Raw genomic sequence first — 288358 nt, forward strand, 5'->3', positions numbered from 1 at the left:
CAGCCTTGGCAACTTATTGAGGCCTTAAGCAACTTAGCAAGACCCTGTCTCAAAATAAAAAATAAAACAGGCTGGGGATGTTGTTCTGTGGTTGAGCACCCCTGTACTGGAAAAAAAAGGGAAAAGAAAAAGAAAAATGTAGCATAGCATGTTAGTCAGCCTCTCATCATTGTGACCAAATTACGTGATTTATTTTGGCTCACAATTTCAGTCCATGGTTGGATGGTGTCAAGGCAGAAACATGACAGAGGAAAGCTGCTCAGCATTTGGTAACCATGAAGGAGAGCGAGAGATAGAGATAGAGATAGAGATAGAGATAGAGAGAGAGAGAGAGAGAGAGAGAGAGAGAGAGAGAGTCAGAATGAGAACACGAACATGAGAGCAAGTGCATGTAGAACCAGGGATATGATATAGTTCTCAAGTCCTCAAGGCCCTGGAGGACTACTTTCTCCAATCATACACCATCTGTCTACAGTTTCCACCATGTCCTGGTGGTCCATTTAAACTATCAATTCATCAAATGCATTAATCTACTGATGAGATTAGAACCCTCATGATCTAATCACTTCCCCAAACCCTACCTCTGGATGTTGCTGTGCTGGGGAAGAGTCTTCAACACATAAACTTTTGGGGAATATTCCAGATCCAAAACATAACATGCAGTTTATTTTTAATTATGGAAATAATCATTTTTGCAGCTTTCAGGCAAAGGCTAGCACTTTGTTTATGTAAAACTTATGAGAAAGAGGTCAAAAGAGAACATCTAATTATAAATGGTGACAACATCAATTCACGTCTTTGGCTCCATCCTGGATATATCACTAGTGGTCTTTAGTAGAAATTCTTTTCAACAATTGGAAATTTGTGCTATAGTAATGTATTCATCAACATTATTTCTTAAAAGCAAAACCTAAAAATTCAGCTTTCCTGAGGTGCTCATGCACTAACATTTTGCAACCCTCTTCCCACGTTGGAGAAATCCTATTTCTTACTGTCACAATGATTACAAACTCACTGTTAGTAGAGAGAGTATGCCTGGAAGAACAAAGATTTTTGGTCACTAATGTTCACATTCAAATATGTATTTTTAACCACTCTATCTTCTGTCTTCCTATTTTGGGGATGTATGCACAATTTCATTCATAGAAACATGGTATAGGATGATGTTTTCTCTGCATTATCCAGCCTGATTACAATAACCTTGTGCTTCTGGTGAATGAAGAGACTTCATGATCTGGGGGCCAGAAGGATTCCCCTTCTGAGGTGACAGACTTCTGTGCAAACACCCACACCACTCAGCCTCCTCCAACTCAGGTTGCAGGGGAGCAAAGATGTTCCTCAGCCCCTCTCTCTCTTCCCTTGCCTGCTTTCCATTACCATAGAGAAGCCAAAGCCTAAGGCTGCTGCCCCAGCTGCTATGCCCCAGAATTAGCAGTTCTCTGAGGAGTCCTGTTTTCTATTGTCGGAAAACAGTATCTAAAACAAAGATCTGGGAGTGGGGTGTGCTCCTTGAGACTTGGGGGTGTGGCTGTTTCCAGCCAGTCTCAGTGGACAGAGCTAAGAAGTGCATGTGTGTACATTTACTCATTTAGAAATCAGTTGTTTTTCTTGATTTCACTCCGTCCTTCTATCTGTACATTGAGCCAAGCATGAATCCATACCGAGGTCTCAGATCTCAGACTGTGGCCAGGTTATGGGTCACATTCTCACCTCCCCCTTTCAGACCTGTACCCCTCCACTCCCAGCAAGATGCAAGATACTAGCTGCTACCACCCAAAGTGCCCTCATCTCTGTGTTCAACCCCAGAATAGATGTAAGACAATTTCAAAATTGCTAACCTGCTCTTACTTGAAATAAATTTTCTAACTGAAGTGCAGTTCCTTCTATCTGAACTCTTAAGGGTTCCCATCAAAATACCATTTTCCCTGTTGCTCAGACCAGTTGCTTTCCCCATCCCTGCACAAAGGCCCTGTGACCATTTGTATGCAGTAAGAGTGTCTTGTCACATTCTGAGTTCCTTCCTGGGATATGCCAGCCTCCTGCATGATTTTTAAACATTTTCATCTATTACAGCATACTCTCTGTGAGTACAGTTCTATCTATGGGTTTTGAAAAATGTAGAGGTTCTATAATTTCCCTGTGCCATCCCCTACATAGTCAACTTGTCCCCAATCCCCCAAATCTTACAACTTTCAGTGTGTTTTCTGTCTGTATGGTTTTGCCTTTTGCAGGCTATCATATGAATGCAATCATGCAGCATAGAGCTTTTTCAGTCTATCTTCTTTCATTTATGCTGTGCCACTAAACACACACACACACACACACACACACACACACACACACACACACATGAAAACAAACAAGATCACTTTCAAGTTCACCAAAATTCCCAATCTTTTGCTTATTCCTCCTTGAAAGTAGCAAGCACAGCTAGTTAAAAATTGTTTTTTTTTTTTTTGCTCACATTAGTTAAAAATGTGTATGTGATAGTTTACTCTCTAGGACTTGCATGAGCTTATTTCTATTGCTCATTGTTTCTGCTAGTTTTCATTTGTGTTGATTTGTCTTCTTGAATGCCTGGTTATATTTTATTGTATGTTGTATTTTGTATATGCACAATTGTTTGTAGAAATACTTTGAAGCATAGGTTACTGCTTTTGTTCGCTTGTTTTTTTTTTTAAAGAGAGAGTGAGAGAGGGGAGAGAGACAGAGAGAGAGAGAGAATTTTTTAATATTTATTTTTTAGTTCTCGGCGGACACAACATCTTTGTTGGTATGTGGTGCTGAGGATCGAACCCGGGCCGCACGCATGTCAGGCGAGCGCGCTACCGCTTGAGCCACATCCCCAGCCCCTGTTCGCTTGTTTTTAAAGAAAATTCTCAATTGCTTCTGGCAACTTAATGGCATACAAGTTTTCCTCAGTCCAGTTCATGAATCAAGGTCTCCTGAGCCAACCTGAAAACTGAAGTCAGGGTGCAGTCTCTGTAAGGGTCAATTTTCTTGTTTTTCCCTTGGATGACTATCCTTTGATATCCTAGCCCCCAAATATTCCCACCCTTTAGGGCTTCTACTCTTGAAGGGCCCTGAATTCTTCTTTTTGTCCCCTTAATCCTACAGAGGATTTTTTTAAACCACTTTTCTAGCATTAGTAGTACCCTTCAGATAAAAAATAGCCCCACATGTGCTGAAAATTGGACCCCAGGGTGATGGTGTTGAGAGAGAATGTGGAATCTTTAAGAGGTGGAGTCTACTGGGAGGTCCTTAGGTCACTGGGGGAAATGCCCTTGGAAGGGATTAAGGTGAGTCTTAAGGGACCTTTGACAGTTATGTTTAATAGATGTTCCTTATATTTTCAGCAGTCTCTAGTGGTTGGATGGGTTGATAGATGAGTGGGCTAGGTGTGTTGGTTCATATTACTTGGTTCACCCTTAGTACGAGTGGAGATTCCTGTACCTCTTTCAGGCCATCTTTCTGTTGGGCCAATTTCTTATGGCTATAAAAATTATACAAGTTAGGTTAACTATATGCAGTAAAGAGGTTTACTTGGCTCACGTTTCTGGAGTTTCAAAGTCCAAGATCAGATTGGTTCAGCCTCTGGGGAGGGAACAATTGGGTCACAGTGGTGAAAGTGAGTATAGGAAGAAGAGATCACATCTCAGAACAGAAATACAGAGAGCAATCAGGGGTTGAACTCACATTTAAAACAAATCTTGAGACAGAGCTCAGAGGTTCTATGAGAGCCATCTTAATCTCTTCCAAGGGCCTGTCACCCTGTGATCTAAGGATCTCCCAGTAGACCACACTATCACCTAACACCTCCTTCCTGGGGACCAAGTGTCCCAACACATGAACCTTTGGAGGACAAACCACTTCAAAACCATAGCACTTTCCAACCAGAGTTGTAGGCCTCTGGGCTGACTCCACTGAAGGCTTGGAATCTGAACTTGATCTTCACTCTGGACCATTAGGATCCATTTTCAAGAGAGATCCATGCACTGAATCTGAGGGATGTTCCTGCAGAGGTTCCCCAGATATTCTGTGACTATCCCCTGGTATTTGTGGGCAACATCCTAGGAGTACTCTGAGGTGGTCCTGGCATGCCTGCCAGTTTCCCACCCTCCTTTCCTTTATGAGGATCCCAGTTAGGACTTCTTTCTCTTTTTCCAGAAAGTTTATTAATAATATTTATATGATCAAATGGAAAAGAATATTTTCACCATTTTATCACGTACAGACTTTGAGTGATCCGTAGAATGAAGTCTCATGAGTTCAAAGTCAGAGCAACACTGACACTCATTTCTTCAAGCCTTAGATGGGCAACACAGGGAGCATTGTAATTATTACTCTGAGTTTTTCAGATGGGGGCATGAACACAACTTCCCAGACCACAGCCAGTTTCTGCCCAGGGCCCTCTGTCTTCTCCTCACTCACTGTCTTTTGCTGTTTTCTCTTCAGTGTCTGGGGGCCCGATGGTCTTAGCACCCTATAGTGGTGGGTGTACTGTGGCACTGTGGTCCCTCATCCATGGCTGCAAAGCACCTGCAAAACTGACCAGAAGAGCACCATCTGTGGAGGGAAATAACTGTGAGGATTAACCAAGCAGGAAAGGGTCCTAGCTCTTTCGCAGGGTAGGAAGTGGGTACCATAAAAATATTCAGATGCCCTCTCACTGAGGCCATGAAAACCATTTTTTAGGCAATTTCCCCACCAGAGGAGGGAGGTAGTTACTGTATGTGTTCATCTCTCTTGGTTAGAAAGGTTCCTCAAGGTGGCAGTGCTGAGGCACCTAGGAAAGGAATTTTTAAAAATCTGGCTTAAAAAAAAAAAAATCTAACTGACGATGTTGATTACTTTTAAAGAAGTTGCTTTTGGAGTTAACATGTTGGGTGTCTTTATTCATTTCTAGTTGTCATCAAGGAAGTGTCCGGATTGAGTGTTTCCCTCTAACTACTGGCCGGTAGCAAAGGAATAGAAACTGTTAGGCTTGATTTGATGATAAAGTGCTAAACCCAACTTTATGATTTATTATTGTTGAGTGTGTTGCAGTAGGTTTTGGATTTCAGATTACAGATCACAGCCCTTGGCCAAAAAATCTAGAACTACAGAACAAACTATTCAGTCAAGATAGTAGATTTAAAAGGAGTAGTAAATCATTGGTTAGTCAAAAGCAACTTATTGAGTTTATCTCCTATGTGTAACAAACAAACCAAAACATTGAATAATCCTGTTGTAAATTTTCTGGCTTTCCTGACATCTAAGATGAGGAAAGCTTCAAAGACCCCCCCCCCACCACCACCACCATCCGGACACCTCAGATCCAGTATGATAGCCTGACTGGGGGTTTGCTCCAATGAAGTCAGCCATCTGTGCACTGTGAGGCAGCTGGTTGGATTTTTTCCTCTACCCAGAGGGCAAACACACACATCACAAAACTGGGTTATGATGAAGGGAAGAATTAATATATTTATTACTATAGAAATGTAAGATTATTAACTCACAGGTTTATAATTGGTACCAAGCCCAAAAGAATAGTTAGCCCCCAACTCAATCATCTGAGAGGGTTTTAATTTGCCCCTCACCTGACTTTTCACATCCTTTCTGCTGGCTTAAGATATATAGAAAACAAAGGCGATTAAAAGCTCTCCCCAGGCTCAATCTAAGAAGAAAAAAATTTACTGTGCATTTTCTTATCATCTTCTGGGTCTTTTTATTTTCTTTATGTTTTTCTTCTTATAATTTAAGTGCAGCTTCAGAGACTCTGAGAACAAAGCCACTGAATGTCCTCTGAAAGCACCAAGCCTTTCCTCCTCAGCAGATGGGGCTGACCACTTCACATCCAGACCAACTGGGAACAAGGGTCCAAATGCACTTTCCTTGAAGTCAATGCTGATTGCATCCAGAAGGTCTGGGCCCCTCTAGATTTGACACCCAGTTTGTAACAGTTCTGGTGGCCCCATCTCACCAGTGTCACAGAGCAGATGCAGTGACTGGGTGAGTGTCGTGCCTAACACTGTGGACAGTGGTTCCTGGTGGAGGAGGGGGAACAGTGGGATTGAGGAGTGCCTGCAGCACCATGGCCCCAGTGACACACTGCTGCCCACTCAGCTTCCTCACCCACCATCTCTTGTTCTCTCCAGAGCCTTTGCACTTATCAGGGCCCAACTCCACAACTTCTTCTTCCTCATGAAGCTAAAACCCTTTGGAGCTTGTGTTGATGAGTGTGCCCTCTGGCCGGTACTCGGGTGTGCCCAGCTTTCCAGCCAAGTCAAGTCCCACCATTCCTGGCTGTGGGAGGCCAACCTTACGGGTGACTGAGTTACACTCCCCAGCTGGGTGCTGAGGCCCTCAGTCACGGAAATGGGTGTGTCTTGCTACAGCCCCATGGGTGAAGCTATGCTCACCTGTTCCTTTGTAATATAACCCCTTGCCCTGTTTAGGATAGAATCTTCCATGGAAGTGCCTTGTGTGTCCCCTTCTCTTACTGTGCCCTTGGGTGTGGCCTACTCAGGTGTCAGTCAACCTGCTGACAGTGGACATCATGAAGATAGACTCAGCCCCCTGAAACCTGACCCCTTGCCTCATTTGAATAGCTTCTCCTCAATAAAAGGGGTCAGCGCGTGCTCTGGCTCTCTCTCTTTCTTCAGACCCTTAAGGTCAGAGGAGCCGTCACAGCGACCCCAAAGAAAAAGGTATTTGTGTCTCTTGTGTGGTTATTTCGTGCAGCCCAGTTAGCCCAGTTTAACTAGAGTGACCCCTGAGCCTTTTAGTCATGAGAACAGAAACCCGGCACCTGGCACCATTTCCTCTGTTACTCACATTCTTCATCTCTGCCCATGGCTCTCCAAAGGGATCTGGTCTGCTCCATTAGTGGAATGAAACTGTAGGGGTCTAAATCCATCTCCTGCAGCTCATATTTGGCAAATGCTCTGTCCCATGGGGGTCTTCTATTCCAAGGTGGTCATCAGGTAGGATTTTTAGCTTTCACATTACTGATCAGGACCAACTATTTTTCCAGAGCATAGGAGCTTCCATGGCAATGGATCTTGGACTGACAGAACCATTTCAACACCATCCTTGCTCACAACCACAAACTTTTCCTCTGAGGTGCTCACGGTGGTCTTGGGAGGCCCATAGCTGGCAGGCATGGCTTTTACCATTTCTCTTTCCAGGCTCCTCCTTCTGTCATTCTTCTTAACTGCTCCATGAAGGGCTGTCCAGCTGGTCATGACTCAGACACTCCTGATCTAGTTCCTGCAGTAAGTTCTCATTTTCGTGGTTGAAATGCTGCTATCAATATCTGGAAATTAAATAATGCAGACCACAGGGCCTGGAAGTATAGCTCAGTGGTAGAACACTTTCCTAACATAGACAAGGCCTTGGGTTCAGTCCTCATTATTTCAGAAAAACAAACAAACAAAAATTCATACCTCAAACTTGGACTTGAATCTGAAGATTGGGGATTCCCTGGGGACAGAGGGACTCAGGAGAGAGGCTGGCCCCATGGTTCTGCCAGGACAAAGGGAGCTGGGAAGGAGGACGTGGTCATTTTCCACTTCCCTTTGTGGCCCTTGTATTGTTTGTGTGATTGACAGGCCAGAGGTTAAGGGGCCCAAGGGGATGGTCTTCTTTGCACCCTCTCGATGACCTCTAGGGCTGCCTGTGGGATGCACTCCCATTTTCCTGATAAATCTGATCTTTCTGTCTCTCTGAAGGCAAGTCCCACATATGCGCAGACTTAGGGGGTCAGTCCCAGCTTCCCTGTAGCATGGCTGGTTCCTTCCTTGCTGTATGGCCTTGGGGAGATGATGTGTGATCTTAGTTTCTTGGGCCATAAAAGTGTGATGATGACCCTCCTTATTTGGGCCGTGAGATACATCCCCAGGCCCATTGCCCATAGTAGGTGCTCCCTGAAGTCTTCCTCATCCCTTGGTCCCAGAGGGAAGTGGCTGGACCCCAGGGTTCCTGTACTTTCTCACTGTAGCAACTTCTCTGCTGTCTGGTAGCTGCCTCCTCCCTGTCTTTCCTCCCACCAGGTGAGGAAGTTCATCTCTTATTCCTAGGTGATTACCTAGGTGATTTAGCAAGCCCAACACAAAGCAGTCTACAGTCAGTGTTTGTGGAAGGAGTATAGGTTCTGCTTGCTGGAATTTCCCTTTGTCTCCTGCTCTGTCTGATGAGATTGAGACCCTGTGCCACACTCACCTCCCCTGAGAATTCTTCCTTATGAGGCAGTTTCTAGCCTGGGTATAGCTGAGCACTGCATGGGGTAGAACATCCTCTGGGGTACTCCCAGCTGTTTCCTGGGGATTACAGACAGACAGTCATCTTCATGTCCTGCGGTGAGGGGTATGCCTTGGGTCAATGTTGTATTCCTGGCTCACCTAGATGCACATAGGAGGGCTTCTCTTTTGCACAGATGAAAAAGATGCTGGGCCTTTGTGGGCCACAAGGTAAACCAGACAAATATCCTGACACTCAGGAACCACACTCTTAAAGGAGATGAGGCACACCCAAGGTTACTAGTACATAGGGCAAAATGTGAGCTCAGCCTCCAAGAAGAAGGGGGTAGAAGGGAGGCATGGGATAAGTAGGTTTGCTGGAAGATGGGTACATGACCCAGGTTTGTGCAAAAACTGTGGGCTATGAAGAGATCTTGTGCTTCTACACATGTCCCTGACTCAGGTGTGTCAAACCTTGTGTGCAAGAACAGACATCCACTTGGGCTGTTCCAGGTAAGGGGGGATTGTTAGAAGGCTGTGGAGGCTACTGCATGGGCACCAGAAAGAACAGACAAGATATGTTTCTGTCTCAAGTAACTGAAGCCATTTGCTGGTGGGTCAAACCATATAATCGGTTTGGAACATGGGGTATTTCTGATAAAGTTTAATGTACACTCAACATATAATCCAGCAATTTCATTCTTTGTATTCATCCAGAAGAAACAAAAGCCTATATCTTCCAGATGTTTTTAAGTATTCAGAGCAGCTTAATTCCCCAACTGGAAACAACTCAAATGCCCATTAGTAGGAAAACAGATATACATCATACAATGTATATAATACAGTAATTAAAAAGTTAGAAATGACGGGTGTTCACAGTAATGTGAATGAATCTTAAAAACATCATGTTGAGCAAGTGAAAACTGATACAAAACAGTAATATTATGATTCCATTTGTATGACGTTTGAGGACAGAAAATATCCAAAGTGATGGAAACCTGCACAATTGCTGCTTCTGGGAATGGAAGTGCAGTGGAGGTAGGGTAGAGGGTCTCTGGATCTTGCTTATAGTAATAACAGGGTGGTATTCTTTTGTCAGAACTCATCAATTTTTGATATTTGAGCATTTTACTGTGTAGAAAATAAGCCTCAATAAAATTTTATTTTAAAAAAAATCAGATTTGTGTTAGCTTTCTATTACTATAACAAAATTACTGATATAATAAACTTATATAGATAAAAGATTTACTTTGGTTCATAATTTTGGAGTTTCCAGTCTATGATTGGTTGGCCCTAGAGCTTTTATGGAAATAGCATGTGGCACTGCAAAACTTTCCCCTCATCATCAGGAAGGAAAAAAAAAATAGAGAAAGAAGAGGTCAAGGTCCCATAAGTTCCTTTGAGGGCACACCCCTAGTCACCTAAAGACCTCCACTAGGCTCTGCCTTTTAAAAGTCCTGCCACTTCCCAATAGTGCCACTTCCCTGGTGACCAAACCTTTAACATGTGAGTCTTTGGGAGAGAGTCAATTTCCAAACAATAGTAGGTTTGGAGTCAAAACTCCTTACTTCAGTAGTCATAATGCAGAGTCACTCATCAAGTTTCTAGACCTGAGCCACTTGACAGGAATGGAACCCCTTCATTAAAAATGAGGCAGGGCCCCTTGAGAAAAGACTGAAATAACAGTCCAAGTCTCCTAGAGGTGCCTGGAGCCTGTCTTTAGAGTGACTGTCCTGGCAAATGTGTTCTTCCTGTAAACATTAGGGGGAAGGAAGATCCTGAGTATTCAGGGATTTCTTGGGACTGGCTTTGAGATGTCACTAATTCGGTGCTGAGCATCGAATCCAGTGCTTTACCCATGCAATGCAAGCGCTCTACCATAAGCCGTGTGAGATGAAACTCAACTCACTGTTTCTGCTGGCAGGTGGGGTCTGCACAAGCTGCAGGCATCTGTAGCCGAAAAGTGTCTCAGCTCACAATGGCAGGCCATGCCCTGCAATGTTGCAGTGGACCCTGGCAGCTCCCTGTCAATGACTTCCTCTTTCAGGGTTCTTGACTCCATGAATTTGAAGAATGAAATCCACAGTCAAGGATGAGTGAGTTTTACAAGAGTAGGATTTATTGAAGAGTAGAAACAGGAACAGAACTCTTATACTGCAAGAGGGGACCCGATAGCAAGTATTCTCCATCAGAGTGTGCTGGTTTAGTGGTTTGAATTGCATTTGGTTCACTGCTAATGGTACAAACTTATGCTAATTAGGGTTTGGAAGAAGTACCAATGGTATTGATCCAAATTTGTACTAATTCGAGTTTGGAAAAATACTGATGCTATTGGTCAATTCCTGAGTCCCAACTTTCCTTCAAGTCTACCCCACTTCCGTTTTCTCCTGGCAGGTCAGGAAACCAGAGGTTGAGGTCATGGGATGGGGCAGCAGCACCTCATGGAGTGTGCTTGCTTCTGCTGCGGTTATCCCCACTGTGTGCAGGCCCCTCTGCCATAGGGTGACAGGTCAGCACGCCTTGGCTCACCTCTGTGCTGGCTCACAGTGCCTGCATGACAGGCTCCACATGGCCATGGGCCTTGCTTATCACCTATCCTGCAACCTACCGTGCTGCCACTCTGCTGCTCCACCTCTTCACTGCTCTGCTGCCACTTCTGGGCAGGGACCAGTAGGCCCACCATGCCGCTTGGCAGCCAAGCAGCAGTGTTACTACCATAATGGTAAATTGAAGGTAAGGAATTCCATATCCTGGGGTAATTATCAAGATGACTACTGTTATCAAAAACGTGAGAAATTTAAGGTAGAAGTTCCTATTATGTCCCCACATCACTGACTTGTTTGATCCTATAGAAGATAGCTGCATCTTGGAGAAAGAGAGTGGGTCACAGCAAACATATCCTGTTGATGACTCCCATTATACCTGTTGTTCTGTGTGAATTCTCTTTACTGGAACTGTAATGCAGCCCATGGAAGATGGGGACAGATGGTTGGCTCTTGTTCTCTGTGTCAGTTTGCAAGCACCATAGTTTGCTCACATCAAGGCGTTTCAATAGCACACCTTTCCACCTTACCTTGGGGTATGCCAGTTTTCCTGATCTCTGCCATGATAGTGTTTGCAGAGAAGCCACAACACCTCACTAGATCACACCCTTGAAATCATGCAGAGTGGACCTGATGGGCAGGGAGTAGCAAGTACATAGGAGACTTGGTAAGTTACAAAAGTAAAAAGAAAATTCCATAATATTCAACTTAGTGAAGTTGCTTGGGGTCCTATGCATTTCAACATATACGTATACAACATTTTGAAGGATAAATTGCTACCCTCCAAAATGGAGCACAATGCTTGTGAAGACTTTTCGCATTTTGAAGTTATTATATGCTATTTCAGTGTGCTATCTCATATCCCAGTACAATTTATCAAGGAGACTCTAAGGGCAGCAACCATGAATGAGGACACCTGGGCCTCATCACCCAAGAATACAATGGTGCTCAAGTATTTATGGCCAATAACAATGTGAAGGGTCCAAACAGGAGAATCTTAGGACAGAACTCCAGCTTCTGAAAAAGAATCATACCTTCTGCACATAACTATTTTTCCTAATAAATAGCTCCTGGCATCCTCTTAGGGATTGAATAACTGGACCGGGGAATCAACTAACTCTGAAATCCTGAGCTGGCTATCATGGATGGAGTACTCTCATGGATGAGCTGCAATTCATCAAGTAGATAGAGTAAACGAGAGGCTCTGGATGACTTGTTAGTGTGTGAGCAGGTAGCTCAGACCTGTGACAGATATCCCTGCCTATGTTGTCTCCTCTCCCTCAATCTACACCTCCAGCTTCCTGGGAAGTTCCTTAGGATGAGATGGCTGAGGAGGCCTGCCTTCAGATGGTTCTCTGTGATCTGTTGGTAGCAGCCAAGCATGGGCTGTGGTACATGACAACTCCAATATGGAGTGTCCTTGAAAGATACTGGGGAAGGGAAACTCTCCCAGTGGATGGGGCTTGAACAGAACAAATAATGATCACTTTTCTGGACTGGAAAACAGAAGAATTAACACCTACCCCAGTGATTTCCAACAGGGTTCATCCTCTGTCCCTGAAACTTCAAGGATACTCGATGATGTCAGACATTTTTGATTGTCACAACTATGTAGGGGGTGTTCCTGTCATCTAGTGAAAAGATGTCATTGTATGAGGGTTCTCCAGAGAAACGTAAGCTATGTCTATGTATCAATACACAGATATGTATAAAGAAATTGATTAGGAGAGATAGCTTACATGATTATGGAATTTGAGAAGTCACATGATCTGCCATCTGCAAACTGAAGTCCCAGGAAAACCAGTGGTAGGTCTATCGCTAAAATGAAGGCCTGAGAGCCAGGAGCTCTGATGTCTCCTGAGAACCAGTAGGAGGGCAGGAGAAGACAGGTGGCTCAGCTCAAGTAAAGAGAGTAGATTTGCCCTTCATCTGTTTTTCGGTTCCTCAGAAAACAGAGGTTTGCTGGGTTTTGTGTCTTTAACACATTGGATGATGCCTATTCAGTCTACCTATTCAAATGCTAATCTTTTCCTGAAACACTTCAGAAATACACCTAGAAATAATGGTTCACTATTTATCTGGGTGGCACTTAACACAATCAATAGACACATAAAATTAACCATCTAACAGGGATTCTGCTAAACATTTTACAATGTACACAGGACAGTCTCTTAACAATAAAATTATCCGGTCCCAAATGTCAATGGTGCTACCTACTATTAGGAGACCCTGATCTATACTGATTTATGGGCAGGTGCAAATAATTTATATGGTCAGGAACTTGGAAGAAACAGGGTTCAAAGCTTGACAAGATATATGGTGACAGATATATGTATATGGGAGATGTCTGAGGACGGATCTGTCAGAGTGTAGGAAGAGTGGGGAGATGTTGGATGCCATGTTTTTGCTCATCAAAAGAATCCTGTGTGAAGGAGACTATTGAGTTTCAGGTGGGCAAGACTGACTGTGCTGTGATTCTAGTTAACCCTTTAGCAGTTTATCTTGATATTATTCAGTAGCCTACATACAAAGGCCCATGGTTGCATGAGGTGTGGAAGGGGGAGAAACACAGATTTCCTCACTCCAACAGCATCCCAGAAAGCTGCCACTGCTATGCCCATGTGACCTTCTGACAAAAGAGACCTCTGTTGTTGCTGATTACACTGGACCCCTATCAATAGGTACAGTTTGGACTTTGAATGCCCACAAAAGTCCATGTGTTAAAGTCTTGGTCTCCAGTTTGGCACTATTGGAAACCTTAACAGATGGGCTTAGTGGGAGGTTTCTAATCACTGAGCCTGTGCTCTCAAAGGGACTTATGGGACTCCTGTTTTTTCCTCTTCATCTCTTGTTTGTATCCAGCCATAAGGTGCATAACTCTACTCCTTCACATGTTTCCTGCTATGATATGCTGCCTGGTTTGCCACAGGCCTAAAGTAACTGGGCCAACCTATCCTGGATGGAAACCTCCAAAACTGTAAGCCAAAACAAACCTTTCCTCTTTATAAGTTGATTATCTCATGTATTTGTTACAGTCACAGAAGGATGACTCACACAAAAGGAAAATAATTAGATATGCCCTTTCCTGCATGCCATGTTCCTGCCCAAAAACTGCCATCCTGGATTTAAAGAGCACCTTGCTCATCATTCTGGGTTTTATGCTGTGTTGATTCTAAGAATTTCAATTTTACAGCAAAGGGATCATGCACATAGAATTTACTTACTACACATTGCCTCAGAAGCAGCTGGCCTGATAGAGCTTAGGACCTGTCCACTGAAGATTTAGCTAGGATGCTAGAAGGGAGACAACTCCCTGAAAGGTAAGAGTTCTGTCTTCCAGATGCAGTTGATGGTTTGAATCCGCTGCTGCCCTATGGTGGTGTTTATTTCATGACCAAACACAATCTGGGAAATAAGAGGTGGGTGTGTCACCATTATGTCTTATAAACAAGAACCTGTGCTTTCTCTCCCCACACCTGAGGCCTTTTCTGTAGTTCTTAGTTCCCAAGGAAGGATGCTTCCAGCAGGTGGCACAGTGATTTCACCAACTGGAAGGTGAGATCTGGTGATCTGGGGCTTTGCAAGCCACCGAATTAATACAAATAAGGTCGCTTACTCTATTGGCTGGGTTATTGAACCTATTGTGAAGAAAAAATTGATTTGTTGCTACACAGTGGAGGCTGAGGGGAAGCTGTGTGAAATCCAAGGGACTTTGGGGGTGCCTTTAATTATATCCATGTCCCCAAATCAAAGTTCACTGTAAAGTATAACATTAAAAAAAAAAAAGACTTTGTGAGGACTCAGCCCCTTTAGGAATGAAAATTTGGAGCAGGTAAAGATTCCAGCAAGATAAAGATCCCAGAAGGGTACAAAGGAAACACAGAATGTCCATGGAAGAAGTAAGTTGAGAATTATCAACAATGGGCCATGGTCAGCTTCTCCTGTTCCAGTTCTGTGGGGTCTGTGGCAGACAGGATATTCACCTTTCTTTTCAGTATGTGTGTCCGTATATATTATGCGTGCAGTTAGCCCTCCGTATCTGTGGCTTCTACATCTGTGGCTTCAAGATAACTGTAAATCAAAAATGTTCCTGGAAGGGGATGCAGCTCTGTTGGTGGAGCACTTGCCTAGCATGCACAAAGTCCTGGGTTCAAAGCCCAGCACCACAAGAAAACAAATAAACCCTCCAGGGGAGAAAAACATCTGTACTGAACATGTATGGGCAAACTCTTTTTCTTGTCATTATTCCCTAGACAATACAGTGTAACAACTACTTACGTAGCATTAACATTGTACAATGTATCTAAGTCTTCCAGAGATGATTCAAAATAGACAGCAGATTGTATTGTCATGAGCAATAGAAAAAAAAAGACTGTGCTACAATCACTGTTGCTGCTACTATTTTTCTTCTTCTTCTTCCCTTTAAGTTTTATTTTAATTGACAAATAACAGTTGCATGCATTTATGAGGTACAATGTGATGTTCTGAAATCTACTTACAATGTGGACTGATATCTCAATCTAATAAATAAGTTACCTATAAAAAAAATAAAAGAGACAGCAGGAGATGTGAACGTTATATTCAAATTCTATACCATTTTATATAAGTGACTTGAGCATTCTCAGGTTTCAGTATTTGTGGGGGATCCTGGAACCAGTCTGAGGGACAGCTGTGCATACAAACATACATATGTGCAAATATGTGTGTGTGTGTGTGTGTGTGTGTGTACAGACACACACACAGGGCACCTGCTATTTCTTTTTGAATCCATTGCCAGTGTTGTCCTAGCAACAGTCCTTCCCTTGCTAGTTACAGTTTGATCCCATTTTGTTTTTTTTCCACATAGAAGAATTTGCCACATCATGCCCCCCTCAGAGATACCAGCAACCCTTGCAACCTTCTTCAGAGATCTGAGTTTAGCTCTGTGAGCCACATCCCCTGCGCTCTTCAGGCAAGAATTCCAGCTAGCAGGGCTCCTTCTTCACAGGTCTAAGTCCCATTCTGTGGAGTCCCCTCCTCTCTGCTCACAGATCTCTCTCTTTTTGTTCAGTTCTGGGGATTGAACCCTCAGGCTGCACATATGTTAGGCAAGTACTCTATCCCTGAGCTGCATCCCCAGATCCTGATTGAAGCTTTTAACTACTAGACTTCTTTGCTCTGCCCCTGCTCTGAGATAAAGCTATCTCTGCAGGCTTTTTCTCCACGTGAACTCTGTTTCCTTTTTGTGTTTTGCTCCCGTGATACCTGCTTAGGCCAGTTCTCCATAAATTCTCTGTGTTAAAATAACTCAGGTGACTTCTGTTTTCCTAAATGACACACAGATTCCTTGATGTAGTGGAGAAGAACTTTGAATCCCTCATTTTATAGAATAGAAATCAGAAGCTAGGAGGTGAGAGACACCTTTGTCAAGGTCAGTTTCACAGCCAGACTTTCTGTCTCCCAATCCAGCACCCCTACCATTATTCTGCAGTCTCTTAAGCACCTTTCCAAACTTCAAATGGAATAGCAGGCTTTTAATGTGGGGTTCTCTGCCTATCTCACAGAACTAAAAATAGTCTCATGTTTCTTAGTGTTAAAGAACATCAAAGCCAGAAATAGATGATGTTTTATGGGTCTTAACATGATCCTAGGAATGTGTAGAGTCATTGCTCCAGTGAATGCCACAGGCCAGCTGAGCATCTTTCTGATCATTCCTTCAACTGTGCTAATTCACCCTCCCCTACTTCTTGGAAATGAGATGAAAACATATGTATCAGCTTCCCCAGACTGTGAGCTCCTGCTAGCAGGGGCCTTGCCCCAACTCCAGGTGGCAGAATACTGCAGTGTGTTCTGTAGCTGGGAGCACAGGTTCTCAAGTCAGGCAAACCTGAGCCAGAAATTTTGCTTCATGACTTACCTTGCCAAACTTACTCTTCTCATCTACAAGATGGGAGTTTGATTTTGAACTGACATGGCTGCTGCATGGAGTGAATTCTACCACACGCAGAATGTGCCACACCCCACAGTGGCCATTCAGTGCATGAGGCACTATCACCATCACATCTGTCCCTGTCCCAGCACTGAACATGGTGCAGGGCACACAGCGGGCCCTTGATCTGTGGTTGTGTTTGGGTTCTATGCTCATCACACCCACCTGACACAGGCCTGTGGCCCTGGAGCCCATCCCCAGCCTTTCCAGGAAGCCTTGCCCTTTGTGCCTCTTCTTCACAGAAAAGTGTGCACAAATACCAATTCACGATAAATTGCATCTCATCTTCTGTGCTTCTAGCTGTTGTCCTTGTGCTTCTTGCTGCAACATCTGGTGATTATATGTTAAGGAAAATTCTACTCATTTTTCATTCTGGTGGAAAGTGTCATGTGCATTTTAAGGACAGAACCATTATTCCTCTTGTATGAGAAAAACTGTGATAATGGAATTTACATCTCATCCGGCTAGAAAAACACTTCTCCCCTCCACTGGTGTTGGGGATGCCTATAGACAGATGCCTCTTCCTCTTTGGTCATAAAGCTTTACTTTGATGGTATTTTACCAAGAACACAGGTGTGAGTGGGCAAATAATTGGACCAACCAATGCTTTACAAACATGTTAATTTTATTGGGTAGGCATCAAAGCTTCTCTCTGTGTCAAGTAATGGAGAAGCCGTGTCACACGGATTACAGAGCTATTTTTACTTGAAATAATCTTTCATAAAAGAAAGAAATTAAATACAGTTCTTCTATAAAAAGTGCAGTAGTCATTACTGGAAGTTTTCCAAAATGAAAGCAAGATTTACTATATATTGCAAAAATTGGTTTAGTGCTTTAATACTTTACAAAGTAACAACCCAACCACCAAAGACAGCTCTTACAATGGGTTTCTTCTCCAAGAATGAACCAGATGGAAAATAATATTTGCATTGAATCGGAATTAACACTCATAGGTAGAAAAGGGTTCTGAACAGCTTGGTCAAAGTAATGTGATTTATGACCCATTTTTTGCCTCAAATATTTTCCTTTATCCATTGTAATCAAATAAATAAGGCAAAGCAACTTATTTCATCCAGGAATCAGTCAATTAAATAACAACCAAAAAAAAAAAAAAAAGAAAGAAAGAAAGAAAGAAAGAAAAAGAAGAAAAGAAAAGATAAAGGAAAATGGGAACAATATTTCTACTGACGTCCTTAGGTCAAATGCATGTTTAAAGGAATAAAGAAAATACAGGGTGAGGAGGTCCTTATAAATTATTATAAATGACTTTGATGAGCCTCAATTATAACGGATGAGACTGAACAGTTCATCAGAAATGATGTTGAGTGGATTTCAGGCTCTGCAGATGAGGCAGTGGTTGGTCACCAAGGAGATTTGTCCCTGCTTGGACTCAGGTGAGCCAATGCCCTGCTCCTAAGTGTTCCTTTATTTGATGACTGAGAGCCCAGCATTTCTCACCTGGGTGTGTGGGAGGGGCAAGCTCCTACTGAATGGAGACTGGCTCTGGCAGAGGGCATTTGCTTCTGTGTGGACCAGGGCCTAAGACATGGCTGATATCCAACACGTGCACTTGGTGATTTTACTTGTTTTGAACTTAAGTGAGTAGACACAAGCTGCTCCACTCCCACTTGCCAACTCATAATACTAAAATAGGTGCTTCAAATCAGGAAGGATATATGCAAAGAGCCGGACAGCCCACAGGGCTTGGGAGACCTCTGTGGGAACCTGCTACAGAGACAGCTCTGTGTGGGCCAAGGACATGGGCCTTTGGAAAGCATACTTCCTCTCTCTGGGTCCTGGCAGGAGCATATCCCAGGCTGTTTGGGCAGTAACAAAAGGGACGTGGTTTATTTGGCAATTTAAATGCAGGGACACACACATATGCCCGCTCCCTGCTGGACAGCTGCACAGAGGGTGTTACAAAGAGAACCAATCCCTTGAGAGACCCCAAAAGATGGCATCCAGAGAAATGAAAGCAAAAACCATGGAAGAGGAGTAAAGAGGACGAAGCCTTTTAACCAGGACACAGCAGGACAAAGGTTCTCTAAGCAGCTGGTAACAGTATTTTGCCAAAAACTCTTAGAGGAAAACATATTTGGCCAAAGGATCTGGAAGTAAACACCAATCACTATTAGGTAGTTGTGAAAATCATCTGGCAGAGGGAGGCAGCTCAGAGGGGGATCATCCCTCCTCTGCTGTGGGTGAAGTCGCCTGCCAGAGCTTGAGGACCACCGCTCTGGGGCCTGGGCCCAAGGAGGTGTATGTTTTTTGGCTCTGTGGTGGGAAGGCTCTGACACTCCACTGCACACCAGCAGTGACTGAGTCTTGGGGAACTTGGCTCTCTCAGCTCTCTGCTGTTTCCACATTTGTCAACATAGCTACCCACCCCTGTGCCAGTTATTCTGTGTGACAAGTTCCTTTTCCTTTGTTGCCCTGCTTTTTGGTGACTGAAGAATGGGTTTTCTAGTTGTCAGGATCCCTTTGCTTGGCTGGACTATCCATTGCCACTGTGTTTGGGTTAGAAAGAATTAAGAGATACCTAAGGATTGCTTATAAAGGCTTCTGTAGAATGGTCCAGGTCTACAATGACATCAAGGAAGGGCATGATGGGTGCCCCTCACAGTGCATCTGATTATAAGAACTAACCAGGAGGAAACAGTTTTTACCTCCATTTGTTCCAAAGTTCCTGACCCACAGAGCAGATGTTCAGAGTCAGAGACAGGCTACTGCTGCCACCAGGTGGATAAGCTCACTACCATATCTAGCCCTCTTGTACTTGTATGCAGGAGACGGAACCAAACCATTTAATCAGCTAACAGTCTCTGTAAGTAGGGACAGCAGAAGAATTTGGACTTTTTTTTTTTTTTTTGGTGGTGCTGGGGATTGAACCCAGGGCCTTATGCATGTGAGGCAAGCACTCTATCGACTGAGCTATATCCCCAGTCCAAGAATTTGGATTTGATGATGGCCAAAATTGACATTTATTTTTGGCCTCTTAACAGCTATCAAATTACTGATAGCATTTCCTTTCTTCAATGTATATTTATCCAGTGTCTAATTGGTATCAGGCACTGTTATAGGTGCCAGCATACAGCAGTAAGACATACATGAAGTCCTGCCCACATGGAGCTTACATTCTATGGAAGCTTGGTGGATGTAATAAATGAATCAATCAATAATTCACACATGCAGTGCTCAGACAAGTGCACAAGAGGAAGATGCATGGGGAAGTGGGTACAGTGGGTGGGATGTGCTATGTTTTTAAATCAAGATAGCAAGGAAAACCTTGTTGAAGGGTGCATTGGAGCAAAGACTGACAGGTAGTGAGGTGTGAGTAATGGGCTCTCTGCAAAGAGACTGTCCCAGGTAGAAGAGATAGCACATGTGAAGGCCCTGAGGCAGGAAGGTGACTGGTGATTAAAGATGGCCTCAGTCTCTGGGCAAAGTCATACAGGGGTGGGAGTAGTCTTTGTAAGGTCTTGGTTTTTGTTCTGTGATGGGAAGCTAGTTCTTCATTTAAAGTAGTCCTTCAGTATTTGGAGATATATTCTGAAATAGCTACTTGTCCTTATTACATTAACAGATTGCTTTGGTCTTGGGCAGATTCTGCCTATATTTACCCTTCAAACCAACTGGTACTCCTCATCTGGTGTCAAATTAATAGTTGGTATGTGTATATATGTATCTCTTTGAGATGCTCTTCGGGAGGAATAAAAAAGAAGCAATATGCATCATTTGGTATATACATAGTTAGGGTTGGCAGGACCCAGTTTATTTACTTATTTATTTTTTGCAAGTCTAAAATACTAAAAATGCAAATTTCAAAAAATTATTTCGGAAAATAAATAGAAAGTCACATTTCTAGTGTATCTGTAGATAATGGCTTCTGTGCTGTTCCTGTGAGTATGTTTTCGGCTCAGCCTGAAATTCTCTGCACTGATTAGATGCACGCCTGGCTGCTCCTGGGGGGAGGTGTCCCTGTAGGGCATCTTCTCTCTTCTCTGTTGGGGTTGGAGTAGGACGGAAGAATGGGACTTGGGAAAGTTACCTGCATACCTGCTAATAGACCCTCTTGCACACTGCTTATAGCTGTCATGAAAATCTCATAAAACAGTAACCCCTGGGCCTCTGGGGTGCATGTGGGGGCCCTCAGCATCGCAAGTATGTGGCAGAGTCTGGGTGTGTGTTGGTCTCTCTAGGATGAACTACCCTGGCCCCACCTCCCTGATAACTAGGTGGTACTACACAACCACCTTCTGGGCCAACAGGATCAGTGCTGCAGAATGGACAAGGGCAGTGGGGTGGATTGGATTTAAGCAAGAATGAAGTTGAGGTCCCTGCCCTGAAGAGCCACACCAGAATGGCCATTATATTAGAAAAGAGAGGTCAGAGTCAGGAGTAACAGGGAAGTGGGAAGAGGTCTCCAGAGAGCCAACACTTTAAAGCTTTTTGGAAGGGGCTGCCTGCTCTCTGGAGCCAGGAGCACCGGCCACCTTTGGGCCCTTTGTACATGCCTATCTTGAAGTGACAGAAGAATCAGACTCTCAGTCAGAGCAGGTGCCACCTCTGTAGCCCAATGGGGCCAAGGCCACAGCTTGACTGTGGCTCAGCCACAGAAACACATCTAATTTTTATTTATTAGAAGTACTGGAAGAAATGAACAGAATGCTGGAGGAATTTAATTTGTGAAGTCCCCACTAGGTGGGGAGTCTCAAACATCCAGTTGATGCCTTCAACATGTCTCAGTAAACAAAAAAGACTCATTAAATGGAACTTACACACACTGGTTTGGAAGTCTTTTTTCTTTCTTTCTTTGCACAAACTTCCCATCATTCATAGGTACAGCCCTTTTTAAAAAAAAAAAAAAACTAATATGACATGTATTTGCTAGATGAAGTTTGTATTTGGATAATAAGCAGGGGGCAGTGAGGCACCCACCATCCCTCCCCTTCCCCTGCAAGACATGGGTGGGTGGCACATGGAGGATTTTGACATCCTGAGGTGTGCACCTGGGGATGCAGAGAGTCTTTTTATCTCATGCCACCTAATTTCTGATAGTAAACCAGTAGAATTAATAAATTATTTTGGAAAACATTAAATTTGTAAAGTAAGGGATTCAAATGACACTGTGTGGTAATAGCTAAGAAAAGGTCCAGAGTAACTTAGTGAATATAAAATATTCAGGAAAGGTGCAGTACGAAAAACCTATGAACAGGAAAAGGAAAATCAAGCGCTCAATTAAAAAAGAAAGGACATTTATGCATTTCTGCTTTCAGAGGGTATTTGCACAAACAGCAAAAAGCACTTAAATCCCAAGAGTCCAGAGTGGTGTCCCTTCCCACAGCAAGTTACCCTTTTAAGGGACAACCCTGTGACAATAATGGTGCAAAATATTGCTCTGTGGCATGTTCTGAAAATAATATAAAAATAATCTCTATAGTACAGTTTAAACTTGACTTGTAAAATTTCAATGTAACATTCCACGAAATCCACAAACAGAATACACTGAAAAACACCTTCCCTTAAGAATATTTTTTTAAAAACTGTTTACCCGGGTAAAGCATGTACAGGAAATGTGAAGTAAATTTCTGAAATAACCTCCACAGGAGCTTAGAAGTATCTGGGATCCTTCTGGAAACATGCTTTTTGTTGCTCAGAGACATCCATCCATCCTTCCCAGAAAGGGAAGTTTGGCCAGATCAGATGGGTAAGCAGCTCATGGTCAGAGTCTGCCATGGCACAGGTGGCACTTGCCTTCTTCCCTTTTCCTAAACTACAAAGGGCCCACAAAACCATAGAAGAATATTAGAGAATTTCATGTACCACATATAATTAACACAGCTTTTAATAGTTCCTGCCCCAAGCCAGAACTAAGAAGGCCTTTGGCCAGAGACCAAGTCTAAAGAGCTCTTGTGAACAACCTGGAGCATGATGTGGGTGCTCAGGTCTAGAACATTTCATATCACAATCTACTCTTTCACTTTTTAATTTTTAAACTCTGTTTAAAGGATGGATCTCTCAAAAAAGAAAATGGTATTCTTAAATTGTGTGGACTGAGTTGTAAGGTGGCAGCGTGGAGCAGGCACCAATAGGTGCCTAGGCTTATCTAGCTCACCCTGTGACCAAGCAGAGGGACTAGAGGCCTTTCACATGGCCAGAGAAGCCAAAGTCACAGTCAGAGGCTATATCCCAGGCTCTCATTTATGGCACATCTGTCATCAAATGGAGGTGGGGTGGAGACAACTTGGCAATGCAAGCACATAGAACACTTCTTCATTTTTTTTTGATAATACATATATACTACTCTGCCTGTTTAGAAGGTTTTCCTTTATTACAATGAACTGCTTTTAGTTTCAGTTTGTCTTTTTGTTTGAAATATGGATGAGAGCATGAAAAAGATGAGATTTGCATAGCCAGTTTTGGAAATTTCTAGTTGGCTGTCTTAACATTAAAAATTGAAAAAAAAAATCTTGAGTATTTATATTCCTTAATTTCTTGTGCATGAGTTTGGCTGCTGAATGCACATTTAAGCATTTTTAAGGTTGGCTCTCTTAACCTTCTAAGGATGAGGAGCATAAGCAGGTGCTATCTACACTGGGAGCAATACTTTCTGTGACCCACAGCTTTGGAAGGTGAAGTAGCTGTTCAGAGTGATGTGATGAAAGGAACCAGTCCAAAAAAGCTGCCACAGACCCTCTCAATGAGAGATTTTTTTAAAACTACTTTTTTTTTTCTCTGAGTAATAAAAGAAACCCAGTACTATTAGGGAGGTGGATGCTAGTAATTATCTCACATTGAAAGTATTTTCATCAGCATGAAAAGTAAAACTTTTTGAAAAAAGTCTTAAAGATTCTATTTAATAAATAATCTGATCTAAGGAACCACTTCTGCAAAATTTCAATAAATTACTGAAAACTCTACGGGCTGTGGGATAATTAAAAACAAAAAATAATTACTCACAGGAGATATACTCAGTTATTTTATTATAATTTTTCAAACAAGTAAAAAAATTCCCTCCCCATCTTTTTTAAATTTTTATTTATTTATTTAGTTTTTTTTTTTTTTTTTTTTTTTGCTTTTGCTGCTCTTTATGTCACAGGGAAAAAGCATCCTTTCAGGAGAAGAAGCTGGCCCCAATGAAGAGATGACCCCCCCACCCCCACCCCATTGCTCCTGAATTTTCTGAGGATAAGCTGACTGGAAGCCAGGTGCTTTCTCCTTTCTTTCTTTAGGATTATCAGAGACTATTCTAAAGCTCTCACAGGTTTGGAAGTATTAGTTTGTTAGTGAGGATTTTACCCATCTTATCCTTATTTCCTGGAAACAAGCTCTTTTCTTAGTGAGGCAGGTTTAGCTCCTCAGTGTCCTTGGCCAAGAATGGTAGTCTCCAGAGGTAATCTTGGAAGGAAAAGGCTGCATATTGCTGCTCAAACAGGGTAGCTAAGGACACATTTTTTTTTTTTTTAAATTTCCTCAAGAAATGTAGGAGGCACCAAAAAAGACGGCTCGGATATCGGGCTGTTCCCTCAATGTGTTATGAAGCCAGAGGCAGGACCATTCCTGCCTTGTGGATGGGCCCCAGTCACAGTGAGCCCCATTACCTGGCTGAACCCAGACAGATGCAAGTGAGGTGTGGGGTGGATTTGCTTCCTTACCAGGAGCGGGCATCCTTCAGCCCCTTCTCTTTGGAAAGAGGGCCAGGCCGGGTTTCAAAGCAGCCTAGTAGGGGCTTACACAGTTCTTTGTCTCTCTTCTGGGTCACAGAAGTGCTATCACCTTATAAGAGGCCCTCCAGCGACAGTCCACTGTGGAAGTGTCTTCAAAGGAGAAATGTGAGCAGGCTGTCATGTTTGCTCTTATTTAGGCCAATTCAACTTGTGAGTTCAGAACCTTGTTTTATGGACCCATGGTGTCTTTGGAAAAACTCCTGGCACCTGAGCTGCCCGGCACCGGGATAGATTAACCACACCTCACCACGCCCTGCGAGGTAGGTTTTCTGGTGCCCACTCTACAGTCCCCCGCGGCTTGGATGGCAGTGTGAATGTTGCTTGAGACGAGGGTTGTGGGAGTAGGTTTTGCTTATGAAATGGAGCCGTGTATTCCTAAAGGGCCATAGTGACCACTACAGCGTCAGCGGGCGGCAAGGTCCCTGCTTTCTCCAAGAACCTGGGTGGGATGGAAAGCAGGTGGGAGCCGCAGGGGAGCCTCCACCCCAGTCCGGGACTGCGCATTTGCTCCTAAACCCTGGGTGCTACCAACCGCACGCAAGTGACCGCTACCTGGAAGAGGTCAGTCGCTAGGTTAGGAAAAAGATGAAATGAGGGGGGAAAAAAAGCATGTAAAACACTCCCTTCTAAAAACAAAGGGCTGCGAATTTCTTTATTTCTCTTATAGAGGAACAAAAATACTCTTGCAATGGCTATTGAGTTTCCACAGGTACGAGGCAGATGCTAGGCTAGCACACCCACTTCCAACAGTATGACTTGTTTCCTATCCGTCTACTACCTGAGTGGCGTCAGTGTAGGTTCAGGCACCATTAGGAACGTTTGACCAAACACGTACACGGCACTGACAGAGGAGGCGCCGGCCTTTCGGTTGACCAGAGCATGTAAAAAAGACACCGACAGAATGGAAAAGAAATCCTTTTGGGGGAAACCTCGCCGCCCGCACACCACGCGCTCAGGGCCGTGGCCCGCGTGCCTCGCGCCGCCGCCGCAGCTCCTCGCGGTAGCAGTACGAGCAGTAGTGCTCCGTCTCCGCGCGCCCATAGAACGCACAGTTCTCGCGCTGGCAGCGCCGCTGCGCCGGCCCAGGGCCACTGCGACCGCACTCACCGTTCGAGCTCGAGCGTGCGGCTGGCGGGTCGGCGTCTGCGAACTCCAGGCCGTCGCGTGTAGCGCCAAAGCCATTTGTATAGGTCTGCGATTTGTGCTCGGCTGCTGCCGTGGCTCCCGTGACGCCGGGGAGGGTGCTGGGCACAGCGCGCGCAAGAGACTCAACCGTATTGACCGTACGCAGGGCAGCGGCCCGCGCAGGGCTGTAGCTCTGTGAAGACAGCGAGCGGTTCTGCTGCGGGTACGTGGCGCATGGCCGCAATGCGCCCACTGTCGGTGCGCAGGCCTCGTCCCGGGCACCCGCCGCCTGCACGTGGATGACGCTCTGGCGCGCTGGCGCCGGCGGGCTTCGGCCAGGGGTCTGTCCGCTGGCGCCTGCACGCCGGGTGCCGCCGCTGCTAGGAGAGGCGGTGCCGCCCGCTGCCACCCTTGCCGCCCGCGAGCCCCCAGCGGACCCTGGACTCGGGCGCTCTTTGAGCTTAAGCACCAGCTGCGTGGGCTGCCCGGCCGGCGGGCCCGGAGAGGCACGCTCAGTTCCAGGAGTGCCCTCGGCCTCTGGCCTGCGCTGCGGCCGTTTGGTCGTGGAGGTGGCAGCGGCCGCGGCGGCTGCATTGGCCGCGGCGTCGCGGCGCCGCTGCTCCTGCTCCGCACTGAAACGCTCCTGCGCGCTGGTCAAGTAGTAGCCAATCATTTCCTCGTGGAACTGGTGCCGGTGGCTGGTGAGCAACAGACCGGCAAAGATAAACTTGCGCTCGCCTTGCATGGCAGCGCGCAGAATGTTGAGGCTCAGCTTCACGTCAGTGCTATACTTCCAGGCGTCACCCCTTGTCCCGCCTCCCTTCTCGGCCGGGGATGAGCCTGCCGCTTTGTCCGTGGGCGACGGCGTGGTCTTCTCTGAAGGCGATGTGCTTGCTGATGCACCGGATTCCTCTTTGCTGCCCTTGCGAGACTTGGTCTTCTTCTCCTTGGTGCGCTCGGCTGTGTCTCCGTTCTTGCCATTTGCGGAGTTGGCACGGCCCATCTTACCGTGTACCAGGCCTCCCAGGCCACCCATGTTTTTCTTTAGCTTGATGCCCAGGGTCTTGCTGAAGCTGCCTAACTTGTTGGCCACCGAGTCCGCTCGGGTCTTGTCCTTCTCTTTGCGCTGTTTCTCCTTGTCTTTGTCTTTGCCATTCTTGCCGTTATTGCTGTTGGAATTGCTGCACACGGAGTCACGATCTGAGTCAAGGGAATCGGCCAGGGACTGCACATCCTCCCCAGCTGATGCCGTTGGGGACTCTGGCTGCGCCAGGGGAGCCTACGGGCAGAGAAGAAAAGTGGGGAAGGAAGGTGGTTGGAGAAGAGCTGTCCTCACTGCAGTCCACGAAGACAGACCCTGCCCATGTGTTGCTTTCCCATGTGTTGCTGAAGCTGGGAATCTGGCACTTAGGTCCAGTCCAGACTACCCCTCCAGTGCTACAAAAGTGGGATGGGATGTGCTTAAGGGAAAGAAGCCCAGAGGAGTGGGCCTTGGTTTTCTGCAATAATGAAAAGATAGGTGTTTTTAGAAGGCTGTGGTAGGGGTCTTTTATCTGAGGATGCCATCTGGCCAGTGAGGCTGGACTGCCCTCATTTTCTCTCTGAATTCAGAGACCTAAGAGTTTAGAATCCTGAGTCAGGTGGGAGTGGGGGAACATATAACCTGCCTGGCTTAGAGCTTTAGAGTCATAGTTAGGGTTAACAAGCCCAGACTTTGGCTTTCTATCCCTGGCCAGACTATCTTGCTCTAAGAACCTGTCTTTGCATCTTGGAAAAAACACTCCCTTGATTTGGTGATGACAAATCACTTTGGGGGTTCCTTTCCCAGTTTGGAAATGTGGAATGCTAATTTGAGAAGTATTCTGAAATAGGTCTGGGCTCAGCAGAAAAGATGTTCCCAGTTCCCAGAAAAGGTCTTCTATGGGGGTGTGAAGTTGGGTGGGGGAACACTAGGGAAAGAGCATCTTTGTGAACACCTTGGATGACAACCACTGTGGAAACATGGTTAAGACCAATCTCTGGGGCAGGTGAGGAACCTGAGAAGGAGCTGAGAGGACGGTGGAGGAGAAGTAGCTCCTATTGCTGATTTGCAGAGGGACCTCCCCAGGTGAGGAGAGAGAATGCTGACCCAATGTCACTGGAATGGCAAGGCCCCTCATGCCAGCAGCTGGGTGTGGCAGAACTGGTATACACCTCAATAGGCTTCCTGGCCTCCAAAGGAACCCAAGAAAAGGCTCATTGCTCCCCATTTAGTTTTTTTTCTTTCCCCCTAAGTAGGTTGAAGAGAGGGGTCACTGTCCTTTGGTCAGGTCTCCCAAAAGCAAGGGCTGGAAGAACTGGCTTCACCACTTCCCATGTCTCAAGCCAGTTTTCCATAGACACTAAAGTGTGGAAGTTCAGGGCCTAGAACCAGGAAAGGGAGAGATGCTTGGTCCCAGGACTGTCTGTGGGAAATACAAGAAGGAATTTAGGCTGTCATGTCCTGGGGCTGGCAGGGCCATTATTAGAATTTTCTACTGAGAACTCTGTGTTTGATAGGTGGCCACCAAATCCTAGCCAAGGGCCCTTCTCATTGCAGGGCAGAGATATGCCTGGACAGAGTCCTGATTCTGGATCTAGGATTGCTGCCATCATACCAGAACGTGAGTGCTGAAGAATATCTGCAGCAACACTGGCATCCTCCAGGCAGTTCAGAGGCAGGACTCAGACTGCTACCAACTGGCTGTCACTTGTGCCATTAATAAAATGGAATATCAGTAGTTGCCTGGGGATCCCTATGAAGCAAGGAACTGTGAGAACACTGAGCAGTGCCCAGCACCCCAAGAACTGACTCTTCCAGTCTACTTGCTTTCCTCATCCCACTCCTTTAACATTACTGATAAGCTCTACTTGATGCCTAAGTAAATTGATATCTAGAGAGGACCAATGATTTGCAAGGTATTTTTTTAATCCCTTCCCCTGGGAGTTCCCTACTAAGATTAAAAAAAAAAGAAGAAGAAATTAGTCAGATATTTAACATGAATCTCAGCATCTACAAGCAGGGGCGGCAAACCCCAGGGCTGGCAGCTTTGAGGGTGATGTGCTGCCTCCAGAGAGAAGGAAGAGGAGGGGCCACTGAGGACTTGCACCCTCGGTTCCCTGGCTCTTCCAAGGACCCACACACAGTTTATACTTAATTCCACTTCCCTGCAGCACATTGTGTTCTGATCTCAACAGAGATAGTTTTGTTGTGACTTGCCTAGAGTTTGTTTTCTGAGGCATGTTTATACCTCTCCCATAGAAAATAAAGGGACAAAAATCCCCTAATCGGAACGCATGTTTGCATGCACACATACACCCACCTACACACATATACCTATACCCCTGATCCAACAGGAGTTGTCTGGAGCTAGAGCCAGGGTGGCTTTGGCTGAGTACGGCTGGGACAGAGGGAGCTGGGGGCAGGGCTAGTGGGGCTTGGTATGGGCAGCTGGATGGCCCATGGGTGAGCTTTTGGTAGCATTTGGAAGGATGCCCATTGGCCAGGATGGCACAAAGCGGCTACCGCCTCTTTACCAGGAGTACACGAGGCTCACCCGGGTCTCTGAAGGGATCCGGATCCATGTCACATTCATATAGCTGTGGAGAAGGTTCAGCTTGGCTTCCAGCGACAGGATGAGGCTGACAAGACAAGAACACTGAGTGAACACAGCTGGTCCAGTCTTGCACCCCACCCTTCTGCCCCCAAGCTAGGAGGCACAGGGGCGGTCCAGCCCTGCCCTGGGAAAACCTTCTTAGTACAGCCCTCCCTTTGGGGTGCCAGGGGAGTCAGGTCAGGGGACAGTCTTACTGGGCTAGCCGGGCGTTATCATTGTCGTCTTTCCCCCACTCCCAGTCCTTCCCTGGGTCCACCGCGAAGTGCAGGGGTAGGAGCTTGTGCTCAGAATCTGTCAGGGGGATCACAGCTGGAACAGAAGAGAGAGACCAGGTGCCAGGCAGCCCACTGGTGGGCCAGGAGCCTGGAAGCCTCCAGCAATATCCAGGGAGGGCAAAAAGGGAATTCCAGTGCCAGGTGTCCTTGTTGTAAATGAACCCAATGGAGATACACACAGACCATCATGCCAGTAGGATAGTTAAGACTATAGGTTTCAAAACTGATAGTGTTGGGGCTGGGGTTGTGGCTCAGCAGTAGAGTGCTCGCCTAGCATGGACGAGGCCCTGGGTTCAATCCTCAGCACCACAAATAAATAAATAAATAAATGGCACTGTATCCAACTACAACCAAAAAATAAATATATTTAAAAAAACTGAACTCTGGGTCTCCTTGGGCTTGTCAAATGGCATGTCCTCCATTAAGCATCAGGGTGGGAAAAAAATTGATTTCTGCTTGTTATTTCTGAGGAAGGACCAGGCAGGTGAGGTATATTGTGTAAAAGACACTTTGCAGATGGCCTGCTCCTCACCTCCGTCTCATACTAGAGATGGAGAGTGCAAATTAGAAGAGAGTGGACACTGCTGACCTCTGCTCATTTGCGATTTCATGCAATAGGACTGTATCAGTACCTGAGTCTCAGGGATCCACTGGGACCTGCTCATAGGGAACTCACCCATGCAGGACACAGATAAGCAGGTTAACGAACACCTCACTTCAAAATGTCAGGTGGTGATGAGTCTGGGAAAGAAGCCTAGCCAACAAGCAGAAGGCAGTATGGTGAAGCCTTTGCAGGGCATAGTGAGGGAACCTTTGAGGAAGTCACATGTATTGGGGGACTGCAGTAAGGAGTAACTGGTTTGACATTTCTCAGAGGGGTTGAATCTTCACACACCATCTTGAATAAAGAGCTCCAAATGTGGAAAATCAGGAGGGCTAGGAGAGGGGTGATGTCTATAATTATATTTGGGATTTGCTAGGAGATCCTGAGCTGCTGTTCTATCCAGTGAAATCCTAATGATACAGCTGATTACACAAGGGTATTGTCATAGATGAGAAGCAGGAAGGAGTGGGGAGACAGCTTTCCCAATTCTGTATTCCAACTGAGTGACAGCATCCTTCTGTGGAGGCTTCACTTAGTTTTCCTGTAGGCCCCATTCCTGGGAGTCATAGCAGAGAAATTCATCCCAGGGCCTCTGGCCATCTGCTTTGTTCTTTTGCCAGAGTCCATGATTCATGCTAAGGGTGCCATGGCAAGAGCAAAAAGGCAAATAAATACATAAAATCTAAGACTGAACTATGAATAGTAGCTTTTCTGTTTAGAAATTGGAAATTTGACAATGCTGCCCTCTAGTGTTGCTAAAGAGAAAATGTGAGCACAAATATTCTCTTCCCTCCTTTGTCATCCCCACCCCAAATAAGGGGAAAGCATTGACCAAGAACCCGCTCAGGGGTTTTCATTTAATTTGGCAGTGAAATGTCTGGTTTGGGAGATCGGGGTGGCTCAGCCTGCCTCTGCTGCAGGCTGCTGTGTTCTATCTTGACGTGGCTGCCCTTCCCAGGGCTGAGCTTCTGGGTGGACACACCCAGGGAGGACTAAAGGGCTGGCTCAGAAACAGGCCTCCTTTGGGTGATGCCCAGAAGCCCGTCCCATGGTTCCATGAGTCATCACACAAACAGAGAGGGCTTGGCCTGGTTTTACCACCCATAGGGCTGGGGGTGGGTGGCAGAGGCTCTGTCTATCAACACTGTTTTTAGAATGGCTAGAGCAGCATGGCTTTCTGGAGTTCCAGGTCCTCAGGCATAGATGGCCAGTTTGGGAAGAGTATTCAAGAACTACATTTTAAATAAACATCCCCTGTTCGTGAAATCAGACAATTTGGGAAAATATTGTTTCAGACAATAATGTGTTCAAAGCAGTTCCTATGGTTACAACTTGGGCATTTCAGGTCTGGCTGTTCTCCCCTTTCCTGAGGGTAGAGTTGCCATTGGAAATACCCATCCAGCCACAACTACATTCCTCAGTCCCCAGGCCCCCAGCATTTGGGAGGAAACAGGTGCCTTGCTGTACCCATGGGCTATGAGAAAAGCAACATGGGAAGTGCTGGGGGATGTGACTAGGAGTGTGTGTGTGTGTGTGTGTGTGTGTGTGTGTGTCAGGGGGCTCTCCTCCTCTTCCCTTCTCTATCCATGCTTCCTGCAGGAGATGGTGGTACTACATGATGGCAGCCATGAACTCCCAACTCCTCTCTTAGGGAAGAACTGCCTGCCAATCAGAGCACAGTTTAGACTTTCTTTGCACGAGACCCCTACTTCCATTATGTTACACCACTATTTTGGCTTTCTCACCACTCTCCCAGATTAACCACTTAAACTAGGACAGCTCCATACCCCTGTGGCCCTTACCTCCCTATTATGGGGGAATTCCTATCCTCAAAGTTGGGCTGGAACCAACTCCCTGGCCTGCCCACTACTGAGCAGACAGACGGATATACCTGAAGGTGCTACTTCCTGCCCACTTTGAAGTTTCCAGGCAGCCTCTCAGGTTTTGATGGAGCAAAGGTTAGGTACTGAGTGAGGTGCTGGGAATATGTGTGCTCACAATTAAAAACAACCAGAGAATAAAGGAAGTTATCTGATCTCTATAGAAGGTAAGCTGTGGCCCATTGAAAGGACTTGGGTCTCAATGTCCTGAGAACTCAGAAAACAGACTCTCTTTCTGAACATCAGTTGCTTTGCGTGCCTCTGCCTTTCACAGTGCATACTGAAATTTCCCTTTTGGAAACCTGGCCTAACCTAATAAGAGGTGTAGTCATGTGGCCAGTTGCCCCCTAGTGGCAGATGTTGAGAATAGCAAATGCTTTCCAAAATAAGCCTGCAAAGTTTTGTTTTAAAAATAACTTTCCCCCAAGACCTGGAGATGGAACCAAGGGCTTCACACACAATAGGCAAGTGTTCTACAACTGAGCTACATACCAGCCCAGTTTGGGGGGATTCTATCCTGTCTTTTAGCCTGGAAACACATAGGCACCATCTCAAACTAGCATGGACATATTTGGAATACTTATTTTTCAAAAAAGAATGTATATTTCTGTTTGAGGCATAAAAAGCTGTCTCACCATTATAATGCTAAGTCAGACAAACTGAAGATTCACAGCTTGTCTTTAAAGCACTGGAGAGCTGAAGTCATGGGAGATCCAATGAACCAGAAATGTAAAGACAGAGACTTCAAGGAGAGATGAACATGAGCTTAAGAGAGGCTGACTCAGCTAGATTCTACTAATAATAATTCAGTGAAAATTGCTAAAATGGTAAAAGGAGAGTATAGTCTAGAGAAATAATATAGACCCTGGGAGGGTGAAGGTATGAAGGAAACATATATGTACAGGACCTAACTTGGTGCTCATAGAAAAGACTGGTGTAAATTCTATGAAAGTGTCCTTTAGAGAGCTTTGGTTCCTATCTCTACTAAGCAGTGAAAGCTTAAATTACAGGGTCACAAAATCTAGCTGCATTGAGAATAATGTTCTGTTCTGATCAAGCATTTCTGTCTTAGGCTCTGTACCTGTCCCCCAGTAAGGGGTGACCTCCCTTAGCTGTCCTGATTAGACTGATCCAAAAAAAGGAAAGGCACAGGGGCTGGGGTTGTGGCTCAGTGGTAGCGCGCTTGCCTAGCATGCATGATGCCCTGGGTTCCATTCTGAGCACCATATACAAATAAATAAAATAAAGGTCCATCAACAACTAAAAAATATTTTAAAAAAGGAAAGGCATGCCTGTTTTTAGGAATAAAAGTGATTTATCTCAATCTTCACTGTCTTATCAAGTGACTGTCTTTCAACAATAAAACGATGAGGAATCAAAAAGAAATATCCACATGGACAAGAAACAAAGCAGTTGACAGTATAAGACTCAAAGGAGACATAGGTGTTGAAACTATCAAGTATGGAATTTAAAATAACTGATTGGTAAGTTAGAGATGGATATTGTGGATGCTGTAATATTTGATGGTTGATTTTAGCAGAGAGATGGAATTTCTAAGAAAGAATAAAGGGAATTGCTAGAAATGAACACCCACATACACTAATATAGATTAAGAATGGCTTTAAGGAGCTGATTGGTTGACTTTACACAACTGAGAAAGAATCTGAACCTCAGGATCGGTCAGCTAAAATTTCCCAAACTGGAATACCAAAAGAAAATGGGGGCGGGGGTAGTTAACAGGACAGAACAGCTGAGAACTGTGAGATAATAACAAACAGTGCAAGATCTGTGTAGATGTATTCCCAGAAAAAGCCAGAGAGAATAAGACAGCAGAAATATTTAAAGAAAAAGTGGCTGACAATTTTCCAAAATTAACAACTAAACCCACCTTAGCTCCAAGAAACTAAGAGAACACCAAACAAGAAAAATAACCATAAAAAAAACCCATTTCTATGTATAAAACTTTTGGAAACCAAAATAGAAAATGATTAAGACAGGCAAAGAAAAAGATACAGTAAATGCAGAAAAACAAAGAGAATAATTACAACAAGCTCTTTGTAATAAAACAGGTAAGGCAGAAGATAATGGAGTAGCATCTCAAAGGCCTGGAAAGGAAAAAAAAAAAAACAAACACTGCTAATCTAGAATTCTATACCCAGCAAAGGTATCTCTGAAACAAAGGACACATAAAGGCTTTCTCAGATAAAAATGAGTAAATTTATTACCTGTAGACCTGCATTGGAGGAAACAGTAAAGAAAAAATTTCAGGCAGTAGGAATATGGTACCAGAGGAAACTTGGATTTACATAATTAAGAGTAATGGAATGAAATTGGTGCAGCCAATTTGGAAAGCAGTATAGAGATTTCTTGGAAAGCTGGGAATGGAACCACCATTTGACCCAGCTATTCCCCTTCTTGGTCTATTCCCTAATGACCTAAAAAGAGCATGCTACAGGGACACTGCTACATCGATATTCATAGCAGCACAATTCACAATAGCAAGACTGTGGAACCAACTTAGATGCCCTTCAATAGACGAATGGATAAAAAAATGTGGCAGTTATACACAATGGAGTATTACTCTGCATTAAAAAATGACAAAATCATAGAATTTGCAGGGAAATGGATGGCATTAGAACAGATTATGCTAAGTGAAGCTAGCCAATCCCTAAAAAACAAATGCCAAATGTTTTCTTTGATATAAGGAGAGTAACTAAGAACAGAGTTGGGAGGAAGAGCATGAGAAGAAGATTAACATTAAACAGGGGTGAGAGGTGGGAGGGAAAAGGAAAGAGAAGGGAAATTGCATGGAAATGGAAGGAGACCCTCATGGTTATACAAAATTACATACAAGAGGAAGTGAGGGGAAAGGGGGGGAAAAACAAGGGGGAGAAATGAATTACAGTAGGTGGGGTAGAGAGAGAAGATGGGAGGGGAGGGGATGGGGGATAGTAGAGGATAGGAAAGGCAGCAGAATACAACAGACACTAGTATAGCAATATGTAAATCAGTGGATGTGTAACCGATGTGATGCTGCAATCTGTATACGGGGTAAAAATGGGAGTTCATAACCCACTTGAATCAAAGTGTGAAATATGATTTGTCAAGAACTATGTAATGTTTTGAACAACCAACAATAAAAATTAAAAAAATAAACTAAAAAAAAAAGAGTAATGGAATGGAATAAATGAACATGAAATTTTTTTCCTTTCATTTAATTGCTCTGAGATTAAGCAACTGTCTAAAGTAAAGAAGCAGTACACAACAGAGGAAGTGGAAATATTACTTGCAAATAGAATATCATTAATTAAAGATGTTTATTGTAGAACCTAGGGAAACTCATAATAATTAAAACTAGAGGTATAATAGTAGATTAATAAAGGGGATAAACAGAACCATTAAAAAGTTCAATCCATCCAAAATACGACAGCAAAAAAATAAATAAAAAGAACAAAGAACAGATGGAACAAATAGAAAAGAGTTAACAGGATAGTATCTTTTAATCCATACATATAATTCATGCAATCAAATGGAAATTGTCAAAACTATCAACAAAAAGATAAAATTGGCCGGGTGTAGTGGTATACATCTGTATCCCAGGGGCTTGTGAGGCTGATGCCGGAGGATCACAAACTTAAAGTTAGTCTCAGTAACTTAGTGAGGTCCTAAACAATTTAGTGAGATCCTGGACCAAAATAAAAAATAAAAAAGGGTTGCAGATATGTCTAAGTGTTTAAGCACCCCTGGGTTCAATCCCTGGTACCAAAACAAAACAAAACAAAACAAAAAATACAAAATTATAAAACTGTCATATTGGATTAAAAAAAAGCAAAATGCAAGTATATACTATTTATAAGAACCCCACTATAAATCTAAAACATAGATAGGTTAAAAGATATTCACCAATGAAAAGAGAACTAGAAAGAGCCATACTAATATCCGACAAAATACATAACAAGGATTGTTACCAAAGGAAAAGAAGAACATTACATAATGATAAAGGGATCAATTCTCAAGAAAATATAACAACTCTATATGTACGCATGCTCTGAACAACATTATTTCAAAGTACACAAAGCAAACACTCTAGCTCTTCCTTATCTATATTTCAAGACCCCTGTGGATGCCTGAAATCTGGGATAGTAGTGAACCACAGGGATACTAATTTCCCCTTATAGAAATATACCTATGATAAAGTTTGATTTATAAATTGGGCACAGTAAGAGATTAATAACAATAACAATAGAACAACTGCACTGTAATAGCATTCATGTAAATGTGGTCTCTCTGTTTTCTGAAATTTCCCATTTAATATTTTAGATGTTAGCCTACCACTGGTAACTTGAAACCATGGAAACCAAAACCAGGGGAAAAGGGAGGTACTACTGTGCTAGCAAACGAAGGAGAACTAGACAAATGCAGTATAGTGGGAGACTTCACCACTTTTTGAAGCCAGATTTTTAAAGACAGGTAGTCAGTGTAGATAAATTGGGTCAGAAGGGGGAAACTGGAAACTACCCCCTGGGAGATTGGAATCCCTCCCCAAAAGGTTGTTAATTAACTGCTGAGCAGACCAGGAGCTGCAAATCAATACCTCCAGGGCTGCCACTCCCTTCCTGCCGTCTAGCACTCTACCTAGGCCCTTCCAGCCCACCTGCTCACTCCTTGGCCCTTCTACCTATGTCCCCCAGTCACTAGGCACCTTGAGGTGAAATTAACAAGATAAGAGAGAAGAATGCAGGAGAACAAGGGAAATTGTGGACGTATAAAAGGGACAGGACTTCCTTATCCCAAGGATTCTGCTTTTGGGTTCCCTTCTTCCACCAGGGAGAAGTCTGTTTTACTATCCTTTAATAAAGCTTCTTACTTTCTACTCTACACTTGCCTCAGTGTGCTTCTCTGGTGTTATACTTCAACATTTGAGGAAGCAGGACCTGTCAAGGTATCCAGTAACCAGTGGTATCATTTTTCTCTCAGTAATTGATAGAAAAGGGAGAAACTAGTAAGGGGAGAGTATCAAGGCCACGGGTGGCAGAAACAAATTCACTTAAAGTTTATATGCAGATCCTTGGCTCAGTTATCAGTCTATGGAATAAACTTGCTATAGAATGAATATTGGAGCCCCTTCAAATTCACATTGAGGTCCATTCCCCATGTGATGGTGTTAGGAAATGGAACCTTTGAGAGGTGATTAGGTTTTGAGGGCAGAGTGCATGATGGAACTGGTGTCCTTTTAACATGAAACACGGGAGACTCCTCACTCTCCACAATGTGAGGACACAGTGAGAAGGTGGCTGGCTGCAGACTAAGAAGTGAGCCCTCACCAGACACCAAATCTGCCAGCATCTTGATCTTGTATTTCCAGCCTTCAGAACTGTGAGAAATGTACTTTTGTTGTTTGTGAGCCACACAGTCTATGGCATCCTGTTGTAGTCACTTAAACTGATGACACTGGAAAATGCACGAAGCAGAATTAAGACAACCATGTTGCTGAAGATATTTTTAGGCTAAGGGAGCAATCAACCTCTAAGACTATCCTTAAGCTCCTGCCTCATGCCAAATGTGGGTGGTGATTTCCTCATCCCCCAGTGGGTGTTCTCAGTACATGCATCCAATGTAGCCCTGGGAAACACTGACAATGAGAGGAATTCTCAGAAAGCACCACTAGGTGACACACCAGTAGACCCAGACTCATTCTCTATATTCAGGGCAGTGAGTCCTGGCTGCTTCTGTCCAGCAAGCAGGACAGGTGGCCAACACTGTTGCCTTTCCCTCCACTAAAGGGGGATTTGGTGGAGAACATGCTTTTACTCCAGCACTACACATGGGTGGCATGTGGGTGTCCAGGAGCCACCTGATAGACAGACTGGCACATCACTCAGAGATCAGGGTAAAGCTCATTAAGAGGGATGGTGACAGCAGCTGGTATTCCTGTGATGGCACTCCTTCTGTGGGCAGGGACAGTTTGGGAGGCTGAGTGTCTGTGCCTGCTGAGTAGCTCAGGAGGGTGCAGGGACAGGACTCATGCAGGAGGCTGGCATCTGGGCTAACTCCTGTGTTCACGTCTCTTCAAGCCTTCAGGCACCAGTTAAAGACCCTTAGCCAGTTCTTTCTAAACTTTTGCTGGCATCCTGGTGCACCTGTGCTTTGAGCTCCTGAGCCAATGATCCTTAGGGCTGGGTATGAAGCAATGGGCAGCTGTCTGGTGGATAAGGCATCTCTTGTGCATTTAGTCAGCTCTCTAGAGCTGCACCCTCTGTAAGCTGAGGAAGAGGAGCTAGGATGGGGCATCCAGGTCTGGGCATTCCAAGGCTGTCTCCTTTGACATGATTGGGCCTTTTTTATTTTTGGTTGATTTGACTTGCAAATCAAGAAACTTTCAAAGGGCCAGGAGGCTGCTTGGAGCTGTAAGCAGAACTTAATGGCTCCTCAGAGGCTCATGCTCTGCAGTTCCTAAGAGGAACAGCAGAGGAAAGTGGCCCACTGAAGCTGGCTACAGCCTCCGCCTCCCTCCCCAGGGCAGGAAAAGCTGCACTCTGTCCTCCCATGCTGGCAAACCTTTCCTGGCAACTGGCAAACTTATAAATTAGCTGAAGAGAAGAGAGGCTAACCACAAAGAAAATGAAGGTAATTCACATTTTTTAGGCACTTTCTGGTTTCTTACGCCTCTTTTTTTTTTTTTTTTGACCACAAACTCGTGATTCTTACCATAATGTCCCTTCATCGGTGTTATTACATATTTCCTTCATTATTGTTTCCAGATAGGTACACAGATGGGTCAATTTGATTTGAATATGATAAAAAAGTGATTCTGAATAAAAGTCATTTTGTTTTTAGATCACTATATTAACAAAGTTATGTTATAAAAATTACTTAAGTAGAATTTTTAATAATATTCATAACATGTGAAGACAAATTCCTACTAAAAAGAGATTGGTTCTGTTTACTATAAAGTAGCCCTATAGGACAAAGCATAGGGTATTGTCAAATATATTGGAAATGATATTATAATCATGACCGGGGATGTAGCTCAGTGATAGAGCATTTCCCTCACATGTCTGAGGCCCTGGGTTCCATCCCAGTACCTCAAAAACAAAACAAAACAAAAAGCAAAAAAGATGTGACAATTTATTTGATTAGAGAACATTAAAACACAGATTAGTATTTGATTTAACTACAAGTTACACATCAAATACAGATGAAAATCTGTTTTCCTGACTTGCTATGTAGAATGATTCTATTGGCTCCTTGGCTCATTTTATAAATGTTGTTAATACATTGTTTCTCTAAGGTTACAAGCTGCTCTTTGCAAAACTTTTCCCCACCCCCAAACTACATTTTGGTTGTGTTGAGTCTTTTCAATCAGAGAATAGTAAACCATGGTGTGATCTCTGTGAGCCTCCATCCTAGCAGTATGAAGTTTTTTGATGACTCCTTGTTCACCCCAGCCTCTCCCCAGCACTCTCTAACTAGTGGGTTCTCTGAGGGCTACAAGGCTACCCTCTCTAAGCTCACTGAACAGGACTTCTGAGGAAAGGTACCAGGGAAACGGTCCAGGTTCCTTGACCTTTATGCCCCGGGTACCCCAGTGGTTTACAGGCTGTTTGCATTTAGGAGGAAATACTAATTCAACAGTTACCTAATATCTTGTCTTTTTCACAAAGAATAGAAATAGATGGTATTAATGCCTACCATGAAGCAAAGCCTGCTCAACCCCTACCTTCTACAACCCTGAAGATTTCTGCATTTTATCAGGAGGGAGATACTATTTTATTAAAGCAAGCTTTGACATGGGGTCATACTTCCTGAACACCCTCTTTCATGTCTTATATCACTACCCTCTTTGGCCAAGTGTCCCTTTTGGAAGCTCCACCATCTATCTACCCTACCAGCTTGTCCTAACAACGCTTCATGGCTATGACTATTCCCTGGGGATGCTTCCTCATTCCTCACTTTCCTCCTCTACAAAGTGGGGATAGAAATCAGGAAGGATTAAATAGTTCCCCCTGAAAAGGACCTAGAGTCACACCTGTGCAACAGAAACACACACAAAAAATTAATGTGACCACACGGGGTGCAGATCCAGCCAGAGCTCCCACATACCCAGCTTAGAGTCAGCACATGTGCATGAAGGATACCTGCACATTCTATATCCACAGAGGGTCAAAGGGAGACAGGACAAGGCTGTGCTTAACTTGTTTGGAACTTTATCAGAGTTAATTGTCCTTTTGGAAAATCTTGCCACCAAATGCAGAGGCTCAGCACAGGGGTGTTCCTCTGCTATGTAATTGAGGCGCTATTATGCATGGAGATGCCACATTTAGATAACAGCGTCTGACTTCTCCATTAAGTCTTTTGGTATGGCTGTGCTGGAGCACTTACAGACTGAAGTGTCACAGGCCCAAAGAAATGAGGCCAATTGGTTAAGGACTAGAACTTCCAAAATGTGAATCAAGTAACCCTTTTCTAAGTTACTTATCTCAGGGATTTCATCATAGTGACAGAAAGCTGACTTTGTGTTTTCATAACTCTCACAATCGCTCAGTGGTCAGAATGAACTTCCCTGAGCGAGGTTCTGAGACAGTGCCTGGATCTGAGCTTTCAGAGTGCTCCCAGGCCATTTGAGGACTTGGTGGCAGGGAGGCCACCTGGGGCTTTGCCTTTGTGAACTGCTTCCTGAAACAGGCTGGAAGAGCCAGGGCCCAGAGTGTCATGGAAGGCAAGGGACTAATATTCTTCCCTGGAGAAATCAGTGGCCATCATTTGTGGAAGTTACAAGGAAAGTATGCCTAAGTTTCATTTAACACATCCTAAAAATGAATTGGCAAAGCTTTGCCCATTCATCTCGCCAGCAGCGAACCTATTCCCTCAGATCCCAATCTTTTACCACAATCTTTCCTCCTCCCCACATGCACACCTGGCCCCAGCAGATTCTTGGACTTGAAGGGGGCCAGTGGTGGCATCAGCAGTGGCTGGCTATGGCAATAGAAGCTGTAAGAGGAAGTGGGTTCTTTCATAAAGTTGTTTCAACTCAGAGAAAGCATTTGGATGAGAAGTTTGAAGAAAGTCACATGTGTTTTTAAGTCTTCAGGAGCTCAGGCACGTGAAGATGAGATATGTTGGGCCAAGTGAAAGGAGGATAGGGGAGGGAGTCTCATCTTAAAGTCTAGAATACATTTTTTAACCTCACTTTGATGTTCCCAAGTCATCCCTCAGATGCAAGGACAAGATGCTTGCTCCTTCTGGGTCCTGTGATTACTGTATTTATTTGCTTCCATCAGGGGATGCCTCCTACAGGTGCCCTTTGTGTGGGGCATGGCACCACTGTGGCTACAGGACAGCAGTGCATGGTCCAGTAGGGATCAGTGGGTATCCTGGGGTTCCATGTTCCTAAGTGTCCCATTCCCTGCCTCCTACTTGGCTCAGGATCTCAGTGACTTTGCAGACTGAGTAGCTCACTCCCACAGGCTTGATTCTGAGCTCCATCATGTTCTGAGAGTATCTCATGTTTTGAAGGATGCCTGCTGTATCCTGGGGACAGCAGCATGACTAGTTTCAGTGTTCTTTAAGCCACAGAGGGAGGGCTGCAGGTATGATGGTCTAACAGGTGACAAAGAGCACAATCACTGCCCACAGCAGGCTCTCCTTTCAGAGGCTTCCAGATTGAGGGTCACCTTCCCTGAGTTTGAAGTACCTGGCACTGGAGTTCACAATGGCCACATCTTAGATGTCTCTTCTAGAATCCAGGTCAGCTTTGCTGGGCCCATGCATGAGGCCAGGCCATCCTAGGAGGCCTTTCCCCATGAGTCGGGGAACCTAGACCCAGGCACTCACTATGCCAGACATCACACCTGTCACCCAATGTAACTGTCACAGTCACAAGCACCTGAAATTGTGCCTGTTACATAAACACATTTGCAGTGAATATTTGTTGAAGGGATATCCTTGCTCCCAACTTCACAGGGAGGTAGGTACTTTCCAAGCCCCCACACGGTGTTCATAGAGTATGAGAGCCCACCTGTGACCTGTCCTGCTGAGCATGGGCTAGCTGGTTGTTGCCCAGACTCAGACCCTGCTTTTGGAGTACCTGGCACTAGATTAGGGTTTTGAATCCCTTGCCCATGTGTCTCTTTTGCTCTTCAGTGCCACCCAGAGGGACATCCCCACTTTCCCTGGAGAGTAGGTATGGAGATTAGCCACATTCCAAATATCTGCTAGGGGCTTGGATCTACAGAATATGACTTTGATAAATAATTTACCACCAGGTATAATAGGTCCCAGGATCATATTTGGTGGCTGAGGCGCCAGGGGGCACATCCACTGAGTAAGCTGTAAAGAGATCTGCATGCACGTCCATTGGTCAAGAGAGTTATGATGACAAATTGATTCACAAATCTCTGGATATCTAGAAGTTCTGCCTTTTGAATGGACCCTTGGGTTTCCACGTGTATGAGATGCCCATCTCTTCCATCTCCATTCAGCAATACTTTCTCACTCATCCTTAAGCTCCCAGAGCCATGTTGGTTTCTCCTTGAACTCTTGGGCCTCTCCCCATAGCCAAGGTTCAGCATGTATATATCCTTGCCTGTGAGGCTGTGCTGGGTTCCCTACACGGGTCTGGACAGCACTATCAGCTCTCTTTCCTAATTGCCTGAATTCCCTTGGTCAGAAGAAGCATCTCCAGTGACTATACACACTCCTTGCTGCACGCCTCTGGCTCAGGCTGGCCCCTGCTGAGCAGCCACATGTGATGTGAGCAGGAACCTCCTTGCTCCTAAACCCTGAGTCTTGTCTGGGGGGGATGATAAAGGAAAAGGGGGGTAGTGGGAGACTGGGATGGCAGGGGACTCAAGCCACATCTTTCTTCCTGGTCTTCTTCTGGGGACTGAAAACCACTAGGGTTGGCAGAAGCACACTTCTGTCTGTCACAGGAAATAGGTGTTTCCCCTCACATCTTCTATGAAGGCCACTTGGAGTTGAATTTCCACTTCTGGAAGCTGAAGGTATCTAACTGGCACCCAGGAGACTGGCCAGGAATAAGTGAAGACTGTTTTCCCACTTTCTTTTTAGTTGCCCATCCTCTGGGATGAGGATGCCAGTGGGGATGGTGACCTCATCTTTGAGAGATGATAAGTATCTGCAGGAAGCTTCCTGTTTCAACAAAGGCTGGAGTGGCTCTCTGGGGCACAGTTGAACATGGCCCAGAGGCATGGAGCTAGAGACTTTAAGTGGGGAGCAGAATGCCCTGTGCCAGCCAGGTTCTCAGCTCAGAAGCCATCTTAAGAGCTCTGTTGCTGCTTCGGAAGCTCCTGGCAGAGGCCCAGGGTTCAAGGAGAGAGAGGCTGCCTGAACATGAAACTACCAGGTGGCATTAGATGTGGGAGGCATGGGAGCACATCACTGAATCAGCTATCTGCTGCCATGTCTGGAGCCACTGCTAGGGCCACAAGTGTGCATGCACTCTTGACTCTTGAGATGCAAAGGGAATTGAGTGGTACTGGGGGACAACAAGTCTGCTTATCTCTGAACATCCTGACAGCCTTAGGCACCATGCTATTGGAGGGGAATGGGTACATTCATCCTGATTGAAAACCTATCAGCCAATGGTGGTTTATTTCCAGACAAGGGTCCAGTTGATAAAGAATTTATTTATTTATACACTTTTGTGTATAAAAAAGGAATTTATTTATTTATACACTTTTGTGTAAGGGCACTGTCCAGATGGAAATGCCTGGAAAACATCATAGTGTCTCTTATGCCAATTCAGAGTTGGCTTGCTTCCTCCTTCCCCCAGTGCACTTTTTCAGGTTGCTCTGCAGCCAGGAAACTGCAAGTGGGGAGTTCAGCTATGGGTACGTGAAGTGAGGAGGCTTTCTTTCCACATGAAAGACAAACATTTTAGAAAGAGAGGCATTTGGCCCAGCCTAGAATGTGAATGTAATACTTGGAGCTGGAGCACTCACCATATGACCATGAGGCTGAGATCACAAAATAAGGATGGATCAGGGAGAGGCTGGGGGCCTGAGTTCTGGAGAATATCTAGAGTTTCTGCATCCTCAGGCATTTCTGTTACAGAAGCAACAACAGCTGTTCCTGTTTCAGTCCCTTGCAGCCTAATGCTATTCTGGACATATCTTCATTAAGGGGCTTAGATCAGTGACTTTCTGCACTGCTTCCTTTCTACCATAAAGGCTGTGAAGAGAGGCTGAGTCTGTTTCCTGGTTGGGGTTCTTATGTCTTTTCTGTTTCTCCTCATCACCCTCAACCCCTGTGCAATAGAGATTGAATTGCTAGGGTCTAGTATTCACCAATTTCCTGCAGCCTGTCACAGGCCGAGAAGGAAGGTATCATTTATGGTTTCCAGCATCCCTGAGGGGTGTCTTAAAAGTGTCTCTCTAGGGGATACTGGGGAGCTATTTTTTGTACTTAAAGGCTCCAAGTCTGCAGAGCCCTTTTGTCCCCTCAAGGACCTGGCACTGATCAGAAGCTGCTCCTATGTTCTCTGCCTCTGCAGGCTTGTGTGAAGGCAGCAGAGCAGCATCTGCCCTTCTGCAGGTCAAGAGTACTGGATGGGTGAATGTGCAGAGCTGAGCAATGGCTCAGAGGACCGGTCTAGCAGGCTGTTCACAGCTGAGCGGGAGCCCTGGATGCCCCACTGTGGCTGCTTATATAGTGAACTCTGGCCAGAGCCCATTGTCAGGAAAAACAACAAAACAAAACAACAACAATAAAAAAACAAACAAAAAATACAGGTCTTCAGGAGCAAAACCACCCACACCTCTGCAACACTCCTGAGAAGGGCCAGGCAGTAGCATCCTCCACAGTTGTCCTTTTATTGAAGGATGCCTTAATACTCATTGGAGAAACACCCAAAAGCAGAATCTAGAGGGCCTAAAAGACAGCTCAGTGCCTCTGTGAGGGGGCCTTGGGCATCTGAACCCCTTGCTCAGCTATGAGAGATGTCAACCCTGGGATCATCATTCTTCTGTGGCCACAGAAACTTTCCAGGGCACTGAAAAGGGAGGCCAAGTCCCCAGCCTGAGTTCCAGATCCTGAGAAAGGCCTTCTCACCTTGCAAGAGCTGTAGCAAGTCCTGAGAAGAGCTAAAAACCCAGGGAAGGCTGGGCACACTGGCACTGCCTGTAGTTCCAGCTACTAGGAGGCTGAGGCAGGAGGATCACTTGGGCCCAGGAGTTTGAGACCAATTTGGGCAAGATAGAGAGATCCTGCCTCCAAAAAGGAAAAATGAAAATTCAGGAAGGAGGTGTAGGTGCCACTGGACACAAAGCAAAGAAACAACAACAAAAAAGGTAAAAAACCTCCCAGGTTTTAGTGATTCAATATTTCTTTCTGTGGCAGTATGGAGAGGTCTATAAATAATAAAGAAGATATTCCTATTACAGCTGGCTCCAGCCTCTGTCTCCTTTTCATTCCTTACATCCCCACCTGCACCAAATGTGTGATTTTTCTGAGTCTCCATCAGCTGTTGGGAAGGGGAACAGCTCCTCACCCCTTTACTCCTGAGGAGCAGGCCAAGAGGCAAACACATTGATGAGCTGAAGGAGGCAGAGTTCTGTTGATATATCGTGTGCATCCCTTCTGCGCCAGCTATCTTCAGGAAGGGATAGCCTTCGGAAGCCCTGATGATGGCGATTTTAGCACTGTATTTACTTCCCAGGATAATACTCAGTGTAAAAGGATAGAATTGAACACCCTGAGCTTCCTGCCCTGTGGGAGGCCTGGACAAATCCCTTGGAATTCTTGGGACTATACCCAAAGGCAGGGACCCTGAAACTAGCCTAGCCTGCCTACCCTTCAGTCTTCTAGGACATAATCTGCCTATAGTGAAAACAAGAATGATAAGAGATTCCCCTCCCAACTCAGCTAATCACACAGCTATCAGGGCTAACAAGAGAAAACAGCAAACTTAAAAAAACAAAAACAAAAACAAAAACAAAAAAACACCCAAGTTCCCCAGCAAAGACATTGTATTGACTGAGAACAAGTCCTACATGTGCCTAGGGTAGGTGGCTGGAACTGTACAGTGTCCAGCCTGTGGGACAGCCCAGTGACCACAAAAGTACTGAAATGGTTACTTGCGGAAACTTGGCTGTAATGAAGGGAAATATCAACCACTTGATTCAGAAGCTTACTGTAGAGCAGGGTGGGTAAACATTTCCTGTACAGCAGTAGTTAGTAGGCTACCCAGACTATGTGGCTACTCTCAGCTCTGCTGTAGTAATGCAAAAGCAGTCACAGATAATGAATGTGTCTATTCCAACAAAAGTTTACATATAAAAATAGGTGGTGGGCCATAGTATTCTAATCCCTGCTTTAGACGAACTTCCTTTTTAAAATTATTACTCAGATAAATTATAGCTATATAAATATGCATGTACTATATTAACAATAATTGGTCTTAGAAGTAATTTTTAGAAACCCCTTTAAAATAGGGACACTGTCTTTCAAAAAACTAGAAGATTTTGAAAGCTTTTGACATAAAGCACTGATAAATGTTTGGAGAGAGAAAAAAAGTGTTTAAAGAGATAGGTATATGTTTACCCTGATTTGAAGATTATGCAGTGTGTACATGTATCAAAACATCACATGGTATCCCATAAATGCATAATTTTATGATCTTATGTATCAGTTAAAATAAAATTTAAATTAAAAATATATTTGCATACATGTGGAAAAGGAACAACTAGGAAAGGCCATTTAAGCCTGGTGGAATTATTATTTTTGTTCAATTTTTTAAATGAAACATTGTCTTTGACATTGTTATTTTTAGTGGAAACATTTGCACACATGTACAGTAGTTTTACACAGAAACCATCCCTGCTGTATGTGCACAGGTGTGCTTCTAAAGAGAGCTGTCCACATTCCACCTCTTGCATCTTTTCTGCCCACCGAGGCTGTCCCTTTCCATGGCTTTGCCCTCCCTGACCCCTGTGCGCCCTGTCTCTCAGGGGCTAGGCATACCTTGTTCTCTTTGCTGGTCTCTCTGTTCCATGGACACGAGAGCTGAGAAATGCGCTTGATCATAGGCTAGAACCAGAGGTGAGCAGTGACATCTGTTGGGAGGTACCTCCAAAGGCAAGTAAATTCCTCCGAATGGGATGGGTGCAAAGGCTACAGACAAAAACAGGGGAGAGGCTTGAGGAGCAGGAGGTTCTGAACCAGGAGGGGAGGAAAGGGTGACACAAACAATACTGAGGGCCAGGGCTGTCAGGTTTCTATGGTGATCTGTTCTTATCCTGGATAGCTGGATGCCCTAAGCCCTGTGGTCAGGGATGAAACCAAGATGGTCAGAATAACATGCTCTTCAGTCCACTTGGAAAGCCATGTGTTTTCTGGATGTATCTCTCCCTTTCCTAGTGTCCATTAAAATGTTTGCATATAAAACAATATCTTCACATCTTTAGAGTGTGTTTGTTCTTTATTTTGAGAGCCTCTTCTGTTGAATCAGAAGGAAGGAACCAGAGAGCTTTAATACTAAGCTGAAAGTCAGCCAGGAAATAAGAAACAGGGTCCAATCCTTGGGTGATGAGACACAATCTTGTGTTTCCTTAATCATAAAAAAGAGGGAAGCGAAACCCAAAATCTTTGCTGAAACAGACTCACTTCTGGAAATATCTTCCCTAAAACAGCATCAGTACTTTGATTGTAAAGACTTGCATTTGGCCCCAGTCAGGGATGCATGGCACTCCTCTGAGCAGAATGCAGGAAGAGTCACCTTCAGTGCTGTCTTTGTTGACTTCTTGGGTTCCTTCCCTACCCTTGCTCTATCTATATTGGTCAGTGCAAGGGAGAATCCTGCAAGAGGTGAGGATCCACCTGAAAGAGGCTGCAGGAAGAATGGATGGAAGTGGGTCTGTGGGCATTGTGAGCTGGGCTTGCATGGCAGGGCTCCAAGTGAGTACTGTCACTGCTCTTGAAAGCTGCAGGCCTCAGCAGGCTTTGGGTCCCTGGGCCTCACAGAGAAGGTTGTGGCAAGAGGAAGGCCCCTGTGTTCTACTGGTCTCCAGCCCATGTAACATTCATGGCCAGATTGGACTTTCTCAGTGATTTATCATGAAGAACCACAGCCTAATTTGTAGATTCCCTGGAAGATTGTTAAGGTGCAGGTTTAAATTTAAAAGGGGCTGGAGGATCATGCTGCTGGGCTACTCACTGTCTGGAATTGCCTAGCTGGAAATAGGTTCATAATGGTCATGGGAGTGAAGACAGTGAACATTGACTAGAGGAGGGGTTGAGAGGTGAGGCAGGTGCATGGGGGACCAGAGGGTGTCATGCATCCCACCATCGGGCTCTTCCTCCTTCCCGCCTCTTCAGAGAGTATGGCAGGCCCTATGGGCTCCAAGGGGCACTCTGCCATGACTCTAGCAACTCTGGGAGGCTGTAGGTTTGAGGGAGGACATATGGTGCAACACTCCCTGCCCTGGGATGAACCTGGATGGGGACACTGCTTAACCTCTCTACCTTTAGTTTCCTATCAATAAAGTAGGGACTGTGGTGACTTCATACTTTCTATATTCCCTTCTTTTCTCTTTGACAGTTGTGTACTCTGCATAGGGGCAGGAGGGGACTTAAGTGGCCGAGCACCCAGGGAGACAAGGCCTGGAGCTTTTGGAGAGAATAGGCTGTCTGCTGTGCTCTGGATGTATGATGGGGGCTCCTAGCAGTCCAACAGCCAGATTTTTCAAGGCTACCTGATGTCGACTTGCAAGAAGATGGGCAAGAGCAGTGCCTGCGGCCACCTGCTGCCTCCAGGGAAGAACTACAGGGAATAATGTGATCTTTGTCTGGGCAGAGGGAGGCTTGGTGGCCTTCTGGGAGCCTAAAAACTCCCAGAAAGAACATAATGAACAGAAGAAGGTGGCTGTCTGTTCTTTTAGGGGGACGTTGAAGCTTTCTGGGCCATGGTGAGATACATCTCCTCGAGGCACTCACCCTCTCCACCTGAGTCTCTCAGCATTGTATCTGCCACGACGACAATCGGTCTTCTTAGTATATGGGCTAAGACAAAAACGTGGAACTCCTCCAGGCTCTCGTACACAGGGTCCTCAGAGTTGTCCACACTAGGGAACAAAATAAAGTAAGCTTGTCATTAGACTAGATCGGAATGGAGGAAGGAGAAAATGGAAGGGACTCCGCAGGGACTGACCATTCCCTCTCTGGATCCTATCCTCAGAGTCCTGGCCAGCTGTGCCATCTAAGGATACCTTCCATGCCATCCACCAAGGGCAGATGCACAAGTCCCAGCTGCCCACTCCCACCCTGGGTTGTGTGGTCTCAGGAGACAAGTCAGAGAGAATCTGCAGGTGAGGGCTGCTGGCCAGAATCTGCAGGTGAGGGCTGCTGGTCTCTCTGCAGGTACAGGTAGCCCACCAGAGCCTGTGGCAGCTGGGCAGCTTGTTCTCTGGGATGTTTAACAAGGATGCAGTGGAGGCTGGAAGATGGAGCCTCCTCTTCTGTTCATTTCTACATACAGAAGCTGAGGCTGAAGCCTCATGCCTCAGAGTCTCCAGGAACGCCCAGGGAACATAAGACTCCAAATTATTGGGGTTCATTGCTGCCAACATCTGAAAAACCTTCTAAGCAAAACTCTGATGGAAGAGGTCAGGGAGAAGGCTGCCTGCATTTCAACCCTCAGAGTGGGAGGGAGGGAGTCACTGTGAATGTGCAACCTGTCTACCTGGGGACCTTCCTTAGCTCATGCCCCTCGCTCCTGCCTGAGGCTTAAGGAAAGAGTGGGTGCCAAGAACTGCTTTCACTCAAACTCTCAGATGTTTGGGCAGAAGACTGGAGCCTTGATGTCCCCCAATAACAGGGCCACCTTCAAAGGGAAGAGCACATAGAAAGGAGAGCTTACAATGTGATGGGAGTATCAGCTATACCCACAGTGCCAGCCAGGTGGCAGTGTCCAGCCAAGACCACATGGAAGTTCTGGGGTTTGCTACTGAGCACCCTAGGGATGCCCCAAAGTAAGTGAGGGAGATCTCTGAAGACTAGACGGGTGGGGCCATAGCCAGCAAATGCAAGCTTATTTGAGAATATAGTCACTATTTGCATCAGTGGGTTCTACATACAAGGGTTGAAAATATATCTAAAAAAATTCCAGCCAGGTGTGAAAACACACATCTGTAATCCCAGTGACTGTGAAGGCGGAGGCAGGAAGATCCAGCCTCAGTAATTTAGTGAGGCTCTAAGCCACTTAGTGAGACCCTATCTCAAAGTAAAAACAAAACAAAACAAAAAGGACTGGGGACATAGCTCAGTGGTAAAGTGCCTCTGAATTCAATCTCCACTATGAAAATAAATGAACAGATGAAATATTCCAGAAATTTCCTAAAGGAAAAAGTTGAATTTGCTGTGCTCCAAGCACTATACTATATCACATGAATGGAGTGATGCGGAGGCATATCTTGTTTTAAGTATTACTAGTAATCTAGGGAGGATTTAAAGTACATGGAAGGGCATGCTAGGCTATATGTAAGTACTAGGCCATTTTATGGAAGGGACTTCTGCATCCTTGGACTTGGGCAGTGAGGCTGGAACAAGTCCCCTGCAGATACTGCACGGATTGGCACAGGCCTGAGGAAATAGCTCCATGTTCCTACCTCTCAGCCAACTGATTCAATTATTTCCAGAACAAATGCTGTGATTTTTGGTGGTATGGTTTTGATATTAGGCGTCCCTCAAAAGCTCATTTGTGAGACAATGCAAGAAAGTTTAGATGAAATGATTGGGTTATAGGAGGTTTAAGCTAATCTCCTGATAGGGATTAATGTGGAGGTAACTGGGTCCCTGGGGTTGTGCCTTTGGGGTATGTACTTTGTCCTTGTTGAACAGACCTCGCTCTCTGCTTCCTTCCTCCAGCACACTTTCCTGCCAGGATATTTTGCCCAAAGGAATGGAACTGTTTATGGACCGAGAGCTCTGAAACCAGGAGCCCCCAAATAACCTTTTTCTATTCTAATTTTTCTTGTCAGGTCTGTTTAGTCATAGCAGTGAAAAAGTTGACTAAAACATCTAGGAAAATCATACAATCATTTATATTATAAAATATAAATTATAATTATATAATATAAATATTTTTATAATTTTATAAATTATAAAATATTTATATTATAATGCCTATATTTTTTCTTTTCTTTTCCTGATTCAATTTACCTTATTTTAATAATTCAAAATGTTTGGAAGCAGTCCCCCACCTTGGCTATTTGGAAATAAATCTCTAACCTGATGCCCAATTACTCTGGAGAAGTTTAATGTGTACTGCTATGAGCAGGACGTTCTTCTACACAACCAGAACACAAAATCTGAAATTAACAAGGATACATCAAGTCACCAGACCCCATTCATGGTGGTGTGCCAGTTGTCCCAAGAATGCCCTTTAGAACAAAGGCTCTGGCTCAGGATCCGGAGCTGCTCTTAGCTGTGATGCCTTAACATTAGATTCTCTCAGCTGGAAATGTTTCTTAGGATTTCCTTGACTTCTATGATCCTGACACTTGCATGACCTTGAAGATTATAGGTCAGGCCTTTCAGAGAATGAGTTTAATTTGGGTTTCTCTGTTTCTTCACTAATAAATTGGGTCACACTGAGTCCTTGTGGTTTCTTATCAGGTGGTGTGGAATGGCAGGCAGGTTGTCCCACTGTGGGAGATGGTGACTTGGTCACTCTTCATCTGCCAGGGCTCACTCCTGCAGAGCAGCTTGTTTCCTCTATGGAATTAGGAAGCATTGTGTGGGGGAGAACTGTGAATATATGCAAATCCTCCATACCTCACTCAACCTTTATACACTTACTAACAACACTAGGGAGTTCTGGTTTTCTCTTTTATTCAATGGTTTATAATACATTTGTGATATTTTAACGCTCAAATATTCTTTGATTTTGTCATTGTGACTTATTTCAGTAGTTCTACATCCTTAGAGTATCCTCCTATCAAGTTTTGGAGCAGTTTCTTGATCCTTGGCATAGGTGGTTGAAGTTCATACCTACACATGTAATTTGCATCTTTAGTTTCATGTCTCTTTCTCTCTATGATCTACTTCAATGTTTACAGGAAACATGAGTTCACTGATACCTCCAATTCTAACTCAATACCGTAAAGTTCATTCTACTTGTAACTTTCTTCTCCAAAAGTGAGAAGCCTTATTTCTATATGTTTTTCTATTTCTCTGGAGAATACTGACTAATATATAACTTAATATTTTGAATCTATGCTTCTTTCTCAGTTTTTGGCATTGATAATAATAGCTTCAAACACCTACCTGACATGCAATTGGAGCTCAGTATGTGGTACTTTCTAATTCCTATCTAACCACACTGAACCTTCTCCAATCTCTGGCGAATCCTGGCCCCCTAAGACAGCCAGCCCTCCCTACTCTGACTCCCAGACAAAGTCTGTGCAGGGAAATGGATGAGCACCCATCAGTGGGGGCTAAGCTTTGCTCCCTGTCTCCTCATGTATTGGATCTGAGTGATGGTGTGTGTGGCTTGAGGAGAGTGGTCAGCTCCATGCCTCCTGGCCCTGGTTCTAACTCTTTTATGTACTTACAGGACTATGTCCCTAGCATTGAGCTAGGGTTTGAAAGAGAATCAAAAGAAAGGGTTTGGTTGGACTGCACCATGAGGATGCTGCAGTCTGAATGGGCAGACAAAATATAATATAATGAAATCTCAAAAGAGCTGGTGCTCAGAACGGGGCTGTGTGTACTTCAGGGAAACATCTCTCTGGGTAAGGAACAAACCAACAAGTGGAACCTGAAAGAAACAATGCAGAGGTGAAGTCTGCCCCAGCCCCCAAGATGTGCATCACAGATTAAATCCATGTTATTGAAGAGTTTGAATATATACATTAAATAAATGTATCTCTGGTAAAATCAACCTTTGAGTGACTTGCAAACATGTCCCTCGTTTTCTTATCCCATGGATCACTTCCTACACAAGAATTTTCCTTTCTTGGAGGGGTGGGGGGTGTCAGGCATCAAACTACTTAGTCACATCCCCAACCCTAATTTGTATTTTATTTAGAGACAGGGTTTCACTGAGTTGCTTCGTGCCTCACTTTTTGCTGAGGTTGGCTTTGAACTTGCAATCCTCCTGTCTCTGCCTCCCAAGGTGCTGGGATTATAGGTGCTACTGCACCTGGCACCATCCTGTTCTTGACATGCAAGTAAATAGAATAAAAACAGAAGCACCTAAAATTCATGTTTTCTAGAGTTATGACTTCCAAAATCTTGAATCAGAAAGATATTCTGGAGCTTCCATGTTTTTGGTGAGATGACAAAAGAGGACACCAAACTTTAGAGGAGACCTTGAGCATAATCATCGTGGAAGACTGGACCAGAAAAGAAGGTGGAATTATTTCATCATTCACAGAACTCAATGTCAGAGAGGAGCAAGACTCCAGTTTTTGGGACTCATAGAGATAAAGATTTCTGAGTTACAGAGAAAAAGACACTTGGGAGCAGAACACCTGGACTTGAAGTATGGCTTTACGGGAATGCGAAGATTCCAACTCTATCTAGGAGCACCAAAAACTTAGAAGCACTTGTAATATGCCCCATAGTGTTCTAATTTTTTTTTTTTGGTATTTTTCTTTCTCCACTGGAAAGTAAACCTATTACTGACACCCTAGAAGTAGCCCTACATCACTGGCTCAGGATTCCAACTTGAGCGTTCAGATATGGGGACTGGAGTGATTGTGTCCTTGCTCCTGTTGCCCCAACCCTGAGGGGTGGCTTTGTTTTCAGGATGATCCATCATCTAAGTTTTTATAAACTGTGTTGTATTTAAGAGATTTTGTTGGGTTGTGGGACACACTCCAATAGACCAAATATTAACAATAAACCAAGTTCCTACTTCTTGGCTCCTCCGATTATCATTTTTGTGATCTTGGAAAGGTCATTTCATCCCATCATTCTGACTGGGCTGTGGCTCTCAACACTGAGGCTCAGTTTTCTAGTCTATGAAAGGGGTGCCCGGGTTTGCAGGACAGGGTTTGATGGGAGGGGTATGGAGCCACGGTCTCTGCTGCCAGCCCATGCTCCTGGGTCTCACCCACTTCCTTCAGACCCTCAGTATCAACCATACTTTCTATCTCTGTCCCTCAATAGAGCCTAGAGTTTCATTCTTTAAACAAGAACATACACATCCCACCCTTGATTGCTGGTTTCTCCTCTATGAATTTTCTACAGATTCTTTATTTTTTCCTATGAGGTGTAACCAGAACTGTGAATTCCAGGCATGGGGACATTTTCGTACAAACATGGACAATGCCTGGGTCATCTTAGAGATTCATAAAGGCACCTAAATCCTTTTGTTAGGTTGTGATTGAGTACTCAGACCCTACCATTTAATGTTTTATGAACAGGTACTTGTATTGGTAATTTTAGGTTATGGAAGTGATTCACATTCACTGTCAAAAGAAAAAAAAAGTACAGAAGTGTAAAGGACAAAAAGTGAGATTGTCTAATGAGAGTGGTGATTTAAGAGGTGTTTCTCAATAGTGCCAGGGCACCAATGTGGATGGCCCTGGCTCTTTGTAGCTTCTGGGACTTACTAACTGCTGTGGGTGGGTCACTATCCAGTGTAGGCTGCGGACATTGGGCCTGACAATCTGAGCCCTGCATGAGAAGGCCATGTGGTTGGGGGATGGATTTGAGCCTTAGGAGCCACTGAAACTAGCCACAAGGGCTTAGGTACATGCTGGACAGCATCTCCTTGCCCTGGTCTGGGAAGATGGACAGAGGCAGGAGGGTTCCTGCGGCCCTAGTGGCTGCGCTGGCTGGTACTGTCTCTCTCCTTGTCTTCAGAGACAGTGGCTTCAGTCTTGCTGTTTCCCAAACCTGCTGGTCCCTGTAACAGTAGAGTGGGAGACTCCAAAGACCAGGAACTATCCTGGGAAAAACAACATCCTTCATCTGTCATTCATTGCTCCTGACCAGGAACATTTTAATCATTACAATAGAAACTGAACTGGTGAAGGGGGTGCCAGTGGTCCAACAAAATCTTCAGGAGTCCTAAGAGGAGGGGGAGGTCCGTAGAGGCACATGACAACTCCTGCTTGACTAACAGGATCAGAGCAGGTCTCAGCAACACCAAAACAGCCTTCCTGAAGGCACGAGAGCAGTCACCTGGCCTAAGTGCCCCCACACCCCACTCATTCTCAGGGTGGAAGAAAGAGTAGAACTAATAGAGAACAAGAGCTGCTGTCCATCACTGAGGAGGCCTTCTCTGCTGCTGTCTGTTCTGCTTCTAAAGGAGGGGTGGAGCTCAATTCCAGTACTCCTTCTACCTCCATTCCCATCAGAATCCTCTAAGTTCCAGAAAGTAGGCAGCAGAAACTGAGGCTATGGCTTAGAAGTTGGATGGGCTGGACCAGCCATGGGGCTATGGGCAAACCCTCCTGAATGGGGGGTCTCAGGAGGCACATATATGTGGTGATAGTTACTCATTGCTATGGTTTACAGATCGCTTGAGTGGGTCCTCCAAGGGTTCATGTGTAAGAATCTTCGTCCTCAATGTGGCAATTATGGAAGATGGTGGAACCTTTTTTTAAGGGGAGGGGGCTAATGGGAGGTTGTTAGGTCATTGAAGGAGTTACTTTCAGAAGGAATCAAGGTAGTTCTCATGGGACCTTGAGTTAGTTCTCTCTAGAGGGCTGTTATAAAAAGAGCAAGTCTGGCTCCTTCCTGAGCTCTGGCTTCCTCTCTTGTCATGTGGTTTTTCCTTGTATGCACTCCCACCATGGCATCATCCACTATGATCAAATAGTCAGGGAGTCCCTCACCAGAGCCATTGCTAGGCTCTTTGGACTTTCAGCCTCCAAAATTATGAGCTAAGTAAATCACGTTTCTTCCTAAGTACCCAGCTTCAGGTATTTTGTTATAGCAATGGAAAACAGACTAATATACTTATTATTATTGTTATTATTGCTGCTATTTTTCCCAACCACTCCTGTATCCCAGTAGAAATATTTGGACTAAACCCAATTCTCCAGAATTTATCAGATAACTACCCTGTGGCAGATGCAGGACAGTGAAAGAGATGCTGAGGAATGCCTGAAACCTATCAGGGTGGGACCTTTGAGATGTGAAGAAGAAAAAAATTATGTGCTTTGGAACTAAGTCTTCAGGATGCCTGTCAACCAAACATTCAAACATGCTCGTCCCTCTATAAGATGGATTGTTGATACTGACATGTCACATCTTTAAAAAAAGTGACAAACAATTCTGTAGAAACTGTGTTTGTGGAGTTCCGTATCTAAAGTATCTAATCTTGGAACACAGTCTAAGCTGCTGCTGCTGCTGTTGTGGGCCCCATTGGAACCTGTTTGATAGCTGGGAGACTCAAATGAGGGGTGGGCCCAGGAGGCACCAGGCTCTACTGTGGTGGGTGTGTGAGGACCCAGACAGCTTCTTCTAGGCCTGTGAGTCTGAGGCTGGCCATGAGCTACACATAGTCTCTGATCCTTTTGCAGGTCTCTTTAGTGTCAATTCTTACACTTTCCGTTGTTTTTCTGAGACCTTTCCTGGGGGCAACACTTGCCATCAGGTTCAAAACAGCATGAACCAAAACACACACCCTTTGAAACATTACGTCTACCCTGTTTTTCAGGCCAGCTCTTCATTCCCACACTGGAACATTTGAGTGGAGCCTTCAGGGACATGCTACTCCTAAATGCACATTGAACATGTGAAGCCTTTTGCTAGGAACATATATAATATCCACAGAGCCTAGCTGAGAAATGCTAGGTAAATTAAATGATATTTTGGCTTTCTGTGTGACTTGAAACCAAAGATTACATAGATATTTAGTTAGGAAATAAAACCCAGACCCAGCAGCTAGGGCATTCAGAGCCTGATTCATGCAGTGGCAGTGTGTGGAAATGACCACTGTCATAGGCTCCCTCCAGGGGCTGCTTATGCCCTCAGTCCCCTCCCTGTCAGTGCCTGCTCTGCATAATGAGGCTTGAGGAAATGGGACTGAGAAGCTTATGTCAGCTTGAGTCTCTGCTTGCAAAATACATATGCAGGTTGGTACACCTCCCAGTATCCGGCAGGATCCAGCTGTCCCCTACAACCTCCCATGCAGCCCCATTCAAAATCTAATATTTGAAAATTGCAACCTTTCTTTCTTCCACAGCTTTTGGGTACCACACTGTGTCTTTACCACTCCCATGCTGTGTGAAGCCCTAGGTGGCTGGGAGCTCAAGACAACCCTCAGAGAATAGAAAGGACAGCACTTACCCTCCACCTGTGCCACCATTCTTGCTGAAATGTGTACGTGGCTCGCTGGAGGCCAGCTTCAGCAGCTCCGTCCACTCTCGCTCCCACTCCTCCTCTGTGTACACCAGCCCTGACTAGCACAAATGGAAGCCAGTTCAGGAATTGGGAAGGCCATAGCAGCAATGCCCTCATCTCCCCTCTCCACACTTGCAGCCACACCTGATCAATGGGCTTGGTCAAAGCCACACTGAGTCACCCAGCTGAACAACTGTTAATGTCCTCTAATGGTCACCTTTTGTTTGGACTATATATTTTCAGAAGCCGTAGTCTCTAATTTTAGAGCTAATAAGAGTCTACCACTAGCAAGGGTCATTCCTAGGGATGGGAATGAGGAAACATTAGCCTACACATATGCTTGGCTGGGGGCTGACCATTCAGTTTTTTGAAGGGTCAGTAGGCCAACTTTAATCAGAAAGAAGGCAGATTCTTCTAAAAGAGCAAAGTGCTAATGTTCCCCGTGGTAAGGGACACTTGGTAATCTCTCTGGATTGAGCTCACACACAGGGACTGGAAATCCAGTCTGTACCTGCTAGTAGGTGACCACATAATTCATCATCAATGTTAGGACACTTGAGAGTGAAGGTGGTGGCTTTCCTAATTGGCAAGCCATGAGCATATTGCTGCATCCACAAGGCTGTGCTGTTGTAATGAGGCTCTTCTGACATGAGGTTGAGTGGGGGAGTCTCAGAAGCTGTCTATTCCTGGCCTTACAAGATGGACTTGGACTTGAGGCCAACTCTGGACTCCAGTATGGCTCAAGGCTGCCTCTGGTATGGATCCTGGACTCCAACCAGGTCCTCAGATACCAACCTCCTTGTTCTGCTGTGTCTGTTGCCACCTCCACCTCCGCTTCAGGGCTTCCCGCTCAGCACCCGTCCTCATCATGGTATAGAGAGCTTTTCGTAAAACCAGGTCCCGATCATGAAACCCCCACATTCCTGCAGCCAGGAGACCATAAGGAGCAAAGAAGAGAGAAAGGACATAAGGAAGGTGAAAGCTAGAAGAAACTCAAATTCTCCTACCTACCAGGATGGCCTCCTGTGTCTGCACAGACAAAGGTAATAACATGTCAGTTAGCTGTTTAGTTGTCATCATTCAGAGTTCCTCTCCTTTTGCCAATGCTTCCCTAAGTTCAAATGGGTGAAGGAAGTAGTGCAAATACTTCTTAGTGAAACAATAGTGGGTGAAAAGTGACTACTCTCTTTGGCTATCCACCCCCAATCCTGCAGGTTTGCTTTAAGAGACCAAGTGTTCACTGTCTAGGTCTTGTGTTTGGGTGAGGGACTGCCTTTGAAGACAAGATGATGATATGTCCTCACTGAGGGCCCCATGCTGGGATGACCAATATCATTCTGGCTTCTCCAAGGTTCTTCCAGATTTGATGTTCAAGGGCATCTCAACTTCATAAGAAGACTGTCAGTGGATGCCACTGCATGCATCTGAGCCAGGAAAGGGCACCTGCCTCCCCAGGAGAAGGTCTCTCACCTGTAGTGGGTGCTGAGGAGCTATAAAGATATGCCAGCCATCTCTGAGTACATGCTCTGGGCAGCTCAGATGTGGTCAAGAAACCCAGCCAATGGGATAAGCACTGAAGGAGGTGTACAGCCCTAGCTATAGGGGAAAAATTGGGTAAATTCTTCCATCCATCCATCCATCCATCCATCCAAGGTGCTAGGAATGTGTATAGCAGGGACTAAGACACATGAAGATCCTAAAACCTGACAGAGCACACATTGTAGGAAAGTAGTAAGTCAGGCAATCATTAAATCACTGCACAATGTACAATGTCAACACAAGAAGGAATGATAAAGCAGATGAAGAAGAGTGGCAGGTGCATTTGTTATGGTGTGAATGGAGGGAGACATCAGAGCAAAGGTTCAAAAGAGTGAAGGAAGGAGCTGAGATGCTATCCCAGGTGGAGGGAAAGGCTAGGGATGGCCCCTCTGCCAAATGAGTGGTCCATATGGTGCACTTGAGAAAAGGCAAGAGGGAAAGGTGGCTGGTGCTAGGATGAAGGGGACATGGCAACAAGGAAACAGGCAGGCTTTCAAGTGAGCTGGAGCCTCTGGAGAGTTTGACCTTAACTGATTGCTGTTTGTAAAGGCTCAGGCTGGCTTTGATCCTTGGATAAGAAATAATCAGAGACTGCTGTGGGCTTTCTAGTAGGCAGGCTTTTATCTTTCTCTACAGGACAGACAGAGGGCATGGCCTTCATTGCTCCTTACTCATTCTCTGACTGTTTTAGCTGTCTTCTGGGGGCTCTGAGCATTCTCAGCTCCCATGGATCTTAGTGCAGTCTTTCTCACACAGAGGGTCTCCTTGTCCTATACAAGGTTGCCTCCAGGATCACTGTCATCTCTATGTGTGCCCAATAATCCCAGTGTAACATTAGGCCCCCTCAGCTGTTCAACAGCATTGCTGGTGGCTGTCACATGGCCTTTTTTTAAATTAATTATTTATTTTTTTTTTTTAAATTTATTGTTGGTCGTTCAAAACATTACATAGTTCTTAATACATCATATTTCAGTTTGATTCAAGTGGGTTATGAACTCCCAATTTTACCCCATATACAGATTGCTGTATCACATCAGTTACCCTTCCATTGATTGACATATTGCCTTTCTCGTGTCTGATGTATTCTGCTGTCTGTCCTATTCTCTACTATCCCCCCTCCCCTCCCCTCCCCTCCCCTCCCCTCCCCTTTTCTCTCTCTACCCCTTCTACTGTAAATCATTTCTTCCCTTTGTATTATCTTGTCTTACCCCTCCTTTCCTCTTATATGTCATTTTGTATAACCCTGAGGATCGCCTTCTATTTCCATGCGATTTCCCTTCTCACTCCCTTTCCCACCCACCTCTCATCCCTGTTTAATGTACATCTTCTTCTCAAGCTCTTTGTCCCTACCCTGTCCTTGTTTACTCCCCTTATATCAAAGGAGTCATTTGGTATTTGTTTTTTAAAGATTGACTGGCTTCACTTAGCATAATCTGCTCTAATGCCATCCATTTCCCTCCAAATTCTATGATTTTGTCATTTTTTACTGCAGAATAATACTCCATTCACATGGCCTTTTGGCAGTCCTGGTTCTGTGGAGTTTAGCTATGCAAGCACAAAAATGAAAACAAAGTAAAGGTTGAATATCTCTTATCTGAAATTCTTGGGATCAGAAATGTTTTAGATTTTGGATTTGTTCAGATTTTAAAATATGTTCCATATATTCTTTATACACATACCTGAAGGTGATTTATATAATACTTTCATTTGTACATGGAGCAATGTTTCATAGTGTGGAATTTCCACTTGTGTCATCTTGATTCTAAAAAAAATTCCCAGATTTGGGGACAATTTGGATTTTGAGATTTGGAATGCTTAACCCATACTGGGAAAAAGGGCCAGCTGCCTTTTAGGTCTGAGCTCATTGTATTGTGGGGGATTCTCAGAGGAGAGCCTTGCAACTCTGGTCAGTCATGGCTTAGTCCTCCCATAGATGGAGCAAGGCCCAGGGTAAGACTGCTCTTCCCAGGCAGGCCTAGTAGTCCCACTGTGCTCATGGGGTAAGTGCCATCAGAAGACTCCACAGTGGCATGTGGCCTTCCCACCTCTGGTGCTTATGGGGATAGTGACTCTATATACTACAGTATCTGAAGGATAAAGCCATTTCCATACCCGAGACTTTGCAACAAGGCCTCTGTTTGACATAGATGAGAGATTTCTTCTCTTATATTCTTTCTCCAGGTTTTATAGAAAACAAAGTAAAATGCATTCAATAAAAGTAGAATAGTTAGTATTAAATATTGTAATGAAATATGACCCAAATACTAAATCACATTTTTTTGCAGAATAGCATGGAAAATTCTCCAAAAAAGTTAAGATTACTATACCTCATAAATATGTATAATTATTATATGATGATCAATTTATGTTAAAGCAAAAGGCATATTTAAAAAAATATAAAGGGAAAATAACAAATTCCAAGCTGTAAACTAGTGAGATTATAATTTTACTTTAAGAATAGATAAAAGATGAGAAGACAAGGTGCTAAAATATTAAAAGAGGTCAACAATGAGTGGTGGAGTTATTGATTTTTATTTTCTTACCATGATAAGTGTAGAATGCATTTCAATGCCAACTAAACAAAACAAATCAGATATAATAGTTTTCATGGAAAGGGAGGAGGCAGGTGGATGCCTTTGTCCTTCACCATCATCAAATCCATGAAATGTTCCCCTTACTCTCAGTTGCCATACTCCTCTGGGCCTCCCTACATTCTTCTCAGACCCTGATGCATTTCCCTTAAAACCCTGTACAGTCTGATCTTCATGCACCTCTTACTGAAGTCTAGATGGGTCTGGGGCCTAGCCATTGCTCTGGGTCACAGTACCTGTTAAGGCCACATTCACCTGGGAAGGTGGGTTTGCCCACCAAAGACCACATTCTTGTTCGAGAGCCCCATTGCCTGGACAGAGATTATGTTCTCCAGGACTGAAGAGGAATAACTGGCCTGATAGTGAGGCCACTGGTACAAATTCAGACTTGCTTTTTAAAATGAATTTGGCCTTGTGCATGTAAGCAGGACCTCAAGAGAATGACTGAACTTCGAGAAAGTCCACTATGACTCTCAATTATATTATTATATTGCCAAATATTGCCACCCATACCCATGTATCTGCAAATATTTGTTTCCTATTGGGGAAGGTTGCTGATATGTCTGCTGTACATTCTGACCATGGTAATTCCCCTAAGCAATACCTATGCCTATCTTCTTATCAGTTCAGATTCATTATAGATTGCTGTCAATATGGTGGTCCCACCATTACCCAACCTCATGTACAGCCTCCCAATCCTCCTGCTAGAACCCCACCTTGTGTTCTGCCTTTAAACACCTTTTGATTCCTGCCTTTGTACTTTATTTCTCTGGTCTCCCTGCCTGGAATGTCCTCTTTTCTATTCTTTTTGGTTCTTCAAGTTTCAGTAAAGATCTTGACTCTTCTAGGAAATCCTCTTGTACCTGAAGTTCTTACTCAAGGCCTCTTTTATTATGACAGGTCTTTTCTAACGTGTTTCATCTGTCCATCAACCCAGAGAGTTACTTGACCAGAAGGGCCAGGATTATTGACTCCATCTCATGGGAACTCTTCCAGATGATAGTGACATGGTGGCTCTACTTAGCATATATCTGTGCTTTAACCATGCATTGAGAAGGCCTGGAGCCCTGCCACTCTGTCTGTGCTGCAGAGCTTACCCAGTGAGGCGGCATGTAAAAGGCAGTTTCCATCCCCTGTCGTGGCCAAAGGAAGAAGCCGTTTACAGCTCGTGCACACGGTGGACCACCAGTTCAGGCGACCTGGAACAGAAGTTCACCTTAGAACAGAAGCCTAGAAAAGGCAGGGATCACCAGAAGTGTGTTTGCTAAGCAATCACAAAACATCAGTGAAAGATTTTCTAAAGATTCTCATTGGGAATATAGAGCATTGTGGCCACCTTTTCTCAAATAAAAAAAGAGCAAAAATAGGAGCAAATATGAGTTTAGAAAACTCAAGAGTTTTCTAAATTATATTTAATGGTAGAAACAAAAATTATAACATTGTATGTCTCAATATATACCCAGTTCATATTTAAGACAATCATATTATGAAGGGTGGAGGATGAAGAAACACAAAGGTAGGTAAGAGTTATAGATTTCACTAAATGTGGTTAAATGTCAACTCCAGTAATCTTTGATAAGGTATATATGTATATATGTAATAGAACTACCACCAATCAACCGCTATTAGAGTTATCCTCAAAACCCAACCACATACAATTTATTCTAGAAAACAGCCAGTATTACCCTGACACCAAAATCCAATGAAGAAAGTACAAAAAGAGAAAAGTGTAGAATAATATCTTTCCTGGACATGCTGGAAAATTGTTAACAAAATATAAACTTAGCAATATATACAAAGAATTGTAACAAAATAGCACCTAGCAATATATACAAAGGTTTGTACAACATGACCAATTATTCTAGGGATGCAAGGCTGGATTAATATTTTAAAATTAATCAATTAATATACCATAGTAACAAACTACAGAAAAAAAGAACCACACAGTCATAGCATGAATGGAGAAAAAGCATTTGATATAAAATTAAATTCTCATTCATCATTAAAACTTTCATAAAATGAGGAAAAGAAGGAAACTTCCTTAACTTGATAAACAACATATACCAAACCACACAGCTAACATCTTATTTAGTGGAGGGAGATTGAATGCTTTACTTCTAAGTGTGGGGAAAAGGTGAGGATATCCACTCTCACAATTGCTATTCAATATAGTACCAGAAGTCATAGCCAGTTAAGCAATAAGAAAAAATAAATAAAAAAGAAAGAAAATAAAGTAGAACCTTTAGTTACAGATTAGAAAGGAAGATATAACACTATTCTTATTGGCAAATGCCAGGGTTTATGTAGAAAATCAGATGGAAACTCAACTTGTATTTGGGGTAAAAAATGGGAGTTCATAACCCACTTGAATCAAATGTATGGAAGATGATATGTCATGAGCTTTGTAATGTTTTGAACAACCAATAAAAAAAAAGAACTCCTAAAATTAGTTATTTTGTCAAGGTCTCAGGATATGAGATTAATACATATAGATCAATTGTATTTCTATTCACTAGCAATGAGTACATGGGAATTCTAAGATTATAATACCATTTATAATCACTCAAAAATGACTTAGGTATAGATCTAACACAAGTGTCAGTACTTATATGCTAAAAACTATAAAATTCTCATGAAAGAAATCAAAGAAGATCTAAAACAAATGGAAATACATACTGTTTATGAATTAGAAAACACTCAACATAGTAAAGGTAAGTTCAATCCAAATTGACTCTAGGTTAATAGCAATTCCTGTCAAAATCTTAGCAAGGTTCTTGTAGAAAGGAAATTATTACCATCTAGAATTCTGTATTTCAGATAAACACAGAATTTATTACCACTGGACCTACAGTAAAAATATAAAAGGTAGAAGGAAAATGATCCTGGATGAAAGCAGGACTATGCAAAAGGAATAAAGAGATTTGAAAGGGCAAATATGTTGGTAAATGTAAATAGATACTGACTGTTTAAAGTGACACCAGCAATGTCTTTTGGGAATTAAGTCACACATAGAATTAAAATAAATGACAGCAGTAGCACAAAATATGACAATGTGTAATAAATGACATAAATCTTATGGTCCATACATTGGCCAGGAAGTGGTAAAAGTACTAAGATCTATTCCTAAGAAAATTCTAATAATTTAAAGATGCATTTTATAACCTGTGGGATACCCACCCCCCCAAACCAACAAGCTAACAGAGGAGAAAAGAGAATAGTAAATATTCTTAAATAATTCAAGAGAGTACAAGAAAGAGTTAAAAAAGGAATAAATAGCAAGATAACATTTAGATTTAAACCAAGATAACAGATTTAAATTAACATATCAGTATTTAAATATGAATGAACTAAATTATTAAATATGAATGATCTAGATATTCCAAAATACAGAGTCTCATTTATATAGAATGAATAAGTTCTGTAGGTCTATTGTAGACCACAGTTGTTAATGCCATATTATATAGTTGAAATTTGCTAAGGCATAGATATTAAATGTTCTCACACACCAAAAATGGTAACTGTGAGAGGTGATGGATGTGCCAATCAACCTAATGGGGGTAATCATCTCACAAAGTACATCATTACAGCATAGCGAAGCATGAGCCTCATATTTATGTCAGATCCTCGCATCCCCAAATCTCACAGGGGTGGTTCAGAAGCAGGCACAGGTGGACACGGTACACTTAGTGAATTTGTGTTACTGTTGGGGAACCTCAAGCTTAATGAATGCTACACTTTTACAATAGACTTCAAGCAAACCTTTCCAAACTTCGTTCTGGAGGGAGACATTATCTTTATTTTGGTGAACAGTGAACACACCTGTCCTCTGCCACAGAGAGACATTATCTCTATTTTCAAATAAGAATTATTATACTTTGTAATCTCCCTATAGTGGTTCCAAATTCTGCTTCATTTCTAAGGCTTTCTGCTTAGGTTTTTAGTCACTTCAGCTGTGTTCAGCAAAGGACCTCAGGGAAAATCTTTCAAAAAAGTCATTTACAGGCAAGGTTGATATATGCCTAAAATTCCTGAGTGTCACCAAAATCTTTCCCTCCACCCCAATTCTGCAACAACTCTCAGAGTAAAAGCAATTACATCTTCGGGCTTACTTCTCAGATTTTCCTGTTTCCAGTTTCTTACCCCTTTTAATTCTAAGAGCTGTAGCAGCTTTCAGATGCTCTTCTAAAGGAAGTTCTACATTTCTCTCTCTTTTCATTGTGGCAGGCAAACAGGCAGGTTTATCATTAGCTATTCCATTGCTCCTGGAAGCAGGAGATGGTCAGTGGATTATTTTTTTTTTGGAATATCAATCCAACTCACATTCCTGGAATAAATCCAACTTTGTTATAATGTATTGATGGGTTAAATTTGCTAATTTTTTTTGTTTATAGTTGTTTGATTGTTCATGAGAGACTCGTGGGTCTATCACTTGTCAAATGGAAATGGCATCCAAGAATAGAGCTGGCTTGGTCCCAGTGGCATTTTGGGATTACATGAAAAAGTGACAACAAATCCCTTTGAAGGAAACTATCCCCTACACTGCTGCCCAAAGTAAAACTGCTGACCCTGTGGGGCTCTTGATACACAGAGTCCCCTAAATCCCTAGACCTGGATTACTGATGCCTCCACTAAGCTAAAATCTGGTGGTGTTCACTGGGTGGCACAGCCGTACGCTCCAGCACCAGCTATGCAGGACTGGAAGCAGAGCTGGCCATCTGGGCACTGGGCAGGACTTGAGGCTGTACTCATAGATCTAGCCAGCATTCATTGATGAAGCTTATTATATTTTTACTGATTCTTGGGATATTGTCAATGACCTGGCAATTTGGTCTGCCTTTTGGGAAACTACAGACTGGTAGATTAAAGTCATCCATCTTTGGGACCACAAAATGGGATAGCAAATTGAAACTGCTGATCCAAATATCTTGGCCACTCACATCAATGTACATAGTGAGCTTTGTCCTCTGATGAGATGACTTGTGAAGCCTGCACCTCCTAGACTGACACCATGGCTGCCTGAGCACTCACCAGCCACACAGAGCCACACTCTCACCATCACAGAGGGGCAGAAGTGAAGGATTTTATATTCGGATGCGGAGGTTGCCACTGTATGTATCCTCAACTCACTGTCTCATGGACAAGGAGGATGTGTTGCTTGAGATGCTGCTCCTGCCTGCTCCTGGAAGGCTGACTTTCAGGGCTGGCACTGCCTCACTGCTGCCGACACGTTCTCAGGTAAGAGAGCTGCAGCTCTGGTCTGTCAGTCTGTAGCTTTGGTCTGGTGAGTCAACTCTGACCACACTATTATCACCTTTAAGACTAATGTATGTCTGCTGTTGGCTTTCAGCCTGACAATCATGTACCTTTTTATTAAAAAGCTATCAACAAAGGGCTGATAGTGGACATCTTCAATGGGGTTTGCATGTTCTCTACCATCCAAAGGTACCTGATATAATAGAGCATGGGGTGGCCTTCTAAAAAGTAGCCTCAAAAATATTTCTGGTTGTAATGGTCTGAATGTTTGTGTCCCTCAACAGTTCATACATTGAAACTTAATCCCCAGGCCAGTGGTGTTGAGAGCTGGGGCATCTAGGCAGGGATTCATTTGGAAGAGCTCTTCCCTCATGAATGATATTAGTACTCTTATAAAAGAGAGAGCCTGTTGGTCCATTCTATCATGTGAGGACATATAGAAGAAACCCTGTGCAAAGAATGAGCCTTCACCAGAAACCAAATCTGCTAGCACCTTAATCTTGGGATTCTTAGCCTCTAGAACTGTAAGCAATAGAATTCTGTTGTTTCTAAATTAACCAGTGTAAGGCACTTTGTTCTAGCAGCCTGAACAGACTAAAACACTGACCCTCTCTCCCTGCCTTTCTCCTGATGTGTACTTGTCTCAGGCAGCTTCTGGGCTTTATAGCTGTAGCTGCTGTAGACCAAGTGGCTTAAACGAGAGACATTCATTACCATTCCCAGATCAAGTTGTCGGCTGATATGGTTCCTGAGAAAGGCTCTCATCCTGGCTTGTACATGGCTACCTTCTTATCATGTCCTCACATGAGCGAGTGAGTGAACTCTGGTGTCTCCTCTTCTTACAAGGACACAGATCTCATCATGGCGGCCATCCTCATGACCTCATCGAAACCTAATTTCCTTCCAAAGGCTCTACTTCCTAATACAATAAAATTGGGGTTTCAGGCTCCAACATATGCAATTTTGGGGGATGTGACTGCCTTAGTAAGGCAGTTTGTTCACTGTATGAGTTTGTTACAAAAAGGTATCATCTCCTTTCAGCTATTTCCTGGTTAGTGATCAGGATGAACAGGATAGGAGTTGCATAGGCCTATTTTTGAAAAATCCAGTTTCCACCTGAGCATCTCTGATCATTTTGAATAGCTCATTTTCCTCTGGTCACCCCTAGGTGTTTGGCATATTTGAGTGTCAGTCCAGCCAAAAGGAAACCTAGAAAATTCAGACGGAATTATGGTTCAATTTTATAAAGAGCTTTTGTTCCTCTTGTTGCTTACCTTCATCGATGAGAGATAGTTGTGATCAGGAGATGATTTTTTTTGAAGGATGAGTTAGTTTTGGTAATATGGTTGTACACATCAATTTTGTGAGGGGTAGAGGAGCAACAACCAACCCCAGCACATGAGGGGAGAAGATCTTAATACCCTAGAAAATATAGGGGCAGATGGGATACAGTGACAATGTTTGTTTTCTAGAACTAACCCTGGAGAATTCTGCATGAAGAAATGTGCCCTGGGGTAGATCTCCAAAACTGTTGCATGTGCCTTAAATAAAACAGTGTCCTCCTCTGATTCAGGAGTTTCAGGTCTTCTGTCAGCCACCATGAAACCATGGAAGACTAGTTTGTTTTAGCTTGCAAGCAGAGTAAAAAATCTCAGACATTTCACAGTTTTTGTCATAAAGCAGATTTTTTTTTCAGATGGTTCATGAGACATAGAATGTACTATCCATGAGGAGAGGGAGGTCTCACAAAATATAACAGGATGAGTTGAATATATTAGATAATCAGGCATGTATTTGAAGTAGACGGAGTCCTATCAGGACTGAAAAACAGCCTCAGTCCTATAGTCCCTGACTATAGTAAGGTAGTTGGGCACCAAAGGGAAAGGAAGACCCTCTCTAGAGAAGTGTAACACCATGTAGAATCTACAATTTTATGTGCATAATGTCTGAAGGCAGATAAAAAATTACTAGGCATATAAATAAACAAATACCCATCCGGAATTATATGGATGAAATAAAAATGAGCTAAAAAAACAAGACACATGGATGATCCAGATTTTAAGATTACCTTGACAGGGATTTGGAAGTAACTTGGATTAATATTTTCAAGAAAACAGAGAAAATGGACCAGAAGCCATATTTGAACAAATAATGTTCAAGTATTTTCCAAATTTGGTGATAGACAGATTATGGGACATCTTGAAACCCTCTGAAGAATTAATACAAAAAAAACCATGACAAGACATGTGGGAAAACTGTTGGAAATTAAACATAAACTCCTAAAAGTAGAGAAAAATGTTACAAAGAGAACAATAAGACAGAGTTCTCATACAATGCAATGAGAGCATTGAAGTGCTGAATGAAAATAACCTCCACTCTAGACTAGAGTCTGTCCCCAGAAAAATTAACCTTCAAAAATGAAATTGCTAGGGAAATAAAGAAAATTCTCAATTTAATACAGGTCATCTATGGAAACCCTAAGCTAACACGATACTTAATGGCAAGATACTGCATGCTTCCAACTAAGAAAGAAAACAATATTTAATACTGATAAAGGTCTAAGTCAGGGCAATTATATAAGAACAAAAAAATAAAAGGCAAAAATATGGGACAGCAATAAGTGAAACTGTATTTACTGGTAGATGGAATAATTTTATGTAGAAAATACTTAAAATCTACCAAAAACTCCTTGATCTAATGAATGAATTCAAATTTTCCAAGGTAAACACATATTTATATACTAATAAAAACAATAGAATAACATTAAAAATATAAATACTTAAACATACATTTAATGAAACACAAGTGATATCTAAACTGAAAGCTATAAGACATTCCTATAAGAATGTCAAGACTTCTATAAGAGATTTATCATATGCATAGATTAGGCTTCTTGTCAATAAGATACCAACTTCCCCTGAAATTCATATATAGACAATGTAAGCCCCACTCAAAATTTCAGAAGGCTAAATTTTCAGAAAGTGACAAGTTGATTCTGAATTTATATGATTATAAAAAAAGTAATTGGCCCATATAATCTTAAAGACAAACCAAGTTGCAGCACTTATAATTCCTGTTTTAATAATTTCTTATAATGCTATAGTAATCAAGATTTTATAGTACTGGCATAGAAAAGACAAATAGATCAGTGGAAAAAATCCAGACTGGAAAAGACACATACAGTTTAATGGTCAAGTGATTTTTCCATGGAAAATGAAGCCTGCAAAAGGGAAATGAAACTATTTTTCAACAAATGGTAATAGAATTATTGGATTCATGAAAACACCTTCAATATCTTTTTTGCACCATAAACATAAATTAACTTGATCTGGATTCTAGACACATGTTTAAAAATTAACCTTACAAAGATTTACAGACCTACATATAAAAGCTAAAACTATAAAGTGTCTCAGAAAAAAGGAAGAGAATATTATTGGGATAGGCAAAGAAAAATTATTAGCACATTTTACTGGATATATTAGAAAGTCCTAAAAAATCAATAAGAACTAGACAACCAACTTAATAAAAATGTGCAAAAGACTTAAGAAAGACATTTCACTATAAAGGAATAAAAAAAGCAAAAAAAAAAAAAGACAAAAAGATGCTATACATTAATTTTCATCAAGGTAAAACAAACTAAAACTTCAAGAAGTCATCACTTTATGCTCCATTAGAGCAGTAATAGTAACAATACTAAAAACAGCAAATGTCAGTGACCTAGAACAACTAGAACTTTCATATTTTGCTGTTGCAAATGTAAAATGGCACAATGATTTTGGAAAAGCTTTTGACAATTTCTAGCAAAGTTAACCATACACAAACCATATGATCCAGAAATTTCAATCTTGGATATTCCCCAAGCGGTATAAAATTAAAAAAGAAGATTTGGACATGAACATTCACAGTAGCCTTAGTATTCAACAAAGTCAATTGTTACCAAGTCTGAGATTGTAGCTCCAAAATAACTTGCACTTAATAGTGATCTTAGGCTCTGTTTCCTAGTGAATCTGTATTAGTCTGTTTTCCATGGGTAATGACAAAATACCTGAACTTTATAAATGAAAGAGGTTTTTATAGCTCACAAGTTTTGAGGCTAAAAGTCCAAGATCAGGCAGCTATATCTGTTTAGTCTCTAGTGAGGGCCTCATAGTTGGATTGCATCATGGTGGGAGCACATGAAAGAGTGAGAGAGAAGTCACATGGTGTGATACTGGAAGCCAGAGAGATCAGGGGTCAGGTTTGCTGTTTTACAACCTCTTACTCTCATGGGAACTAACCAAGGTCCCATGATAACTATGCTAATTCCTTCCGAGAGTAGCAACGACCTAACTATCTTCCACTAGGCCCCACCTCTCATCCACAACTTCACACATGACCACACAGGGGACCATGTTTCGAACATATGAACTCTTGGAGGAATAACTGAAACATATCAATATGACCTGGAAATTCCACACTTATTTACTCAAAATAAGTGAAAGCATAGGAATTGTACAAGAATATTAATAGTAGTCTTATTTCTCCATTAAACCATTTACTAAGAAATCTGGGATGCATCTTAGAAATAAACAGCATTAATAGATGTCAGGCTCTATGTCCCTGAGACTCTGGGCCAAGTCATCATCATGTCATTCACTCTTTCTCAGGAAGTTCTTAAGATAAAAACCAAAAGCAGGGGAACACAAGAAATAGGAGGGGCATGGAGTAGACCATGCAGGAGGAGTGAGGGAAAAGCAGTCTCCAGGATGATGCAGTGGGAGACGCCACTCTACCTGGATGGCAGGGGTGTTTGTGCTCTTAATTGCTTTTCAAAAGACTATCTGGTTTATCTGATGATGGTGTCACATGTACTGCATGACAAAAATGTCATTTTGTTGTTTCTGGGTTACTATTAAGATTGTTTAAGTTTGTGGATCAAGTTTATGTGTACTTATATATATATGTTCGTGTGTTTGCTCTATGCTTATTATGCTTACATATGAATCAAGTTTATGAAACACGTTTATGAATCAAATATCTAATATTACCTGAGACTACTAATGACATACATACACATTTGTTATTGTTTTTTTGTTTTTACTTAAGGGATGAAGACATTTGTCTACTTCTTAAGACCTTTAATTTTTTGTGAATTTCGGTCAATTGAGAATTTTTACTGTAGACATTTCTAAGAAGTTGTGAAAATCATTTTTTAAAAAAGAGAGTAAGAATGATATGATACAAACAATTGAAGGGATATTATTTTTTTTTGTCCTTCAGTGAGTAAATGTGAAGGGATATTATTTACATCTCTTCATTTCAACTGTCAATGCTAAGAGTATTGTTGTTGCTGTTGGATTTTATTTTATTTTTTTTGGCATTGCTGGGAATTGAACCCAGGGCCTGGTGCATACTAGGCAAATCTCTGGCCCAAGAATTAATTTTTAATAAAAGGTGTTATTGCTTTCAGAACAGAAATAATTAAAGATAAAGATGACAAGTAGCACTTGAAAATTAAGGTTCTCAAAAGCACATTTAGTTTAGAGTCAGTGAGATATTACCTAATATATCATCACGTTAATCAAGTTTAACATAATAAACTTTGTCAGTACGTTGTTTAAACTGAATCCCTATCTGGTCTGTGGTTAAGATTCAGTAATTCCATTTTAATGATAAGTGGCTTTATTGATATTAAAGAAACTATGCCTTTAATTCTAGATGAAAACATGTCCTAAAACTAACACTACAAAATTAAATAGGCAAGTATCAATTATATGAAGATGCTAGTGCTTATGCTAACAATTGGTATATTCTTACCACCTGCAAATCATCTTATTAAAGCTAAATGGGAAATGCAATTAAGAGCCTTAATTAACAGTATCACCGGATGGCCTGTTGGAGGCATAATTGGAAAAAACATGCAATCACTTAGTAACTTCTTTTTCTCTAGGCTGTGAAATAGCAAGCTGTCTCACCTGATTTTAAGAAGTCTTTTTATAAATCCAGGCTAAGAGATATTAAAACTGCATCACCACAAAGTAAAAGAAAAATGACAAGATTCTTGCTTATCAAGGCATAAAACTCAACAAGGTGTCTGAAATATCTGCAAGCCTGTCATGTTTAATATCAAAGTATGCTGTCCTCATTCATTCTTTGAATTGGATCTAAGCTGCTACTGGCTCCAGGCAATAGTCAGTGGGTGTGCTTGTGGGGAGTGAGTGGGGGAGGCAGAAAAGGGATATGCTAGCCAGGCAAGTGTTGCATTGATGTGGCAGTACATTTTGTCCAAAGCCATAGCTTTCCCCTTCCATCCTTGCTCACAGAGCCTGAGTCTTCCCTGTCCCAAGGGGACTGACTGATAGGTCTTGGAAAACCCATGCAATATCATTCCCTTCTTGGGGACTGGTGTTGGCTTGGCCATATGCTTTTACTGGCCCAGTAGACATAAGAAATAATCTGTGAGGGACAGCTACCTGGAAAATGTTGTTCATTCTTCAAAAGGACCTTGTCAGGTGAGAGGAGATGTTGCTGGAAGCAGTATAGCCACATTGTATCCCCAGTGGAGCTAATACTGAGTTGCTGGGGAGGGAATGTTAGGTAGCTAGTCAGCCATGAACAATGGGTGAGGGAAGGACAACAAAGGGTGGTGTCTTACAGGGAGGACATCAGAATATACATCAAAGAGGCTGCATAGGTTATAGGCAGGGAACCTTATCAAAATAGCCAAACACCTGGAAAATGGGCACTGGATTGCCAAACCTGCCCCAGTCATAGTTAATTAAAACCCCTTAAGGGAACGATCATTTCAAGATCACGTCACACTCATCCCTTGCGAACAGGCCAACACCAAAACCAAGTCACACCTACTCCTTTTGACTAGGTCACCACGACTCTCACAGAGAGAAAATGTGCTTAGGGCTAATTTCTGGGGTATAAACTGTGTAAGGGTGTATTATAGAATGGGACAAGAATAAAGGGACTTCAAATCCTTAAAACTCCTAGACTTTGTTGTAAGAGCCATGCCGTTCTTTCCAGAGGTGATCTATGTAGTCTCTATACTGTATGTCATTCTCACTTCTCACTCTTGTTATTCTGTGTGACCTGTTTGAAATTCTTCCTGTGGGATCACAAGAGCCAGAGGCCATGAATCCCTGCAGCCACTTTGGCTCCACAGGCAGGTGGGTCTCCTCCTTTGCAACAGAATACGGGGTTTGGTGTGTGTGGGTCCTGGAGCTGCCAGCCTTGCCATGAGCTTCCCTTATTTACTGTCCCTCTCGAGACGGCTCACATTGTCCCTTGAATGTATATCTGCTTTACTAAATAAATCTGTGTCTCTGGCATGTGCTGAAATTCTTCTCTGTTGTGCATGCCAAAATTGTAAAGGTGCTTTTGAGGTCAGTTAAATATGGATTCTATGTTAGTTATCATTATTAAGTTGGTGGTATTTGTCTTAAGAGGGATAATATTCTTTTGGTCATAAGAAAGAATGTCTTTAGGTTTAGATGATACATGCTTCAAGGGGTAAAGTGTCTGTAATACACAGTCAAATGGTTCAGAATTGCATGAGTGCATATATAAAGACTGATGAATTCACATATACATATCTATCTCTATATACCTATATCATCATACATATAAAGAGATTTAAAAAAGTGACAATAAAAACCAGTGACTCACACATACACATATCTATCTCTATATAACATATCTATCTCTGTACACCTATATCATCATACATATAAAGAGATAAAAAAGTGACAATGAAAACCAGTGACTCTTGATGCAAAACACATAGGTACTAATCTCTCAACTTTCCTGTAAATTTCAAAGTGTACAACAAAAAGAACACCAACTGGGTTTTACTCTACAGTTTTAGAAAATGGAGACATTCTATTCTGGTGCCAAAGACAATTTCTGTGTAAATTAACTCATTTGTCTTGATTAAGTTTAAAAAGATTGGATCAATTTTGTTAAACACACTTTGGGGGAATCTAATGGATGCAGTTACTAATTTGAGGGATTTTTTTTTTTTGCTTTTCTATATATTAAGTTGGAATCTTTCCATGTTGGTTACAATGTTCAAATTCTTCAGGCACAAAATCCTGAAATGTACAGATGATTTCTCCCAATTGTCTCCTATCTATTCCCCTGGCACTCATGGAAGACAGCGTTAATGAATCATAAAACTTTCCATGGCAGACATGCTAATTAATCATTACTCTTTCCACAAAAGAGGTAGAAGACCTGATTATTCTTCTCAACTCAGAGCTCTAGGCAATAATGACTAGTTGTTTCAAGTTGACAATGAGGACAGAATGAATTATTACCCATTAAGTGGGCTTTGGAAAACCTACCCTTGCAGAATCTGTGAACAGATTTCTATTACTTTTTTACTTACTTTCCAGCTAAGTATAAGGCAACAGCAGTAGATTGGCACAGGGATTTTGAAGCTTGACTAACTGGATTTAAATCTCAGTTTCACCACTTCTTAGCAGTGTGACCTTGGGCAAGTTACTTTACCTGTTCACATCTCAGTCCCTGATTCTGAAAACAGGATAACAGTAGTATTGACCTAATACAGTTTTAATGAACATTATTTTATTTAATATATGGAAAAAATTAAAACAGGGCTTGGCAAAGAGAAAGCACTATATATTTGTTTTTGTTAAAATAGGTCCTAAATTCTGGGTTAAATTTATGAATATGCCAGTGGATGAACAAATGGCCCAAAACTTTCTGTTTTAAAAAGTGCCCTCACCCACCAAGGTCCTTTCTAGGGTAGGTACAATTGCTTTTATATTCATGGAGGAAAGACCCAAAGCAAGTTGTTCTCATGGCATTGAGTGCCTGGTATTGCTCCAAGCGAGGTGTGCTGATGCAGGATGAAGCAAGTATAGAAGTGGGAGGAAGTGCTCAGGAGCTTGGACAGCAATGGGCAAATAGCTGCAATATTTTTTATTGAATATGTATAGATTGTCCATGGGTTGGAATTTTGAAAAAAAAAAAAAGAAATAAAATGGTCCCTCAGTATAAACAGCTTGTGAAACACTGCTGAGATCTAAATTATACTCCCGAATGGAGGAGGCATCTAAACATAGCATATTAAATTGTTTGCCTACATTGATTGTCTAAGTTAGAGTATTAGGGGAAAGAGTCTTTAAAGAGCAAAATCAAGTAGGTCTGAGGGAAAATGAACCATCTTAGGAACACGAGAAAGGCCTGGCCTTATAGGTGCTTTTATGGTCAGAATGTGTCTCCTGCAATTTCATATATTGAAAATTTATGCCCAAATTCAAATGCTTATGGTAAGGGAGATAGTAATGCTTATGGTTTGGGAGTAGCCTTTGGGTAGTAATTAGGATTAGAATAGGTTAGGAGGCTGTGGGCCCTCAGGATGGCATTGGTGGCTTTGTAAGAAGAGAGACCAGGGCTAGCATGCTTGCTCTGTTGTGATGTCCTCTACATGTTATGAGGCACCCTGGAGCCTCATCAGATGCCAGCATAATGCTTGTAGTCTTCCCAGTCTCCACAAGTAGAAGGCACCAGCATTAGGTTGAGCACAGGGATTTTGAAGCTAGACTAACTGGATTCATGAACCATATAAAATTCTATTCTTTATCAGTTACCTTGTCCCAAATATTTCATTATAGTAAGAGAATACGGACCAAGATAGGAGTCAAGCCTAAAGGCCTAATCAGTCAAAGAAAACAACTCTTTGAAACAGTTAAAAATCTTTTTTTTTTCTTTTTCTTTTTATTTATTTATTTTTGTGGTGGTGAGGATTGGACCAGGGCCTTGTACATGCAAAGCAAGTGCTCTACCACTGTGCCCTAAAAATATTTCTTGTATTTTTACAACCTCCCATTGACTTTTACTTTTGTTATTCTATATTTTCTAAATTCTTGATTCCTCTGTAATACTTCATGAAAAATAATTAAAAATAACATTTTTTTTTTCTTGCATGAGCACAGAATTACAGAAAGAGTGGGAGCTGAAGACTTTGTTCCCAGTCTTTTGAAGAGAGAAGTCACCCTCCCCAAGATGAGTGGGAAGGGAAAGATTTAAAGTGAAAAGGAGGTCAGAGAAAATAAAAACACTCCTTTAAACAACCCTTTGAAATGCATATCTGTGCTTGGAAGAAAGTGCGGTAAATCCCCAATGACAAAAAGGGGAAGAAAAAGGAAATTAGATAAAAATACATACCAACCCTGCAACTGCTTATGTGTGGAGACATTTGTTTGTTCAGTCACTTTACAAGAACCAGGAAGGCCTGAGACCCTGGGATGTGGGGACTGGGGATAACCCTTTCTTCTCACATAAATGTAGGGCTCTGCAAACCTATTTGGAGGGCAAGAATTAGAAGCAATTTTCCTACTGCAAATTTCCTTGAAAAGAAAATTTATCTCTTCTAGACTGAGTTTAGCAGAAGAAAGAAAGAAAGAAAGAAAGAGACCCCAGTACCAACAAAATCCAAAAACTTCCCTTGGAAATGTAACGACTAATTTTCTAATGAAAATTTGAGCTAACATCGATTTTTGTTGGAACCCTAAAGTCAAGAAATGGATATAAAACTGATTCTAATTACCATGGGTAATTTTCCCTAGGAGACTGGAGTAAATTAAACAAACCTCTCTCTGCAGAAGAGCACACTCCAAGACAGGCCATTCAGATTCCCACAGATAAGGTCCTGCTTACAACCTCAAGTGACAAACACAGCAAGAAACAAGAAAAATCCATAGAAAAGGAAGTTATCAGATAAATACCAGCTTGAGTTTAAAAATTGTCAGATAGAGACTGTAAACAAGTATGTTTAAAATGTTTGAAAGTCATAAAAGAATGAAACAAAGCATGACCAGAGAATAGGAGGTAGACTTAGAAAATAAAAATTGAATTTAAAAATGAAAAACATAATAATTAAAATTCAATTTAATATTAGATTAGACATCATTGAAGAAAATGATACAGTACACTTGAAGATTAGTCTGATGAGATGACTGAGAAAGAAATTAAAAGGGAAGAGAAAATATGAGAGAGAAGTTAGAGACACAAGAAGGAACCATAAAGGTCTAACAATTGTATCATTAAAATTCAGAGAGGAACAAAAAAGGAAATATTAAAGAGATAATGATGGAGGATTTTCCATTAGAAATACATAAAAATAAATTCAAAGATTCAATAAGTCTAAGACAGTCCTAGAAAGAAAAACAGAATAGATTTAATCTTCAGCATATCCAAGTGAACTATAGAATACAAAAGAATAGGAAGAGATCCTAAAACAATTACAGATAAAAGATATCTTCAAATAGGTAGTAGTCTGACAGCTCACTCTCCAAAGAAACAATGGAAAACCAATGAAAACCAAAAGAAAGTTATTTTCAGTGTGCAGAATGAAAGGAACTGGAAACCTAGGTTACTTTACCCAGCAAAAAATGCATTTCAAAAATGAGGGTAAGGTGGCCGCTGAACATGGTACTGCTAGTGGCTCTGGTGGGAGAGGACTGGTGGCATCAGGAGACAGTACACAGGATGAATGGATAACAGCAGAAGATGGTATTGGAGCAGTGGCAATCAGCAATTTTGTATAGAAAGCTCTGGGAGATGTTGTGTACTGTAGTATGTCTGAAGTTGGGACAAAATTGAAAGAACTAGATAAGGTTGGTGCTTTGGAAAAGTGTGAAAGCTCCAGTGAACTGTATTAGCCTCTATCACAGAAAGTGCAGTTAATGAAGGATTTGCAGAAAATCCAGGAATTGCTAACAAATCTTGCTATGAAATTTGTTGGCTAGAAAAGCTGACACTGAGTAACTTCAGAACTAGATGACCTAATGAGAAAAGAAGCATGTGAAATACAAATATATATATATACACACACACACACACACACACACACACACATATATATATATATATATATACACACACATACATACATACACACATACAGTGAAAATGGTACCCCTAAAAAAACTAGTGTAAAATAACTTACTCCAGTATAGTTGTCCTAAATTACAGGTGGATGGAAGACTTGATGTAACAACTTTTAGAGAGACCACTGGAAAAGAAACTACTCAACACTGTTACTTCCTAATGATGACAGGTAAACACAATATGCATATTTTTTAAATATTTATTTTTCAGTTTTTGGTGGACACAACATCTTTATTTTATTTTATGTGGTGTTGAGGATCGAACCCAGCGCCCCGTGCATGCCAGGCGAGTGCGTTATCGCTTGAGCCACATCCCCAGCCCAATATGCATATTTTATACAATGATTTTTAGAGTAGGCTGCAGACTCTGGTGTTCAGAATTCGTGAAATTATCTATGGTAAAAGCTAGTTATAAAAGCATGTCATTTAAATTAACATTGTTAACATAAGCCTTATATAATATTTTAATTTGCCTACATCCATCTCCAGATTTGGATTAAAATACTTAATAATCTTCTGTTTGGAAATAACTGGGAGTGCAGGAAAGTGTTTGTTAGTTGCACAGTGCCAGATGAAGGACAATCTACCTTAATTTTATAATATGCTGCATTTTCTGATGCTATTTTTAATACAGTGAAACAACAGTTTTGTAGCAAAATTAGAAACAAAACATTTAACTTCTTCATTTAAAAAAATGAGGGTGAAACAAAAGTATTTTAAGACTAATAAAAATGGAGAGTAAAATCAGCAGACTCCAAGGAAATTCTAAAGAATGAACTTCAAACAAAAGAAAGATTTGATGTGCAAGAAGTGAAGAGAAAATAGTATATTAGGTGAACACTGACTCTATTAAACAATAATAATGACCAATGAGATTAAGTACAGGGTAAAAAAAAAAGTAACAAATTAGGGGTTGGGGGTGTAGCTCAGTGGTAGAGTGCCTAGCATATGTAAGGCCCTCTGTTCCATCCCCAGCACTGAAAACACACAAACGAAATAGAAAACTAAAACAAATGACAATAACTGTATATCAAGTTACAAGGTGAAGGGATGAATAAAATTAAATTACTCTAAGGGCCCTGTATTAACTGTGTAATTTGAGATGTAATTCATATGAATGTTGTATGATTTTCATATGAATGTTGTATGATTTAGGGTAACCTCTCAATAATATAAAGAGTGTACACTTTGAAAACTAGTAGAAGAAAAAAGTGAAATAATTAAAAAATATTTAATTGAATTAAAACAAAGTTTGTAAAGAGAGAAAAAAACCCACATAAAGTAGAGACAAATAAAAGTTACCTTTAACATATGCACCCATTAAAGACAAATGGCATCAAACTGAGTATGAGATCAATTTACAAGAGACACATCAAAGATATAGGAATATAAATCTGCTGAAGGTAAAAGTTTGTAGGATGGGAAATGGGGTATCAGGCAAATTTTAACTTGTAGAAAGTTAGTATAGATGTAACAACAGCACATCAAAAAACCCCTGAAAGGCAAAAAAGCATTGCTAGAGTTAAATAAGCATTCTTATTATGGTCACTCCATGAGAAAGGTAAAAGTTTATTTGTGGCATCTGATAATACTGCCTCATATTTATACATGCACTGAAAAATTGATAGAAATAAAAAGAAGATGTAGACAAGTGTACAATCATAACAGGAGATTTTAATGTAACTCTTTCAGTATGAGAGTACAAGCAGAAAACGTAATAAATATACAGATGTGAAAAACATAATGTGACCAAATGGACACATATAAATCAGTACAGTCAAAATAGACTACTATACATGCTTTTTAAGCATGTATGAAACATTAAAAAAAAGATTCATATTATGGACTATATAGAAGTCTCAACAAATTTTAAATCATACAGATCATGTTCTCTGACCACAATGCAATTAAACTAGATATTGATAACAAAATCTTAACTAGAAATATTTCATATATTTGAAAACAGAATGGGCTAGGGCTGTAGCTCAGTGGCAGAGTGCCTGCCTTGCATGTGTGAGGCACTGGGTTCAATCCTCAGCACCACATAAAAATAAATAAATAAAGATATTGTGTCTATCTACAAATAAAAAATATTTTAAAAAGGAAAGAAAACAGAAAAAGTAATTCCAAATCATTCATGGGTCAAAGAATAAATCTAAATAAAAATCAGAAAATATTCTGAACTGTATAATAACCAAAATAATATATTTCAAAACTTGTAGGATGTAACTAAAATAGTAATGAGAGGAAAATTAATAACCCTAGATGTTTATAATAAAAGAAAAGAAAGAACTAAGAATTAATGAATTAAGCCAACTATTCAAAGATGTTAGAAAAGAACAGTAAATAAGTTTGAAGCAGAAAGAAGAAAATAATATAGATACGAATTCAGCAAATTTTGGCTTGGAAGAAGTATATGAAGTCGGTAGGAGAGAGAATAAGTATGTCATGGAGACACTGTGTGACCTGAATATTCTAGATATAGCACTTGAGTACTTAAGAAAAATAATGGCATTTTCAGAACATCAAAAACCAGAGAGTTTAGGACCACAAGGACTCTGCACCTAAAAATAGAACTGAAGTTTTTACTTATTTGGATGGTATATCAATTCCAAATGCCTATCTACCTGAGAGCATAGCTTCAACATACATAAAAAAAAATTTCATAGAATTAAAGGAGAAATTTTAAAAAACCCACAATTAAACTAGGGAACTTTTATGTTCTTTTTTCAATAGCTGGTAGAATAAGTGGACAGATACTCAGTTAAGGATAGAGAAAATCCGAATGAGAAAATTAACAAACTTGATAAAATTAACATATAAATATTATATATGAGAAGGACAGAACTTCAGCTTTTTTTCCAGTGGACATGGAATCTTTAACAAAATTCATTATATGATAGGTTATAAAACAAATATCAACATATTTTAAATGCCCCAAATCATCCAATGTATATACTGTGATCTTAGATAAATTTCGGTAGGGGGAAAAAATAGAAAAAATCCAATTTTCTTGGACATTAAGCAATACACTTCAAAACAAACTAGAGTAAAAATACAGGAGAAATTAGGAAAGGTCTTAAATTAAAAATAAAGACTTACATTTAAAACTGTAGGATTTAACTAAAACACTGAATAGAAAGAAGTTCATGACCTTATAGAAGCATATCATACAGCTGAAGAAGATAAGCTCTCAGACTCTGAACCCAGAAAACAGAATAGTATATCTAATCCAAAAGATAAAGACAAAAATTAAATTTAAGAGCAACAGTTATGAAATAGGAAATAAATATACAATGAAAAAAGGCAACAAAGAACAAAATAGTTCTTTGAATAGAATAATATAATTCATAAGTCCCTGTCAACAGTATTAACAAATGAACACAAAGGAAATTATAGAGTACCAACAATGGAAATAAAAAGGAGCCATTACTACAAATCCTACAGACAATAAAACCATTATTGTTAACATCAGTAAATTTGGAAATTTAGATAGGAGAGGAAAATTCATTGAAAACATTTAAAAATAACATAAGAAGAAATAAAACTTCTAAACAGTTAAAAAATCGAATCTGTTATTTTGCAAAAAAATTTTTTTTTGTGGTACTGCAGATTGAAACCAGGGCCTCACACATGCCAGAAGATCTACTATTGAGGTACACCTAAATAGTAGATTCTAGCCCTGGAATCTGTTATTTTTAAATGCTTAAAACAGAACCCATGATCACATAGCTTCATAGTGAATATTCCCAATCGTTTAAGGAAGATATAACACCAGTCTTATAGAAACTCTTCCATTGAATAGAAGATATAACACCAGTCTTATAGAAACTCTTCCATTGAATAGAGGAAAAACTTTATAGCTCTTGTCAGGTTAGAATAATTTTGATACCAAAACCTACCATGGACATTACTGGAAATGAAAATTTGAGACCAATTTTTCTCATAAACATAGATATCAAAATCCTAATAAAAACATTAGCAAACAAACTTAGAAATACATAAAAGGATAATACCATAACTAAATGGGATTTATTCCAGGGATGCAAGTATTCACAATAATTTAAAAATCAATGTAAATTCAGTAATGAATAGGAAAAAAGGAAATGGAGCAAAAGAATTTTATAATCTTTAAGCCAATTCATAGAAATAAAAATTCAGCACACTAGGATTAGAAGACTATTGCATTAATCTGACATAAAGTATAAATAAAAATCTATGGTTAACATCATATTTAATGTTGAAGTGGTAAAAGTTTCCCTCTGAGATTGGAAACTAGTCAAGGATATCAGCTGTTACCTTTTTAGTTCAAAATTTTACTAGAAGGCCTAGCTAATACAACAAGGCAAAGAAAAGATATAATAATAATAAGCAGCCATGAGGACTGGAAAAGAAAAATAAACTGCTACTCTGTACTTTGTAGACTAAGAACCTAGAAAGCCTAAAATAAGATACAAATGAAGCAAAATTTTTAAGTAAATTTATAATGATTCCAGAATACAAGATGAAGCAATAAAAACCAATTGTTATTTGTATGTCTCAGTTGTTACTTGCATTTAAAAATATTTTTATATTATAAAATCAAATGATTAAGTCCAATGAATTATGTCTAAGGCCTTTACTTTGAAAATTACCATATATTCTTAAGAGGAATTAAGGAACATACTATGTGCATGGATAGAAGATTTAATATTCTAAAAATTAAAGCTAAATAAATAATAAATAAATGAAAATATTGCTCCTATTGGTTTTAATTTATGTGGAATTTAATAGATTCCAGATAAGTTAATTTATATTGAAATGAAAAAAACTAAGATTAGCAAAGACAAATTTTATTAAAAACAACAAAATTGCAGAACTACACAGTATACACAGTATACGACTTATAAAACTAAGACTATTTTGTTCCAAGGATAGACAAACCAAGAAAATAGAACAGAGAACAGAATCAGAACACCTTCTATACATGGTCAATTCCTTTATCTCAAAGATTACTCTGCAGTGTAAGAAGAAAAAATATTTTCTACAAATGGAACCAGATCAGGTATGGGAAAAAAGACTATCATCACATATTACACTACATATAAAAGTTGTTTTAGGTGGATTACAGATTTTATTGTAGCATAATTCAAACTAACCATGACACACAATCAGCCAAGTGTCCATAAACTTATGAATGAATGAATGGCACATATACACAATAGAATGCTACTTATCACAAAAATAATGAAATCCTATTATTTGCAACAACATAGAAATGGAGATCATTATGTTAAGTGAAATAAGCCAGGCACAGAAATAAGCCAAGTCCCCAAAACCAAAGGCTGAATGTTTTCTCTGATAATCGAATGCTAATCCATAATAGGGTGGGGTAGGGAAGAATGAAGGAACTTTGGATTATGCAGAGGGGAGTGAGGGGAAAGGAGGAGGTGTGGGGATGGGAAGGATGGTGGAATGAGATGGACATTATCACCCTATATACAAGTATGATTATACTACCGGTGTGACTCTGCACTATGTTCAGCCAGAGGAGGGAGAAGTTGTGCTCCATCTGTGTACAATTTGTCAAAATGCATTCTACTGTCATATATAATATTTATATTTTTATGTAACATGCTTACATATAGATTTATTATAAAAGAAAAAGTATACAAAGCAATCAGAACTTTAAAAAGTGGACAGGCAAATTCATGCTTCTACTTTGGGAAATATTTGGAAAACTATGATATAGCTGAATTTATATAAATCCTCTGATTCCCAATAACACTCCTGTTATGGTTTAGATATGAGGTGTCACCCCAAAAGCTTGTGTGTGAGACAATGCAAGAATGTTCAGACATGAAATGATTAGATTATGAGAGTTGTAACCCGAGGACCACTCATATAGATTAACGGGCAGTAACTGTAGGTAGGTAGGGTGTGGTTGGAGGAATTAGGTCAGTGAAGGTGTGACTTAGGGGTTTATATTTTGTCCCCGGTGAGAGGAACTCTCTCTCTGCTTTCTGGTTGCCATATCCTGAGCTGCTCCCCTCTACCACTTACTTCTGCCATCCGGCCCAGTTGGCAGACCATGGGCTGAACCTCTGAAACCATGAGCCAAATAACCTTTTCCTCCTCTAAATTGGTCTTTTGGTTACAGTGATGAAAAAGCTGACTAAACAACTCATATGTATATATTCTAGAAATGTGTTCATGTATTCACTGAGAACATGTACACGAATCTTCACAGTAATACTACTTATAATCACCAACAAATGGAAAGGGCCCAGATATTATCAAATGTGTCCCCGCCAAATTTATAGATTGAATGTTTAACCCCCCAATGTGGCTATATTTTGGGAGGGGTTCTCTAAGGAAGTTATTAAATTAAATAAGATCATCAGGGTGGGACCTTGATTGAACAGGGTGCGTGTCCTTTTGGGAGACAAGAGTGCTTTCACTCTCAATTTCCCTACCCAGCTCATGCACACACTGAGGAAAAATCATGAGAACATGGCTAGAAGGAAGCTGTCTACAAGCCAGAAAGACAGCCCTCAACAGGAACTAAATTGACCAGCAGCTTGATCTAGGACTTACAGCCTCCAGAACTGTTAGAAAATAAAACTTCTGTTATTTAAGCCACCTACTCTATGGTATTTTGTTATTTCAGCTTCAGCTAAGATGCTGCATTAGTTCATTTTCTATTGCCAATAAAATAATACCACAGATTGGGTAAGTTTGGATGAAAAGAGGTCTATTTTGGCTCACAGTTCTGGAGGTCCAAGGGTGAGGCCCTGCACCTGGTGTTGGCCTTCTTGCTGGCACCATCCCAAGGCAATTCAGGGCCTGCCATGGCAAGAGAAAGGAAGATGTCTGTGCATGCATGTGCGTGTGTACTTGTGTACACATGTGTATGCATGTGTATGTGTGTTCTGGCCTCTCTTTCTTCTTATAAAGCCACCAGGATTTGTTCAGGGGACTGGCCCTTATGACCTTATCCGATCCAGATCACCTCCCAAAGGTCCCACCTCTGAAAACAATAGTGGGATTAAGTTTCCACCCTCTTAATTCTTCACAGTGCAGATTAAATTCCAACACAAGATGCTTCGGGAGACACACCCAAACCACAGACACCAAATGTCAATCAACAATGTATTGGATAAATGATCTGTAGTAAATGCACACACTGCAGTACATTATAGCTCTAAGAATAAATACACTATAATTACATTTAACTATAGATGAATTGCAGAAACTTAATGCTAGGTAAAAGAATCCAGAACTTAACCCATTCACTATACCATTTACATAAAATTCAAAACCAGATAAAATAAATCTATGCTGTCAACAGTCACTTTCCTTGATCTGAGTCTTTGTTATAAAATGCATTTTGTTCTATACTTAAGATCTGTTCCATAGTTTTCTGTGTATTATGTTTCAGAAAGAGTTAAAAAATGACAAGGTAAGGGGTATAGCTCTGGAGATTATCATGATGGATGATAATCAAGATGGAAGCTTCCACCTGAGAAGCCATTCTCGAGGCCAAAGAAAAGATCCAGGTGGTGCATTTGCTGGAAGAAAAACCTTCAGAAAACTCCAACTTGCAAATATTTCCACCCTATATTTATTTTCTCCAATAAAATGTAAAGAACTGTTTCTGAAATATTTAAGGGGCCCTCTAGATGTTTACTGAGCCTATAAAACCCAAGGCTAAGTCATAAAACTCTTAATATATCTTGTCACTATAGTTCAATTTAAGACCACATTTTTTTCATATTTTCACCTAGAATTGTTGATAGGCTGGTTTTTCATAGATCAGAGCCACTTTAATTTTATTTTAACACTTTTGAAGTTTAAAAGTTCTGCTTTCTTAGCAATCCCTACCAACCAACTTTCTGTTCATGTCTAACACCTAAATTAAATGAGCACCTTTTTAGTGTTCCCCCTTTACACAAAAATAAAAATTAGAACACAGTGATAACTGAATAGTGACTTAATGAATATTTTTTCATCTTGTGAAATCTGCTTAGCCACCATACATTATGGGACTGTTAAAGAAAAATTTTTTAAAAGGCCACAGTTTAGGTCTACCCCAAGGCCAACATCCATAACCACATAGCCAAAACTTAAGTCACCCTGATTTAGGTCTCATCATGAAGGAAACACAAAATGTAAGCAATACTTCTTTGTCAGCATGATTAAATAAAATGAAGCCAATCATCCATGAACAATTCAGTTTAACTAGCTCTCCTTGCTCTAAAAAGAATGTGTAACAAATCACAAAAAAGGTCCTGAGCCTTCCTCTTCTATGCTTTATTAATGGTGCCATAACTGCTATTTCTGTCCATTCTCTGACCAAATCTTTGGTTTGTGTATGCATAAATTTTAAAGTTTTTCTTACATGATCTGATTTTATTGACAAGATTTTGGAATCAGTCACCATGCATTAGGAGGGGGAGTATTAAGTGTGAAGACTGAGGACGACTATAATCTGTGGGACCTCTGGGCCAGGACCACTTCACTCTGCATCTGTGTCAGACGCTCCTGTTTGGGATTCTGTGCAATGTGTCCTTCACTGTTACTTCATATTTGGCCTCTCAAAGAATGTTCCTTTAGAGATTTTCTCCAGTGTTGGTGACTTACTTTTTAAAGAAAATGAAGAATTGTGCCACTCATATATGGAAGGTGGCATTTGGCAATAAGTTTCCTGAGGGTGAGGGTGACAGTTCGCAAGGTTCTAAGCTGGACCAAAGAGGTACTGTGCCATGGTCAGGGACAGGAGACTGCAGAGCTGGGCTCTGACCTGCCTCTGCCATTTTACAGACTGGGGAGGCAGGGATGGACTGCTGTTTTTCTTCTCTGGGACTCTTTTTTTTTTCATATCAGTAATCACATGCAGATAATGTGAGATTTGAAAGTAATTAATGGCACAATTAATTCACTTGAGATATGGTGGGCCCTCAATACATTATACAGTTACACTGTATAACTGTCTATAATACAGTCATCATAGTGCCTGTTTCACCCCACCCTAGATGACCATATCCATGGCTCTGATTGTCAAGAGAGCCCAGTAAAAGTAGTTTCCTTAGAGCTCTAAGAGACCTGCTGTTTGAAATTTGAAATCATTAAGAGTAGAATTCAGCAGATGCATGCTCTGCCTCTAGCCACAGCGTATTATAATACACAAATTCAGGTGCAATGGTTAGAAGTGGCACATTAGGAAATTGGGAAGATTTCCTTGGTTACCATATATCCAACATGATTTAGTCTCTCATTGTATATCTTTTAGCATAACAGAATTGTCATCCTATAAATAATACTGCTATATCTGTAGCAGATATTTCCAAGGTGATCCCAAGATTCCAACCTCCTGGGGTCCACCCCTGCATAATTCCCTCCCCTTGAGTGTGGATGGGACCTGCTCCTATGATGGGATATTTCTCTCATGATTAGGTTACAATACAGGGTGAAACGAAGGTATTTTGTGGATTTAAGTAGCTGACTCATAGTTAATCAAAGGGCAAATTATTTCTGGTTGGCTGGACCTAACTGGGAGAGCTCTTTAAAAGAGAGTTTTGCGGTGGGAGTGATTTGGAGAGAATGGGTAAAGGGTAGAATGGAAGAGCTGGAGGAAAAGATTAACATTAAACAGAGACATGAGGTGGGAGGGAAAGGGAGAGAAAAGGGAAATTGCATGGAAATGGAAGGTGATCCTCATTGTTATACAAAATTACATATAAGAGATTGTGAGGGGAATGGGGAAAAAAAAACAAGGAGAGAAATGAATTACAGTAGATGGGGTAGAGAGAGAAGATGGGAGGGGAGGGGAGGGGGGGATAGTAGGGGATAGGAAAGGTAGCAGAATACAACAGTTACTAATAGGGCATTATGTAAAAATGTGGATGTGTAACCGATGTGATTCTGCAATCAGTATTTGGGGTAAAAATGGGAGTTCATAACCCACTTGAATCTAATGTATGAAATATGATATGTCAAGAGCTTTGTAATGTTTTGAACAACCAATAAAAAAAATTAAAAAAAAAGAACTGAAAAAACTTAACACCAAAAAAAACAAATAACCCAATCAATAAATTGGCTAAGGAACTGGACAAACTCTTCACAGAAGAAGAAATACAATCGATCAACAAATATATGAAAAAGTGTTCACTATCTCAGCAATGCAAATCAAAACTACTCTAAGATTTCATCTTACTCCAATAATGGCAGCTATCAAGAATACAAACAACAATAAATATGGGGAAAAGGCACACTCATACATTGCTGGTGAGACTTCAAATTGGTGCAACCACTCTGAAAAGCAGTATGGAGATTCCTCAGAAAACTTGGAATGGAACCACCATTTGACCCAGTTATCTCACTCCTTGGTTTATACCCAAAGGACTTAAAATCAGCACATTACAGTAATGCAGCCATGTCAATGTTTATAGCAGCTCAATTCACAATAGCTAAATTATGGAGCCAATCCAGATGCCCTTCAACAAATGAATGGATAAAGAAAATGTGGTATATATACTCATATTATCAGCTTTAAAGAAGAGTGAAATTATGGCATTTACCAGTAAATGGATGGAGTTGGAGAATATCATGCTAAGCGAAATAAGACAGTCCCAAAAACACAAAGGCTGAATGTTTTCTCTAATATGCAAATACTAATTCACAATAAGATGAGGGGCACTAGAGAAGAATAGTGTTACCTTAGATTAGGTAGAGGGAAGTGATGGGAGGGGAGGACAGAGGATGTGGGAACATAGTAGAATGAAACAGACATTATTACTTTATGTATATATGTGACTGCATGACCAATATGATCTACAACATGTACACTCAGAAAAATGAGAAATTATATTCCATCTATGTATATCAAAGTGCATAAGTGCATTCTACTATCATGTATAACTAATTAAAATAAATTTTTAAAAAATCAAAAAAAAAATAAAGGTATTGTCCATTTACAACTAAAAAAAATGTTAAAAAAAAAGAGAAACTAATGTGACTCCATTTTTGAGAAACCAGCCTCTATCTCAGAGCAAAGCCTGTCCAAGGAAGGGGGTGTGAGCCTTGTCCTTGGAAAAACCCACAGAGCACTTTTAAGCACATACCCACCCTGCTGAGTTGTTTGTCTGTAAATAACAGGAGAGGTCTGTGACAGCCGCCAGGTGACCCTGATTCAGACTAGGTGAGGACCCATAACAACCCCCCTAGCAACCTCCAATCAGCATTAGACAGGGAAAATACCTGGGATGCCAGATGACCCCCCCAGTAGTTTATGGTGGTTGACAACATGTTGGGAAACCATGTAGTTTAGCACGTACACCCCTCGTGGCCTAAACCAATCAGTTCAAAGGAACCCCCCTTTTGTACTAGCCAATCACCCCTACCCAACTTGCTCCCGCCAGTGAATGTGCGAATCAATGTTAAGTGTTGCTGTTTGACTTTCCCGTGGTATGGAATGTTTTGCTGAGTGATATTGTGATGCATAGAGTATCTCCCCAAAACCTATAAAATCTCACTGAACAAAGGACCGGGACTCATTCCCTGGGACCACTGCATCGGGAACAGTTGTGAGTCCAGGCTTGAGCTTGCAATAAAGACTCTTGTGTGATTGTATTGGATTTGGCTCCTGGAGGTCTATTGGGGTCCCAGGAATCTGGCATAACAGAATGTAGAGGGAAGAGGAGAGAGTGGGGAGAGAAGAGAGGAATTCTCTGGCTGGCCTTGAGGAAGTAAGCTGTCACGTTGTGAAGAGAGCTACATGGCAAGGACCCAGTGCAGGACAATTCTCCAGGTGGCCTTGGAAAGCCCCAGTTGGTCTCCTTTCCTTGTGTGTAATTCTCAAGAATAACTGCAGAACGTGCTGGATATGCAACATCCTGAGATAAGGAGGGACCTTTTCAGAATAGCCTTGGCTCTGTGTTGTTTCCTCCTAGAAGAGCAAGTTCTTCATGCCTTAGCCCAGTGATATGTGTTTCCCCTGGGATATCAAGCTGCTTTCCAGGGTCCCTCAAGCGGGTATATGTAGATGAGACTCTCTGCCTTGGGTGGCTCTCTTGTGGTTTGCCATGAATCTTAGGTTTTTGTTGTCTCTTAGTGCCTGGCTGTAATAAACCTCTGCCATGTAACTTCTTAGGTATGTGAGTGCTCTGTCTCACCAGAATAGGGCAAGTAATCTCACACAGTGAACCTGCTTCACACCTTCTGAGCAGGCTAAGAGCATCTGTGGCCAACAGCTAGCAAGAAAATGGGATGTCAGTCATTCAGCTGCAAGGAACCTTCAATCTGAGAGAACTTAGAAGTGGATCCTCCCCTAGATAAGACATTCCAGATGAGGACACAGCCAGCTGACACTTTAATTTCAGCCTGAGGCACTCTAAGCAGAATCTCAGACTTGGCTAAAACATTCCAAACTGCCAACTCACAGAAACTGTGAGATGATAAATTTGTGCTGTTTTAAGCTGCTAAGTGTCTGGTAATTTGTTATGCAGTACTGTGTCCTATAGCCAAAGGGCATTTAAATGGAATTCTGTTCATCATTTCACATTCCTATCCCAGGAGTGTTTAGGTGATGTCTAGGATGCTTCCCTGTGTCCTTGAAGTTAAGGGGAGTTATGCAGGATGAAACACCTGAACCCACAAAGTCAAATGAACAGTTCCTGGGAGCTGTGCTAAGAACACTGTGGCCCGGGCTAGTGATAACTTGCACAACCAGGAGAGGACAGACAGGCAGGCTATAGGCTGCCAGAGAGGCTAATGGGTGGATGGCAAGGCTTAGTGGATTGACTTATGCTGGCTTCCAGAAGTCAAGACCCTAACCCAGCTGAGAGCATTCCTGGGGCTATACACTGGACATGATAACCCTGGGAAGATAACCCCATCGTGTCAAATGCCAGCACTTCCCAACTTCAGGAGAATAAAAAATGGCTACATGGTATTCCAGCATTTCCAGCCAAAATCCAGAGTGGGATGCCCAAGAGGATGGCATTCTTCATATGCGGGATGCACTGTGAAGGTTAAAAGAGGGTTCACAGTTCAAAGTTCCTATTCCTGGCTTTGACAGAGTGGTTATTTACATCTTCCTATGATATCACTTGAAAACATGAAAAAAATCATAGGAGTTGGCATTGTGAATATCTTAAAACCTGAGCTCCTGTAACAAAACAAAAGAAAAAAAATCACAAGCTAACACCATCAAGTGAGGCTGATGGTCTCGTGGGTGAGGAGCTATTAGTCACTTGTTCTGACTTTTGAGTAGCATTCCTTCGATTCATACATGATAATGGGACCGATTAACTTGAATGTTGTAACAGATGGTTACCACACAGTTTAAAATAAGATGCCAGTTTGCTTATCCCCACAGAGACACTTCCATGAAAAAAAAAAAAAGTGACAATTCTTCATGAGAAAGATAAGGGATTCTTGCCCTAAGTGTGACCCTATGATTTCTTTTAATAACACTGAAGTGCACACCTCCCCCTAGAACTACCCGATCCTCTCTTTCTGGGGATTGCTGCACCTTGTAAGTGCTTCTGTGAGAGTTGCCTCCCTAGGACTGTGATGCTTGGCTCCCAGTCTGTCTTTCTTGTGTCTTTGGAGCTCCTTTGGGATAGGAACCTTGTGTTTCTTGTCTTAGTAGTTCTTGATACCAACAATAGTGTTTGGTCTACAATAGTTGTTCAATAAATGTTTTCCAAATGAATGGACAATTATAATGCTGGTGAAAATGATTTATCCTTTTGGTCAAATTCTTAAAAAAGAAATACCTATCACTCTATGCAAATAAAATAAAATATTTCTAAAGCCAGCCATTGTTCAATATTTGGTATTTCTTGAGCACTGTGCAAACATCACTTGGTTATTTTTCGTAGTGGCCCTACAAGAAAGGCTAACTCATGGCCTGGTAACAGATAAGAATATGAAGCCCTATGATGGTGGCCTGATGAGGTTCATGCTATAACCAGTATGGTGCTAAGACATGAACCCTGATCTCTGAACCTCTGAAACTTGGTGCAAGTTCTGTGCTTAACATGTGCCAGGCCCACAGAGGAACATGGCACCTCCAGGCCTGCCCACCAGAGGCCTCTGCTGTGAATGATGGGTGGAGGGTGCTCCAAGCACCACCTGTCAGAAGACAAATCTGGAGTTAGGAAACATGGGGAACTATTTTTAGGGGCAAGGAATGGTCCCATTAAATGGGAGGCCAATGGAAACCCCATGACACAGAGGGAAGGGGGGGCATGCAATTGTCTGGATCTTGAGTGTCCCTCAAAGGCACAAGTGTTGAAGTCTTGGTCCCCAGTTGTGATGCTAATGGAGGTGATGGGACTTGTAGGAGGTGGGATGTAGTGGGAGGAAGTTAGGTGACTGGGGGCATGCCTTTGAAGGGATCACTAGGACCCCTTCTCTTTCTTTCTCTCTGCTTCCTGACTGCCATGAGGTAAACAGACCTCCCCCAACATGCCTCCTACCCTGATTATATTGTGTCACCACAGGCCCAAAGAAACAGGGCCAAGCAACCATAGACTGAAACCTCTGAAACAATAAGCCAAAATAAATCTTTCACTTATTAAGTTGATTATCTCAGGGATTCTGTTATAGTAACACAAAGCTGACTAACTCAGAGTAGAAACTGGAAGAAAGAGATGAATGCAGCAGCCCCTGAGAACTATTGGGTGGGAAGACACTTCCTGATCCTTCTCTGCCCACAAGCATAGTGTTGCTTCTAGTTCTTTGTTTCCCTGAAAACCTGGGTCTCAGCAGCCAAATCCACTCATCAATTCCTTGTGCTCAGAGGCACATTTGGTACCAGGCACAACTTCTTACTTGAAACACCTTCCCTGGGCTTCAGGCTCCTGTTATCCCTGGCTGGCTTTTTCTGTTTCCCAGTCCATGTGTTCTCTGTCTCCTCTGCAGGATGCCCCTCTGTCTCCTCCTGCAGAGGATGCTGCCCCTGCTGCTTGCAAACCTTTAGTACTGGAGCACCACAGCTGGAGTCCTAGCAAGGCTTCTCTTTTTCTGTCCCTTCTCCAGAATAATGCCTCTAACCAATGCTCACCATTGCAGAGAGCTGTGTCAGAGGCATGGTGGGAGGGTCCTCCAAGGAGCTCACTCCACCCTACAGATTTCACCATGTATATTTGCATCCGTAGCCCTGACCTCTGTAACTCCAGATTCACACGTTCAACTAGACAGCAACTTTACAAAAATCTCAGGCTTTTCCTGACAGTGCTGGCTTCTTCCTCTCCCCCAGCCCACCCGACACAGTAACATTATCTACCCACGAGGTAGGCGCAACATTCTGGGGGTCACGTTGACTCTTCTGTCTGCCACAGCCCCATCCAATCCCCCATCAAGGCCTGGAGGTCTACCATCAAAACATGTCCTGCTTCGATATCTACCAACTTCTTGTCATTCCCATTGCTCCCCCACGGCCCTGCCCACTTCCCTTCTCCTGGACTACAGCAGCTGCCTCCTGCCTATTCTTCCTGCTGCTTCTCTTTGTAACTCGGTCATCCATTCTTGATAGAGAAACTAGAATCTGTCAGATGTAAATTTAAATGTGTCACTCACCTTCTCAAACCCTCTGAAGGAGGCATATCCTCCCTAAAGTAATACCCAAAAGACTCTCGAAGGTGCCCTGGGCCTGGGCTCCAGTTCCCCTGCCTTCCTTCCTGGCTTTTCCAGCCCTTGCTCCACCTGCACACATGACACTGCTTCTGTTAAGTACACCCAGTCTGTGATGCTGTGCCCCCTATGCCAGGAATGTTGATGTCCCGGCTGGTGCCATCACTCCCTGCCCTCCTCTGGTTTGCTTAGCCCCCTCCTTTCACCTTGTGCTCCCTTACCTTGCTTTTTGACTTCTTCACAGCAGCCAGCATTGTCTCATTTCATATTTATAGTTTACTTGTTTATGGACTTTCATTCTCTGTGGAATTTCATCTCCTCCAGGGCAAAGATTTGTATCTGTTTGGTTTGTGAGGAAGCCCTTGACCTCAACAGGTCATTCAGTGGGAGCATAGCAAAGGTGTTCACTGGGGGACTCTATCTCAGTTTGGTAGCTGCTATGCATCTCTGACTTTTGGATGGAAGAGAATGCAGCTCAAGCAAGCCAAGCAACTTGTTCAAGCTCTCCCAGCTGACTGGGACTGAAGCCAGGGTTGAGATGCCTCTGAGGCCTGCAGACCTCCACATTTAGGACTTCTCTAGCAGATTCCCTCCAGTACAATTATCCTTGCATGGAAACAATTCAATGCTATGATTTAGGTGTCCCTAAATGTTTTTGGACATCTATATTCCAATGTCCTGTGTATGCAATGACTACTGTGTTATACAGACATGCTTCTGCCCTTTGGCTCATGAACATACTGCAGTGCCTCCCACAATCTTACACATGGCTGCTAGCTTCCAGATGAGGTAATGGATGTCACTTCCTAAACCTAGAGACCTCTGGTCTCTGAATCTTCTTACTTTTGAATACAGCAGGGCCATCCAATGGAGAAATGGATAGGCCAGTGGATGCGCTGGCTGGCTAGTCATTAAAAATGAAAACTGGTTTGTTTTCTATCTCTGAAGGTCAATCAGTTTGAGTTGCTGAAGGTTGGACCCTTCTAATGTGCCCAGAACTGTCGTGGGTTGGGTGTCACTATGCCCTCTGGGGTTGTAATTTAAGGGAAGACTGGTTCCCGGATCTGTGGGATATTTGAGTATTCAAGGCTGGCACTCCACTGGATATGGAGCCTCAGAGATAGATGGGGCTGCCTGTCCCCGTGACTGGGGAAACTGGGCAGACACCTGAACACTGGAAAGAGGATACTGAGAAAGTAGAGTCAAGTACCCAGGAGGGACTAGCTGGAGGACAGGCAACACTAACTGAGCAAAGCCCATATTTTGCCAAGTTTTTGGACCATGGGTTATTATGTAGCCAAGGAAGGGGAAGTTTCCCCACTTGAAACAAAGCTATTTCCTGCCCACCACAACTGGTTTAACTGTACTTGAAGCAAATGGACTTTTTTCACTAAATATTTTTTCCTATCAATTTTTCAATCTTACATGTGAACAGGAAATAATATTGCATATAAATAGTTTATTCACAACTCTTTTAAGCACTAAACTACTAGAAAGAAGAATTTATACCTCCTACCCAGTAGTACTGGGTATAAATCTCAGATCACAGATATTTGGTAGAGTTTTGTTTTCCCCATGGACAGTGACAGTTGAGGCCCCAGGAACACAGCCCATGGGTATGAGGGGAGCAAGAAGCTGCTGCCAGATGGGTTGTGGGGCTGGGGATCCCCACCAGAATTTGACCCTTAAGCAAGGGCTTAGACTAGACCCTTGCTTAAGGGTAGAGAAAAAGAAAAGTTCAAACAGGTCAGATGGATAGTGTGCTGGGTTTGTGTTCCTACCAGCCTAGAGATGGCCTTACTCTGCAGAGAGACATACACATACACATTTGCCCATGTACCTCCCTTGTTTCCTATGTGGGGAGTGTGGAGACATGTTTTGTTATAGGCTGCCTTTTCGAAGCAGAACCCTGACCTTCAAACTCATTCCTCTATGTGCCTTTGACAGCCTCCCGAGGTATGGGCTGGTGGTGTGTCTCCTCAGCCTCTTGCTAGCATAGACCAGGATGGGGCCTAGATCTCTGCTCCCATTCTTCTCCATTCTCAGTATACAATGTAAGCAATGAGCTGTTTGAGAATTTAACACATTAATTTGGTAAGTTTGGGTTTTAAAGAGGTGTTTACCAAGACTGGATGATTGAAATTCCAATCAGACAAAATATAAATCAATATATGATACTGTAGTCTCCACTTATCAGCAAGGGTATGTGTTCCAAGACTCCAAGTGAATAGTGCTGGATTCCAACATAGATTGTTTTCCTATACATATACACCTGTGATAAAGCTTAATTTATAAATTAGGCAAGGTAAGAGATTGATGATAATAACTAATAATAAAATAGAATAACTGTAACAATACATTGTAATCAAAGTTATTTAAGCTTACAAATTCATCATTTCTGGAATTTTTCCATTTAATATTTTCAGAACATGTTTGATCATGAGTAACTGAAATGTGGGAAAGTAAAACTGCCAGTAAGGTAGGAAGCTGCTGCATATGGCCAAAAAATACAGGAAAAACAACCAAGAGAAGAACCAGCTTTTGTTAAGCATGATAGGTCTAAAAGGAGAAAGACAATGTAGTAGACTCTATATATGCACCTTCAACAGGACTCTGAGCTTCAAATGAAGCAGTGTGTTAGTGCAATTACTCTGATACCAGTAATCTCTGGGGTTGAACTCCATACAGGTCTGAGCTACTGCTGCATTGAATTGAGAGTAATGCATAAAACTTGTTTTCTTCTCTATGAAGAGCGAAACTTGTTTAAAATACCATATCTCAATTAGTCACATGGAAGCATCATTGAAATAGCCAGCTTCCACAGCAGGTGGTTCAAATTACTGTCAACCCCTATGAATTGTTTCATGCTTGTGGATCAGTCATTGCTGTGGAGGTGAGACAGAGCAGGGATGTGGGTGCCAATCACTGAGGTGTTTTTGATGGCTGTGCAGAAGCTGAGATAATAATTTGTCCACAGTCACAATGTGAGTTCCAATACAGTGACTGGGGAGACAGACACTGTTCTAAAAATCAAGCACACTGTTAGTGAGGCTCCCCAGGTCCTATGACTGAGATATGACTGCAAATGTGCCCAACACAAAAAAGTCCCACGAATCATCACCCCTTTCTCAGTGTAGGTGCATCCTGCACCTCTCTCTTGCAGCAGATGGATGAGTATTATTCTGACAAGCAATGGCTTAAAACCAAGAATACACAGAAGCTCCAAGCTGGTCAAAACACCCAACACATTACTTTTTGGATGTTTCCCATTTGCCCTGAAGTTCTACACTCTACCCTTCTGCATGCCATTCTCCTCCCAGAAGGTGAGCATGGACCACATCAATGAAATCTCTGCCATCTGTCCTACCAGTGAATGGCACTGGTCAGAGCTTGCATGGTGGAAGAAGAATGTGGTTGGAGTCTTATTTCTCCATCATTTTCTCTCTCTCCAAAGCCACAGCTCTCTCCATACAGCTACTCTCACCCCTTGCCTTTTTGATCTGCACAAGGGTAGCAATGGCCTCTCCTGGGCTACTGCCTGGCATGGCACTGTCATTCACTGGTATCCTCAAACCCTGCCCATTCCTCAGCAAACAGTCCCTTTACAGAATCCCTTCATCTCATTAGGTATTGTGGGTCATCTTTCTTCCTACTAGGGTCCTGACTAGTCCACCCACCAATGTATAACCTATAGATCCTTCATTACTGTTTTTTTTCTGAAACACTCAAAGGTGCTTAGCAATTTTCATTGGGTTTTGGCCAAGAGACAAAAGAAGCTCCATTCTCTAAGAGTGCATTGTGGGCTGCAGCACCTCAGCAGAATACTCTCTCCTCTAGCCAGCTCTGCTTTCCTGTTTGTCTGGAATGTCACACTGGGGTGCATCTTCAAGGGCCAGGGATCTGGAAGTGAGGCCACTCCCCAGCAGACAGAAAGAACTGGCTAAAGGCCAATCAGAATGAGAAGGCTGTGCTTCCCATCTATAGCAGAAATGGTTCCCACGGATTGAGAACTCTATGTCCACTGCCAGAGGTGTGTGGCTTGGGAAGAAGGGCACAGAGTCTTCTATATTATGTTTGTAAAGTTATGAATGTAGTTTTGCTATAATTTGTACTGCAAGTGATCAAGAGTGGATAGGTATATAACTCTGCCTCAGGAAGAACCTTTTTCTGTTGCAGACATTGGGTTTGAACTACTTACTTTTTCCAGAGGGACTTCAAAGAAGAGACATTTGTGTTGTTCCCTGAGTGTCTTCCTTGTTGGAATGTTAGGGTGAGGAGGAAATGTTCAGGAGAAGGAGACTGAACTTAGGCTTTGCTTCCTCAACCCAGAAGCCAGAAAGGCTGAGAGGGCAAGGGACCGACAGCTACATGAGGCATGTGCCACTGAGTACTCAGAGAGCTTCACAGGCCAGCTGTGTTCTCACCTTTGCAGACGGACAGCTGAGGCCCAGAGAGGTTACACAACTTGCTCATGTACATGGGAATAAACAAGAGTCTCCTATTTTTCTTTTAAGCTCAGGATCTTTCTTATCTTTTGTTCATCACCCATGGAGGAGCAGGATGGGTAAAAGAGAGAAGCAAGGCAGAGAAGCATGGAGTTCTCTTGGAGGAGTAGTTGGGATTTAGGAACAAAGGAAACAACTCAGAAAATATCAGCAAAGCATAACCTGCTCATATGCCCTACATCCTGCCAGCCCCAGGTGGGATCACATTCAGTCTTTACAAAAGGTTTGGTACCAGCACTGAGAGTCCTGATGGATCACTGCTGGGAACCTCAGAACATGCATCTCCCTCTTGCTCACTGAGTGGGTTAGGCCAGCTCGCTCAGTCACTGAACCTAAGGAAAGTGAGCCTGATGGCAGAAGCAACTCACCTGCCTGCTCCAAAGCTACCATGGTTGCCTGCTCTATCAAGTCCCGCTCGATGAAGCTCCTGAAGTCCTCACTGTACACACTCAGATCTGGCAACTGGAATGTGTAGATTGGCATCTCCAGAGGGAACTGTTCATTGTTGCATTCATTTGCTACGTGTGACCGGGCCAAGGAGACAATGGCTGAGCTGGCGTGAGAAATCCCCCGGGAAAGTCGCTTTTCTGCAGGGAAGAAGGAAAGACAGCCAGAGTAAGCCTAAGTGTGGCTCTGTGTACATGCAAATACATGAGAACACACAAAAGTCCTCATGCATGCACACATGACACCCAAACACATGTGTATGCACATACCACACACATTCATTTATACATAGGCACACAGATATACACAAGCATATTTCTACCCTGCAGGCCTTTCTGCTGTGCGACTAAAATTTCTACCACCCAGTGTGTCACTTCCTCATGCCTAGCACAGAAGCGCTCAGAGGTGAGCTGCAACTCCACTGCACAAGTGCACATTAAAATTGTCACAGGGCACCAGGCTTGCTTTTGGGTCTGTAGTTACATTTAACTCAATTCATCAGAGCTGTCCTCTCCTAGCATTGAATGGCACAAGGGTGGCTCCTTATTATTATTTTTTTTTCATTTACGTATTTAAAGAAATAAGCGACCTACTCAAGCTTTTTCCCCCTGTTTCTAAGATTTTTAAAGATAGGTTATTTTACTAATGTTCCTCTGATAAACACCTCCCACATGAACATCCTTGGGATATAAACATGAATCTTTACCTGTGTTTCTTTTCCATCTGTAAATACTTTTGTCACAGCATTCTCAGATATGATGGTCTACTCTGGTCTTGTTCTAGTCTAGGCTTTCTAAGCAATGAATAGTAATGCAGTGTTAGAATCACCTAAAAAGTATGCATCTTTGTTCTCTTAATGCAGAAAAGCATATTTACTTTTTAAAGCCCTGTGTTTAATGGCTACGTTTAACTTAAACAGGAATTCTTAAACATATGATGTGGGAAATAATTTTTCTTTGTTACAGTGAGTATTTGTAACTTTTAACAACAGATCTCTTATTTTCCTCAGGAAAGGAGGATCACCAGTGTTTGAACTTGATTATTTTATAAACCCTGTGGCGAATTCCTAAGTATATTCCCTTGATTTATAAGGACCCCCATTTTATTTCAGATGAGCCTGCTCACTGGTAAGGATGCCCCCTGGAGGTGCACTGCTAGTGGACATACTATGGACATACAGAAAATCCCAGCCTGCACCTTCCTCCAGAGCAGGAGCTTCCTACATGCTCATTTATAGGATTAGCAGAGAGAAATGACGTTAATAGAATTTGGCTACAACAGACTAATAGGCAGAGGCTTTTGATCCTGTGTTAGTTTTTAAATTCAAAATTAATTCACAGAAGTCTCATGTATTTGCCCACTTAAATGAATGGAAAGTCAAAGACACAGAATATATTTCAGAATAGATGGTTTTGATTTGCCCGCAATTTCATTCTGAGACAACAGGACTAAGTTGTTTTAAATTTTGAGAAAAAGCAAAAAGAGATGTAAAATCACAGGCCTTTAAAAAGAAGAAAACTGGAACACTTGGACCTGTCATGTGTTGATGACCATTGTTTCCTCACTTGTTCCAGATCTTTAAGAGCAGGAGCCAAGGAGACCCCAAGTAGATCTGCCTCTTGCATACCATGCTGAGCTCACATATTTTTCATAGAATTTGTTTTTGAGTCTGAGAAAGAAGAAACTGCCTGGAACTGCCCCATCTTTGGGTGTAATGGAAATGGACTTCAGATGTTAGAGAATCGAGGGGCCATGCACACCCATAATCTGTTGGCCTTGGGTTGGGCATCTTCTCCCCAGTCAGTCCACAGGACTGCTGCAAAACAGTGGGAATTTTTTAACCAGGGGCAACCATTCTCCTTCTGCATTTAACAATTGGTAACAATTTATCAATTTATAGGATGCAATTAGGATCTTACAAACATTGTGATTAGAGGTAAAAAGTGATTAAGAAAATTTAAACATCAAATATTTGGAATTAGTCTCAAGAAAAAGCATTTTTTAACTAAAACAGATAAATTGAAGATCATATAATTACAAATATGTGTTTCTAATTCTGACACCTTTCTGTCCCTGTCATCACCTCCACAACTGCACATGGGTAACCACACATACTCACATACTGACTTTTATTTTTCAGTGCTGGGGATGGAACCCAGTGCCTTCTACGTGCTAGGCAAGTACCCTCAGTCACACTCTCAGCCCTGATTCTTTAAACGTGGACCCAGTGATTCTTCTTTTAGAGGTATAAATGAATAAAACATTTTATAAGAATTACCATGTTCACAGTTGTGCCTCACGAAACAGGAAGATAAAAAATAAATCACAGTGAGAGCATGTACAGAATTTCCCACCTGCTGATAAAGCCAACTCCAACACTGATGATTTAGGCCAGGGGAGGTACATGACTGTATTTCTGTTTTTTTTTTTTTTTTTTTTTTTTTTTTTTTGTGTGTGTGTGTTTCTAAAGCTCAGGCATCTGGGGCCGAGCTGACTAGGGAGAAGATGCTCCACCCAAGGCCAAGCAAGTCTTAGAGGATGACTCTAAGGAGTGAATGTTTCATATGCAAACCAAGTAATTCAGAGTTTGAACCAGGTCTTCTGTCTGGCTCTGGGGACCCAGGACCCAATATTTCTTTGCTTTAATCACCCTTGGATCCAGGTACCAGACAATCAAAGACAGGCCCCATACCTCAGAGCCCACTGAAAGGATGGCAACTAGCCAGTCCAAGATCTGCTTGCTTTTCCACAGAACACATAATAAGAGATCTCCCCCATGCTCCCCTCCCCACCCTGCTTCCTGACCGACCCTGTGTGCCTCCATATGGAATGCAGTTTCCAGGCAATTGTGAGGAAAACCTTCTTCCCCCATCCTTTCTGTGTCTGTGTGTCTTACTATACTTGATTAAAATAATCCTGAGTACGTTTTAAAGCAGGTGGACAAGACTTTGATTGAGAGACAGATACAAATATTTTAGACTCTGTAGGCCACACAGACTTAGTATTGAATACTCTGTAGCATTAAAACAGGCATAAACAATACATATGTGAATGGGCACGAGGGTGTTCCAATAAAAAATTATTTAGAAAACAGGCAGCAGCCCGATTTTGCTTTAGGGCCATCATTCGTTTACCTATGATTTAGACTGTGGAATGCTTTATTTATTTTTTTAATCACACTTTGATTTCTCAAAGACCTCAACTAGGAGAGACATAAACTTGATTCAGAAACTATATAATTTGTTTTATTAAAAATCAATATATCTGTCTTGTAGACTTATTTTACTATGATAGATTCTTTTTTTTTCTTGAACGATATCTGGTAAAATTCCAATAGAGCAGGTGCCAGTGACACTTATTAGGCCATGATTCTGCCAATTGCTCTAGAAGCCGAGAAGCAGGTCCTTCTAGTATTCTCACAGGAGGATAAGATAATGGCAAGGATGTTTGCTGCCCACAAACCTATGTTTGAGCAGGAACTGCCGTATTGGCACCTGCCTGGAATTATTGCTGCCTGAGAGGGACCAAGAGCTTAACTCTGTGAGTCTGAAGGCATGGACAGTCTGGAGGCCCTCGGGGAGAATGGAAGAACACACCTGTCAAAGTAGTCCCTCCTGAACCAGATCTAATGGCAGAAAGGAAGCAGACCTTGAGAACAATATAACAAGAAGCACAAGACAGTGCACAAGCCTCAGCATTCTTCCCCTAAACCTTCTCCAGGGATGCATAGGAGCAGAGGGGTGGGAATAGGTGAGGCTCCACAGGCTGGGGCTGGGGAGGGCATTCTGGTTGTGCCTTTGGTCTCCCCAGCAGAGCCCTGGCAGGTCACTGCCTCCCCCATTGTCACTGCAGCGTGGGTGAAGAGCTGCTCGAGCCAATGCCTGCTGAAGGATACTGCCAGGAAGAGGCACCAAAAACAGTGAGCACACACACCCTGACACACCCTGACAGCCTGGCAGTTACCAGAGAGCAGGCAGCCCCTGGAAACAAGCCATTTCTTGAACAGTGATGCTGGGAGGTTCCCTGAGGAGAAAAGCCAACTATGGGGAAGACAGCAAGTGGGGAAAGTTTAGAGCCTGAATTAAAACATTCAAGGCTCAGCAATCCCAAGAGTGGGTATATATCCTAAGGAAAGGAAGTGAGTATGTTAAGACATTGCATTCCCATGAATACTGCAGCATAACAGTCAAGAAATGGAACAACCTAAGTGTCCACCGGTGGATGAATAGATAGAGAAAATCTGGTGCATATATGCAACAGAATACCATACAGCCATAAAAGAATGAAATTCTGTCATTTGTGACAACATGGATGTACTAGAGATCATTAAGTGAACTAAGTCAGACACAGAAAGGCAAATTCCACAATATCTCACTCAGGTGTAGAAGCAAAAACAACTGATCTTAAAGAAGTAGAAAGTAAAATAGTGGTTATCAGAGGCTGGGGGTTGGGGGCTGAAAGAAAGATAAACTGAGGTTGGTGATTGGCTACAAAATTACAGCAAGATTGGGTAATAAATTCTAGGGTTCCACAGCAAAAAAAAGGATTACTGTAGTTAATTATAATGTATTGTGTATTTCAAAAACAGCTAGAAGAAAGGATTTTGAATGTTTATAACACAAAGAAATGATAAATGTTTGAGATGATAGAAATGCTAATTACCCTGATTTGATCATAATACATTGTATATGTGTATTGAGATACCCTTCATACCCCATTAATACATATGAATATTATATGTCAATTTAAAATAAAAGAAAAAAATTGAGGCTTTTAAACTTCAGTGCTTTTCTTTCACAATCTCTTTCAGAGGAAGACTAGTCCAGAGCCCAATGCCTTTTCCTGAAGTATGCTGATATGGATGATAACCACAGGCACTAGGAGCTCACAAGGAAATGTGGGAAACATCTGATGAGTGCAAGCATGGTTAAGGGAAGTCCACAAATGGACCAAATTTAAAAACGAACCTCATAAACAAGTTCAATGAGATAAAGAGAATATTCGAATATGAAATGCTACTAATGACAAAGAACTAATTTGTAATGAAAAATGCAAATGTTGACTCAAAGTGGATGCATATAGAAAATGAATCAGGAGGTCAGGATATCAGGGTCAAGCAAAGCTCTTAGCAGATATGAAATAAGAAGACAATGGAAGAAGGGTTGCAAAGAGATCAAGGAAAATAATTTGAACTGAGAATTTTTATTCCACTAAACAAAAATGTAAGTCTATCAAGTAAATGTATACAGGCACTTAAGGCCTTAGGAGATTCACTAGGCCAAAACACTTTGGAAGTAGTCTTTGAGGAAATATTCTTTCAGCAACAGAGAAATGAAAATAGGCATGTGTCTCTTGAGGACAAGGATATATTCTGAGGAATGCATCATAGGGTAAATTGTAAAGAGTGTGCTTATAAGAGACACAGATGATATAAGACATTCTCTTGATGTGGCCACCTGCAATCAAGAGACATGGTCAACACTACAAGTGTGAGGCTGTTGCTAGTGTAACCCAGCATACTGTTTCACACTAAGCTATATTTTTATAAGTAGGATCACACTCTAAAATAATGATAAAAAGGATACTATAGCAAAAACCAGTAACACACATTAACAGTCACCTGTTATTCTTTATGCTTTTCTTTCTTTCTTTTTTTTTTTTTTTTGGCAGTGCTGGGGATTGAACATGGGTTTTGCCCATGCTAGGCAAAAGCTCTACTGTTGAGCCACATACCTAGCCCAGCATATTATCCTTCCTTATCAAGTAACATGTAATTTAATATCAAATATCAATACTTGGTAATGATAATTAATGCATCATACTTTTATATGACTGGCAGTGAAATAGATTTGCTTACACCAGCATCACCACAAACACATGAATGATGTGCTACACTGTATTATTACATTGGCTGTGACATCAAAGGTGATTGGCGAAAAATTCTCAGCTCCATGATAAACTATGGGACCACCATTGTAGGTGTAGATTGTCCTCACCGAAATGTCAGTTTGTGACATGTGACTGCAAATATGAGCAAACAAAGAAGTTAATTACTTCTTTACAAAATATACAAAGGCAACAGAAAGAACCTAAATATGATTAAGGCCAAGTGGAGGTAGAAAGAGGGAAGGTAAGAGCACATGGATACACATGTATTTTTCAGGGTAAAATATAGTCGTCAGTAAGTTTTTTAAAATCATAAAAAGAAAACCTAAATACAGGTTTTAGTAGATTAGAGGTAATGTTCACCCAAGTAAAAATAGAATGCATACTTTTGAGAAGTAGAAAAAATTAGAAAGAAACAAAAGATAGAAAAGAGAAAAGCACATGAAAAAGCTTGTCAAATAAAACATAAAACGTAAAGAAATACAGATATGAAGAAATTGAAAACTAAATAAACTAATGGTAAACTAAGTGAATTAAATTCCATACTTGAAAGACAAAGACTCTTGAATAATACAAAAAATATGATGATAAATAATCTTCAAGAACTACATTTATTATGAAAAGATAAGAAAAGTTTGAAAGTAACTTAGAAAATGACATTCTAGGCAAATATGAACCAACGGAAAGCCAGGGTAATAGTGTAATATCAACAAGAACCGATTAAAGGATAAAATCTTTACATGAGACAAAGTGTCAACTTATATACTGGTAAAATAAGAACGTTAGAGCAAGATGATCTAACACTTATAAAAACATATGCATCCAACCATATAACCTCAAGAGAAATACAGAAAAAAGAATAATATTAAGGGAGAAAAAAGATAATGCATATTATAATTTCTAACTCAATTGTGTTTTTTTTTTTTTTAAGACAACAGGGTAAGCAGACAAAAGAACGATCTAAGATAGCTTAGATAATGAAGCTGAACTACAGAAATGAAGACAACATTTACAATGATTTTGGAGGACAAAATTGAACCAATTAGGTAAATATTAAAGAAGAATTCAAAATAATTTTAGATGATATGATTTTTATATATCTAGAAAACCCAATTCATCCCCTGGAACTTGATGTTAATATTAAGAGAATTTACATAGGTGACTGAATAAAAGATAAGTAAAAAATGAGTTGCTTTTTCTATACCTAGTCTTAACAGTAAATGAGTACATGAAGAAGTATAATAATGTTCTGGAATGGGAGAAAAATGTCACAAATGCCAATTATTCTTAATCCATTTTGTCCCATTGTCTCAGGTGCGATATATCTATTAAAAATCTAAATATATATGATATATAATCACTCAAAAGAATAAAATTATATATTATTTATGATATAATAATATTAACTAATATAATACTGAAGGTAAGCTCTAGCTTATTATTTATAAGTTATTTTAATGCACCTGTATCATTTTGTTACAATGTTAGTAGAATTAAAAGCTTGGGACTTAAGGGTTAAAATAAAATAAAATTTTATTTTAAAAACCAAACTGCCTAACAAACAAATTCAATTTCAATCACACTTGCAAATTCAAGGTTTATATGGCAGAAAACACATGCAAAAATAGTGAAAAATTTTGAAAAATCAATAAATAGGTTTGCTTTAGCATAGAGTGATACTATATAAAACTATAAGTCAGAGGTAACAAGCTGGGCAGACATGGGTGAACAGGACACAGTCCTGGAACAGATTCTGGTATATTTGGTAATTTAATATATGGAATAGTTGTCATTTCAGTTCAGTGGATAAAGGATGCTTTGTTCAATAAAGATGCTTGAATAATTCAATCTCATTCCAGAAGAAATCAGAACAAAATCCTCTGCTATTATTTATAGAAATTTCAAACTGATGAAAAGACCTGAAGAATGAAATTTGAAAACAAACATTATTGGACAACGTTGTGGTGACTTTATATTCCAGGAGACTTTCTAAAGCAAGAGAGGAGCTCTCTATCCATGAATATATAATAATGGAAACATTATGAATGCCAAAGAGTTCTATAAACAAAGTCATAAGGCAAGTGATCCTGTGGGACACACACATATAAATACATATGTGTTGCAGGCTTCATTGAAGAGAAAGCTATAAGTTGATAAGGAAAAGCAAACCAATCAAAGGAAAAATGGACTAGAGACATGCAAACAGGTAGGATGCATAATGGAAAACCCAACTGCCTAACAAACAAATTTTGAGATCAAGCTTAAAATAAGACACCACTTTTCACCCTTGAGAACAGAAACACAGGTAAAACCATAGCAATAACTTCCAGTGCTGACTAGCATGAGGGAGACACTCAAATTCACACACAGCAAGCCTAAATGTTTTTAGAAAGAAATCCTAACATTATTAAGCTAAAAACATACATATGTTGGCACAGCCTGCCCACAATGGAATGCTAACCTACAGATAGAAAAACACCAGCATGGACTGAGGAGATAGCTGGGTTGGTAGAGTACTTGCCTAGCACACAAGGCCCTGGGTTCAATCCCCAGCACCACCACCACCACACACACACACACACAAAAAGCATACCAGCATATAAGATTTACAAGTATAAAGCTAGTTATTTACACATTGCTTATAGAGGTGAAAATGGACAACAACCAAAAAAACCCAAATGAAAACCTGGATAGCCATTTATATAGGTCTAAAAATTATACTACAGAGTAAAATTTAGCTATTAAAAGAATATGTTCACGATTTATTGCTCAGGAAATAAGCACTTTGCAGTGTAAAATATGCATTTTACTCTGATGTGTTTGTTTTTTGAACATACCTAGCAGACCTGGATGATCAGTAGTTATTACTCTGGTAAGATTTGGGAATTAGGAGAAGAAAAAGTTTCCTTTTATATTGCCATACTCTTCCTTTGTTACAATAAGCATATCTTACTCTTGTAATGAAAAAAAAAGAATAATAGAGAAGTTGAAGCACAGGGAACAATGAATATGATGTTGAAAAGAGTTGAAGACCAAGCTGCTTGGGAAATAATTGAAAGAACTACAGATGTTTGGTCTGGAAAAATCAGGACTCTAGGAGGAATGCTAGTCTTCAATCTCTTAAAAGACTTGTTTTTCAAAGGAAAGGAATTGGATTCACATTCCTGCTTTTGGAGGCAGAGGTAACAGCTGTGGATGTATGCTGTGAAGACATTTCAGCCCACCGTGAGGAAGGATGTACTGAGGGTCCAATTTATTTGCAGCAGGGAACTGATGATCTGGCTATTCTTTGGAACCCCAATCTACCTGCAAACCATGGTGCACCACTCCAGGCAGCTGTACCTTGGGCAATGTCGTCCTGCCTCTGCAGGCAGGGCCGCTCCACCTTGTGCCCAGGCTGGGGCAGCTCCCGCTCAGGCTGCTTGGGGCACCTCCCTTCATTGAACACATGTGGCAGGTTGGCTGTGTGCACCTGTCGGAGTTGCTCATAGTCGCTTAGAGCAGCTGTCAGGTCCCAGTTTTTGCCTATGGATTAGAATGACAAGAATTATTATTAAGACTATTAATGCATGAATAATGATATCATTGTAGAAAAGAACCATGGCAAGAAAGGGTGCCCATTAGTGCATTAACTAATGACCTTCTCACCAGTAGTTCTCATTTTTCAAGGGGGTAATTGTCTCCTGCAGTCTCTGAAAGTAGAATTTTTTTACCCACAAATGATGACCTGAAATATGTGAATTTCTAGTCTCTAGTCTTATAGCCTCCCTGCCCCCCCCCTCTCTCTCTCACACACACACACACACACACACACACACACACACACAATGTGCCTAATTATCCTATTCTATCTCCCTTTGAAAATCAAGTTGTAGACCTTACTCTGTAAGGGGAATGGCAAGGAAGAACATCAAAGTGGCATGGCTTTGATTTGAAACACTTACAATGGAATCTGGAGGACTTGTTAAACAACATTTTAGGCACATACCCACCCAGATAGATGCTGACCTTGGGGACTGTGCTGGACCAGGACTCTGGAAGGAAGTTCACTAGCCTTTGTAATAGTTGTGAACTCTCTACCACCCTGCCAGAGGCTGAGATCCTGCCCTATCCTTCTTTTAAAAACTCTTGTCACACCAGTCATGATTCCTGACAAAGTGAAGTAATGAATGCCCCATTTTATATTCTAAGTTATAAAAGGAGCTCCAATCTTCTAAAACCTTGGAGCATATTTTGAAGGCTACAAATTTGGTGTCTCCCATTGCAACCCTAATAAACCCCAAATAAATGTAATTTTTCTTATTCTTAATTAACTGCCTTGATTTTCTCTTGGTTGGGAGGAACAAAGCATAAAGTAAAAAAGAAAATAAAAGAAAGAGAATCCCAAAGTTTCTTTGTTTTTTTCGTATTATTATTATTATTATTAATTTTAACCTTAACATGGGAAAAGCAGCAGCTTGGGAGATATTCTGTTCTTAACAGCCTTAGTCACAGGCTGTGTGTGGGGAGAGATGCCCAGCTTAGTGCACAGGCTCACAACTCAGTCCCTGCCCACCAGGTGCTGCAGTTGACACTTCACAGTGTCTATAAAAATGGTAAAAGGTGGAAAGTAGAATCATTTGCAGTTGTCTCAGCTGTAATACATGGGAATACAAAGACAACGTTTAAAGTTGACATAGCAAATATACATGAAAGCGTGTTTAATGGTACAAAGCCAACAGTAAAATGGAGAACAGATATTCTACTGATTTAAGAAGGGATTGTAGGAGAGAGAGAGTGAGGAGGGTATAGAAAGAAGACACAAACCCATTTCATTGAAGAATATCATAGAGAATGAATTAATATGTCTAAAAAAAGGGAAATAGGATATTATGTAGACTTTTAGAAAGTAAACATTATTAATAAACACAATTTTTCTAAATAGCAGAAAAATATTTTTACATAAAAAGCTAAGAGAACATGAAAGACATCTGAAATATTTTTATTGGGGCATTATAATTACAAACAATAGCGGGATTTGTTGCTACCTATTTGTACATGCACACAACATAACAATATAATTTGGTTAATTTCATTCCCTAATATCTCCCTTTCCAATTCTTACTCCTCTCCTCTGGTCCCCTTCTTCTACTCTATCATTCTTCCTTCTATTTTCAAGAGATTCTTCCCTTACCACCTTTTGTTGGGGAAATATTTACATATAGAAATAGAGAATATAATACAACAAGGACAAATAGCAATAAATTAAAGTAGGCTTAACATAACTATTCAAAGAAAAAGATGTTCACATGATCTCAGGAAGGAAAGACCAGCTTTTGCTAAATATAAGAGACACATCTAGAGCAAAGTGACTTAGAAAGGTGACAACCAAAAGTGATGCTCATTGGTTTATCAGATCTACAAGACAGAGACAAAAACACCACCACAGAGAGCATCCTCTTGTACCAACATTGGAGGATTCAGTTCCCAAAGCATTAATGAAAATGGAGAAGGCAATTTTATAAGGCTTAAGGTTCAATTTACAATGAAGATGTGTTAATCATGTCTTTTATCTTCTGAACTTTATAATGCTTTTACATCTTGGAGTCTTGTTGGCAGGGAGAACGGCGGTCCCTCCAGGATCAGTTAATTCCTAAAGACAGAAAGAGACTCCTCTGCAGGCCTGTGAATTTTTATAGACAACAATCAATCCAAAGCCCACAATCCCTAACTGAGCTTCTTTATTGGTCTGTTCCATTCTTGTTCAATATTCCCTGGCTCTAATCACCCAAGGGCCAGGTACCAACAACCTGAACAGTTCTACCTTTGGAGCTTGCTGAAATTATTAGTCTAGCTGATTCTACACTTGCTTATCCTGCCTTGCCCATTCCTCCCCACAGAAACCATTAAAATGGCTTTACCCTTATTCCCTCTTCCTCCTGACAGACCTTGGTACTTCCTTGTGTGGCCCTGCATGGTATGCTGTGCCTCCTGCTTCTAGGGAAAACTTCCTTTATGATACTTACTTCAGTGTCTGCATATCTAACTAAAACAAATTTCAGGTATATATGCAAATAGAAGACATGTGAGGTATAGACATCTGCTTACTATATATTTTTTTAAGAGAGAGAGAGAGAGAGAGAGAGAGAGAGAGAGAGAGAGAGAGAAAATATATTTTTTAGTTTTTGGCGGATACAACATTTTGTATGTGGTGCTGAGGATCGAACCTGGGCCACACGCGTGCCAGGCGAGCATGCTACCGCTTGAGCCACATCCCCAGCCCTCTGCTTACTATATTAAGAAGTAAAAATTACCAGAAGACTCTGGGATAAACACACTGACATACACCTGTTACAGAGAGAATGTCATAGATAGCAGGACAGAATTTTTTTTTCAGTGCTGGGTATGGAACCCAGGGCCTTGCACACATCAGGCAAGTGGTCTACCACTGAGTTACACCCCTAGGGTGCAGGAAAGATTCCAATGCAGTCACAATCAACCTCCAAAACCTGGAGGCAAAACAACAAAGACTTCATCTTTTCTTAGCTACCCATTTACCATGCACTGGCCTAGCTCTGTGCCACCTTCTCACTCCAGGATTCAGGGTGATAGGGTGACCATTCTTCACTATGGCCTATCTTTTTGGAAGAGGGACAAAAAGCCAGAGAACATATCTTACCAATAGGAACACTCTGGTCCAGAAGTGACATCACTTCTCTAATAATCCATGACTAGAACTCATCACAGGGTCCTATCTCACCCTGGGGGCCAGGAAGGATATCCTTCTATGTGCCCATAAGGGGCAGTCAGAGAGTAGAACAGTCTATGAACAGTACTGATGATAAATACATTGAATATAAAATTAATATACTTGAATAAAAAAGCCTTAATATGTCAACATAATGGAAGAGAATATTTCATTTATAGTGGCAAAGATAAAACATTGAGGAATAAATTTAAATGTATAAAACACATATGGGGACACTTATAATACTTCTGAAAGGCAGAAAAGTAAAACTGCATATGCTGTGTCCTTAGTGATTTTTTTTTGGGGGGGGGGTTGTACTAGGATTTATTGAATAAATGAATTCCAGGTCTGCCAGGTTTCCTTACTTGCACGGCTGCTTTGGTTCACCCTCATCCTTAGTAACATCCGAACAGGCGAAGACTTTGCTGCTGAATCCCCAGCCTGCCCATCCCTGGACCTAGACTTCCCTCTACCCAATTTACAAATAAGCACTCAGTCACATGAAGCCACAGGAAGCCCTCAGGGCAAAAGCAGCTATGCTTGCAGTCACCTTTCAGGTGAGGGCCAGGAGACACTGGCACTTCTACCATCTCCCTTAGTAGAAACAGAGGAGGATGAGACATAGGCAAAGTCATTTGGGGCTTTTATGTAAATCTTAAATCCTGAATTAAGAGTGCTCACTGTCTCTGAGAACCAAAACAAACCTACCTGCCCACTCAGGTTCCCAACATGAGGATACCTTTCTCTCTGCACTTCCCAGATGCTTCTAACAGGAATGTCCTGGAGGAGGCAGTGCCACTGCCTGGGTGGTTCCAGGACAGTATGCAGCATAATGGAGGCCATGGTCTCCTCCTCTGCTTGGCTAGACATCCTCATTGCCTTGGTTGAAACGTGACCTCTGCCTCCTTGGAACCCTGGAACCCCCGTCAAGGAGGTTAAGGAGCAGGCCACAGTGGGAGAAAGGCTAGTGTGAACAGTGTCCAGTGTGGCCCTGGGAAGGCCCGGGAAGGTGGAATCAGGCAGAAGGCGGAAAAACAAGCAGCCCAGGTACTTCTGGGGGATAGGCAGGACCTGTGCCAGCATCTCACCCCTCTGGGATAAAGGGCCCCATTCAATAGCTCCCCCATGATGCAGCCCACAGCCCATAGGTCAACGCCCTGGTCATACTGGCGGGCACCATACAGGAGCTCAGGGGCTCGGTACCACCTGGTAGCCACCTGGTGTGTGTAAAGGCGGCTGCCATCAGGAGAAAAGACCCGGACCAGACCAAAGTCTGCTATCTTGAACTGGTCTGAAGCATTGATGAGCAGATTGGCAGTTTTCAGATCCAGATGCACAATGTTGTTGGCATGGCAGAAGGCCACACCCTTGAGCAGCATTTGCAGGTAGCTCTTGACCTGTGCTGGGGCCAGCGGCCTCTAGGCATGGCACACCACCTCTGCCAAGTCTGACAGCATGAACTCAAAGGCCAGCACGAAGCCTGCACCATGCGGGAACACAGGCTTTAGCTGCACCACAAACTGATTATTCTCAATTTCCTGCAAAGCCTTGATCTCCCGCAGGGCCTGGTTGAGTATGCCATCCTCTAACCGCCGCAGGGCCACCTTCTTGAGGGCAACGATGTCGCCAGTCTCTATGTACTTGGCCTTGAAGATGATGCCGTGGGCACCCTCCCCGATGTAGCCCAGGATGTAGTACTGGTCCATCAGCCCTTAGTTTTTAAGCCTCAATATCATAACCTCTTCTTGAGCTAACATATATTTAGTATGATTCCAACATAAATAGTATTTTTCTATAGAATCAGACATGCTGATTTTAATGTTCTTTTGGAAAAATAAGCGAAAATAATCAGGTAATGTTTGAAAAAGAAGAGCAAAAAGAGGAGATGGACGCTCCCAGACATTGAAGCTCACTCTGCTGCCTCAGTACCCGGTCTGTGCCTCAGGATCGGACACAAGGGAGCTACTGAAGAGCCCCAGAGACTCAGTTACATGCAAAATGTCAAAAGACAAATGCTGATGGGGACAAATATTTGTAACTCATATCACATACAAGAGGCTTATTTCTGAAGTAGGTCAGTTCCCAGAAAAATCTATGGAGGAAATTCACAGACAGGAAGCTTGTGGGAGGTGAAGTTGGCAATGGCTGCTGACCCACAAGGACATGCAGAGCCTCTGCCAAGTTTGTGGGCAGTGCAGAGCAGGGGTGGCTCCTCACCTGGGTCCACACAGAGACATGAGGTCCAGCATTTACACCAGATGAGAAACAGTATCTGAGATGGGTATAATCCCAGGGAGAACCTTGGGCCAGGTGACTTCTTTGGGGGAAAATGCTGATGAGGGACTGAACTGTGAGCCATCAGCAATACCTCTCCCAACTCAGGCTGGGAGGCCTGGGTTCCTCAATGAGGGATCAGAGCTCTGGAGAAAACATGACAATCTCTGCTTTTGTGAGTGTGTATGTATGTGTGTGTGTGTGTGTGTTTTGTCCAGAAACAAACAAATAAAAATTAACAAAAGCTTTGATTTTGAAATAATTTGAATGAATTAGCTATCTAAAATCAATAGTTAAAAAAAGTTTTAAAACTTAAAAATAAGTTAAGATCCTAAGTATATTAGGTATAATAGAATGGGAACTTTTTCATAATATTGAGTTGGATACATTGCCAGAGCAAAGAGAGGAGATGGACGCTCCCAGACATTGAAGCTCACTCTGCCGCCTCAGTACCTGGTCTATGTACAAAAACTTCATCTGTATATTTTTTTCAGGCAACAATTTTGGATTCCATATCTGTTAAATACAAAGAGTTCATGGAAAAATAACAAATGGCCCCTACACACAGAAAAGATGCTTTTAATTTCATCCACTAAAAGATATGCAAATTACAAATACATGGAAAAACCATTTTACAGATATCTAAATGGCAAAAAGCAATAGTTGGCAACCCACCTGGTTACCAGTCTGGATAAACAGGCTTGCACATCCACTTGCTGGTAGCAGTGCACATTATAAATCCTTAGTATTCATCAAAGATACAAATGCTTTTATCCATGGCCCAGAAATTCCATTTCTGGGAATTTATCCTACAGAAATACCTGTATATATGTATACATGAAAATGAAGTATGTGCAATGTCATTGCAGCATTGTTTATAATGGCAAATCATGGAAATAAGCCAAGTGCCTATCTGCAGAAAGAATATTTAAGTACACTGGAGTATGTGCTTCCTGAAACAGTGCTATGCTAGTGTATGAAAGAATGAGGAAGCTGCATGGAAGGATAGTTAGCCTACATTAAGGAGTAAAAATATTTATAATCTTACCGTGGAGTAAAGACAGAAATATGTACATATTCATTTTATACACACACACACACACAACACATAAATATATATGTGCATGTATATGTATATGTGTATATATATATATTTGTTAATATCTGTATTTGTAAATGTATATACACACATGTATAGATACTTATATTTGCACATGCAAATTCTGGAAGAGTAAATAAGAAAGCAACACAGGTGGTGACCCAGGGGTCAGAGAACAGTGGGCACAGAGGACAAAAAAGATTTTCAATGTCTTCTTTTGATTTTGAAACATTTTAAATGAATTAGCTATCTAAAACCAATAGTAAAAAAAAGTTTTAAAACTTAAAAATGAGGAAGGTTTAAAATCCCAAGTATATTAGGTATAATAGAATGGGAACTTTTTCATAATATTGAGTTGGTCACATTGCCAGAAATTAAAAAAAAAAAACTTCATCCATATATTTTTTCAGCAACAATTTTGGATTCTATAGCTGTTAAATACAGACAGAAATACAAAGAACCAGTTGAAATAATTGATCTCTAAACCAGCTGACATTGATAATGTTAGTACTAATTAGCTTATTTTTATAGAAATGTGGAAAAGGAAATTATCCCAAAGTTTGCCCAAGCTAATCTTCCAGTAGGTCCTAGGCCACTGCATGCTTGTGTATTCTGAACTGAAATGAGGTTACTGATGTTTTGTTTAAGAATTTTTAATAGGGAACACTTAAAAGTTATTGGTGTCATTTTTATTCCATGGCCAAATCTAGTGGCTAGTGTATGCAGTATATGTGGAAGGACAAGAGATTTGTGTTTTCTCTTTACCCTCTATAAAATAGATTTTGTGCATATCACTCTACTGACCACAGTTATTTCCAAGACTTCTACACAGCAAATCCAAGGTCTTGGCTGCCATTCAATATAGCTAACTTCTACTACCTTTTTGATTCACTCTCTTCTTACTTATTCCAAGAGAGCACCCTCTCCTAATCATCCTCTTATGTCAAAAGGCTGCTCTAGTACTTTCTATTTAATAGTGTCTCCTCCTCCTTCACCTCTGGATGTTGTCATTCCTTAGAGCTCAGATCTGGACCAGATTCGATTGGGAAGCATTTGAAAGCATTTTTTTAAAATGTCTGACTTAAAAGCATGCATATTGAGGAGGAGAGCTGACTTGTGCTGTTCGTCCCCATGGTTACTACCTTGAAAGTTGACATGGTACCTGGAGCTGTGGCAACCATCTTGTAAACATGAAGTAACAAGCATGGTCTGCTAGGCCATTGGCCAAGAACAGTTTGAATGAAAACAAACAAAAAAACCTGAATAAGAATCTGGATGAATTCCTGACAATAGGTCACCTCTTCTTTTATTGTCAGAAAAGAAATATGTATGTATGTATGTATGTATGTATATGTGCGCGCGCACACACACACACGCGCACACATTCAGATGCATCAAAATCTACCTGATCATTTAAAAAGAACTAGTGTACATATATAATAGATTTGGGGAGATTTCAGGGAAGGACTGCTGAGTAAGAAGGGTAGTATGCTGCAAAGTATGCTCAGTGCAATCCAGTCTAGCAAATTAAAATGAACCCAGTCCTGTTTGACCCATGCTATATCGTACCGTGGTCAATTTTGTACCATTGAAGCATTTATCTAACTCCATCCCCTAACTCTACTTGCTGGCAGCTGACTCTTCCCAGAATCCTCTGCCCCTCAACTTATTTCCAGTGACACCCTCCAGCAAGGGATACTAGTGCAAGATCTGGAATGTGGAAGAGGACAGGCTGCTTTTCTATGGAAGCAGTTGCAAGCACATACCTGGGCAAAGAGCAGATATGAGATTTGATGTAGGTTCCAGCAAACTCCTGTGAAACATCTGCTTTGGGAATCTAAGCCACTGAGACAGTGGTGGTAGAGGTGTCCCTTGGGACTCACAAGGATTCCTCAATTTCCAGTGAATGCCAGTGAACTTTCTGTTGGTAGCAAGGCTTTTCCATATTCCTGTATTTACCCTGGTTGTGAAAACTTCAAGTTCCCCTTTCTCCTTGGAAGACCTAGAGCAGCTTCTATTTCCTTGAACAAATGCTGATGGATATAGAACATGGCTCTGTAAATGGTTTCAGAAACACAGAGATGAGATGAGATCCCTGATGATGGAAAGAATGGCATAGGACTTGCCCTTCTGGAAAGGAAAAAGGGTGAGATGGGCTTTTATCTGAGCTCCAGACTTGGCTGTGGAGCCAGAGTTTCCTCGACCTCCCTTAAGGAACAGCTTAGCTCTTCCAGCTATGGTGGCATTGATTCCAAAAGCTGAGATTTTTGATATTGCAAGTTGCAGAATCATACAAGTTGAACTCAAAGCCTGTCTAGATCTCCTGTGAACACAGTAGGACTGTGATCAAGACAGCTGGATGGGATCCCAGGAATGTTTAGGTTGGTTCTGAGCAACCTGAAGACCCCAAATCCTCATCATCCTGAACCCCTCTGGATGAGCAGAAGAGTCCCTCATCACTTGTCTGAGGCTAGCGTCTCCTTGTCTGAAGGCCTGGTAAGGACCACATCCGAGAATATTTATGATGGGAAGATAACCAAATCACCTTAAAACCTAGCATTTTTTTTCTTGGTTACCAGATCCATAACTAGGAAGACAGGAAATATCAGACACATTGAAAGAATACCAAGTTTCTTTTTCCAGTAAAAATATGAAAAATGTATAGAAGTAGATTTACAAATGTTAAACCAGGACTTTTCCTGCATAGCACCAGCAGAAACTAAAGCTGAGCCCTTTAGATATAAAGTTCTGGGTGCTGGCAGGGGGTGGGGGGGTAGCAGACGCAGTGGATGAAAATGTTACACACTTGTCACCAGATTCTTCAAAGGGCAGAGTTCCAGATCATAAGAATTTATTTATTTCTTGCTTAGTTACTTATCTACTGGTATACATGAATCCCTTGTGCCCCTTTCCCGTCTTTGCCATAGGACATAAGGTAGACAAGCAGGGATAGAGTTGTTAATTTACAGCTCTTTAAGTCACACTTTACTAGAGTTGGGCTATGATCAAGCCAGGTGAGGAAGGAACAAAACTCAAGAAGAATTTAGTGACTTTTGGGACTCTGTATCTTCCCTTTTTGGTGAAAAGTGGGTGAATCTCTGGGGGTTAGTGAGATATGAGGTCATTGCTCTTGCTTGCTAGTCTAAATATGGGTCCAAGGATATGGATGGATGAGGACATGACAAAAAGTGTGGGTAGCACTAGAGAGCCTCTTACCAACTGGACCACTGTCCTTCCTGTGTCCTCCCCTTACCCCATTCTTGTCTGTGTAATTCAGGAGAAGCCTGGAATGGCACTTCCCAGATTGGTTTCCTGATAAGTTACAAGTTTCTAAATGAAAAGTGCTTGTGCACTATTTGGAAGGCAGCAAGAGAAGCCACTGTACTCTGAGGTTAGCAGGGAGAAGCAACAGCTCCTAGATGAACTTCAGGGAATCCCGTTCTCCATTCCTGAGATGGTGACAGTGGCTTTGATTGTGAGTCACAGCTGATTCCAGTAGAGTGCCTGCAAATGACCTGCCTTGCAGCTTTGGTTCAGTAGAAGGCCGGCAGTGGCAGCATGGCCTCTCTGGATTCCCCAAGGTTGAGTATGACTTGTCAGTCAACTGCCTCTATTCCAGGCTTGCCTGACCTTCACTCCTCCAGACCTCCCAGTGATGCTACAAGCTCCTGACTAAATGGAAACCCTTCTCATTTGCAAACCTAAAGTATTTTGGGTTCTTAACAGGACCCTGGCTATAATCATATATGAATCCACATATGTATACAGTTGTCTCACCCCCAGTATCCATGGGGGTTTGGCTCCAGGACCTTTGCAGATATTAAATTCTATGGATGGTCAATTCCTTTATATAAAATGGCATAATATTTGCATACAACCTACACACATTCTCCTGTATACTTTAAATCATATATAGATGCCTTATAATACCTAACACAATGTAAATGCTATGTAAATAGTTGTTACACTGTATTTTATTGACAAGAAAAAAAGTGTGTATATGTTCAGTGCAGATGGAAATTTTAAAAATATTTTCTACCCGAGGTGGTTGAATCCATGGATGCAGAATCCATGGGTACAGAAGGCTGACTGAACATTAAATCTATTTGTGTGTGTGCACATATGTGTCTGTAGATGAATATTTGAGCTTGAATAAAAATATGGGATATACTAGGTTATTAATATCGGCTTCCAAGAGCTGGTAGTGATATGGGCAAGAAGACAGGATGAGCCCAGAAAAAGAGAAGACTTTTTCTAGAAATAAATGATTTTGTTAATCATTAATGCAAAATTACATATGTGAATGTATGTAAAACAGAAAAAGGTAGAAAGTGTTAGGGTAGGACTTAGTATGAATTCTGAAGAGCAAGGATGTGCTGGTTTAGTCTGTGAATAAGGGTCACCTGCCTGTTACTATTATGTGACTATCATCTATCCCTCTAAGAGTGGATCCATTATTTATTTCCCACCATGATAGAAGGACCAAAGAAGCACAGGGAGATGGAGGAAGAAGACAAAAACTACACAGAAAGGGAAGACACAAAAGGTGAGATTCAGCTTTTACAGTACATCTCTCTAAGTGAATTGACTTGAAACTTAAATGAAAGTCTCAAATCTATACATACAAGGTGAGCAGCCCAAATATCTGTCTGTTCCAAATAAGGTTATGGTGTATCAAATAGCAAGTCTTAAAATGACCGAGAGCAGGATTTTCATGTAAAAGTCCTTTTGCTGTGAGTAACACATATATTGAGTCAGTGTACCCTGCAAATTCACCTTTGAATCAGAGGCAGGGTGACTGGGAGTGAGGAGGGCAGGTAGGTCCTGGCCACAGTCCAGCCTCGAGCTTGCTTTGTGACCTTGGGCAATTTCAGTTTTCATCTTTTGTTTAGGTTCCTGTTTGGGCAACTTAAAGGAAACATGGTAGACATTCATCTATAAAGGGCACTCTAAATCTTAAGATTATAAAAGCAATAAAAAACAAGCTATAATATAGGATTCTATTGTTTTTCAGAGATCCAATTGGAAACAAAATAGAAGAGCCAGGAAAGCATCCTGGTCTTGAGTAGGCCTGGACTCAAAAAGCTGAATCCACACTCATTCATTATGTATTAGCAATGGCCACTGAGTCAAAGGACTTGGGTAAGGATGGGGGGTGGAGCTGTCAGAGTAACCCTGGGAAGAACAGGGGCAACACCATGCAGAATTCTGGACTCATCTTTCCTCTCTGTCACAACCTGAGCCCTTCCATTATCATCCCCTTTGACCCTGTTCCCTCATTTCTAACACTCCAGTGACATCACCCTTAGAATTAGCACCAATAACCAGAACTCTACCAACCCTCATATGGAACATTCAGCATTGATCACTCCCTTCTCCAACTATGCTCTTGGCAGCTGAGACATATTACTGCTTTTCTAAAAATTAAAAGATATTTATTAACATGTATCAATTGCACATAGCAATGGGGTTCAATGTGATATTCACAAACACGCATACAGCATGCACTAATTAAATCCAATCTCCCTCTATCTAAAATATTCAGAAATCCTAACCTCTGGGTACAAAACCTAGAAAATGCCTGTACATTTGCCATAAGAACAAAGAGTCCTATTAAAAATGCATAGAGAAACTCTGTTCATAACAGCAGAAAAGAGATACAGGACAAAGGTTCAACAAAAGTAGAAAGAACAAATGCATTTTTGTTTTTACAAGCAACTGGATACTATGCAGCAAGGAAAAAGCAGTTAAACTTCATTCAACAATACAGATGAATGTCAGAAACATATTGCTAAAGAAAGAAGAAAGTTCCTAGAGATTCATACACTCTGGTTCCATTTACATAAAGTTCAAAGCATGTGATACTAAATAAAATATATTGAGAGAGAGAGAGAGAGAGAGAGAGAGAGAGAGAGAGAGAGAGAGAGAGAGAGAGAGAGAAAAATACTAAAGAAAAGCCAGGGAAAAGAAAAGGTAAACACAGGAGTGGTAGCCTCCAAGGGGAGAGGCAGAAGAAACACGAAGGGATTTCAATGTTAATGATAAAAGCCCATCATTATATTCCCCACACCCTTTTAAAGGTGGTTTAAATTTGCAATATTAGAGGCTAAGGGTATAGTTCAGTAGTAGAGTGCTTTCCTGTACATGTGAGGCCTTGAGTTCACTCTTCAGCCCTGCAGAAAACAAAACCTGCAATATTTTATAGTTTTTTTTCTCTTCTTTTAGTACTAGGGATTGAACTCAGGGGCACTCAACCATTAAGCAACATCCCCAGCCCTATTTTGTATTTTATTTAGAAATAGGGTCTCATTGAGTTGCTTAGTGCCTCGCTTTTGCTGAGGTGGGCTTTGAATTTACAATCCTCCTTTCTCAGACTCCCAAGATGCTGAGATTACAGGCACATACCACTGCGCCTGGCTTATAATTAGTTTTGATAAATATTATTTTGTATCATCTCAGTATTTAATAAATTCATGATCTAGGGTAGGTTAAGCTGTAGGTATCAGTAGAACTCTCCATCCCTCATCAACAGCATAAAGAAAAAAAGATTATTTCTTCTTACTCATGGAATTCAGGCTGGGAGTCCAGGGAAGTGGTGACTCTACTCCACATAGTCATCCAGGGATCCAGGTGTTGTCTTCTAAATGTGACTTCCAAGGCTGTCCTGGGTAGCCACAGTTTGCTCAGCCAGAAGGAGGAAGAATCCAAAGGGACACTCTTTTCTCCCTTATTTTACTTCAGTCTCTTTCCACACCTCATCTCCTCAGACAGAAGATGATAGGTCATGCACAAAAGTGTACATGCTGCTCTCTGTCATTTCACTGTGGGAATTTATTGAGTGGCCATACTGGGCCTGGGCAATCAGGCCTAGTGGCCTGCTTAGGGAGAAGGAAGGATGGGTTTCAATAAACAGCAAGATTTTTCTACCCCAAACCCTGGAACATATATATGTATGTATGTATATGTATAGCATACATACACACAATACACATATCTATACACGCGTTATAAACGTATGTACAAAAACGTATACAAAGAACTGAAAGAAGAGATCCTGGTCTAAAGACCTGGATCCTGAATGACTTTCATTTTCTCATTTTGTTTGTATTTTCTTTACTGAATTCCTAATGATGTTAAAGTATTCTCAGGGCCTGATTTTACCTGAATGGAAGTAATTTGTTTGTCTAGCTAATGAATTGGCTCCTTTTTGTTTTGTTTTTAGAGAATATGAACATATCCAAAAACTAAAATAAACTGTGGACTCCCCCATTTCAAAAAACTGCTTAAACACTAGCAAATAAATATAGTCAATTTTAGCATTGAATGAGAACTATGTTCTGTTACTCTGCAAGGTAAATATTAAAGCTACCAATTTCATAATAATGTGAAATATATATATATATATATATATAAATCAGTGTATTTTGTGATAAAAATAATTTTGAAAAAACTTTCGATCTGATCATCTACAGCAATAGAATAAAAGAAAGACATTATAATTATATATTCATGGTAAATATTAACTCATTATTGACTTATTACACAAATGAAATTATTTTATTGCCCTATGACTATATAAGTGCACATGTACTTACAGTCTGAGAAACTCTACTTTTGGATCACACACCTTCTGAGATTATAAACACAGTAACCTTAGGTATTTCTAGATGCTTGGGCTTTCCATGCTCAGAATGCAATTAATCTAAGCGATGATGAAAAATATATGGAGCATTATCTTTACAAAAGCTAAAGAAACAGCTAAAATGAACAGCCAAATCTATAAGAAAGGAAGTGTTCCAAGGCTGCACCTTTGGGAAGGTTAACTGCTTAGTGGCCATGGGCCTGCTCAGCAGACACTGATGGGGCTCCCAGCACATGCAGGCATCCCTGAGTGCTGCTGATATAAATATAAATAAAGACCTGTGTGTGCTTCTTTAGAGGTTAGTAAAGAAAGAGTTAAGACAGGCATGGAAACAGCTGATATGCACTGGGACGGTTGGTTGAGAGGTATGTACAGAGTGCAAAGAGTCTGCAAGGGGATGACACACCCCATTATTTGTGAGTGAGGAGGAGGCTTTCCAAAAGAGGAGGAAGAAGAGCAGTGTGGGGGGAAAGCACACACAAGAGCCCAGAGGCTTGCAAAACCACCATCTGACCAGTGAATTGCAGAGAGGTGCTGGGGGTTGGGGGAGATTTGGGTATGAACAAGGAAAAAAATATATGACCATGAGGTGGCAGTAGAACACACAAGCTTTATGGGGGATGTTTCCACAGGGTTGAGTGCTGGAAATCCACTCATTGAAGGAGACTGTTCAGGGACTACAGTGGAGGAGGTAGTTTGCTACTTAGAAGGGGAGGAGGATATGGGAATTCTTCAGGGATAGACAGACTGGAGAGAGAGCTCACATGTGATGGTTAACTTTTTGTGTCAACTTGACTGGGCAACAGGGTGCCCAGATATTTGATTAAACATGATTTTGGGTGCATCTGTGAGGGTGTTTCTGAAGGAGATTAACATTTGAATCTGTAGATTGAGTCAAGAAGATTGCCTTCCCCAGTGTGGGTGTGTCTCATCCAATTTATTGAAGGTCTGAGTAGAACAAAATGAATAAATAAGGGAAAATTCACTCTTCCTGCCTGACAATGAGAGTTGTCTTTCAGATTCAGATTAGAACTTATACCATCAGGTCTCCTGGTTTTCCAGCTTACTGACTGCAGATCTCGGGACTTGAAAATCTTCATAAATGCATGAAGCAATTTCTTATGAGTCTCTCTTTCTCCCTCTCTCTTCCTCTCCATGATATATACATACCTGTATGTATGTATGTGCACCTGTAGACATCTCCTATTGCTGAGAACATAGGTTAACACATGTGAGCAGGTGACATCACTCAAAAGTGGAGTCTCCAGGTCAGAGAGCTCTAAAGGGCAGCAGTGGTTTGTAGTCTTATAACCACAAGGCTCTATCTTATCAATGACAAGCAAGATGCTGTGGAAGACTTAGCAGGCTATGCAAAACAGAAATGCTCTAAATGGTTAAAACTCTGCTTTTTTAAAAAGCTATGTTTAAAACATTTGCGCTGGAGTATAGCTCAGTGGTAGAATGCTTGCCTCACATGCAAAAAACTCTGGGTTCAATCTAAAGGACTGAAAAAAAATAAAAAGATGTGTAAACATTTGAATTTGGGGCTGGCAGGATTTTAAGTTAATGGGTTCCAACCTACAGGGGAGGAACAACTGAGCTAGAAGCCAACACACAGAGCCTGTCTTAGTCTCATTTATATGAAACAAAGTCAGCAGGACAAAAATGATTCTCTCAGGTAGATTTATAGAAAATATATAATTTGATTTCAAAGTCTCAGATGGACTTTCTGAAAAAAAATATAATTTAGTTTCAAAGAAAAATGATTGAATTCATTTAACTAGCTCACACCCAGTCACATTCTGCCTTCACCCTGATGTCTAAGCCAATTGTCTCAGGGGATGTGGAAACCTATTGGAATAAAATGTCATATTGTAGAAAGCCATAATTAGCTTATGGCTCGATTTTCTTCTTATTGAGTTGAATCATCCTCTTTTTAGCCAGCCCAAAGCTACTTACTGAAATCAGCATCAGCATTACTTACTCAGGTACTAGAGTCTGGATGTTGAATGTCTCCTAAGGGTCCTTGTGGTAAAGGACTGTCCCCATGGGGAGGGGTATATTTGAGGTGGTGGGAATTTCTCTTAATGGGAGGTCTTCAGATCACTGGGAATATGCTCTCAAAGGAGATTATGGAACTCTGGCCCCTTCCTCGCTCTCCTTTTGCTTCCTGACTGATGAGGCAAGTGGTTTTGCTCAACCCCATACTCTCACCATGATGTGTTGTCACAGACCCAAAACAATGAATAATCTATTATTGACTGCAGACTCCAAAACTGTGAGCCAAAACATATCTTTTCTCTTTACAAACTAATTACCCTCATGTATTTTATTGTAGTGATGGAAAGCTCACTGGACACATCAAGTAAGATCTCTTGGCCTTTAATCTTAAAATAGCTTTACAAAGAATCCAAATATGGATTTTCATAAAGTCTAAGAAAGCTAAGTCAACCGTGAAATGAATTTTGTGTTGAAAATTAAAGTGTGCCCTGCTGAGATTGATGGCAGCCTTCTGAGGTGAGATTTACCAGGAACCCTCATTTCTAGAGGACAACCTGGCTGTGCACCCTGTACTTTAGATCTGCATGGTGTTTAAGAAAGAAAACTATTCCTTTCAGTTAAATTATTTCTGTTAAAAGTTCCTCAGGCAGATTTTTAAAACTGAAATCAAATTAACTCCTGAAGATCTGAAAATAAAAAATCACTTCATTTATATTGGATGTCTGCCAACCTGGCCTCCAGGAGGAATCTTAATTTTTAACTTCTAAAGAAAATCTTCCAGCTCTTTCCATCCAGTTCTACAAGGAGGTTCACCAACTGTGCTGTATCTGTGTATCACAAGGATGATGATGGAGATTGCTATAAGCCACTGGAGTCCAGGCTTCATAAACCCAGGCTAGTGCCTTCCTGGGGGACTAGGAACACTGAAGAGGACTTTGCCCCTCACAAAGGAGTCATCAGCTCAGACGTGGGTAGTCAACACATGGCAGTCAGAAAGGCTGCTGGGTTCTGAGCATATTTTCTGCTTGTTCAGAGTAAAAGAAATACTGTTGTGAGTCTGTATTGACAAAAGAGTGAAATCATACCCATGTAGTGATCGGGATTAAGGCAAGCTGTATCTACCCTCCTCTTCCCAGGTTCCCTAGGCAGAGTGCCAAGAGAGGCAGGTGTGGGCAATGAGAGTTGGTACAGACTCAGAACCCACTGTGCTAGGTAAGGCCTGAGCATGAGGAGTCTGTGTCCACCCAGGAGGCCATGTCCTCCCTGTAGGTACTTCTACACAGAAGGCTACACCCATCTGGGAGCAGCATCTACCCCAGGAGGTCCACCAAGGAGGCTGCATCTCCCTAGGAGGTTATGTTTACCCAGCAGACCATGTCCCCACAGAGGCACATCTACCCAGGGGACAGTGTCTACACAGTGGACTGCATCCACCCAAGAGGCTGAATCTATTAGAAGGCTGTGTCCTCACAAGAGCCCATGTGTCCAGGAGGGTTCACCTACCCTGAAGGCTGTGCCCACTCAGGAGGCTGCATCATCCAGGAGTCTGAGTCTTCCCAGGATACAGTTCATGCACTCAGCAGAGATCCAGAGAGCACCCTGTCTCTGCTGTTGTAGTACTCTACTCACACTCTGAATAGTTCCTTAACAGGATGACTTTAGCAGAGACCACCCCCCGTCAAAAAACAAAACAAAACAAAACAAAAAACATGAGGAAGGGAGTCCTGCAGCTATTTGGAGGACAGCATTCTCAGTCATTAGAACAGCAAGGTTTAACTGTGCTGTGGGTCTGTGTAATTGTAGTACCTACAGGTGAACCTGGAGGAGTGACTTTGCAGGGCTGAGGTAAGGACATGGGGTTTTATTTTGGAAGAGGTGAGGTCTTAGCTGCAGAGAGAAATACTCCAACATGTCTTTAATTTTTAAAATGTTCATGGTATAATTTGTAGACAGTGGAATGAATTCCCAGAACTGTAACCACCAGCACAATTGAGATCTAGACCCTGTTCTTTCCATCAGCATGGCTGTCTTGTCCTTTCTCAGTTGGCACCTCTGCTATTGCTGCTGCCTAACATGTTATCACATATTTAGTGGCTTAAAAAACATCAATGTATTATCTTATGGTTTTGGAGGCCAGATGTACAGAGCGCTCAGTGGGTTTGTGTTCTCTGATTTCTTACAAGGTACAGTAATGGTTTCAGCAGGGCTGTGCCCCCTCCTGGATGCTCTAGAAAAAGAATCAGCTTCTGTGCTCCTTCAGGTTTGGTGGCTGGAGCAGAGAGTCCCTGTTGCCTTTGCAAGCTACTAGCTGGAGGTCATTGCCAATTTCCAGAGGCCATTGGATCCTTAAGCTGTTGGTTCCTCAAGCTCAAAGTAGTGGAATAAGTCACCTTCACACTTGAAAATCCTCTGACCTAAATGTTCTCATCTCTCATTCTTCTGTCTTGTCCAACGACCCCTGATGTTACCTTGGACCCACCCAGATAATCGCTATTCTGTTTTATAATCAGCTGATCAGCAACTTGAATTCCATCTGCAGTCCCTTTGCAACATACAGTAGTCCTCCTTTATTTGCAGGGGATATATTCCAAGACCCTCGATAGATGCTGAAGCAACAGATAGTACCAAACCCTCTATATGCTATGTTTTGTTCTCACTGTTGATCTTAGAAACTTCAGCATGTGCTTCCCCCCGGGCCCCCGCCACTTCCTTATTAAGTAAAGAACTTTCACCTTTTCACTTACAGGAAATACTTATTGTTTCTCTTTGGCATATCTGAATCATCAGACTCACTACACTTACACTTCAAGACCATTATTAAGTAAAATAAGGGTTACCTGAACACAAGCACTGCAACATGGTGACAGTTAATCTGACACTGAGCTACAAAGTGACTAATGGGTGGGTAATATATACGTCATGGATACGCTAGACTAAGGGATGATTTATGTCCTAGGATGAATGAAGAAGGAAGAGGCAAGATCTCACAATGCTTCTCACAATATATGTAATTTAAACCTTTTGAATTATTTTTTTGGAATCTCCCATTTAATATTTTGGGGCTGTATTAATTGCCAGCAACTGAAACCATGGAAAGAAAAACCATGGGTAAAAGGGAACTGCTGGATCTAGATCAGTGTTTGAACACTGGGGAACAGAGATCTTAAGACACATCTGACTAATTTGAGCATCTTTTCATGGGCTCATTAGTCATTTGTGTGTGTGTGTATGTGTGTGTGTGTATATATATATATATATATATATATATATATATATATATATACATATATATATATGATTTATATTTTTATAATTAACTTGTAGTTGTTATTTATATATTCTAGATACAAGTGCTTCCTCAGTTATGTTTTATTACTATTAGTTCCCCCTTTAGAATTACCTTTTTATTTTTACCACAGGTTTTTGATGAACAAAAATTTTTGGCTTTGAAGAAGTCCAATTTATCATTCATTTTCTCTTTTTTAGTTTTATTTTTCTTTTGTTTTTATTTTGGGGCCCCTTTATACTTGCCAATGAAAAACTACCCACTATGTGTTTAAGTGTATAAACAAATTACCAGAAAGTAATTTGCCATGTATGGTAGAAGACAGGGCCAAAGTTAGTCTCTCCTTCCTCCCTGACTTCTTCCCTCTCCTTCCGCATTTCCTTCCTTCTTCCCTTCCTCTATCCTTCCCTTCTTCCCTTGCTCTCTCCCTCCACCTTTGCTTCTTCCTTTTTAAATAAATTCTGTTTTACAGTTGCTCCAATCCTTATATTAAAAAGACATTTTCATTCTCTTGTGACTAAAATTTTTAAATATATTTTTATTTGTTCTTATTAGTTATAGGATAATGTATTTTGATGTATTATACATATGTGGAGTATAATTTCTCATTCTTCTGGTTGTATATAATGTAGAATTACATTGATTATATAATCATATGTACACACAGGATAGTAATGTCTGCTTCATTCTACTATATTTCCTATTCCCACGCCCCCCCCATTCCCTTCATACAACTTTGTCTAATCCAAAGTACTTCTATTCTTCCCTACACTTTCCTCCTTATTGTGAATTAGAGCTGTATATTTGAGAAAACATTCGACTTTTGTTTTTTTGGGGATTGCCCTATTTCACTTAGCATGATACTCTCCAGTTCTATCCATTTACCAGAAAATGCCATGATTTTGTTATTCTTTATGGCTGAGTAATATTCCACTGTGTGTGTGGGGGGGTACAGAATAGAAGACACAGAGACAAACATACATAAATATAGTTACCTCATACTAAACAAAGGCATCAAAAATACACATTGGAGAAAATATAGCCTCTTTAACAAACGGTGCTGGGAAAACTGGAAATCCATATGCAGCAAACCAAAATTAAACCCCTATCTCTCTCCTGCACAAAATTCAACTCAAAGTGGATCAAAGACTTAGGTATTAGATCAAAGACCTTGTGCTTAATAGAAGAAAAAGTAGGCCCAAATCTATATCATGCCAGCTTAGGAACTGACTTCCTTAATAACACTCTTAAAGTTCAAGAAGTAAAATCAAGAATCAACAAATAGGATGGAATCAAACTAAAAAAAAAACTTCTTCACAGCAAAGGAATCAATTCTGAATGTGAATAGAACCTACATAATAGGAGAAAATCTCTTGGTGACTTTTAAAAAGTAAACTTACCATTCGGTATAAGTCTGTTTCAGGACTCTTTTTTTGTTCCAGGATACACCTCTGGTTCATCCCATGCAAATATCACAGGGTTCTGATGACTACACCTGAGATCAGGTCCTGTAAGCCTTCCAGCTCTTCTCTCCCTCTGCAAAATTGTCTTCTCTAGGTTTTCAAAGAGTCAGTGTGATCCCAATCAAATTCTAGCACTCGCTTCCCAGCTTCTTGTTAGGACAAGCTGACCGTAAAATTTCATGGACGTGACTTCTATTTTACATTTTACTCAGGTCCTTGTCTGAAGAGTGGAGATATTAGTGGGACAAACACAGAGTGGCTGGGTACTTGGGCTGCTGCCCTATAGCACAGGGACTGAATTTCTGAAGGACTTCCTGACAGCTTAGTTGTGGGTATAAGCACAAGTGGTGGAAGCTTCCTGCTTTCAGACAGGAAGAGCAGGGTGTTCCCTGCTTCCCACCGCCAACACTGAGATGGCTAAGTGGTTCCTTTGTGGGTTCACATGAGTGCCAAAGGTGCCTGTCCCAGTGTCCCTGGGGTATGACTATTATGTGGGTGATCCTGGGGGTTCTGCAGAGGTGATGCTGTCCTAGGAGAGGCCTGGGTTCCTTGTTCTCATGTTGCCTGAGCAGCTCTACCTTTTCAATGTTTCCTAAAATCATGCTGGAAATTATGTCCAGGTGCTTCACAAAAATACTTCAAATAACAGCAAGAGTAGCGTGTTAAATGCACTGAGTTCATTACTTGGCTCATAACATGGCCAGAGAGAAGTGGGTCAGAGGACAGCGTGTGGCTCCCTCTCTGGAATCCACGAAGGATTCACAGGGCTGGGTGAGGTGTCAAGCCAAACCAGATGTGCAACTGTGCTAGAGCCTTTGGAAAAGCTGCACCTCTCACTTCTGCACTTTGTGGGATCAGGAGGCAGGTCCTGCTTGAGACTCTGGGTCCTAGTGAGTCATCACAGTAACCAGGAGCTTCTGTGAGCAACAGATGTGATCAGTAGAGCATTGCAGCAGAGATGCAGGGATGAGCTAAGGCCTTGCCTGTGGATGCAGTGGGTTGGAATGTATTATCAGGCCAGAAAAATATAGGGACTTCTATACTTATCTGCTTCTTTGCTTTTATGTTTTATTTTAATTTGCTTTTTGTGGGAAGAATTTAGATATGCTGGGAGGCAGAACTCATTCTCTCCTTCATTCATTCATTTAATATTTGAGTACCTACTCAAACCAGCCAGCTGTTGTGCTATTTTATACAAATATGTTATCTTCTTTAATCTCATGGCAATCCCGCTAGTGTGGATGGGATGATGATGACGGTGTCTATTTTAGCACAAAAATCAAATAATTTAAAGACATCAGCTAGCTTGCTTGGCTCATACATATACAGGGAGTGAAAGCCCACCTGGACCTAGGACATCTAAACTGCCAGAACTCACTCTCTCAACTTCCACCTTATGCTGCCTTCCAGAATAGAGTTGACCAACTCACAAGCTTGAGAAGCAGATAAGAAAGACAAATATCATTCCAATGTTCCAAGATTAAGAGCAAGTTCACACTAGTTTAATGCACATGTGAAATTCAGATTTGATATTTTATATTTTGTGTATGTCACAAATTACCAGCCACTATGATAAAAAGAAATGTTTTGAATTCTCAATTTCTACAAATAGTAAACAATACATAAACACAACCATTATGTGTTTTATTTAAAAACATAATATTTTAAAAAACCATAGAGTGTATACCTATAATGTTTTTAGTCCATCTAGATCAGGCCTTCCCTTCTGCTGCTCTCATTTCTATGTTGCCCTGAGGGATGATCAGAAAGGACAGAAAGAGGCTGGGACACAGGATCTGAGGAGCATGTAGAGGCAGGGGCTGCAACTGCCCTGTGATAGGCAGTGAGTATGTGCTCTGTGCATGTACTATGAGGTTAGTATGGGTATGATGTGTGTCTATGGTGTGCACAAGTGTAGTGAGTTTGGATGACATGTATATACTTTGTGGCATGTTGTGTTATAGCATTCATATGAGGCATGTATGCAGAATGCAGATTCTGTAGGTTTCTGTAGTGACTATGGCATGCATATTGTGTGTGGTATGGTGTTGTAAGTATGGGTGTTTGGTATGTGTGGTGTATATGGCCTGTTGGTATATGTGGTGTGTTGTGTTGCCCAACATGCATGGTACATGAGTGGTATGTGATATGTATGTTTCAGGATGTGCATATGCACATTGGGTATGATATGGATATAAGTATCTGCACACATGAATGTGAGATATATACAAGGAATATGCATCTGCAATTTGTGTTTGTGAAATATGTATTATGTGATTAGTTCTATGTTGAATGTGGTATGTGTGTAGCTGTGCATGCAGAATGTATTTAGTGTATGGTGTGTATGTGGTGTGTGTGGTATGTGTGTGTGATGGTGAATGTGTTATATTGTGCACATGTGTTTGCATGGTAAATGTGTTTTGTGCAAGCTGTGGCATATGTGGCATATGTTGTCAGATACATGTCATGGGTGATGTGACTGTGTGTGATTGATGTGCAGGGTGGATGGATGGTAGGAGTAAATACGATACTCAGTTTTTTAACTGGCTCAGACTAAGCCTCAGGCCAAATATTCTGTTGATTATTTAAGGGATTCTGGTATCTGCCTTCCAGGGACATGCCACAGTGCTATGAAGAAGAATCTGGCTGACCTCTGCTCCTGAGCAAGGGTCTCCTCCCATCCAATCTCTTCTCTCCAGCACAAGGGGACTGTGTCAGGCTGCCTAAGACAGAGAATAACAAAGGGCAGAACTCATATTCCAGCATTGGACTATCTGTCCTGGAGTCATGGGGAAACTACAAATGCCTCAAGTAGCAGTATCAACATCAACAGCCCTCTCTGTACACTTTTGTTAGGTGTCCCATTAGGAGAACATTATTTAGAACAAAGCTTATTTCCCTCAATCCAGATGATGTTTTACCCAAATCTCTGGTTTGAGTATAGTGATCTGGATATGTCCTAACAACCCACTCAGAGCTGCTCTTGGCTCGCAAGTTATGGCCTGCAAAAATGTAGAACAATCCATGCTTCCCAGAAACATCTCTTGCTATATATACAGGGTCATTCTGAAATTCTGATTTGCTATTTTACAAAATTCATTGGCAAAAGCTTACGTTTGCCTCAGGGGAAGTAGAACAAAAGGGTTGTTTCCTTTGGTTGCACTCGAAGGGGGCACAGAATGAAGCAGATTGTGGAGGTGTTCATTATAAATACAGACGTGTGAGCACATATAGAGGTAGAGAGCTAGAGAAGCCTTTGGTTTCCCTCATGAGGGAGAGTTAATTCTTAGTACTGGTGGTATATGAGGTTGTTTAAAACAAATCAATCAGGATGTTGATGGGTAAGAAATTTAATTGGGTTTTCTAACATGACTAGTAAAATGTAAACGATGGTAGATAATCTGTGTTTATAGCTTTGAAAAATTCCCTTTGCTGCAAAAATATATTAAGTCAGACAGTAATGGATTTACACATCTTTACAAGATGCATCTGTGTAAACTGCAATGACAGAGCTACAAAACTAATGTCAACATCTGTCACATTAGCTGTCTAATGCACAACTTCTGTTTTGGAAGTTAGCAGTCCTTTTTTCAACTGGCAAAAATCGATACCATCTGGACTTTAAACAGGTAATATTTACAACCACTCTTTCCTGTATGTGAATTAAGTAATTATATTTTACTTCAATATTAGTTACATAACGCTGACATCAGTGAATTGGGATTCTTTGAGAAAATACACAGAAAACTGTTATAACCTTATTACATCATTGAAGTGATATCACAGTAAAAATCCAAACTGTGTAGGAGAGCTTGGTTTCAGACAATGGCAGACTGAAGAACAATACTCATGGCAGAAGATAAGGAAGAAAGCTCTTTGATGACTTCAAAGGCAGTAAGAAATCTTAAGGTGAAAATCCGAGACAAAAACAGAGACAAGAGAGTTGAAGCTAGGATTTAGAGTCACTTTTCCCATTGGGAATATTGCAGTGACAAAGGCAGTGGCTGAGAAATTCATCAGAGGTCCCAATAAGTCAAGACTCTTGATAGACTTCAGGGTCTTCAAAGAACAGACCGTGGTACATATTCCAGACTTACAGCTAGAAACCTGAAGGGCTAACCCCCAAGAGTCAGAGTAAGTTAAAAATAGGAAAGTCATAGCAAGGAGCTATATCCAGCTGCAAATCACTGAAATCACTGAATCACTTAAAGTGGTATTAGATTGCTAATGCCTCCATGCTTGCTGCCTGAAATAAGCAAACCTAATCCTCCCTGAAAAAAGATAAACTCATCATTCAAAGCCTAAAATTCTGTTTCAAAATGTTAATATAAAATATCCAGGCCCCAATTAAGATTACCAGGATGATGATAAATCAAGACAAGATATAAAAATAAAAGCAGGCAGTAGAAACAAGAACAAAAAAAGGCATTCTAGACAATGGAGTTATAAAACCTACTTTAATTATAACTAATACATAGAAGATAAAGAATTTTGGCAAAGTTCTAGGAAATATAAGAATAAGTCAAGTAGAAGCTTTACAACTAAGAAACAGAGTAACTAAAAATAAGAAGTGAGGGAAATGAGGGTGGTACACTGTGTGGTATACTGTGTGAGTCTCTGGGTTTAATCCACAGCAGCGTGCGCACACACACACACACACACACACACACACTCACACATACTACCACAATGTTGAAAGATCACATTCTACTCCATTAATATGTATAATTTTATAGGTTAATAAAAATCCTTATAAATGCTAACTACCATTATCAGTGTTATATTCTTGGCTTTAAGAATTTCTAATTCCCCTTCTCGGTCTATTCCCCAAAGACCTAATAAGAGCATGCTACAGGGACACTGCTACATCGATGTTCATAGCAGCACAATTCACGATAGCAAGATTGTGGAATCAGCCTAGATGCCCTTCAATAGATGAATGGACAAAAAAATGTGGCATTTATACACAATGGAGTATTACTCTGCATTAAGAAATGACAAAATCATAGAATTTGGAGGGAAATGGATGGCATTAGAGCAGATTATGCTAAGTGAAGCTAGTCAATCTTTAAAAAATAAATACCAAATGACCCCTTTGATATAAGGGGAGTAAACAAGGACAGGGTAGGGACGAAAGTTTGAGAAGAAGATTTACATTAAACAGGGATGAGAGGTGGGAGGGAAAGGGAGTGAGAAGGGAAACCGCATTGAAATGGAAGGCGATCCTCAGGGTTATACAAAATGACATATAAGAGGAAAGGAGGGGTAAGACAAGATAATACAAATCGAAGAAATGATTTACAGTAGAAGGGGTAGAGAGAGAAAAGGGGAGGGGAGGGGAGGGGAGGGGGGATAGTAGAGAATAGGACAGACAGCAGAATGCATCAGACACTAGAAAGGCAATTTGTCAATCAATGGAAGGGTAACTGATGTGATACAGCAATCTGTATACGGGGTAAAATTGGGAGTTCATAACCCACTTGAATCAAACTGTGAAATATGATGTATTAAGAACTATGTAATGTTTTGAACGACCAACAATAAAAAAAAAAGAATTTCTAATTTAATGAAGAAAATAAGCGTGTGATTAATTATAAAAGAAGGCACAACCAAATACATGCTAAAATTAAAGTCCACAAAATTCAGAGAGGTAACAAGGATGATAAATGATAAATGAATCCTAACTCTTCCTAGATAACATGGTATGTTTAAAAGCTGACTGGATATCCAGGAAAAGAGAAAAATTAATCTGAAATAAAGGTTAAATAAAAACAGCTAATTTGATACACACAACAAGGTGCAGGGTAGTAGAATGAGATACAAGCATAAATATAAACAAATAAAATGAACACAAGATCAAATATATATATGTAACTGAATTCTAGAAAGAAAGAATAGAGAGGATGAGACAGAAGCAATATTTTAAAAGACAATGAGAATGTTTTTAGTATTAATGAATGATATCAAGCCACAGATTCAGAGGTGGTATGAACCTTAAGGATAAATAAAAGAACAAAGTAAGTTGGCACATTATAATAAAGCTTCTGAAAACCTAAAACAAAGAAAAGCATTTTAGATTCAGGAAGAGTAAAAAATAATAAAAAAAGACATATTACTTTCAAGTGACTGATAAGACAGTTGACTTTTCAGTGGAAATAATGAAGATCTGAGGAAAATGGAATGATGTCTTCAGAGGGCTGAGAGAAAGTAAATGCTGGCCTAGATTTCTATGTCTTATAAAATTATCTGTCAAAAGTTAAGGTAAAAATAAATTCCAGAGAAATAAAATCTGAGAACATTTATAGCCAGGGGATCACACTAAAGAAAACACTAAAGGGTGTTCTTTTAAAAAAAATTCCTCATTTTTAAAAATTAGTGCATTACAGTAGTACACATTGATGGGATTTGTTGTTACACATTCGTACGTGCACACAATATAACAATATAATTTGGCCAATATCACTCCCTTGCATTTCCCCTCTCCCTCCTTGTCTCCTACCCCTGGGTTTAAAGGGTGTTCTTTAAGCAGAAGGAAATGCTCCCAGATTAAAGCATGGAGATGCAGGAAAGAATAAGAAACAATGGAAACCTTTTATGTGTCTAAATGAGCATTGAAACTCTGTGGAAAATAACAGTCCTTTTTGAAGTTTAAAATGGGATAAGATTATGGGACAACGTTAGTGTGAAAGGCTGGAGGGGATAAATAGAATGGGAAAGTTTTAAGGTCCTTGAATTGTCCATAGTATGACTAAAGCACTAATTTAAGGGAAATTCTGTTCCTAAAGAAAAATGTTATAATCTCTTTAGTAAACAGAAGGTGGTCAGAGAATGGATAACCAAGAAACTAACAGAAAATAAAATAAAATGACTTATACAAAGTAAGGCAAGAAGGATAAAAAGATAACAAAGAACAGACAGGAAAAGCAAAAAACATAAAGAGGTATTAGATATCTCAATAGATATATTCATCTCATTATAAGTAACTGTATATATTAGTTATCATATCTAAAAAGGTGACTAAATACTCCAACTTAAAGATAAATAATCAGATTGAGTTAAAACCCTAAGTATATATTCCTTAGAAAAGCTGCATGTGAAATACAATGTCAGAAAGGTTGAAAGTAAAAAAAGAAGAAGTGATTCACACAAACTCTAGCCAAAAGCTACTATAGAAATACTAATATCAGACAAATAGATTTTAAGGAAAATAAAAGTTTAGTAAAGATGAAAAAATGTTTATAATGATAAAGAAATTAGTCCATCAGAAAGATATGACGCTAAGCATTCTTAGCCTCAAATTAAAGTAAAAATTGATGGAAAAGAAAAGAGAAATATACAAATCCACGGTCATAGCTGAAGATTGAAACAAAGAATTTTCAGTAACTGATAGAACAATCAGATAAAAGTAATCAATATGGATTAAAATCACATGAGTAATAAATATGATCTAGTTAACATATATAGATCATTGCACTAAGATTAACAAAAACACTGCTTCCCTGTGAACACAGAATATTTACCAAAATTGATGATACAATTAGACATAAGTCAAGTCTCAAATTCCAAAAGACTGAAATCATTTGGAACTTATTCTTGAACAAGTGGAATTAGACAGGAAACTGTAGGAACAGGCTCTCTCCTGTTGCCCAGGTGACCTGTGCATAACAACACAAGACACCATGGACATAATTTGAACTGTAGCCTCAGTCTTGGTAAAATGTCTTGGAATCCTCACAGAAAAAACGAGGGTGGAAGATCTGTGCAGAGTGATTCCCAGGGCATCTCCCACTCACCTTCCTATGTCCCCTTGGAGGCTCTTAAGAGGTAGCACCTCGTGGCCTCTCAGGCTCTAAGGAGCCTTGGGGGTTTCTTACCCCAACTCACATTGGGATAGATATGCAGAATACAAAACCTCTTAACTGGAGCACTGAATAACCTCCTCAGAAACAGGGTCTCCATGTAACACAACTTGTCCCCTTTTGCTGAAGTGTCTTCCTTCCTGGTATGTAGGACAAGGACCAAGAAACTGGCATCTTTGGCTACTCTTCTTTTCACCATGTAAGTAATAAACTGAATCTACAAGTAACTTGTATCTTCGATTGAAACAGGCAAGCCTTGCCAATGCCTTGTCTTGGGTGTGTGCTTGACAAAAATCAATAACACAAAGATAATTAGATAATGCTTAGCAATTAAATTGAAATGTAGATCTTCCACTATATAAATTGGAAACAAAAGGCTGACCTAAATAATCTAAATTGGGGGTTTGAAAATTGTGGCCCTATTTTTGTACAATGCATAAAAATTGATTCTACATTCATTCATTCATGAAGGAGCTTGAATCCAGGACCTCATTCATGTTAAGTGTGCATTCTACCCCTGAGCTACACACTCAGCCCACATCTATATTTTTAAATGGCAAAAAAAATCATATGTGACACAGACCATATGTGGTTTTGCAAAGCTAAAAGTACCTATTATTTGTTCTTTTATGGGATAAGTTGTCAATCCCTGATCTAAATATTTATCTCAAAGAGCTTACAAATAGCATATTTAATCAAAAGATAAAATAGGAATAAAAAAGAAACAAAAGAGTAGATAAGACAAATAAAACAAAATGCAAAATCTGAGTTGATGGATCTATAACCAAATGTATTAAATATTCATAAATATAAGATCAGGTCTTAGCGAAATAGGTAACAAACAATGGAGAGCATCAACAAAATCAAAAAATGTTTTCTTTGAAAACACTTATGAAGTATAAATAACACTGGCAAGACTGATTTATATCTATATTTATGTCAGTATTTATGTCTATATGCAAAAGAACTTATTCTAGAAAATGTAAGGAACTTACAAATCACGATTATAAAAAAAAACTACCCAGATTAAAAATGTACAAAGGATTTGCACAGACACTTCAGCAAAGAAGATATATGGATGGTAAATGGGTACATGAAAAGAAGAAGATCACTAATCATTAAGGAAATAAGATTAAAGCCAGAATAAAATACTTCTACATACAATCAGAATGACTAAAACCAAGAGAATGACCATACTAAACCTAAACAAGGGTGCGAAATAACCAGTTCCTGGTTTAGAAAGTCAAATGGTACAGTCATTTCAAAAATAAGTTTTCTTAATTCTTTAAAGTTAAACATAGACTAAACATATATTCAGCAATTTTACTCCTAGGTGCAGTCATGTGCAAATCTTTTGCACATTTTTTATTTGGGTAGTTTCTTTCTTGTATAATTGAGTTTTTAAAGTTCTTTATGTAAGTTTTCTTTAATCAGATACAATGATTTACAAATATTTTCTTCCATTCTTAATATTATCCTCAAAGCAGTTTTCAATTTTTATGAAGTCCAATTTATCATTTCTGTATTATACCATGTATCATATTTAAAAGATTGTTGCCTAACTCAAGGTCAAAAAGATTTTCTCCTGTGCCTTTTACTAAAAGACTTTTTATAGTTTTAGGTTTTATATTTAGTTGTACCATCATTTTTTTTGTGTGAGTATGTGTGTGTATATATGTATGTGTGTGGTTCGGGGGATGAAACCCAGGGTTTCACACATGCTGGCAAGCACCCTACCACTGAGTTAAACTCCTAGGCCCTCTATAACCATTTTGAGATAATTTTATAATATGTGAGATATGAATCAGAGTTCATTTTTTTTGCATATAAATGTCCAATTATTCCACCACCATTTGTTGAAAATATTCTTTCTGAACTGCACTGCTTTTGTATATTTACTAAATACCAGTTGTTAGCTGGGCATGGTGGTGAACTCCTATAATCCCAGGGGCTCAGGAGGCTGAGGCAGGAGGACTGTGAGTTCAAAGCCAGCCTCAGCATTAGTGAGGCACTAAGCAACTCAGTGAGACCCTGTCTCTAAATAAAATACAAAATAGGGCTGGGGATGTGGCTCAGTGGTTGAGTGCCCCTGAGTTTGATCCCTGGTACCAAAAAACCAAACCAAAACAAACAAAAAAAGTTGTCAATTGTTAAGATATATGATCTATTTCTTTATTTTTCCAATCTGTTTCACTGACCTATTTCTCTCCTTTAAAAATTATTGTATGTTTATATTCAAGGTATTCATGATGTTTTGATATATATGGTGAAATGATTACTAAAATCAAGTAAATTAACATATCCATAATTTCAGTTACCCCTGTATATGTGTATGCATGTGTGAGCACCCATGTGTGGTAGGAGCCCATAAATCTACTCTTTCAACAGGTTTCCAGTACACAAAGCAGTATTATTATCTAGACTTCTTATGTGTACATCAGGTCAATATCACATTGTATTTTTATAATAAGACTTAATATCAAGTATTGTTAGCCATCCAATTGTATTCTATATTTCCAAGTTGTTTTGTTTGTTCTATGTCCTTGAATTTTTGTATCATGTTGAAATCAGCTTGTCAGTTGCCACTGAAAAAAATCTGCTATTATGGTTAGGATATGAAGTGTCCCCATAAGCTCACTTGAGATAATGCAAGAAAAGTTAGGAAGAGAAATGATTGGATAGTGAGGAAATTAATCCTTGATGGGATTAACTGAGTGGTAACTAGAGGCAGGTGGGGTGTGGCTGGAGGAAGGGGGGGTGGGTGGCTAAGGGTTATGTATTTTGTATCTGGAGCTGGAGTCTCTCTCTTTGTTTCCTGATGTGAGCTGCTTCCTTCTGCCACGCTCTCCTGCCATGGTGTGCATCCTCACGTTGAGCCCTGAGGAATGGAGCTGGCCTTCTATGGATTAAGACCTCTGAAACCCTGAGCTCTCAAATAAACTTTTCCTCTTACAGTTGTTCTGGGCTGATCCTTTAGTCACAGCAGCAAAAAAGCTGGCTAAAACATCTGCTAAAATTTTGATTTGGACTGGAATGCATTTAAAGATTGATTTGAAAAGAGCGGTATTGAGTTTTCTGAATCATGGACATGGTACATTTCACCATATATTTATGTCTTAAATTTTTATAAAAAGTGATTTGTAGTTTAGTGTATGGATCTTACATGTCTGCCAGATTATTTCTTTTTTGATGTTATTGAAAAGATATTTTTAAAAACTTAACTTCCAACTATTCATTGCAAATATGTGAACATTTGTATATAGAGATCTTGTATCATACAACACTACTAAACTTATTAGTTCCAATAGCTTTTTGTAAATTCTACTGTGCCTTCTTCAAAGATATGTTTTCTATGAATAAAGATAGTCTGTCTCCTCCTTTTCAATCTGGTGCTTTCTTGTTATATTTGTTTGCTTGACTGTTCTGACTAGAATCTCCAGGAAAATGCTGGTAGAAGTGGTGGAAATGGGCATCCTTGTCTTCTTCCTAATCTTTGGTGGAAAGTATTCTTTCTTTCATCAGTAAGTGACATATCAACTGTAGGTTTTGGTTTTTGTTGTTTTGTTTTTGAAAACACTCCCCAGAAGATTAGAGAAGTATCCTTCTAGGTTTCTTAACTGCATTGATAATTTTTTTTTAAATCAGAAATGAATGTTGGATTTTGTCAAAGAGCTTCTGTATCTATTGAAATAATCACATCTTCTGTTTTTTAAATTTAATATGGCAAATCACATTAAATTATGATTTTACTAGTTAAACTAGTTTTGCATCTTGGGGATAAAACCCACATGGTCATGATATGCTGCTATCCTTTCTGTATATTGCTGAATTTAATTTGTTAAATTTTGATTAGAGTTTTCACATTGAGTTTCATGAAGAATATTTGTCTGTGGCCTTCTTAGATGATGTTGACTTTACAGAATAAATTGAGAAGTATAGCTTCTCTTCAGTTTTCAAGAAGACTTTGTATACAACTGGTATAATTTCTTTATTATGTGTGCATTAGAATTTACTGGTGAAGAACTCAATGAAACCATAAGTAGGTTCCTTGAGATTGATAAAATTAACGATCCCTTGCCCAAATAATAGGGGAAATATATAATTTATAACATCAAAAATAAAAGACTATTATATACAACTATAATGTACCAATAAAAGCAAAACAAAACCAAAAACCCCAATCAGAACCATACAGTAAGTGGACATGTAAGTCAGACTCAAGATTTCACTGAGTTTCTCTATTATTATATTTTCTATTTAATTGATTTCTGTTCTGATTTGTATTCTTTCATTTCTCATATTTATATTAGGTTTAATTTGCTCTTTTTTATAGTTTTCAGGATGGAAATTGAAGTAATTGATCTTCTTTCCTAATAAAGGTGCTTAATGTTCTAAATTTCCCCAAAGGTACAGCTTTTGTTTGAATATTTTTTTTCTGTTTCTCATGCCTCTTTTCAGGGGCTCCAATTACTTATTTTTAGCTTCTTGTATTTTTTCCAGAGCTCAATGATTTTTTTTTTTTTTTTTTGGCAGTTCTCGGGTACTCTCTCACTGTGCTACATCCCCAGCCCTTTTTATTTATTTTTTATTTTGAGAGAGGGTCTCCTCTTAACTTGCCCAGGCAGGCTTTGAACTTCTGATCCTCCTGAATCAGCCTCTTGAGTAGCTGGTATTACAGGCATGCATCATGACTCCCCATACTCATTGATGCTTTTAAAATTTCTTTAATTTTATTTTCTCTGTGTTTTATTTTGGATATTTTGGATATTGCCATGTCTTCATGTTCATGTGTCTTTTCCTATAATATCTACTGTTAATTCTATTAAGTTATATTTTATGTATTTTCATTTCAGATGTTGTAGTTTTCATCTCTGGAAGTTCAATTTGGGCTTTTAAAAATATCTTTCATACCTTTACTTAAATTTTTCAATGTACTAAATATAGCTGTAATAAATTTTAATGTCCTTATCTGATAACTCTAACATCAATGCACTTCTAATTTGGTTTTCATCAAATAGTTTCTCCTCATTATGGAACATATTTCCTGCTACTTTGTGCTCCTGGTAACTTTTGATTGGGTTTGAGACATTGTGAATTTTACATTGTTTGGTGCTAGACAAGTTTTATATTCCTATAAATATACTGAGCTTTCTTCTGGAATACAGCTACATTACTTGGAAATTGTTTGGGTCTTGCTTATAAGTTTTGCTAGTTGTGATTAGAGCAGTTTTTGTCCTAGAGTTGATTATTCCCCATGACTGTGGCTAGACCCTTCTAGATTATATCTGGGTGTCTCTAGTTTGGTGCTTTTCTTGGCTCTGTCAGCACTAGACATTGTTCTCTCTAATCCTTTTAGGGGGCTCTCTTCCAGCTGCCTGTAGCTTCCTCTCATAGGCTCTGATCACCACTATTGACTGGCAGAGGCGAACCTCTGTGTGTGCAGCTCTTTCCTCTCCTGTGCTCTGGCCTCTGAACTCCAGCCTCCTGGACTCCCAGGACTCTCAGCTGCCTCCTCACATGAGAGTGTGGCAGATTCTACCCAGGTTCCTCCTCCTTACACCATACCCTGGAAACTCTCAATGCTGTGAACTGGCAAACACAGGGACAACTTGATTTTTTTTGCCCCCAATCTCTAGGGAATTACTGTCTCTCATTTAATGTTCAGTCTTGTTTACCCTTTTTCATTTTTTTCCTTTTCTTCTTTGTTTTTGGCAGGAGGGAAAACTCACTTTCTGACACTCTATTTTGGCTAGAAGCAGAGATTTCCTGTTAGTGTTTTTAAAACTTTTTATTTTAAAAAATTTTTTAACATATGCAGCAGAAGACACATAATTTTAATGCATCTGTATACACTTATTCCTTAGTTTTAATAACAGTCAACTCACAGCTAATCTGTTTCATTTTTTCTCTCACCAATTTCCCCATGCCCAGCATGGTATCATTATCATCATCATTTCATCCATCAATATTTCAGTATATACCTTTTTCTTAGCACTACCATAAAACTTGTGATTCTCCTGCTGGGATTATAGGTGTGAACCACCACACCTTACTGAGATTATTAAGTGTTCAAATTTTCCAGATTATCTTACAAATTTTCCCTTTTTACAATTCGAGCAAATCAGCATACAAAATGCATACATTATCACTGTTTGATAGAATTCTTCAGTCTTTTTAAAATCTATAGCAGGGGTTTGGCCAACTATGGCTCATAGGCTGGCTGCCTGTTATTGTAAATAAAGTTTTATTAGCACACAATTACTTGGGCAGAAAGGACCTTAAAGGTAGAAGTTTTTCTTCTTCCTTCCTGGATCTCTCAAACCCAGCTCAGAGAACCCCCCTATGGGCCTGCTGACTGACAACATGATGGTTTTGCTTAAAGGAGCAGTTCTTTATAGGTAGCAATATTCCCTTTCCTGCTTAGTCAAAGAAAAATGTCTCAAACTGATTTCAGTGTGCACAGCAGATTTTTATCTTCAAAAGTGTTTAACTATATAAGAACCTGACTGTGAGCCACAATAACAGAGAATCTTTGGCCAGGGCTGCTGTTCTTTTGATCTTATCCTCTTCAACACCATTCAATGTGGTCCATGCATACAGTGCCCACTTGGGGCAGGTCATTTCCTGGGACTATGCTCAGGGTGACATTAAAAGGAACAGCACATACTTCCTTGGATATGATCAAGGATCCTTGAAAGAATAAGCACATAAGTGAAGCAAAGTGGAGGAACACACAGTGGGGACACAGGTGGTGGAGAAGATTCTACCTATGTATAGACATCAAGACTCTGTGAGGTATATGGCTGACTCTCTAGGGAGGAAGCATTTAATTCCAAGAAGCAGGACAGGGTAGACTTCTGAGAAAAGCCTATAAACTAGGCCAATGGCAGTACTTGGGTTACAGCTTTCTCTAACAGAAAGAAAATGAGAGAAATACGATCTACTTAATTGATCTTGGTGACAAAGGGAAACTCACCACAAATGTGTTCATGGGTCTAAGTTTGTTTTCAAGAGTAAACCCACTCAATTATCTAAAGAGAGAATGTGTTCTCTTGAGGGGGACCAGGCCAGAGGAGATATCTTAGAATTCTGATCATGAAGGGACACTTGTTGTTTTGTTTTGCCATTTTATGTCAAAAATGTCCAGTCCTGGGATGAATGTATGTCTCATGGTAGAACATGTGCTTTGAATGTAAAAGGCCATGGTTTAAATCCCTAATATTAAAAAAAAAAAAGTCTTATGACAGAGCTCTCCCTCGTGGGGACAGCAGAGTTGGAAAAACTGTCAGTGGTTTCATTTTGGTATTTCTGTAACTGACAAAGTTGTCCCAGCTCCAGCCCAAAGTTTCTCTCTCCTAACTTTTGCTTAAGATTCAGTCACTAGACCACCTTTTTGTGCCCACTCATTAATGACAGGCTTGCCAAAGAAGGTCTCTAATCAAACAGACTTGAAAAGTTAGAACGGTGAATTTGGTAAAACAGTATCCTGTGCATAAAAGTGGGCAGATCTAGCTTGATCACAGAGAAAGACTGCATAGGTCACATATACATGGCATATCTGACCTTGAGATGGATTTCTTTCTCATTTTAATTTAAAAAAGTGAGCATTCACTGCCTATCTTTGTTTGTGTTTAAATTAGTGTGGTTTGTAGGGCCAAAGCACCTGGGTTACAGCTTTACAGTGGTAGCCAGTGGGTCTCTAGGCAAAGGCCCTCCAGGCTCCTCTGATCACTGCTCTACCTTCAGATTTCATTTTGCCTACTCTGGTAGGTTCTCCATGGGACAAATACACAGATTTGTTGCAACTGGATCCCATGACCAGCTGTTAGGCTAATGTGAGAATTTAACTAAATATGTCTGTCCCTTAGTTGCCTTTACCTCTTTTTTCATACATTAGATGAACATTTGTTATTGGAATTATTCAAGTCAGCAGCTTCGGTCCCCAAATTGTGGAAAGTTTTCAATGGCCCAATGTAAATGCTAGCAGTAGTACCTGTCAAAATGGTGAGTGATTGGGAGTTGCTTCCCTAGGTGAGCTAAGCCAAGAAAATACACCATATACAAATTTCTAAACCACACATTCTTCAAACCCAGGGGATCCAGAACTGGAAAAGAAGGGATATACTTCCTCATAAAGCACTGAGAATTTTCATTCTGAAATTGTCATATCAATTGGTAAACATACATACATCTTAAGATACATGAATAGGCTTCCCATTTTTTAAAAAAATTTAACATATGAGGTTTTTCACTATGTTGCCCAAGCTGGCCCTGAATCCCTGGGCTTAATCCTTCTGCCTCAGACTCATGAGTAGACACCACATAGGTATCTACTGTTTCACTCAGGAATTTTTTTCCTATGGATAACAACATAAGTGAGTCATAGATTTGCTGGAAGGGTATCTTGGTAGAGCTGCAAGGTCTAAACTTCACAGTTATTACGAAAGCATGAGCATTGCTTTTTCCTTAGGTAGAGAATTCACACTTTATAAACAACTCCTGTGTTTGGCTCCTACTCAAAAATCTTCTTAACTACCTTTAATATATGGGAAGTAGCCAGACAGTATCTGGCACATGAATGGTAGCTGTTAGTTCTAATTTCTGAATACATTTTGTAGTCTATAGGAGTATGATTTAATCTGAAAATAAAAGTTAATTAGACACATTATAAAAAGGCTAAGTAAACTATACCTTTGTCAATTAGTGAAACTTCTTTTGAGTTCATAAGGCATACAAAGCATGGTTAAGTTCCAGAACTGCAGTGGATACAAAGCCAAGTGGGAGGTGATATGGCTCTGCTGAAAGAACTTGGCCTTTAGGGACATGAGTCAGTTCAAATGCTGGTTTTGAACCTATAGCAGTGCATTTTGCTATATTCTGGCCATGCAACATTAGGGACTTTTCTGGGCCTCAGCTATTGTGCGTAATGTGATATCTAACATGTTGGTTGCTTATTCATTGTGAGGATTAAATGAGTCATTACATTTAAATGGCTTAGTTTTTGACATTTAATAATGTCCTCATTATATATTTCATGAAGAGGTTGAAGAGGGGAACTCAAGGGACCCAAATACAAAGAAATGATAAGGAGAGAAGAATGCTAATCACCCTGATTTGATCAGTGCTTGTTGTATGCATGTGTTGAAAGTTCTCACTCTATCCCATTAATATGTACAATTATTATTGGTTAATAAAAATTCTTATAAAGGCTAACTACTGTTATCAGTGTTATGTTCTTGGCTTTAAGAACTTCTAATTTAATGAAGAAAACAATCATGTGATTTTTTCACTTATAAAAGAAGGCACAGCCAAATATATGGTACAATTGAAGTTGACAAAATTCAAAGAGATAACAAGTAATGACCAATTAACTCTAACTCTTTCTAGAATTACCTCCTCAAACATTTTTTTTCTGCTCAGATTCCTTTTTTTAGGTGCTTTCCTGACAATCCTAATTTTAAATTGCACTCACACCCATACCCTCTACCTCTTCCCTTGATTTAGGTTTTCTCTGTAGCTCCAACCGGCAGGACACTATACACGGAAAAGGAGTTTTGACTGGCTGCTCATTGCTGTATTTCCAGCAGCTAGGTCACTCTTTTGTGGGACCAGCACATGCTGGCTGGCACATAGTGTAGTCCCTTGTGTCTTGGAGCTCACAGTCCTTCTTGGAGGAAGAGATGAATTTCAAAAAAGGGAAAGAGTGTGTGTAGGGGATGTTAGTGGCACTAGCAAAGGGTTTAAGCAAAATCACATGGTAAATGGGATCATGAATCTGGTGAAGGGATGAAGGGCCTCAGAGGGGGCTGAAGTAGAAAAGATGGAAAAGGGCCAGATGCTGAAGAGACTTAATTGGCAGGTAGAGGAGTTTATTCTGCAGGTGATTAAGGTTGCTATGGTTTGATTATGGTCTTTCCCTCTAAAATCATGTTGCAATTTGACTGCAGTATCAGGAGGTGGGGCCTTTAAGAGGTGAGTAGGTTGTCTAGAAGGATTAATGCCTTTCATGCAAGAAGAGTTCTTGTTCTAGGGGGACGGGATTAGTTATCACAAGAGCAGATGGTTATGAAGCAAGACTATCCCTTATGTTTGGCCTCTTCTATATATACCCATTCTCTTTCCACTTTCCTTTATATGACTACACAGCATACATCCCTCACCAGAAGGTAAGCAGACATTGATGCCTTACTAATGGACTTCTTGACTCCAGAACTGTGAGCCAAAGTGAACCTCTATTCCTTTTAAAATTACCTGGTCTCAGGTATTTTCTTATAACAATAGAAAATGTACTAAAATACAGACTTATAGGTTTTTGGGGAAGCAAATTCAACAGCTTTGATTTTGACTCAGGACCACTTGGCAATGAAGCAATCAGGAGGTAGGCAGGAACACCTTCTTCCATCTGGAAGCAGATCTGTGTTTACTTTCTGTCTTCATCTCTGAATCTTGCTCTTCTATCCTGTCTCTTTCTGCCAGATTCTTCATCAATCAAGCTACTCTTTCTTCTCAGTGGCCTCCATCTGTTTCCCTGTGATCCTCATCATTGTGGTGTTTTTAAATTTTTTATTATCTTTTGTTTTTATTATCTTGAAACAAATAAATAATACTCAAAAACATTACCAAAGTAATACTAAGAAGGCCTCTGTACCTTTTATCCAGCTTTGAACATAACTGAATTTTTAAAATCCTTTTAGACACCTCTGCATTCTAAATCCGTATGTTATTTTTTATCTTCTCAGCACATCTTTTTGAGGCCTGTTTATGAAAAAAATTTTATAATTTACATCACTGGCTTACAGAGGAATCTTGACCCAAATAACATCATGCCTTAAAGAATCTGCCATACAGATGTGACCACAGTCCTCTAGATTGTCATAACAGAAGACAGGATTCAGTCCAGGCAAGATGGGCAAGAACACTGCATCTTCTGTCCTACTGAATGCAGCCACAACAGTGGACAGAGTGCAGAATGCACTACAGGGCCCTCAGGAAATGAGTCCATGATGAGATAGATATCAACTCACTCCTTTTAGAATGACCATTATCAGCAAGTCAAAAGATAAGTGTGGTGGGGAGGTGAAGGAAAGGGAGCTACTGTTCACTGTTGGTGGGAATGTAAATTAGTTCAGCAATTATGGAAAACAGTATAGAGATTCCTCAGTGAATTAAAAAATAGAACTGCCATGCGATCTAGCAATCCCACTATTGGGTATATATCCAAAGAAAATAAAATCATTATGTTGAAGAGATATGCACTACTATGTTCATTGTAGCACCATTCACAATTGCCAAGATATGGAATTAACCCAAGAGTCTATCAACCAATGAAGAGATAAAGAAGATGTCACCTATATACAAAATAGGATATTATTCATCCTTGAAAAAGGATGAAATACTGTCATGTTTGAGAGCATGGTTAAGCCTGGAGTCTATTATGTTAAGAGAAACAAGCCAGTCACAGAAAGACAGCATGTGACTTCATAAGTGGCATTTTGGAAAGTGGAACTCATGGATGTAGAAGTAGAATGGAGGTCATTAGAGGCTGGGGGAAGGTTGTAGAGATACTGGTCAAAGAATACAAAATTGTAATTAGGATGAAAAAGTTTGAAGAGATCTATTGCATAGCATGGTGACTATAATTAATAGTGATATATTGTATTAAAAAGTGCTAAGAGAGTGAATGTTAAATGTTCTTGCCACCAAGTGATGAGATAATGCATATGCTAATTAGCTAGATTTAGCCATTCCATAATGCGTATACGTATATATTTTAAAATACGTTGTATATGACAAATACATACAATTTTATCTGTCAACTTAAAAATAAATATAAAAAGAAAAGAAAAGAAAAACATTTACCCAGGCAGATGGAGGAAGAAGGACATCATTCAATGTACCATCAAACTAATAGTGATTTATTGCATTTTTCCCTTCTCTATATGAACTCAACATAGACGCAAATCCAGATGTCAGCATTCATTGCAAGAGAAACCCTCCAGCTCTGGTTCAGGTATCAAAAAAGGGGTCCCATTAAAACAAAAAAGCATGGAAATCCCTCATTTATTTATTTTTCATTTTCCTTCTACATTTTTCTCAGTTCTCTGCACCTTAGAACTCAAGCAATTCTGTGACAGCAATGGGCAATGCTGTCTAAATACTAAAACTGGTTCTGTTTTAGTACAGAACCTGTCTACAGAGCTTCCTCTGTAGAACCTTTAGTACAGAGCTTTCTCTCCTACCAGAGGCTCTGTGGTCACTGGAGGGTGGGTGAGCCTCACTGTTTCTTTTTTTTTTCCCTCTCTGGCTTTTGCTGTTGGGCTTTCCCATGTTAATAGTCCATTCAAGTATGCTAAGCAGTAGGCAAGTAAAGCCCCAGTTATCCAAGCTGGCTGGAGGACTTGGAAAGTGGAGCCCAGAGTGAGAGGATTATGATGGGAAAGACCAGTCCCTAAAGTTGTTTATGAACTCTTGGTTCTGTCCCAGAGCTGCACACCTATGGTTCTGCCTTAAACAGATTGAACAGACTTTGAATGTTGTCAGACATGTCAAAGTCCCTGAGTGGCCACTAGGTGGCATACAAGTGAGATGGATCCAAATGGCATGTCTTGAAGACTTGCTGGTGGAACCACAATCCACAGAACTGACCTGGGAAGATTATATTCTAGAGCAAATACAACAATATTTTCTGTAAGAGCTTAACAACAATGAGAATCTCAAAACATAATTTTCAAAATGTCCCTAATACAATTTAAATTTCTTTACTATTCTAAAACAAAACAAAATCCCACAAAAGAACAACCATAGAAATCTCAACGGCTATATTAGGATGAAACAATATATAAAGTCTTAGCAAGGAAATAGGAGATATGAATAAGAGCCAAGTGGAATGGTTAGAAATAAAACCATTTAACAATTAAAAAAAATCACTGGATGGGTTCAATAACATAATGGAGATAAGGGAGGAAAGAGTTGATAAATTTATTAATAAACAAATAGAAACGATCTAAACAATATACAGAGAAAAGATCAGAAAAGGAAATGATTAGAGCCATAGGAACCTGTAGGGCAGTAAGAAAAGGTCTGTTATAACATCTGGGTCCAGAAGGAGAGGAGAATGTGTACAGCAGAAAAACATGATAAGAAATGACTGAAAGGTTGCTTTACTATTAGAAGACAATCACTGTCAGCTAGAATATTAACAGGTTTTAGGGGGAAAACATTTGACCCTATCAATTGATACAGAAAATGCAAAAGAATTCAACATCTTTTCATGATAAAACTCCCTGTAAACTAGAAATAGAGAGGAATTCAACCTCCCTACCAAGATCATGTACAAAACTGCCACATTCTACTTAATGGTGGAAGATTAAATGCTTTTCCCTGAGATTAAGAAGGAAGCAAGGATGTTCTTTTTCACCATTTCTGTTAAACATTTTATTAGAAGTCCTAGTTAGTAAATGAAGTCTAGAAAAATAAAAAGGCATAGTGATTGGAAAAGAAGAAATAAAACCGCCCCTTATCTAGAGATGATGTGATTGTCAAGAAAATATCAAGGAATTTGCACGACAGGGGAGAGTTCTTAGAACAAATAATTGAGCAGTTTGGTTTTAGCAAGATTTTAGGATACAGCATCAACACATAAAAATAAACAATATTTCAGCTGGGTGTGGTGGTGCACACCTGTAATTCCAATGACCCAGGAGGCTGAGACACAGGATCTCAAGTCTGAGGCCAGCTTGGGCAGCTTAGCAAGACCCTGTCTCAAAATAAAACAAAAAGGGCTGGGGATGTGGCTAAGAGGTAAAAGGTCCCTGGGTTCAATTCCCAGAAACAGAAAAATAAAACAAATAAAATAAATAAATTATATTTTACATACTAGCAAAGAAAAATTTGAAGCAAAAATCTTTTTAAATTACACAATTTTCTCAATAAATAAGATGGCTATATATAAATCTAACAAAACACATTTAGGTTCTAAATGATAAAAACTATAAAATATTGAGCAAGGAACTCAAAGAAGGCCAAATAAATAGAACACTATATCTCATGGACTGAGATAATTAGGATTGACTTTACAGATTTAACATAATTCCAATCATAATTCCAGTAGGACATTTCAAAGGGTAAGCTCTTCCTAAAATATGTACGGAAAGGCAAAGGAAAGGGAATATTTAAAATATGTCTGAAAAATAAATTGAATTTAGAAGAATCACATTACCTGATTTTAAGACTCATTACAAAGCTATAATCATCAAAATGGTGTTCTATTGGCAAAGAAATGACATCGATCAATGGAATACAACTGGTATCAAGAAATAGATTTTCACAGTTCTTGGTTGTTACTATTTCTATAATCTTGGTTGGTTTTGACAAATATGCAAAGACAATTCAATGGAGGATGCATAATATTTTCAATAAATGGTGTTTAAACTCTTGGACATTCATAAGCGTAAAAATGGATCTTGACCTAAATCTTGTGCGTTCTACACAAAGCAACTCACAATAGGTCACAGATCTAAATGTTAAACATAAAAGCATAAAACTTTCAAAAGACCACATAGGAAAAAATCTTTATGACCTGGAATTATGCAAAGGTTCTTAGACATGCCACACAAAAGCATGATTCATAAAAGATAGAACTGGTAAGTTGGATTGCACCAAAATTAAAAGCCTTTGCTCTGCAAAAAAGCACTGTTAAAATAATGAAAAGACAAAGTACTGGGGAATGTATTTGACCAAATTACGTGCCTGTACAAATATGTATCAATAAAGCCTGTTATGTATAATTATAATGTACTGAAATTACCTTAATAAATAAAAAAGAATGAAAATTCAAATACACACTGAGAGAAAATGTTTTCAAGTCACAAATCTGACTAATTATTTATACTCAATATTTAGGCTGCGCATGATGGTGTTCCTCTGTGATCCCAGCAGCTCGGGAGGCTGAAGAAGGAGGATCACAAGTTCAAAGCCAGCCTCAGCAAAAGCAAGGCACTAAGCAACTCAGTAAGACCCTATCTCTAAATAAACTACAAAATAGGGCTAGGGATGTGGCTCAGTGGTCGAGTGCCCTGGAGTTCAATCCCTGGTACTACCCACAAAACAAACAAAAACACTCTGTATACTTAATATATAAAAAGAACTCTCAAAACTCAAGTATGAGAAAACAAACAAATCAATGTAGTAGCAGGCATAAAGTTTGAACAGATGTTTTATGAAAGAGAATTCACAGATGAAGATAATTACCTGAAAAAATTTCAACATCATTAATCAATTAGGGAAATGAAAATTAAGCCATGAGGAAATATCATTGTACACCTATTTAAAATGGCCAAAATTAACAAAAATAAAGAAACATCAAATGCTGGTGAATATGTGGAGTACTGGACTTCTTGTACATTGCTGGTGGGAAATGCAAAATGGCTTAGCTACTCTGGAAAACAGTTCGGCAGTTTCCTATAAAGTTAAACATACCCTTACCATATGCACTGGTGATTCCACCCCTATGTAATTTAACCTAGGATAATTAAAATTATATTTGCAAGAAACCTGTTCTTAAATATTTATAGACACTCTAATCATATCTGCCCTCAACAGGAAACAACTGAAATGCCCTCAACAGATGAATGAATAAACAACTGTGGTTTATCTCTAGAATGAACCACTTTCATGAATAAAAACAAACAAAGAGTTATGCTGAGTAAAAAGATGCTGATTTCAAGAGATGAGGATCTGTGATTCTATGTATATGACATTCTTGAAAAGAGACAAAATTAGTGATAGGATACAGTACTGTGGCTGCCAATGGATAAGGATGAGCCTTACTATAAAAGACAACAGGACATAGAATGTGGAGGTGGTGAAGGGGTATGGTGTCCTGACAGCTGTAGTAATCACACAAATCCAGGCATGTTAAAATTCATACAAATGAACACCAAGAAGTCAGTTTTTGTGTATCTTAATTTTAAAAATAAAGAAAAAGTAGATAATCACTCTTGCATCTCATTTAAGGCTGTCTAGAAACAAATACCAATTTAGTACTCCTTATGACAACTACAAGTATGATCTACCTCCTTTTTGAGCATTTCCTACCTGCTGCTCACTCCTCCAGGCACTTTACATCATAACTTCTAATATGCACAATCACTCTTTAAGGGAGATTAGGCTCAACTTATAGGGGAAAAGAAATAAAACTAAGGTTAAGGGAAGTAAAATGATTTTCCCTACATCTCATAGCTGACAAGTGGCTGCATCTGGACTTGGACAAAGCTCTCATTGCTAACCTCATTCCCAAGCTCCTTCACGGTGCCACTCACTTAAATGAACAGAAGCAGTGGGAACCTGCAGGGGTTCATTACATAATATCAAGAGTGGGAAGTAAGAATCACATTTTGACTCAGATATATCCACAAAGATTCTCTACACTTATTTCATCCAAAACCCTGAGTGTGTTTGAAATTATCAGAGCCTGAGAGAAATTTCAAAACCATAATATGGCCATTGTCGTTTTCTCACAATCTTCTAAGAGGAGGTTCTTAATTTATGATAGGATTGAATGGTTATCTCCATTTTTACAAATGTATAACAATTCATTTTTTTTTCTGTGAGTGACTGAAAGAATCACTGGGACTTACAATACTTGACTAAGTATTTACTAACTCTACAAATTGCAATTTATATACCTGAAACAAAAACTAATCATTTAAAAAGTTCCCTCCTCCCACAAATCTGACCATTTAGAGAAACGAAAACTGGCTCTTCCTACTTTGCCTGGTTCCAACACCATCATTGTTACCTTTGTCAGGTAATGATACCAAAAAAAGAAAGAAAAAACTACAATAAGTAAATATATTTTAGAGACAGACTTTAATTTTCAGTCTATTATAGTTATTGCTCAATAAATACCTGAAAGCATCATATACGTGAAAACACATTTTTTTTCATGTAGCAAATGATACAAAAAACATTGAAGATAAAGTTTAATTTCCTGCTTGTGAATTATTTCCAACCTACTTAATTGGCTACCAGGTGGCTTTTTTCACCAATAACTTTTGACTAAAACATTTTCATATGTTAGACAATGCCAATCTTCATATGTTCTATCACTGGTTAGAAGGTAGTCAGGCCCCAGAGGACGGCGTGTGGGAGAAGGTCAGCTTACCTTCCAGCAGGTCTCTGGCCAGACCAGGTTCTGCCCCCGTGGACCGAACAAAGTCTGACAGGACTGCGTCCATATCAAGCGTCATAGGATCATGTAGAAGTGCTGCCCAACACTCAGCCGAGGTGGGGTTTGGAAGCAGGCTAGAAACCATCCATCTGTACAAGAAATGGAGATGTGAGTGACCACACACACGGAGACCCAACAGAAAGAATGAAATGCTGCCACTGGCGTCTGTAGAGGTTTGAACTAGTTTGAGCCAACTCACTTATTCTTCATGCTAGATATTATATCATAAAAGTCAACTGAGATGTCATTCCTCTGTGCATACCATGCGAGAAGGTATGCGAGTTTGAATATTTGTGTCCCCCGATTCATATGTTGAAACCTAACTGCAGTTGATGATGTTAGGGGATGTTAGGTCATGAGCATGGAAGCTTGATGATGGGATTATTGTTTAGAAAGAAGCCTCAGAGGGCTCGCCTGCCTCTTCCACATGTAAAGATGTTGGTCAGGAGAGCAGATGTGCTGGGTACCTTGATCTTGGACCTCCTAGCCTCCAAAACTGTGAGAAATAAATTTATGTTTTTGTTTTGTTTTGCATCACTGGGGACTGAACCCAATAACTAATCTATGACTGAGATATACCTCCAGTCTTTAAAAATATTTTGTTTTAAGAAAGAGTCTCATTAAGTTGCTGAGGCTGGCTTCAAACTTGTGATCCTCTTGCCTCAGCATCCCGAGTAACTGGGATGGCAGATGTATGCCACTGTGCCCAGAAAATTTATTTTGTATATAAGCCTTTTAGTTTGTGATATTTTTGTTATAGCAGCCTGAACAGATTAAAGCCAGGGGTCATCGTTAACTCTAGTGCCTCCAATCTTATATTCTATCAATTACAATTAATGATGGGGAAAAAAGAGACTAGATTATTTTGAAAAAAAGTGCCCAAGTACATGTAGGGAGATTAATTTGGAATAACTAGATTTCTGATCCTCTTTTCCCTGTCTTGCCTTTATCATTGTGCTGCCCCACTTCCCTTAGCTCTTGCCCGTCACTTGGCTACTAGGAAGCACTCTTTGTTTGCTGGCAATTGACAAGAATAGCAAACTTGCTGAAGATGACTATCAAAATATATGCCAACCCTCTAAGAGTTGTCATATTCACAGTGAAAATCCAAAAGGAAATCAGATTTCCTGGTCAGAGGAATTCAGTGGTCATCTAGGAGCTTGACCACTGGCTGATGGAGCAGATAGAAAGCAGCCATTACTCTGCATATGAAAGTGACTCTCATTAGTGAAGTAGTTTAGGGGCCATTGGTGGGTCTCAGTCATGACTGATAAGTACAAATGCATCCAAATTTGTATAGATAAGGGGCCAGTACATTATGGCCTGTAGACCAAATGTGACCCTCCACCTGTTCTTATATGTAAAGTTTTATTAGGGCACAGCCATACTAATTGATTTATATAATGTCTGTGGCTGTTTTTGTTCATGGATTAGTAAGGTATTTAAAATAGAGACCATAACTGAAAATATTTTCTAGTTGAGCCTTTATAGAAAAAAGTTTGCTTTTATTTTATAAGTAACCAGAACTTACTGACCTCAGTATATATGATGAAAATTTTATACTAGCAAACATGTAATTGAATTTACACACTGTGTGGTAAGTTTAAATCCCCTGCATTAATGAATGTGCTTTGTCCTCCTTTCATGATAACCACAGGGATGGGCATTGTTCAATGGGGCAGGTTCTATGGCAGTTGCTAGGGTGTTAAAGCCAAACACACTGGCCTACTCTGAGCCCAGTTCTGTTCCTTATCAGCTGTGACATGGTCATTGGTGAGCTCTGGGCCCATCTGGGATTCAGTAAGAATGGAAGAAATAAATTTATTTATGCTCAAACTCTTGAGGTCTAAGTGTCTCAGGCAGGGAGGTCTATAACTGGAACTATCCATTGTTATTCACCACTTTGTACATGGTTCATACTTGGGTATAAGTTTTTATTGGTATGGCTAAAAATGAATAAAATTGTTTGACCTGATGTATATAGTACCAATTAGGAAATTTCCTTCTTCCTTCTCTCCATGTACCGGAGCCTCGGCCTGGAGAGTTTTTTCTGTCAGTGCCACCTGTGGGACAAATCAGAGAATAAGGGCATATTATTCTCCTTACCCTGGAAAACTTTGCTTCTTGTCACAGGAGGCTGCATCTGGGGTGGGGCCAACAGCTGGAGGCATGTCCTCTGCCTTCCCAGGTGCTACATGCACTTGCTGACCACATCTACCACATCTACTCCTCTGTATCTCATTCTTAATGTAAAATAGAGGTGAAGGGTAGGCGTAAGATGAACGCTTTTGTATGGCAAGGTTTCTGCTTTAAGACTTAATTCTTAAACCTAATGTCACCATGGCCATGATTTCAAATTCATGCCCTTTGAAGAGAGGGGAGGACAGTGGTCAATAAGGACCATCAGCCACCCTTGCCCTGCTGTCCCTCTTCAAAGTGCACTGCTGGGCCTTTTGACCTACTCAGCAGGTCAGACCTACTTAATCATACCATTAAGATATGATGCCACATCAATACAGTTCAACTTAGCTATAGTGGTAAAATATGTAAACACAAAATATATTGGCCCAGGGCACATTCTCAATAAACATGAACTATTATCTCTTATTCAACAGAGATTCTGGGACCGCCCTCTCCATTCTAGAACTCCACTGAGTGCCAGGACTGCTGCTACCAGCCTTCTTAAGGCAGAAAGAATGGGCCCACCTCTAACTGTGGCTCCGAATCATTGTGTCCATGCTGAATGGAGGTTCTTGCCTTCAATACCGTAGTCTTTTCAGTACCCGAGCTCTTATTTTATAAGTAACCAGAACTTACTGAGCTGCTATTTTATTTAGGCCACTGTTATAGGGTCTGTGATGGGTCCCTTGGGCCTTCCCCAGGAGTTTCTAAGCAGAGAGAGACAGGTGCACACATAGGCACAGGCCTCTGAGACTGACTGTTAGATTTGGGAGACTATCAAGTAGAGGAGCTGTTCTAATCAAAAAGAGCAAAATTGAAGGACAGAGGTCTAACAGGGTAAAGATGAAAATTGCCTCAGTTAGTTTTTCATTAACTTCTGTTTCAGTGGAACCCAAGTAAAACATGCCTGTAATATTTTTGTCAGCAGATGTTATAATTGGAGTCTGGAAGGTAGGAACTTATGGTGAGTGGAGATTGAAACTGGAGATTAGGAGTAGAGGCTTGTGGTCTGACCATTGAAGACAGAGGAAGACTAGGGTGGGGATGAGTGCCTACCTAGGGCTACCCCAGAGCTGCAAGATGGGATAGACTGTATCTTGTATGTAACATCTCTTCTGATAGAGGGCCGGGAGCCTGAGGGCTACTTTATTCTCTTTTCTATTCTCCAAGTTCCAGAATGCCTGGCACCCAGCAGGGTCAGGACCAAGGTGAGACAAGCAAGGAACCTGCCACAGGTGCAAGGGGATGCAAAACCAGTCAGAAACCAAGATCAACAATATTTTAGTGCAATTTTTTTTTAAAACGAGGACAAATACATCCTTGAAGAACACAATATCAGCACTTTCAATGAAGGCATGATTTGAAAGACAGTTCTCCCTTTTGCCTCAGGCTCTGGAGGTCTGGCGAGCATTGGCACACTTTCAGAATTGCTGACTGGTGCTTGGGAGGCAGGTTGAGGGAACTTACATTATAGCTACAAAGACTGATGTTCAGAGGGAGCCAACTTTGGGTCAGGGTTGCATAGGTTAAGTGGGGAGCAGGAAACTCGTCTAGGTCTGTCTGATGATGCAGCCTATAGCACACAGACACAAAAAAGCAGAGAGAATAGGTCTGAGGTTGAGCACCGGATGGGGAGTCAATGTCCTGACTGGGTGCAAATCTGCTACTGCAACCTTGCTGTATGACCTGGGCAAGTCATGTCACTTCATGGAGCTTTGGTTTCCTCATCTGAATAATGAGGGTAAGAACACCCTTGTCTCTCAAAATTGCTGTAAGGAGGAAATAAAATTATATCAAAAGAAGATGCACTATTATTACTATTATTAACACAGATTTAAAATAATTTAATGTATTATTCTGGTATTGGGAATCTTCACTCTATTTCCATGTATGCATACATCTCTATGTGGAGGATAAAATGCGAAAAAGCGTCACAGATACCTAGATCTTGTCCTGCCTGGTGATGAAGCCCACCCTGGTGAAGAATTGACAGATGTACAGACTCCCTCAGTGGGATTAACTGGTGGTCTCAACTCAGATCTATCTTTCCTTCTGTTCTTCTTTCCTTCCTTGGTACTGGGGATTGAACCCAGGGTTTACCACTGAGCTATATCCCCATTAAGCTATATCCCTATTCCTTTTTTATTTTGTTTTTTAGTTGTTGATAGTCCTTTATTTATTTTATGTGATGCTGAGAATCGAACTGAGTGCCTCACACATGCCAGGCAATTGCGCTACCACTGAGCCCCAGCCACAGCCCCCTAGTCCTTTTTACCTATTATTTGAGACAGTGCCTTGCTAAGTTTCTGAGGCTGGCCTTGAGCTTGTAAACCTCCTGCCTCAGCCTCTAAAATTGCTGGGATTACAGGTGTGCACCACCAGATCCAGAAGATATCATCCTTTTTCTTTCCAGGAGTCTGCTTGGTCCATCCTTTGTCAGCCACCATTGAGCTTTTGGACAAAGCAGTGAAATAGGTTTTTGTGGATATCACATTAACAAACTGCATCTTATAGGACATTTTCATGGTTCAGAGGAAAAATAAGAGAGCAATTCTATGAAGGGCATGAGTCTGGCTTTGCAAAGCATTCATATGCACAGGACATGTGGTCATTTTCAGGGTGTGTTCACATATATGATTTTAGTTGATGCCAACAAGCTAAAGATAGGTCCAAGAATAATTTTGGCTGCAACAAAGCAATTTCACCAGGAACACCAGGAAATTCAACCTAAAAAGCCTGAGAGGGCTTAAGAAGAGAGGGCTAGCAAGATCACTACAGACAGGCTGGCCTGAAAAACAAACGTGGCCACAGAAGTATCTGGTGTGTAGATTACAGATCTTCCCATTGTTGCAGGAGCACTTTGCTTTTTAGTCTTCCTCTTGGTAAGACTAAGACCTTGATGTTCTTCAAATGCCTAGTATCATGTCTTTTTCAGGTACTGAGAAAGCTCTGGGAGCAATGGAGGACAGGGCACAGCACTTAGGCCAAGGCTTAAAGGGAGGCACCTGTGTGGGCACTGAATCCATTCCTCCTCTGGCACAGTAGATGCCATAGAGTGAGGCGTCTTCTAATCCAGGGACCACAGCTGGGCCCTGTGTGGCTCTCAAAGCATACATGGACACTGGATAGTTTAATTTACATGAGAAAGTAAGGTATTAAAAACTGTAAATACCATCTCAATTCCTCAAGCCCTACACACCTGAGCTTAGATTTTTAGGCTGACAAGGAGAAGGCAGAATGTAGCAGTGGTATATATTTAAAATTTTTTTCCAATAGAAAAAATATGTATAAAAGTAGACTGAAAAATATGGATAAATGCCAATGTACACATCACTCAGGTATGACAATTACTAACTTTAAGTCTTATTACTGCTCTACATCTAACCACTTCCTCCTCCCACAACATTCTGAAACAAATCTCAGACAACATATTACTTCATCCATAAATATTTTGATATATCTCTAAATGGCTCTTTAAAACAGAACCACAATACCATTATCACATTTACAAACTAATAATAATTTTTATCCAGTGGGTAAATTTCCAATGATTTCAAATGTCATAAATTCATATGATTTTTGTTTTCCATCTGTTTGAACTAGGATTCAAATAAAAGCTACACATTGTAATTGTATTTTGTAATCTGTTAGTTTTGCCTTATTTTTTTCTATTTATTGAAAAACTTGATCATTTTTCTTGTAGCATTTTCCACTATCTGACTTTTACTGATTATTCCAATTACATCCTGTGGTCTCTATACTTCATTCAAATTAGTACTCAAATACAGAGAATTGATCAGATTTGGGTTCAGTTCTGTGCAAATTTTGGTGCTGTCTCTTTTCAGCAGGTAAAATTGAATGAATACTTTTTCTGTAATAGTAGCATCCACTGATGATCATTGCCTAGAGCAGTAGTTAATTCAATATGGTTGCACGTACTGGCAGTCAAATTCTTTCTTTCCTTCTTCAATTGTTACTTGGAATTCTTAAATAAAAGAGAAGTTCCATTAATCTACTATTTGTTCAACCAGTGATAGATTTCAAATAGAAAGGTAACATAAATGCTTTGTTTACCACTTCTCAACCCTTTTTATTAGATGATATGGTTTGCTAGTTTCCTTATATCTTTATCTTCCATTTTAAATATAATTTTGAGTTACAGAGCACTTGCTTAGCATATACAGAGTCCTTAGTTTAATCTCTTGCACCTACATCATGACAACAAAAAATCATTTTGCAATCTTGGATTTGAACATATTTGATTCATTTCAATCAACTCAACATAAATGCAGATATCATCTGATGCTCAATTTCTACTAATTTTGGTCACTGAGAGCTTGTTCAAGTTGTCTCTGGGCTCCTGTGACCCTGGTATAGCTGACAAGGGGTGACAAGTTTTTTAAGGTTCCTCTTGCTCATTTATTGCTCCAAATATGGAAATCTTTCAATGGAACTAAGAGGATTTTTTTTTAACTTAAAAAAATTTTAATACCTCATAGCAGTATACCTATTGGTACTGGGTTAGTCATCATTTTTAGAACTTTTTAGTGGACAGAGTTATAAAATTTTTATTTTAATACTAAATACATCTTGGGTTCATTCTAATATTTCCAATTCAAATGGAAGACTTCACAGTTTTCACTTAATCTCATTTAAATTACATATGAACCTCCTATCCCCACTTCTAATCCAGTTTGAAATAACATCAAGAATGATAGAATATCACCCAATTATTCATTCATTTGTATCCTATGATATATCTATATCTTTATCTGGATATATATCATATAAACATACCAGGATTTCAGAATAATAATGAAATACTAACAACAGCACAATGGTCTCTGCAAACAGTTTAGTTTGTAGCTATAAATATAGCATTTTTTTTTTTTGGTCTTAGGTCTATCCCATTATGGATGAACAAACTACTGCATTTAAAAAATCACTTTGAGTAGTTCTCTCCCTGTGGCTATACCACCAACTGGAAATGCATTTACATTCACTTGCTTCATCTTACTGTTATTTAAAAGACTGCCTTTTGACAATGATTTTGTTTTATAGCTTTGTAAAATAGATTTCTACTTAAACCTCAAAATCAAGGTTTACTCAGCAAGTCTGACTTCTAGCCTGTCCCCTCTGCTCTATTCCCTTTTATGTTTAGTTATATGACTTACCTCCTTTTTAAATTTTAAGTAGATTTAAGAATTTCACGTAATATCCTCCATTGCTTGGATAAATGATACCATCTATAAGCACTTTTTCCCACATTGCTTTGCTACTTTACAGTACTTCCTCTAGATCAGTATGTACCGTATCAAATGATCTTCTGTACTCATTATACCTTCTATTAAACAAAAGGCTGCAATCCACACAGATGTTCATCAACAGAGAACTGATCACAGCTCTGTGAAATGAGGATTTCTTGTGTAAAAACTTTCCATACTTTTTCAATGTATCTTTGGCATAGAGTCCTAAAAGTAAGACTGGAAGAAAAGGTAATGCTAGTGTCATTTTGCTAAATTCTGGCAGTGTCCTCCATAGAGACTTTACCAGTTTTCGTCGCCAGTAGCAATGTAGGAAATGTAGCTTATGTTTTGCCATAACCTCAACTACAGAATGTGTTGTTGATCTTCTGGATTTTTGGCAATCTCGGAGGTTAGAAACCATTATCTTACTGTAGTGTTTTTTTTTTAATCTGCATTTCTCTTACTACATCTTAAAACAAATATCTTCTCACATGGCTAAGATCCACTATCATTACATTTTCTGTAAACTATCCATTTCTTCTAGTCCATTTCCTCTGTTTGAATATGGTTTTAGTCTTTATTTTTTCCTACCATAATTAGCTCACTATGTGTTAAAGACAAAATCATTCTTCTTTGCTATGCATTGAAAATGCTTTCTATATTTTGACATTTGTCATTTTCCTTTGCTTTCAGTCTTTTTCCTTCCAATAAAAATAAAATTATGTTGAGAGTGGGGAGGAATGAATGCATGGAAAACTGAGGATTTTTAGGGAAGTAGAACTGTTCTACATAATAATATAATGGTTATACATTTGTTCAAAGTGGAAAAATATACAATACCAAGGGTGAACGCCAATGTAAACTATGGACTTTGTGTGATTATAATGTGTAATGTAGGTTCATCAATTGTAATAAATGAACATTTTGATGTGGGTTGTTGATAGTGTGGCAGTTTGAGGAGTTACAGAATACATGCAAAAATCTATGTACCTTCCAGTCAATTTTTAATTTTGTAGTAGTGGGAGTTGAACAGAGGGCCTTGCACAAGCTAGGCAAGTGCTCTACCATTGAGCTACATCCCCAGCTTCTTTCTACTCTATTTTGCTGTGAACCTAAAGTTGTTCTAAATATAAAATGTCTATTAAGATAGCTTATAAATGGTTATATATCTTTTTCCTTAATGGTTCTGTATTTTGAGTCTTAATTTAAAAAATTGTCTCAATTGCCAGGTTATAGAGAGATTCACCCATATTTCTTTCTACCAATTCAATGGTTTAATTTTTAAAAACACTTAAAGCTCTAATGCAGTTGAAATTAATCCTGTTGCATGATGTGAGAAATGGATCTAATTTTATAATTTTCCCTATATTGCTCTAGCTATTCTAACACCACTTAGGAAAAAGAACATCAGTGGGTAAGCCTCACTGATTTGAGATGCTTCTATCATTGTATGATACATTTGCATATGCAATTGGTCTATTTCTGTATTTGCTTATGCCAAGGTATTTGTAAAAGGTATCTTTTTTCTTATTATGTGTGTCAACTTGTTATTGTATTTACAAGCAAAGCTGTTGATTTCTCTGTTAAATTTACATTCTGCTATTTTACTAAAGTCTTACTATATTTAGCAATTTTTTCCCAAAGGGTTTTTGTTTTGTTTATTTTTCCAGATATACACCATGATAGCAAATGCAAATAGGGATTGTGTTAACATTTCATCTTCAATTCTTCAGCCTCTATTTTCTTGTATCTGATTTCATTGATTCATGCCTCCTTTAATATAATTTTAAACATTTTTAGAGGTAATGGGCATCTTTGTTTTGCTCCAAACTTCAGTGAGAAAAACTTTAGTGTTTCAATATCAATGTGACAAGATGCTGGCTGCTGGATTTTGATCTAAACATATGTGTACCACACATTTAAAAGGTATCCATAAGTTGCCAGGCATAGTGGCACATGCCTTTAAACCCAGTGACTCAGGAGGCTGAGGCAGGAGAATCACAAGTTCAAAGCCAGCCTCAGCAACTTAGCAAGGCTCTAAGCAACTTAATGAGACCCTTTCTTAAAATAAAAAGTAAGAAGGGCTGGAGATGTACTCAGTGGTTAAGCACCCCTGGGTTCAATCCCTGGTATCCCCCTTAGCCCCCCCCAAAACAGTATCCATAAATTTCTTTTTTGAGGGGTTTTATAATAGACAGATACTATCTTTCATACTTTTTTTCCTCTTTTTATTTGGGGGGGCACCAGGGATTGAACTCAGGGGCACTTGACCACTGAGCTACATCCCCAGCCCTTTTCTGTATTTTATTTAGAGACAGAGTCTCACTGAGTTGCTTAGCAACTCGCTTAAGGCTGGCTTTGAATACAGGATTCTCCTACCTCAGCTTCCTGAGCTGCTGGGATCACAGGCACATGCCACTGCACCCAGGAATTTTTTCTGTTAAGATAATAATCGGAATATCATTACTAGAATTCATCATATTAATAAATATGATGAATTCTAGTAATGATATTCTGATTATTGCACCTCATTCATATTTCTGGAATAAATACCCTTAAATCATTCATTGGTGTTTCTTTTTATATGCTTTTAAACTCAATTTGTTATTTTATTTTATTTTTTTAATTATAGAGGGACACAAAATCTTAATTTTGTTTGTTTATTTTTATGTGATGCTGAGGATCAAACCCAGTGCTTCACATGTGCTAGGCAAGTGCTCTGCCACTGAGCCACAATCCCAGCCCCAGTCTGTTAATTTTTATTTAAGATTTTTACATTGACATAATGAATTAGATTGATTAATGGTTTTTATTTTTATGTGCAACAATCAACATTATATTTCTAAAATAAAATTCAATTTATTTTTTTCCTTTTCAATACTCTGCAGTGATCTAAGTAGCGTTGGGGTCATATGGTATTTGAAGGTTTAACAGATTTCCTCTGTGAATCAATCTGTTCCTGTGCTTCTTTTGTGGGTATCTCTTTTACAGTTTTCTCTATTTTTTACCCTATGTTAATTACTCTTTTTAGATTTTCTCTCTCTGTAGGATTCAAATTTATTAGATTTCCTAGAGATTTATTCATTTTATCTTGGTGTTCAATTTTATTTGAATGGAGTTAAATAATGAAATGTTTCCATAGGCCTAAATCTTCTCTATGTTGAAATGAGGAAAACAAGTACTATTTGCAAAGTATTCACAATAACACTGACCATGCTAAGTGTTTTATGAATAAGTTACTTGTCATTCAGACAAGAGGTACACAGTTTTATCCATTTAACTGAAGTCCAGAGATGCCATTGGCAGAGATAGTATTCCTACCTAGTCCTATTTTGATCCAAAGGTCACCATTCTGCCATCCACACAATGCCATTCATTATAAATGGAACAGGGCATCTTCACAAAATTTTGAAGCAAAAAGCATCTGATGCTTTGAAATACCTCATGTACATAGATGCATGATGGGAAGCAAAACATTTTCTTAGGTGGCACTTGATTACACCTTTCATGATTTTATCTTAAGTATGAAAAAATGGAGGAAATGTCTCTTAAAATTTATATCTTTGGGAGTAGTGCAGGATCCACTGAGGTTTTCACTTGTATGCACTGAAATGATATATTAAGCAATGATATATAAAGTTCTTCAAGGGTTCATAATATGAGAGCAGATGTAGAACTGGGATCACAGTCATTAGCTCATGATCCCCAAAGATCTAAAGACTACTCTTTCTATACCATTTCCTGTCTTGAACTCATATAAAGACTAGACAATTCTTAAAGAATACATAAGGAATAATAATCATTAATTCTAAAGAATTACTTGAATCTGGAAATGAATTTTGTAAGGCCAGGAAACATGGCAACACTTCCTGACTCATGAAGAAACATGACTTTGCAACTGTGTACATGTCCACATCTTGAAATGATCACCTTCCAAGGGAACCTGAGTGTCAGAGGCATTATCTCATGCTTGAAAATCTGCAGTAGAGGTTCCCTGCACAATGCTAAACCTCCAGCATGGGATGCATGTAAGATTCCCTTGCTTTGAAAGATTTATGATTTTATTCTCCAGGTTTATAAATCTAGCTGTTACACTGGCATGAAATATGCGTCTATGTAGACTAATGTGCCCTAAACAAGGGTTTAAAAATTACAAACAACTCACTAACAGGTTGATACTTCCAATATTGATTTCAGTCATTTTATTCAGCATTTTATCTAGGTAAAGAAACATTCTGTACAAAGAAAAAATACATAGCCTCCTATTGCCATTGTGATGGGTGAGGGAAGACACTTTGAACCTTGAGCCCCGAGCTGCTGCCCTCAACCTGCTTGCTCCTTCCCTCTCTGAGGGCTTCTTTGGAGGGTGGAGTTCACATATTTGTCTTGTTACCACTGGTTGAAATATACCAGATGCTAAATACAAATGCTGAGTGAATGAACAAAAGGAAAATGAAAACCTTAAGCTGAACTTTCTTCTCTATTCTGTTGCACAGATATGAAAATCACCATAATTTAAAATTCAACTCAGATTAGAATAAATATAATGTTGTTTACGAGCAAATTCATAATTCAAGAACAGTACAGTTCCCTTTGCTTGGCAAAATGAATGAAAGAAGGATGAAGATAAGATGAGGTTTTTTTCCTTTTTTTTTTTTTTTCAGTTTTGCAGAGCTGGGGAATAAATTCCAAGGCCTTGTGTATGTCAGGGAAATCCACCACTGAGCTATACCCTTGACCCAAGAGGAGTTTTTGAGGATTTAGGTAGTCTGAAAAAAGCATATTCTGGGCTGAAAAATAACATGGAGGCAAACAGCACAAAGACCCTTATATATCCAGGAGAGCCAGAGACTATGAAGGCTGTGGAGAAAGACTAGGGCCAACCATCTGGACTGTCACAGTGAGTAGACTTGACCATATCACAGGCCATGAGAGTTTCTGAGGATAGAAACATGAATGACAGGTGTTTTAGGAAAATGAACAAAGATACAAAAACTTGGTAATAGTGTGAAATATGTACCCAGAAGATGTAAAAATACCAGAAGGTATGGTACCCACAATTTTAGGTGTTTCCCACCCTCCACCTGACAGCCTACTGCTGACAGAATCTTGTTCATCAGGGGGCAGTAGAGGCTCTGGATTCTACACAAGACAGTATTCCTGGCACCTGGGATGTCAGTCAGAACTGGGTGGTGGTAGTTTCATCTCCCTGGGCCTGCGATTCACCTGTCTGGACATGTCTGGGCTAAAGGATCCAGTTTGCCTCACCCAGTTAACTGGGTCTGGGTTATGAGAAAGCATTTGCTTCCTTAATAGAAAGGGGAACACTTAACTGGAATAGCTCTTTCCCATGTTGCTTTTCTATCATTTTTTTTTCTGTTTTAAGCAAGAGAATAATATCTGCAAGTATACTCACTATCTTGGGGCTATGAAGTGATCGGACAAAACCCACCAAAGGTTAGATGGAGTAGAAACACCATCCCTGCTGGTATCATTGAGCATGTGTGTCAGTCTTAGACAAACCACATTTGGAATTTTATTACAGTTTTCATAAAACATCTATTTGTTCAAGTTGATTAAGTCAAACATTTGAACTTATGTCTAATGAATAGATAAAAGAATGATTCAGAGGCTAAAACTAGAAAAGAAACAACAGAGGAAAAGAAAATTGAAGGCAAGCATCATTTTTCACAGATGTAAAATTTAAAAGATGAGAAATTGCATCTAAACTGGAGAAAAAAGCCCAGCAGCCTGCAGCAGGGCCCCGGAGATCCAGGCCAACTGATTCGCGTGGCCTGCCCTGCGGCTACAGAAGGCGTGGCGCCTCAGTGAAGCCATTAATTAGCAAGCAGGGAGGTTAGGGAAGGCCATTAGGTGGAATCCCACCAGCCAAGCCCACACGGACCCTTGGGCTGAGCACGGGATCTCAGAAGGGGAAGGAAGCGGTACAGTCCCATCCCCCACAGCGGACACTCCACCGAGGCAGTCAGCGGTCACCATCCGGGAAAGCTGAAGGATACACCGCCACTCTCCTTCAGAGTGCAACATCAAAACAGGGGACACTCCATCCAGGCAGTCAGCGGCCACCATCCGGGAAAGCTGAAGAATACACCACCACTCTCCAACAGCTTGCAACATCAAAACAGCCAGCAGCAGGACCCCGGAGATCCAGGCCAACTGATTCGCGCGGCCTGCCCCGCAGCTACAGAAGGCGTGGCGCCTCAGAGAAGCCATTAATTAGCAAGCAGGGAGGTTAGGGACTGCCATTAGGTGGAATCCCGCCAGCCAAGCCCACCGCCCACGCCCGGAACAGGCCCAGCGACCTGCCAGCATTGTAGTCACGACACCCCAATTGGAATAGGGACAGAGCAGAGCCGCCTTCCACTCCCGGAACAGGCCCAGAGAGCCGCCAGCGTGGTAGACACGTCACCCCAATTGGAGTAGGGGCACAGCCGCCGCCCGCACCTGCAAGGGAGACTTTTCAAGTATACAAGAGCAACATAAATAAATAGGGGGTAAATTTCAAAACACAACAGTTGCACCAAGCAGAAAGAAACGCGAGCAGTATGAAAAGACAAGGAAAGAAAGGACCACAAGCAATGCAGGTCAACTCAACTTTAGAAGAGGTAATAGCTGCAACAGATGGAATATCAGATAAAGAGTTCAGGATATATATGCTTCAGATGATCTGGAGTCTCAAGGAAGACATGAGACAGCAAAATCAGACAATGAAAGATCACATTGACAAACAAATCCAGGAAGTAAAAGATCAATTTCACAGGGAAATAGAGGTAATAAAAAACAAACAAATTGAAATTCTAGAAATGCAGGAAACAATAAACCAACTTAAAAACTCAATTGAGAGTACTACCAGCAGAGTAGATCACTTAGAAGAGAGAACATCAGACAATGAAGACAAAGTATTTCAACTGGAAAAGAACATAGACAGCTCAGCAAGTCTACTAAGAAACCATGAGCAGAACATCCAAGAATTATGGGACAATATCAAAAGACCAAATTTAAGAGTCATTGGGATACAGGAAGGCACAGAGCTCCATTCCAAAGGAATAAACAGTCTATTCAGTGAAATAATACGAGAAAACTTCCCAGAATTGAAGATTGAGACAGAATCCCAAATCCTAGAAGCCTACAGGACGCCGAATGTGCAAAATCATAAGAGATCCACACCTAGACACATTATAATGAAGATGTCCAACATACAGAATAAGGAGAGAATTTTAAAAGCTGCAAGAGAAAGAAAGCAGATTACATTTAGGGGTAAACCAATCAGGATAACAGCTGATCTCTCAACACAGACTCTGAAAGCTAGAAGATCCTGGAATAACATATTTCAAACACTGAAAGACAATGGGCTCCAACCAAGAATCGTGTATCCGGCGAAATTAAGCTTCAGGTTAGAAGATGAAATTAAAACCTTCCACAATAAACAAAAGTTAAAAGAATTCGCAGCTAGAAAACCATCTCTTCAAAAAATCCTTGGCAAAACATTACAGGAAGAGGAAATGGAAAATAACATTGAAAACCAACAATGGGAGGTAGGACAGTAAAGGGGGGAAAGTAGTCAAAGAGGATAACAAATCAGGTTTAGTAACATCAATAAATAAATATGGATAGAAGAACAAACCATATCTCAATAATAACCCTAAATGTTAATGGCTTAAACTCACCAATTAAGACACACAGGCTAGTAGAATGGATCAAAAAACAAGACCCAACAATATGCTGTCTACAGGAGACGCATTTGATAGGAAAAGATATACATAGACTGAAGGTGAAAGGTTGGGAAAAATCATATCACTCATATGGACCGCGGAAACAAGCAGGAGTGTCCATACTCATATCTAATAAAATAGATTTCAAGCCAAAGCTAATCAAAAGGGATAAAGAAGGACACTTCATACTGCTCAAGGGAACCATACACCAACAAGACATAACAATCATAAATATATATGCCCCAAATAATGGTGCAGCTGTGTTCATCAAGCAAACTCTTCTCAAGTTCAAGAGTCTAATAGACCACCATACAGTAATCATGGGAGACTTCAACACACCTCTCTCACCACTGGACAGATCTTCCAAACAAAAGTTAAATAAGGAAACTATAGAACTCAATAATGCAATTAACAACCTAGACTTAATTGACATATATAGACTATACCACCCAACATCAAGTAGCTACACTTTTTTCTCAGCAGCACATGGAACCTTCTCAAAAATAGACCATATACTATGTCACAGGGCAACTCTTAGACAATACAAAGGGGTAGAGATAATACCATGCATCTTATCTGATCATAATGGAATGAAACTGAAAATCAATGATAAAAGAAGAAAGGAAAAATCAAGCATCACCTGGAGAATGAACAATAGGTTGCTGAGTGATCAATGGGTTTTAGAAGACATCAAGGAGGAAATTAAAAAATTCCTAGAGTTAAATGAAAACACAGACACAACATATCGGAATCTATGGGACACATTGAAAGCAGTTCTAAGAGGAAAATTCATTGCTTGGAGTTCATTCCTCAAAAAAAGAAAAAACCAACAAATAAATGATCTCATACTTCATCTCAAAATCCTAGAAAAAGAAGAGCAAAACAACAGCAAAAGAAGTAGAAGGCAAGAAATAATTAAAATCAGAGCTGAAATTAATGAAATTGAAACAAAAGAAACAATTGAAAAAATTGACAAAACTAAAAGCTGGTTCTTTGAAAAAATAAATAAAATTGACAGACCCTTAGCCATGCTAACAAAGAGAAGAAGAGAGAGAACCCAAATTACTAGCATACGGGATGAAAAAGGCAATATCACAACAGACACTTCAGAAATACAGAAGATAATCAGAAATTACTTTGAATCCTTATACTCCAATAAAATAGAAGATAGTGAAGGCATAGATAAATTCCTTGAGTCCTATGATCTGCCCAGATTGAGCCAGGAGGATATAGACAACCTAAACAGACCAATAACAATAGAGGAAATAGAAGAAACCATCAAAAGACTACCAACTAAGAAAAGCCCAGGACCGGATGGGTATACAGCAGAGTTTTACAAAACCTTTAAAGAGGAACTAACACCAATACTTTTCAAGCTATTTCAGGAAATAGAAAAAGAGGGAGAACTTCCAAATTCATTCTACGAGGCCAACATCACCCTGATTCCGAAACCAGACAAAGACACATCAAAGAAGGAAAACTACAGACCAATATCTCTAATGAACCTTGACGCAAAAATCCTCAATAAAATTCTGGCGAATCGGATTCAAATACATATCAAAAAAATTATACATCATGATCAAGTAGGATTCATCCCTGGGATGCATTGCTGGTTTAATATACGGAAATCAATAAATGTTATTCACCACATCAATAGACTTAAAAATAAGAACCATATGATCATCTCAATAGATGCAGAAAAAGCATTCGACAAAGTACAGCATCCCTTTATGTTCAAAACTCTAGAAAAACTAGGGATAACAGGATCATACCTCAACATTGTAAAAGCAATCTATGATAAGCCACAGGCCAGCATCATTCTGAATGGAGAAAAATTGAAGGCATTCCCTCTAAGATCTGGTACAAGACAGGGATGCCCTCTCTCACCACTTCTGTTCAACATAGTCCTCGAAACACTGGCCAGAGCAATTAGACAGTCAAAAGAAATTAAAGGCATAAAAATAGGAAAAGAAGAACTTAAATTATCACTATTTGCAGATGATATGATTCTATACCTAGCAGACCCAAAAGGGTCTACAAAGAAGCTATTAGAGCTAATAAATGAATTCAGCAAAGTGGCAGGATATAAGATCAACACGCATAAATCAAAGGCATTCCTGTATATCAGCGACAAATCCTCTGAAACGGAAATGAGGACAACTACTCCATTCACAATATCCCCCCCAAAAATAAAATACTTGGGAATCAACCTAACAAAAGAGGTGAAAGATTTATACAATGAAAATTACAGAACCCTAAAGAAAGACATAGAAGAAGACCTTAGAAGATGGAAAAACATACCCTGCTCATGGATAGGCAGAACTAACATCATCAAAATGGCGATATTACCAAAAGTTCTCTATAAGTTCAATGCAATGCCAATCAAAATCCCAACAGCATATCTTGTAGAAATAGATAAAAGAATCATGAAATTCATATGGAATAATAAAAGACCCAGAATAGCAAAAACAATACTAAGCAGGAAGTGTGAATCAGGCGGTATAGCGATACCAGACTTCAAACTATACTACAGAGCAATAGTAACAAAAACAGCATGGTACTGGTACCAAAACAGGCGGGTGGACCAATGGTACAGAATAGAGGACACAATAACCAATCCACAAAACTACAACTATTTTATATTTGATAAAGGGGCTAAAAGCATGCAATGGAGGAAGGATAGCATCTTCAACAAATGGTGCTGGGAAAACTGGAAATCCATTTGCACCAAAATGAATCTGAATCCCTATCTCTCGCCGTGCACAAAAGTTAACTCAAAATGGATCAAGGAGCTTGATATTAAATCAGAGACACGGCATCTGATAGAAGAAAAAGTTGGTTATGATCTACACGCTGTGGGATTGGGCTCCAAAATCCTCAATAGGACACCCATAGCGCTAGAGTTAACAAATAGAATCAACAAATGGGACTTACTCAAACTAAAAAGTTTTTTCTCAGCAAAAGAAACAATAAGAGAGATAAATAGGGAGCCTACATCCTGGGAACAAATCTTTACTCCACACACTTCAGATAGAGCCCTAATAACCAGAATATACAAAGAACTCAAAAAATTAGACAATAAGATAACAAATAACCCAATCAATAAATGGGCCAAGGACCTGAACAGACACTTCTCAGAGGAGGACATACAATCAATCAACAAGTACATGAAAAAATGCTCACCATCGCTAGCAGTCAGAGAAATGCAAATCAAAACTACCCTAAGATACCATCTCACTCCAGTAAGACTGGCAGCCATTAGGAAGTCAGACAACAATAAGTGCTGGCGAGGATGTGGGGAAAAGGGCACTCTTGTTCATTGCTGGTGGGACTGCAAATTGGTGCAGCCAATTTGGAAAGCAGTATGGAGATTTCTTTGAAAGCTGGGAATGGAACCACCATTTGACCCAGCTATTCCCCTTCTCGGTCTATTCCCTAAAGCCCTAACAAGAGCATGCTACAGGGACACTGCTACATCGATGTTCATAGCAGCTCAATTCACGATAGCAAGACTGTGGAACCAGCCTAGATGCCCTTCAATAGATGAATGGATAAAAAAAATGTGGCATTTATACACTATGGAGTATTACTCTGCATTAAAAAATGACAAAATCATAGAATTTGGAGGGAAATGGATGGCATTAGAGCAGATTATGCTAAGTGAAGCTAGTCAATCTTTAAAAAACAAATACCAAATGACTCCTTTGATATAAGGGGTGTAAACAAGGACAGGGTAGGGACGAAGAGCTTGAGAAGAATATTTACAGTAAACAGGGATGAGAGGTGGGAGGGAAAGGGAGTGAGAAGGGAAATTGCATGGAAATGGAAGGCGATCCTCAGGGTTATACAAAATGTCATATAAGAGGAAAGGAGGGGCAAGACAAGAGAATACAAATGGAAGAAATGATTTACAGTAGAAGGGGTAGAGAGAGAAAAGGGGAGGGGAGGGGAGGGGAGGGGAGATAGTAGACAATAGGACAGACAGCAGAATACATCAGACACTAGAAAGGCAATATGTCAATCAATGGAAGGGTAACTGATGTGATACAGCAATTTGTATATGGGGTAAAAGCGGGAGTTCATAATCCACTTGAATCAAACCGTGTAATATGATGTATTAAGAACTATGTAATGTTATGAACGACCAATAAAAAAAAATAAATAAACTGGAGAAAAAAACATAGAAAGACAAAGAAGGGCCCTGGAGCTGTCTTGTCTTGAGTCCTTGATTAAAGGGGGCTGTGAGGTGGAAGAAGGTGAGTGCATGGGAATTTCTGGAGATGCAAAATCGACTTTGGAATGCCTATCTTCAGACTTGCATGACAGAGAAATATATTTTCCTCTTACTAAATCCTCTATTATTTCCTTTCTCTGTAACAGCCATACATATTTCTAATGGCAACATATAATATTAACATATATTATATATTTGCTGTTAAATGCAAATAAAAAAAACCACATGATGATCTCATAAAATGCTAAAAACTCCACCCTAGCATATTATACCAACTCAACCTGGAATAGGGGGAACTTTCTTTAATTTACTAAAGGGTATTGATCCCAAACTAAGAGGAATGATCAGATCCAATAATGACAATTTTAGAAGTACTTCCATTGAAGTGCAGAACAGGTACATGACTAAGCACTAATACTAAGTACTAATACAAGAAAATTTTTAAATGGCTAGAACAGGTCAACATACAAAAATCAATACTTTTCCTATATACCAATTAGCCAATGAAGCATTTTAAATAAACAATGAAAATGATCCATTTTATAGTAGCTAATACCAAAATAGTATTCATTCTATGAACCAACTAGGGGAAACAATAAAAATAAGACATATTTTTATTTTGTTATTTTGTAGAAAACGATCAATCTTCATTTAAAAAGAGAATTTAAATATATGGGTTGGAAGATTGTATTTTAGGTTTTTTGTTTTGCTTTTTTTTTTTCAGTACTGGAGACTGAACCTAGGATCCTGTGCATGCTAGGCAAGTGCTCTACCACTGAGGTATATCCCCAGCCCAGAAGATTGTATGAATAACAAAATGGATGCAGAAGTCATCCTTCCACACATCAGACACAAAACACTGTTATTAAAGCAGTGGTACAGGGAAAGAAAGTCAGACCAATGTGGGAGAAGGGGAAAACAGATTCTGTGTGTGTGTGTGTGTGTGTGTGTGTGTGTGTGTGTGTGAGAGAGAGAGAGAGAGAGAGAGAGAGAGAGAGAGAGACAGACAGACAGACAGACAGACTGTGATTCACCCCACTGATTGGTCTAAGTAAATTGAGATGTTTTGGATCTCTGCTTTGTCAGTTTTTCTTACAGCTAAAAGTATCCATGTGACCAGTTCTCCTTCTACAATTCCCTAAAATTTAAGAGGAAATCTGCCAGGCTACTTTTAGCAAATATTTTTGCTTTCCTAATAAAAGGTGCATACATAGAATCCTCCCATTTCTCTCAGTCTCTACTTGAAGTGTTGCAACATGAGAAGCTACAGCAGCTTGTGACCATGAGGGCAACATCAAGAGAACATCAAAGATGCTGCACTGATACCACTGAGCAGCAAGCTCAACTACAGCACTGACTCAAGACCATTGTGCAAAAATAAACTTACCTTCAACTTATCTTGAAGCCCCTGGTGCTCCACTCTTTTGTCATTCAAAGCCAAGAGCATTGTTTACTGACAGAATGATAAATGTGGAAAATCCCAAATTGATACGAATCCAATGGGGGAAAGGAGTATACTATAAAATAAATTGGCAGTCCATGTGGAAAAATGAAGTTGAATTCCCTATATCATAACACCAACCAATAAATTCTACAGAAATAAGAAATAAAACAATTTCTTATCTATTAAATAAGAAGTAAAACTATAAGTGTGTCAGAAGAGAAAAGTATGGTTGATCATGTTTACAACCTGGAGATCAGAAAGCCCACTGAAGACCTTACCTGATGTGGTTCATAGCCCTTTCTTTTACATTTCCATATTATACTTCCTGGTCTCTTGTGCAGTTGGCTGTGGCCATGTGGCTAAGTTCTTGGTCAGCAGAAGGTGATGTAGAAGTAATCTGGGCCATTTGGAGGTCTGGCCCTGAACTTTCCCCTGCATCCCAACTTCTCTCTGATATCTCTCTCTCTCTCTCTCTCTCTCTCTCTCTCTCCCTCCCTCCCTTACTCCCCCCACCCTCTATTTATTTATTTATTTATTTATTTATTTAGTTAGTTAGTTAGTTCTGGTACTAGGATTGAACCCAGGAATACTCAATCACTGAGCCATATCCCCAGACTCTGGTATTTTTTACTTTGAGACAAGGTCTTGCTAAAATGCTTAGGGCCTAACTAAGTTGCCTAGGCTGGTCTTGAACTTGTGATCCTCCTATCTCAGCCTACTGAGTCACTGGGACTGCTGGTGTGCACTACCATGCCCTGCTTCTCTTATCTCTTATTTGCTGGCTCATTATAAATGACTTGGGGAGGGTCAGAGATGTCAGGACATGATGAACCCCCTGGATGAAAGAAGGGGGAGTCCATAAACAATGAAGGGAAGCAGGCTCCACTTGCTGATCTCACTGGGCTAACACATGGCAAGAAACATGGTGTGGTGCTTGACGTGGGGATCCCTCAGCACAGTGCCTGATAGTGAGCATGGACAAAAGGTTCAGGCAGGGCCACTGATGTAATTATCTATGGATTTATTTGAAAATATGTTCTTAAACTTGGAAACCTAAAAAAAACCTTCTGGAGTTCTATTCCTTCAGAAGATTTATTTTTGGTAAATTTTATATCATATCAAAAGAACTCAGTCTTCTTAAAATGTTGTTTCTGTACTGAAACTTATGAATAGAAAATCCAAGAAAGAAACTGCATTTTTAAGTAGAAAGTGTATTTGTCTACACACTGTTGAGGAAAGAATGGGAAAACCAATTCCATTCAATCAGTGGGAACTGGCTCAAGACAAATAAGAAGCATTGCTGCCTGGGAGGACATAGCTTCAGCAAGTTTGAAGCAACTGATTTCCACAAAGAAAAAAAAAGTCTCTTGCTGTTGACCAAGAATGGACTATTTCTTTCTGAACTGCTCATGGTCTCTACAATTAAGCTGCCTCTGATTTCAACCTCTCTAATCAATAACCAAGGATGTGACCAGATCTGCAAAGACGACGAACGCAAAGGGAACAAGAACCAAGTAACTAAGAATGGAGGAGGAAGGAAGAAAGAGGAAGGAAGATTGAAGAAGCAGAGAAAAAGATGAATGAGCTCTGCACTGAGATGCACACATCCAAGTAAATCAATAGCATAAATCTCATGAATGCTATGTGAGCTTTCTATTGATGTTGAATCAATTACCCTCAAATTTAGACATTTACAATCTCGTTTTCTGAGGGCAAATATCAAGAGTACAGCTTAGCCAGGTGTCGTTCAGAGTCTCTCACAAGGCTGTAATCAAAATGTTGGTGGGGGCCGGGGGGAGGGGGCTGCATCCCATCTGAAGGTCAACTGAGGAATGAACTTGGCAGGATTGTTTTTGAGGGTTGTTGAATTAAGAACTTCAGTTCTTTGTAATGTGGTGGTATCATGGAGGAGACCATAAATAACTGCTTGCTTTATCAGACTGACAATATGAGAAGAGTCGGGGAGAGCATGACCAAGAGGGAAGTCGAAATCTTTGTGACCTGATCTTGGACAGATCTTTCTGAACCGATCTGTCATCAGCCCATCACATATGTTTCTGTTCATCAGGAGCAAGTCACTAAGAACAGCCCACATGCAAAGGCAGGGGCTATACATGATGGGTTGTCAGGAAGCAGTAATGTTTGGGAGGCATGTCAGTAGCTGCGTGCCAGAGATGCCCTTTCAATATCTACACCAGGGCTCAAGTTCATTGTGGGATGAACTTGAGGAAAGTGGAATCTTAAGACTTATTACACAATCACTCACAATTTAGCAGTCACATTCTTTTACCTAATTCTCATAGAAAAATTCATTTCAAACTAGAAAAAGGGAAAACCAGTGATTTCTTAAATTATATCCTGATGGAACACAAATAAGCTTGCTTGACCCTATTCTGAAGCTCTTGAGAAACATATAAAACATTTACCTAATAATTCACAGTAGATAAAATGCAGAGTTTATCGTCCTGTAAAGTTAGAAGTTAGCCTACAAAAATTGTCAATTTACTATGATATTTACCACCTAATAACAGAGTTAACCCTCAATATGGTATTTTTTTCTTGCTCTTAGAATTAGCTTAATGTAGCATCTTATTTCTATATCTCTTTTCCAACTAACTATAAATCTCTGTTATATAACTGCTCTTAGAGTCAAACCATTTGACTTCTTGTTGGTTCCCTTATTAATGAGTAAATGAAATAAAGCTTTGGCACATGCTAACAGATGATTTTGTCAAGAATTGAGCTTTTGTATGCTCTAGGAATGCCCATATTGTATAGAGGGAATTCAGCAAAGTGCTGAACAATGATTCCAATAGAAAATGGTCTTAATTTGAAAGCTGATTATTTAAAAGCTTCCTATGTTCATGTATCCTTGAAAAACAATGTGCCTTCAGGGATGATCAGGGCTCAATGACTGATGTGATGTGAGGAGAAAGAGAAAGAATATTTATCTAAATCTAAGTAGGAGAAAACTATCAGACAAATCAATTTTGTGAGACTTTCTATTTAAAAAAATTAGCTTAGATTCTTCAAAAGTGTCAATATGTGGGGCTGTGGGTGGAGATCAGTGGTAGATCCCTTGCCTAGCATATGGGAGACCATAGGTTCCATCCCTGAGCACCCCCTTAACACACACATACACATGTATACATACCCACAACCTAAAATTGCTCCTCAATAATATATATTGGGATCTGGGATATAAAATGCTTGCCTAGCATGATCATGGCCCTGGGTTCTATTTTAAGCAAAAAGGAAAATATAATCATCATAAAATTACAAACAAAAGCAGGGTTTTGGTTTAGAAAGATATAATGAAATGCAGTGCATGACACTAAATGCTAGACAGAAGAGTCATGATGAATATTTTGGGGGCAACCCAGAGTACCTGAACAGGAATAATATATTGGATAATTTTACTTTATCAGTTTAAATTCCACAGTGGTAATAATACTCGGGTTTTGTAGAAAATGGCTATATTCTTAGATCCATGCCAAAGAATGCCATGATGCATGTGGTTTATGTTCAAATGTTTCGAACCAAAAATTGAATACACATATACATACTCACAAATATAAACTGAAAACCCCCTGTGTGTATATGGGTGTAAGTAAATGATAAATCTGAGTAAAAACATGAGTTTTACTAAAAAAATAAATAAAGAGGTACAAATGGCCAACAAATATATGATAAAATGTCAACATCTTTAGCCATCAAGGAAATGCAAATCAAAACTAAACTGAGGGGGTTGGGGTTGTGGCTCAGTGGTAGAGTGCTCGCCTAGCATGTGCAAGGTGCTGGGTTCGATCCTCAGCACCACATAAAAATAAATAAATAAAATAAAGGTATTGTGTCCAACTACAACTAAAACAATATTTAAAGAATCCCATTTAAAAAAACTAAACTATGATTCCATCTCATTTCAGTCAGAATAATAATCATCAATAATATAAATAAAAAATGCCAGCAAGGATGCAGAAAAGGGGACCCTTAATTATATAAATTAGTACAGGCTTTATGGGAATCAGTATAGAGGCTGTAAAAAAATTAAAAGTGGAACAACCATATGATTCTTCTAAACCATTGCTCAGTATCCATCAAAAAGAATTAATAACAAAATTCTTTAGAGATTCATGTATTCCCATCTTTATATGAGCACAACTGACCCTAGCCAAATTATGGAACCAGACTCGTTGTCCATCAATACATGAAGAGTTAAAGAAAATGTGGTATATATACATAATAGAGTTTTATTCAACCATAAAAAGGAATGAAAGTATGTCATATTTAGGAAAATGGATGGTTCTAGAAAGTGTTATGTTAAGCGAAATAAGCCAGTTCAGACAAGTACCATATGATTTCATATGTAGAAGCTAGAGAGAAAAAGAAAGGGAAAGAAGGGGGATCTCATAAAAATAGAAGGGATACTATTAGGATAGAGGAAAGGGACCAAGGGAGGGCAAAGGGAGGTACTAGGTAATAAAACTGATCCAAGTATGTTCATGTATGAATATGCCACAATAAAACACAATATTATATTTGATTAAGTGAACAATAAAAATTTTAAATATCCTTAAAAAGAATATATTAGTTTTCATTCTATTTATTCAACTTTTCCATAGATTTGAAGTTTTCCACAATAAAAAAGGATGCAAAAAAGTAAGTGAAAGTGTTTGCTACAGGGGACATAAGGCAAAAGGATAAGTGTGTTAGCATATGAAGTAGATAAAAATCATATTTTTGGACAAGCACTGAAAGGAAATATTAAAAATGAAAATAATTAAGTGTGTTTAGATAATGAGAGTGTTTTCCTTTTGCTTATATTACTGTTATAATACTTTAAAATCAATCATAACAGATGGTAATAGAGAATTATAAAGTAAATTTTTCACTGGTATAAATCAAGTCACTTGCCAATCCCTATAGTTACATTCTTTTTTAGAATGTTTATTATTCTAAATTCAAATTCTAATGCAGTGTGACTACATCTCTGAATTCTTTGTGAGTGGACTTTAGTGGGTTCACTATACTGGGGTTTAGACATGATTTCTGGTGATCTCTCAGAACCTCTACAAGCTCTGTTATAGACATCTACTGCACCCACCTCTCTTGCACTCTCACTAGGACCCCATGAGCAAGGGACTTACTTTTCAGACACCTGGATTCTCTGGAGGTCAGTGGCAGTCAGGCATTCGGGTCAGCTCTGCACCATCCCTGCTGAAAGTGGTCCATTGTTGCTGCAGTGGAAGGCAGGAGAGCACAGCCCGAGAGCTCTGGAAAAGAGGAGATTGGAGAATGTTCAGGAGGCACAAAAAGTGAGAATTTAAAATTTCAATGTCAAGACAATATTTTTTACACTAAAAATTAAATATGAATGTCTCAAAAATAATTTAAGTATCTAATGTGCCATGATAAATGGTGTGGATGGTGAATTCCACTCTCAACACCCCATTCCACACTTTAATTTTTAAATGAATACTGGTACCATTTTAAAAAGTCTTCTTTCTGCAGACTTAAGAGAAGTAGTTTTGGGTCAGAACCCTGAGAAGCTGACATTCCAGGAGAAGTAGACTATTCCTTCCACAGGGGCTCAGGAACTCAATCCTCACTTCTGAACTTCTTGGAGAAACTCTGGCATTGTAATCCATGGAGAATCTTTGTTAAAACTAAAACCCTTTCTCTTTCTACGCTACGGCTATATTTTGTCAAAATCATTTAATTATTAATTCCAAATTATTTTTACTTTTCATGTTTCTATGTTCTTAACAATTGTTTCAAGTTTCATGATTATATTACTAATAAATGTAACATGCCGTTGTGTTTCAAGGTTTGCTAATTGATCATGGATAATTTTTATCTCCTGTTTCTCTTATTTTTTTATTTTACTAGAAGTATTCCTTGACTAATCCTTTCAAAATTGTTTTGTAGGTAATCAATTTGAATTTTTAAATAAAAATCTAAACATAAGACAATAAGAATCAATGGCCAAACAATACTGACAAAGAACAAAGTTGGAGATCTCACAGCTCCTGATTTCAATATATATTACACAGTTATGGAATCAGAATAGGAACAAAGACACACTTAAAGAATAGGGATAGAACGGGAACTCAGATTTTTTTGATAAAGGTGCCAAGACCATTCAATTGGAAAGGACAGATTTTTGTTTGTGTGGATTTGATTTTTTACCACAGGATGAAGTGAAAAGTAGATATTCATATGAAAAAGAATTAAATTAGACCCTTTACTAACACTATTTATACACAAATGGATATAAAATGGACCAAAGACCTAAATATAAGGTCTAAAACTTTGAAAGTATTAGTAGGAAACATTAGGGGAAAGCTTCATAACATGGGATTAGGCAGTTATTTCTGAGATATGACACCAATCCCATTGGATGATCTTGGCATCCTTATCAAAAATCATTTGACTATATATGTGATGGTTTAGTTCTGGGTTTCCTATTCTATACCAGTGGTCTTTAAATGTATCTTTGGTCTATAACACACTGTTCTGATTACCACAGCTTTGTAATGGGCAACAGAAGAAAATAAATAGATAAACAAGAGTTCATCAAAATTAAAAGCTTTTATGCATCAAAGGACACTATTAAGAGAATGAAAAGACAGTGAATCAAATGGCAGTCCATTTAATTAGTTACACATCATGTACAACCAGAAGAATAAGAAATTATACTCCATATATGTATGTCAAAATATATTCTATTATGATGTGTAACTAATTAGAACAAATAATATAAACAACAACAACAAAAGCCAAAAGAAAAAAAGCCAGGGGACAGGAGTTAGGCATAATTTGGAATCTAAGATTGTATGGGCAGTGAAATTCTTTCAAGGGAAATGAACATGTAGACGTGAACAGGCTCAGAAAGTTCCTTATCCCTAGACTCTAAAAATATTCATACAGAAAATACTCAAATAAAAAAAGAAATACAACATTAAAAGGTGAATCATTATTGAAGACAATCATTATGATGAATTAAAAATGATATAGCTGGGCATGGTGGCGTATGCCTGTAATCCCAGTGGCTCCACAGGCTGAGGCAGGAGGATCATGAGTTCAAAGCCAGCCTCAGCAAAAGTTAGGTGCTCAGCAGCTCGGTGAGACCCTGTCCTAAATAAAATACAAAATAGGACTGGGGATGCTGCTCAGTGGTTGAGTGCCCCAAGTTCAATCCCCAGTACCAACCCCCTAAAAAAAAGACAAAGTAGTACTTATTTGGATTATTAAGTTAAAAAAAATGAAGTTAAAAATAAAAAGACAAGGGCTGGTGCTACAGTTCAGTGGTAGAGTGCTTGCCTCAGCGTATGAGGCACTGGGTGTGATCCTCAGCATCACATAAAAATGATTATATAAAAAGATATTGTGTACATTTACAACTAAAAAAATTTTAAAAATAAAAGGACAAAATAAGTTATATTAGGATATTATTAAAGTATGGAAAATTTATAGTACTATTAATATTCCACAAGATAAAATCCAAGATATAAAAATAGCTAATAAGCCCTTTTTAAAATTCCTTAGGAAGGAATGCCAAACTGGTGTTAAAGAGGGCTAGTTGTATCAAATTTTAAAAATAAAATAATAAAATAATAATCTGTAGTGAAATTATAGCAATTAAAAATTGCTTAGGGCAATGAACCTGTCAATATAAAACTCACAGGGAACTGGGGATGTAGCTCAGTGGTAGAATGCATGCCTAACATGCTCAAAGCCATAGGTTCCATCCCTGGAACAATAACAACAACAAAAAGACACCCAGAGATTTTGAACACATAACTATGATTCTCAATATATCACTTAACCCTAAAGACAAAAGAAGGAGTAACTATATACTAAATTCAGTCCCAGAGAAATACACCTTGGCTCATATGAGCCCATACAAGATGTGCAAATGAAGTTGACAGGGATCCACAAACCAGGCCCATTAGGTACATTTCCCATGATGAGACTGATACCTGTGCTCAAGTCAGGAGACTGTACAGTGTGATTATGCCCCTAGGAATGGGTGGGGTGAAAGTCTCCCATGAGAATACTCATACACAGAATCAGGGGCTGTTTCTTCCCAAGGCTCAATATCCAGTTTTGTGATAGCAGGTGGTTACATGGATTATTACTTCTTTTTACTGTGGATCTCACTTACTGAGCATTTATTACACCCCAGGTACCAGGCTGAAAGCACCACATGATTTCTTTCAATCAGACAAGAACACTGTGAGATCTCCCAGCCTGCGGAGTGACTTGCCTAATACCAGTGGCCAGTGGAGACTGGGTTCAAAATTTTATAGTTTAAGGCCAGTGTTAAGAGGCCAGTTGTTGCCCTTCTCCTACTTCCGGTATCAATTTTCTTTGTTCACATTTTATCTCTGAGGATTTTCAAAAGCCTGCTTCTCTTCTGGCTCTACACAAGACTCAGCTCAAATTTGTGTTCTTCATGAAACTTTCCTTATAATAGCCTTCAGCCCAGGCAAAGTTTCATCTCCTAGCATCTTCCAAGCTGGACTTAGCACCCGGCCCACCTGCCAAGTAGCCCAACTCCATGGATGCTCAGCTGCTTGTCTAAAGAATGAAGGAAACTCTCTCATTCACAATGTTCATATACTTGCATTAGGACAGGCAGATAGTGAGTGGTTTTATTTCTGAGTCATCCTAACAACTTTAAGAGAAAAGATGATTCCTAGGAAATGGGTCTTAACCCATTTGACCACTCAGTTTGCCACTGGCCCAGGAAGGCTTGCCAGCTGTGTTCAGGCCAGGTGTTCATTGTGACTTTGAGCCTGCTGGTATCCAGTTTCATTTCCAGTTCTCAAATGAAATCAAAACTTGCAATGTGTCCTGATCAATTTTCAGGAAATTTAAATTCAGAAAAAGTCTAATCACTTCTGGAAATAAAGATGAGATACTCTTTGTACTATAAGATATTGTAAGTCCAGTATATATCTGAAATGAATTATGTATGCAAAGACCTGGAAAGGCTTGAAGTCCTTCTCAAAATTCAAGTTCCCCCTAGAGAGAAAATTGCAACTGATTTAAAAACAAGTTCAGATTAGGAACAAAATAAGGGAGAGGGGAAAGGTAATCAGCCAACATTAAGGGAAGAACCAATGCTTTGTGGGCTCCTTAATCTTGGAAACTGACAGGAGTTGCTAAAATGAAATAGCCCTTTAGCCCTGAATTCTGGCTCTGAAAGGCAACTGTGGCTGGATTGGGTGGGTTAATGCCTGCAGATACCACCCATTAGGAGACTGGGGATGCCCTTCTCAGTGATTCCCAACACTAATTGTGGGCCTAGGGAATGTGCTTATGGCTACGAACACAGGTGCCTTTTAGAAGTTCTGAAGAGATGAGATCCTCAATGCCAACATTAAAGCCTTCTCCCCACTTGTCCCTCCACGTCACCAACAGAGTCTAGGGGAGCATTCACAGGCCTGGGATTGGTACCAGTCTTGTCCCCTGCCTGGTGTGGTCCTGAGAAGCTTCTTCAACTCTGCTTTATCCATCTGTTCATTACCAAAATACTTGGGTTCTTCTAAGGGTCTGGGTGAAAATGAAAGGGGGACAGGCTTCTGAAAACGCTCTAGGAACCCAAAGGAGCTCACTTCTGTAAGCTGACATTATTTTACAGTAAGAATATAGGTCCAGAGTGGTGCTAGAATCGTTGGAAGCAAGACCAGACATGCTTGCAGGCATGGCTGATGGAAAACATCAGCAGGTGGCCAAGTACCTTGCAAGTAAACTCAGAGAAGGTGGGACACTACCCCAATAACCATACAGGCAGCAGGAGCAGCAAGCACAAAGCAGGTGTGTCACAGGTCAACAGGCACAGAAGCCCTCTCTATCCTCCTTCCAACCCCACTAGGCACCACCCAGACCTTGGACTTCTGCTCCTTTTCCTACCTAAAGCTTGCTGCATTTTTCTACCTGGTCCCTCCTCTATCCTAACACTGTTTGGCCCTTCATAAGCCAAGGTGTCCTCAAAACCCACCACTCCCAGGAAATCTTTGATGATCATTCCACCAACAAGAATTTTTAAAACTGGCTTACTTTATTTATTCTCAGCAGTTTTCAAGTGTACAATACATTGTTATTAACCCCAGTCACCATGTTGTACAACAGAGCTCTTGAATTTAATCCTCCTGCCTAACTAAAATTTTGTATTCCATGACCAGTGTTTCTCCAGTCTTGCAGTCCAGGCAACTACTCTCTATTTCCATGAGTTCAACTTTTTTTTTGTTTGTTTATTCCAAATATGAGTGAGGTCATGTGGTATTTGCCTTTTTGTACTTGGCTTATTTCACTTAACATAAAGTCCTCTCAGTTCATTCATATTGTCTCAAATGACATTTTTTTCCTTTTTCAAGACTGAATAGCATTCTATTGCATATACTATAATTTCTTTATCCATTAAGGCATTGGTGGACACTTATATTGATTCCAGATCGTGGCTACTGTGAATAGTGCTGCAATAAACATGGGAGTGCAGGTGTTTCTTTGATATACTGATTTGGGACATATACTAGTAGTGGGATTGTAGGATTATATAGTTCTATTTTAATTTTTTTGAAAAACATTCATATTGTTTTTCATAGTGATTAATCTACATTCCCACCAATGGTGTGCAAGAATTCCTTTTTCTCCACATCTCAAGACTTGTTATATTTGTTCTTTTCTACAATGGCCATCCAAACAGGTGTGAAGTACTATCACATTGTTGTCAACAGTCAAACGTTTAATGAGCACTTACCTTGCCAGGACTTGTGGGCAGTAGGGCAGAAATAAACTGGACTTGTTTTTGCCCTTAAGTACCCTATAGTATTAAATAGGAGACAGACCTGGGAACCAATATCTGTAGCACTGCTTGCTCCATGTTGGTTATGCTGTGCCTTCAAGGAGCAATCCCTGTCCAGGGGATACCTCAGCTTTTTTTGTTATTATCTCAAAAAGAGAAGGAGGCACTTTCTTGCCCCTTAAACATTGAATCAGAATTCCCCAAAGAAAGGAAAAACAGAGGGAATTGGGATTTGTTGTACTGCATCATGCCCCTGGACTAGGCAGGTGTTCATAAGTCCTCTCACATCACTCTCACAATCACAGCTGAGGAGAGGGCACTTGAGAGGATCAATAGGCCTGTCCATCCACTACCCCATGGAAGAGAAATATTCACAGAAGGAAACTCATGTTCAAAGACATGGGTGGGACAGTTGGTAGCCTGCAAACGAAGGAGTCACTATGCATCCAGGGACTAGGTAGGAGGGGAACACAGGAGGAGCACAGAAGAGGCTGAGGATGGAAAGCCAGGATTAATGTGCCCATGCAGTACCTTATAGAGAGAAGCACCTCTGCAGAGAGGGCAGCTATGGGTGCTCTGAGACCAGTGAGGTCTGAGACCAGAAGAGTATCTTGAAAGTGCACATTGGCTGCATGCTGGGGGCTGCTGCCCAGTCCAGGTGAATAAGGGTCAGAGCCTGAATCTGTGGAGCTCTCTGCAGGAAGAGAGGAGGAGATACTTTGCAGCTCTCATCTGCTTCCCTCTGGTCTGACATTCTCATGCCTTTCTAGGGCAGAACTGAGTCTCACTGTATTTTCTTGTGTGTGCATCTCTGCACTGAGGCTTTAGGTCCCCCAAGGCCACTTCTTCACCTCTTGACAATATCCAGCTCCTGCTTGCTCTCTACCAAGCCTGATTGTATCACTTTCGAGCACATTCCACACCTGTCTTTCCAATCAGGTATGATACATATCCATGGAGAGTCCATCAGACAGCTCTAGAAGCTATCTCAAAGGGCTGTGGCTATGTGCTTGAGTAGCTCAGCGGGGTGTGCCCTTTTGAGAGGTACCACTCAACAGCTACTGGTCCAAGGAGAGCCTATCACCCAGGTGTAACAAGAGACACAGAAGACATCCCAGAGGTGGCAACCTCTGTGGATCAAAAGGGGTTAGTCACCAATTTGGAGGGCCTAGTACCAGGTGACTTCAGACCTTAAGAGCATAGTGAGAACAGGCAAACAGGAAGGAGGAATGGAAATGCAGGCATCTTAAAACTTAGCAAAAGGATCCTTTATACTCAGGAAGCAAGTCCAGGGAGAAACTGGTGCTCCTCCATCCTTTAGAGGAGTTTATCAGAGGGAACTCTGTTTTCTTCCTCTTTGGGAAACTGCAATTCCTAAAATCATGTTTAAATTTCCCAATAGGAAGTCAGCGCCAGCTGCCCTTCCATGTTTCCCAACCCCATTCTTCAGTCCCCCAACAAAGAAATAATCCCTTTTTCTTTTATCTTCTACTTGTTTTCAGTTGCCTGAGCATAATCACATTGCATTTGACCTTCAACAATCCTGAGTCCCTGTGGAAGGTCCAGGTGATGCCAGGATTTCAGAGTAAAACTCCTCCTTCTGAAGGCAGCCCCTTCTCACCCTCCAGGTTTGATGATGCTACCTCCTCAGAAAGGCATCCTTTGACCCCCTCTGTAATGTTACCCAACCCTTATCATCCATCACTAGTCTTTATTTTCTGTGGAAAATCTGCAATTGTCCTGTTCATCTGTTTACTTTCACGTGGCCAAGACCATTGCTAGGCTGGAATCCCATGTAGGCTCTGACCAAGGTCTTCCAGTAGCTTTATTTCCAGGGGACTATAATGACACAGGGCCTGTGGTTTTAGGTTCTGGAAGCCACAGATGACATGGATTTGAGAAGAATCAGACTTAGAACTGCTTGGGGCCCAGCAGGTAAAACTCAGAAGTCTTGTGTTTGAACTTGACTCAGCAAAGGATGTTTCTGAGTATACTTGCCACATTCTATATGATCTATCTTTACATTTTCACAATAATCCTGTCCTAGACACAGAGGAATTAAGTAATCTGCTCAGGGCCAAACAACAAGTAAGTCATTTAGAATCTGAACAGTAAAGCTAATAATCCTACTTTGTTCAACAGGATGCCATTTCTCTAAATATCCTGAGATGTGAACAATGCTATATCCCAGCTTTGTGAAGGCATTGATCACATTAATCTCATAATTCCTAAAGCTCCAGAAGTCCTACTACTGTTCCTCAACACATGGCTTCACCTGCTTCTCAACCACAACTGCAGCCATGGTTCTTCCTTCCTGCAACTAGGACATTCTTTCCTAACCTCGCCCTCCTCCACTAAGGATATTTTCTATTTGAAAATGGTTGAAATTATGCTGTAATAATTATACCTTATTCAAGATGAATTTTCCCCAAATTAGGAACGGATAAGGTCTATTATCCTCTGCTTCTGGGTTAAATTGGGAAAGTTTATATCACAGCTAAGAACCTGACACATTCTACTCTAATATTTTGGCATTTATTGAACTTTAGAACCTTTCATTTTTGTTGTTTCCCTAGTATTGTGGACTGTTGATACTTCTACAAGAAGACTGTTAAAAGGGGTGGAGTACCCTGCAGTGACTGTCTTAGCCATGCCTCTCCTTCAAGCTCCCCTTTCACTACCCCCAGCTCGGTACTTCCAGATGACCTACCCTGGGTGGCAATGGGAATCTTGAGCAGTGGTTCTTAAGTAGAACCCCTGGACCTCAGCCTCAGCATCACTGTGAGACTTGTTAGAAATGCAGTTTCTCAAGTTCCACCCAGATCTACTGAATCAGAAATTTTGCAGGGCAAGGGGCTTCTCAGGACTTTGTGATCTCACAAGCCATACCATTGGAAAACCACTCAGTTAGAGGATATTGACGGTTTGGGCATTGACTTCTACTAATCTTCCAATTTTTTTTTCTCTTCTCATGTGGTCTCAAGAGCTCGCTTATTCTTGTTTCTCACTCTTGATTATCCCTTTGCTACCCCAAAACCACAAGCTCTGTCTACCATTTAGTTCTCCCAGCTCATGTCAAACATGTCCAGGGGTCCTCTTATTAAAAGGATAACTCCTTCCTCTTTCTTCCATGCAACTCAAGTGTCCTTTAAAAGCATCAGTTCTCCCTTTTAAAAACAGAGACAATGGTTCCTATTTAACGGGATGGTTCTGAGTTAATGAGAGTCCATTAATACAGGGGATGTGTTATGAGGGTTAGGCAAGAAGTTGTACTTGTGTGGAATAGAAAGTCCTGTGGTCTATTTTCAGAATGTAATATTTAGCCTTAAATGTAAAATCATGATGTAAGAAAGACAGCTGGAGAGAAGAAGGAAAAGTTACAAGAAGTTAACACCGAAGTATAAAAGAAGAGGTAAGAGGAAAGGAGCTTAATCAACTTCAACTTCAAAAGGTACTCAATTCCAGAAAGGACTTCCAGCCACAAGAGACCCAAGCGGGGGGTGGGAACAACTAAAGGTCTATTTCTTTAATTAACCCAATAGGAGTCAGTAAAATATAGGAGTTTGGGAAGACTGTCATCCCCTAGTACTCAGCTAATGAGGGACTGGGGGAGGGACATTTTACCCTAGGGAAGAAAATGCCGATTTTACCCAATCTGGGTAAGTCTGCTCTCCACCAGACATCTGATCTTGCAAGGCTGTGTCTGTTACTCCACTCTTTGGGTTTGGACAGATAAGCATGTTTCTCACTTTCTTAAACCTGAAACCAAAAGCATTATCCAGAAAAGTAAATATTAATAATCATCAAAATTAAGAAATTTTTCTCTGTCAAAAAGGATAAAAAAACAGCTAATGAATGGGAGAAAATATTTGCAAACCTCATATCTAACAAAAAATTACTATTGAGAACACATAAAGAATTCTCAAAAATCCATAATAACAAATTCCAATTCAAAAAAGACTTGAAGAGATATTTCACTGAAGAATATATGGATGGCAAGTAAGGACATAAAAAGATGTTCAATATCAGTAGCATCAGGGCAATGAAAATTAAAACAAAATGAGATATCATAAATACTTATCAGAATGGCAAACAAAAAAAATAGTGACAACAATAAGTGCTTGCAAGGATATAGAGGAACAGATCATTCATACATTATTTTTGGGGATGTAAAATGATACAGCCACTCTGGAAAGTAATTTTACAATTTTTCAGAAAGCTAAACATGAAAGTAACTACAACTCAGCAATTGGACTCGTGGATATTTACCCAAGAAAAATCAAGTCTTATGTAAACATATAAAACATGTAAACCCTCCTTATAGGAGTGTTCATAGCAGTCTTCATAATAGCCCAGAACAACCCAAAGACTTTAAGGGGTAAATGATGAAACCAACTATAGAACATCTGTATCACGGAATACTCCTCAGTAAGAAAAAGCAAGAAACTCCTGATGTGCCAATAATCTCAATGGACACCCAGATAATCATGTTGAGTGAAAACAACATATTGGTCAAATTCAAAAAAATTTTATTGACTCCATTCATATAACATTCTTAAAATATAAAAATTATAGAAATAAAGAAAGATTCATGATCATCAGGGGTTAAGGATAGGGTTGGGTAAGGCATTGTGGATATAAAAGAACATCAAGGATGCTCCTAGGGATGGAAATGTTTTATATTCTGACTAGGTTGATATAAATGCCCCGGTTTTAATACTGGACCATAGTTTTATAAGGTGCTATCACTGGGGGAGACTGGGTAAAGGGTATACTGGAACTCTATACTAGTTTCTTATAACTGCATATGAATTTATGATTATTTCTGAATTAAATGTTTAATTAAAATATACTATGGGGCTGGGGTTGTGGCTCAATGGTAGAGCGTTTGCCTATCATGTGTGAGGCACTCAGTTCAATCCTCAGCACCCACATAAAAATAAACAAAATAAAGGCATTATGTCCATCTACAAATGAAAAAAAATTAAAAAATATATACTTTGTCCATTTCTAGAGATCCTCTACAATTCTTCTTTAAGCATCAAATCTTCCTTAAATACTGCTTGTTATCAGGGCATTATTATAATTGAAATTTTGATTCACTTATCTTATACCCTATCAAACCTCTGCCTGATTTTATGGGCTTTCACATACTGGCCTGTGCCCAATTATTTCCCACAAGTGGTTTTGAGTTTAGTAAATTCTGAATTTTAGTTACAACCACACATAAGTTTCATCTCTATAAATCGTGAATCCTGTCTTTACATTTCTTCCTCTGCACCTTGCTATTCAAAGTGTAGTCCTCAGACCCAGCTGTAATGGCATATCCTCTAGCTGGTCAAAAATGAATGCTCCTGCACCCTACCCAAACCCACTGAGCCAGAACCTGCATTTTAGAGATTCATATGCATACTGAAGTTTGAGAAACATTGTTCTATAATGGATAATAATCCCTGATTCACAGAGTTGATTGATATTAGGATTACAGATCCTCACTAATTATTCTTTCTTCCATCAAAGCTGACCTAATGTCAGGAAGTAACTATCATCTAGACCTTCCTTGCCTGGTTAAGGAAGGAAAGCCATCCTTGAGGTACAATGTGGCATACAGGATAGAGAAGCCTAATGCCCTGTTCAGTTGAGAAGCATTTATTCTCTTTTAGTTTCCCACAGCTGCAGAAACTTGTGTGAAGCTTTTGCAAAAATTCATATTCAGGGGCTGGGGTTGTGGCTCAGTGGTAGAGTGCTTGCCTCACATATGTGAAGTTCTGGGTTCAATTCTCAGCACCACATAAAAACAAATAAATAAAATAAAGGTATTGTGTCCAACTATAACTAAAAAAATTTTTTTAAAAGCCAAATAATATGCAAATGTTATTCCCCTATGGAAACACTATCCTGAAAGGCATGAGGTCAGAACCTAGGCTGATGTGTAGCCAATACTGCCTGAACCTGTGACTGCCCACAGGATGCCCTCTTTTCTTCTAGATACCTTTTCAAGAATTTTTTTGTAACATTGAATTACTGTCATAATTTGCAGAACCAAATTTTTAGTCCTCCTTCTAAGACTCCTAAAAGTGTTCATCTTATCAAAGTCCTCAGTGTGCTAGCAAAGAAAAGTCCCTTGAGATGGTGGAATGTGATGGACATTATTACCCTAGGTACATGTATGATGGCACATATGATGCAAGACTACATTGTGTACAATCAGAGAAATGAAAAGTTGTGCTGCAATTGTGTACAATGAATCAAAATGCATTCTGCTGTCCTATATACCTAATTAAAATGAATAATTTAAAAAAGAATTGCAGGGTAGTGAAAAGGAGTTGAATTTAAAATGGTCAAAGTAACTTCCTATGTATTAAATTTTACCTTTAAAATCATTATACAGTGTGTTTTTGCATCCAGTCCTGATTTGTGTAATAACACAAAGAAGATGCTAGCAAAGTCTGCCACTTACTATAACATCAGTTTGTTTTATTATCATGGAATATGTGATAATCTTAAAATTTAATTAAAAAGTAATTATTGCTAATTATAGGTGAATAAAGACTATTTTCTATTTGAATATAAAAGGATCACCATGATGGGAAAAAAAAGTCCTTTGGATACATTGTTGATTTTATACATTAATTTTGCCATATGTATAACTGGCACCCTGAGGGGTCTCATTGGAGTCCATCTTCTAATTATCCAGATTAATGGTATAGGGAAAAGATTGAATCAATTTCTTCTCAATTTATACTAAATAATGCTAATAACTTATTAAATGTTTTGTTTTCCTGCTGGAAACACTCATGAACATGAAGTCTAGTTTACTATATGGCACTGGACTGTTCCTCCTGAGAGCTGTATCATGGTATATCATGTGTCTTGCACCTCAAATTCCTATGCAAGATGTTATAGAAAGTACTTTCTACTTTTGAAATACAATTTCAAAGAATTGTGACTTTTATTTAAAAATGTAAACAAACGATAGCACCTGTACAAACTAGAGTATACAGAGACAATGAAATTACATTTTTGAAGTTTCATAGGCCACAGGGGAACACTTAGGAATCGAAAACACACAAAAGAAAACTGGGTATGTGGAATAATCTCAAGAATGCAAAGCTGCATATATCAAAGACCAAGAGAAAATAGGCTAAAATGTTATCATACTATCAAATCTGCTAATCTATTTCTTGATCATTCTGGGATTCCTGCCTTACTTAAAAAGGTTTCCTTCAATTGAGATTGTATGGGATAATATTCTAAATTTTTAAATTATTATTATAATTTGGCTTTTTACCCTATATCTATAATTTATTCACATACATAGGCACATTATTGTCATCCGATTTTATTTTCTTCCAACATCGTTGACATTTATTGAATGTGTCATCTTTTCCCAGTAAATTAAAATACATCTATACTTCAATCTGATTGTTAAACTCTACTTTCTTTTGGTGATTTTTATTTTTTATTTTTTAATTTTGCTGCCAATATCATATACTCTTCTGACTAGAACTGCTATCTAATATTTGCAGTATATGACACAATTCTATTCTTACTATTATTTTCCAAGCATTTCTTGCTTATATTTGAGGATACTTTGATCTCAGTTTAAAAAAATATCTAGGGTACTACATTACAATTATTTATTAATTTCAAAAGTATTGATGTCTTCAAATTTAGTTTCCCATCTATTTATGGTTTGAATATGGTTTGAACATGCCCCCCAAGCTTCTTAGGGCTGACCTTTCTTACTATCCTTAGCAAGAATATCATCCAGAAATCCAGTCTTAGTAGAGACAGAGAAAGCAAGTAAGCAATTTTCTAAATCCCTACAGCTCCATTAGCACCTCAAGGGCACTCTGAGAGAGACCTAGATCCCAGATCAGATCACATGTTGGAAGATTGGTCCCAAAGTGGTGATGTTGAATGATGATGGAAACTTCAAGGAGTTTAGTCTATGCCAGTCAGCTTTTTGTCACTATGACAAAATATCTGAGAATATCAACTTAAAGGAGAAAAATTCATTTTGGCTCATAGTTTCAGAGGTTTCAGTCCACGACTGGCTGGCTCTATTGCTATGGGCCTGTGATAAGTCAGAACATCAGGGTAGAGAGAAAGCATGGTGGAACAGAGTTGCTCACCTCATGGAGGCAGGGAAGCAGAGAGAGAGAGAAAGGTAGATGGGGAGGAAGGGCCAGGGACAGGGAATAGTCCCTGTATTAGTTAGGTTTTTGTCACTGTGTCAAAATGCCTGATCAGACTAATTTAGAGGAAGAAAAGTTTATTTTAAGTTCATGGTTTCAGAGGTTTTAGTCCATGGTCAGCTGAATTCATGGCTCTGGGCACAAGGTGAGGCAGAACATCATGGTGGAAGACATGGTGAAAGAATGCTGCTCAAGACAGACAGGAAACAAAGACAGCCAGACCCCAGGACAAAATATAAACCTGAAAGGCACACCCCGCAGAGATCTTATTCTTTCAGCCACACCCCACTTGGCTATAGTTACCACCCAGTAAGTTTATTTAAATTATTAATGCATCAAATGGATTACTCCACTGACTAGGGTAATACTCTCATAGTCTAATAATTTCACCTCTGAATATTCCTGCATTAACAAAAGGTCTTTTGGGGAACAACTCATATCCAAAGTCTCCAAGAGCACACCCCAAGAGCACTCTTCAATTAGGTCCCACGTCCTACAGTTTCCACTATCTCCCAGTAGCACATTCAGTTATAAATTCATTAATAAATTAATTTATTGATGAGAGAAGAACTTTGATGATGAAATCACTTTCCCCCACCCAGCTCTGAAACTCGCTGCATTGGGGACCAAGCCTTCAACCCGGGAGCCTTTGGGGGGCATTCCAGATCCAAATGGTAACAAGGGCCTAGTGAAGATTGGTAGGTCATGGCAAGCATTATTGTTGGAAGAGATCAATGTTGTTCTCATGGGATCCTAGTTAGTTGCCAAAAGAGTGAATTGTTATAAAACTATTAAGCCCGGTGCCTGAATCTCTCTTGCTTCCTGTTTTGCCATGCAATCACTCCCTCTCTAACAGGCTCCTGCCATGATGCCATTTGTCAGGTTGTGATGTAGCCAGAAGGTCCTCACCAGAGCCAAAGAGAAGCCAGCACCATTCTCTTGTACCTCCAAGGCTGGAAACTAAATACAGTACTTTTCTTTATGTATTATCTGGTCTTAGGTATTCCGTTGCTACAACAGAAAATAGACTAAAAACATGGTATAATTATCTATTAATTTAGCTTTTAAAGTCCTTTAATAAAAATTCACACTTCTCATTTTATATATATTTATGTAAGTGTGTAAATAAAGTAAAAAAAAAGACATTGGGAGAAATTTCCATCAAATTTGACTAAATTTAAACTTACTAGCATATGAAGAAAGTACACAATTGATAATTTAAAAGAAAAATAGAGTCAGATGCGTGCCAGTAGTCCCAGCAATTTGCAAGGATAAGCCAAGAGGCTAAAAAGTTCTAGACTTTGGCAACTTAGTGAGACCCTGTCTAAAAATAAAAAGTAAAAAGGGCTGGGGTTATAGCTCAGTGTAATTAGAGCAACTATTTAGCATGTACAAGGCCCTGGGTTCAATTCACAGTGCTGCTAAATAAATAAAACAGTAGCCTTTGAAGATAATGGACAAAAGCTATTCTTGTAAATATATAGTCAGCTGATTATGGTATGAAAAAATACATCATTTACTGTCTTATAAGGTGGTAAGAGAAGTGTGAAATGCAATGTTAGTTTTGTTTTTTACTGAATGAGACCAGTGGTGGGGAAGATATATGTGAATAAGCCCCTCATACATTAATGGTGGGGGGTGTGAATTGAAAAAGGATGTCCCAGCAGGTACTAAAAATTAAATTGCAGAAGCCCTTGAATCACGCTTTGAGGAGTTTATTCTACAGAAATTAAATAAAAAGAAATTAGTAGTTCCAGTAAAGAAAAATACATTTATAAAAGGTTTCCCCGCCTCAGCAATTTTTGTGATAATAAAAGTCTGAACATCACCCATAGGAAAGTGGTGGGAAAAATTCTTATCCAACCATACTCCACTGTAATGATAATACCATTTTGAACATTCACACATTTCCTCCTTAAATCATATTGCTTTTGCAGCTTTCCCCTTTAAAGCTGACTTACATTTAGAATCAAAGAGACTACTGATCAGCTCTGAGTCTTAGTGCTATGCTGACCTTTCTTAATCTCCTTAGCAAAAACATAGTCTAGAAATCCAGGATTAGTGGAGATAAAAAAGCAAGTAAGCAATTTTTAAAATTCCAACAGCTCCATTAGCATCTCAAGGGCCTTTTGAGGGAGACCTAGATTAGACTAGATCATAAAATGTGACTATCTGCCAGGAACAGGGGAACCTCAAGAGTTGATGGTAAGAAATGAAAAGCCTACTGCCTCAAGGGACTTGGCAGGGAAAGGAGACAAGGATAGATATGGATGTCCTGTGCACTTCCTGGGCCAAAAGCCTCCATGAAGAGAAATGTCAGAGAGGATGACAGAGAAAATAAAAGGATGGATTACATTGGATTCTTTTTGGGATTGTGGGAGAAGACTGGAAAGAATCTAAGCAGAATGCAGGAATATGAGGGGGTAGTGCCGAAAGATATTCAGGAAAGGGAAGAAGAGGGGCAGAAAGCTGAAAGGGAGTGGGAAGGCACAGGTCATGCTAAGCTGTGCTCATGAAGAGCAAGGATCCAGAAGTTTCAGTGTGCTTCTGCAGAGAGGTCATTAGGCAGACCTTCCAGCTATGCATGTTGAGGGAAGGGTTACTAAGGACCACAGGATGAAGCACCCAAGATTCAGAGATAGAAAGAGGGTTGATTCCCTTCACCCATTCTCAGGCATGAACATGTCCTAGGAGAGAACAGGAATTCTGCCAGATGTGGACAGAAGTGTCAGCAGAAGACTGGGCTTGGATAGACCCCATGTTGCTCTGTATGCAGCAGCCTGTACTCAAATAGGATGCATATGGGCACCTAGCGTAGAGACTAGCACAAGAATAGCTGTAAGATTCCTGGATACAACTAGACTCATTATTAAAAGTGCCTTTTTTGTTCCCAAAGTATTGTATTTGTCCAACTGTTATGTGGCCAGGATGCCAAGAGGAGGCAGGGGCTTGGGAAGACGGAGAATTTTCCAAAGAAGGATCTGTAGCTACAGAGTGCAGGACAGCACTGATTCGAAGACTGAAGTTGAAACCTCTCTGTCCTTCCCACTCTGGGAAGAGAGAAAGAGCATAGGAAGACACATCAATCACAGAAAGACAAACCTCCATGGCATTGCATATCTGTGCACAATGTTTGTATATTTAGCCTGCTGCCCATGAAATACTATGCAGCTACCTAAAAAATGTGGGTTTGGGGGTCTAGGATTGTGGCTCAGTGGGAGAGTGCTTGCCTAGTACATGTGAGGCACTGGGTTCAATTCTCAGCATAGCATATAAATAAAGGTCCATTGACAACTGAAAAATATTTTTTTTAAAAAAAATGTGGGTTTTGTGTATATACATATATATGTGGGCATGCATGTATGTGTGGGTATGTACATATATGTCTGTATGTGCACATGTATGTATATATATGTACATACACACATAAAATATGTATGTGTGTATATTTGGAATATGTCTACAATTTATTGTTAACTGAAAGAAGCAATTTGCAGAGGGATATATTACCTTGATAAGGCAAAATGAAATAAAATAAAGCTCTATAAATAGTTATATTTGTATAAGTTTTTAAAAAAAAAGGTATGGAAGGGCTGAGGTTGTGGCTCAGTGATAGAATTTGAGGCCCTGGGTTCAATCCTCAGCACCACATAAAAATAAATAAAATAAAGGTATTGAGTCCAATGACAACTAAAAAATATATATATATATATATTTTAAGTATGGAAGGTTAAACTGTATCCTGAGAGATGGAATTGAGCTGGGGAAAACAAGACTACACATCCAGAGTCATTGGTTCCCATGAGAATATATTGATAATTTGTAGTTGTAAATGGACAGAATGCCTTTGTTTTATTTGTTTAGTTTTATGTGGTGCTGAGGATCAAACCCAGTGACTCACACATGCTAAGCAAGCTCTCTGCTACTAAGCTATAGCCCCAGCCCATAGATACTAATTTTTTATAATAAAAATAAGGAAAAAAAATGTAGTCACAAGCTTTTGAGTAATAGGATTCTAAGTAATTGTTAATTTCATCTTTGCTCTTTTATGTATTTTCTGAACTTTCCCTAATAGTCATATACTATCTTTGTTATATTAAAAACAACAGTATCATTAAAACCTTCCAATCATTCACCACAGAAAAGTTGTTTTTTTTTTTTTCCTCCTAGCTAGGCCACAATCAATCCAGCTGAATGGGCAGGAAACAAGATCCATATCTGCGTGTGTGCCACAAGTATTTGTCCTCAAGATCAGCCCCTGCCACTGGGCCACCAGGACCTAGATTTTGTTCAGTGGCACTTCCATGTGGATACAGCCTGGAAAGTTCTCATGAAAGAGGTTCCTGCCCACAGCAGAGCAGGCTTCCCCGTCTTCACTGTGCATCATATCCTTGCAGTGACCTTTAGTGCTGCATAGAGGTGCACAGGGAAAGAGCGAGACCTCAGGGACCAGGGACAGGAGGGAGGCACTCAGGACAGTCAAAAATTAGATGGTAAGAAGGAAAAGGACCTGTTTGAGTTTGTGGCTCAGGTACCCAGCTGTCTCAGGAAGTAAAGCTGTAGAAATTTACAGGGGCTGCTTCCATGGACAGAGAAGGGAAAAAGAGACAGCAATACAATAATAGTAGGAGATTTCAGTATTCCACTGTCAATAATCCATGGATTATCCAGACAAAAAATACGAAAGGAAACAGCATACTTGAACAGTACATAGATGAAATGAACCTAGTAGACATATATAGAAAATTCCACCAATGGCAACAGAAGACACATTTTTAAGCCACGTAGTACATTTTTCAGGGCAGATCATATGCTGGGTCACAAGATGAGTTTAACCAATTTAACAAAACTGAAATTGTATCAAACACTTTTTCAACCAGAATGAAATGAAACTGGGATAATTCACAAATATGTGGAATATAAACAACATACTCTTGAACAATCGTTTTGTCAAAGAAGATGTCAAAGGGAAATTAGAAAATATCTTGAGACAAATGGAAATGAAAATATAATATACCAAAACCTGTGGGATACATAAAGGCAGCTCCCAGAGGAAAGTTTATACTAATAAGCATCTATATTAAAAAAGAAGAAAGCTCTCAATCTTTATACCTCGAGGACCTTAAAAGAACAAATTAGCCCAAAGTTAGCAGAAAGAAAGAAACAATAAATATTAATGAAGAAATAAATTAGAGAATAGAAAACTGGTGAAACTAAGGGTTTTTTTTTTTTGGTTTTGGAGGATAAAAAAATTAACACATTCTTAGGCTAAGAAAAAAGAAGACATAAATAAATAAAATTAGAAATGAAAAAAGACATTACAACTAATGGTATGGAAATAGAATGTTAAGGGACTATTTTGAACAATACATGTCAACAAATTGGACAACCTAGAAAAAATGGATAATTAGAAACATAACTTACTGAGACTGATTAAAGAAAAAATAAAAAACCTGAGAAGACCAATAACAAATAAAGGAGACTGAGAAATCAAACACCTCCCAACAATAAAAAGCCTAGGATCAGATGGCTTCAATGGTGAACTCTACTAAAGTTTTGTTTTTTTTTTTTTTTAGAGAGGGGGGGAGAGAGAAAGAGAGAGAGAGAGAGAGAGAGAGAGAGAGAGAGAGAGAGAGAGAGAGAGAATTTTTTAATATTTATTTTTCAGTTTTCGGTGGACACAACATCTTTATTTTATTTTTATGTGGTGCTAAGGATCGAACCCAGCGCCCGGCGCATGCCAGGCAAGCACGTTACCACTTGAGCCACATCCCCAGCCCTCTACTAAACATTTTAAGACAAATTAAACTCTTCAACAAAACAGAAAAAGGGGAACACTTCCAAATTCATTGTAAGAGGCCACCATCACCTTGATACCAAAACAAGCAAAAATACATCATGAAAAGAAAACTACTAATGTACCAGATGATCATGGATGCAAATATCACTAACTAAATAATATCAAACCACACAGTCATCAAACGAATCATACAATATTACCAAGTGGGGTTTATCTCTATGAGGCAAGGATGGTTTAATATATGCAAACTATTCAATGTGATACACATTAACAGAATAAAGGACAAACATCACATATTCTTCTCAAGAGACACAGAAAAATATCACTTGCCAAAATTCCAATAACCTTTTCAGATAAAAGCATAAATAAATGAAAGGAAGGTTAGAAGGAATTGACTCAACACAATAAAGTCCATTTGTGAAAAGCCCTCATCTAACATCACACTTAACAGTAAACAACTGAAAAATTTCCTCTAAGTTCAAGGCCAAGACAAGAGGATCAATTTCATCACTTAACATTCAACATAGTACTAGAAGTCCTAGCCAGAGCAATTATGAAAGAAGGCATAATGGAAGACATCCAGATAATTTTATTATCTGGATTATCTCTGCAGATGACATGATTTCTATATGTAGAAAAACTGCAAAGAAAAAACTATTAGAAATAATAATGAACTTACTAAAGTTGCAGAATACAAAACCAACCTACAAAAGTCCATTGCATTTCTATGCACTAATAATGAACTATCCAAAAAGGAAATAAAGAAAGCAAGCCCATTTACAATAGTATAAAATAAAATAAAATACTGACACGTAAACTTAACCAAAAAGGTAAAAGACCTGAACACTGAAAATTATAAAACACTGATGAAAGAAATCAAAGGCCTTCAACAAAACATAAATTTTATGAATGATAAAATGAGCATGAATGGGAAGAAGTACTGGTGTTCAGATATCCATACTTCTCAAAGTGATCTACAAATCCAATACATCTATATCAAAATCACTATGGCATTTTTACAGAAATAAAAAGAATACTAAAACTTCTATGGAATTACAAAATATCCTATATAGCTGAGGTATTTTTTAGCAAGAAGAATAAAGCTGGAAGTATCACACTTTCTCATTTTAATATACGTTATAAAGCCACAATAATCAAAATCATATGGTGGTGACATAAAAACAGATACACACACAGGGCTGGGATTATGGCTCAGTGGCAGAGCACTTGCATCACCCACATGAGGCACTGGGGTTCGATCCTCAGCACCACATAAAAATAAATAAAAAATAAAGGTATTGTGTCCATTTACAACTTAAAAAAAAAAAAAAAACAGACACACAGACTATTGGAATGAATTGAAACCCAGAAAGCAAGCAATACATATACAGTCAACTGATCCTCTACAAGGGTGCCAAGAATACATGGCGGAGAAAATATAGTCTTTTCAACAAATAGTGTTGGGAAAACTAGATAGTCACATGCAAAAGAAAAAAAACTGTTCTTACACTATACACTAAAATCAACTCAAAATGGATAAAAAATTAAATTTAAGACCTGAGTCCGTAAAACTTATAGAAGAAACATAGGCGGAAAACTTCTTGATTTCTTGAGTGAGATCCCAAAACACAAACAATGAAAGCACAAATAGAGAAGCAGGACTACATTGGACTAAACAGCTTCTGGACAACAATGGAAATGACAGAATGAAAAGGCAATTAAAGAATCAGAGAAAATATTTTCAAGCCAAGAGGTTAATCTTTAAAATATGTAGAAACATACAACCTATTAACAAAACAAATCTGATTAAAATTAAGCAAAAGAACTTAGTGATATATGTGCAAGTCTGGTTCAATATTCAAACATTTATCAGTGTAACCTACCTCATTAATTGGCTAAAGAATAGAAGTCACATGACTATATCATAAAAATAATTCAGAACACTAGAGGCACAAGGGAAATTCCTTAGCTTGATACAGAAATCCAGAAATTCAACAGCTAACAATATAGTTAATGATTAAAACTGACTTCTTTTCCCCTGTGGTTGGGGAAAAGGCACAGACATCCGTTCTCATCATATTTTTGGATGTGGGTAGGTACCAGGGATTGAACTCAGGAACACAGTAACCACGAGCCACATCCCTAGCCTTATTTTGTATTTTATTTAGAGACAGGGTCTCACTGAGTTGCTTAGTGCCTTGCTAAGTTGCTGAGGCTGGCTTTGAACTCATGATCCTCCTGTCCCAGTCTCCCTAGCCTCTAGGATTACAGGCATGCACCACCATGCCTGACCTGTTCTCATCACTTTTATTCCACAGGATACTGGAAATTCTAGACAGAGCAATAAGTGGAAAGGTAAGAAAAGGAAACAAAAGGCATACAGGTAGCAAAGGAAGAAATAAATAAATACCATGGCATCTACATTTGCAAATGCCATGATATTCTACGTAGGAAATCCCAAAGAATCTACAAAGATTCCTAGAACTAATATATGAGCTTAACAAGTTCATAGATACAAGTATAGCAAAATTAAAACTACAAAGGCATTATAACTATACTTGTTTAGTTATAATTGTAGCAAAGAAATATACCTACACAACTATAGCCAATTGATTTATTATTATCATTTGCATTTGGCTACATTAAAAAACTTTATTGAGATGTAATTCACATATCATACAGTTTGCCAACTTGAAGTGAATTATAATTGAGTTATAATTCAATCATTGTTGGTATATTAAATTACTGTTTTAAAAAAGAATATAAAAAGCAACATGGAATGTATCATTTAAATTATTTCAAGTATATGATTCAGTGGCATTAATAAAATATGCTTCACAAAGTTACGCATCATCCTTGCATAGGGGCCATGATAGTTTTCTCTGTATTGTTCCATTTTTAGTACATTTGCTGAAGCAAGAAATGGCCATATAATTTTTAACAAAAGTACAAAAGCAGTTGAATGGAGGAAGGATAGACTCCTCCACAGACAGATATCCATTTGCAAACTGGATGCCCATCAGCAAAACCACAATAAAACAACCTAACCTAAATATCACATTTTATACAATAATCAGTCAAGATGAATCATGGGTTTCTATGTAAAACACAAACCTGTAAGGCTTTTAGAAGAAAACATAGGGGGAAACATTTGGGATATAGGGCCTCTTGACTTCAAAAACAAAATTGAGAAAGTGGGCTTTAGTAAAATTGAAATCATCTGCTTTGTGAAAGACCCTAAGAAGTGAAAAGCTATTTCAAATAGCTTGAGGAGAGAATTTTAAAGATGCACTGTATGCCAAAATATACTCTACTGTTGGGGTGAGAATTGTGACTCAGTGGTAAAATGCTTGCCTCACATGTTTGAGACACTGGGTTCTATCTCAGCATCACATATAAATAAATAAATAAAGGTCCAATGAAAATTAAAAATATTTTTAAAAAATGCTCTGCTATCATATATACCTAAAAAATAAAAATAAAAAGTGATAAATGTTTGAGGTGACAAAAATACAAAAAATTATACATTGTACATAACAAAATACCACAGAGTATCTCATATGTATGTGCAATTATTACATGTCATTTAAGATTTTTTTTTAAAGAAGTGAAAAGACAAGCCATGGAACCAAATAAAATATCTGTAACCCACATAGCTGACAAAGAAATCGTATTCAAAATATATAAAGAACTCTCAAAATCCAGTACTAAAAGACCCAACAATCCAATTAGAGCATGGCAAAAGACAAGACAGTTCCTCTAAGAGGTATAATAAATAAGTGCTTTTATGTTCAGCACTATCACTGCTACTGTAGCCGGAATGTAAATGGGGCATGAAATAGTGAACCAGCAATACCCCAGACCCTGTATCAGGGGAAAGTTTGTGGGTATAACCCAGGAAAGACGGCAGAGAGGGATGTCAACAAAGAAACAAGGTTGAGGAGACCCATGAACTTGTCCTTCCAATTGCTGAACAATTGGGAGGGAGATCGTGAGACTTTACAGAACATTGCAAAAAGATTCAATCTAATATTATAGCACCACTATAACAGGGCAGTAACCAATAGGGACAGAAAAAGCTAACTTTCCCTACTCAAAGTACTTAAATCTCAAGTACAGCCAACTGGGGTTGACATGGAAACCTCTTTGGTATTTCAACATCTTTTCTTCAGAATGGCTGCATGGATAGGACAGGTTGTCTTTGTTAGTCCCAAGTCCTCAGGTGAAGCAATACCCAACTTGGGTTCCATGGTGTGCACTGAGTGTCCCACAGCAAGGGTGTTTTTGCACACCTGGGGTTAGTAGACTAATATGTGAGAGGAGTCAAAATTACTAGGAACAACTATGGACAGTTGTGAGCTACAGAAGAGACTAGGGGTGAGCAAAACCCTGACTCTGAAGGACGTCATGAAGTAGGGCAGAGAAGCTCCCTCAAGTATACAGCTTGTGGAAATTCATTGAGCAATGGGTAAGGAAGCTCAGTTAGGCTGGACAGGACACTATGCCTGGTCAGGTCTGTGCTTCTACATATCTCAAAATGAGCTAGCACCTTGCTACAGGTGTAGTTGTATATTAACTATGTCATTATATTTCCTGTATTCTAATGCTTAGACATCTGAGGCCTTACAGATCTAGAGGCATTCCCCTTCCAGAGCTATCCCTATTCCTAAGGATAGTAAACAACTCTCCCAGCAAGGCAATTTTCATGTGCAAACAAACCAATACAGACTCCACATCCCCAACCAACTCCAATCACTGGAGTCTCACATTCCAAGCTTCTACCCATCTGCCCAAATCACCTTAGGACCAGGTACCAAACAACCTGAAATAGCAACATGCTCCAGAGCCCACAGCAATTATTCAAATCAGCCAATCCTAAGTTTGCATACCCTATTTTCCTCATTCCTTTCTTTAACAGTACAACCAGGATGCTTGCTTGCAGTTCTGCTTTCTCCCTTTGTCTCCTGACCAATCCTGGTGCTTCTTTCTGTGGCTTTCTATGACATGGCATGTCCCTTTCTCTTAGGAACTATGAATAACAACTATAATTTCAATGAAAGCCATCAGTCCCCTCATTTGTAGGCATTACCATACCTCAGATTTTCTCTTAATACACTACATTTTAAATCAATGTGCCTTTGAGATAATACTAAACTTCACATTCTTGGCCTCCATTTGGAAGGTTCCATTCTTTTCAAGGAGACTATTTTTGGTTGTATCATCAAATCCCAAGTTAAAAGAGATCCTTTACATGCTCCCCCTCCCAACCCCTCTATGAATCAGCCTCCTTATATCAGAGAAAACATTTGGCATTTGTTTTTTTGGGATTGACTAACTTCAGTTAGCACAGGGAAAAGGAGAGGGAGGGGAAGGGAGAGGGCAAGAGGTGTAAAAAAATGGTGGAATGAAAGGAACATCATTACCCTAAGTACATGTACATGTGCATGTACATGTTCACACACAAATGGTGTGAAAATACTTTTATACAAAAAGAGATATGAAAAACTGTGCTCTATATGTGTACTATGGATTATAATGTTGTCACATATAACAAATTAGAATAAAAAATTTATAATAAAAAAGGAGATCCTTTAGGTAGGATATTGAAAAAGAAATGGCACTAACTCCTCCAAGTTAGTTCCAAGAGCATGCAATGCAAATCAGTTACTCATCTTAGGGAATAAAGCACAGTAGGACTGAAAACCTCCCAGTATGCAGCATAAGACTCCCAACATCAAAAGCCAAATGTGGTTGTGGTAAGTCTAAATCAGTGTTGGGTATACTGATTATTATTTTTTTATAGTCTGTTAATGGTTCACAGAGGTCTCACACAAAATACGAGCATTGATTTGACAAAAAACAAAACAAACAACAATAATAACAACAAAACCAGGATCAGAGTGAGCAGCTATGAATGGAACTTTAAATTAAATCTTGTTAGCTGGCTAGTTTGTGGATGAAGAAAGCTTGATTTCCATAACTGGTTATGGAAAACAGTTTCCTATACAGAGGTGTGAGAGATGGAAAAGACTTTCATGTACACAAATGTGATGTGGGATGCAGGTTCTCAGTTATACCATTGGGGAGTAGCCCAGAGGAGGGCAATGTCCTGATTTGGTTATACCTCCTGTGTTAGCCTGTTTCCCAGGAGCTGACTCCAAAAGCAAACAGGGCAATGCCTCTTGGTACATCTTATTTCTTCCCTAGGCTTTAAATAGAATTACTTGGTTTTAGCTTCTCTGCTCAAAATTGTTTTCCTTCTTTTCTTTCTCCCTTTCTCTTGTCTCACCTTATTTATCACCAGTCTCCATGATTCTGCAAACTTCACTTGCTGTACATCACCCTGAAGACTCCTGATTCCCCAGGGAAAATAAATTCTAAATGGAATGATGATATCTGCAATACCTACAGAGTCTTGAAAAATGAAAAATGCAGACCAAGAATGAGAAAGACTCTACCTCTCTGACATCTCTCAAAGCTAGATGTTTCGCACAAATCTGTTGGTTTTAAGGTTGAAAGCTGGTTCCCTGGTTCACACTGAGGTTTAAACAACATAGGAGAACAATGCATATTCAACCCCACTGGAAATGATGGAGGAGGAATGTATTTTATGTTCCTGTCATCTCAGATAAAGATGCTTTCATTGCATTGTTTAAGTGACTCCCTCTGTATATAATTTCAGTGGCTGGGAGGCCACATATCATACCAGGACAGTGGCCTGGTGGAGGATTTTCCTTGCCTACTTCAACATACGGTTATTGTGTTTCTACTTTTCTGTACTTTGGCAAAGATTTCTGGAGAACAAACATGTGCAGCAGCAAGGAAACACAGATATGCTCCAGGGCAAGAGACACTGGACTATTGGAGGCTTTCTCTCCCACAGGTGTGATAGGTCCTGAGTGATATATGACTCTATTTGGGGCACTGTTGAAGGTCAGAAGTTATCTACCTGAATAAAAGGAAACTGAATGAGCAAGACTTGGAGGATGTAATAAAAAACGCTTATCTTCCTCTGACCTCTTTAAATTGCATTTAGCTGGAAGAATTCAGAAGGGATGTTTCTGCATTAAAAGGCCTGTGCTTGCCACCCATCTTCTGCTGAGTGGGGCTGGGGATGGTGGTGCAGAGGCAGGAGGAGGGGAAGTTTAACCCGGGGGTCCTATTCCACACTCCATCTTTTGCACAGGATGGAGGTTTTTTATTGCTCCCTTTCAGATTTCTTGCCCCATGTGGCTACATGCCTGTTCTTAATCATTACTTTTAGCAATTTCAGCATCCTAGGAATCAGATGCCCACCTAGTGCTCTCTTGCTACTTTATTGCTACTGAGCCCCTGCCAGCCTCCACACAATTACAGCTTGTCTCAGGTCCTGGGAATCTAGGTACATACCTTGCTTTGAAACTTTGAAGAATGTGTCTGGTCCCATTTCTCATCCTCTAGACATCCAGATGTTTCCAATCAGGGGGTGGTAACTTAATTTTCAATATTCCCACTGATCCTTAGTCCTGGAGTCTCTAGGTAAGGGGTACCCCCCACATGACCAGACAGAAGTAGCTGACAATAGCATTCTAATTGCTTTTTCAAAAGTTTGCCTTCCCAGATTACTGTATACCTATATCCCCCAACCATCTGATATCTCCTTTATCTTCCTGATCAGCCTGAGTTGTCCAATAAGGGAAGTGATTCCTGCTCATTCATTCCTAACTGACATCTTCTGGTCTGGCACCTCATTTTTGTGGTGCTATACTTATGTTCCTGTATCAAACTTGAACATTGACATGCTTTTGCATATAGCTTTATGAAAGAGATCATATTTGACAAAATTGCCATTGCAGACTGGTATTTCTGAGTGTGAAGGGTAAAATAATAAAGCCTCAATAGAGGAACCTATTCATGAACTTGGGATGGGCAAAGATTTCTGAAACAGTCTGTCAAAATTATCATTAAAATGATAAAGCAGGCTCATTAAGAACTTTTTTTCACTTGAAAACATCATAAAGAGGGTGAAAAGGAAAGACTCTCAGAAAAGATTATTGTGATCCATAGAGTAAAGAAAGGGCTATTATCCAGAACCCATACAGAAGAAGTTACTAAGAAATCGACAATCCAAAAGAAAGTGAAAAGGTATTTGAACAGATACTTCCCTAGAGGACAACTGAATGACCAAGAATCAATGGAAAGTTGCTCAACTTAATTAATCATCAGTGAAGTTAAATTCAGATGACAGTTACATACCCACCAGAATGTCTAAAATTACAAACACTGAAAATACCAAGTGTTGGCAAAGCAACCAAAGCCCTCCTACAGTGAAACTGGTAAGACAACTTGATACTCAGCAATATCTACCAAAGCACATCCTACACATATCCAAGACCTAGTAATCACAGCATTTGATACACATACAACCAAATGTACATCAGAAGATAAGGAAAGTATTGGTATAGTAGCATTACTAAGCTAAAAACTAGACACAATACAAATTTTAACCAGTGGACCAACTGGATTATTGGCACATATTGATAAACTGTGAAATACAACCACACATGAACACGTAGTATATTAATAGTATAGTATGAATGAATGATCGGCTGGTACACAAAAAACATGCTACAGGTTGACCATCATTAATCTGAAAATCTAAAATATGAAATGCTCCAAAATTTGAATCTTTTGAACACAGACATGGTACCACAAATGAAGAATTTCACACCTAACCTTATTTATGCAAATGCACTGAAAACATTGCATCAAATTGCCGTGTACATAGTGTATATGAAACATAGATAAATTTCAACTTTAGACTTGGGTTTCATCCTTAGGATATCTCATTGTGTATATGCAAATATTCACTAATTAAAAGAAATAAAAAATCTGAAACACTTCTGGTCCCAAGCAGAAAATGGGATATGCAACTTGTATTTGATTTCATTCATCACATTAAGTTAAAAAACAGGCAAAAGTAATCTACAGGCTAAAGGTCATGGTTATAGAAAGAGGAGACAGAAGAAAAAGGAGGTGAACTGGGGAGCAAGCATAGGGAGGGAGCAGGATGGTTGCAGACAATGGTCTATTTATTTAGCTGAGTGGTGATTAGAAAGGCACACTTAAATTTTTATAACTCATGAAGCTGTGCATTTTGATGTATGTGTTTTTCTAAATGTATGTTATTCTTCAATAAAAATTATGGTCAATAAAAACCTATTGACCATAAAAGAGCATTTATGTAAAGCTAATAAGTAGACTGGTAAAGGACTTCTCCAATCCAACTCTGTCTATACACATTTTTGAAAAATAGCTTTCCTATCATTTGGTTGGACATTTGCTAGTTCGCTATTGATCTGTTCATTCAGCTTCAATGTTTTTACTAACATCAGCAAACCACAGTCTGCCCTTTCCTCCAGTCCCTTCTCAATACAGCTAGAAAGATCTTTAAAAGATGTAAATTATATCACGTAATTCCTTGCTTGAAACTCATTAATATCTTCCCATTCTATTGAAATAAGACCTAAGCTTCTTGCCAAGACCTCAGCTGTCTTGGGTCACCAGCTTCCCTATGTATAACCAGCAATGCAGGCTCAGACTTCCATCTACCCTTACACAATGGCTACTTTTTTAACTCTTCCTTTTACTATGGTTGACTTTCCTGGAAGTACTTCCCATCCTCCTTCTTTGATTTCAAGTTTCTGCCTTGATTTCACTTAGCCCTAGGTAGGCCTTCTTTGACTCTCCCATCTGAACTACCATCCCCATTATTTAACTGCAAAATCTACTACTACTTATACAGCACTATCGTTATCTGTAATAATGTTACACATCCATCCACCCATCCACCCATCCACCCATCCATCCATCTCTTTGCTGGAGAATTTTAAGTTCTGGAACTTGCCTGTTTCGTCTTCTCTGTCTGGGGACCTAGCACAATTTATAGCATGTATTAGCTACTCAGAAAAGTCATATCGAAGAGATAATAAACATCAAAAAGGAAAATAGCATTCAACATATTTTTCTACTTCATATTTGAACATCTCATTGCTCTCCTAAGCTCCAAAGTGACCCTTTCTTAAAGAGTACATTGCTATTTCCACACAACTAAATGGGCGCACAAGACATGGATGATGTCCACATTTTCTTAGTGGAGTGAGACATACATGGATTATTGTGGCTTAGACTGGTTTATAAGGAAGCTATACAATTGTAAAAAAAATGATGCATCCATTTTTATATTTATATACATTTCATTTTTCACAATTTTTACAATTTATATAATGTATATATCAGACCCCCAAAACAACCAGAAAGAGAAGTTATTGGGAATTCTCTTAGTACACTAATTAAAATATATATTTAGTACATAATTACATGTGTGTATGTATATTTAATTATTCAATAATTCAGTTTGTATTCACACCTTTATTCTGTGTTGTACAAGATTACTTTGTTGGGACACAAAGGCATTCAAAGGCAGTGGAGCAATAAATCATATACAACAGCTGAGTGGACACAGCCTCCACAGAAAGCAACGTGGCAGAAAGAAGTGAGAGTCATCAACTATGCATAAACCTGGGCCTGCAATGGACCTATGAGAATGTGCTACAGGGCAAGACAGCATGTGTTCTAATACCTTCATTATTGCATCCCCAGAACATGCTGGAAGCAATGTGAGCCCCCGATGGGGGAGTGCTATGATGAAATTTGCCCTAACAACTGCAGGGGGATATTTTTCAGATGAGGAGTTATGAAAACTTGAAGACTTCCTTAAAGGCATGTTCCCTTGGGATGGTGTCAATGCAGAATCAGTGCACAGGAGCAGCACAGTTTGAGTGAGTCACTCTCCTGCTGGAAGCGGCCCAGAGACCTAAAATTTTCAGAATGAACCATGAAGACTGCTGGATAAGTCACCAAGAATTGGTGACCACTAGGACTACTGGATAAGGTACTAAGAAGTATTACCTATTTATAGACTGGTCCATAATGTGGTGGAAAAGGCCACTTTTTATTTGACCTTGTCTTTCTTATTTTCATTTTGTTTTATTCTGAAACAATTTTTGACTACAGAAAAGTCATAGAAATACTATGAGGGAATTCCCATATATCTTACAACTAGATTACAACTTATATATATCTTACAACTAGAAAGGTTAATGTTTGACATCTGTTTTACATTCTCTCTATATATGAATTGAATATAAAGACTGAATTTAAATCTTAACCACAATATTAGTCTATTTTAAGTTGCTAAAAACATAAGGCCACAGGCCAGGGGAGTTATACAGAAAAGAGGTTTATTTTGGCTGGCAAATTTGAAGGTGGAAGATAGAGGGGCTGAATCTGTCAGTGGCTTTCTTGCTGTCAGGGTCCTGAGCAGTGCAGTGTGGGAAACATAGATACATTCTGGCCCCTCTTTCTCTTCTCATAAAGCTACCAGGATTCAGCCAATGAGCCCTACTTCTTCTTAGTTGGATCATAGTTGGATTAAGTGTCTACTCTCTCAATACCTCTCAATGGGGGTCAAACTTCAACACATGGATCTTGGGGACACTAAAACCATATAAAAGCCAGACACCCATTGTCCCAATAATGTTCTCTGAAGCATGGCAGTTGTTTTTGCAGGATTCTGAATGAATCCTGAATTGTATTTCATTCTCATATCTATAATCTAGTATTTTTTTAAAAAACGAAAAGATTTCTTAGTCTTTCATTTCATGACTGAGACACATTAGGCGTAGAATGTCCCTCACTTCAGGTCTGTCCTGTGATGCTTCATGATTAGACTCTGTTATGCACTTCTGGCACGAATACCATGAAAATACTGCTATGTCCCAGGGAACATCAGAGGACATATGACCTCCTTTTGGTCCATTACTAAAATCATGCTAATTTTGGTGTCTTGGTTAAGGTGATGCCCATTATGCTCCTCCTCTAAAAATTAGAAAAGTTCCCATTTGTAATTAATATGTATCTTGCAAAGAGATACTGGGTGTGGCTATTCCATTTCTCACTGACCACCCCCCGCCACACACACAATACACACTGGTCTTAGCACTCAATAAAATACTTATCTGCAACAATTAGGACTTGGTGGTTGTCAAGTGGGGATTTCTAATCCCTTCCTTTCTTAAACTTATTGACTGATATTTCACTCTTTTCTCTCTCTTTCATTTGAAAGAGAGAGACTTCCTTATTTCCTTTTTATTTCCCTGTTAATTCATTTATTTCTATTAACATGGACAGGTACATTTTTCTTCCCCAAGAATTATTACCTATTTAATGAGTACCAACCTATTACTATATTAGTTTGAGTTTTAAATTGTCCCAATATTCATCTGATATGCTCTTTTACTCTCTGGTCACTTGTTTTCCCCCCTAAAGTTCAAGCTGTGCAAACATTCCATGCTTCTCTGTACTTCTCCTTATAGCATCCTATACTTTGCTGGATAATTCCTACTGCTTTTCAGACAATTTGAATCATTTCTCCAACTTTTCTCTTGTCATTTTCCCTTCCCAAATTTGATAGCACCATGATACCCCCTCATTATTACACACTCTGCACTATGCCTGGTTGCTTAGGCTTAAGCAGTGGGCCTATGACTTAAATTTCTTTGTTCCTCCTGTAATCCTGTAAAGCATATAATTGGTCAATAGGAGGAACTCAATAAATGATTGGTGAACAGATGAACAGAATTAAAACAAATATACCCAGTGGGAACCCTGTAATTTTACATAATCTGTAATTTCACAGGCTCCATATATTAGAATCCCATTATTTTGTTGTTGAGATTTTCTATATATTGCTATTTTATTCTTGTTGTTTTAAACTACTTTGAAAGGCATCTAGTCTCTTATTATAATTTCCATTTGTCAGTTTCTCCATATTTCTCCTTATTGTTCATTGCTGAAAGTTGTGGCATTGCGTTTTAAATTCCTTTTCATTTTTTGGCTCCCAGGTATTCCCTTACTTCCTCACAAGTTGAATGTGTAATATATAGAACTAAATAAACACATCAAAACTCAGCTCCAGGGAGCCTCATATTTCTTTGCAAATCAAACCCTTTTGTAATATCCTGTATATTTGATCAGGGTAATCCGAGTCTCTCATTTGGCCAGGCCTAAGATATAGTAGTTAGTCAACTTTAACACTTTTGTTTTGCATCCTAAATCTGGCCCATCATCAAGTCCTGATGGGGTTCTAAATATGATTTGAAAATAGAACTTCCCACTTCTCATGGCTCCCTGCTATTGTCCTTATCCAAATACTGTCATTCTCTCCTGCATTATTGCAATTGATTCCTTGCTAGTCTCCCTGTCTTGCAGCCACCATGATTATCTTTCCCCCACTTGGTGGTTCATTGTTTTATTTTTAACTGACACAAGCCTCCCACTCTTCCACACCTCTTGGTAAGGGCTCCCTAGACTCTTTAGTCTAAATGTCCATCCTGCCCTGCTATCCCTTGCATTAAATTTCCCTTCTCTGTTTTTTTTTTGTTGTTGTTGTTCATCATTGTTCACCAACAATCTGCACATTATACATAAATCTTGTATTTATTGTCCAAAATTCTCCATCATTAAAATATAATTTCCATAGGACAAGGAGTTCTGTTTGTTCACTAAAATGCAGTACCTGGCCTAAAATAGGTACACAACACACCTTAAAATTAATTGAAATCAGAGTCTGACATTTGAGAAGATATTTTTTGTATCTTATCTAGATTTTCCAGCTTAAGAAGTGCCCTATCTCATGGGAAAGCTATACTGCATTTTTCCTATAAAAGGTAAAGCAGGTAGACTTGGGCTGCTCTTTACTCTTAAAACATTTTGCAAAACTGTAAATATACTGGTCATCTGTAATTAATGAAAATCCAATTGCATCATGTTATAGACAATCAAAGTCTCCATTTTCTTCATTTTTAAGCTTATAGGTTAATATATTATGTATCCAGAAATTAATAAATATGGTTGCTCTCTTTATAAAACTCAATAAAATGTAAAAGGTAATATTAATAGCAAGTTAACTGAAACACTCCAAAACAAAGAACAAATCATGGAAGGCTTTTAAATTGCTCTCAAGATACAGACAGAAGGGAGCCCAGTGATTTTTTTCCCTCATTTTATAGACTGTTTAAGTAAGCTCCATCTGTGACCCATCCAACACAGTTGCTACTTATTTCTATACAATCAGTATGTTTATGTATCAGTGGTTTGTGAATGCACTCATGGGTGTCTATGTAAGTATAGGTGCAGACTTGTGATGTGTGTATGTGTGTGTGTTTGCATATATATGCATGCAGGTATATCTTTGAGATAATTAGGGTACAATATTACAGTACTAAGCAGCAGATGGTTTCACAGTTGGGGAAAGGTATTACAACAATATCATTAGGTTTGGGTGAAATCAAAGATGCTTCTGCTTTAAATGTACACTTTGTAAGAACCTGGAGCCTCTGGATTACCACTGTGAGCTGTGCAATCAAAATAAGTGGCCTCAGAGGATTCCTTCCACTCCAGTGATCCTGTGTTTTCCTTCATCAATATGTCTTTTGTGCTTTCTTCCCTCACAGTATAATCTTTAGCCACAGTTAGCCTTTTAAAGCATTTGGAAGGATAAAAGTTGAAAATCAAGTTAAAAAAATCCCTCACTATTCATTTTCTTTAGCATCACTTGAGAAAGAGCTTCAATACAAAATAACATAAGAATTTCTAAATCAATATCATTATTTGATTTTATTTTCTGCTCATAAAATTAAAAACTTAGTTGAGAGAATTGAACTTAATTGAGTATATATACAATGGAGAAGCCAAGTGATGCCTACTATACACACTTTGATTATGTAATGCAACTTAAGGCAAAAGCTCAGCATATCTGCCTTCAAGTTGAACCCAAGGTCCCTAAGTGTCAGGGAATGCATTTTTTTAAGTCAAATTCCCTGCATATAGTACAGTGTCTGATTCAAAGTAGGTGCTTATTATGGTTTGGATTTGGAATATCTCCCAAAGGAATCTATGTTGAAGGCCTGGTTTCTAGCTACTGGGAGGTGGTAGAAACTTTATGAGGGTGGGGCCTAGTTAAAAGAGACGGGTCACTGGAAATGTATCATTGAAGGCATATCTTGTCCCTGGCCCCTGCTCTCTCTTTCTTCCTCCTGTCTGCCCTGAGGTAAGCAGCTCTTTCTCCACCACACCTGCTCTGCCATGTTGCTCTGCATCACCCCATAGCAATGGAGTCCACTGACCATGAACTAAAACCTCAGAAACCATGAGCCAAAATAGATATTTGTTTTTTTAAGTTCATCTAACACAGAGATAGAAAGCAATAAAAAAAAATCTGCTGACCAGGGGCCTTGCTCAATAAAAATTTGTTGACCAGGATCCCCACAGGATGTACTTTGTGGCTATTACAAATGGCTTCTTGGTAACTATCCCTGGATATCTCAGAAAATGGAAAGATCCTCATAGAATAGGACATAGGTGCCCATGAACTGGCTACATAAGCTTTCCCTGGCTGAAAACAGCAGGTGTGTGAATGTGTTCTGTGATGCACTGCCAGCTGCAACGCACTGTCATGTGCTATGGATGAGTTTATATGGAGAGACCAGAGCCTTCAAGCTGCCACCACTAGGCTGGAGACCAGAGATTGCAACTCTGCTTCAGAGAATTAATCTTTTCAGAATTCTTTGTTACTTTAAAAAAAAATTAAGTCACGTTATCTGTGTAAAAATAAAGTCATAAAATATGGAGAGCAAAGAAACAAAAACTCTTTGCCAGGTTGTACTCCTTATGGCAGAAAAATTCAATTAAGAGGTTGTCAGGGACCAGTCAACAGCTGCCAGCCCAAGGAGCCATATTAGGGCTGCGTAGGATATTCAGGTTAAAAGGAGCCCAGCACCACCTGGTCTAGTCCTTGATCTTACAGATGTCAAACAGAGGCCTAGACAACATAAGATTACATTCCAGGGATTCTGACATATGCAAGGACTCCACGGTTTCCAACTGGCTGTCAATCAGGCAAGTCCTGATCTCCTGGCTGTCTGGTAGATTGAGGAGCTATCCAGAGCCCCTTGACAGACACAAGAATGAGAAAAAAGCAGCAAAGATGCAGCTGTTCAGCCTCCCTCAGGAGGACCTCAGATGCTGCTGAAGAGGAGGCTGGGCCCTCCTCTCAGGACAATGCAGCATTAATTGCAATTATTATGTTTCTACCACATCTGGAAGCAGGACAGTGGAGGGTAGGAGCAGGAGGGTGGCGCAGAAATGGAAGATAAAGGTTTCAGGAGTCAAAAGCAGGCAGCATAGGAGGCAAGGTTGAGGAGCACAACTAGGAGAGAGAGGAGGACCTACAGAGTCTGAGGAACTCACAAAGACTACTGAGGAAGAAACTCAAGTAGCAAGTGTGTATGTGTGTCTGTGTGTGCATGCGCACTTGCACACTGGGAAACAGCCTTTCAGCACAACTGGCCCTTAATGGAGGTACTGGCACTTAGTGTTACTCAGGGCATAGCACAAGTGACTTGCTGCCTTCAGCAATATGCTCCACCCTGCACTTGTGACATTTGAATGGGACTTCAGCTAAGTGGTCAGCCTTACAGAAAGACACACTAGTTGTGCATCCTTCTGAACATTTCCTTTTCATAGACAGGTCCCCTCGACATTTTCAATGATATAATGAAGATCATAATCTATGCTCTTGGTGATTTCTTTTTCATATACCATAGATATTTTTCCATGTCAGTCTCAGAGTTCATTCACTTTTCTACCCCAGCTACACAGCTTTACCTTGTACAGATGCTCTATTATTAATCTAACCATTTCTCTTTCTTGGACTTTTTCCTCCTATTTAAAATAAGAGTGAAATGGGAACCCTGACATAGCTTCTTGTCCTACACAGGTAGAAACTGTAACAGGAAAAATTCTAGAAGTGCAGTTGCTGGGCCAAATGGAATTACATGTTAAATTTGAATAGAAACTGCCATATTGTCCTTCAAGAATCATATATACACCACTGATCATGCAAGTGTTGGACTCCTCACATACTTATCAAGGATGGTTATCTTTAATCTTGTAAATTATTGCCAATTTGGTGAACAAAATGTGGTCAGAGTTTTATTGTTTTTAATTTGCACAGCCAGGAGAGAGTAACTGTAGTCAATTCCATGACTACACATGGAATTGATCAACTTTTCACATGTATATGGGCCAGTTGCAGGTTTTTTTCTTCTGTGAGCTGCTTATGTATAGCCCCTGATTAATTTTCCTTGTTTATTTTTCCTATTGATTTGAGTCTCTCTTTGTGTATTATGTATATTACATGTTCAATTAATTTCTCATTATGAGTTATTTTTCTTTTCATTTTTATGTGTTGACTTTAACTTGCAGAAGTTGAAAATTTAATGAAATAAAATCTGTGCTCTTTTTCTTTGGCTTGTGGATTTTGTGGCTTGCTTAGCAAGTCCTCCTCAAACTCCAAATAAATATTATTCCCTGATATTTTCTTTACATAGCTATTGTAGTTATTTTTCTCCTAAAATGTTCACACCTTAATATATGTGGAATTAAATGTTGTGTATAGTAATAGATTAAGTTAGTGAGTAGTATTCATATGGATAACCAAGTTTTACTACATAGTTAAATAGTCTAGTTTTTCACTGTTGATTTAAAATGTGTATCACATTCATTAAACAATAAGTAATCCTTTGGTGCCATCCTAAGAAGACAAGAAAGTGGTAGAGACCAAGGTGGAATAGATAAGGACTTTAAAGAACTGAGGTTAGTTTCTTCTATCCACAGACTGGGATCTTGCATAGAAACTGAGCTATACAGTTACTTGTGCCCATCATAATTTTGCAGTCATTCTACAAGGGTAGGGGTGGTATGCTGCTAAAACCAAACTAAAAGGAGTCAATGACTTTTACCTGAAGGAGCGTTCTTTGGATTATGGTTGTTTGAAGGCTGATCCACACACATTTGAAAAACTAGGCACAAAGTTTCGGGGAAAAGAACTTAAGGGTATGTCTCACTGTTGAGCACCTACAATTAAGTCAAGAGAGAGGAGCAGGATGGGAGCAGGAAAGCCAAGACATGCAGCCTTTCTGAGAAGTCTCCAAGAGGAATGGAGCGTGGCAACATGCACCTGTGGTTGACTGAGGTCCACCAGATCCAAAGCCTATTGGAGGGCAGGACAGAGAAAGCATAGGCCTTAAGTAGTGGAGACCTGTAACTGTTCCAGACTTTAAATGACTTTGGAGTCCCCCAACCTACCATAGGTAGGAAGGAGGCTGAGAAAGCTGCCAACTACTATGAAGGCCAAAGTTTTCAATGCCCTTTTCTCCAAAGAGCAAGGATCCAAGGTCAGAACAGTGGACGGGAGAACTGGGAAACAGAATGATCAAGGGTATGGGTCTCTGATAGCCTCTATCCAGAGGAATTTCAGGACTTTAGTGGACAGTAATGCCTCCTATCTCCAATTCTCCTTTCTGAACAGGAGTGCTCACTGCAAGTATTCTGTTCCTGTCCCACTGCACTGTATGGTGTGTGTGTGTGTGTGTGTGTGTGTGTGTGTGTGTGTGTGTGTATCAGGTAACTTGCCCTTTTGGTCCACAGAGGTCCCACATTAAGAGAAGTTATATTAGTATCCTCATGTAAAGACACTGGGAATCATGCAGAAATCTTGACTTTGAGGTTGAGGATGTTTCCCATGGGGAGCAATTAAATTTTTATATGTGAAGGAAGAAGACTGAATCAAATACCCAGTGAGAAGAAGGGTGGACTAGGATGGGCATTAAAACTGTCCAGTAGTATCCACTTATACTTTGCTTCTGGGCACCGAGAAGAACTGCACTTTGTGGCCTTCCTGAAGCTACATATGGACATGTAACTTGCTTTGTCCAGTGAAACAGAAGTGACATATGTCATTTTGAGTGGATATATTTCATTTGTTTGTGATCAACATGTCCAGTTCTTTTCTTCCTTCTGTCACCAAGACTGGTGACTTTGCTCCATTAGCATCGATGAAAGTGGCCTGCAGAAAGCCCTAGCTGTCCATGTGCCAGGAGTTGAAAGAAAAAACATTTGTGGTTTAAGCTACCGAGATCTGGTGGTTCTTTGTTACTCTGTCAGTCTTAAACTAATTGCATCTTCAACCCCAAGCAGCAGAATGTTGTTTTTTTTTTTTTTATTTTTTGGCTTTGGCTTTTCTTCTCAAAAGCAGAAAGTTCAAATGTTCACAGCTTACTCTTGAACTCCTTCTTCTCCATTTTCACTTTTCTCCTCAGTGATGCAGTCTTATCCCATACCAGGCCCAGGTTATCAATGGAGCCACTAGTATCTTCCAAATTTAAAACTCTAGTCCCAACTAACAACTCTCTAGTAAGTCATACTTTATTCTTGAATAGTGTCTATATTACTTACTCTGGGCTTTCAAAATGGAATATGAATATCATCTCTTGAATCTCACTACTGAATCAACCATTTTTACCTACAGGACTGGGGGGATTTTCAAAAACAACAAAACACAGGCACACACTTTGTGAAAAAGCATTCACATTTTCCCCACTTAGGAAGCAAGACAGGAGGAAGTCTGATTTTTTGGGGGGGGAGTAAAAGAAAAAAAATTAAACAGCATGACAATAAGGAAAAGAAGAAGAAAAGAGAGGAAACAGATGTAAGCTGGATCACATCAAAGAGTAAATGTAAGAACTGAAAAGAGAATGCTCTTTTACCTCCTTGGCAATGTTTTTCAATATATCATATTTGAGAAGCAGGAGACAGACTCTAAACCAGATCCCTTTCGTAAGACATGTATTCCTCAAGCAATGTGCCCTTGAGAACACTGCTCATAGAGGCCACAAAGTCATCAGGCAACTTCCCTGGTGGTTCTGATTGCTGCAATTATTCACTGCACCCACCAGCCAGGAGCAGATACTGGAGGAGACCTGCACGCTAGAAGAGTCAGTGGCACTGTCAAACATCCATTTGTCAATAGTCTGCAGTCTCCTCGGCCTGCAGTCTTTCCTTTATGGATTCACATTATCCTTCAGGTCTCAGGGTCTATGTCCTTTGCTCAGTTTCCCAGGTTAAGTGATATGAATTAAAGCCCATCTGCATTTTTTTTTCATAAAACTTACTATTCCCCCTTTATTGTGTGGCATGTCAATTGTAATTATTTGCATGTGTGTGTTAATATCTTTATCCTTCATTATACTGTGAAATCCAGGTAGGGATGGGCCATATCCTAATTATGATCTTAAATTCATGAGAAAAAAGAGATAAAGCTCAGTAAATTCAGTGTCTAGTACAAGGCAGGAGACTAGGTCTAGCTGTAATCAGTCACATTAACTTAAAAGCTTAAATTCAGAGTATGATAGAAAGTGGTTACTGAGTATGGCCCTTTAAATGTTCTTCCTTTTAAAGTTAAAACAACATAACAGCTCTGACACCTAGTTTACCTTCAAGGACATTTCAAGTGGATCTGGGAAAAAGAAAGTACAGCTAAAACTGGGTGTTACTTTCCTCCTCCACTTTCAGACTCTAATCCTCTGCTTCCTGTACCCTTAATCCCATCTTGCCCACATTCCTGGTGAGAACCCACTTATGTGTCTCCCTTGAGGGCACCTGTACCTTTCCATAAGCATAGCTTACACCCTCCTGGACCACAGTCCTCCTCCAGACCATGGTCACAGTTATAGCCCCCACTCTGCAGCGTTACTGTCCACATCTGCTCTATCATGCCCCCTCCTTTGCATGTTCCCCAGCCCTTGGCCACTAAGTCTGTCTTCCAACCTCATTTCTCCTGCTGAGTCTCCTGTGTGCTTATTTTTCCTTCACTCTCCCAGTATACTAAGGATCCTGCTATGGACTGAATGTTGTGTCCTCCTAAAATTCATATGCTGAGACCCAACTCCCAGTGTGACCCTATTTAGAGAAAAAGCCTCAGGGAGGTAGTAAGGTCAGGAGGGTGGGATTAGTGTCCTTGTAAGAGTTATGAGAGAACTTCCTTCCTCTGTCTGCTCTCACCAGGCGAAAATGCAACAACAAAGCAGCTACATACAAACCAGGAAGAGTCCCTACCAGACCTCACCATGCTGCCCCTATGATCTTGAACTTGCCAGCCTCTAGAACAGTGAGAGACAAACTTGTTTAAGGCATCTAGTCTCTGTTACAGCAACCCAAACTGGCTAAGACAATTCTCTGTACTAAAAATTCTTGCCTTTCATGATATTATTTTATTCTTCTTTCCTTCTTTCTGGGACTCTCTTGTACCTCCTTTAGTGCTGATTCTTCTTCTTTTCTAATGGATTTGCTGTGGACCTCCATCATGGCTTTCTTGACAGAGTTCATCTATTCACTTCCAATATTTCAAATACCCTGTATGAGTTTGGCTCTGGAAATGTCTACTTTCCAGCCAACCTCTCAACTCAAACTCAATTAATTCTTCATTGTCTGGTCAGGGAATCCTATTTGCTGGAACACTCATTATGGCAAGCATGACAGACACTATGAGGTCAAACTGGATCCTGCGCAGGGGTGGTGCAGGATGAACTTCAACAGAGAAGACCTGGGCAAAAGGTCATCTGCTGTCTCTGAACTGAATGTTACTGGAGAGGATACTAAAGGGTGGCCCCTTTTTACATTCCTACAGAATTTTTCCATATTCAGGAGTTAGAAGATATTTTCTGATTTTGCATTCTGAAAGAAAAAGATAAGCACACAGATATTTGTAGCAGTTCACAATTCACAATTATTCATAGTCAAAAACTGGAAACAATCAAAATTAACTTCAGTAGTACTGGATAAACTGTGCCATGTCTAAGCAAAGGAATATTATTTAGCCCTTAAAAGAAATGAGCTATTATTGAGCCATGAAAAGACACACAGGAAGTTTCAATGCACCAATAAGCCAATATGAAAGGGTTAAATACCATAAGATTTCAACTATATATATTCTGGAAAAGGCAAACTGGAAATAAACAACAACAAAAAAAAAAGATCAATGACTTGCCAGAGATTAGTAGGGAGGGAGGGATAAACAGGTAAGGGGTTAAGGAGTAGAGGACTGTGAAATTATCCTTTATGAAAATACAGTAGTGGGTACATGACTGTGCTAGTCAGTTTTCCTCTACTATAATAAAGACCTGAGATAATGGATTCATAAAGAGAGAAGGTTTGTTTTGGCGCAGTTTTCAGTCCATGATTAGTTGGCTCTGTTGCTTTGGGCAAGGCAGTATATCATTGCAGGAACATGTGGTGAAACAATACTGCTCACCTCATGGCCAGGAAACAAAAGAAAGAAGGGGCTGGGTGCCATCTTTCCCTTCAAGGCCACATCCCCAATGGTCTCCTACCTGCTAGACACTCCATAATCTCCCAATAGTCCCACACTAAGGACTTTACTAGGTCCCACCCTAGAACCTTTGGAGGATACTCCTGATTCAAATTATGGCAATGACATGTACTCTAGACATACTCTACTGTATACTTTAAGTCTTCTTTAGATTACTTATAATTCTAAACACAATGTATGATGTACCTACTTGCCATAGTGTATTATTTATGAAATAATGACAAGAAAAATGTTGATACATGTCTAGTACAAAGTTGATTTTAAAAAGTTTTTCCATCTGGGCATGGTTGAATTGGCAGATGCAGAACATACAGATACAGAGGTTCAAATATCATGGCCCCTCCCTCCACCCAGCAGCCGATCACAAAAAGCATAACTCTGCAAGTCTCCTGCACAAAACTTCTCAGCAATGTCTTAGCTGGCCACAGTGGGCTCTGGAATCCAAGTTTCAAACCTGACTCACAATCTGGCTGGGTGTGTAAACCTGGCCAAGTTGATGAATTGTCTGAGCTCCACTTTCCTTATGTCTAACTTACTGGATTATTGTGAAGGTGAAGTTGAGATAAACACAAAGGGCTAAGAACAGATCCCAATACAGAGCAGGTCTAACCAGATGACAGGGATGACAAGGACAGCTGCTATCATAATCTTTCATAATCCCAGCTCTTTGTGACCCCCCACCCCTACCCTTCATATTCATTGTGGGCCATTCATTTTCATGGTACCTGTAGGATCTGTGAAGAAGTTGATGCTTCTGACTAAATGCTTTTCCTACTGTCTTCTCCCTTCCCTTGATATTCACATCCTTCACCTCTGCCTGGCTCATTCCTATTGACTGTTGGGAATTCAACCTAAACACTTCTTCCTACAGGAAGCCCTCATGGCTGCCTAGACCAGGTCAGCCCTCCTACTCTCTGTCCTCAATGCATCCTTTGGTTCCAGTAGAGAACAGAGACTACATCTGTCTGTTTACCACTTTCTCTCCAGCTCCCATTATGACACAGGGCCATGACGAGGGCTCCACAAATATCTGCTGAATAAATTATATCCCAGCTGGAAATATGACCCTGGCAGTTAACTATACACAGAATGCTGTCTGAGTACTCTCAAACAGCAAGTCTGGCAGGAGAAGAATTCAGGATTCAGGTCTCAGCTACAGGGAGAGGAAACAAAATCAAAAGAGAACACAAAGCTGACCATCCCAGACTAGAATGCTCAGAGGACACTTTAAAGTCACAGGGTGTGGACACAGAACAAAATGGAGACACTGATCACGTTTCAACAGAAGGTGACATTATGTAAATATCAATTCTTTCAAAAAGACTGTAACACTGGAATTCAATGTCAACCAGAGTTCCAATGTTGTAATTTGGGACACTGGATACAATAATTTTCAAGTATGAAGAAAGGCCTTGAGTAATATTAATAAAATCAGTGAACATTTTTATGTTTCTGGTTGTGCTGACCATGCATGAGTGTACCCAAATAAACAACAAAGAGAAGATTGGTCACAACTTGGTGATTACAGAAGCTGGTAATGGGTACATGGGATTTGGTATATTATTCTGTAAACATCTGTAGGTGTTTAATATTTTTTATAGCTAAATATTTAGAAATATAAGCAAAATAACATCAACAGAAAACAAAAAGAGACACATCCTTAGTTCTTTAACTCTACTAAGGCACTTCCAAGAGCAGACAAAAAAAAAAAAAAACTGAGAAAGAAGCACAGGAAAGGAAAATTTGCTTGACCACAAAGCTGTGCCAATCAGTCACTATGAGACAAATGTATGTCCAAAGCATTTTATTTCCCCAAGGAAGAGTAGTTCATTTAACAAATGAAGCTGGCAGAAGACAAATTTTTATTATTCCCCTCAAGTCACAGAAATACATTCAAGACACAAATTTAAAAAATTAATTGTAAACACATGACAAGAAGCTTCATTTGAATATCTGTATGATTTAATATGAGGACAACCTTCTTAAGCAATGCAAGATTTGTAGAAATCCTAAAGAAAATTATAGGTTCATGTAACCAGATAACGTTTTTTAATATAGCCAAAATAAATACACAATATAAAAAGACATTAATAGACTTAGAAAAATAATTGCAACACATATGCAGGCAAAGTTCTAACAGCCCTATGAACAAACAACTGCTCTAAACTATTAAGATGAAGACAAAAGACCACACAGAAACTCAGGCAAAAGATACAAAAAGGCAGCTGACAGAAAAGGAAATCCAGAGGGCTGGTAATACCTAAGAAGATGTTCAATCTGAGAAGTCATGAAAAAGTAATGCAATTGTCAATGTGATATTATTTTCAAACAGAAATGACAAACAAACAAACAAAAAACCTCAACTGAGGATGACACCCAGGCTCAGAGACACTGTAGTGAACTCTGAATACTTTTGGAGTTTTGGTGGGGATGTGAATTTTTATGTTTTTTTTTTTTAAATAATCAGAAAACAACCATTCAAATTCAAAATATAAGTACTGATTGATTCAGTAATCTCAATTTTGGAAATATACGAACTTATAGAAATAAAAGAAATAGTATGTTAGAACATGTCCAATGATTTTTTTAAAATTTATATATGACAGCAGAATGCAGTACAATTCTTATTACACATATAGAGCACAATTTTTTTATAGTCAAATATCCCTTTTATTTATTTATTTATTTATTTATTTTTATTGTTGGTTGTTCAAAACATTACATAGTTCTTGATATATCATATTTCACACTTTGATTCAAGCGGGTTATGAACTCCCATTTTACACCTTATACAGCTTGCAGAATCCCATCAGTTATACTTCCATTGATTTACATATTGATATACTCATGTCTGTTGTATTCTGCTGCCTTTCCTATCCTCCACTATCCCCCCTCCCCTCCCCTCCCCTCCCCTCTTCTCTCTCTACCCCCACTACTGTAGTTCATTCCTCCCCCTTGTATTATTTTTCCCTTTCCCCTCACTTCCTCTTGTATGCAACCTTGTAAAACCCTGAGGGTCTCCTTCCATCTCCATGCAATTTCCCTTCTCTCTCCCCTTCCCTCCCACCTCTCATCCTTGTTTAATGTTGGTCTTCTTCTTGTGCTCTTCTTCCCTAGTCTGTTCTTAGCTACTCTCCTTATATCAAAGAAGACATTTGGCATTTGTTTTTTAGGGCTTGGCTAGCTTCGCTTAGCATAATCTGTTCTAATGCCATCCATTTCCCACCAAATTCTATGATTTTGTCATTTTTTAATGCAGAGTAATACTCCATTGTGTATAAATGCCACATTTTTTTTTATCCATTCGTCTATTGAAGGGCATCTAGGTTGGTTCCACAGTCTTGCTATTGTGAATTGTGCTGCTATGAACATCGATGTAGCAGTGTCTCTGTAGCATGCTCTTTTTAGGTCTTTAGGGAATAGACCGAGAAAGGGAATAGCTGGGTCAAATGGTGGTTCCATTCCCAGCTTTCCAAGAAATCTCCATACTGCTTTCCAAATTGGCTGCACCAATTTGCAGTCCCACCAACAATGTACAAGTGTACCCTTTTCCCCACATCCTCACCAGCACTTATTGTTGTTTGACTTCATAATGGCTGCCAATCTTACTGGAGTGAGATGGTATCTTAGGGTGGTTTTGATTTGCATTTCTCTGACTGCTAGAGATGGTGAGCATTTTTTCATGTACTTGTTGATTGATTGTATGTCCTCCTCTGAGAAGTGTCTGTTCCAGTCCTTGGCCCATTTGTTGATTGGGTTATTTGTTATCTTATTGTCTAATTTTCTGAGTTCTACTCTGGATATTAGGGCTCTATCTGAAGTGTGAGGAGTAAAGATTTGTTCCCATGATGTAGGCTCCCTATTTACCTCTCTTATTGTTTCTTTTGAGGAGAAAAAATTTTTTAGCTTGAGTAAGTCCCATTTGTTGATTCTAGATGTTAACTCTTGTGCTATGGGTGTCCTATTGAGGAATTTGGAGCCCGACCCCACAGCATGTAGGTCGTAGCCAACTTTTTCTTCTATCAGATGCCGTGTCTCTGATTTAATATCAAGCTCCTTGATCCATTTTGAGTTAACTTTTGTGCATGGCGAGAGAAAGGGATTCAGTTTCATTTTGTTGCATATGGATTTCCAGTTTTCCCAGCACCATTTGTTGAAGATGCTATCCTTCCTCCATTGCATGCTTTTAGCCCCTTTATCAAATATAAGAAAGTTGTAGTTTTGTGGGTTGGTTTCTGTGTCCTCTATTCTGTACCATTGGTCCACCCGCCTGTTTTGGTACCAGTACCATGCTGTTTTTGTTACTATTGCTCTGTAGTATAGTTTGAAATCTGGAATCGCTATACCACCTGATTCACACTTCCTGCTTAGTATTGTTTTTGCTATTCTGGGTCTTTTATTCTTCCATATGAATTTCATGATTGCTTTCTCTATTTCTACAAGAAATGCCGTTGGGATTTTGATTGGCATTGCATTAAACCTATAGAGAACTTTTGGTAATATTGCCATTTTGATGATGTTAGTTCTGCCTATCCATGAACAGGGTATATTTTTCCATCTTCTAAGGTCTTCTTCTATTTCTCTCTTTAGGGTTCTGTAGTTTTCATTGTATAAATCTTTCACCTCTTTTGTTAGGTTGATTCCCAGGTATTTTATTCTTTTTGAGGATATTGTGAACGGAGTGGTTGTCCTCGTTTCCATTTCAGCGGATTTGTCGCTGATATACAGGAATGCCTTTGATTTATGTGTGTTTATTTTATAATCTGCCACTTTGCTGAATTCATTTATTAGCTCTAATAGTTTCTTTGTAGACCCTTTTGGGTCTGCTAGGTATAGAATCATGTCATCTGCAAATAGTGATAATTTAAGTTCTTCTTTTCCTATTTTTATGCCTTTAATTTCTTTCGTCTGTCTAATTGCTCTGGCCAGTGTTTCGAGAACTATGTTGAACAGAAGTGGTGAAAGAGGGCATCCCTGTCTTGTTCCAGATTTTAGAGGGAATGCCTTCAATTTTTCTCCATTCAGAATGATGCTAGTCTGAGGCTTAGCATAAATTGCTTTTACAATGTTGAGGTATGTTCCTGTTATCCCTAGTTTTTCGAGAGTTTTGAACATGAAGGGATGCTGTACTTTGTCGAATGCTTTTTTCCGCATCTATCGAGATGATCATATGGTTCTTATTTTTAAGTCTATTGATGTGGTGAATAATATTTATTGATTTCCGTATATTGAACCAGCCTTGCATACCAGGGATGAATCCTACTTGATCATGGTGCACAATTTTTCATATCTCTGGTTTTATACAAAGTATATTCACACCAATTCATGTCTTCATACATGTACTTTGGATAATAATGATCACCACATTCCACCATTATTTATAACCCCATTCCCCCTCCCTTCCTCTCCAACCACTCTGCCCTATCTAGAGTTCATCTATTCCTCCCATGCTCCCTGTCCCTATCCCATTATGAATCAGCCTCCTTACATCAAAGAAAACATTCAGCATTTGTTTTTTTGGGATTAGCTAACTTCAGTTAGCATTTTCTTCTCTAACTCCATCCATTTACCTGCAACTGCCATGATTTTATTCTCTTTTATTGCTGAGTAATATTCCATTGTGTATATATACCACATTTTTTTATACATTCATCCATTGAAGGGCATCTAGTTTGGTTCCACAGTTTAGCTATTATGAATTGTGCTTCTATAAACATTGATGTGGCTGTGTCCCTGTAGTATGCTATATTTAAGTCTTTTGAGTATAAACCGAGGAGAGGGATAGCTGGGTCTAATGATGGTTCCATTCCCAATTTTCCAAGAAATCTCCATACTGCTTTCTATATTGGCTGGACCAATTTGCAATTCCACCAGCAATGTATAAGTGTACCTTTTCCCCCACATCCTAGTCAACACTTATTGTTGTTTGTTTTCATAATAGCTGCCATTCTGACTGGAGTGAAATAAAGCATTAGAGTGGTTTTGATTTGCATTTCTCTAATTGCTAGAGATAATGAACATGTTTTCATATATTTGTTGATTTATTGTATATCATCTTTTGTGAAGTGTCTGTTCAGTTCCTTGGCCCATTTATTGATTGGGTTATTTGCTTTTTTAAATTTTTTTTGGTGCTTAGCTTTTGAGATCTTTATATACCCTAGAGATTAGTACTCTATCTGATGTGTGAGGGGTAAAGATTTGCTCCCAAGATGTAGTCTCTCTATCCATCTCACAGATTGTTTCTTTTGCTGAGAAGAAACTTTTTTAGTTTGAGTCCATCCCATTTATTGGTTCTTGATTTTAATTCTTGTGCTATAGGAGTCTTATTAAGGAACCTAGGGTCTAATCCCACATGATTGAGATTAGGGCCTACTTTTTCTTCTATTAGACACAGGGTCTCTGGTTTTATTCTTAAGTCCTTGATCCATTTTGAGTTGAGTTTTGTGCATGGTGAGAGATAGGACTTTAATTTCATTTTGTTGCATATGGATTTCCAGTTTTCCTAGCACCATTTATTGAAGAGGCTATCTTTTCTCCAATGCATGTTTTTGGCACCTTTGCCTAATATAAGATAATTGTAATTTTGTGGGTTAATCTCTGTGTCCTCTATTCTGTACCATTGGTCTAGCTGTCTGTTTTGGTGCCAATACCATGCTGTTTTTGTTACTATTGCTCTGTAATATAGTTTAAGGTCTGATATAGTGATGTCACCTGCTTTACTATTCTGCTAAGCATTGCTTTAGCTACTCTGGGTCTCTTATTTTTCCAGATGAATTTTATAATTGCTTTTTCTATTTCTATGAGGAATGTCATTGGGATTTTGATTGGGAATTGCATTAAATTCATATAGTGCTTTTGGAAATATGGTCATTTTGATAATGTTAATTCTGCCTATTCAAGAGCAAGGTAGATCTTTCCATTTTCTAAGGTCTTCTTTGACTTCTTTCCTTAGGGTTCTGTAATTTTCATCATATAGATTTTTCACCTCTTTCATTTTTCACCTCTTCTTTGACTTCTTCCCTTAGGGTTCTGTAATTTTCATCACATAGATTTTTCACATCTTTCATTAAGTTGATTCCCAAATTATTTTTTTGAGGCTACTGTAAATTGGGTAGTTTTCCTTGTTTCCCTTTTTGAGGATTTGTCACTGATATACAGAAATGCCTTTGATTTATGGGTGTTGATTTTATATCTTGCTACTTTGCTGAATTCATTTACTAATTCTAGAAGTATTTTGGTAGAACTTTTAGAGTCTTTCAGGTATAGAAACATGCCATCAGCAAATAGTGCCAATTTAAGTTCTTCTTTTCCTATGTGTATCCCCTTAATTTCTTTCGACTAATTGCTTTGGCCAGTGTTTCAAGAACTAAGTTAAATAGAAGTGGTGAAAGAGGGCATTCCTGTCTTGTTCCAGTTTTTAAAGGGAATGCCTTCAATTTTTTTCCACTTAGAGTGATGTTGGCCTGGGGCTTAGCATAGATAGCCTTTCACAGATACAACATATTGAAATCTCTGGGACACTATGAAAGCAGTTCTAAGAGGAAAGTTTATTGCCTGGAGTTCATTCCTTAAAAGAAGAAAAAGTCATCAAATAAATGACTTAACATTACATCTCAAAGCTCTAGAAAAAGAAGAACAAATCAACACCAAAAGCAGCAGAAGTTGGGAAATGATTAAAATCAGAGCTGAAATCAATGAAATTGAAACAAAAGAAACAATCGAAAAAATTGACAGAACAAAAACTTGTTTTTTTGAAAAAATACATAAAGTTGACAGACTCTTAGCCATGCTAACAAACAGAAGGAGAGAGAAAACTCAAATCACTAACATACTTGATGAAAAAGGAAATATCACAACAGACACTACAGAAATACAGAAGATAATTAGAAATTGGTTTGAAAACTTGAACTCCAATAAAATAGAAAATATTGAAGGCATCAACAAATTTCTAAAGTCATATAATTTACCCAAATTGAATCAGGATGATATATACAATTTAAACAGATCAATTTCCAGTGATGAAACAGGAAACACCACCAAAAGTCTACCAACCAAGAAAAGCCCAGGATTGGATGGATACACAGCCAAGTTCTACAAGACCTTTAAAGAAGAACTAATACCAATAGTCTCCAATTTATTTCAGGAAATAGAAAAAGAAGCAGCACTGCCAAACTCATTCTATGAAGCTAATAGCATCCTGATTTCAAAACCAGACAAAGACACATAAAAAAAAACCAAAAAAACAAAAACTTCAGATCAATATCTTTAATGAACATAGATGCAAAAATTCTCAATAAAATTCTGGCAAATAGAATACAAAAACATATCAAAAAGATTGTGCACCATAATCAAGTGGGATTCATCCAAGGAATGCAAGGTTGGTTCAACATACGGAAATCAATAAACGACATTCATCACATCAATAGACTTAAGATAAGAATCATATGATCATCTCAATAGATGCACAAAAAGCATTTAACAAAATACAGCACTTCTTTATGTTCAAAACACTAGAAAAATGAGGGATAACAGGAATACATCTCAACATCATAAAGGCTGTCTATGCTAAGCCCCAGGCCAACATCAATGATATTTAATGAAGAATTTTTTGAAGTTACATAGAGAAAATCAGAATGTTTCACAATGGAAAATAATCTGATAAACTGAATGTGTTCATATGAGATTGTTACAGCATTTAAATAAATCAGTCATGATTTGCTTATCTGGAAGGGTCTCTATGATGAAGAATTTACTAAGTCAAGCTTGGAGTGTCTTGTAAAGAATCAGAGATATTTGTTTACAAAAACAAGCACATATCTATATTCATAGTTGCAAAACAACAGGCATAGCTGGTCATTTCTGTATAATATCTATCAGTTCAGGGAGGTATACATGGAGTGGCACTATTAACATTTTAAAAGTTCTTTTCATTGTTCCACTACCTAAAAGAATCTCCATGATTTTTGTGATAAATTTAATTGAGAGCATTCTGGTAAAAGGTGTCAGTTCTCCAGAGAAACTAAGTGAAGGGATAATTTCAAGGAGGAGATAGTTAAGTTAGAGCTATAAAGAACCAAGACGCGGAACACTTGTGAACAGGCTATCTGGATTTCCAGGAAACAGGCTACATGTGCCGAAAGAAGTGGAGGGCCAGTAAGGAGGTCACAGTAGATGATGAAGAGTCCCTGAGGGTCAGAGACCTCTGGAGTTTATCTTCTAGCTCTATAACTAGTAGCCTAATTGAACAGAAGAAAGGTGAAGAGTTTGGCTGAGAATAGAGACCTGAGCACTATCAAGTCAGAGTAGAAGGAGGAAGGAAGGCCCTTACCATTTCATCAGCAAAGGCAGTTCAGGCAGGGAGACCTGCTTCCTGCATCCTCATTGGAGCTAGATGACCTTCTGATAGAACAAGACAATGATCCCTAACTTCTACAATACAATCCAGAAGGATTATGTGCTACAACAGCTTTCCTCTGAGGAAAGGACCAGTGACTCTGCTGGCCAGGCTTGTTTTTTTTTTTTTTTTTAAGATCTACAGCTTGTTGTGAGACCTGAAATCCAGTCCCCCAGAACCATAATACTTCAAAGATTATGTTCTTAGGACAGGACACAGATTCTGCTTGCTTCCTGCCTATGGAAGATCTGGAAACCACACCTCACCTGGTTCAGAGAAATGCAGAGAAACTGCAGATGCTTGTGTGCTGGGGCAGATCCTGCACCTCCTCCGTTCTGCTCTAACAGCCTGGATGCAGAAAAGCTTAGAGGAGGCCTTCCAAATTTTACAATTATTTAAATTGTTCCTCAGAGGAGGACTTTTCATTTATACCTGTCAGACTCTCCTAAAGCAGAGTATTCCCACAAGGATGCCAGGACTCCCTCAGATGCCAAATTGCATCAGATCAGAGGCTGAGTGCAGCAATCTCTGGGAGAGCTGAGGACCACTGAGGAGGGTGCTGGCATTCTACTACATAGGAGCTTCAGTAAAATCAAGAACAACAAGAACCCAGAATCTGGGGGAGCAGCCCTGACTTATCAAAGGGGGGATTTCTGGATATGGGGCCTGGGAATATAATTTTATAAGTACCTGAGGTATTTTTATGCCACTTGCCTTGGTTTAAATGGTTTTGGAAACCACTGAAGGCCCTCACCTGCTGAGTATATATGTTAATGTATGAATTTGTAAATACCTGCAGCTTGGCCAATTTCTATAAAGAATACAACCTGAAGTCTTACGTCTTTCGGTTATGCAAAGTCAGCCAGTGCAACAGCCAAAATACTGAATTCAGTTTCTCATAAAACAACTGCAACGCTTCACTGTTTGCCTATCTCCCTTGTCAAAAATAAATAAATAGAGCTTCTTAAAAGTCATCACAGCTTATCGTTGTAAAGTTCTGGAGGAAAATAGCAGTTTTGGCTAACTTTAAGTTTTAATTAAGCACGCAATGTTGTCATTTCTCTGGTAATGTTAAAATTACAGAGCGTGAAACTTTCAAACAACTGCAAAAGGAAATCAATATCTTTGGACTACTTTCTATGAGCTAGGCCCTACTGGAGACACATGAAGTATATGACCAAAAGAGGCAGAAATCCTCCATAGGACTTATTTTCTAAGGCAGACAAATCAACAAATTATACCAATATTAGTGCACTGCATAAGGCATGAGAAGATAACCAGAAAAACAAAAGAAGGTAAAGGACAGGAGAAGGATGGTCGTGTTTGAGGACATATTAAATGGGACATTCAGAGCAGGACTCACTGAGAAAGTGATCCTGGAACAAGAACATAGGGGAGGTGAGCTGGTAGATGGGTGCTTGGTGTGGCAAGTTGAGAACTACAGACACACGTTTGTGTGGAGTGAAGTATGTGGGGCACCCATCAGAGCCGAGGCTGGGGAAGGGGGCCAGGAGCACCGTGATGCTCATAGCTTTCCCTAGGTAAAACCAGGAGGGGCTGCAGGCTTTACAGCTAAGGCATAACATGATGGAGCTCACATGCTCAGAGGCTCCCTTTGGATGCTGCTTAGTGAGCAGATGGCCGGGGGGAGGGTGGGAAGTGGGAGGAAGGAGAGAAGCGAGGAGATGAGTCAGGAGGCCACTGCCTCATCCAGAGGGAGGAGGAGAATGGTCTGGCGAGGATGGCAGCAGTGGGGGTGACAAGAAGTGGTTGGATTCTCAATACACTTTGGAAAATAAAGTTTAAAAAGAATCCAAAAGAAGCAAATAAACAAGAGGAGGAAAAAAAATCAGATGATGTGAAACAAATAGAAAGCACAAGATAGGTAAATGCAAACTCAAATATGCCACTAATTAAATGTAAAGAGACCAGATGCTCCAGTTAAAAGCAATAAATTGGCAGACTGAATACAAAATTCAACTATAATCTGATTATAAAAGACATCTAAAATATGCAATTAAATAAAGGATAAAATTAAAAGGGAAGGTGACAAATATAATAGGTAAACTGTAACCAACAGAAAACTGGTATAGCTATATTAATATCAGAACAAGTAGGCTTTGAGGTAAAAGCATTTAGTAGTGGGATAATTACTTCAAAATGACAAAATCAGACAAAAATAGGACATGGAAGATTTGAACATACTATTAACAAACTTAAAGGACAGATAGAATTATATGCCCCAAAACTGCAGAATATGAAGGACTTTTAGTATACATGGACCATTTATATACAAAGTGCATCACAAAAGTATAAAATGATGAAATCATATAGATCATGTTCTCTGATCATACTATAATTAAATTACAAAGATATCAGCAAATCTCCATATGGTTAGAAGATTTAACACATATGGTAAAATAACCCATAAAATAACCTCAAAAGCAAAAGAAGTTGAGGTGGAAGTGTGTGCAAGGGTACAGGATATACAACTCAATAATTCTAGAATCTGGGTGATGCGTACATGGAGATTCATCACACGATTCCATACATATTTGCTGATGTTTAATATTTTCTACAGCTGAGCATTAAAAAAATGAAAGTAAAATGAAATCAACAGAAAAATCACAAAAATAAAATATAAATAATAATTCAAGAGTAAAATAAGGAATTATAGCTGAAATAACAAAATACTTTGAACTAAATGATGCAATATTTCATATCACAACTTGTAGGACATAATAAAAGCAATCAGTAGAAGAAGTTTTATTGCTTCATATATATATACTAAAAGAACCAAAAGTTTCTGAACCAATTATCTATTTAAATAAGTTAGGAAAAAAAATCACAAAATAAATATAAAGAGAATTGAAGAAAATAATAAAGACCAAAAATAAATAAAAAACAAATGTAGTAGATAGGATCAACAAAATCAACCATGAGTTCTTTAATAATAATATTACTGATAACCTCTAATAATAGTAAGTAAATAGATTGGCAAATATGGATAAAATGGGCCAAATTTGCCAAAACTGACTTAAAAGAATACAAAACCTGAGTATTTCCATAATTGTTAAATCAATAGATATTTTTCTATTTCTACAAAAAGATTTCCAAGAACAGATGGTTTCCTCATAAATGAAGAAATAATTCATTTTTATAATCTAATCTAGAATGCAGAATAAAAGGGTATATCCTCAACTCATGTTAAAAATCTAGTCAATAATTCTATTGTGAAAATGTGAAATAGAAACATTACAGGGGAATCTAATTCACAAAAATTGATTATATATTTTATTATATGTTATATTTATTTATTTATTTCGTACTGGAGATTAAATCCAGGTGCACTTGACCACTGAGCCACATCCCCAGCCATTTTTGTATTTTATCTAGAGACAGGGTCTCATTAAGTTGCTTAGTGTCTTGATAAGTTGCTGAGGCTGGCCTTGAACTTGTGATCCTCTTGCCTCAGTCTCCCAAGCCACTGGGATTACAGGTGTGCATCACCATGCCCAGCTATATACTTTTATTATATAATATATCATGACAATTATGGGTTTATCACAGAAAGACAAGGATGGTTTAACATTATAATTTCTTCCACATCAAAAAATTAAAGGGGAAAATAAAGCAAATATATTCCCATACATTCATGCCAAAAATCATTTTAAAAACTTCACACTATTTAAGATTTTATAAGCCTTAAAAACTAGAAATCAGAGAAAATTTCCTTAATTCAATATATAGTTCCTTAAAACATACTGCACAGGTGTTTTAAATGTCAAAAGCTTTTCCTACCATAGAAAGTAGAATTATATTTGAACATATAAATAACTCAATTAAATGTTCATAGACAAACTGCAGAATATCCTTCCAAGTTGCACTTAGATCATTCATTTCAATCAAAAGTCTGAGATTATAATATCATATAAAAAAGCAAGACACAGCAATATGTCTACAAGAGACTCACTTGACATATAAAAACACACAGGTAGCTTAAACATAAAAGGATCACATCCTCAGCCCTGAAAGGAGAGAAGATCTGAACAGCATATTTTATTCTGAATCTATATCTGTTTAGGAAATTATATATGAAAATTCTTACTTTAAAAACAAAAAAGACATAGATAACTTCACAGGTGAAGTCTGCCAACACTTAAGGAAAAAATAATATCAAACCTTATAAAAACTCTAAAAACAGAAGAAAATGAAACACTTGTCCATTTCCCAAGTTTTCTATGAAGCTAGCATACTTCTGATATTAAAATCAGAGAATACTGAAAGAAATTTGTAGACCAATAACAATCATGAACATATGCATAATTATTCATAATTCAATATTAGTTGAAAAAAAAGAATGAAGACAAAGTAGAGTATATCCCAAGAATGTAAAGTTGGGTTAACATTAGAGTTCACCATATTAATAGAGAAAAAAATCTGACTAAAATTAATATTCATTTAAAAAATCCTGGAATATTGGAATAAAAGGAATTCTTTACCGGGTAGAGGACATTTAAAAAATTCTACACCTAACATCATACTTTATAGCAAGACAGTGAATTGTTTTCTCCTTATATTAAGAAAAAATTAAGAACACCCAATTTACTACTTGTGAGATCCAAGTCAGTGCACTAAGGTTAAAAAGAGGGATAGAGATTGAAAAAAATAATAATAGTTTCTCTATTTGCAGATGACATAAATCTTAGTGTAGAAAGTTCTAAGAGCAATGCAATTAATAAATTCATTTAGCAAGGCTGCAAGTCATAAGGTAAATATGCAAAAAATAAATTGTATTTCTTCATATTAGAAATATAGCAAACATCTGAAAAAGGAAATTAAAAGAAATGAATTTATCATGGATTTGAAAAAATACTATGCTGTTATGGATGAATTTAGCAAACATACCAAAACTTTCTACAAAAAAACTATAAAACTTTGCTGAGGGAAATCAAAGAAGAACCAAATCAAAAGAGGATATACTGCACTGTGGTTATGGCTCAGTGGTAGATTGCTTGCCTAGAACTTGTGAGGCACTGGATTCGATCATCAGAACCACATATTAATAAATAAAATAAAGGTATTGTATCCATCTACAATGAAAAATATTTTTAAAAAAGAGGGTATATCATGTTTATGGATTCAAAAATAAATAGTGTGGTCAGTTCTCCCAAAATTAACCTATGGATTGTGTAATTTAATTTTTTTTTAAAGAGAGAGAGAGGGAGAGAAAGAGAAAGAGAGAGAGAGAATCTTTTTTTTTTTCTTTGTAGATGGACACAACTCAATGCCTTTTATTTTTTTTTATGGTGCTGAGAATCGAACCCGGGTCCCGCCCAGGCTAGGCGAGCACTCTATCGCTGAGCCACAATCCCAGCCCTGTAATTTAATTTTTAAAACCTCAGAGGCATTTATTATGGAAACTGACAAAATTATTCTAAATGTTAAGTGAAAATAAAATTGAGCTAAAATAGCCAAAGTTATCATGGAAATGTGTAAAACTAGAAGTCTTACAGAACTTCAAGAGTTATTATAAAGCTAAAATAATCAAAATGTATGATATGGGCATATATATATATATATATATATATATATATATATATCAATGGAAGAAAGAACAAGATACAAATCAATGGGATAAAATAGAAAAGAGTTCAGAAATGAACCTATACATTTGCTAAAGCAATACAATGTTGGAAGGAAGGACTTCAACAAAAGGTGCTGGGAAATGTTGCATTTTTATATGGAAAAAATGTTCCTCAGACCCTTTTCTAAAAACACACATAAAAATAAATTTAGATACATCATAAAACTTAACATTAAACCTAAAATATAACACTTTTTAGAATAAAACAGTTTTCTACCTTTGCAACTGGGGTTAGATCAAGATTTCTTAGAATACAGAAAGTAGTGATCCTAAGAGAAAAGAATGAGATGCTAGGATGTAACAAAATATAAAAACTTCCACTTTCCAAAAAGTACCTTTTAGAAAACAGACAAATCACAAAGTAGGAAAAATATTCACAAGACCTACATTTGACAAATCCCTTACTTTTTAATTCTACAGAAAGGTTTTATTACATAATAAGAAACAAATCATTCATTAAAAATGGGCAAAAAGTTTAGAATAGCAACTTCAAAGAAGGTATATAAGTGGCCAATAAATGCATGAAAAATGTTCAGTATCATTAGTTATTGGGAAATGGGTAACATAAATTACTAAATTAAATGTTTGTGGGCAAACTGCATAATATTCATCCCAAATTGCACAAAAAATCATTCTTCAATTAAAATTCAGAGACTGTCATCTACATGAAAAAGCAAGACTCAACTAACTGTACACCATCAACAAGAGACTCACTTGAAATGTAAAGATTCAAGCAAATAGTGATCATAAAAAAGCTGGAATGGATGTAAAAGTGATACCACTTGATACCAGCTAGAATGATTGAAATTAAAAAGACTGTTAAGAATGAGAAACAGCTGAAACTTTCATATTCATGTAGATAGGATTGAGATGACAACACATTAGAAAACAATATTATGGTTTTCTATAAAACAAAGTGCATACCAACCATATGACCCTGGAGTTCCACTTGTAGATTTTTAATACAATAGAAATGCACAAATGCTTCCACACAAAGACTTATACAAAATGATAAAAGCAGCTTGATTTCACAGTAGCACAAAAACTGTGAGCAACCCAATCTTCAACCACAAAAGAATGGGTAACTGATTGTGATATAAATTGATACAATAGAATACTTATTATTCCACAGTAAAAAGGAACCCAGTATGAATATATTTGGCCATACAGATGATCCTCACACAAGTTGGAAACAAGAAAATCAAACTGCATAGCTTCTTTTACATAAAGATTTTGATGTAGTGAATTGAATACATATGTAAATTTTTTAGAAAAATCATGGTCTCTGAAGGATGTTGACCAGAACAGGGCAGAGTGAAGGTTGCTGGAATGAAGAAAAAAATTCTGTATCTTGATAGGGGTATCATCTACATGAGTATATATATTCTCCTGAATTTATTGAGTTGTACACTTAAATTGTGTATTTCATTTGTGTGAATTTTACTTAAAATACTCAAACACAAATATTGAACTATAGTTGTTTTTCTAAAAAAATTGGTATGTAAAAGCAATTTTGATACCACTTTCTGGGCATAGATTTGAGCATATGAGTAAATATATTAAAGCTATTGAAAGCAAAGTGTCTTACCTCTTGTAAAAGGAGTTACAAATATGTAAAGGCTAGAATGGATTGGAGTTTAAATTATCAATATAAATTCTTTCTTTTGAAAGGAAAATGGATACATACATACGTTTCCCAGCTCTGACGGGGCCTAGAAGAAATAAGCATAGCTGACCCTCAGATCTTGATTTCTAAATAACAGTTTTTAATAAAAGTAATTAGAGTTCCTAAGGTAAGGTTGACTTTAGAGCTGGGACAAAGATATAGAAGGTGATCTAAGAAAATCACAAAGAAAGAAGGAGTTAATGATGAGCATAAACCCACAGGACAGAGAGCTATGTTGAAGGGATTCCCCAGCCAGCCAAACCTGGGCAATCTGAGCATCAGAAGGATTAATGGTAGTAACAGAATACAACCTACTGATTAAAATGAGTTCCACAGTTCCATATAAGTTGATGAATATGTAAGTGGAGAACATACAGAAAAATGCCAATATACAAGAGTGAGAGAAAAATTCATCAACGGATGCTAAAACTAGTAGATAAAAATTTGATGAGAAAAATCCTATTAGTTACAAAGGGAAAATATGTAATTTTACTGGAAGAAACCTACCAACATTACCTTAACCAAATGATCAAAGTTAACACCACTAGTAATGGGACAAATCGATATCACACGCTTTTGATATAATGTACTAGGAGAAAAATAACACCACTTCTGTGGTATTATTGTCAAAAAAAATTCAGTCACCACTCATCAGAACATTCAACCTTTGTATTTTGGAAGTTGGCTTACTTCACTTAGCATGATATTTTCCAGCTCCATCAATTTACCTACAAATGCCATAATATTCCATTGTGCATATATACCAGTTTTTTTAATCCATTCATCTATTGAAGGGCATCTAGGTTGGTTCCATGGTTTAGCTACTATGAATTGAGCTGTTATAAACATTGATGTGGCTGCACTGAGTCCATCCCATTTATTAATTCTAGATTTTATTTAGGGACCATGGAAAAATGGAGGAACTTTGATGGGACAAAGGGAAGGGAGAGGTGGAAGGGAGCATGGGGGCAGGAAAGATGTTGGAATGAGAAGAACATCATTACCCTAGGTACAAGTATGACTGCACATATAGTGTGATGCTACATCATATACAACCAGAGAAATGAAAAGTTGTGCTGAAATTATGTACAATGAATTAAAATGCATTCTGTTAACATATATACCTAATTAAAATAAATAATTTAAACAAAATAAGAACAAATAACAATTTTAAAATAAATAAAATAAAAATGTTGCAATTAAAAAAAGGCCATATGACACACAAAACTAAAAAGGAAATGAATAGAAGGAAGGCTTTATTCCTTTTATTAAAAAGAATGACACCTTGAATGATAATATCATTGAGGAGTTGATCACAATAAAAAAGAATACAAAACTAAATTAAGAATTAGAATGCTATAATCATATAGCTCTAAGAATATTCAAATAAATCTGATTCCAAAAAAGGAGGCTTTGTTTTTAAAGTATAGGGACAATTATGTGATAAGTAGAGTGATTTTTATTTTTTTCTAACTGCTTGAGTATTTGATTAGATTGTTTCCACAAGTGGTTTTATAATGAAGTAAAATAAATATAACAAAAACTTATTTATGCAATGATGGAATACAAAATTTTATAAAAAAAGAGGGACTCTAGAATATTACAAAAATATCTGGGTTTTTCACTGGTCTCTAAAATTATTTCAGTTAGTTAAGTAGTTATCTAAGAAGCTATTTTTGAAACAGTAGTTTTATGCCTTTCTCCAAAAGTCTTTACTGTAGTTTGGATAAAACTTTAGGGTCCACAAAGGTTTATACGTTGGAAGCATGGTCCCCAGTGTGGTAATAGGAAGGATGTGGAACCTTTAAGAGGTGGGGCTTAGCAAGAGGTTCTTTGATCACTAGGGACACTACCTTCAGAAGGGATTCAGGTAACTCTTACAAGAACAAGCAAACTGCTATAATAGCTTGAGTTTGACGCCTGAGCCTATCTCTGGCTTCCTGTTTGGTGATACGATTTCTTCCTGCAACATATACTTCCACCACTTCCAGCTGTTATGAGGTGACTCAGTTAAGGAGGGGCACTTACCAGAGCCTACACCATGTTGTTTGAGCTTATAGCCTCCAAAATTGTGAGCTACATAAACTTCTTATCTTTATAAAGTTAAAAGAAATCATAGTCAGACTGCAATAATAAGACACCCAGAAGACTCAAACTGGGGGACATTATACAAGATAACTGCTCAGTAATTTTGAAAAACATAAAAAATTAAGACATAAAACCTGTTCTAGATTAATTGACTAAAGAGGCATGGCATTCAAGTGAACCTAAGATCCAGGATTGAACCCTGGATTAGGAAAATAATAGCTATGAAGGGCACTTCAAGGAGAATTGATAAAATTAAAAATGGACTGTGTATTAGATAACAGGACTTTTATCAGAGTCAAATTTTGTGATTTTGGTAATTGCAGTGTGCTTATGTATGAGATTATCTTTCAGGAAACAGAAGTTTATCATAGTAAAGGGATATAATGTCTCTAACAGTCTCAAATGATTCAAAAAAAAGTAACAATCAATATACATATATATTGATATATACACTTGTGCTTGCACATATATACACAAATATGTATACATATATGCATTATATCACACACAGAACAAGAAGTACAAATGAGGGAAGAATGTCTACAAATTGGCTAATATGGGTAAAATACATATGATTCATGAAATGTTTTTATACATGGGGTAGTATATAAAAATAAAATTTATGAAAAGATTAACAGTGGTAATGGACTATAAATTATTAAAACTACCACAGAAAACCACTTGGAAGTATCTACCAATGATAAACTTACAAATACTTTATAAACCAGTAATTCCATTTTTAGGTAGTTACTCAATGGAAATACACAGATAATATCTTTTAAAAAATATGTACAGGAATAACCATAGAAAATTATCAGAATATAGTATTCCTTTGCATTAATATATCATAATTTATTTATGTATTCTATTATTGTAGGACATTGGAATGTTTTCAGTATAGGGCTACTACAAATAGTATTAATTTATTACTTAATGTGGAAAAAAAGATGCTCAAATTTCTACTCTAGGAGCACAAATTTTGAAATCAGTTTAAACCAAGTTTTTGTAAGGACTGGAGCAAAGAGATTTACCATCACTGCTGGTGGAAGTACATCACTTTGGAAACATTTGATATTAACTATTATCATTAAAGATTTTATAAGTTAGCAATGTCACAATCTTTAAATTCCTCCAGATAAATTCAAGCATGTGCATACCAGAGGACAAGTCTAGGAGGGTTCATAGCCATTTATGGCCCAAACTCTAAAGAATCTAAATGTCTTATTCAGTAACGTGCATATTTAAAGTGGTATATTCACACAATGAAATATAAAATAATGAAAAGGAAAGAACTCCATGTCCTCACAATAATGCAGATAAATCTCAAAGCATATGCTGAACAAAAGAAAACTTAAAGTTAATGGAAGAATACTTACAATTCCAATTATATATTTGAAAACATGTAACACTCAAGTATGATATGAAGGGACATACTAAAAAGGTTTAATTACAACAAAAATCCAGGAATCATTTCCACAGAAGTCAAGATGAGGGCTACCTTAACAGCAATGGGGATTCTGATCAGCATTGGGCACATGGGTGGGGAAGGGGCTCTGAGATGATATGTCTGAATAGGAAAGCAGTTCTAAAACTTTTTTGGTCTCAGGAACCCTTTATACTCTAAAAGCAACTGATGACCAAATAAAGCTTTTGTTCATGTTAATTATGGCTAGTACAATTTTGTTCCTATGAATTAAAACTGAAAAATTTAACATATACTTTTACGGTAATTAAAAATGAAAAGATAACCATATTACATGTGGACATAAATTACATTTTACTGAAGAATAACCATATTTTTTGAAATAAAAATTAACAGTGAGAAGAGTGGCAGTGTTTACATTTTTGCAAATATTTTTAATGTAGAGCTTCAGAGAAGACAGCTGGTTTCTCATATCTGCCTCTGTATTCAGTCTGTTGTTTTGATTGAAGTGTATAAAGAAATTCCAGCCCCACACAGATACGTAGTTGGATAAGAGAGGAGTATTTTAGTAGTTTTTTTCCAAATAATTATAGTATATTCTTTTTATACTATAACAAGCTTAACAAGTGATGACTTAAAGGCTAGTGTCAATGTGGAATCTGAGACCACATCAAGGAACACTTTAACTCTTATTCCAAAATCCATTGGACTAGCATAAACTTTGAATGAAACTTTTATCTGTGCACCATTTTATGACATCATATATCAGTCATCTAGAAAGTTATGATTTGTTAAGAATGAAGCCTCTCAATATTGACATATTTCATCATGCAATGATCATGTAGTACATTCACTAATATCACTGCCAACATATCAATATAAATATCAATATCAATAGAGAAATTAAAAATTGTTAAGCTCTTGAGATCATGTTTTCAAACATTCTAATGTTGTCTTGAAAGCTCAACTTTATTAATGGCAACAAACACTAGTGTTTTCTTGAAGGGAGAAGAATCTCATTCATGATTTTTGAAAAAAAGTATTGGCCAAATAACAACGTCTAAGTAAGCATAGGTTTTTAGTCATTCCTTCAGATAAAAATGGTGTTGCGGGCTGGGGATGTGGCTTAAACAGTAGTGCGCTCGCCTGGCATGTGTGTGGCCCGGATTCGATCCTCAGCACCACATACAAACAAAGATGTTGTGTCCACCGAAAACTAAAAAATAAATATTAAAAAATTCTCTCTCTCTCTCTCTCTCTCTCTCTCTCTTTAAAAAAAATGGTGTTGCATGGGAAAACAGTGGGTAATTCAGCCTGAAACTCAAAACAATTGCACAGGGTTTTGTTTTGACCACCATAATATAACGGCAGAAGTACTCAGAATGTTAAAATGATGTACATTCAAAGGTCAATATTTTACGATTGATGCCACTGGCTTGGTTCAGGTTAACTTTGATCATGAATGCTTTTGTAACATTAGTATGCATGTCAAAATAATGAAAAAGTAAGTTTTACTAGTATTGTGAAAATAATGTTGATCTTGTGAACCCCCTGGAAGTTTCTTAATGATCCCTAGGGTTCTGAAGACCACACTCTGAGAACTGCTGGGATGGGGCTATGAATGTATCCCTGAAATGACTAGTTTTCTGATGGACACTTGGATGTCTTTCATGTGAGAATAATAACAGAAGGAGTAGGTTCTGTGTGTGTGTGTGTGTGTGTGTGTGTGAGAGAGAGAGGGGGGGGGACAGAGAGAGAAACAGAGAGAAACAGAGGGAAACAGAGGGAGAGACACAGAGGGGGATATATTAAAGAAGGATAGGGATGGAAAGTAGAAAAAGTAGAAGAGAGTAAGGAAATAAATGAAGATCAAAGAGAGGAATGAAGGAAGAAGGAAAGGAGAGAGGAAAGAAGGATGATGGCAGGAAGAGGACGTCAGGAAGTAATATGGGATATGTGTGTTTTCTTTTAGCTGATGGTTCAAGAAGCATTTGAAAATACAGGAAGACTTTTTGTTACGCTCAAAGACGAATTAGAATGATACAGAGCAAGAACTTACAATAGGTCCTTTCCTTTCAATTAGCAGCAGGTATGAGGCATAATATAAAGGACAATTTAAAACTTGAAGTCTCTAAACAAAAATGCTGATCTTCACGGCCAAGAACATTTTCAATTTAAAAAAATGGCATTCTAATAGAGATGCTTCTTAATCTACTTCAGTTTTGGGTCCTGCTCATTGTCTTGTTTTCTCCTCAGTGTGGCCTAGGCCACAGGTCTATTGGTACCTGACGGCAGCCAGGCATCTAGGCAGACACGGATGTACAAGTTCAGCACTGTTTACCTGGTGCTACCTACCAGGCATGGAGACCTGTTGTCCATTGGAAGGGGGTTATGGGTACAAGCACTATCTACTGAGGCTGGTCACAGAGCAAGAATGCCAAGAGGGACCCAAGATTCATCTCCAGGGGGGACTCCAAAGGTGTGGGCAAACTCAGCTGCTGTCCCTTGTCCCATCTAGTTACACTAGTTAGGAAGCTGGCTGTGTCCAGGCACAAGTGACACTTTGGAGGTACCTGCTTTCAACTACCACACCTCTGATCAGTGGCCTCAAGGGTTCCTAATTTTTTTTTTAAAGAAAAAACTCTTCTGCAGCTTTTTTTTTATTTTGGTAGTGTGATTTTTTTTTTACCAGCTCTCATTCATTAGTGCATTTCCCTTTTCACCTATTAAGTTGGAATAGAAAGTTCCAGTGCAAATAATAATTGAAAGGATAAGCTAAACTTTAAATAAGCCACCTCCCCTCCCCCCGCCAGGTGAAATGCCTAACAAAAGCCTCATCACTGTGGTTCCACAGGTTGTAAGGTCAGCACTGACACCCAAAGTCACTGTCCTCACTAACACAACAACTGCAGCCTCCAACACTCCATTTTGGAGAGCTGTCATAGACCAGAGTGACAGAAACCATGCTGCACTCTCATGTCATTTACCAGGTCACAACAAAGATGCACACTCATTTTTTTAATTAATCCTGAATCAGCTTAAGCTAAAGAATATGGGGGTATTATATGAAACATAAATGAATAAGATGAGACTGGCTTTAAGTTTACCAGATTTGCAATTTTCACAAAATGTCTCACTTCCATAGCAGCTGCTCTGTAGACAATTATTTAGAATTCCAATTGCTTTTAAAGAAGGGTGTGAATAAGAGAGCAGAAAAGATTGTGTGCTGGATACAGGGGTGCCACTGCATAGCAATGATGGTAGGAAACCATCCTTTTCCCTAAGCTGGAAATGTCCAGCTTGCCTCCAGGAGCCACTGGAATACCAGTATGCAGGATAACTGAGCAAGGGTGACATCATAGGTGCACACTGCGTGGAGGATGTTCACCTCAGCTGTCCATGTAAACTCAACCTCATTGTGGTACCATATTCACTCCCACACTCCACCTCCTGCTTTCTATTAGGACAGAAGTGGATCACAGGAATCCACAGCTCCAGGCACTGTCCCAGGTGTTGAATCTCCAGGGATCAAAGGAACCCATATGATCAAGACTGAAATTCTCCTTTCCCCAAGGCTTGAGCAAGTTGTTTAACTTCCTCTTTTGGAAAATGAGGATGGAAATGGCACATTCCTCATAAGGTTACTGTAGGAATGAAATGAAACAAAATCAAAATTATCCTTAAAATAAAAAAAATCCAGATTCTCTTTGTGTAACACAATAGATCCATTGTATCCAATCTTGTGTTTTCCAGTTTCAGTTACCTATGATTAACATGAATTTTTTTTCCTTCTTCACATGTCATATATAGGGGATTGTTTCTTATCCCCTATTTTAGCAACTTCAGCAATTTTTTCTTTTAGATTTCCTTACTAAGTCAAGAAATTTCATCTTTTCATTTAAAGGAAGAATTTTATTGCTCCTTTCTGGCATATTCAAATTGCTAGAATCATTACTATTGCCCTTTGAGGCCATTATTAACTAAATTACAGGTTACTTGATCATAAGCACTCTGATACAACAACAGTTAATCTAGTCATTGAGATGGCTAGTGTGATACTGTGTGAGAGTGAGACCACATTCACATAACTTATAGTACACTACATTGTTATAATTGTTCTTATTTTTAGTTATTATTGCAAATATATTCCTGTGCCTAGTTTATGAATTAAACTTTATCACAGTATTATGTACAGGGAAAAACCCACAGTAAATATAGGGCTCTATATTTTCTGCAGTTTCAGGCACCCAAGGAATGTATCCTCCATGGATACTCAAAATTTCATTTATTCAATCCAAATTACTTGGTATAAAAACATACAGGAAAACCTCACCTGCAAGGAAAAAATATAACCAACATATGCCAACTTGAGATGACAGAAAACCTTGGCATTACCAGCAAAAGCAGTTATTATAACTTTGGTCAAAGAAGTAAAGACAAACACAGGCAAAGTGGGAAAGTCTGAACCAAGAAACAGAAGACATAAAGAAGAATCAAGTTGAAGTTTTAGAGATGAAAAAAATAATATCTAAAATAAAAATACTTGTTGGATGAGTTAAGTATCACAATGGTGATGGAAGAAGAGGTTGTGAGCTGGGAGATTAATGAAAATCATCTAATTTGAACATCAGAAAGAGGAAAAAAAGAGATTTTAAAAAAAACATTAAAATAAACTCAGGGATCTGAGGAAAAACTCCCAAATGGTTGATCATTTGTGTCATCAAAGTTCCTAGAGAGCAGTGAAAATCTGGTTCAGAAAAGAATATGGGAAGAAACAGTGGCTGAAATAGCCACAGATTTAGTGAAAATCAAACCTATAGATTCAGGAAATTCAGAGAACCCCCTTAGTACAACCTATTCCCAGACAAATCATAATCAAACAGCTGAAAACTAAGCACAGTAAAATCCTGAAAGCAGCCAGGAAAAAGCACTGCATTATAAATAGGGGAACAACCACATGAATGGCTGCAGATTTCTCATCAGAAACCAGAGGCACAACATTTTTAAAGGGATGAAAGGAAAGAACTGTTAACCCAGACTTCTACATTCAGTATAAATAACCTTCAAGAGTGAGGAAGAAATACAGATATTCTTAGATGAAGGAAACAAGAGAATTAGTCACTGGAATTGCTCTAAAAAAATGCTAAAGGAAGTTCCTCAGACAGGAGAATGACATTGGAAGAAAACCAGAAATTTCAGGAGTGAAAATCAATAGAAACGCTACACTTCTGGAAAATATAACAGATTATTCTTGTAATATCTATAAAATATCTACGATACAAAGAAAAAGTGGTAACAAAGTCTTATGGGATTTTCAACAGTACCCCTGGCTCCTCACTTAACTGCAGTTTCATTTTCAGTGCGGACCAAAAATATATAAAGGAAAATTCCAGAAATAAACAATTCATAGAGTAGAGGGAAGAAAACAGGGGGGAGAAATGAGGGGATGGGAGGGGGAAATAATGGGCACTGAATTAAAGCAAATTATATTCCATGCTCTTATGAATCTGTTAAAATTAACCCAAATGTTATATATAACTAGGAAAAAACAATAAAAAGGCAAAAAAATCAGCAGTCATTCCAGGTAAAAATATAAACAAGAATAGAAAAAAAAACTATGTAAATGTGCCAAAGACTTAACTCCAAACCAGAAACATTATATACTATGAAGAAACACTAGATGTCACTTTAATAGACAACACAAATCAAGGATGCAGTCATCATGATTCTATACTATTTAGCATTTTTAGTGAGTCATTTAAGTAAATAAAATAAACTGTACAAATATTGTTAAAAGAAGAAACTAAATAATTATTTATAGGCAAATAAGGGTACATTTAAATAACTGAAACCTATTAAGAGAAAAAAATATTTAGTGAGGAGTATTCCAGAGAAAAGAAAAATATGCTGAAGTAAAAATTCAGTATTAGAAAAAAAAATCTGTTCATACTAGCACCAAAAATACATGATACTAGGAATACTCTTAATGAAGATTATATAGATCTGCATTTTGAAAATTAATATGAAATAAGTAACTGGGAATAAATATCATGTTCCCAGGTGGAAAAATTTAAAATCACAATGATGTCATTCCTTGTTAAACAAATATGTAAATTTAATACCATCCCCAAAATAACCATATGCTATTCTGAATACAGCTCCATCCCACCTGGAATGTGAATCATCCCTTTATCCAGTGTATCCACTCTGCTTATGCTACCTGCCCATTAGTCTCACTGAGTAGCTGTCTAGGTTATCAGATTGACTGGTGCACTATGGTAATGCCTGTGTTCCAAAACCCCTATGTAGCAGCCTGACACTATGTTGTAAGGCCTGTGTTACCAATCTCAGTTCACCTTATCAGGTAGGCACTGTATCTGTTCACCTCATCATGGGATGAAAGGTAAGTACAGGAAAATAAGATATTTTGAGAAAGAGAGAGACAGCACATGTTCACGTAACATTAATTATAGCATATTTTTATAAATGTCCTATATTATTATTGCTGTGCTTATTTTATAACAAACTTTATGATAGGTATGTATGTGTAGAAAAAAGCTATATACACTCATATACATAGGCTTTAATACTATCCAGTTTCAGGCACCCACTGGGTGTTTGGAATATCTCTGTGGATAAAGGGGAGATTCTAAAGCTGTGACACACAAGACACCTACCCCATAAAGAAGGCAAAACGAGGGGACTTTTATTAAGTTTTATGCATTCCATGTTAAATGGTAAAATATTAATTCTACGTGGACTGTGAAAAGTTAAGTATAAAAACTTGTATATTCTCTTGAGTAATTACTAAAATGTATACAAAGAACTAGAGAAAAAAATAGATAAGTTAGGATTAAGTGCTAAATTTAAGTATTGCTTAGGAATACAGAAAAGGGGAAACAGAAACAAATAATAAGCAAATAATAAAATTGCCCATCTGAATCCAAACACATCAATAACTCTATTAAATGCAAATGGTTGGACTAGACCAATTAAGAGACATAGATTGTTTGAGTAGATTAAAAAAGATAAGACTCAATGACATGCTCTCTCCATGAAATCCACATTAAATATAATGAAATAGGCAAATCAAAAGTAAATGATAGACAAAGATGTTCCATAAAAACATGATAGTTACTAGATTATGTTTTTTTATCTCATGTGCATGTATGAATATGTAACAATGAATCCCACCATTATATATAATTTTAGTGTACCAATTAGAATATGGGAAAATTTTAAAAATTAAAACATGAATGGAAAGAAAGCTGGCTTCACTACAGTAAGACAAGACATACTGGGGCTGAGGTTGTGGCTTGGTGGTAGAGTGCTTGCCTAGCATGTGTGAGTCCCTGGGTTTGATACTCAGTACCACATATAAATTAATAAAATAAAGGTCCACTGACAACGAAAAATATATATATTTTTAAAAAATAAGGCATCCTGACATGAGACACAGTAGACTTTAGAGAAAGGGAAATAACCAGGGGTTGAGAAAGATAATATGTACTAATATAAAAAGAGTCAATTCACCAAAAATACATAACAATCTCAATGGGTATGCATCTAAGGAGAGAGCTTCAAAATTTATGAGGAAAAAACCTTTGGAATATAGTGTGACAGTTTCTTATAAAATTGACCATAAAGTTACATATGGCCCTGTGATCCCATTTCTAGGTATCTGTTCTAGAGAAATGAAGATTTGGTTTTCAAAAAAAAAAAAAACTGTATGTGAATGTTCAGTCATTTACTTGTGGTAGCTCAAAACAGTTTTCTCAAATGTCTTTCAAAGGGTGAATGAATAAACAAACTGGTATATCCCTACCATGGCATACTAGTCAGCAATAAAAAGGATTTAGTCATCTTTCATTCACTATAACAAACATCTGAGATAAATCAACCTATAAAGAAAAAAAGGTTTGTTTTACCCAGTTTTAAAGGTACTAGACCATTATCAGTTGGACCTAGTGCCTGTAGTGAGACAGTATGTCCATGGTGGGAGCATGTGGCAGAGCAAAACTGCTCCTTTCATGGTGACTGGGAAGCAAAAAAAGAGAGAGGAAGAGGCCAGGATTCTATATTCCCTTTTAAGAACACACCCCAAAGGACCTAAACACCTCCTGTTAGGCCCCATTTCTTAAAGGTTCTATGAACTCCCAAGAGTGCCATGCTAGGTACCAAGCCTTTATCACCTGGATGTTTGGGCAACATTCAACATCCAAACTGCAGCAGAAATGAATTGCTGATTCATACAACAAGGATAAAGCTGGGATGGTTATGCTGAGTGAAAGAAGCCAGTCTTAATACACCACAAGGATCACATCAGTGGTTCCCAGGGAAAGAGTAAAGGAGGGTTGATAAAGGGGCGGCTGGAGGGCGTTCTGTGGAGTGATGAAATTGTTTTGCAAACTGATTTCATGGTGGTTAAATGAATACAACATGTGCTATACTCAGAACTACTCCAAAAAGGTCAATTGCATGGTATGATAATTTAAAAAAAAACAAAACAACAAAATTTAACTGTATTAGGTAAGAAAGGCTTCAACTTCAAGAATGAAGAAACTAGAAAACAAGAGCACACCATCATTTCTATGGTTCTGCTTGAAATGAAGATAACTGGGAGTCAATGAAATGGAAAAAAAAGATCAAAATTTTGTTCTTTGAAAAATATTAACAGAATTGACAAACCATTAGTGAGATAGATCAAGGATTCAAGAGAGGGCATAAATTTTAAAAATCATAAATAAAAAGAGGAGTTACCACCTCCCAATCCACTGACACCAAAAGTATTATATGGGAATATTATGAATGACTTTATTCAAACAAACTCAGATGACTCACATGAGGTGGACAAAATCTTAAAAATACAGAAATTATCACAGACTATTCAAGAAGAAAATAAAAAATGTGCCTGGACAATTAACAGGCAAAGAATTTGAATCAGAAATAGTAATTCTTCCCACAAAGCAAAGCCCAAGCCAAAATGTTTTCACTGGTACATTCTACCAAGCATTGAAAGAAAAATAATATCAATTGTTTAAAAATACTTACATAAAATACAGGAGGAAAGAACAGTGTTCAAGTTATTCTATAAAGTTAGTACTACCCTAATATCAAAATCAAGGACATCACAAGAAAAGAAACTACTGAATAGTAGATGTAAAAAGCTTTAACAAAATCTGAGCTGACCAAATTCAACAACATAATAAAAAATTATATGCTGTGACGAATTTGGATTTGTTCTAGCAATGTAAGGTTATTTTAACATTGAAAATCAATGAATATGGCATTAGAAGCATATTGATACAATAAATGCCTAAAACCCACATAATAATCTCAACAAATACATGAAATTCATGAAAAGCTTTTGACAAAATTCATTGTTCATTCTTGATAAAAACTGTCAATAATATGAGACTTTAAGGGGACTTCCTCAATCTGACAAAAGGCATACTTATAAACCCTACCACTAGCATCATATCTAATTATGACAGTGTAAATGCTTTGCACTCAAGATCAGGAACAAAGAGAGTGTGTCCCATTCTTATCCCCTGAAGTCCACATCGTATTGGAAGTCCTAGCCAATAAACTAAGAACAACAATGACAGCAAACTAAAAGCATTCATTCAGATTAGCAAGAAGTAAATCTAAAAGGGCTTTTTTTTTTTGCAAATAACATGAGTCTATATGTAGAAAAATCTAATAAATTGGCAGAAAAGTAATACATGAATTTAACAAGATGGCATGAGAATAGTTACTGAGGGGTGAACAAGGGCATTTCTGGTGGGCTGAGAATGTTGTTTTGTATTCTAGTTACTGGGTTATTCAACTGCCCATTTGTCAGTTCCATTCAGATGTCTAATAGACATCTCAAACCTGATTCATCAAATATAATTACTGAATTTTCTTCCCAAATCTAAATCTACTCCCACCTGCCCACAAACCATCTCCCTTTCCACCAAATGACATGAATATTCAACAAACTGCTAAGGTTAATCACTTGGCATTATCTCTAATTCCTTTTCTTCATATCACATTCAATTCATCAACGATTCCAGTGGATTCTATCTCCAAATCTGTCACGAATCCACCTCTACTTCGAAATCACTCTTCCCCAATACATCTATTATTTGACCAAATGCAATAGTCTCCACAGTAATTTTTTAAATGGCTAACTGGAGCTTTGTGCCAACCTCATCCCAAACCCCTTGCTTAATATAACCAATAGCTTCATAATATTCCAGGTCCAAATCATTGGCGAGGCTTAGAAGATCCTGCACCAGATGCCTCTCTTCAACCCCCTCATCAGCCTTTCCTGTGGGACACTTTAGCCTCCTGTTTGGTCTCAGAATCTGCCAAACTCTTTCCTGCCCTGCAATGTTCTATTCATGCATGCTGACTTGTTGCCTAGAATCACATTTAGTCTCTGTAATATCTTGTTCATGACCTTCTTTTCAGTTTCCACAATCTTTAAAAAAAGATTTTAATGTGCTGATTTATTTACCTGTGTACTAGACAAAATTTCAGGAGGGAGGGCAGTGCTATGCCTTCTTCACTCACCCCTATGTGCTCAGTGTCTGCACAAGACCAGGCAGATAGTTGGTGTTTATGGATGCATATGCACAGTAAATACATCATAAATCAATAAATTGATCAGAGAAAGAGAGAAACTGAAGCTTGAAGCCAGGGCCCTATGCACACTACTCTACTAGGCAAGCATCCACCACTGATCTACATCCACAGTCTTGATGAGTTTTGAGGTATACTCAGAGACTAAATTAGATGATTCTTCATGTAATTCATATACTGGGGATTCACAAGATTTGCTACACATTAGAATTATTAAACAGAATTTTAAAAATCCCAATATGCAGATTAAATCTTGTTTCTATTAGATCAGAATGGCTGTCACACATGTAAGAAATTCAAATGAGTCTTATAATGACTTTATGAGCCCAAGTACACTAAGATGTACTGTTAAATTCTAACTGTTACTGATATGTACAATCACTTTTATTTGTTAATATGCGATACATTAAAGAAGTCTGAATATAATGTCCAGTGATGCTATATAAACACTTGTTTCAATATTGCCAATGTTAAAAGTGGTGTTTCCCTGTGCTATTTTCAATATTTAGGTGATTTAATTGATTACTATTGATATAACATGGCTAATATAATTATAGATTATATAGATACATATATAGAGATGTCTTTAGATATCTAAATGGATACATTATATATATGTATATCTATATAGATAGATATCTACAGATATAGACATATATTAATTATAAATATGAATTCCACAAACATTTAATTCCACAACTATTATTTGGCAGGTAGGTACTCTGCTCAATATTATAGAATGCAGGAAGTTGAATATTGAGTTTCTGTTTATATAACATAGATTTTAATGGTCTACTAAGATGAGTGATACATTTGTTTACAGAAGTTATTGTCAGCTGAAACAATATGTTCCATGCCCAATTCAGTTGTCTTGGCTAATTCTAGTTGCTATAACAAAATATCATTGATTTGGTGGCTTAAACAATAGACATTTATTTCTCATAGTTTTGGAGGCTAGAAATCCAAGATCAAGACACTGGAACACTCAGTATCTGGTGAGGGCCAATTTTCTGGTTCATACTTGATGACTTTTCCCTTGTTTCCATTAAATCAGAATGGCTGTCACACATGTATGAAATTCAAATGGCTCTTATAATATGGCTCCCTGAATCCTCATATGGTGGAAGATACAAAGGAGTGTTTGGGGTCTTCTTTATAAGGGTACTAACCCCATTCATGAGGACTCTACTCTCATAACTAACTGACCTCCTAAAGAGTCCATCTCCCAGTCCTATCATATTAGGGGTGAGGATTCAACATATGAACTTTGGGGTGACACAAATATCTGATTTGTCACATCACTTCAATCCTGGTATCTCCCTTATTTACCATTTGTATAAATTTAGGTGACTTTGTTAATCTTTATGTTTCAATTTTTTATCTGAAATGTAGAACAGCAAGTTGGGTGTTGTAGTTTTTGATACGATTATATATCACATGAAACATAAAATTATACTGTTTGATTGATACATGTTTCTAATCAATCAACAGACACTCATGTAAATTAATTCTTCACTCCCCACAACATATTCACGGTGCCATAAAACAGGAAATATGGTGGTGGGAGGCTGCGGAGGCAATTTAGAATCATGTCACAATCTGTTGACCAGACCTATTAACATCAACAACAAAAAGAACTGATTATCATTAACCACACGGTTTAATTGCCAAGAAGAAAACTTTGTGTTGATCTTATTGAAATAAAACTAATAGCAGAGTGCATTAATAACAACAACAACAACAACAAAAAAAAAACAGGCTATCTGAAGATGAGTCAAGGGCAGCCACTGTGAAGGCTTCCTTTCTTCCCCAAAGCCCTCTGAGGGGTGCTCCATGGAAATGAATTCTGAAGACAGCAGTTGAAAATAGGTGGTGGAGTCTACAGGAAGCTCAATGGCTTCCTGGGTCATGCCACAAAACCAGTCAATAGCAAGTTCCAATGAGCAAGGTACTCCAAAAAGAAACTGAAGCAGGCTAACCACTGCTTATTGGGTCACAACCATTCTCAGGGACAGCACTGTAGCCAACCCTGCAGTCACCCTAACCTTGGCCTACATGACTCAACCCAGGAGCCTCTGTACTGGCTTTTCCTCCAATTTAAATATTTCATTTTATTTTTGCTTAATATGTACTAGTTGTACATATTAATTGGTGGGGTTTAGTCTAATCTTCCAAAACTTGCATATAGTGTGTACTAATCAAATCCAACCTGCCTTTATCCATTCTGCCATGCTCTTAGCACTATCACTATTTTACACTCAGGTAGACTTTGTTTAACTTCCATAGACAAGAGAGAACGTCTATGTGGTTCTTGTCTTTCTGTGTCTGGCTTATTTCACCTAATGTATGCCCTCCAGTTCCACTCATTTTGCTGCAAATAAAAAGAAAAACCATTCTTCTTTAAGGCCAAATAATACTCCATTATGTATGTTTTCTTTATTTACTCATCTGTTTATGGGCACCTAGGCTGATTCCATATCTTGGCTATTGTGAACAGTGCTGCAATAAACATGGGCTTGCAGTATGTCTTTGGTATGCTGATTTCATTTCCTTTGGATATAAAATCAGAAGATGAACAGCTAGATCATGTACTCACTGGCTCTTCATGACTGCTATAGACCTTTTAATCCCCAAGACATCCTGATACCTTGAAAAATACTATCCTCCTCCAGGGACGAAAAGAGAACTAGGACAATCCAGCCCAGAAGAAAAGTGAATGGCCATATGCATGCAATGAAACATTTTGACCCAAACCTGCCACTCCAAAATAAGTCTCAAGATCCAGTGCATGTCTTTCAAAAAGGACATGAGAATATATGGCACATAAAAGTAACTGGTATAGCTTCTGAGGGGAAACCTCATATCCTCAGCCCTGCAAGTTGCTGTGGCTAGATGCCACAGTTCCATGTGGCATCCAAAGATTATTCAGCTCATTTTTAACTTAAGTTTCAAAAGTGATTCCAGTTGTCTAGGAGATTGTCAGCCTCATAAATTAATTTAGGAGAGAAGAGACATTGTACTGAAATGGGAAAACTCATTAACACTTTTCTTTCATAACAAGAGATCTGAGGCTACTGTCAATCTCCTTGTGGGAAATAGGACATTTCATCAGGTGAAGTTGGCCTAGGTGCCTTCTAAGTGGGACAATTTTGATAGAAATCAAGAGTTTAAAATGGTGATATTACTGGAAAGAAAGACACAACACATACCTAAATACAGCTCTCCTCTGTGCCCCACACATGCTCATGTGTGCATGTATGCGCACACACACACACACACACACACACACACACACACACACTCCTTTCCTATTTTAAAATTAGCCATCCCAAAGTTCTAATGGGTTTGAGTACACTAATCATCATACTTATTTGCTTTCTTAAAGCCTCCTTTGTTTGAGAACAAAAATGTCCAAATGCATAGACCCATGTACACTTTTAAAAATCGATAGGGTAAATTCATTTCAAATCACTAGTCTATAGTCATTCATTCATTCAATCATTTGTTCACGCAACAGAGATTGTATTAGGTGCTCAGCACACATTAGTGAACACACAAAATTCCCTGCCCTAGTGGGGTTTCTATTCTAGTAAGTGATAACTGGCATATAACAAACAATTGGCATAAAAAAATAAGTAAGCAATAATCTATGAGTCCATAGGTGACATAAATTAAATAGAGGATCTGGCTGCCAAATAGGAAAGGGTGGGGAAAGCAGACTACAATTAAAGAGGCTCATGGAAAAGAAGACATTTTTGCAAGCACTGGAAGATGATGATAGGGTCAACTATGCAGATATCTAGGAGTAAAATATTCTTTAAAAACTGATCTTTTAAGCAATAAGATGTGATTTTCATTTCCCCATAGAAGAAAGATACCATTCTTCTAACTCAGTGCTAATGAATGAGCTTGTGAATCAGGGCATATGGCTTGCTCATGGATCCCTTCAGAAATATTATTTCAAATAGGAATCAGGACACTAAAGTCACTCTGGTGAGATGCAGATTAACCTACTTAGAAAAGCAATAAATGTGTGAAGTTAAAATATTTAAATAATATTAAAAAATAAAAGTGCCTATGTTAATTCATCTTAAAAAAAAAAAAAGGAAGAAAGAGAACAAACGGGCAAGGCAGCAGGGGCAGTGGCTAGAAAGAGAATAATGTAAGTTCTCAAGGGAAGTCCAAATCTTGAACTGGCTGAGCCTAGGATTGCACAACAGCCAAAACACACTTCAGGGACCCCCTGATTTCTCAATTTAGTTGTTAGGGTTCTGCCTAAAAGTACCAAGCAGAGGAATTCTGGATTACTCTCTGCAAGTTCTGTGCAGAAGTTGAAGGCAGAAGCCCATTAGGGAGATGGGTTACAGAATTCAGAGCAAAACATCTTAACCTACAGTGGTAGCAGAGAAGGGGAAGGCAACCCAAGGAAGTGAAGTGAATAGATGGAATGGTGGGAGGGGATGAGAAATGCAAGACCCCTCCCCAGTCTCCAGATCCAATTCTTAAGGAGAGGGAAGAACTCCCAGGGGGCTTTATACATGGAGAGGCCCCCCCCCCCACCACCAAGAGAAGCTTATGGGGAAGAACAGGAAGGTTTTTTTGTTTTGTTTTGTTTTTGTGGCCACAAGTGGAACAGGGAGATCTAGGGGTCTCATATTTGGGAAGAGGCCTGGGCTGTAGGGAGATTGTGCCGAAATTAAGTATCAGCACAAGAAACAAAGAATATAGTAGAGAGAGAGACAGGGAAAAGGAGAGAAAGGGAGCGTAAGGGGAGAGAAAGAAAGAAAAAGATGGAGAGATTGAGAAACAGAGGGATAGGAAGAGACTGACTGATTATGAGTGCCACCTCCAAGGAACTCAGGGTCCCTCTTTTGCAAGGCTAGCTCTGCAGGAAGGTGTGGGCAGGAAGTGCTTTGTAACAATGATGTTTACAGATGAAACCACAGAGTGACAATTGGTGAGAAGTATGCTCTGGGATGGGGATGTGTGATTTTAACTGGATTCCTCAAAGTAATAAAATGAATATGTCATAGTCTATTTTCTGTTATAACAAAATTCCTGAGACTATCTAATTTATAAAAGAAAGAGATCTATTTGGCTTACAGTTATACAAGCTGGGAAATTGAAGATTATGGTGCTGGTGAGGACTTTGTGCTGCTTCAATGCGTGGTGGAAAGAAGAAGGGCAACCAGCACATTTGGAAGAGACAAAAGAGGAAGGCCTCCTTGCTTTTTAACAATCATATCTCTCTATAACTCATCTACTACCAAGAGTGTAAAAACTGCTTCTCTCCTCCCTCCCTCAAGAATTAATCCAGTTCTATGAGAGTAGCATTGATTGCTCTTAACAACTCAATCACTCCACCTTCCAACACTATCACAATGTCAATTAAATTTCAATATGAATTTTGGTGAGGACAACCCCACCCAAATCATAACAGACCAGAAATATCAAATTTGCCGTAGAGCAAATGATATTTTGAAAAGAAAGATGGCAAAACTCTTTTGCTTACCTAATAAGAACATATTCTAGTTGAAGAATGCCATGATCCACACACACAATGTACATACTGCCCTGGAGCAGGGTGCTGTTCACAAGAGGCAGCTCTGGTGTTTGGATAGCCCACCCGGATGCCACAAGTGCTGTTCTCCAGGCCAAAGTGTTAGCGTAGATTAATGGGATTTCTGGCTGCAAAGGAAAACTTCTCTTTAGCCATTTGGGCACTAGGGAAAGATCAAATAAGTTCAAGATATATGTATACATGGCACACATGCACACGTCCGTACTTGGGGCCAGGCGTTCCTTTCTTTCTCTGCTCTTTCTCTCCCTTACCCCACCCCTAAAATCAAGAATAACTCCTTCACCATTTGGTTTTACAATTTACACATGACCAATGAAATGTGTATCAAATGTGGACTTGTATTTTTGGAGTAAACATGCAATATTTCAGCACTGCAAATGGAAATCAGATACCTGGGGGGGGCAATATATCTTGAAAGGATAAATTCTACTTAGGGAAAATAAAATGCGATTTTAGGAATTTTTAATATATCTAAACTTTTAATTTCCAAAGAAAGATTTGGATCATTTTTAAGAGACCATTCTCCCTTTGTAATATTCTCCCAAAATTCATTCAAGGCTGAAGAATACTCCTTAATCCAGATTGCTTCACACAAAGGCCAGGCGCATGTCCTGCCCTGGGGTCTCTGAGATCCATTTCCTTTGTGATACATTGCCCCAAACAAAACACTGTCTGAAATGAAACTCCACCCAGGAAGAGTCTCACTAATACTAATACAATTTGAAAAGTACATTTCACTGATTTAAACTTTTAGTCAAGGCAGCCAGGCAACATATGTATTTTATCCACATTTGTTGGTGGCTGTATAGGAAATATTTGCTTTTCAAAAAGTAAAGTTCTTAGAACTGTCTTACTGGTGTCATAAAGCAGATCATCTTATATAAATAGCATTTGCCTTACAGTACTCCCCCATTATCTGCAGTTCTGCTATCCGTGGTTTCAGCTACCCATAGTCAACCACAGTCTGAAAATATTAAATGAACAACTTTAGAAAGAGACACAATTTATAAGTCTTAAATTGTGTGTCATTTTGATTAACATGATGAAATCCTCCTCTGTCCTTCCTTGGATATGAGCCATTTCTTTGCCCAATGTATCCACAATGTACACACTACTTACCCATTAGGCACTTAGTAGTCATCTCAGTTATCTGATGAATCTTCAAGATATCATAGTGCTTTTGTTCAAGAAATGTTTATTTTACTTAATAATGGCCCCAAAGCACAAATGTAGGGATGCCAACAAATCAGACAAAAGAAAGAGAAGCCATAAAATATTTTAAGTGAAAAAATAAAATATAATACATATTTTGAAAGAGAGAGACCACATTCAAGTAACTTTTATAGTATATTATTAGAATATTTTTATTTTATCATTAGTTATTGTTGTCAATCTCTTGCTGAATGTTATAAGTTAAACTTCATCATAAGTGTGTATGTATAGGAAAAAACAATTTATATGGAGTTTGATATTATCCATGGTTTCAGGCATCTACTGGGGGTACTGGGATATAGTCCCTGAATAAAAGGGAGGACTACTTGTTTAAAAAAAAAGTACACTGTTCCTTTGTATAGGCAGTATATAGTAAAGAAACAGGAAGAAGAGATCTTTATTCCTTTGCCTCCATACACTAATAAGTTTTCTGATTGGGTTTGAAAGCCTGGAAGAGGACCTCAATAGACTGTCACACCTTTTAAACACAGCTCTGGGCTCCCAGTGAGACTTCCTGAACATCAGCCCAGGCTGTTACTATCAAGCCCTGACCAGCAGTCTCTTCCTGGGCCATTCTGGAGGCCCAAAAGGAAAGGTGGATGGTAGGAGACCACAGCATGGCAGAGACAGGGCTTGATCACCCTAGATCTGTCAGAAGTAAGATAAGAGTCTAGATTTGACGCTCTCCAAGATTCTTACCAACTTCCACCTGAGATTCAGAATCTCATCTCCTTCCTGCTTTGAATATCCTTGGTGTGCACAAGAAACCTCCATACCCCAGCCCAGAACAGGGCAGCATGGGAGTTGGAATCTGTCCCTCCTCAGAGATGGTGTGTTACCCTTCCACAGGAAAAAGAATGCCTGGCATGAATAAAGAATAAGGTAGCAGAAGCAAATGGGCCATGACATTTGGAATTAAAAGGCTCTTTCTGAAATATTTACCCCTTTGGTTTATAAAACCACTTAAAAATAAAGCAGCCATGCATTGATTTTGTTTGCCTCACAAGATATCCACTGCTTTCTTCACTTCTGGAAACATATGACTTAAATCTTAAATGTCCTCCAAAGGCTTCTCTGTTAAAGGCTTTGTCCCTAGTCCATGGTGCTACTAGGAGATGGAGGAATCCATAGGCCTAATGGAAGAAAGTGAGGTCCCTGGGGGTGTGCCCCTGAAAAGGAATAATGGGAGCCCAGCCCCTTCCCCTCTCTTTCTTTGCTTCCTGGCTGCCCGAAAATGAGAAGCTTTGCTCCACCACGTGTTCCCTACCATGATGTTGTACCTCACCACAGATCCCAAGACAATTCAGTCCACCAAACACAGACTGAAACCTCTGAAACTGTGAGCAAAAACAAAGTTTCCCTTCTAAGTTTTTATCTCAGGTATTTTGTCACAGTGACAGAAAGCTAATGCACATGATTAGCACTTAACATTCAAACTAGTTTGTGTGTGTATAGGTAAAAGAAAACTAAATCAAGTATTATTTAAAGGCAATTTCTGACCAGTACTTAGGAGGTTGTGACAGGAGCCCTCAGGTCTTGTGTGAGGGTGATGATCTGAACCAGGTCTATAGACTCCAGAGCCAGAGCTCTCAGTTATCCTAGAAGCACCCCCTTTCCCCAGCAAAGGAACCAGTAAGGAAACTTCCCACAGAAAGTTATTCTCTGAAGTACATCTTGTGGGGAGAAACTGTGAGTTAAAAGTTATTAAGTGGGGTCTTTGTTATGAGAGTCAAACATCAAGAAAGAGCTCTTCAAAGTGCCTTCCATATACTGGGAACAATGCACAGGAGCTTCTGTGAGTATTCCCTCAAGCTTATTTGTCAAGCACATGTCTACAGAAAATAAATGGACTGGCATTGGATGCTGGTACTGCCATTAAATTCCTTGCATTCCCATGATCTAAAAATTCATCACCATCAGCAAACTTCCCACAGAGAAAGAATGCATTGACTATAGGCACAAATATTCTAGATCTAATAGTGAAATACCTGAAAATAATTTTCAGGGTAAATTTAAAAAGTAGGCACTATGGTTTGTCTTCACCAAAATGCATTTTGAAATTTGGTTTCCAATGTAATGGTGTTGGGAGATGGTGGGACTTTTAAGAGATTATTAGATCATGGGGACTTCCTCCTCATGAATGTCTTAATGTCTTTCTAATGTCTTTCTTGAGAGACTAGGTTAGACCTCTTGAGACTGGATTAGGTCTTGAGGAGTGAATTGAGTCTCATGGGATTGGATTAATTACTGTGAACACAGTTGTTAAAAAGCAAGGTTACCCCTGGTGTTTTATCTCATCTGCATGTGTCTATTTGTCACTCTCTAACGTGCTCCCACCATTGTTATGTCATCCACCATGAGGTCCTCACCAGAAGCCAAACAGATGCCAGCACCATGTTCTTGGACCTCTAGAACTGTGAGATAAATAAATCTCTTTTCCTTATAAAGCACGCAGTCTCAAGTATTTGTTATAGCAACACAAAGGGCTCTTAGACCAGAGGGTTATACATCTAGACTCTTGTTTGGTTGGTTAAAATTACTTAATATCCCTGTGAAAAACTGCATTTTCTAAAGATGCCCATATCTTTTCTAAAGATATTTGAATATCTTTGGTCACATTTATTTTTATGTTTGCCCAGTTCCTTGGCCACTTCAGGATATGAAGTTTTCTTACAGGCCAGAAAGTATGTTTTAGCGATGCTGTTGGGCGTCACACACAGGGGATGAGCCCACTCTATGAAGGGCCATGCTGGCTGCTGGTATATGTTGTTGTCACCAACAACAACAAACAGTTGTGATCACCAAGCCCACTCTATGAAGGGCCATGCTGGCTGCTGGTACATGTTGTTGTCACCAACAAAAACAATCAACAGTTGTGATCACCAAGCCCACTCTATGAAGGGCCATGCTGGCTGCTGGTACATGTTGTTGTCACCAACAACAACAATCAACAGTTGTGATCACCAAGCCCACTCTATGAAGGGCCATGCTGGCTGCTGGTACATGTTGTTGTCACCAACAACAATAATCAACAGTTGTGATCACCAAGCCCACTCTATGAAGGGTCATGCTGGCTGCTCGTACAGTTGTTGTTATCACCACCAACAACAATCAGCAGTTGTTATCACCAACCCTGCCAGATCCTATGGTTAACCACAAACATCAGTAGTGCTAAGGGGTGCTATGATACAGTGATCTGCAGTGCATGTAGAAGCACATCAGAGAAGTGGATGGCTATTGCTGAACTGAGAACTAAAGGAACATCAAAAAATGAGCATAACCTAGAACTGGCAAAAGACTGGGTGTGTTCCCAGAATACACTAGACTAGGTCAATGTGCTTGGACCTCAGGCACAAAGTAAGTTCACAAATTCAGGGACAAGCCAAACTGGGCAAGGCCCTGTGGTCACATGTAGATGCTAGAATTTACAGGGCAGTGGGAGGCCCAAAAAGTATTGAGCAGGAACGGGGAGGGCCAACCTAGGTGTATTGAGAAATAATGTGGGGACTGGGCCAGGGTGGCTTCCAGTGCAGGCCAGGTGGAAGGTGATGACAATATCCTGGCAGGAGGCTTGAGGGTCTGGAGGAGGGAGTGGTAGACTGGTGGTGATGACAGAAAAAAAGGAAATTTTGGAAATGACTCCTCATGACTTCATGACCCATAGGCCGTGAAGAGAAAGTAAGATGTTAAACATGACTCCACAATCTCTGAACATCTCTTTATTGAAGAAGGTATTTCCAGGAAGGGGGAGCAGGAAGAGAGGCATGGCTGATATAATCAGCTCCCTTTAGGTCATGAGGATATGTCACACCAGCAATTGGTAGAATAACCTGGGACCCAGAAGAAAGATCTGAGCTGGAGAGGTAACTCTGGGACCTGCACAGAGTTTTTAACTGGGACTTAAAGTTATGGGAATTGAGACCACCCACCCTACAAGAGCTGATTTAAAAAGGAATATTTCTCAGGGTTGAGCTTTCAAGAACACTAACATTTAAAGATTAGGTGGAGAAGGAAATACTAAGATCCAGGAATATAGATGGGAAAGGGATGGTCATTGAGCTGGGCAGAAACTTAAAAGCAATGACACTCTGGAAAACAAGGGAGAATAATGCTTAAAGATGAGGAACACAAGGGCAGAATTCCCCAGCTACCATAAACCAGAGAAGGAGACACAGGCTTAACACTAATTCTTGCTCCTAGAGGAGTACTTAAAGGGGATGATGTCCCCACCACTTAAGGAAATAAATTTTAATGCTATGCAAGAATTCTAAAGCATAGATTCCATACATAAGATCAGGACTATTTCCACAACTATTCTAAAACAGTTTGTTTTTTTTTTTGCCTTTTCACTGTGTTGCCACTAACATGAAAACAATGGTAGTTATAAGTGCCAATGCCTTCACAGAAATCAAGGTGGTGTCAAACTCTACCTGTAGTCTTCATATTCTTCACCACCAGACACTCAAGAGTTACAAAAGCTCAAACTAAAAAACAGAAAGCAGTTTAACTTATGAACATCCTTGAGGAAACAGTAAAAAGTGTGGGTTGTATTAACTGCAAACCTTGGGAGCAAGTATTCTTGATTTTCTAAGTACAGGTTGAGCATCTCTAATCCAAAAACCCAAAACTTCTTATACACCAACAGAGTGCCACCAGTGGAAAATTCCACAACTGACCTCATGTTAAGGATAGCAGTCAAAATTCAGGCATACTAAAGATCCTGTATAAAATTACCTCCAGGCTGTGTATATAAGATGTATATGAAACATAAATGAATTTCATGTTTAGACTTAGGTCCCATCCTTATTATGTATGTGTACATATTCTAAAATCAAAAAAAATTCAAAATTTGATACATTTCTTGTCCTAAACAAATTGGATAATGGATATTCAATCTTTACTGTATTTTTGCTGTCTGCCAGAGTGATGAAGGTCTTGAGACAGAGCATCCTTGTGACTGTCGGTCAGGCATCCTGAATTAGCTGCATTTCTATGGAACACCATTGTCACCTGAAAGAATGATCAACTGACTGACAAACTATGGTTATTTGATGTAGGTGTTTGGCATGCATTCTCTTGAAAATGAATGGAGTAAGCATATCACTTCAAAAGAACTCTGACAGTATTTTATTTGAGCTTTCCAATGAAAATTCTTGAAGGCACTACTGGGAGTATTAATGACCTTTCTGACAAGATTGGTAATATTAAAGACATTAATTTCTGACAGTGTAAATTGAAATATGACAATACATAACTCAGTGAACTAATATTTTACCAATGACCAGTGTACCATCTTACCAGTCATATGCAGGCAAGCACAAGGAAAGTCCTACGACTGTGATGTAAGACAGCAGGAAAACTCATTGATATTTCAGATTCCACAGACAACTAAATTTTAAGAAAATGCCACTTGTCAAATTCAGGTATAATATTAAAGAGTATCCACAATTATTTGAAAAGAAAGTGAGTTACTTTCAATTAGGTAGAGGGAAATGAAGGGAGGGGGTATGGGGGTAGGAAGGGTAGTAGAATTAATCAGACATCATTACCCTATGTACATATATAAAATATATCCAGTTGGGTTCTACATCATGTATAACCAGAAGAAAGAGAAATTATTCTCCATTATATATGATGTATCAAAGTGTATTCTTCTGCCATGTATAACTAATTAAAACAAATAAAACATTTTTAAAAAGGCAATTGAAATACTTTATAAAGTCCTTTTCCAACTACATCCCTGTGTGGGGTCAGATGCATCTCATTCTTCAACTGAAATAATATATCTCAACCAATGTTGATGGAATATAGACACAGATATTGATAGGGGACAGACAGATCCAAGTGGTGGGAACAACAAGGTTAAGGGAATAATTCTACAGAATGAGCTGACTGAGCTGACCCCCATATACTTTCTTTTCCAAGAAGCAATTTACCTGCAGTACTACCTGACCTAAGTGTACAGGATATGACACATTCCTCAGCAAACTACCTGTTATCTTCAGGAGAAGCAGGCCTGAAATAATATTAATCAGAAGAACCCAAGTCACCCTGGAGGGGGAGACTTTTGTGAACCTTTTCACAGACAAGATCCCAAAACTCAGGGAGATAAAGATAATTCCTCCTAACCATGAAATCTGTAAGAATTTATGATTAAGAATCCAATTAGAACCAGTAAGTATGGGTCAAAGGAACCTAAAGTTGTCATGGTAGTGGGGACTTGAAAGTCTGATGTCATCCTGCTATCAGTCAAAAGTGACAAGGTGGACCTGGGTCCAATTCTCTGGAAACTTCTATGGGATCCCCAATAAAACTGGAGTACCCAAGATACACACTGTCTCTCTCTTCTCTGAGAGGCCCCTTTTTCCCTTTTCTTATCCCTTCAGTAAACTTATTCCTGTTAACTCTGAGCGACATGTCTGAAATCTTTCTGACTTGATCATAAGAATCAGGGTTTTAAAGGGTGGGGTATCTTCATGGAAGAAAAGAAATGGCAGCAGCAAGTGTAGATGATTCTTCTGTGTTTCCATAAAGAATGTAGTGGAGGCAGGTGGAGTCAGGATAGGTGTGCAGGAATTAGGCAGTTTCAGCTTGGACAAGGTAGACTCCATTCACCTGCACTGATCTCTTAGGTAAGTGCACAGAGACATCACGTGTGTATGAAATAGCTAATCCCTATAAGTATGTATGTGCACCATTTTTTTTTAGCTGAGTCTTTCCAAATTTTTAGTAAGCTTATGGGGCACTTTGAAAATTTTTGTAAATTCTAATCTATATATCTTTTCATTTGAAATTTTTCCCATTCCTTTCTGTTTAGAAATGACTTCCCTCACCCCAAGTTTGTAGTAATCTCTCTTTTTTTTTTAATGAAAGAGGAAAAGAAAAAATAAGTGTGTGCCATTTCTAGACCCAATCCCTGGAATACCTCACATATCTTCTTTCATGACCTTTTCCCATACTGTAGTGGAAGGGCAATGTGGGTCATCCTGGCCACCTTAAAAGACATCAGAGGCAATGCCCCTAAGAGGTTTGTGTCCTGCTTAACTCTGCCCCCAATCTTGGGCATCTACTCCAGACTAATATACCTGTTGCATTTTAGCCAAGGCAAGAGGCTTGTTCCTTGGGCCTGTTTGGAAAACAGTTACAAGCCTGACCTATGTAAACCATGTATTAGCCATGTGACTTTGGACAAATGAAACACATTATGCCTCAGTTTCTTTATCTAAAACAATGGGAGTTTCACTCTCCTAATAAGATTCGTTATAGGAGTAAGTGATACATGTTAAGAACAAGAAATAGGACTGGATATGTAACAAGCACTAAGTCAATATTAACTTATTGTTTATATGTTATTATCTACCAGAGCAAGTTCTCCATCCACAGTGGATGTTGCCAAATCTTCCTGGGCATTTCAGGCAAAGAATATTGAGGAATGGTCAGGATATCTTTTTACTGGAATCTCTTCTTATAAGCCAGGCTGAGGGGTATGTGTACATGGACGGGGAGAGACTGACTGAGTGTGATCTGATAGGATATGGGTGCAGTGGGACCCATAAGTGGTGTTTATGTGATGACTTCAAGAGCATTGTGCTCCTCTGCCATTACACCTCATAGTCACATGGGGTGGTTGCAGAGACTTGACACTAGGAAGGAAGCCAGGCAGTGAGTTGTAGTATGGAGATTTTCAGCAAGAAGGTGCAGTCAATTTGATCTGGGATGGGTAGGTCTAGGTAAGCCTCCCTTTGAAGCTCTGAGTAGGCAGAACTGTGTCTCAGAATCATAGTTTCCCCAGGGCTCTAACCAGGAACCTTGTAGTCATATCACAGACAGATTCTAGCCCCATTCCTCATTCCATCTTACTTATATGAGTTTTGGTCTCAAAAAAATAAAAGAACCACAAGGAAGATAGAATTTTTTTAACATCTAAAAGTTCACATCTACTCTGGATATGTTTCAGGTTCTCCAGTTCAGACACCCAGGGGAACTGGCCCAATCTCCTAAGTCTAAAACCATGGCACAGAAAGATACATGTTACTCAGAGATGTGGCCATGATGGGGCTTTCTGGAAGCTGTATGAGTCTCTGATGCTGGGGAACTAACTGTCCAATCTCAATGCTGGACACTGGTATTTTAAGTCAGAAGTCATCAACTTACTGGAGCAAAGAAAGGAATGTTGATGACTGAGTGGAAAAAAAAATTGAGTTCTTAAAGGAAAAGACAAGAAAATACCTGAGTCTTTAAGAGAAATGACAAGTTCTCCAAATTCAAAGTCAGGAGCTAAATAGCTATGGGAAAGTGTTTACCTATTTTTTAAAAAATGACTCTCCTAGGAATTTCAAATGGAGGAAAATCCAATAACTGAGGAAAATGGAAGTTCTATAGTCTAGGTGGCAGCCTTAGAATATCTGAGAGAATTTATACCCAATGAATGTTATTATTGTGAGAAAGGTTTCAGTGAACATCAACAAGTTTATCAACATGAAAGCACTGGCACTGCTAACAAACACTTTGAATGTGACAAATGTGGGAACACAGGTCTTGAAGTACACTAAAAATTCAAAATAATATGAATACTTTTGACTAATAACAATGCAAGAAGGCTTTTAGAAATAGCAGAAAATATCATACCTAGAGAAGTCATAGCAGTGGAAGCTCCCTTCCATGAGTAGAATTTAGGGAACATTTTAAATATTGTTTGATACTTAATAGAAATAGGGAAGCTCATACTATCATAGGACCTTAGGAATATATCTCATTTGGGACATCCTCCAGTACTGGCCTATATAGTTTGAATATGTTCCCCAAAAAACATGTAGCAGAAACATAGCCCCCATGAAATAGTTTTGGGGAGGTGGAGCCTAATGAGAAGTAATTAGGCCATGAACATGGAGGAATGGAATAATGCTTCTATCATGAGAGTGGGTTTGTTATCAAAGAGGGGGTTTGACCCCCTTTAATCTTGTCTCTCACCCTTTCTTGCCCTCACTACAATACAGCAAGAAGGCTTTCAAAAGATGCCAGCACCCAGATAGTGGACCTCACAGACTCCAAAATTGTGAGGTAAGGAATTTTTGTTCATTATAAATTACCATCTCGAGTATTCTGTTATAGGAGAGCAAAATGGGCTATGACATGGCCCAAATTCTGTTGGCCCAAACGAACACTGAAGAATTTGAAAAGTGCTTTATATAACATGAAAATCCTACCGTTATATAATGATCTTGTAATTGGATACTTTATGGAATACTTTCATAATTCTAAGTCATTTCACAATGCCAGATCCAGAATAACACTCAAGAATATAATTAATTTCCAAATAATTGGATGAATGAATAGATTCTCTTGAATTTGCCAGGTAAATTATCATATTGATTGCAAAGAGTAATAATTTTGTTTCTCTCTAATATTTATACTATTTTTCCTTCCTTGTAAGAATGTATTAAAGTAAGCTTTTAGACACTGAAAAATATGCATAAGACTTTGCACTAATGTGCCTGGAGTATGATCATGCCAAAGGACTCTTTGGGCTACAAACCATAGGCACCCACATGAGGTAGCTTCAGCAAATGCAGGACAGATGCTCCAAGAATCAGGATAGATCTAGACTTTGCAATTGGGCAGAAATCACGGTCTACAATGCTGTGAGCTGCTCACATGGTCTTCTCTTGATTCTCATTTCCTTTCTTATTTTCCATCCAAGAGGCATTGATTGGCAAAGGCAACAGCCTATGTTCTATGGTATAGATTAAGCCACTCAATGACAGATCTGTCTTGAGGAACTATGTTCACATTTCCATCAAAGAATGCATCCCCCTTCAGGTGCCCCTCCTAGAGCCAATCACCCTCAGTCACATGTGGGGACTATAATGAACTCAACTTGACTCACCAATCAACTATAGGGGCAAGAGGAGAAGTGGACCACAGAGATGATTTTACAAACACTGCATCAATGTGAATGGAGGCAGGAAAGGGCAGCCTAGAAGAATGATATTGAAGTGGCCCTAAAGTTATCCACTGTGTTTATCAAACACTGTAGTTTGCAGAGCTCTCCATAGTTTATGAAGAGCTTACTCATATTACCTCAATTGCTTCATCCTTCATGGTAAGTTTCTTTTTAATGTTAATTTTTCACATGCATAGACTGGGGCTTAAAGATACACAGTGATTTCCAAGGCTGTTGAACTGCCAAATGTCAGGACCCAGACTCCAGATTCCACTTTTCCTTCAGTCTATCTGGCTACTGTTATAAGACAATTACCACACTCTTACACCCTGTTAGATCTCTGGCATCATTAATGTCTTGAAGGAATTGATGTGATACTTTTCAGGGATGCGCTCTATTACACTAAGTGACAGATGCACAGAATGTCTACCAGCATTCACTAAAACAACTGAGAATATCTCCTCCAAGCCCATACCTTCTTCAGATAGAGGAGAAACCAGAAGAAACTGCCAGAGCAGAGTCACATTTGCCTTCATGCTGAATCAAGTGACAATATCTGTTTCTTCCTCTGCTGTGTTGTTCCCCAAGAGAGATAATAATTGTCTAGAAACTGGAGAGTAATCCTCACCAAAACTTTAATGTCATATATATTTTGAATACTACATGCTAGTTTTCAAAATAAAAGAATGAAGAGGCTGGGAATATAGCTCAGTTGGTAGAGTGCTTGCCTCACATACACAAAGCACTGGGTTCAATTCCCAGCACCTCAAAATAAATAAATAAATAAAATAATGAAGGCAGATCATTTCAACATAAATGGCCTAAAATGAGAAGGGCAAAACATTTGTCTTCCTCCATGATTTTGCTTCCTAAAAATCAGATTCTTTCCATTTATAGTCCAGTGTCATCAAGGCTCAACATCCTTTGACTGGTCTGAGATGAACTTTGCTCATGCTTGAATTCTGACCTCATCAGGGACCTAGTGCATTCAAAAGAAACAAGCATGTCTCTGCAAGAAAAAACTGCAGTTGATACTTTCACTGAGGACCTTTTAGAATGGAGAGCCATGCCACACAATATGGTGAGTCTGTGTGGCCTCCTGAGTACTATCTAGCTCTTCAAAGTCCCAATCTGAGTCAGCTTCCCCCAGTAGCAGGACACTCCATGGACTCCAGTCCTCTCTCTTAAGACCCCCAGTAGATGCCTGAAACTGCCAGTAGTACTAAACTCTCCATATACTATGACTTATCTTCTACATATATACCTGTAAGAAATTTTAATTTATAAATTAGGGACAGCAAGAGATCAACAATAACTAATAAAAAATTGGAACATTTATGGCAGTACTATAATAAAAGCTATGTGAAAGAGGTCTAAAAACATGGAATTCCCCATTTAATATTTTCAGACCATGGTTGACCTCAATTAACTAGCACTGTGGAAAACAATACTGCAAATAAGGGGAGGGGGCTAATGTAAAAATTATCTGAGCCTCTTATTTTCTCCCACTTCTGAGATTCATCTGTCTCTCACCCTGACTGCCACAACTATTCTCTAGTACAGAACAGCACAGGCCAGTGGCCAGGGAGAACCAATGGGGAAAAGGGGCATAAAATACTGATCCTTATTATTCTCATCCCTGTCACAACTATATCAGCAATTAGAGATGAGCAATCTTAAAGGCAAAAGTATAACTATGGAAAACAATGCTACATTTTAACCCACCAACCTGGCCCTTTTGACCAGTCTCCTTTGTCACCACTTATGCAGTTAGAGCTACAGGATGTCAGAGCAGAGAGACTTAATAATCAGTGCCCATCAAGTCCCAGGATTCTCCACAGCAGGGATAAAGGGCGAGGACACAATTTAAACTCCAAAAAGCTGAATCTACCCCCAGACTTCAATATTCTGCCATGTGGAAATGTAGCCACTGTTGCCCTAGGAAGTCAGTACTGGTGGAAGCATGAACAAACAATAATGACCAGAGACCTCTGGTATCATGGCCTTCACATATAGTGGGCAACAGAACCCCTGGAGGGCCTGGGAAAAACAGGGGGGCTGGGCTCCAGAGATTCTGATTCAATAGGGCTCTGGGGAGGCCCCAAGAACATGCACTTCTGGCAAGATCCCAGGTAATGCTGATGCTTTGAGTCTAGGGACCACACTTTTGAGAACCACTGCTGTATCCCAAAGTCTTTATTTTACAGAACACTGAGGCCCTCAAAGGAGAGGCCATGAGCTGGGGCTCAGGTTTCTTCACTCAAAGAATAAGAGGTTAAATTTTTTAAAAAAGGAAGAAATAAAACAAACAGGAAATACAGGATAAAAGGAAGAGATGGAGGAACGAAGAGAGAAGGAGGAAAGGAGGGAGGAAAAAATAAAATAGATAATGTTATTGAAAAATAAAGTAAAAGTATCTTCCTGAAGCCTGAGGTTGCTGGGGAGGGCACAGTTTGACATGTGATGAGAAGTTTCTGGGCTTGAAACTGGCCTATGGTCTCAGTTCTGGCACCTACAGGCAAGATGCCTTCCTCCAATATCACAGCAGCAACTTAGAATTGTAACCAATTCCTGGATTCAGAGCTCAGTCCACTAACAGTGGCTTTGGTAGAGACAGATGCTGCCTCATGACAGGCCCCAGAGTCTGAAGGAGGGGCCATCCCCTCTATGGAACTGGGATGAGAATTTGATAATTGAGACACCTTCCCAGGGTGTTCACGGTAAAAATAACAGAAGGAGAGGTAGAGGTGTTGGGTTCTAGTCCCGACCTTTTAACCACCTGTCAACTTAGGTAAGTCACTTGTTTCCTGGGAAACTGAATTGTGTTAGATATAAGAAGTGGGTTGATGATTTTTCTGGAGTTTTTCACATTTTCTGTTCTGTCATTCTACTTTGGTTTTGGGTTTCTTGCTACCTCCCTCTTTTTTGAATAGGAAGGTCCAAGAAATGATAACATTTCTGCTTCTAGTTGGTAGAATAGGAAAAGGTCAATGGAACAGATACTTGTAACACAGACATGTGACAAATGGGTAAAGGTGCCAAATGTCCCAGGCCAGTGCAGGTATCTAGATGCCTTTCTATTCAGCTTTGTGTAGACTGGTCTGACGTGGGTTTCTGCAGTCAGCCACAAAGTTTATATCACTTAGCCTCCAAGAGCAGTCCATCCAGCTGGCCTCTCACTCCTCTGAAAACACTCCTTTAAGAGCTCCTCCTTTCTCACTCGGTGCTCCCCAAACCCAACTGACAAATATCATAGGATGCAGAGCTCAGCCTGGGCTGCTCTTGTCTGGAATTACACCCTCCTAATGCACTGTAAACGGCAGCTGGATGATGCAGAGGAAGACCAGAGTCCTTCCCCCAGCTCTGATATCTCGTTAGAACCCTGGATTTCAACATTCAATTTCCTGCTTGACATTCCTACTAATTTCAAACCAAATGTTGCCCAACCAGGACTCTTGACTTCCTATTCCACACTCCCTCCAAATAGCTCCTCTTCCTTCCTTCTCAGATTAATAAATGGCACAAGCATCTATCCAGCTTCTCCAGCTTCTAAGACTTCCTCTCTTCTCCTCAGCTCTCATATGCAATACCCGGGAAAATCCAGAACATGTACCCTCCACCTCTCATCCTCTCCCTGCCAACACTTCACCCACTAAATGGCATCTGTTAACTGGGTGACTGAAAATGCCTACTGATATCTTTATGTCTACATTGTCTGCTTACCATCTGACCCCTAAACAGTAGCAAGGTTTGTTGTTGTTGTTGTTGTTTTTAAGCAGAAACAATTCCACCACCTCTAATTTCAAACCTCACAATTACTTTCCATTGCTCTTGAGATCAAACCCAAATTCCATGGCCAGGTTCACAAGATCTCCACCTCTTCACCTGCTGGGGCCCTGCCTCTCCATGGAATCTTGAATCACCCCATCCCCCAACAAACATTGGTGGCCCTTTATATTCCCCCTACTCAGGTTTTTGTTGTTCTTAGCCAAAGCCATACACGTTCCTAACCTCACATCTGCTGTTCCTCTTTCTGGCTCCCTATCTTCATTCGACTCTCACTCAAGTATCTTTTCCTCTGAGACCTTTGCTTCCTCCTCAGGCTAAAGCATCCTCAGTCTCCATCACACCATCCTGTTTTAGTTCTCTGCACAGAGATTATAATTACTAGATGATGTTCTTTGCTCTTGATATATTTAACCTGTTTTTCCCCACAAGCTTCTCAGGACCTCCCTCATCTCTATGTCCACTTCTTCAGACTCAGGGCCTAGAATGATGACTAAACCCCAGTGTAGCTCAGTAAACAGTCATTGGAACCTCAGTAACTGGGGAGTGACAGAGCCTTAGGGAGCAATTCTGTTTAATCCCCAGGCTCTGCAGAGGAGGGGATATAAGGTAGTAAAGGTTGTCCCAGCACCCCTGGGAATGGTAAGTACTCCTGTGTACTCCTGTCACTTAGTCATGCAGATTACCACCACTCCAAGTATTGCATAGGACATAAAATGGCAGAGTCACATGGATACTGAAAATGACCACAAAACTGACTCATATCTCCCTGAAGTGTCAGGAATGCCCTTTTGGATGACAGGGTCAGGACCTGTCCTTCCCAGCTCTGCTGCCTCAGCATCAGGGTCTCAGGGCTTTTCAGCTCTTACCTTCTCGGCTGATTCTGGTTTGGTGGTAGCTCTTGCTGGTCTGGATTACCCAACTTGAGGTAAAGGAGGCATGGGAGCAGCTGGGCTTTGGAAAAGGTTGGGGAGAGGTGCAGAGAGCCCCGTACTGTGTCCAGGAACATCATCTCCTTTCCCTTTAGCCTGCATGGAAGGCCAGAGGGGCATTTCCTGGCACAACCTGGTTTCCCAGGGGATTCTGCTCATATTACTCACCTCTTCTCTATGGTCCATTTTTACCTCCTTCTTACTACTTCAAGAACATGTGTTATAAGGCAGAAATAGTGCTTTTCCTCCCTTCAAAATTAAGAATTTCTGATCAGTGAATGCTATGTTGGAGACTATCAATAGTCAGATTACAGATTGGAGGAAAATATCTATAATATCAAGTAACAATATGTCACAGATTTTAAGAACTGAACTTAGAGATGTTTGCCTTTCATTCTCTGCTATCCACAAATCACAGTTCTTGAAGTGGCAGGGAAGTATTATTTTCTTCATTCCTCTTGCACCTGTGGTTAGAGCTACTAGTAATAAGGCTTAGTGGAAGGAAATGCCTCATGCCCCTGTCAAAAGGCTATTTAAGTACTGTCTAATGCATTCTTCTTTGATTAAAAATGATGTAAGCAATCTTTATTTTGCTTTTCAGCCTTGAAATTTTCATGTTTGTAAAATGCCTGATCATATACTTTGCCCATTTTTCCATTTTGGTTCTTCATGAGTCCTATTGACTTGGAAGAAGAGTTCCTTATATATTGTTCCTTGATACCGCAGGTATTTTTTTCCCATCTATCATCTGACTGTAGATGCTCTCCAAGATAGGTAGACCTTCTTGATCAGAAAGCCTTATTTTGATATAATCAAATGCATAATTTTGCACTATAATTTGTACTTTTGAGGTTTTACATAATATATCCCTCCTACACATAACCCTTTTTCAATTAACTTTATAGTTTAATCTTTCACATTTAAATATTTATTTTTAGTTTTCCTGTGCAGTGTGTAGTCTGGGTTCAGTTTGGTTTTTGTTTTTTCTTTATTTAAAAAAATTTCTCTATAAAAACTTCCCCTACATAAACTTTCCCTATTGATTTGTGGTTCCACTTTAATGTATACTAAGCTCCTATCATACAAAAGTCTGTCTCAGATCTTCCTATTCTGAGATGCAGGCCTATTTGTTTGTACTAACCTCAAGACCACAACTTTTAACTACTTTATATTTGTGGTACACCCTATCTGGTAAAGTAAGTTCTTTTTACACTAATAGCCATTTCCATTTTTTTTTTTTTTTAGAGAGAGAGTGAGAGATGGAGAGAGAGAGAGAGAGAGATGGAGAGAGAGAGAGAGAGAGAGAGAGAGAGAGAGAGAGAGAGAGAATTATTTTAATATTTATTTTTTAGTTTTCGGTGGACACAACATCTTTGTTTGTATGTGGTGCTGAGGATCGAACCCGGGCTGCATGCATGCCAGGCGAGCGCGCTTCCGCTTGAGCCACATCCCCAGCCCAAATAGCCATTTCTTAAAGGAGATTTTTTTAAAACAACTATTCTACCAATCAGAAAACAATGTGACAATATTCAAATATAAAGTTGTTTTTTCGTGTTTTTGTTAAGTACCAACTATCATTTGTATAATATGGGGTTAAGCTGGTAAATGAATAATTGAGACATTCATTCAAAAAACGTATATTAGATGCCTAATATTTGTTGGTTGGCCTGTTAAAGAGACTGAAGATTGAGTAATGAACAAAAACAACAAAATTCTGTCTTCATGAAACTTATGTTTTTAGTGATAGGAATCAGCAAGCCATCTTAATAATATCCCCTTCCCCATCCAGTGTCTGGGGAATGCTTTTCCCACCAGGGTCGTAGGTAAAAGCCCCTCTGGTTCCTGGAATAAATATTTCAGAATAAGAGAGCCAATCTTAACCTGAAAATAAATAAATGTTGTTCTTCCTGAGGTTTATAGTAAATCATGAATTCATACATGAGTTAATTTAATCAAGATTTTATGTGTTTAAAAGTCAATGTACTAAAATGAAATGAAGAGAATGTAGTCACTGTTCTGACATTGATTAAAGAGCTATAGAAATAAAGATAAAATTATTGCTGCTATGAATCTTCTGAATAATAACATCTACTTATTTTCATTATATTTTTAATAATGAAAATGAAACTGTCCTTTAAAGAAAGCAGTCTGGTTCTAAAAGGAATCCGGACAATTTCAGATGTACCTGCTCTTTCTAATCACAGGATGAAAGGTTAACACAGTAGCAACTCATGAACATTTAGGGCCCTCAAGGGAAATGCACCTGTTCCGTTGGAGACTGCTTTGTGACTGGCTTCTCCCAGTCACTGAGTAATCATGAGGTGATTGAAGTTTTCATTCCACTACATCCTCCTCTTGGAGAAAGCTGAATGGACTGAGGAGCACCTGGCTGGTTGTTCTTTTAGTTGGCTCAGAAATAGTCCCAGAATTCCAAGGTCAGATATCCTCGTTGGTCACAGCCACTGTAGGTAGCAGAGAGCTGACCAGAGGGGTTAGATTTGCCACCCTCCCTAGGGTCTTGGGTTGGGGGATAACTAGGGGACAGGATAGGAAAATCAGAGCTGGGTAGATAGTAGTATAGCCTGGCTGATCTCTTCAGTATTTCTCAGAGGTGAGAACAGTGGCCAGTGTCACTGGGAAGGCCCCCCTCCAACCAAACACCTCCCTATGGAGAGCAGACTCTGGGAGTGTGAGGTTAAGTACAGTGGCACACACCAGCCACTTCCCCTCACCTGAGGTTCCCAGGATGCCAGCTTTCCTCTCCCTTTACCAAAGGAGCTAAGAACCCAGCAACCAAGAGGGGCAGGCTGCCACCGTACAGCTGGGTGATATGAAGTATGCTGGATCTCTTTGGGCCTTAGTTTCCTCTTTGTAAAACAAGGAACATGTTCATGATTAACTTTCTAGGGCACAAACAGCAAAGAATGCAGTCACTTATACCGTGTTCCCTTCTTCAAACATGGTATCCAACCTCTTCCTCCAAGCCTGGCCACTGAGTCAATGCTTTGGACTGTCTTGTCTCCCCCAAACCCTGTGATAAGGCTGTGAGGATGGTGTGGCATCCTTGCTCATAGAAGGCTCAATTGAGCATGGTAAGCTTGCACCAGATGCTACAAGATCAGAGCAGGGACCACTACCAAATTTACTAAGCCTAAGTCTCTATAACATTGCCTCTAGTAAACAGAAAGAAGAAATGAAGAAGAAGAAGGAAGAAGGGGGAGAAACAGGAGAAGGAGGAGAAAGAACGAGGAGGAGGAGGAGGAGAAAGAACGAGGAGGAGGAGGAGGAGGAGGAGGAGGAGGAGGAGGAGGAGGAGGAGGAGGAGGAGGGAGTAGTAAAAGTAGCAGTAGTAGGAGCAGCAGCAGCAGTTTGTCTGTCTATGCATCAAAAAATTTATTTGAAAGAAAACGTTCATCTAATTATGAGGAAAAGCAAGTCCAAATTCTGCAGGGCATATCAGCAGACTGGATCCCTAAAGAAGAGTTGATTTTGCAGTTTGAGTGTAAAGACAGTGTGCTGGCAAATTTCCTTCTGCCTTGGGGACCTTAGTTTTCTCTCTTAGAACCTTCCTGATTGGCTAAGGCCCACTCTCATAATGGAAGGTAATCACTTTTACTCAAAAGCCACTGATTTAAATGTCAATAACATGGGAAAAATATCTTCACACTAGCATTCAGATGTTTTTGACCAAATACCTGGGTATTATAGCCTAGGTAAGTAGATACATAAACTTAATCTTCACAATAGCCATGATTGTTAAACATGCCATTAAGTAGCAGAGCAATAATAAAAAAAGGTACGCCATCAAGTCAACTGTGACCTAACACTTTTCTGCCACTTCTAATTTATTTTCATACTTATATTTAGGGAAATTTTTCTTTATGTTGGGATTGGAGATTGGGCTCAGGGCCTTGCACATGCTAGGCAAGTGATCTATCACTGAGCTATAGCCAAGATATAGACAGAAATTTCTTTTATACATCACTTTTTCACAAACATGGAAAAAAAAGAACCTAAGAAAAATCAATTGGTTAAGACTTCCTAGAATTTTCCAAGCTACCTCAGGGATGACTGCATCTCCCTGGCACCATGTACTTTGACTTTAGGAGCATGGAGCATAGATCGGGGGGACTGCTTGAGTTGTCACTAAGATATTCTTCAAACCCTCTCCTACAAGCTGAGCAAGTGGTATTTTCCTGTTTAAGGTAGGTTGAGTAGTCATATTTTTAATTTCTGTTATAAAATGGAACATGAATATGCTTTCTTGTAGAGACCTTCCTTCCTTGGGCTCCCTAAAACTGCTGATTGTGACTAGAAATGCAGATTCATGGTCACTTCTCACTGATGTATACTTGCTTCATTAATATCAAGTCTAAGTGCCATGGATGTGTCTATATCTTTCTGCACACTCATGGCTCTTCTCTTGAATGCAGTGTAAGTATAATCCTTCTGAAGATGTTTATACCCACAGTCAAACTCGACACAGGTGAAGTTATGACACCATGAAAAGTTTACACACACACAGCTGTACTGACCAGTTGTGACCACATCCTGGACTTTGGCTATTGGGTGACCCATTATAAATTGAGGGATGATAAAATGTGGAAGAAGGTGAATCTAGGAATCAATGGATTCTGGCACTGAGTTTTCATTAGTATTACCGCAGACTTCCAAGGTGGCCCTGCCACCCCATTAGAGAACGTGCTCCCAACCCCGAGGCCAGAGTCTTGCGGTACTCCTGAGTCTCCCAGCCTTTCACCCTTGCTCATGCTTTGTTCCAGTCTGAAGGCCCTGTCAGACACAGAGCCTTTCTCATGGCCACACCTTCACTCAGGCATCTTTCTCTCCACAGAATGTGAAACTCCAAAAAGGGTCATATGATTTTATGAACCATGAGTGTTGTTGAGGGTCCTCTATGATTCACACACAGGAACTCATCCAGTAAGTATGAAACCACATTAAGAAAAGCAATGTTATCATCCATACATACCTAATACATGGCCTTATTATTGTATATGATGGCAAACTACTTATTTTAGCAGGCATTTCATTATTTAAATAAATGCCATATTCCTTATATATGGGTTGACCACACAGCTCAGTTCTCCTGGGATAGTAAATTTTCAATGCTGCCCCTTTTCCTCTCAAAAATGGCCCATTTCAGACAGTCGTAATCTATAAGTTCATCTATTTGTAAAGTCATGTTCAATTCATTGATATATCTCACAGTCCTTCAATTAATTTTTATGCTCAAAGGACTTAATAATTAAGGAAATTTAATCTAGATCCTGAAAGCAAAATGTCCTGCTCCCCACTCTCCAACTTATCAAAGTTTTCATCCAACATTCTTCAGCATCAGAGATCATCTGAGGAAAGTGCTCCATGACTGACAAGCAGATTTGAACACCTCAGATCATACTCCTTTCCTTAAAGTGAGGACCTGAGCCCAGGTGGGCCACATGACTGGGCAGAGACACATGACTGAGTTTGCACATTGGAAGGAGAGTCTGTTCCTAGACATTTAGGTTAGGTCCTATCCTCTGCATCACAGAAGACTGAACAGTATTGGCACTGTTTTTCTTAGGCTCAAGGTACTTCTAGGATGTTTTTCTTCAAAGCTAGTCTTGAAAGCTACCTATAAGAACTTGAATCTGATAATCCTGGTTCCATTTCATGTGACTCAAAGGAAGTTTTCCTTGCTCAGGTATCTGACACTTGACCTCACACTGGGCTCTCCAGCCCTCTCCCTGTGGCCTCTTTGTCTTCCCTACCAAGATAAGGGAAGTGCTCATTCCCTAGTATCCCACATTGTGACTACTGGCCATAGGTCCTTTAAGGAGGTACAGTCGGTCCTTTGTATTCACACCTCCACACTTGCAGATTTGATAGATCACAGAACAAAAATATTTTTAAAAATTGCACAGATACTCACATACTGACTGTTATACTCAGATACTGAACAAGCCAAGATATCCAGTGGTCAGTATCTTCCATTGTTCTTCTGGTCTGTGTGCCCAGCCCCTCCACCGTGCAGGATGTACAACAAATATCTTAATTTCTTGGGTCATGCCTACAAACCACATGACTTGTACTTCAAAGAAAGTTACCTGCTTTCTCTTTGACACGTCCCAAATCAGTACCCTCCCAAAAACAAAAAATTTGCTCCTGTGGTGCTATTCAAAGGAACAGTCAATCCATGTATGCTTTGATCCTTCCTGTGTTATAATATTTCTTCCAGGACATTTGCTATGAAATGCTGTATCAGTCTTCTAGAGCTACTACAAAAAAAATGCCCCAGACTGGGTGGTCTAAACAGCAGACATTGATCTCTCTCAGTTCTCCAGACCAAAGTCCAAGATCAAGGTGTCAGCAGTGTTGGTTTCTCCTGAGGATTCTATCCTGGGTTTACAGATGAATGTCATCATTTGTTTGTTTGTTTATTATATTTTTTTATACTTTATTTATTTTTATGTGGTACTGAGGCTCGAACCCAGTGCCTCACACATACTAGGCAAGCGCTCTACCACTGAGCTACAACCACAGCCCCCGAATGCCGTCTTTCTACATCTTCACATGGCCATACTTTTGTGTATGTGTATCCCTAGTATGCCTCTCTATTTTTTTATAAGGATACCACTTAAACAGGATTATGGACTACCATGGCCTCCTTTTAACAATATTACAGCATCCCTTTGTATCTGCAGGGATTAATTCCAAGATCTGCTGTAGATACCAAAATTCATGGATGCTCATGTCTCTTATATACAATGGTATTGTATTTGCTTAGAACCTACGCAGATCTTCATGTTTACTTTAAATCATCTCTAGATGAAAATATAATACCTAATACTATTTAAATATTATTTAAATTGTTGCTATACGGTCTTGGCTAGGGAATAACAACAAGAAAAAAAAAGTCTTTACATGCTCACAACAGATGCAAGTTTTAAAATATTTTTGATTTGTGATTGGTTGAACCCGAAGACGTGGAACCCATGAATATGAAGGGCTGAATGTACCTCTTTAAAAGCACTGTGGCCAAACAGTCCCATTCTAGGGCATTAGGGATTGAGAACTTCAACATATGTATTTTAGTAGGGACACAATTAGTCCATAACAAACGGGATCTTCCTAGCAATTCTGAGATGGAGGTGGCCTCATATTACAGACGAGGTCTTTGAGGTAAAAGTGATACTCATGGTATCTGTGTGTCCTGTCCACAGTTTTGGTTTTTTTTTTTTTTTCATTCAACAAGTGCTTTCCTGAGCACTAACTGATATCCACTGTATGCCTGCTGTCCAGGTGCCCAGTATGTGACCTGGACAAGTCAGAGCAGATTCCCATGCTCATGAATCTGGGGCATGGAGGAACAAACATATGAAATCACTGGAGTAGAATGTGATTAGCTCTGCCTCAATGGTAGAGTGTGTAACAATATACACAAAACTCTGAGTTCAATCCCCTGCACCTGCCACAAAAAAACAACACTACAACAAAAACATCACATAAAAAAACCAAAATGGCCTCTAACACTAATGAGCATCCTGAAGAATCCCAAGCTGTATAAAGGACAGAGGTAGAAGAAACTGGGCCTGAAAACTGATTTTCTCCTACTCACTGTACCAATCTATAAAGGAAGAACTAAAACCTCATTGAGGTTGACCAGAAGCAAACTTGCTCCAACCCTGTTAAGTGCTGAACATAGATGGCAAAGCTTACTGGACCCAGCAGATCTCTGATTCCTGACAGCATGGGAATGGCAAGGCATCTGCCATACGGTTCTGCATCCCCAGCAGAACACACTGCATCACCATGCTGTTCACTCACCAGTGTGAGTCAGTGGGATGCCTAGAGGGAGGCCACAAATGGGTTACTGTCATAGCTGAAGAGCTCTGTGATTAGGGAATCTGGACTGAAAGCAGGCACCTCCATATCTGGAGAGAGATATAATCTCACCTCTCAAGATCACCACTTGTATAAAGATCCCTGAGAAGTGGCATGACAGGAAGAATAGTTAGGACCATAGTCAGCATACATTTAGATAAATGTGTCAGGATACAACAAGCCCAATGGTGGGGCTGTCTGAGGTCAGGTGACCATAAAGAGACCTTCCAGGAAGGGACAGAATGTGGAGGATCACATGGTGAGGAGGCACCCATAAAATAATCTAGAGAAAGAGCTGTTTGAGCAACAAGTCTACAAGTTCACAGGCCCTGAGATGGGGGAGTGGGGGGGTGGGGTGGTTCCTTGGACAGAGAGCAAGCTAGCATGGAAGGGGTGGAAGCAGCAAAGATGAGGCAGAAAGAGAGGCCCAAACCAGATACTGAATCCATAAACACCTTGATCTTGAACTCTCAGCCTCCAGAACTGAGACAAATGTCTTTTGTTTAAGCCACCCAGTTTGTAGCATTCTGTTATAGCAGCCCCAGCTCACTAAGGAGGGCAGGAATCCAGATCTTTCTGGCTTACACCTTGTTTTTTTTCCAATGCCAGGGCAGCCAGCTGCTGCTTTACTCAGGACATGGGGCTTCCCTTCAGCCAAGGGGTCACAGGATGGAGGAAGTCAGAGGGCTGAAGATACAGGTGGATCACCAGGGGAACAAGGTTCTCTTCACATGCAATTCAAACCACAGCACCGTGATGATATTCTGATCATAAAAACCACACCTTATTCACTAAAGCAAGGAGGGTGTTTATTATACCAGAAACCACAGGGAGTGAGTAGGCTGGCACGAGGTTGTGATTCAGGCAGAGATCTGGCAGTGATATCAGGAGCAAACGTCCCATTTGTGGCCGGATGATTATTAATAACACAAGGCACTCAGTGTACACTGAAAACTCTCCCTGGCATATGAATACAGAAGTCCCCTGGAATCAGCTTACCAAATGGGAGCTTCAGGTATCAGACCAAAGTGGCCACTCTTTTCTTGAGGCTGAATGATGGAATGATTTTGATGCCTGGAAGGACTTGTAGGGTCTGTTGGGAACATTAACAACATGGGTTCATGCTCCTGTGACATTGGTACTTCACAATATGTTTGCAGTACTTTCCCTCACATCATCTTCAAATAACACTCAGTGGTAGATATGCTTAACCACATTTTACAGATGAATAAATTGAGAATGAGAGTGATGAAGTTATTTGCTCAAGGGAAAAACAGAGAAGAAATGATAGAAAAATAACCTGAATCCAAGTCCAATGTCCACCCCCTCCCCTGAGAATATCTATTTATCACCCACCTGTCCATCCAACCACCCATCTATTACACACCCAGTCACCAATCCGTCTACTCATCCATCCATCCATTAACCCATCCATTGTTCCTACTACACACCCTCCGTATGCTTACATGAGTGGGCTTGGGAAATTCAGATCCCTACCTCAAGGACTTGAAACTCATCAAGGAAACACATGGTATATTCATGGTTACATCAAAGGCTCAAGTCCAGAGACAAATCAGATGAGATCTTAGGAGCCTTGCAGAATTGCTCATGGGATCTAAGGCATAAAGACAGGTTCATAAGAGGGGGTGGAAGAAGAAATAAGTACTGGGTACAAGTCTAAGTCAAGCATCATCTCCCACCAGGATGATGGGAACAGGCCTGCATGACTCATGGACAAAGCCATGCAGTTTTTGACCTGTAGAGGAGGAGACATGTCAGAACACTCGGTGAATCCTATTCTTTGAATGCATACCTAAGGCCATAAATGTTTCCCATTGTTAAGCTCCAAACCTAGATGCATAGTGCTGTCCAGGGCAGCCTACCCCAACCCAGCCTTATGTGGCCTCTCTTATGTGCTCCACTCTAGCCATCTGACTTCTACACAGACTGCTCCTGCTCTTTTCTCTTTTTTTGCCTCATTAGCACCTAGTCATCCTCTGCACCTGAAAATAATGGTCTCTTCCTGCACGAAGTCTTCTGAGATTGCCTAGGTTGTCTCTGTCTTTTCTTCTCACAATTGCCATTCTGCACACTAGGGTACTGGTCGTTCACACATCCAACCTGATGGAAACTCAATGTAGACAGACACCCATATTTTATGTTGATCAGAATATCCCACTATCCTAGCTCCAGACCTCAGGAAAGATTGAACTGAAAGATGAGTGGAGAGACAGATGGACAGGTATTGCCCAAAAAAGCTCCATTTCCGGTCAGCTGCACCTTGGCATCTCCAAATGTGGATGTAGAAAGGCAGGCAAGGATTGGAAATGCCATGGACAAAACCAGAGAACAGTTAGCCTAGACTAGGTTTACATGGAAGCTCAAAGCTGGTCTATTCCCAAACAGAAATCTTGGCCCTGCACTAATTTACCTGAGACTTGGTCAGACAAGTGTACCTTGTTTCAGCTGAGAAAAGGCTGAACAATTGTACCCAAGGGTTTGGTGGTCCATGGTCTCAGCACCCTCATGTGCTCACAGCCAGGCAGATCAAGGATGCAACCTCACTGTGTTGCTGGAGGTTGGGATTCATCAGGATTGTCAGGAAAATTAGACCCTCAGGACATGTGTTCACTAATGGAGCCAGTAGAGACAGGGCAGCCAATTCACCCCTGGGCCTCCATGGCTAGTCACTATAGTTTGTAGGTATCTCCTGTTGTTTTTGGTGGCAAACTAGGCCTTCCAAGGGTAGATCTGAGGCTCCCCTCCCTGTTTGCCTGAAGCCACTCCTGGCTCTCAGTCCAGCTTCCCATTCATGGGTCCCTCTGGGTCACATAAGTTTCTCGCAATTCTGAGCTGAGAAAAGCTGGAAAGGTAATACTACACCTAGCCCATAGTCGAGGAAAAATAAGGCCCAGGGGAGGATTTGACTTATTCTAGGACCCCTGACAAATGAGTTGCTGAGGTTTTTGTTGATTTCTGCTGATAGGAGATATGATATCTACAAACAGATCAACCTCTCCTACGAATTACTTGGAGTACCCTGGGCGCCCACCCCACCACATGTGCACAGGCATCCTCTGTAAAACCCACAAGCCACAGACTGCCATAGGCCCCCAGGATGTACTCCCAGGGCCTCTATAAAGCTAAATCTGAAATAATTACAACCAAAGAAAGTATTCACACACACACACACACACACACACACACACACACAATGCACAAAATTACCCAGCAAACTTGTTATTTAAAAAGAACAGAATTGGTTTCCACAATTTGTTCTGGAAAGCAGATACCACCAGAAACTCCACACTGCAATTAGTTCTCCTAATGAACAATCACTGGAGCATTCACCAATGAATACAAGCAGGATGGTGCAGGGCCAGGGCAGCGGGCAGAGCTGAGTCACCCTGGCACTCCTGGGCAGCAGGGAGGCCAGGTGCAAGGACAGAGCCCTGAGGCTCCCAGCAGGGACAGGTGTTCTGTTCCCACAGGATGGGCCAAAGCACCTAGGACTGGAACTGACTAAGGTCTCCTTGCCTAATAGCCAGCAGCCCCCAGTTCTGACTACCTGGGGAAACAGAATTCACCAGAGCCAGCCTTCTAGATACTGAGTGGCTCAGAGGCCATGTGAGGACAGTCCCTGGGCTGGCTCTCAGCCACTGCCATCCAGGGCCAGCAGTGGGAATGCAGTCACTGATACATAGATGTTTTCTCAAAAGGCATAAAGTTGCATTTTTGGAGTGATGGTAACGTTTTAAAGCATCATTTTAAAAAATAAAACAAATTACAGGAAAAATCATCTACTTTGTGAGTGATAAGATTTCTGAGAATAAATTGCTGTGTGTTTGTGACTATGGGTGCATAAGAAATATGAGATTTGCTGTTGAATTGCTTTCAATCCTTGACTCAAAGCTAAAAGAAACCAAGATGGTTTTAAATCCTGAACTTATGACATTTATGTGATGTTTTTATGTTAATAAATAAAATATATTTATAATACAATAAATGATAATGAAAACAATATTTCTAATAAATTATATAACGCAGGGCCATCATCCACACAGTGTAGGTTGAGGATACATAGTGTGTGTGTCTATACTTTATACACAAGTGACACACATATGTATCACATAAGTTCTGAGTACTATCAGCATACATTTCTTCATTTTGCTCTCTTACATAAAATCACACAAAAAAAGAAGTATAATAATGTTCAACCTCACATTATACTTAGTCATGCAGATGTTCACATTAGAAGTAAATTTGATATTATTAAAATTCGGCCCTTCTGTAGCACATTTGCTATGTGGGGATTAAGTATGCTTTGAGCTATACTTCATATATCACATATTTTTTAACAGATTGGCTTATTTTATGGAAAAATTAAGAAATAAATCCATAGTTATTTCCTTTTTTACCCAGTCTTTAGGAGGCAATTACCATTTATCTGATACAAAAAATACTATAAGAACTAGTTCAGGTCCAATTTTTCAGGCCTGCATTTTGACTGGGTTTGTCAGGCTCCACAGTGTTCTGGTGCTGAGAGAGATCCCCAGAAGTCACACCATCAGGAGGCTCTCTCCCAGCCCTCTATGTGTTTCCTGCTGACCTTTTGGCTGACAGAGAAGAGGATCAATGGACAGATCTGTTTAACTTTGCAGGTAAGACTTTACTAGAGCAGAACATTTTCAGAAAAGTGAAAATAACACAGTTGAAAGCCACTAGTCTACATAATCAATGATCATATTCTAGAGGAGGAGACAAGCTCACGGTGGCCTCTGTCACTCAGTCTTCCAGCAGCAAACAGCAGACTAGAACTGCCATTTTCTATTTTAAGCCAGGAAGTGTCCTCTACTCCATTCTGCCTGCTGCTCTGGACACACCGATAAGACATCTTTCCATATCAGTCTGTCATTTCAAAATCTTCAAGGGAATTGTGAAAAAATAAAAGACCATTTGCTAAGATGTCATTGTCCTTCAATTTTTGTCCATTCACAAAACATTCCTTAAAAATGATGGACCGCATTTGAGGATTATTACTTATTTTCCCTACGAAACTGATGGCTCAGATTTCCCTGCAAATACATTAACACATCACTCTCTTTGTACAGTGATCAAACTGCCTGGGAAGACAGGGATGCCTCTACTCATGTCTCATTAAGGACACCGAAGGAAGCCAGCATCTTTTTTTTTTTTTTTTTTTTAATTCTGTACTGGGCCTTATGATGCATGCTGGGTCAGTGCTCTACCACTGAACTATATCTCCAGCCTTTTGATTTTAGGCTAAGACAAGGTCTCACTAAATTGCTCAGGCTGGCCTTGAACTTGTAATTCTCCAGCCTCAGCTGCCTGAGTACCTGGGATACAGGTGTGCACCACATCTGGTTCAGTACCCTTTTCTAGAAACAGCCATCTTGTCCACCAGCTAGCAGGAGCTTCATAAGGCGCAAAGACTCCTTTTTTTTCCCCATACATTCTGCCAAACCCTATGGATAAAGCCACATCCTTTTAATTATAATTTGAAAGACTTTCTGAAGTCTTTCACCCTGTTCTTAGGAGTTTCCAC

The 288358-nt window shown here is 39.4% G+C and overlaps 1 protein-coding gene and 2 pseudogenes across 1 annotated transcript; all 3 read right to left on the bottom strand.

Moving 5' to 3' along the window:
• Positions 1–25360: 25360 nt before the first annotated feature.
• Positions 25361–156670, bottom strand: Otud7a (OTU deubiquitinase 7A). The gene is made up of 12 exons (XM_077800293.1): positions 156597–156670; positions 154560–154714; positions 108387–108569; positions 99080–99298; positions 62524–62625; positions 58092–58219; positions 57243–57355; positions 48930–49057; positions 46959–47108; positions 29412–29526; positions 29158–29242; positions 25361–26861 (listed from the first exon to the last, which is right to left on the bottom strand). Exons 2-12 carry the CDS (start codon positions 154708–154710, stop codon positions 25410–25412), a joined length of 2826 nt encoding a protein of 941 aa, XP_077656419.1. The 5' UTR covers positions 154711–154714; positions 156597–156670; the 3' UTR covers positions 25361–25409.
• On the bottom strand, positions 111593–113477 carry LOC113195446 (cyclin-dependent kinase 20 pseudogene; annotated as a pseudogene).
• Positions 156671–203096: 46426 nt separating the features above from the next.
• LOC113195451 (U6 spliceosomal RNA) lies at positions 203097–203196 on the bottom strand (annotated as a pseudogene).
• Between the last annotated feature and the right edge of the window lie 85162 nt (positions 203197–288358).

Source organism: Urocitellus parryii, chromosome 6 (assembly GCF_045843805.1).
Source record: "Urocitellus parryii isolate mUroPar1 chromosome 6, mUroPar1.hap1, whole genome shotgun sequence".
Lineage (NCBI taxonomy): Eukaryota > Metazoa > Chordata > Mammalia > Rodentia > Sciuridae > Urocitellus > Urocitellus parryii.

Bases quoted from the DNA above. Each gene is read 5' to 3' on its own strand.
- Otud7a (XM_077800293.1), bottom strand. From the start codon at position 154,710: ATGGTTTCTAGCCTGCTTCCAAACCCCACCTCGGCTGAGTGTTGGGCA. The intron at 58,220-62,523 runs GTAAGCTCTGCA...TCCTGGCTGCAG, and splicing joins TTTACATGCCGCCTCACTGG to GAATGTGGGGGTTTCATGAT. The intron at 29,243-29,411 runs GTAAGACTGTCC...TTGTCTTGTCAG, and splicing joins GATAACGCCCGGCTAGCCCA to CCTCATCCTGTCGCTGGAAG.